This window comes from Pelodiscus sinensis, chromosome 3, assembly GCF_052426305.1.
Source record: "Pelodiscus sinensis isolate ZL-2025 chromosome 3, ASM5242630v1, whole genome shotgun sequence".
Lineage (NCBI taxonomy): Eukaryota > Metazoa > Chordata > Testudines > Trionychidae > Pelodiscus > Pelodiscus sinensis.
This window is the reverse complement of record NC_143054.1, coordinates 85,637,367-85,925,724: the sequence shown is the minus strand read 5'-3', so window position 1 is coordinate 85,925,724 and position 288,358 is coordinate 85,637,367. Positions and strand designations below refer to the sequence as shown.

Below are 288,358 nucleotides of genomic sequence, written 5' to 3'. Positions count from 1 at the left end.
GTGCCAGAGCTTCCCTCCTCTGTGCGGGAGAGGGGAGGAGTCCCAGTGGGAGGTGCACAACGGGGCTTCCTTTCCTGGTGGGAGGGGGGGTTGGCCACAAGGGGGCACATGCATGGGCTTCCCTGCTCCGCGGGAGGAGTCAGGTTTGGAGGAGGCGTGTGACAGGGCTTCCCTCCTCTGGGGGGTGGGGAATCCTGGGAGGAGGCTGGTGCAGGGGACTCTGCCCCCACTGACACCTCGCCCCCAGCCAAATAACCCTGCCCTCACTGGCACCATGTCCCCTGCTGCAGAAACCTGTCCCCACTGGCACCCTGTCCTCTGCCCTCCTGGCACCCTGTTCCCTCTTCCCTGCCCCCAGCCACAGAACCCTGCCCCCACTGGCACCCTGTTCCTTGCCCCAGCACCCACTAGCACCCTTCCCCAGTACCTTGTCCCCTGCTCCCACCAGCACAGTTGGGGCCACATTAGTGAGGCTTGAGGGGATTTTGGGGGAGGTTTTTTTTTTTTGCATCTCACTTATGTGGCCCCAACTGACTTTTCTGTGGGTCAGTGACCCCTGTCTCAAAACAGCTTCCCTGCCTGTCTCATAAATAATGACAATGCAGAAACGTTTTGTGTTTGCAATAGGATTTTATTTAAAAATGAAGCCTGGCCAACAAACCCCCATCTGGGGCTAAGCCCCCATCTGGCCACAGCATGCGGACACTCCTGCACTTCCCCTTCCCCTAGATCCTACATCTGAACCTATCATACACTGGAACCCCCTGCCTGAGCCCCTCACATGCCCCAACCCAAATTCCTGCACCCTCACATCCACAAGCCTATGGCTTGCTTAGTTCCCCAACCCTACATCTGACCCCAACGCTGCCCAGCCTGGAGTCCCCTCCCCGAGCCAGAATCCCCTTCTCCTGCATCCAGATTTCCTCCCAGAGCTTGCACCTCTCACCCCTTCCCACACCCAAATCCCTCATTCCCACCCCAGAGCCCACACATCCTGTCTCAACCCAGTGAGGGTACGGCTAGACTGCAGGGCTACGTCTACACTGGCCCCTTTTCCGGAAGGGGCATGTAAATTTCACGAGTCGTCGTAGGGAAATCCGCGGGGGATTTAAATATCCCCCGCGGCATTTAAATAAAAATGTCCGCCGCTTTTTTCCGGCTTTTAAAAAGCCGGAAAAGAGCATCTAGACTGGCCCCAATCCTCCGGAAAAAGTGCCCTTTTCCAGAGGGTCTTATTCCTACTTTGAAGGGCACTTTTTCCGGAGGATCGGGGCCAGTCTAGACGCTCTTTTCCGGCTTTTTAAAAGCCGGAAAAAAGCGGCGGACATTTTTATTTAAATGCCGCGGGGGATATTTAAATCCCCCGCGGATTTCCCTACGACGACTCGTGAAATTTACATGCCCCTTCCAGAAAAGGGGCCAGTGTAGACGTAGCCCAGGAGTTTTTCTGGATTCCAGAGATAGCCCAGAAAAACTCTTCTGCATCCAGGGTTGCGTTTGTTCTTCTGCTTCTTTTAGTGGAAGAGCAAACATGATCTTTCGGTCACCCCTATATTCCTCTTTCGGTTTTGGAACAAGGGGGCTTCCAAAAGAAGGGTTTTTTCCTGACATTTGGTCCAGTCTAGACAAGCCAAATGTTGGAAAAACCTCTTCCTACAGAAGACTTGGGAAAAAAAGCAGCAGTATAAGGGTTTGGGATAGCAAGTGATGGAGAGGAGGAGAATAGAGAGGGCAGGCTTCAAGGAAGGGGCAGGGCAGTAGATCTTGGCTTGTTCTGTCATTTAAGAAGTGGTTGTGGGTGTAAAAAGGTTGGAGACCACTGCTCTAGAGCCACAGGTTGGCCACCGCTGCCTGCCTCCATTCATCTGAAGAAGTGGGCTGTGCCCACAAAAGCTCATGATACATCTACATATTTTGTTAGTCTTTAAGGTGATGAAGAACTATTCATTGTTTTTGAAATTTGTTCAGTTACAGACTAACATGGCTACCCCTCTAAGACTTCAACGCTGGGGTGTGGGCTGCATGAGTGACCCTCCGTCACCTTAGTGGGCCACAGCAACCTGTGGCTCTCTGGAGTTCCACCTGCATCACTGTGGCCTGCCCCACTCCCCCAAGCACCTCGGCACCAGAGCCCCGCACTTCCCACTCCTCCCCCGCCCTCCCATCACTTTCGAAACAGGCCAGTATGTCAGCTAAAAAGAGGCATTTGCAGCTGTTTCCTTTGCTGCAAATCCTGCTGCTACTAACTAGCTTCTGTTCTAGCACTTCCCTGGCCTCCGGTGTTGGACTTGTGCTCTGAAGCGGTTGACCTGCACGTGAACGAGCATTGGCTATGCTGCTGTTAAACCTGGGCACATGCATGGCAGGGAAATGAATGGTGCATGTACATTTGTTGGGTCATGCTAATTGTGAAACCTCTCTTGACTGAAGGTATTGCTTGAGTCACAGGATTCCAGGAAGGGGTAGCAACATTCCTTCCCCACCCAGTGAAGGGCAGGGCTGCTGTGCCCCTTGGTAGCAAGCAAAAGCTCTCTTGCACAGGGCAATGGATGAGCCATGAGCTAGAATAAGCCCTGGTGCCCTGCCCTGCCCTGCAGTCATGCCGGCAAAATTGGCATTAAATGCATTCCAGTATCTGAGAGGACCGTTTGGGGCAAGGACTCTATTCCAGGGGCAGCTCTGCTTATCTCAGCCCGAGCTGCATGCTCCATGCCTACCAGAGGGACACCAGCTGAGAGAGGGATGCAATTCCTAAGTTGAGCTCTTTCCTCATTCGGGACTTTCGTGTGTGCAATTTCTCCAATGAGTGTCTGGTGTGCTCATGCTGTGAGAGTCTGTGGGAAGCACACGGCCCCATTCTGACAGAATGCTTTACAGGAGCTGGGTGATGTGCCAGACTGATGTGCAAAGCCAGAACCGGATGCATTGAAAGCCAGTCTACTAATCCAGACATTGGCTAGGAAAGGGGGCTAAGCTCCCACCTACACTAATGCTTTGAGGACCCAGGATTGAGGGGCCCCAATGCCTTTGGCTTCTCCTTAACAGACCAGAGGGCAGCACTGCAACGCTGAAGCTGCGTCATGCTATGGGGCTGAGGCTCAATCCTCTGGGACTAACAGACAATTGGTGCCTTACTTAACAAGTAGAGTCATGATAAGCAAGGGTTGGGTGAGGGGGAGTGTGGGAATCTTTCTGCTGAGCCATTATGACCGCATTAGACTAGCCACCCGCTCTGTTCTGCCCAACCTCCTTTACAAGTCCCTTCCTGCAGCTTACCTGTGTTTGCTCAATGCACACTTCACAGGGCTCTTGGTTTCCTTTGGATGGGGTGGGGCTCAGCAAGGTGTGGGGGGGCTAAGTTATTTGCCATCCAATCACAGCTGAGTTGCCGCCCCCAGCTTGTTCATTAGAATGTAAAAGGCTGGATTCTCCTTGGCAAAGGGCTGGAGATAGGCCCCCAGGTTAGGGAAGGAGAGAGAGAGAGAGAGAGAGGGGCAGCAGCTTTTCTAACCTCTCCCATGATGAGTGTAGTAGGAATTGTGGGATTTACAGGCACTGCCAGCCACTAGAGCTCAGGGGAAAGTTATGTGCTGTCTTTTTCGGCCCTCTCCCTTTGCAGGAGCCACCAAAACACCCACCCCCTTACTAGGCTCAGGGCTTCCTGGCAGGGCCCTTAACACAGATGTGTGGTTTTATAGCCTACCCCAGCTCAGTGATCAGAGCTGCAGCTGAGTAGTAGTGACTGAGCAGCATGACAACCTGTAATAAAAAATAAAAGGGGCTGATAAAAACCAAGGAGCCTGGTATTGTCCCATTGCAAGGCACTCCTTCAGGGTCCCCTCACTAAAACATCAGAGGAAAAGACAAACTATTTGAGGAGTTTCTTAAGGTTCTGTCCTGTGACACTAAAAAAAATGTACCAAGTGAAACCAGGCTGTGTGTGGAGGCACGTTTGGGTGCTAGCAGGGAGATAAGTAGGTGCCAAGATGAACTCTACACTCCTACTCAGAGCTGCAGATGGAGGAATCAGCTGGCAGAGGCATGTCCGCAGATTATTATTGCACCAGCCATGTCATCACTTACTTAATAGCCTGACTGACACTATCTCAGTGCCTCGAGTGAGAGTAACTCCGATGACGTAGAGCTACTCACCGGGGTGGGGAATCTCTGGCCCGTGTTCCCTGTAAACTGTGTGCTTAGGCGGCCACCCAGAAGTGATTCAAATGCTGCCTAGCTGACTGGCAGCACACCAAAGCCGGCAGCATGTGTTGCTACTGGACATGCCTCAGTGCACATACAAATTATTCTGCACATGGATGGAAAAAATTAAAGGGGGACTGTTGCCTCTGGCCTGTGGGCCTGACAGAACTCATCAGGGTTAGCCGCTGGCAGGCAGCCATAGCGTTTGTTAACCCAAGTGTCCGCAGGCACCAAGCCCCCGGGCCAGAGGTTCCCTGCCCCTGCCTATGCCAACAGGGCACTCTCCATTGGGCTAGTAAAACCATCTCCGCAAGAGGCTTTTCCACCAACATAGCACTATCCACACTGGTGCTTAGATCAATGTAACTTTGCATCTCAGGAGGTGTGGGGGTGGCTTATTCACCCCTCAAGTAAGGTAAGTGGCAGGGTGTACAAGCCTTTGTTTGCTTGAGCAGTTACAAATCAAACTAATTATGTGTGGGTGGAATATTGGAATCATGCTCATAAGAAGGGGATCCTCATCCCTTACTATTATATAAATCCAGCATGGAGTTTAGTCCTAGATTCTTCCTTCGCTCTCTTCTCTAGCCCCACAGGTTATAGGTCAAAGACTAAATGAGGTATAGTGATAACAGGGCCTTGCTAAAAAAAATTAAGTCACACAGGGAATGTTAGCCACAGCAGCACAACTGTTACTTTTACACATAATCGGGAACACCTATTTCTGGGTGTTTGTCAAATTTCTCCTCCTGCGGGATATGCAACAACAAGGGTGTGAAGCAATGATAAAGCAGAGCTAGACGCCAGACCTGCCGGATATAGTTACAAAGGTTGGTGTCCTTTATTTACACATGTATGTAAACAACAGAAAGTAAACAATACCACCCAATGTGGTGTAGCAAGTAGGTTGCTGCAGTTTTACTTCAGGAACTGAAGTGTTTCACACATTTCACAGAAATTGCACTGACACACACACACACACACACACACACACACACACACACACACTTTAGTTTAGCACCAGCAGAAGGTCATTGCACCATTACAGTCCACAGCACATTAACAGTGAAATAAGCACAGGAAAAATATTAAGAGCTTGTTAGGGACTAGATATGGCATAGTCTCAAATTACTACTACTTTTTCTATCCAAGGAACTTAAAGCACTGTAAAAACAATTAATTTAGCTTCACTAAACCCCTTTGAGACTGGCTAAAATTTCCATTTTGTGGATCGGGAAAGCTAAAGATCCTGAGAAGTTAAGTGATTTTTGCCTTAGGTCTCTCGTCTGTTACCGAAACTCTGATCTACAGGCTGGTTCTCAGCTCTGTGTCTTCTCTAGATTATGCTTCCTCTCAACAAGAGAGAAACTTCCTGCACAACGCAGTGCAGGTATAGCACCCAAACGAGAATCCAGGATGATCTTCCTGGAAACAACCCTCTCCCACCTTTTTAAAAACAAACTTTGCTGATGTGAGTGCCGTCAATTTTAAATGCCAATAGCAAACCATATGCACATTAGATTGTATGGTCTGCAAATACTTCAGACAGAAGGGGTAAAACTCTAAAAGAAAAATAACCCAAGAATTCAAAGTTCAAAACTTATTCTGCTTGTAAACTGTCCTAGTCCACAGACCCTTATTGAAAAGTTACATTCATAGATGTAGATTTTGTAAAGTCCAAAAAAAAATGTTCATGTTCACTACAATAAAAGACACTGCTTGAACCAAGATGGTTTTAAATCTTTTCTACTTGTCTTTAACATGAACAGTAGCATGGAAAGACTCATCTTGCATCTTAATATCAAATTAAATCCTAGCATGTAAAGACTGTTACTGAAAAAAAGTAGCTTAGTTTTGTTTGAGCATCACACTAAATTGATCACCCACAAGTACCGTAGTTTTATTTCTTCCACTCTTCCAAGAATAAAACTGTTGGAAATAAGCATTTCTATAATCATGGAAAAAGAAGTGAACCACCATAGCTATAGGAGAATACAGGTTAAAACTGCTAATACAAAAGATAAAGTTCGTATGAGCATAAAACTTTTTTGTACAGGAGCTTCTCCAACAGCTGTTTTTCCTACCATTTAAATACATAAAACAAAACAGACTAAAGAAAACTCAATTATTTTCTTAAATAGAAACTATGTACAAATTGCACATATAACAAATCAGTGACAGAAAGAGTTTTCACTGATCCTTCTGCTTCTCTTGCTACAGTCAGTGATTAATCAGTGTACTCTGGTCTTCAAGTGTCAGAACACAACAGAACTGAAACATCATGTGCTCAGACTGAGTTTGTCTTCTAGCTGCTGGAGCAGAATCCTTTTAAAGTAGGGCTCTATCAAATTCACGGTCCATTTACAGCCATAAGATTTTAAAAATAAATGTAATAATTTAACTCTGAAATGTCAGTGTTATAGCTGTAAGGTTCCTGACCCAAAAAGGAGCAGGGGTTTATCAGCATGTATGTGTGTGTATGGGCTGGGGAGAGGGGGGTTAGAATTGCTACCCTTACTTCAGCATTGCTGCTGGCATCCACACTGTCTTCAGAACTGTGCAGCAGGAAAGCAGTGGCTGCTGGCTGGGAGCCCAGCTCTGAAGACAGATGGCCCGGTATGTTATTGCCACCCTTACTTCTGCACTGCTGGCTGCAGAGTTTGGCCCTCAGTCTGCAGCCACCATTCTTTGGCTGCCCATTTCTGAAGGCAGCAGTGCAGAAGTAAGGGTGGTATGGTATAATATCACCACTCTTCCCTTCTGCACTGCTGCAGGCAGGGTGCTGCCTTCAGAACAGAGTGTCTGGCCAACAGGCACTGCTCTCTGGCAGCCCATTTCTGAAGGCAGCACAGAAGTAAGAATGACAATACTACAATCCCCTAAGAGAGTCCCGTGACTCCCTTGAAATACCCTTTTGTCAGAACCGCCAACGTGAGAAACGCTGGTCTTCCCCTTGAAATCTGTATTGCATAGGTTAAAACACACACAAAAGAACAGATTTCATGGTATGACATGCATTTTTCATGGCCATGAATTTGGTAGAGCCCTAACTATAATACATTCATTCCAGTAGCTATACAGTAACATTGTTCACTCCAGCAGCAAATATCTCAGCTCAGAAAGTCACAAGAGTGCTGTCATTGCTGTCTGATTTACTGGCTTTAGGCAGTCTCTGGGTGTTGAATAACCCTCATTCACCAGTGAATTAGTTTGTGGTTTCTGATAGTCAGTACTGTAGCCCACTGCGGTCAAAACACCATTAACCTTAGGTTTATCATAGTTTGTTAGACTCTGTGGCGTTTGATAGTTTCCATTCCTGACATGAGTCCTACATGAATTACTGAAACTGGCAGCAGAAAGGGAATGTTTATGAGCTGACGAAATCACAGGTACATTGTAGTCATTCTCTGAGGGAAAAGTGTTGTCTCTTCCTAGATGTCTCTCTATAATAGGGGTGGCATATTCAGGCTCTTGGTTGGTCAACGGCAGTGCATATTCATGATGGTTAGCTCTGTGTGGGCAGTGGTAGTGGTTCTCAATCTCTGAACTATCTTTCTTCTCCTCAGACTCTGTGTCCATTGGCCTGAATGTGGATCCTTTTCTTATCATCATCCCGGTTCCAATCATGAGAGGTTGCTGATAATCTAAAAAGAAGCATTAAAAGCTCAATAAATACAGAGACAGACTACTGGCTTGTTTGAATTGTATCATGTATAAGAGGCAGTTAAAAATGTTAAGTGACCCAGCTGCTGTATCAACAGGAATTCTCATTAGGAACATAAGAAAACTCAGTACCTGCCAAATTCCTTCATTCAGTGAATATATTATCATTTATCAGCAATAGCTACGGTTCTAGAGAAAGCATAAAAGTGCAGTTTCAGCAAGATATGATGCAAGTTCCCTTGCCAGACTAAAGTTGATAGGAATTTTTCACATGTGAGAAGTTCTGAGACACATCAGAGTAGTGGAGATGCCTGAAGGATGGTTAAACTCTTCCCATACTCCCAGTTCCTGCATTACTGATGAGGAATCTTATGCAGGTCAAATAACAAATAGGAGGAGAAAGCTGGATGGGACAAGTACCAAGATGGAAGGCACTAGAGTCAAATGGATCAAATTTAGTGTGTAATCAGCTTGGAGCTAGAAGTGAGAGGGAACAGCAAGGAAGGAAATTATTGGATAGGTCACCTAGATCTGGCAGGATAGGAAGAGGAGGATCAGGATTAGAGATGTTAGATAGCGATTTACTGAATAGTCATGTAAATACACAAATCTTGTTGGTTACATGCCTATTTGATAGTCCCTGGGGGCATGGCTGGCAGCCAGTGCACTTCTGGTTCCACTATCAGGGAAACCCCCACCACTCCGTGCTTCTGCCTCTGATACAGCAGCCCTGTCCATGGGAGTCCAAGCTCCCCATAGACAGAAGCTGTGCCGGCATCCCAGGGAGCAGCCTCTGTCCATGGAAGCCTCCCCTGCTGCTGCCTCTAATAGAGGCAGGAGCACGGGGGTGAGGGGACAGGGGAAGAAGAGGCAGCTCTGCGGAGCTGGTATGTGAGGAGAGCCAGCTTCCCGCATGTACTGGCTCCCGCCTGCCCCACTCACCTGCTGCACCGGTGCCTCTCTATCAGAGGCAGCAGTGATGGGGTGGAGAGGGTAGGGTGCTTTGCTGATCTGGGCTCCCGCTTCCCCCACCCTGCTGTCTCTGATACAGAAGCAGCTTGGGGGGTGGGGGGGAAGGGAAGAGAAGAGAAGTGGGAGAGAAATGCTTGTAGTAGATATGATTAACTGATAAACGTAGGCTTATCGGTTAATCCTCTACTCGACTACATGGTGACATCCCTAATCGAAAGCAGCAAATGACCCACAGAGGAGTCAGAGATAAGATCAAAGGACTGCAGTGTCAACAGGGGTGTTTGCAACTCAAATCCAAGAAAGCCCCACCCAAAGAACTCCTGGGTGAAAATTATTTTTAAGACACTCAAGAAGAAAAAATTGCAACATTTTCACTAGTCAGAAACTCAAGAGACTAAAATGTATCCCTTTTTCTTTGATGAGCTGACCTCCACAGCTTTGTTAAACAGCACCCACAGAGACTGCCAATGTTTTGGTATTGTCCTTGAGGTCAATTCAGTTTTTGTTTTGACTTTACACTTCAATTCAGACATGGGCTGAGTTCAGTCCTCTGTAATCCTGGTAAAATTCTCTGGCACTTCCTGTTGCACATCTCAAAATGAGCTGTAAGCTCTTTGGTCAGAAAACATCTTGTCTTTATCTGTACAGCGCTGAGACCATCGAATTGTTCTTTGAAACCTCTCCCACCATTAGTTCTATGGAACCCCTAACAGGATATGATGGAGTATCCTGATCCATTCCAGGATCTCTTTAGGGACTAGGGAGTGCTAGAGATTTTAACGGTGAATTATAATATTAGGATTTTTAAAAAACATATTTCTAAATTAACTGCCCTCCAGAAACTGGTTGCAGAGCTGCTCTCAGCACACATATCTAACTTTAACTCACTTTTTTCAGCTTTATCATCTGCCTTTAAGGCTAGTATACATAAAATTCCAAGCTTTAAACATTGCCGCTATAAATTACCAGGGTTTAAAAATCCCACAGCTCGAGAGTTTGGAACCATCTATAAAGTAGTTGCCATTAAACAAAAAGTGTGGATCTGTGCAGGGTATCATCTCAAATAACCACAAGGACAAATAATCTTGATTCACCCTGCTCAGAAGACAATTTTAAAAAAAAGTCATCAAAACATTTAGAAAGATCCTGTTACAACAAGCACTAGTCTAGTTTTTAAGATATATCCATGTAAGTGCCAGAGGGAATTCAAGTTAAATCCTGGTCACCATTTATTTTAGTTGGTCTTCACTGCATTTCTCTGATGATGGATATCAAAGGAGAACTGGAATTTTGGGATGCTGGGGACAGCAGATGAGTATGTTGACTGATCCCATACAATGGCTGGGCTCACTAACCTTTCCAGAAAGAGAACACAGGGGCAGGAATCCTATCTGAGATGCAAACAGGGACTGATGGCTGGAATTTGCTTTGTCCAATGAGTTGCAGCCAAGGTAACACAGCACGTTAACACATTGTTGTTTTACTTAACTACTTTCACTGGCCCTGATTTCCAAAGTGCTTCAGGCATTAAGGGAGGTGAACAGAGGTCTCAATATGCTCTCTAGTTGGGCATGCACCCACATCTCCAACCTCTGGGCAAATGGACTCTTCATTTGCATCACTCAACTCTGTTGCAGTAGTAAGACAATAAATACAAACATGACTAAAGAAAAATATAATCCTAATCAGCAAGCACAATCTATTCTAGTCAGGTTTTTGTATTGTGTCTGTCTCGGACAGTCTCACAAGGAGAAAACAAACCTCTCACCACAATGGAGGAAAGTTAAAAAAAGATTTCTTAATTATCCATTTTCCCAGTATATTCCCTCATTTCACTAATTCAATGCACAAGGGTAGGTTGCTCAGTCAGTATTTGCCCACCTCCCCTGTGTTATGTACCACAGTACATAACACAGGGAAGAAGAAAGTGAATGCATCTCAAAGGCTGCAACAGTTACCTGCCATGTCACTTGTGACCAGATCCAGCTTTTGCGGCGTTTCCTTCTCATTATTATAGCTGATGGTAAATTCTGTTGACTGATGTCTGACAAAGGGCTGCTTGATATGTTTCCAACAACCTAGAAGAAATAATGAAAGCAGAATACACTAAGGGCTTATCCACATGAACACTTGGTTCATGGCAAGCTGGGGTATAAATCTACCCTGCACTAGCCTGCTATGCACTAAGCTTCTGTGTAGACCTGCTATTGTGAACTAAGTAGCACAATGAATTACATTGCTTTGAAACAGGAATAAATTAAAGCGCACTAGAGAAATTTTAGTACATGGCAGCAGACCCACGTGTGTAGGTTGCAATAAAACACCTGCAGCTGACTAAGGTTTGGGCCTGGGGTTATAAACTTGCAGTGTCAGGCCCGTATGCAGGAATTTCTCTGGGGTGTGTGCGCTTTTTTGGTAAACATGGACTGCAATTTTTAAAAATATAAACGAATTCAAAATAGTCATGCAATGAGAGTGCGTAAGGAAGGTTAATGAAAAATTTAAGTGGAAACAATGGTAAAATAATTGTGTTAGACTAAAAATGTATACAGTAATAAAGGGGTTATAGCAATTACCTTTTGGGATCTTGCTGTAATATCAGAAATGAAAAATATTCAAAAATATTCCAGCCTTTGTTGTAGTCAAATTACGGCTTGTCATTATTATACGCATAATTAACTATTTTATCTTGGTGCCATTAGTTGCCAATTTCGGATAATATGGCTTGTGTCTCCACGACAGTGTTTAGAGCTAATGATCCCACTCCAGAGCTTCAGTGTGAAAGTTGCATAAGCTCATTACTATTCATTTATTTTGTTTGCAAACAACCAATTGTAAACTACTAACCCACTTCATCTAGTTTCTCCAAATTGGGACCATAATCCGCACTGCCTGACATAGGATACAAGGTACTCTTTGATCTATTTTCTCTTCCTGAATATAGCTCTTTCCTATACTTGTTTCTCGTGAAAGGTAGACCACTTAAAATACAACCCTCGGACTCATGAAAGGAGGTTCATGTGGTGTTTCCAGTGATGTGCGCAAGATGGAAATATACAATTGGCATGTTTGATGTAGACATGTCCACTGGGAAGTGAATTGAGACTACTATCTCATTCCACAAGAGTGCATGACTGAACAACCATCAGATCATAATGACTTTTTGGCCATTTGATCTTGACTCCAGCTTAGGAATTAGACCATGAAACTCCATAGCTCAATGCTGGTTTTATCCCCATCAGTATTTTAAAATGAATATGCTGCAGCATTTCGTAGTGAGAAGAATTCTGAAGGTCATCAAGACATATAAAAATATAAGGGAGAAACTTATAGTTTTCCTCATTAAAATGTCTGCTGCTCTGGTTACAAAGCTATTTTTTAAATCACTTGCTACAGTTAAGTTAGTATTGCTTTTCAAGTGTGAAAAGACTTCTACTAAGTAAGGGTGGGCCCTGGAAAAGTTTGGAGTGTAGCAGAACTTGTTTTCTTTACTGAAATTTGACCGAATTAAAATACACACTTGCATGCCTGGGGTGAAACATATCCAAAACAACTAGAAGAAAATGAAAAACTTGAAGAAAACATTTTGATTCAAATTTTGGAAAAAAAAAACCAAACCACACATATACACCCCTTCAGAGTTCTTAGGTTCAAATCACCTTTTTCTTCCACACCTTCAGGTTTAGGGGCCAAACAGGTTTGGGCAGTGAGGGGGGCTGGGAGCTGGTGTGCAGCTTATCTGGGCTGTGAGGGAAAGGGAGATTGGAGCCAGCGTGCAACTCAGTTGGGCTGGGGAGGGTCTGGGAGCTGGCAGGCAGCTCAACTGGGTCAGCTTGGAGGATCATGGGGGGGGGGAGGGTATTCACACCCTTCACACCCCCCTGCATACAGGCCTGAGTGTAGATGTTCAGCCTCAGGCTGGAGACTTTGCTCTTAGTCCCCCCTCCTCCCCTCACCCCATAAGTATTCTCCTTTGGCACCTGCTGAGAAAGGGGTATTCTGCATTGCTCTGTTTCAAGGTTTCTTTGGAGACAAGTTGAGGGGAAGTGAATTTCTTTTGCTTTCTTCTCTTTCAGATGGACATTTTGCCATCTCATTGTCAGAGGAAGAGTGCGCTCCACTGGAGAGGAACTAAATAGCAGTTGAACTCAGGATTTCCTAGCCTAACTGAAACCTGCCCTCCCCAACCTAGTCACCTAACACAAAAGATGTTACTTCAAAAGGTTTTCTGCAGACATCTTCCAAAAGCAAAATCCCCTCACCAATGTTCTCTTCAGATATGATGAATGAAACACAATTCAATACTGTTGGGCTTTTTTAGGAATTAGGAGCGTCTCCCTCTCCCTCCCTCCCCCCCCCCCGGGAGGTCCACCAGAAGTAGCCTCATTAAAACCTCCTTAGGGAGAGGCTAACCCCTGCGCTGCAGAAGAGGGAAAGGAAAGGCACAGTTTGATGGCGGGTATGTGTTTTTTTTTAGTGGGAATACTGTCAGTTTTGATACAAAGTCTTGCTTTCAATTGATTTTTGCATGTCTGTTGTGGAAGCCACATTGTTTCTTTTCTTTGGCTGCTATTTTCAGGTGGCATCATTTGCTCTAACCCCTTCACAATGCCGTGAATTGAATTGAAAGGGAAGTGATGCAACTGATGCTCACCTGTTTGATCTTTCCCATCAACTCACAGAAAGGAGAGAGCATGAATCTCCACTAACCTGTGTGTTGTGCAGATGAGCCATAAGCATCTCCTTTTGTCCCTCGCCTGAAAGATAGCAATATGTCTGTAAGGTTTTGTTCCTCCCAGCACTTCACCTTCAGGTCTTAGCTTCAGTAGGGAGAACCAGCATGTTTACCATGTGAGGAAAATCATCCCCCTTCATTTTCTTCTGGATAACAGTACTTATTACAGAAGGGGACATGAATGCTGACTCTTGTTATATTTACCCTCCCCCTCAAAACTCGTTTAGCTGGCAAAGGCACAGAAAATAGTGACCTCTTAGCAGTTCATTTGGTTTGTTCATGTCCCTATATTGACAGCTCAGATGTTTTCTTCTTGGTTGTGTTAGGATTGCTAGCCTGACTTTTGGTCAGTTAGAAACCCTACATTTGACACTGCATTCAGAGGCGACACAAGCCCTTTTCATAGGGAAGTCATGTCACAGGAACTGTATCTTCTTCCCCAAATCTTCACCGAGCAGAGTTCAAATTCAGGGAAGTCTAGGGGGAGTTTAAGATAGTGAAATTAACCTTTTCCCAGGCATTTCCACTCATGTGACAGCTGCTTAGCTTTATTTCCCAACACATGTTTTATAAACCCCCTTACATAACACCTCTGAATTTGGCCCACTGAGTCAATGCTGGTCTAATTCACATATCAAGGAACCAGCAGACCCGAATGTAGCAACACCACCAATGAAAGGTGGCAAGATAACAATTAAAATAGGCAGGTTTGAGGCCAATTAACCAATTACTGTGTAACTGAACTAGCATCGGGGGTGTTATTGTACATCACCTCTGTATTTGGCTGCCAGATGTTAGAGTAACACAATGTACCAAACCAAATAAGAGATTCTCATTTTAAAAAGGCTTTCTATCAACAAACAATTTTTAAGTTCCAGCCTATGAGAAAGCACTGGTGTGCTAGTGTTGTCTATGCCACCACAGCTTTTTTAATGTATATGATGAAAAATAAAATCTCTTACTTTCGTATGGCTGCATAGATACAAATCCCAGATAGCAGGAACAGACACAGCCCTACTAGGACTGGGACAACGATAGCTGTAAGTTTTAACCCTGCATGAAAAAAAAAACAAAAACAACAAAAAAAATGTAACCAGGCTAGAGTTTTCCAAAGCTAGATACATTTTGTTTTAGCAGAGTAGCCTGAAAAAAAAAATAGGATAAAAATCTTGACTCAAGAGTGCATGAGAAAGTAAAGGTGCAATATTGCAAGAGGCTGTGGGACAAATTTAGATTTGATGTGAATAGATGCCACCATGTTGATCCCGAAGGAGCTAGACCTATTTTCTCTAGGGCTATGTCTACACTGCACGCGTATTTTGAAATAAGCTATTTCCGAATAGTTATTCCAAAATAGCTTATTTTTGAAATAGCATGTCTACACTGCTGGGAAGCCTCAAAATTAGTCTGAGGTGGGATTCCCTAATGTAGACCTGCTATCTTGATTTAGAGCTCCAGGAGGTATTGGGGAGGAATAACTTAGAATGGCCCTGGTGAGGGGCTATTTCAAAATAGCAGCAGAGGAGCATCTACACAGGCCTTACTTGGAAATAGCTATTTTGGAATAGGCATTATTCCTCATAGAATGAGGTTTACAAACTTTGGAATAAGCCACCCATTATTTTGAAATAATGAAATGGCTGTGTAAACGCTCACATTGTTATCTCAAAATAACAGAGCAGTGTAGACGAACCCTCAGTTTCTGTGTTGTTCCATATCTATATACATTCTTCCAAAAGTAAATTATCTTATTATAGGCTGGGATGGCGGTACCACCTATTAAAGTTGTCAGACACTTCCCATTATGAAGACCCTATTTTCAATTGCTTGTAACTTTGCAAGGGAGAGGACAGAAACAGGATGGAGGAGGAGCCTGGAAGGGGAGACTAGAATTGGCTGAGGAATGGGACAGAGATGAGAAATCTGTGGAAGTATGGATTGGAACTGGGTAAGCAAAGAGCATAGGACTGGGACAAGGAGACAGGGTTGGGGTGGGACAAGGTTGAAGAGGATTCCCAAGTCTCAATCCTCTGCTAGCATGAAATATCTTTGAAACTTGCTGTCGAAGTGCTTGTCTGAGCTCACTGGCATTAGTTACTTCATTAGCATCAGTGGCAGAGACCACTGATGCTAATGAAGTAAAAGTTCCAACCCTCCAGAAGAATCACATGGTATCAACAAAGTGGCGCATGAGAGAATTTGCTTCCCCTCCCTCCCCAAAAAGGCAAACTGAAAAAAAACCCACCTTTGAATTACACTCATGTCTATTTTAAAAGACCATTAAGGTTGCAAAATTAAGCACTCACACATTAGGAAATGCCAGAATTAAGCTTGCTTGTGCAATCTTAATTTGCCTCCCTTATGTGCCTATATTAGTATAGCCTTTTAATTGCACATCCACATATTACTTTTCTCCATAGGGGCCCTACTTCAGTCAACCTTTGGGGTAACGGGAATAGCACTAAAGGTACTTTCTGTTAGAATGCAGCCACATTACCTTTGCTCAATTCTAAGCACCCACCTAGACTTCTATAGAGGAAAGTAAAGTGTACTGCTCTAGTTGGTCTTTTGAGTCACTGACCTACTGTAGGAGTATTTACTTTGGAGAGATACCTCTATCTATACATCAATATTTTTGTACAGCACTAACCTGCCTTTTTGGGGAGTAGGAGTATGCAAGGGGAGAGGAGAGAGAGTTTTTATTTATTTAGAAAAAGAAAATACCTCTAGAAACCCAAGGCTCTTAAGGTCTGTAGTAGGTTATCTTTTGCAAAACTACTATTGTAAGAACAAGTGGGTTTTATTTTACTACATATAATATAGTCAATCCCATGTTTTAAGGCAGTGTAGGTCAAAAGTAAGAGTGACCCTGCAAATCAGAAAGAGTTTATGCCCACTGCACTTCTCTAGGGTATGCAAAAATAAAGACAAACTGAAAATTGTTTTTCAAGTGTTTTTTTCCCTTAATTTTTTTTTAAATTAGATATTCAAGTCTTGTTGACTCAACTTTTCCTCAGATTCTAGGGACTAGAAAACTGGTCAATTTAGGACATCATTGAAAGGAAAGATGTGAAACCTCATTAACTGAAAGAGGAAATTATTTTATTCAGGCTATTTAATAATTTAGGGCTTGTTTTTGTTAACATCTAACATCTGAAACACATCTGGAAGAAAATGTTTTTTGTTTATAAAAAGAACACTGTCCCTTCAAAGGTCCAAGCAAGATGTCAATAGGAGTCCATCAAGGGAGACAAAATAGGGAAAGTGATGCACACTATATCTACGTTTAAAAAAAATTAAGATTTCAAATTTTATTTTTCCTTCGTAAATAAAACAAAGAGGACTCTTTACTCTCTCATTTTCAGAAAAATCTTTGAAGAACATTGATGAGATAGTAACAATTTTATCTGGCAAATTGTAGATGCTGGGTAGAACAGGAAATACACATCAAGACAATGGGACATTTTAGAGAGACTGTACTGATCTAGTGTTACCTAAGCTAGTTTCTTCTGATGGGATGGGTTCTGTGATGGTTCTGTCTTCTTTTTCAACTGCCACACCTGTACTTTGACTTGGTCTTTGCCACACTGAGTGAGTGAATGAGTTGTTAGCTGCAAAAAGGGAAAACAACTGAGTTGTAATGGGCTTTGGACTCCATTGCTTCATTGGGCTCTGGGAAATACAACTTACTTATTTACCTTGCATTATTCGACAACCAATCAGCTCCACCTTAAGTGCTATTCTTTGGTGCCAGCTCTGTGGAATGATCCGCACATATCGGGCCACTATAGGAGGGATAAAATTATTACGTACTACGTCCCCATAATTAGAGTTGCCTTGGAATACCTGCAATTTAAAGCACACAAACTCTTTAATTGCTGTGTTTTCAGAGGGAGTTTGTTAAAAATACAGATCTTAAATTTGTCAACCTAAAACTCATTCAAAAATATCTAAAACTGTGTTATAACTTTAGGATTATTGGAAGTAAATTTTAAAAGAATTTACTTTACAATTTTTGCTAACATTGGCATTTTGCACTTAACTCAGCCTGGACAAAGAAATAAGACTAGTCATTTTCATTTTCTGATCAGCAGCCTGCTCATGCAGGCTTGTTGTGTTTGAATTAGAAATACCCCCTGCATCAAAAGCAAAACTCCATCACCCCCTTTTCATGGAAAGTAAATCATGAAAAAAGTTTTGTAAAACTACTTTTCTTCAATGAACTCTAAATGGATGATGAAAAAGAAGTTATTCACCTTCATACGGATACTACTCAAAAAAATAACTTAAGTGGGTTTTGCCCACGAAAGCTCCTGATACTATAAATATTTTTGTTAGGTCTCTAAAGTGCCACAGGACTGCTCACGGTTTCAAAAAATAATGACTATGTTAACCTATTTGTACTTACAAAATCCATCTGATCAAACAGCCTGCTCTACAAGTAGATTTTTTAATTAGTTTAAATGAAAAGTATATAAATGTGAAGCCTTGGGCTGAATTAATTCTGATTAAGATAACATGTAACAGTTTCTTCTGAGTCACAGAAGTATAGCCAGGCTAGTCTAACTTTAAAAACAATGAGTGGTCCTGTGCTACCTTAAAGACTAACCAAGATATACAGAATCATGAGCTTTCATGAGCAAAAAACCCATTCCATTAGATGAATTGGAGTTTCTTTTGAGGTGGAATTTAAAAACAATCACACCAAGTTTTTTAAATGGACTGATACCTGGTTAAAAAGTCAGGAAACAAAGAGTAGGAATAAATGCTCAGTTTTCAGAATGGAGACCGGTAACTAGTGCTGTCCTCCAAAGGTCCGTACTGGGACCATCCTATTCAACCAATTTATAAATGATCTGGAGAAAAGGGTGAACAGTAAGGTGGCAAAATTTGCAAGTAATAATAAATTGCTCAAGATAGTTAAGACTGAAGCAGACTGCGAAGAACTTCAAAAAGTTCTCATAAAACTAAGTGATTGGGCAACAAAATGGAAAATGAAATTTAATGTTGATAAACAGGGCTCGACGACCACAGTGAAAACCCACTTGCGAGCCTTGCACTGCCAGTGAATGGGGCGGCCGGCTGAAATCTACTCGCCATGGGCAAGTAGATAAGCGGATTTGTCGAGCCCTGTTGATAAATATAAAGTAATGCATATTGGAAAAAAAAATCCCAACTATACAAAATGATGGAGACTAATTTAGCTATAACTACTTAAGCGAGAGATCTTGGGAGTTATTGTGGATAGTTTTCTGAAAACATCCATCCACTCAGCGTGCAGTGGCAGTCAAAAAAGCAAACAATGTTAGGAATCATTAAAAAAGGGATAGAAAATAAGACAGAGAACATCTTGTCGCTTCTATATACAACCATTGTACGCCCACATCTTGAATACTGTGTACAGATGTGGTTGCCTCATTTCAAAAAAGATATATTGGCATTGGAAAAGGTTCAGAAAAGGGCAACAAAAATGATTAGGAGTTTGGAACAGGTCTCACATGAAAAGAGATTAAAAAGAGTGGGATTTTTCGTCTTAGAAAAGAGGAGACTAAGGGGGACAGGGATATGATAGAGGTCTATAAAATCATGACTGGTGTGGAAAAAGTAAATAAGGAAAAGTTATTTACATGTTCCCATAACATTAGAACTAGGGGTCACCAAATGAAATCAATGGGTAACAGGTTTAAAACAAACAAAAGGAAGTTTTTCTTCACACAGTGCATAGTCAACCTGTGGAACTCCTTGCCAGAGGATGCAGAGAAGGCTAGAACTTTAACAGGGTTCAAGAAAGAACTAGATCGATTCATGGAGGGTAGGTCCATCATAGTTATTAACCAGGATGGGTAGGTATGGTGTCCCTAGCCTGTGTTAGAGGCTGGGAATGGGTGACGGGAGAGGGATTGCTTGAAGATTCCGTTCTGTTCACTTCTTCTGGGGTATCTGTGACTGGCCACTGTCGACAGACAGGATAATGGTCTAGATAGACCTTTGGTCTGACCCAGTATGGCCGCTCTTATATTCTTAAAATATTTAATAATTATCGTTGTGGAACGTGCAAACCGGCAAACTTTCAAATATCTAGTTTGCATAGTTCAGGGCCATTACTGTACCTATTTTCCACTGTAGGCAAAAAACTGAGCTTATAGGATATTAAAAATCCTGGGGGGAAAAAAAAACACATCGTGAAACCAATTTTTTTCTCCATATGATTTAAAGTACTGAATACATGGCGGTAACAAGAATCCCCTTTCTCTAGTCAGACTTTCAGGGCCTGTAAGACTCCCTCTGGAGCAAGATTTTGGTTTATAAAATGAGAACTGATGATCTGTTAGGGTCCTGTGCAGCAGCACGGAAAATTCCTACATGATCCATTGAAAGTAACAAAGAATATACTCTGGATCAGGCTCTTGGGATTTGTTTAGAGTAGAATTTCAAAAATGAAATTCAGTGTAGTTATACCAGTGCAACCCTCCACTGTAGGCCTTGTATACATGTTGCATTGCTTTGTGCAAATCCCTACATGGATATTTATTTTAACTTGAGAACATGAATTTTGGTTTAGTTCATACGGATTCCTTTAGCTAACCTAAAAAGTGTCCATACAGTCTTTGTGCGCCTGTTTAAGTTACATTTATGCAGTTGGACAATCTTTGTCAAAGTCAACACACGCTCCTAATCTTTCATGGCAGTGAAAATCTTTCCTTGAGTATCAAATCTTGTGTCACAACTTTCCTTCAACTTCTTTTACCTTTTCTTCATTGCTTATGATTCCTTTGTATGTTCTCCATTTTGAGTTGTTATTTTTATAGTTCATAGTAAATGTCTTTACATAAAAGTTAAACTTCAGTATGGTGGATCCTGCAGTCCTAATCCCTTGCAACAAAAGAAAAAAAAAACAAGTTTTTTTAAAATCCATGTTCACATGCAACTACAAAAAGCAAGTGTGTTAAAAAGGAGGTACAGTTCTATCTGAAATCTATTCATTCATCTCTCAGACTAAGTTTGGAGTTCAAAAAAAGTCAACTGGCTGGAGGAAAAAAAATCAATTTTCATACTGTGAATTTCATGGTGTCTATTGTGGACCCTGATCTTAGAGGATCTATAGTTTTACATTTTGCCCCAAACCGTCTGCTAAACATTCTTGTATACAATAATGGAAGTTACTGAATATGTAACAGTAAGAAGGAGAACCAAAATACATGTAGTTAAAAAAAAAAAAAAAAAGCTTGGCAATAGATTTTAAGAATTAAGGGCTTAGAATGTGCCCTAAGAGAAGATGGGAATTGGCATAATTTAGCATGAATATTATGTGCTTGACCAAGGTTATGAAATGACACACGCTTGACCTAAGATTATAAAATTTAGCCATATGTATCATTTGATAGTTTAGCCGTGCATTGTGTAATACAGATGAACCGCAACTGAACATATGCTCATATCTATAAACTTTTGTGCTTAGTAACCAAAGTAGAAACAATGCATGCTGACACGTTATTTCCAGTTATTAATGTTTACTTAAAATACACTCAAGAGAAAGTTACTCACCTTATGCAGTAACAGGTTCTTTGAAATGTGTGCCCCTCTGGGTACTCCACTTTAGGTGTTCACTGCTACTATAAATCTTGGATTACAAGTGCAGTGCTCCATTGCGTTGCACACATGCAGCCCACGTCTCACGCTGCTTCAGGCAGTTAATTAGCACTGTGTGACCAACCCCCCCCCCCATTTTTTTCTCTTCTGCAGAGCCTTGTGATAATTCCAAAGAACAGAGGAGGAGGGAGGGTAGTGGAGCATTCACAGGGACTCACGTCATGAAAAACCTATATTACTGTATACAAGGGGGTAACTTTCTCTTGAGTGCTCCACTTTAGGGGACTTCCTAGCTAGGGATGTAAAATTTTGATTAATTGGCTAATCGAAGAGTCAATGCAATTTGCAACAACTATTTGATTATTTGATAAGGGCAACTCCCCAGGGCTGTTGCTACACTTTGAAGGCGAAAGCGCTGTGGGGAGCACAGGGACAGTGGGGACTCAAGCAGTCTGGGCTGAGGCTCAGGCTGCAGTCTTACAGATTTCTGTAATGTGGACATTGGTAAGCAACATTATAGAGACTGATAAAGCCCTAGTGGAAGGCACATGAATAGCCATGTTGGGAGTATGCAATCTGAAATGTATTTAAAGAGCCTGTGTGTAAATACGGCGCTCTCTTTGGATCATTCTGTGATTGAGATGAACAGTTTTGGAGACTTATGCAACGCTTTTTTCTACCTATGTAGAAAGCAATTGCCCTTTGTACATCCAGAGTATCTAGTCTGGACTACCGTCTAGCAGTTTAGCATAGAATGTGGGAAGGTAGATAGACTGAGATGAAATGAGGAGATGATCTTGTGCAAAAACTTTGGATGTGGTTTCAAATACACTTTATGTATGGAGGGTTTGCAATGAGAATGCCTAATTCTCCCACCTGAGTGGTAGACATATTCACCATGAGAAATGCTAATTTCATAGAAAGATGCAACAAAGAGCATGTTGCCATGGTTTCTGCTGGAGGGCCAGTGAGGACTCGAAGGACTAGGTTAAGGTCCCAGGGTAGGTTCATGTCAAGGTAGAAATTGCTGAGGCCTCTGAGGAACCTTTTCGTGAGTGGGTGGGTAATGTAGAGAATTCCTCTATTTTGCTGTGAAACACTGTGATAGCAGAGAGACACACTCTTCGTGGGCTCATGGAAAGGCACAACCTTTTGAGTTGCAATAAAGTAGTCCTGTATTAAGGGTAAAGAGGCTGAGATGGCTGAAATTGGTTTTTGTTGAAACCATGCCTTGAATTGTTTTCATTTCTTCATGTAGGTGCTGCAGGCCATTGTTCTGAGACTCGGTAGTAAAACATTTTGTATTTCACTGGAATATTTTATTTCAGGTCCTTTGAGCCAGAAAGTATCCATGCGTTCAGATGGAGTCATTGAGAATCTGGATGAAGAATGCAAGTAGTGGCAAGAGGGGAAATGAGGCAGAAGTGGAAGCATTGATAGTTTGAGAAGATAAGGATACCAACTTTGGCGAGGCAACATGGAGGTTTTTGAAATTACTGTGACGTTATCCTGCCTTATCTTATGGATAACCTGCAATGATAGGAAGTGGAAGGGAAACACAGATAGGAGAAGTGTTCCACTTCAAAAAGAAGGCATTACCCAGATAGAGGCAACCAAGCACCACCCAGAAGCAGAAGTGAGGGTGTTTTGTGTGGTTGTGAATAGATCTATCATTGGAAATCCCCAATGCTTGAAGTTGTTTCAGAGCATGCATGTTGTCAAGTTCTCACTTGCATTAAGCAGGATTTTTTTCCAGGAATACATCTACTATGATGTTTTGGCAACCAAGTAGGTATTATGCTGTAATATGGATATTGTGTCTGATGCACCATTGCCAGAGTCTCATGGTCTCTATGCAAAGGAATGTGATCATATGTCTCCTTATCTGTTTGTCCATGAGGATCTGTATGATCTTGCCTTTGACGATCAGTAAGAAGTGGGAGCAAGTGTTTGTGCATGTCTCTTAGTTCTAGGAGATTTATGTGCAGAAGAATTTCCATTGTAGACCTGCGGCTCTGGATAAAGCACAAGTGTAGATACAATTCCCAACCCAGAAGCGAAACATCTGTTGCCACAGTCATTGTTAGGGGAGTTTGTGCGAAAGTTCCTCCTACATAGATATTATCTGGTGGAATCCAGTAGAGGGGGACTCCTTTTATCTGTTTTGATACCTTGAGATATTTGTTTATACTGTACCTATGCGGGACATAAAACTGAGGAGAGACAGGTTCGAAGGCACTGCACATGGAGTCACGTGTCTGACAGTGTATGTTGTGGAGCCCATGTGGCTTAGTAGTTGTAGACAAGTTCTGGCTTGTGAGCTAATTTGTACTGTGGAAATCAGGTTGGTCAAAGGGAGGAATCGCTGCTGTGGTAGAAAGGCTGATGCATTGAGAGAGTTGAGGGAGGCTACAATGAACTCTATTTGTTGCACAGGTGGCAGTGTGGGCTTCTGGGCATTTATTTGGAAGCCTAACCTCATAAAAGAGCATGAGTGTCTGTTCTGTGGCATCTATCACCGGTTATTGTACTGGTGCTTTGAGCAGGCAATAATCTAGATATGGAATATCATAATACTTTTTCTGCATAAATGTGCAGCCACAACCCAGACCTTCAAAAACCTTGAGGGGCAGTAAATAGACCAAAAAAACCTTGTATAGGTTGGACCTTCCAGGTCTGGCACCCTCGGGACCTAATCAGTCCCAGACAAAGGATTTTACCAGACCAGGGAAGGTCATTTCTGCCCCCGCACCTCCGGCCTGGCCCAACTGCCTGCAGCCCCGTCACCTCTAGGTGCAGTGGGCTCTTGCTGCAGCGCCCAACTCCTACTGCTGTACCGGGCAGCCCTTCTACCTCTGCACACTGGGCTCCTGCTGCCTTACTGGGCAGCCGGCTCTCACTGCCCTGCTGGGAAGCCCCCACTGCCACACTTTGGGCTCCCACTGCCCTGCCAGCCCTCAGGGCTCCCAAGCGCTAGCCCTCCACCAGGACACTCTGGTCCTGAAACGTCCGTGGTCCTTCCAGACCAGAGAGAGTTGCCTGACCAGAGAGTCCCAGTTCAGAGCTTTTCAAACTGTATTGAAAAAAAATCTGGGCCTATTATGAATTGAAGAAACTGCAAGGGATGGATACAAAGAGTGAGAGTAGAGAACCAGTCCCCTTTCTAAACCTGGGGTTATAGTAGCAAGTGTGACCATCCTGAAGTGTTAATTTTTCATGAACTTGTTGAGAAACTAGAGATTGAGAATGGGATTCTGTCCCCCTTTATTTTTTCTGTGACAAAATAATGGAAATAGAAGCCCTTCCCTCTGTAAGAAGTCATCTACCTCTTTTTGCAGTAGATTTTCACGAGAGGGGTCCCTGATGAAGGATGGGGAAGGAGGCGACCTGGGAGAGCTGAGAGGTCTTGGTGATAAGTGGGATGTGCCATCCATAGTGTCCAATACAGCAACTGGGGTGGAGGAGGCATGGATGCCATCCATAAGTAGACTTATTATTGGGATTCTTTGTGTGCCGTATGATGGCCTGTGTGTGGAGGCATGTCCTGCTGTATTGTGGTTGGGAGAAGAATGGTGGGAATAAGGCTTGCCATCATTGACATCATCCTCGTCACTCGAAAGAGGGGGGAGGTGAGTAAGGTGGAGTGGAAGGGTGACTTGGTATTGAGTGAGTCAGAGTAAGGTCAGTGCTGAAAACAGGCGATTAAGGCTTTGAGGGGAGACTGCCAAATTCTTTTGTAGAAAGGACCAACTTGGTATTGACAGCAGCATCTACTCGTACTTGGAAGGCGAGCCTGTCAGAGGTTGCCACAGAGGACTTCTGTTCAGGGGGAATCCTGGCTTCTGGATCAGATGCTAGCCTGAAGGACCTCTCCATTAGGAGCAGCTTTAGCTACAAGAGTCTGGCTTTCCTGATCCTGGCTGTTCGCTTATGGCAGTGAGGACACTTTTGAGTAACATGTGTCTTGCCAGGGCAATCCATAGCCTACAGGTAGGGCAGGGTTTAAATGCCACAGAAACATGCACGCACCTGAGGGGAGAGTTTCACCCTTCCCTGAGGGGAGAACTTGGAGTAACAGTTCAATGAAAACCTGTTCTAGGGTTCAAGTAGGAAATAAACATTAGGATGTTTTAATGAAACGGGGACAAAGAAAAAATAAAGGGGTTGATGATCTGTAATAAAAGCAGAAGTAACTGTGGTATAATATGCTAGCTAAACTCCGGGGTGCTGCGGAATGCTGTGACTTATAGCCAAAGGCAGTAAAAAAGGAACTGAGGGGAGGCTGGTAAATCACCTGAAGTGGCACAAGACAAGGTCTGCCCACGTTCAACCCAACCCGGCACTGCTACCATGAATCTCCAATTACTCGTGCAGGGTTGCACAAACACCTAACATGGAGCTCCCCTGGGGCACTTGAAGGAAAACTTAAAGACTCAGACTTGGGAACCAGCCATGTTATTCAGTTGTTAACTTACCAGTTATTCTCTTTTTCTCTCCCAAGTCTATTTCCAACCACTCCCGGTGGCTGCTGTGGTTGGAAGCCCATGAAAGCCCTTGGGCTTGAAGCCAGGCCTTATCAGGAGACCACTGAACAGTTTCCCCAATTTCACTGGCCTCTTCCCAAGAGGATGATGCTGTAATATGGCTGTTGGGGATGAATCCATCTTCCAGACTCAAGGATTTACTGCAGCCTAAAAGGAATTCCCACACAAAGAGATGGAAGAACCAACTTGCACTTTCTCAGCATATCCCACCACTGCCACCAGCACATAGAATTCTCCTCTCCTTTGCTGTTTCTCCCTCCTGTGCTGCCAACCATTAGACACAGGGTTTGCAGCAGGCAATCCAATATCAGATTACTATGGCCCATCTTCTTCACCCACCCCCAGTCCCTCCCCTCTGAGAATGAATGTGGGACTCCATGCATGTACTAGCACCACAGATGCAGTAGTATCACATCATGCTGGGAAGCTGCTTCTTAATCACATGCATTTTTCTTATTCTTGACTTTTTCCTTTTCTATAATCACAAGCTATAGTTGTAATACAACAGCAGGATGTTACTCTGTCCAAAGCCACACATTGTATGTGGTCTGACATTTTCCAGGTTATTTTAGCAGTTGCAAAGCGGGATTGAATATCTAAAATAAAGTATTTTTCTTACCACTGGAGGTAAACACAAACCGCTTGTCTGAAAGTGAACCACTATAAGAAACAAAGGGGTGGGGAGAGTGACCAAAAACAGTTATTGAACATCTCAGTAGCTGCTCATGCAAACTAGTGCAAGACAAGTATATTACTTTGGGGTAAAGGTAGTCTGATTCTTAGGGTACGTCTAGACTACGTCCCTCTTTCGACAGAGGGATGTAAATTAGGCACTTCGAAATTGCAAATGAAGCCGGGATTTGAATGTCTGCTCTTCATTTGCATAATCGCACCATAGCACTCTTTCGAAAAAGCGCTATTTTGAAAGTAAAACTGCAGTCTAGACACAGTTTTTGAGATTTACAGGATCTTTCAAAAAAGTCTTTCCTTTTCAAAAGAACCGCATCTAGATTGCAGTTTTACTTTCAAAATAGCGCTTTTTCGAAAGAGCTCCATGATGCAATTATGCAAATGAAGCGTGGAAATTCAAATCCCGGCTTCATTTGCAATTTCAAAGTGCCTAATTTACATCCCTGTGTCGAAAGAGGGACGTAGTCTAGACACACCCTTACAATCTCTCAGACCAGATAGTCTTCAACATCTTCCTGTTCATCCACCTCTTGTCAGGGTGACTCCTGTTTTTGTCATGGTCTCAGTGACAAAACTCAGACCTATCCTTTACTGTTTGAGTATATAAAAATTCTTTATAATGACTGATCCCTCCCTCAACTTTGAGAACACATTTCCCCTTCAGCATCTCAACTATACAGATCTATTGCTACTTTGGGGCACTTTTATGTTAACTCAATTTCCCCCAATGGCTCCTTAAAGTCAAAGCAACAGAAAATCCACCAAGGCATCAGAGTGCCAAAATGCCAACTTAGGAATTCTGAATGTAGATGCCATGCACTATTCAAACAATGAGCCCAATTTTCCTCTTACACCCATGTAAACCAAGAGTAAGTGAAGTGAAATCAATGGTGTAAATCCAGTTTAAGTATAAGGGTAATCCGACCAAGTGAGTTAAAAAAAACAACAAAAAAAACTAAGTTTAACTGAATTACACTTTAATCTGGTCTTTAAAATGCAACCAAATGGCATCACAAATGGCTTTAAAAAAAACCTTTCATGTTCTACTAGGCCTAAAAAAAATGATGCTTTAATCTGGTTACAAGATGGTTCTGCTATAATTAAGTCCAAATATTTTAAAATGTGTCTTTTGTCTCTGAAGACCGAGCCAAAATTTGTTGTTCCTGCCCCATTTATTGAATATAGGAAATTAATAAAAAATTAACCCTGCCCCACTTTGCATAACCGTACATAATAGCGGACAACAGTAAAATAGCAAAGATTTTTAATTGACTATAGATTGTGGATGCCCAACAAAATGCACATGAAAGGGGCCTGATCTTCATGAGAGTGGGTGTTTGGACTTTCTGAAAATCTGGTCCCTTGAAGATGTCACCAGTTGATTTCCCCCTTCCCCTCCTCCCCACAAAATCACTAGTTCAGTGGTGCCCAAAACTTCCCCACTGTGCCCAAAGTAATCCAATCTCTACACCTCCCTCCCCACACCCCATTACTGTGTAGCTGACTCAGCAGAGGAGCTTGTGCTGAAGGCAGATCTGGGGGGAGGAGAGGTGAAGTGGGAATGAGGAGGAGCAGAGGCTGAAGGCAGAGCTGGCCTGAGGACAGAGGGAATGAAGGCAGAGTTGGGCTGGGAGTGGAGCAGGAAGAGAGGAACAGGATGGAGCTCCACTTCCTGACCATGCCTTGCTTGCCCCTGAATGTTTTTCTGCACTCGTCTAGCGGGGCACACCCCACAGTTTGAGACTGCACCAGTCCCTTTGGAAAATCTTGGCCCATCTGCTATGCTTTTTTTAAAGTAAGCTCTGCACCTAAAATGACAACAGAACTCCCATCCAAGTTGCTTTTTCACTGTAATGTAGAACAGTGTGGCAGTCCCCTGGGTGCGAGCACCCCCCCCCCCCCCCGAGTCCGGGAGAAGGGCCCTGCAAGCCCAACTGCCAACCGTTTCATTCACCTTACAGTAGTCCGTTCCCGGGCTCCATCCCCTGGTGACCCGAGACCTTCATACTCACTCCCAGGTTTCGCGTTCCTCCTCCTCACCGGGGTGCGGGTGAAGGGGGACCCAGACCCTCCCCTCTCCACCAGGTCCCAGCCCAGGGCTCTAAGTGCAGGGTCGGCACTTCCCTGCACGGCTGATGGGGTGCGTTCCTGAAACGCGTCAGCCCACAGGCGCCACAAGGACCCTGCCCCGGGCTGCTTCCTTCCCCCCACTGGTCCCTGGGTGGTAGCCTCTAGCTCCCCCGTGCCTACCACGGTTCCTGACACTGGTTTCTCAGTCTGTCTTCCAGCACCTCTCCTGGGGCCTTGCTCGCAGGTGGTGTCCCTTGCCCAGGACTCACTGCCCTCCCGCTGCGGACGCCCAGTCGTCCCCCTTCTCTGATGCCGGCAGGCCCTTTTGAAATGGCCCGCCTGCTATGAGGCTAATCGACGGCCCTGCCCACTCCGTGACGCAGGGCCTCCCGCCATCACTTCCGGGTAGCTGCCCACCTCCTCCGCTTAGTCCGGCAGTAAGCCAGGGGCGGGGCTCGCAGCGCTGGCGCTGCCCTGGTGGGGAGAAGGGTCTCCACCGTGCCTCAGCAGCGGTGCCCTGACCCTCGAGCTTGCCATTCCCTGCACGGCTCACCACGCCCCCTTTCCGGCCGGCCAGCGTGTGGGCTGCCGGCGGCCTATCACAAACAGTTTGTCCTCAACTCTAATCTGCAGTGGCCCACAGAATTACATATTTTAAGAACTAAGCTGTAGCAAACTGGGAATAAGACGGGGAAGATGGCCATGTGGGAAGATCAGTCAAAGCAGCAGCAGTCTCGGTTGCTGGAACCCAAGCCTGCTCCCCCACACTGCAGCAGCAGTAGCTACCAACTGTGCCATCTGGCAGGGACTTCGAGGAAAGAGCCAGGTCTGGGGAATTCCAGCACTTGCAAAATTTGTTTAAAATAAAAACAAAACAAAAACCCAGCACTTGCTTTTTCAAAACCTGGGAATTTGGGGGGGAGGGGGAGGGGGAAATTCTGTAAAAACTGAAGACAAAGGGTCTTTACTCATAGGCCAGCTTTAGTGACTAAGTTAAAGCAGATACATTTGCACTGAAATGACAAATTCCTGATAAATCGGAGCCGTGCCCACTACATCTTCATTATACATGTGTCTAGATCTACACACCAGTCACAGAAACTGCAAATCAGATAACAGCATAAAAAATGAAGCCAGAAAGGCCAAGGTCAGGTCTTGGGAACTGGTAAGTGACCAATTTATAAACTTAGCCATTAAATTATAGAACAGACAAATTTATGGGCTCAATGCACACAAGCAGCAGCTTTTGGTTAAGTCACTGAATGAAATACATCTTTAATACGGAAATCCACTGTAATTGAGATTTTTAAAAGCTATAGAAAGTCATTATTTATTTAAAGATGTATTTGAAGCCCAAAAAGTATTATTGTTTAGGTGCCAGTTATTCTTTACAGCACTGACAGTTCTGAGGAATTTGCGGGTTCCGAGAACAGAACAGGTATTCAGTGTTTGAAATAAAAATTATGAAACCCTTTTTTAAAAACTTGAAATGTAATTTGTTTCCCTAATAATTTTGTCCTTTATCTTTCTGATAAGTACTTAGTTCACTCATATTTTGAAATAATTTCATCTTATTTCCCTTTCACCTCCTCATTTTGTTTTATAGGAAGTGACCTCTGGTCAATCCAAGACTGTATATCTTGTTCCCAATGGCAGTAACTGCCACTTACTTAAGAGGTAGGTTCCATACAACATAATGGATAGTTATGAAATAACATGCTTATGAGGGAAGTTTCTTTTAAAATTCAGACTCCAGGCAGTTAGTGGTTGACTTATGCCCCGAAGCACAGGAATTTATATCCCTGATACATTTTAGGTGAAATCCTAATCCTACTTAAGACAATGGGAGTTTTGCCATTAACTTCAATGGACTCCAGATTTCACCCTTGTGAATATTTTTATTGCTGCTTTGGCTGGATGATCATACCATGTCAGGATGGCTTGGGAAAAAGAGGAAGTGGGAAACTATGGGTGGGAAGAAATATTCTACCAAGCATTTACTCAGACTCCTAAAGTGTGCGTGGGACAGAGGTATTTCCTCCCAACAAATAAATATCATATTCTTGATATGTTACATTTAAAAAAATTAATAATCTTCTCAAGTGACATAGATAATTGCTGGAAGTGTTCTCTGCACAGTTAGATATTGTAAGAGGTTTTATTTTTGCTTTGGTGGGAATACATTTATGGGTAGCAGATAAATGATAGCTCTAGTAATCTTAAATGATAGCGCTAGTAATCTTAAACAGTGCTACACAAAACTTGTAAATGTATTTAAGAGTTTTCATTTAACTCCCCCCACTTCTCAGCGCTGTTATTTATTCCTTCAATCACATTATTTTAATATTTGGGTTTTTCCATCGTTGCTTTTTAGCCCATTGACTATTTAAATGTATGGTTCTGTCCGCTGAACACCAAATTTTGTTATTTGTGACAGGTGATTTGTGAAATAAATGGAGAGAGGATGGGGGAGGCACAAACTAAGACATCTAACCATTAATGTACAAAGACCTGAGACACTATATCTCTGTGTCACAAAATTAATGCCATTTTAATTAAAGTATCAGCAAACCAAATGAGATTTTGTATTACATTCATTTCCCACTGTTTAACTCTCAAATGTTGTGTTAAAACATTTAAACACTTCCGATTTTTTTCCCTTCTAAAAGAGAAAGAGCTGTCAGTATCCCATCTGCTCCCTCTCCAATGTGGTGGGTTTATTGTGGCTTCAGGGTTAACTTTCAAATGCAGAATAAGAGACAAAACTACTGGGACACTTACTTCTGTGAAAGGATGCCATTAGCTAGAATTCCTTCATATTGACTTATTCCTTTCTGTTGAATCACATTAATCTGGCCACCCAGCTCATCTGCAATGACACCTGCATGCACGGCGGATTTGCACAATAAGGAGGTCTGGAATGCAGAAACCACAGCTCAAACAAAAGGTTAAGTTTGGCAAGTTACTAATACTTCCATGCTCACTCTACCATTACCTCTCTCTTTCTCATATGAAATCACAGATCTTCAAAATCATAAAAAAAAGGAAAATTTAAGGTGACTATAAAGAAGGAAAGTATAGTCCCCCCTCCCCCAGTTATGTTTACAACACTTTCCAAAAAACAAGTGCTTTTGTCAAAAAAAGATTAACTAGTTTGCTTGCAAGGAAAGAACTCCAGGGTCACAATCTAGCAACCAACCCTCCCACATGGCTCTTCTCAGCAAAAGTAGTTTTTAAAAAGTAATCACTGCTGTTTGTTGGGTAAAATTAATGTAAAACTTCTTCATAGATTCCTATTCTGCTGAAGCCAGACACACCTATTTCTTTGTATAGATTGAAGAATTGAGGCCTGTCTACATTAGGGAAATTTGGCAAAAATTGGCAAAAATTTCCTATTGCCAACAACAGTTCGGTTTCACCATTGTAAGCCACACTAAAAGCTCTACTGTAAAATGGCCATTAGCATTTTAAGGACCATGTCGTCTATGTCTACATTTAGCAGAGAGTTAGATGGCACTATACTTAAAATACCAGTAGCTGGCCTTCACAATGGCTTCCAATGTTGCTATCCCCAGAAAAACTGAGCAACTGTTAGCAGTGATAGGAAAATTCCACAAACTTTCCTTACTGTAGACAAGGCCTAAGGGAGGTCAAGTGATTTGTTTGATTTCATTTCGAATCATCATGTGTGATGAGCAGAACACGCTTTGAGTCAAGTCATATGCAGAATTTTCTTCTTCTTTCAGCCTATTTCTCTGTAATTCTCTAAAATGGTGGGATTGAACAATGAGTGAGCAGTCTGAGGATGTGCATGGGTTTTAAAACTCAACTATTACTTCATCTGTGATGAACTAAAGTGGAACTTTATGTACTGTTCTATGATCCCTTTATATTGGGATAAGCCTAGAGATACCAGAAAGATATCACAGGAATATAGGGATTATATTCTAGAACTGTGGGGTAGCCAGTGATCAGAGTAGGGTGTGGTCCTATTGGATTCTAGGAGGTCTGCGGGTGCTAACCTGCCCACATCTAAAGGACCTCCCTTTAGCCTATGGGAAGGGCCCACAAAGCCCAGAATGCCAAATGATTACTGTGGACAAATTAAGAGAAAACAGGGACAGGTGTGGAGGTCATAGGGTCAAAACGAGGAAGCTGGATGGGGACATCAACCAGAGAACCCTGGACAGCACCCACTGCCCCTCAAAAGTCTTGAGAGAGCCAGCAGACGAGTCTCAGTGGAACTCTGCCCAGATGCGTGAATGGATACCGGAGTGGAAATAGGCCCTACAGTTATAGGTCCTTCCCACAGCCAACCTCTGCTCCTTGGTCTGGTAAACTGCCATCTTGGCTATAGCCAAGGAGGAGGTTGATGAGGAGGTCCTGTGACTTTGTGGGGCCATGGATGGGTGTGCTTAAATTAATAGGTGAGGGGAGAAGTGCAGCCAAAACCTCAACAAGAGGCTCTTGAAGAGCCGGAACTGGGGCTGTAACCTGGTGCACTCAAGATAAACATGTACCAGGGTCTCCCTCATGCCACAGAAGGGGCAAGTGTCAGGAACGGGGTGAACCATGCCAAGTACATGTATGTGATCAGAGCGCCATGGGAGATCTCCAGCTGATGTCCGCAGCAGAACCAAGGTGGTGTAGAGACCAGGGCTCCACACCCTCTATTTGTGGTAAGAGGTCTCACCACTTGGTGTATGAGCAGGATACAAGGGTGGGGAAGTGAAGAGCGTGAAGCACAAGTATGTACAGATGACTTTGGTGCAGTTTGAAAGGGGACCGGCTGCAACGCATACAGCCAGAGTGGATGATGAGGGGAGAGTGGTTGGGAAGGCACGCAGGGCTGGGGGCGATGGAGAGATCAGGCAGCCCAGGGATATGGGGTGGGAGGAATACACCCTCTCGCAGGACCCTGTCAAGATCAACCCGAGCAGTGGGGGGCAAAGCATCTCTCCTGAAGCATGCACCAGAGAGTACACTGGGTGGAGTGCCCCATGCGCTGTGCAAGCATCAGAAGATCCGCCCAGTCTCTTCAGTCATACTCCAGGAGGTCTCTGATCCTGGTGACTTCTGCCAGGACAGAGTAAGGTGTGGTATAAGACAGGCATAATCAAACCACTCAGACCACTTCCTTCTTTAAATGAAAAACTACTACTACAAGGCCTCAAAGGGGTAACCATATTAGTCTGTAACTTTAAAAATAATGAAGAGTCTTGTGGCACCTTAGAGGATAACAAACTGAATAGGTCATGTGCTTCCGTGGGTAAAACCCGCTTCTTCAGATGAGTTGGAGTGGAAATTACAGAATCCAGGGTATAAGTAACAGCACAAGAAGTTACCTGAAGCTAATTAAGTCAGGGTAGATATGTCTCATTCAGAGCATCTGATGTGAAGATGTGAATATCAAAGGCGAGGAAACTGTCTTTGTAGCACGATAACTAGTTAAGATCTTTATTCAAGCCTAAGTTGATAGTGTTGCATTTGTAAGTGTTGAATTTGTAAATGAACTCCCGTTCAGAGGTCTCCCTCTGTAATCAGGAGATAAAATTCTTTTGTAGAAGGATGGTTACTTTTAAACCCATTATTGAATGCCCGGGCAGGTTAAAGTGTTCCCTTACAGGTTTATGTGTGTTACCATTGTGATGTATGATTTGTGTCCTTTTATCCTTTGGTGCAGAGACTGCCGAGTTTGGCCAGTATACATAGCAGAGGGGTACTGCTGATATTTGATGGCATAGATCACATTAGTGGATATACAGGTGAATGAGCCCCTGATGTTGTGGCTTATGTGGTTAGGTCCTGTGATAGTGTTGCTTGTATAGATATGTGGCCAGAGTTGGCAATAGAGTATGTTGCAGAGGTAGGTCCCTGGGTAAATATTAGTGGTGTTGTGTGTGGCTGCTGGTATTTGTTTCAGGTTGGGAGGCTGTTTATAGGCAAGGACTGGCCTGGCTCTTAAGGTCTGAAAGAGTGACAGATCGTTTCTCAGCACAGGTGGTAGCTAGTGATGTGCTGGAGGGGTTTAAAATGGGGACTGTAAGTGATGACCAGTGGTGTTCTGTTATTTTCCTTGTTGGGCCTGTCTTGAAATAGGTTACTTCTGGGTACTTGTCTGGCTCTGTCAATCTGTTTTCTCACTTCCTCGGGTGGGTATAAGTTTTAAGAATGCTTTATAAAGATCTTGTAGGTGTTTGTCTCTGTCTGTAGGATTGGAGCAGATCCAGTTGTATCTTAGGGCTTGGCTGTAGACAATGGAACGTGTGAGGTGTCCTGGATGGAAGCTAGAGGCATGTATAACAGTGGTCAGCAGGTTTCCGGTATAGGGTGGTGTTTATGTGACTATCATTTATTTGTACTGTAGTGTCCAGGAAGATCTCTCATGTGGACTGGTACAGGTTGAGGTTGATAGTGGGGTGGAAATTGTTGAAATCCCTGTGGAATTCAAGGGTCTCCTTCCTATGGATCCAACTGATGATGTCACCAATGTAGCGCAAGTAAAGGAGGCATGCTAGGGAATGGGAATTGAGGAAACATTGTTCCAGGTCAGACAAAAATGTTGGCATCTTGTGGGGGCATCGCAGTGCCACTGACTTAAAGACATCGAAAATAGTTGTGGGTGAGGACAAAGTCACATAGCTCAGCCATCAGGTGTGCCGTAGCATCATCAGTAATAGTGTTCCTGACACATCCAGCTTGACTTAATTAACCTCATTAACACAGGTCCTACAATTGATAGGTAACTTCTTTTGCTGATTCCCCCCCCCCCCCCCCCCACACACTTTGGAGGACAGACTTTAAAAAATGGAAAGATCTATGAGGCGGCATAGCATTGTTCAGGGAGCAACTGAGATCAGGAATTGGGATGCACAGAATTTTCAGGAGAGAATCTGGAGAGTGTAGGAACAGTTTAACTTGTCAGCTAGTACCACTCAAAAGGACAGAGGAGGGAATAAGAACAAATCAACCATGGTAGCTAGAAGTATCTTTTCAGTGTATGGATTTTTGGCTGATATTAAGTTTTTTTGCTCATAAATAGGTGGTTGGCTTTTGTGGTAATATGTTAAGTAATCCCATTTATTGGCACCTTTACTACTAAGAGAGCTAAAAAATGAATGAGTTTTTTGCTTATTGTTCTAAATAACCATGCATATTCTAGGGTTAACAACTCTGTAATATTTAAAAACCAGACAGTCGAGCAGAATTGCCTCTTCCCCCTAAGCCCTGCTCCGACTCTTTCCAAGTCCCTGCCCCCATACTACCTCTCCCCCTCCCCCAGCCACTGCCCCTTGTCTGCTCCTCTTCTTACCTCCCCCTGTCACTTGCTGCTTTTCCCCTCTCCTTCCTCCCCTCTCCCTGGGTCTGTGCATCCCACCTCCTCTGCCTGCAGTAACTGGATTTGGGGTGTCTGATCAGTAGATCTGACCAAACACGGTCAGTCATCTTTTTTACTGGACTTTCTGGTCAAAAAAACCTCAGATACCTGCCAACCCGAGCAATTGCCTTTATATTCCATCTTTCTAAAGCCAGATTTTACCCTTCATACTTACATCTCGGTATCCTTCCACTATATTCCCAGAAATATCACCTGCTATCTCTTTGCAACCAGCAGGACAGTACTTGCTGCAGTAAAAGAACAGAAATGTGTTTAAGACACAGATTGTAATGCTACACACGCGTGCACACACACACACCCACCCACCCTCCAAACCAAGAAATATTTTTAGAAATGTGTTCTAACTGAGCATAAATTAACATGTTTTTAAAAGGCAAATTTGTTCTCAGATTCAAGTTTTAGTTTACTGCATACAGCAGGACCCAAAGAGAAACAAAACAGTCATCATTGAAGTACATTTTCTCCTTCAGTTCTGCTTGTTCTGTAAATATTACTACACAAGGTAACCAATTTTCCAAACAGAATGAGGTAAGAAATTTATGCTCAATATTATTCATGAACACAGTAACACGTGGCTTGTGTTCCAGTGCCATTTCAAAACCTATTGGAAGGATCACTGCCTCGAGAAACAAACCTAGAAACAATTTTAACTGGTTGTCTCAATCTAACATGACGTATGATCCTGGAAGATACTTAATGCCCTCATCCTAATGGTATCAATGGAAGGTCAGGGTTCTCAGCACCTCCGAAGGTCAAGCTCTGTGTTTTTAGTTTACCATGGCACTGCCCTGGTAGGCTACAAACCAAGAGTTTGAGCACCATAGTAGTATCTCCTTATTTGTTTCAGAAAGCAAAGTCTGTTGGGGAGATGACTCTTCGACTACTCACAAGTTAGGTACAAATAAATTACAGCGTTATACTGAAAAAGAATCAGCTTCTCAAAAAAAAAAAAAACACTCCCGTGGTAAGTGCTAGGCTTTTAACCATGTTACAAGAAGCAAATAAGATACTTTATCCAGATACAACAATAAATAGGTCAAACAAGACATAGAAAAACAACTGCAAGGCATAATGCTGCACTCATTTACCTGAAATCGTTCTTCATGTGATGGTTTGCTCTCTCCAAACATGTGATTAGATCTGTTAAAAGTATGATGGCTAGTCATTGCTAACTGAAGCGCATAAACTGTAGAGAAAACTTGGCTAAATGTGAAATTATATTTTAAAAAGTCCCCAGATATTTAAAGTCCTTCAAATTCATGGCTATCCACTTTATATCCGTGGGTACCCACATCCGCAGCTATCCACAGCTCATTTTTGTGGATACAGACATATATATTAATTTTGTATCCACACAGGGCTCTATAGATATTATTTCCATGTTTACATCTCGATAGTTTACATTTTTATTAGCTGAATAAAACAGTTACGATCATGGCTCGACAAACTATGTAATCTACTCGCCATGGCAAGTAGATTACAACCTGGAAGAGCCGGGTTCGAGCGATCTGCACATGCGCAGATAGCTGGACAGCATGGCTGGCAAGCAGGGTTCGCAGAGGCTCGGCAAGCCCTAGTTATGATATCCTCACACATTCCCTTCCCCTCTTATCTGACCGGTGTTCCCTCTAAGCTGCAGGGCAGCAGTTTCACAAATGATTAACCAGCTCCACCCAGCCAGAGGCTCAGGACCACAGAGCTGACTGGACTGGGCTGATTAAATCACCTGTGAAGCTGTGCTGCCTCACAGTTTAGAGGGAACACTGCCCCATACCCCACAAAAAACAGATTTCCTGCTACCATTAAAAGTAAACTGCATAGTAAGACTATCACCGCATCAGGTATTGGCGTTAAATGTTAGTTTTCAACAATCTGATATACTAGCAACATGTGGGAAATATCTGAGCCTTCTTTAAAGGGAATGTGCTCATTTTCTGCTCAATCCTCCAACAGTCTATGTAGGACATCAATAGCTGCTCTGCGTGCATGCATTACTCTGTTCCTTGTGTATGCTGTATTAAAAAAAAAAAAAAAAAAAAAAAAGGCTAAAGTAGATAATTTCCCTGGTAATATTGGGCACCCAGAGACTGGGTTTTATGAATTATTAGCAGCATGTTCATCTATACCCTCTATTTATCTCCAATTCACGAGGATAGTTGCTTTTTGGTTTCTACTATACCTGGATGATCACTACTGGCATAGGATAACAGAAAGCCCCGTCCGGATACATGGGACCCACTCTCAAAGCGAATAGTTGCTTCATTAGTAACCAGGATTATTTCTTTAGGAACAGGCATCATATTGCCACAGTATGGTCCTAAAGGCAGAGGGAAAAAAAATTCAAAAGCTTTTGATGACACAGATAAAATAGGGAGAGACAGTATTGTGACAGCTAAGGAACTTGACAAACTCATCCTTTTGCAATATGATTACACGTGTTTACTGCAGCTATTTCAATGCATTCCTTTGTGGGTCTGACCAATGATGTTACTGTAACAAAATGGCAAGAATCTGATCCTGTAAGTAGTGAAAACACTAGCATTTACATTTCTCATCATTTTAGCTTCAAGTGGCCTTTGAAGTATAATGTTTCTACACAACAGTAGCCCAGTTAGGGAAAGACTGGCATATTTAAAGGCAATCCAAGGCATTTATGCAGAGTCTGCAAGATAACCTATCTAGAAACACACACAACAGACAACTTTAGCTGTGACTGCAACTTAAAAAAAGGATAAGATCACAAAAAGCATGCATGTTCTTGAAAGAAAACATTTAGTAGGCGTAGCATAGTGAAACATGCCAGCACCACTTACAGTTTCATAGTCAGAAACATTTAAATTTTATATCAAGTGCTCAATCTTTTTCTTTCCTATAAACAAGGAAGCCTTGAAGAATTTTTTAAGTAGGCAATTCAAGTTTATTTTACGATCTTTAAATAAGAAAGGTAGTCTTCATGCTCCCATTGAAATAGATAGGAGTTTTATTGCTGCTAGCTACAATATCCCAGGATACCAATCAGAACAGTAGTTCTCTGCAACAGAGGCACCAACCCGGAATTACTGGCAACTATGCTATTTTTGAGAGGAACCTCTTCCTTTCCTATAGAGAAAATCTCTTTTGACTGGGACATTGCTTCCTATTCCTTCCTGCTGAAACCCCATCAGGAAACAACTCAGTTTGGGTATGTCTACACTACCCCCCTAGTTCGAATTAGGGGGGTAATGTATGCATACCGAATTTGCTAATGAAGCCCGGGATTTGAATTTCCCGGGCTTCATTAGCATAAAGCCGGCGCCACCATTTTTAAAAGCCGGCTAGTGCGAACCCTGTGCCGCGCGGCTACACGTGGCACGGACTAGATAGTTCGGATTAGCTTTTCCACGAGGTGTACAGATAGTTCGGATTAGGACTACGGGGTTCGCACTAGCCGGCTTTTAAAAATGGCGGCGCTGGCTTTATGCTAATGAAGCCCGGGAAATTCAAATCCCGGGCTTCATTAGCAAGTTCGGTATGCATACATTACCCCCTTAGTTCGAACTAGGGGGGTAGTGTAGACATACCATTTCTGACTTCCCTTTCACCTCAAATAGCCCCGTAAACTAGGAGATAGTTTATATACCCATTAGTCTTATTGTGTGAAGATAATAGAAATCTCTGGAGAACTCACATCCAGAAAAACCATTTGCCCTATTGATAGTATATACATTGCAGGTTAGCATCTCACTACCTGGGGGAAATTAGGTTCTGTGTGTTCCTACTGAAGCGAGGGATGTTACCTATCAGTTACTGTTCCTCATGAATTCTTATTGGTTAGTCAACTATTCTATAGCTCCCGGGGGCGGGCCCAGAAGCCAGTACACTCTAGCCTTACTCCAGAGGAGCCCTGATACAGAGGCAGCAGCACAGGGTGGCAGGTGGGAGCTGGTCTGTGAGGAGAGCTAGTTTAAAAACCAATTCCCCTCACAGACTGGCAACCTGTCACCCTGTGCTACTACCTCTGGCAAAGAGACAACAGCCCATGTCTGGGTGTATGTGTCTGAGCTCCTGAACTTGGTGTGAGCTGGAACTTATTTTGATTTTAGGGTGCTGTGTAGATGTACCCCACTTGCAGGAAGCCCTACCTGAGGAGAGTGCTCCCCGGATATGGCACCCTGAAACCTCTCCCATGCCTCACACCCCCAAACTCCCTCACTCTTAGCTAACCAGAATTTTTCCCACTTACTGGCACTGCCTGTTCCTCAGCATGCTGGAATAAAAAAAAAAATCTTATTTAAAAGCTCTAATTTTGCAGTAAACTCATGCAAGCAATGCACACAGAAAGCTTCACTGATATAAGAGTCTGCTCACAGAGAACTCATTACAAGAGCACGGCCTTATTCTTAATTCCTTGATGTTTAGTTTGTGTCTCTGCTTTCACCATAGAAAGCAACATTTAAAGCTATGCCTTCAAAAAGAGAATGTGTCTTGTTTCTCTGGTAGGTAGCATGTACATGGCTAAGCTAATATTTAAATGAATGGCAGACAAAAGGTGACCAGCTTTAGTGAAACTGAAGTCAGATTACCTTTTTCATCAGATGATTAATAAATACCTTCATACATAGTCTGAGCCCAAATTATTAGTTGCAAGACCAATACTTAGTTCGGAGGCTTCATCTGGTGATCACTGATTACACTAGAACCTCCATGCTCTGGCTGTCCCTGATCCAGGAACACCTGTGGTCTAGGGTGGCCATTCACCCTCTGTTTTTTGTTACTCTGTCCTCTATTAATATGAAAGAGGATGATCTTATGACCTCTATTTTTCTCTTAAGACCAGAGGTGAAAGTAAGTGGTGTGCCCCGTTGCAGCCAGCAGGCTGGGGTGTTCAGCTGCAGCTACTCCCAGCGGGACCCCCGGGACCCTCTTGCAGGCTGCCTTGCTAAGCAGCAGGCAGATGAAAGGGGCTGGCTGGGGGTGTGCAGGGGAACAGGGCTGTCCCAGCCCCTAAGCCATTCCCCACCCTGTGAGAAGGGTAGTGGGGCTGCAGCTGTGCATACACTGTCTTCCTCTTCCCCTGAGTATCAGAGAGTGAAGCGGAAATGCTCAGCTAATGCCTTCCTCTCTCTCCCAGCCGCCAAGGAGAGGGCAGAGGAGGAAAGCCGCAGGCTGTGTACTTTCCCCTCACTCCCTGAGAGAGTCAGAAGAAGAGGAAGAAGAGCAGCAGCAACTGGATATGTGTGGCTGCAGCCCCCTACCCCACCCCGAAATGGCACCTTTGCCTCTCCCCACACTGACCCCTACACTCCCAGCCCCGACTCCAGAGCCACCGCCCATCCCTGGTCCCCCTCCTATGCACTAAATGCAACTGTCGTCTATTCTTCAGGTACCTTTATGGCTACCCTACGTGGTATGGACCCTGGCAGGGAGAGGAGGAAGTGGCTCTGTGTGCTGCAGGTGTGAGGACGGCAGCACAGCAATATGTTTCTCCTGAGCCTTTTCCCCACTGCTCCCATAGAGTTGTGGGATGTGGGCCAGGTGTGTCTCTGGAAGCAGGGTGCCAGACAAGCACCCGACCCTCATCCCCATCACACCTAGATGGGGTGTGCAGTGCCCTCACTGGCCTGGAGAATTCTTTCATCTGGTTTCACAGGGGATGCTGGATTAAGAGAGATTCAAGTGTATTAGTATATTTGCTGAGCAACGAACCTGAGGTATATACAGTGCTTCTGAATTGCTTTATGTCCCCTACACCTGCACAGTTTACCGGGATTGTAGAGCGCTTCTAGGACCAACTGAGTGGGAGGGACTTGAGGGAAGTGGCATATTCACTATGAAGATAACCAATTTATATTCTGTTTACTATTAGAATGTTGGTCAGCAGTGATTTCAAAAATGATTTATTGACTTCATTAGTGCATGAGAATCAAGAGGCAAAAGGATACAGAGAATAGGATTTATTTTACAAATTCATTAAGCTTCTTTTAATATTCAACTATTGAAAGAGAGAGAGTGTAAATACCTAAGTACAGTGGTTTCATACATAGCTTTATTAAAGCTCAAGACAAGCATTAAGGATAAAGAGCATTAGAATGTCAGTTCTGTAATAGAATTGAAAAGCAGGGGTTAGTAGTTCACCATAACCAATTTTCAAATTGTACATACTTTCCAAGAAAAGGATTATTAAAACCATAATGATCTAGGTTCGTCTATAAAATCTGTGACATGGCACAAATGTAAATATTTATTGTGTTTAGATTTATTTTTTAACTCCTAGAGTCACAGTCAAGGGAAAAACAGAAAAAAAAAATCAATTAGGTAACAAAATCCTCAAACCAACTTATTTGTATAGAACAGTAGTTTCCTTTAGGCTATGGGACATCAATAGTTCAAAAATGAACTTGTGTATTCCCTGCTTTATTACATTACTTCCAAAAAAAGATAGTTATCTCGAGTCTGAATCACAGTTTACGCATATGTATGTCCCTCAAGAGCCACTTTACTACATTTAAAAGGCAGAGCCACAGTGGTCCAGGACCCCGTGCGATGCGGGTCTGCTGAGTGCTAGCTCACTCTGGGTTCTCCCGCTGTGGCTCTGCCTCCTCTGTTCTTCCGCATTGCAGAGACAGTGCTCAGGGGAACTGGCTTTTAAGCCAGCTCCCCCTACCACCGGCTCCTGCTTCACCCTCCCCTTGCTGCTTCTCATATAGAGGCAGCAAGCAGGGGGAAGCAAGTGATTGAGTAGTGACTTGGGGTACGTCTAGACTACATGCCTCTGTCGCCAGAGGCATGTAGATTAGGCTACCAGACATCATAAAATGAAGCAGCGATTTAAATAATCACCGCTTCATTTAAATTTACATGGCTGCCGCGCTGAGCCGACAAACAGCTGATCAGCTGTTTGTCGGCTCAGCGCGGCAGCCATGTAAATTTAAATGAAGTGGCGATTATTTAAATCGCCGCTTCATTTTACTATGTCTGGTAGCCTAATCTACATGCCTCTGGCGTCAGAGGCATGTAGTCTAGACGTACCCTTGATTACCTGATAAGCCTATGTTTATCAGGTAGTTGACTATTCAAGTAGTAGCGTACATCCTTACTGCCAACCATAATGACTCAAAAAACAGCAAAGCAGGGCTCCCAAATTGGCTTTAAAAACCACAAGACTAAAATTTAAAGAAAAACAAAAAATCCTCACACATTACTACATTTTGGGTTAGTTTGATTTGCCCATCTGAGTCTTTAATGCATCAGATGCATTAAGATATGCAAGATGGATAAGCACTAGAATAAGTTTCCTCGAGAGGCTGTGAAATCTCCATCACTGGAGATTTTTAAGAGCGGGTTAGACAGACACCTGTCAGGCTTGGTCTATTGTCCTTGGTCCCGCCATGAGGGCCTGCCATGACTTGATGACATCTTAAGTTTCCTTCCAGTTTTAGCATTCAGTGATATTTTCAAGCTCTCTTCCTAATCATTCAAGCTAGACATGGCCATAATAAACAGAGTAAACTGAAATACTTATATTCACATGACTCCAGGAGCCCAAGCTTTAAGAAAAGCAACAATTATCCTGTGTCTCACAATAAAATGAAGAGTTGGGAACACTGAGTCCCATCATCATGGCTCTGGCAATCAAGAAAAATATCACTAAATTACAAAACCAGTAAGTTCTTTGGGGGCAGCAACTGCCTTTTTGTTATGCATTTGTACATAGACTACCACAATCTAATAAACATTTTCAGTCTCATGATCAGTATATATACAAATGTGGAATATGAACATATCATTCTTCACACTTCGTGAAGACTTTCTATTAAAAAAAAAAAAACCTCACCTATGAAGGGTGATAATTATCTTGATTATTTGTGAGAAAGAACCTAATAGCTCACTTGGTGTTATTGCATTATATGAATTATAGGTCTATCACACATGAATGAAAGGCAATCATCTTCCTTTGCCATCAAGATATCTTGTGAATCTATCCTCCAGAGATTCACACACTTCACTGAGATCAGCACCATGCTAAGATGACCTTCAAAACCAGCAAACATTCTAAGTAAAATGTATCTAATTCTTCCCCTTCTCTCTCCTCCAATGCTTTGCAATCTTTTTTCATTTGCAGACCCTTGAACATTTTTAAATGGAAGTGCAGGCTTCTTTGGAAATCTCAGTCTGCAGGTTCTAAGGTTGAAAACCACTGCTCTATTGCAACCCATCAGTAATTGCCAATGTTGTAGATACGGGTGAGGAAAGGCCTTGTTTTATGTAAAATTTTATCTCGTAATTCAAGAACTTGTATGTAACTTGTCATCTTAGTTGCACATACCTTACACTGAATATAAAAGCAGTGACTTTTGTAAGTTGTCACGCTGACATGAAAGGTCATTTACCTCCTACAAAATGAACAAGAGGAAAGGTTCAATATCAATTATAGTATTGCAAAGTTGATATGGGGGAGGTATACAGTATTCCCAAAGAAGATTCTACACCAAATAAGCAGTTTTAACAGCTCTATTCAGGATACAGAACTAGATATTGTGAGTATCTTTTCAGCTTAATTTGCAGTCCAGTTATTATACCTAAATGAAAGCTAGTCCAGGATGTACCACATCTGCTTTCATGCAAGTTTGGGTACTAAAGTTTATGAATTAGCAAAATCCATAGTTCATTAAAGTTTGTTGCTCCTTCTCTAATATAGTCTTTCCTTTCTAAATCTCCTCCCAAATGCAGGCTCATGTGGGATCCTTCTCTTAGCGTCAGGCTTTCCTTTTAATACAAATTTACCTAGCCTTTGAGAACTACTGCAGCAGTGTCAGTTACAACTGGCACCTTAGCTCTACCTAAAGTTCATAACTGGGGCTAAAGCCGTCAGTGAACATGCTAGTACTTGATATATATTCACTTTGGCCAGGCAGTTTTATAGTATGTACAGAATGGCATTATTACTATGCTTCTTAAAGCAATACAGTTTATGAGACCCCCAATACTTTACACACCTGAAAACAGAAAAATCTAACATGCAGGAAGATTCTCAGATAAGGAATCCAAGTAAACAATTTCCATGCTTTTCCTCTGATCATAATCCATTAAAAACCTCAAAGCCTTTTAACGATTTATAATCTTACTCATTTTTCTTACTTACCATGTAATGCTGAGGAACTGATGATGGTAAGGTAGTTAGATTCACATTTCTGGGATTCAATATCCAAGTCTCCGATTTTTAAAATAAGTCGTTTTCCCTGAGGTACCTGAATTTTCTTTTCACAAACAGTATAGTTGGGGTAAGTCTCAGGATAGTTCTTGGATGCTAGAGTGCCACTGTCTTGATACACCACCATGTGCCCACATCCATCCCCTGGTTAGAGTGGAAGGGATGAGGGAGAAAGGAAGAAACAACAACATGTATATTGTTATCAGGAGTTACCCATCACTTAAAAAAACAACACAAAATAAAAATGCTTATTACTCCTTCTTAGCTTAGTTGTCATTATCTAGGTGAAGTCCATTGTACATTTAAAATGGATGGTGTCACGGCACCTTTCTTTTAAAACAGTAAGTGGGGTGAGGAAAATGTGGTTGCTGTGTCACAAGATTTGTAGAAACTGTTGCGCCAAGTCTGAAGGAATCACACACACATGAATTTACACTAGTTTTCTATTTTATGGCCAAACCCTACTAAGAACGTGAGCACATAATGTAGCATCTGACTACAATGATTTTGACATCAATATTTTTCTCCCACTTACCACACTTCTCTCTCACTCACCACACTTCATGTTTCAGTAAAATACAGTGCACGGTATTGTTGGGGACTGAATGTGAAAGCACAGCATTAAAGCTACCCCAAGAAAAAAGCGTTCCCGCTAATTTTTTCCATTCATGTGCGAAATAATTTTTTTTAAAACATGTACCAAGGCACTACCAGTGGAAACAAACAACTTAGCTGTGAGTGCTCTGCTAATCAGCTGTGTGGCATCAGAATCTCTCCTGAGTGGCTGCAGAAGTCCACAGCTTATTGGGAACACCGCCCATGACTATTATAGTCAAGTTTATTCTCTTCTTTTGACTTATGCAATGCGCACACAGGAACACACATATGTGGGTGATGGAGCAAAGGCACTACAGGATGGTTTTAGAGCCACTGACCAATATGCACCTTCAGTTACATATTAGGTATGACAACTGGAAAGGGCAAATGAAAATGCAAGGCACCACTGTTAGAATGGGCCCAACAGACTGAATATAGAAGAAGTATTAGCTAAAAGAAAGGAAGCACAGGTACAGAAAGGAGACTCAGATTGCTAAGGAAACAATACAAAGTGTAAGAATAGCTGTACCAGTAATTTTAAGTTTATATTTTAAAAAGTCTTAATCATACACATGCCTCGATTTCCTTCTTTACTAAAGTTACTCAGATGCATAAGTGCTTGTAAGGCCACGCCCTCAGATTTTAAGCTCTAAAGGGCACAATGTTTCACTTTGTATCTTGCACAATATTGTGCACATTATTGGTGCTAAAATAATGACTACTACTAGCCATGTTCGCAAAGCAATAATTATTCAGAATGGCTGGGGATTGTCACCACTGTAAGTAACCAGAAGCGTACATTGGGTTTGTACTTTGGTCAAACAGCCATGCCCTTTCGGTTTTAAACTACTAGAGAAAAAACACTTAACACTTGTTTGGGTGAAATGTCAACTAAAAATAAAGCACTGATGAAAAAGTGTGATATATGTTGGCAACAAAAAGGTCACAATGTGCAGAGACAAGCTCCAACCTGTCAAACTTTTACACTATAATGCCATTATTTAATGCATCACAGACACACTTTCCAGAGAAAGCAGCGTTTATTTTCAAGCTTTATGATGCTCTGAAAAATATTAACAGAAAATGAACACAGACACCTACCAAATTCCATTAAAATGTCATTCTAATCCCTACTGTTCACACTCTTGGGGAGGAAAAACCCGCACACACATTAAAACGTCTCTGTGATAGTGGCACTCTCTAGTTTTGATGTTTTAGGCTGTACTGGGCTGTGCCAACCCCACGCTGGGTCTGCACGTGTTAACCAGGTCTATTGGTCAGAGAGCCCACCACTCCCACAGCCCTGCTGGGCATGCTCCAACCGGAGGACCAGTAGAAAGGCCACTGGAGCAGCTCAGTCAGGACTGATCACCACAGAGGAAGGAGCTGCCAGCAGAGCTTGGGAGCAGCAACAGCAAGCCGCCACAGCACTCTGCAGAGGAGGCTAGCCAGTGGAGACCAGCCGGGGAAGCTCCCAATCTGGAGGAAGCGAGTGGGGAACATGCTGACAACTGAACAGAGTTGGAAGTTGCCCAGGGCAGGGAGCTAGATCCCTGAGAGCTCAGAGTGTTGCAGGTGGATTCCCTGCTGAGCTAGTGGTAGGACACGTCCATCACTGATAGGACCCTGCTGCGGGGGGCTGCTATAGACTCGGCTGCTGGGCCCTACTGCCCCGTGGACAGGGGTGGCCACTGACTTCGGGCTGCCAGGCTGGACTCTTGGATGGGAGAAAAGGGGTAGTGCCTGTGGGTACTTGGGACTGTAGCATTCATAGGGTGGAGCACATATTGCAGGGCCTGATAGACTGAACACCCTGTCTCAGAGGAGGCTAGTCATACCCGCCCCATGACAGGCAAATGGTAGTTTATTGAGCAGCTTATTGTCTTTCGTGATACTGCCTAGCAATCCATATGTAATTTTAGGGTGCACCTGTCTGAGTCAGTTTGTTCAAGAATTCCTCCTAAATGGTAATAGCTAGAGCCACCACATTTGGTATTCAGCTTCCTTTCCTGTTTTTTTAAAGCAAGGTCAGGGTCTGTTTGTGTCAAGACAACCAGAAGCTCCGGGAATAGTACAGTTTTCCATAAGATGCAAAGGGAAGGGCTGCTTTTCCAAGGGATGCAATAGGAGAGTAGCCACTGGGGACAGCCGTACCATCAAGGGAGTGGCCAACAAGGCTGAGGCTCTGCCATCTTGCCTGCCAACACACCAGGTAAATGGTCCCCCTAATCTAGACCCTTTCCCCCACTCCCAGCCCTTCACTGCAGTGCTTCGGGGAGGGGAAGAGAACAGGTCCCTGGACCCCAGCCTCCTACAAAACCCACATCCCCAGGGCCCTGCCTTGAAGGACTTGGGTAACACTGGGTTAAGTCTTCTAATAATAGCTATCACTCAGTAGCAACATCTGTCGATAAGCACAGGTGTGTCTATATGCAGACCTTGCACTGTTGTAGAATTCCTTAGTGCAATCAAAATAGCTTTTTTGGAAGAGTAGGTTCACACCGTGCATCATGTATAACTGTCATACTACAATGCTTGTGTCCACACAGCAGCACAATTTTACAGATAAAGGTGCAGTGCACTGTGGGTAGGTATCCCAGTGCCCTCCATTGCAGTTACTACGATATAGTAAAATATTAATTTGAACATTGCTTCTCACACATAGATCCAGTGGCAAAATGAGGGGATTGGTATGCAACTGATCCTCATTATGGTGTATTGCCTTTATTAAACTTGAAATAGTTTGGTGTTAATTAGATATGACCATTTAAATTCACTTCATGTGTGAGTGCAAAAGCTAATCGATTTTAAAGCTATGTATTTCTATACTGGTTGAACCTCTGAAATCCAGGACTCTTTGGTTTGGCAACATTCGTGGTCTGGCAGGATCATGGATATTGCTGGACCAGAGAACCCAGGCCGGCCAAGTTCAGAAGTGCAGCCCCCGGAGGTCGAGGTAGCGGATTGCTACCTGCGAGCTCCGGGGAGAGAAAGCCCCGTTTGTAAGCTGCTCTGGTGCCCCTGGTCTGCTGGAGATCGTCTCCAGCAGACCAGGGGCACCGGGCGGGTTCCCGCGCTTCTGAGGCTTTGCCAGGGCAAAGCCTCAGAAGCGCGGGAACCCGCCGCTGCTGCCGCTTCAGTCCGGGTGCCTGTGGTCTGCTGGGGACGGTCCCTAGCAGACCACAGGCACCGGGACTGAAGCCGCAGCCGCAGCCGCGGGGGGATCCCGCGCCTCTGAGACTTTGCCAGAGCAAAGCCTCAGAGGCGCGGCACCCCGCTGCCGCTGCGGCTCTGCTCCCGGTGTCCCTGGTCTGCTGGGGGCGGGGGGGGGAGGGCGCGGCTAGTGTGCCCCCCCCCCCCCCCAGCAGACCAGGCTTTTGTTTTGGACCCTGGAGCAGAGCAGCTGGGGCGCTGCCGATTGGTCCTGCAGCGCCGCTCTGGGCACTACTGGACCAACCCGGCAGCACCCCAGCTGCTCTGCCCCAGGTCCTGATTCAGCCGCTGCTGGTCAGTTTCAGCAGCGGCTGAATCAGGACGCCTGGGGCAGAGCAGTTGGGGTGCTGCTGGGTTGGTCCAGTAGCACCGAGGAGCGGTGCTACTGGAGCAACCCAGCAGCACCGCCCCAGGCGTCCCCAAGTCAGCCGCTGCTGAAACTGACCAGCGCTGACTACAGGAAGCCCGAGGCAGAGTTGCTCTGCCCCAGGCTTCCTGGAATCAGCGCTGATCAGTTTCAGCAGCAGCTGACTTGGGGAAGCTTGGGGTTCTTAAGTTGAATCTGTATGTAAGTCAGAACTGGCGGTCAGTTTCAGCAGCGGCTGAATCTGGACGCCAGTTCCGACTTACATACAGATTCAACTTAAGAACAAACCTACAGTCCCTATCTTGTACGTAACCCGGGGACTGCCTGTACTGCCAGCCTGAGAGGGCCACCACCACCTCTTTTTTCTAAGCTGAAGACAATGATTGCACTGCCGAGGGAGGGGCAAGTTCCCTCTCCTTCTGGGGAGGAGGGCTCTTTAGGCATTCTGCTGCCCTGCATCAGATTTTGTACCATGCTCTGACTCAGGTGTCATCAGTGGCAGGTATATGCAAATGGAATCACGGATATGGCCCAAATGTTCCACCATGACCACTGAGCAGGCCACTGGCGCTGCTGCCATGACAACCACTGCCACTGTCCCGGCCCCTTATCCTTCCTACCGACCAAGGGTACCACCTCTTTCCCTGAGGAAACTGGTGGTGAGTTTCCCTAGGGTGGGCAGGTCTCAAACCCTCAACCTCATGCACATCATGATTCATGCTTTGAGGAGGACTCCAGCTCTAACTAGCACCACTCCCCTGCCAGAGCCCAAGGTGAGGCTTGTGTCTGCTGACTGACCCCTGTGGAAGACCAGTGGGGAATCAATACCTGTCTGTCAAATGGTAGTAGGGCAATAGAGACTGGGGCCTTGACAGGGAGCCGTCATGGGCTGATGACCAGGAGGTCTGCCAGTACCGAGTGCGCAGAAACCAGTGCCTCAAGCCTCGCAGAAGGACAGTATGGCACTGAGGACATGGGTCTTGTGAAGCGAGACAGAAGTTGTAGGGCTGGAGTCATAGGCCATGGGGATGAGGACATAAGCCTGCACTCTGGAGACTGATGGTGTTCCACTGTCCTTTGGGGTAATCCCTAGGCTGGCCTGCCCTTGCTGCAGTCCTATTAGGTATTTGCTGGGATCACTTTGGGCTTTAGGAGGAGACAGGGAGATCTCCCCCAGCCCTCTTGGGAATCCAAAGTGGATCTCTGGCTGGGCTGGGGATCCGACTGTAGCAGTACCTTCTTGAAGCTCAGGTCTTTTGCCCAAAGTCCCCTTTCCCCTCCTTAGATGGTGCTAGGGAGCATTTTCTTCTGTAGCTTCTGTGGAGCTCAGTGCCAGCTGTGCACCCCACACCAATGCCAAGGTGCTGGGAGTAGAGTCCGAGCAGTAGGGGTCGGACCCTGGATGAAGTGCAGGGTCTGTGAGGAGGGCCCGCGAGCAGAGGTCTCGCTGCTCCTGGGTTTTGAAGCAAAAGTGCTTGCAAATCCTAGGACACTCTCAAACTCTTTTAACAGCTGCTGTGGGGGTCATGAAAAAGGACTGGGCTCTTGCATCAGGAACACCATTTGAAGCCCATGGAATGGGGCATGCCCCACCTTGGGGCAAAGTCCTAGCTGGGACTCTAACTACTAACAAACAATTAACAGTTAATGGCTAACAAATTACAAAGGAATTACAAAGAAGGTAAACAATGGGCTATTCATGCTCTGTCAGTGCAAGACAATCCAGGACAATTTGGTAATAGATATATAACCATGTTAGGCTGGTCTAGCTGAAACAAAAAACAGGACTATGTAGCACTTTAAAGACTAACAAGATGGTTTATTAGGTGATGAGCTTTCGTGGGCCAGACTCATTTCCACAGATCATATTGTGGAAGAAAATTGGCACAACCATATATACCAAAGGATACAATCAAAAAAATGAACACATATGAAAAGGACAATTTCAGAACAGAAGGGGGACGGGGGGAGGGAGGTAAATGTCTGTGAGCTAATGATATTAGAGGTGATAATTGGGGAAGCTATCTTTGTAATGAGTAAGGTAATTAGCGTCCTTGTTAAGACCTAGGTGTAAAGTGTCAAATTAAGCATGAATGACAGTTCAGAGGACTGTCTGAACACACAGATATGATACAAAAAACCAACCCCTCCAAAAACCAAAACAAACAACAAAATCAACTCCAAGCTTCACTGATGTGGCCCCAACTGAGACACCTCCACTCCCCTGGCACTCCAGCCCCATGGAGGGGGTGGGGGGATAGGAAGAAGGGTAGGTAGGACTGAGGTTCAAGGCCTCAGGCTAGATTAACTCTTCTGGGGTTCCAGGGTTAGTAGATTTTGTTGTCCCCTCCTCTCCCAGGCTCTGGGCTGGGGCCAAAAATGAGTGATCCAGTGTGTGCGGCAGAGCTGCCAGTGAGTGAGATAGGGATGGTGCTGGGGTGTTTGGCCGGTACCAGGGGGTCTCCAGGGACGAGGATCTCTCAGGAAGGATCCGCAGGCAGCGCTGGAAGACGCGCATGTGTGGCTCCTTTAAGAAATCCAGCTGCTTTGGATCTTCCACTGCCAACCCCCACACCTCTTGACCCTGCCTCCCTGGTGCATGGGGGAAGGAAGGCAAGACAAGAAAGCACGCACATTGCTGTGGGGAGGGGAGGAGCAGTGCGCACGCACTCTTCCTGAGAAGCCATATCTGGCATGGAGCCATGGGACTTTCTCCCCCTCCCCCACCGCTGCAGGAAGCCAGCTTTGGCTCCTATTTTGTGAGGGGCGGGAGGCTGTAGCACCAGCGCAGTTTCCTTATTGTAAGTGGGAGGGAATAAAGGGAGGCTGGAAATACTGCATCAAGATCGACTGCCAGTGCCTCCGCAATCGACCAATCGATTGCAATCAACCACTGAACTAAAGGGTTGTGCTCCTCTTGACCTGCTGCTCACAAACAGAGAAGTATTGGTAGGGGAAGGAGGAATAGACAGCAACCTGGGCAGCAGTGACCTCGCTGCCAACATGGTGTTGCCAGGAGGGCTTTGGCATCTTTGACCATGGGGCACTGTTCCAGGACCGCTAAGAAGAGATGTGGTCCACCTATCGAGGAAGGGGAAGAGAGTACTTGGATACAGACTGGATAACCTAGTGAAGGTCTTTAAAACTAGGTTTGATGGGGACAGGTGATCAAAGTAGACAGGTAAGTGAAAACCATGGAGACCTGGGAGATGGGTCAGAAATTGGAGGGAGCATGGGCTATAACAGGGATCAAGGGGAGACAAGGCAGAACTGAGGGGGCAAAAATCAAATCAAGTCAGTATCTTAGCTGTCTATATACAAGTGAGGGGATGTAAAATGCCATTTGATTAGTTCACTGGTTAAAGGTTAGTTCAACTGGTAAATTAATTAAATGGGGGCAGGCAGGGCGACCATTCCAGCTCATGATACCTGTGGCTATAAAGTAGATATCCATGGATTTGCAAAGGTCTAGCCATACCCGCCAACAGCTGATAGAGGAGGACACACTGCATTTCTCACAATGTCCTCTGATAATTAAGGATCACAACATCAGACTGGAGTAGGGTTAAATGGGAGCAAGTGTGCACAGCAATGTTCCCTGTAATTTTTTCCATCTATGTGAGAGATACACTTTGTTACGTGCACCAAAACATGTGTGGATGTGCACCACCAATACAAACAATGCTGCTGGCTGCGGGCCCTGTGCTAATCAGCTGGGTGGCATTTAAAACTTTCCTGGCAAGGGGGCTGTAAAAGCACTCGGCTTACAGGGCATACTGCAGCACAGGGCAACATGGGGTCTGGGATGTAGCTGAATGGAGGTATAGGGCCACATTGGAAGAGGGGGTAGATATGCCTGACTGAATGGGAAAGGCTAGGGGGATCACCAGGATCAGTATGGTGAAGGCTCACAATACCTCTCCCCATCCCAAAATCTGTTCCATATTTCTTCCACCCATACCCAACAATCCTCCAAGTTCAATCCCAGGCTCGTTCTCATAACTATCTCCCTCTCCCTCAGCTCCTTCATTACTCCAACTCTCTCAAAAACTTTGCACTGTTTCTGAGGGGGACTAGAAATACATTTCTGTAGTGTAGTTTAAACAAATTAGTGCTCAAAATTTCTGTAATTAATATGCCTAGTAAGGAATCTATTTGTCAAAAATATTTCCTGAATATTTTGCCTGTATTGTAGGACATGCTTGTAGACAGGTATTTTGAAATAAAATGATCAAGATAATTGACATTGATGATACTGCATCATTTTTAATAAAATAATCACAATTTTGAAGTATTGTGCACAGAATTTCCCTCAAGAATAGTACATGCAAAATAAATACATCTATTTCAGCAGCTGCCAGCAGCAGTGCAACTACTGATTAGCACTAGCATATCCTGGGTTCAGGGTCTCCAGCCATGTCAGAGTAGGTTTTCCCTAACAAAGTGATAGTGATAGTGCAACTGTACCATTTCTGAAAAATGACTTTTTTGGTGTCACAAAGGGAAAGGGATGCTCTGAGGTGAGGGATCCAGGATCTAAACTGTTTAAGATTTTAATAGAATGCACCACAACTAAACCTTCTCATTATTTCCTAACAGCCTCATACATATTGAAAAGGAAGGGTAACAATAGAGCTCACTGATTTGCTCACAAGTAGACTCCATTACAGCATCTGGCTCTACAAAGCTGGATTCCTGCTGAGGGTTTTCTACCCAGGGAGTTAGGGTGAGATTACTCTTAAAAAAAAAAAAAAAAAAGCAGCGTTTGGAAGACTCAAAAGGTTGGTGCTGGACCTTTAGCTGTGACAAACTCACCTACCTTCATTGACTTCAATGGACTGCCATTTACACCAAGTGAGGATCTGGCCCAGGGAGTTCAATATGGCTGTGTCTAGACTATATGCCTCTGTCGGCAAAGGCATGTAGATTAGACAGATCAGCAAAGGCAAATGAAGCCGCGATTTAAATGATCACGGCTTCATTTATATTTACATGGCTGCCACGCTGAGCCGACAAACAGCTGATTAGCTGTTTGTCGGCTCGCCGCTAGTCTGGACGTTCCCCCTGTCGACATCAAAGCCCTTTGTCGGCAGCCCCGTTATTCCTTGTGGAATGAGGTTTACCGGGGCTGCCGACAAAGGGCTTTGATGTCGACAGGGGGAACGTCCAGACTAGCGGCGAGCCGACAAACAGCTAATCAGCTGTTTGTCGGCTCAGCGCGGCAGCCATATAAATGTAAATGAAGCCGCGATCATTTAAATCGCGGCTTCATTTACCTTTGCTGAACAAACAAATCTACATGCCTCTGCCGACAGAGGCATGTAGTGTAGACGTCCCTATGTGAAAAAAGTATTTGATTTTGTAATGCATAATCTGCCCAATGTCAAGCAACTTTTAGGAATTCCAGGTTTATAGCCCCCAAAGTAGCATGGCTCCAATCTCTTTCACAACATCTTGTGAAGAACACAGAAGCACAGTTCCATAGCTGATAGGAATTTTTTTAATTCCTAACTAAAAATGAAAAATCAAATAAAGTATATCATCATTTAAGAGCACATCAGGTGAATGATTAATAACCTCTAAATTAATACAACTTCTCAGATCTTCTTTTATGAGGAGAACCCCAGATGCTATGCAACATGCTCAGCTGCTAAAGGGAAAATAAAGTGCTTATAACATATTTTCTTTGAATTGTATCCACACATATTTGGAAACATTTTAACCCACATGCTCCATCAGCTCCTCACAGCAATCACTTAGCTGCCAAAACAAAGAATAGAATAGCAGCTTGGTGGTGGTGGAGAAACAAAGGATCACTGTAGTGTATTGTTTTGTCAGACCAAAGTGTTTACTTACTGACATCAAAGGGAAGAAATAGGAGCAGCAAATCAAACTAGAAGGTACTTTTCCCCTTTACTTTGGCATTATTTACTGTAACCTCCCTCTTGCAGTAGTAAGGAAAAGCGGTAAAATATCCTAAGCTACTTCGCCAGTAGAAGCATATTAAAAACTACCAACTTTTACCACCAGTCTAGCTGAAAGTTTTTCAAACCAGTCTGAAGCTTAATTAAATAGACTCAATGTAGCACAATGACATTCACATTTTAGGTAGCTATTACAGGGTTAGCTTTCTCTTCCATTCTATTCCACAGACAGAGCTCAGTAGGTGTCCCATTTAGAACACCTTCAGATAGCCATATCTGAAGTTATCAAGGTAAACTTGGCCACCACTACCAAGTAACTAAGAAAGACACTGTCTACCACTTAAGCTCCTCATTTAGTAAAAGAAAGAATTGTTTTGTGTTCCCAAAGTTCCCTTAATGCTCTCCACGGATTATTAAAAAATTCTCTCTATACCCATGCACACAAAAATCTCAATTCCTCCATAGTGACCTAAACAATGTTATTTTTGTAGCTTGCCCTGGACATCTGCAGAGCTTCCATCATGCCAAAAATCCCCTCTCCTATTCACAAGCCTAGGGATAGAGGTAAAAACTCCAGAGATAAATCTTTTGTTTATTTAGATTTTTTCTGCTATTAAAACTTAAATGAAAGCAGTAATATTTTAAAGGATTAAACTGTTCCATTTATAGGAAATTACATTTCTCTAAAGAGTGGAGAACAGGGGATTAACTTTATACCTGGTGTTTAACTTATACCTGGATTTGCAGTTTTAAAACCTATGATGATTCACCTTATTTACACTAATTAATTCATATCTGAAGTCCTAACATTATAACCAATGGGATTTTGTACCCATAATAGATTTGGAGGGAAATGACCTGTGTCAAAAACTGTGGACAGCGTCACTTCTAGAACACACATGCTCAAGACATTTCCAGAAATCCCCCTGCTCACTTAGAAAGGGAAAAACACCATGAGTGGCACTTTCTCCTGCTCCCTTACATACGGGATGTTAAATTTAGATTCATCAGCTAATCGAATAGTCAATGCACTTTCTATCAACAATTCAATTAGTCAATAAGGGTGCCTCCACCTTTGGAAAGCGCTGTGGTGAGCATGGGGCTACCAGAGGATTCAAACAGTCCCCTGCAGGCCCCATGCTCCCCGCAGCATTTCAAAGTGGCAGCGCTGCATGGAGCCCAGGGTCCAGCCCCAGGCTCCACACAGCACTGCTGCTTTGAAGCGTCCCCTTCTCTCACCCTGCCCACTTGCTGCTTCTTTCTGATAGAGGCAGCAAGGCGGGAGGGGAGTGACTAGTTGACTAGTGTGTCGTCTATCAGATAAACATTTGCTTATCAGATAGTTGACTAGTCACTCACATCCCTACCTTACACGTGGCAATCGAGATATGAAATAATTCAGATCACAGTAGAAACCATGCTGCCAGGTAAAAGTGGGCCAGCAAAGCCAGGAATGGTGCATGCAGGCAGCTCTTGCCCCTGTGAACCATTCTCCAACAAGTGAGAGTCCTCATCCCAAGCCTCAACATGCTTTAAGGGACAACATATACATGACACTTTGAAAGGCACCTCTAATTTTCCCTGTCCTCCTCTGGGACACCCACATGCCTATGCTCTTCTAAGTCATCATCTAAGACTATGGCATCTTAAAAAAAAAAAAACACATGAAGGGGGGAAAAAAGGTGTGTGGGGGGTTAAAAATCATTGTCTCCAGGACTAAATGTCATAGCCAAATTTATTATTAGAAGGGTGCCACTTTCAATACTGGTAACTGTCCTATACATACTGCAGTATGAGTTTGTGGGTGAGAGTAAGCTTCTCTCGGAGATCAAACGAACTCTTTTTAATCACTACAACAGAAGCAATTTCATTTTATTATGATTTTTTTTCCTGCTGGGAAAGCAGCTTTACAAATACAAAGAACTAGATTACGTTAATTTGTGTGTGTGCACGTGTGTGTTTGGGAAGAGATACAATTGGGTAAGTACTAGCTCCTCATTATGGGAAACTGAAATACCGATTTAAGAGACAATTTTTCAGTGAAGAGAGATGCTGGTCAACACTGTAGGTAAAATTATATAAAACTGAAATGTGTGAACACAAAAGGATGAAGCTCCAGAATACCCTGGACAATCACTGTAGCGGTCTGATTTAAGAGGAGGTCTTATCTGATACTTGAGTAAGGCAATAACCTTTAACAAAAAGGTGAACATGTTCTATTTCAAGTTAGTTGTGACTACAAAAGGAATGTGCTCTCTGTTAATGCAAATTACACACTCCCCTAAGCAATATCCCAAGCCATTCCTCCCCTAAGCAATATCCCAAGCCATTCCTCCCCTAAGCAATATCCCAAGCCATTCTTCACCAACTGACTCAAGATAAAACTAATGGAATCATGACAAGAACAACCACAGTTATTAGCCACCCCAGACATGAATTCCTGTTTTTCCTTTCCCTACATCAGCATATCTTGTAGCGATCGCCCCTTTCGTACTAATTACAGTCAGAAATGCTTCCCTGTATACCGCACTTTAAATGGAAAGCTGAACAATTTAAATGCAAACAGTCAAAGCTGTAAGGCAGGCTCCTAAATTTGAGCATGCAGAAAACCTGGCAACACCCTTACTCAGTTTTTGTACAACAGTAGCTAATGAGTCATCAATTGTTGTGGGATCTTAATATGACATTCAAAATCCCATTATGTTCCTCTGCTACTTAAGGGCATGTCTGGGAGCTATTGGGCATTACACATTTTAATTTAAAAAAAATATGAAGTACAGCATCAGCAACTATTACTTTTACAGCATCCACTTTTACAGCATCCACATTACAGTACTCCATATGAGATATACATTCCTTTCATTTTCTCACTCTTTTCTGCTCCAACGGGAGATACTATAGAGGTGGGCAATAAGTGACCTGTGGGCCAGACACTGTTCGCAAGGGTTAGCTGTAGCGGGCATGCTTTATTTACCGGTGCATCTGCAGGTATGGCTGTTCGCAGCTCCTGATATGGCTGCTCGCAGCTCCCAGTGGCTGCGATTCGTAGTTCCCAGCCAATAGGAGTGGCAGGAAGTGGTGGCCCAGCCTGCTTATTGCTCACCCAAAGATAGTATGAGACATTCAAACCCAAAAGGAATTTGCAAATGCTGTGAAAATGGAAAAAAAAAAAAATAGGATGTTTCATACTATTTCCCTGTGGTATTGCCCCTATGATTTTTTCTTCTTCTGAATTTATTGGTCATAAATGTAACAATGTAACAATATAGTAACTAGAGGTGAGTAAGTAAGAGAGGTCATATAGAAAGGCCTGAACAGGTCGGTCTCTCCTCTTCTTGAATTTTGATTAGGAATGTAATAAAATAACCATTTAATTGGTTAACTGATAAGCCTGGGCTCCTGCCCCTGCTCCCAGGAAGCCAGCTGCCACCCTGGTAGGGGGACGGGGAGCAAAGCAGAGCACAGCCGTGGAGCACGCAGGCAGCGGACAGCCCAGACGCGTCTGGGCTGCCCGCCGCCCGAGTGTTCCGCCGCTTTGCTCCCCGTCCTCCTGGTCTGCAGACCAGGGGGACGGGGAGCAAAGCAGAGCAAAGCCCCGGAGCAGGCGGGCAGCGGTGTGGCCAGACAGACTATAACCCCATATCATCCATCTTATTTGCCTCTCTGAAGCACAGGGCAGAGAAGGAGCAATAATATCAGCATAGTCTATGCTGGCTCATCTGATCCTGAGAAGCTGAAACACAGATATGTGGAGAGAGAGCAGCTAAGTCAATAAGCTGGCCTCGAGGCTGCGGCTGGCACCTATGTTGATTCGAACACACACAGTCCCAGGAAGAGGAATTTCCCACTGAGAAAACAATGTCCAGTACTTCAAAATTTAATCATCTCAAATCTCTCTTACAAGTGTAAATTAAGTTCACAACTCCCTTGTAAGAACTGGTCTCACAGCAGACAGACCAGCATCAATTGGCATTACAGATAAGAAAGAGAAATACGTGACCCCATGATTATAAAAGATGGGCCCAGCACACACTCACTTTGAGTGTCATTCTACCCTCTACCTGCTGGTCGGGTTAGGTGTTTGACCTCCCGAGGTTCTATGGGGACGCCCACCTCGTATTTTCGTCTTTCCTAGGAATTGAGGGACTGGCCCTGGCCTGACATGCTGGAGTCGAGAGGCACAGAAGGGGGTAAAAATGGTACCTGGATGTGGTCCTCTGTCTTAAGTGTACACATAGAAAGAGTAAGCTGTTACTTGGTACCATTATTTCTATTTTTCTATCTTTATCTTCTTTGTAACCATTTTTAAGACCTATATTTTGCTAATAGTTAAGAAATAGAACAATAGCCATTGCAACCATATGATTTATAAGCTTCTTTAATAAACCTGTAACTGTTTAAGCTTTAACCTGCCTCCTTCAGTTGCTGTAACAGAACCAAGCACAATTTAAAAGAACTTCAGCCGGTCATAAAGGGACAGATATAGGGAGAGCTTGGGCGTTTGGATTTGTGTCACACCCAGGTGGCAAAATTCAGTTGGGGCGCTTCTCAGTCTCCCCGAGGCTGCCCGCTGCGAAGGAATTATGAAATTCTAGCAGCTAAAATCTGAAGCGTAATAAGCTCTTCCTATAAACTCGGGGCGTCTGTTGGCCTGCTGGCCACCCTCTGCGATGGGACCCCGGTCCTAGCAGTAAAGACACGGACGTTAAACCTTTTCTCGGAAACATACACACACACACTGCCTTGACCGTCGGCTGACAAGCGGACAGCCCAGACGTGTCTGGGCTGCCCGCTGCCCGCGTGTTCCGCCGCTTTGCTTCCTCTCCCTGGTCTGCTGGAGACCAGGGAGAGGGCCCCGTTCGTAAGTGCGGATCCGACATAAGTCGGATCCGTGTAACTCGGGGACTGCCTGTACACAATTGCAAAAGGGTGTGTAACTGGCTGGGTGTTATTACTGCTAAAAAAAGATTTGGGGATCAGAGGATCACAAATTGAATGAGTCAACAATGGTATGCAGCTGCAAAGAGGGCTAATATTCGGCAGTGTATTTACAGCAGTGTTGTGAGTAAGGGCTAATCTACACTTGGCACTTGTTCCTCTGTAGCATTTCTAAAATAGGACAAGTAGCAATGGGCTGAATTTGCAGCAAAGGAGGAAATTTAGAAAGTTTTCCCCCTTATAGTTTAATCAGATATTAGGAAAATTGGGAACTGGAATGGGCTTTCTAGGGAGGCTGTGGAATCTCCATCATAGGAGGCTTTTGAGAAAAAAGTCTCAAGAGGGGTAGCCATGTTAGTCTGTAACTTAAAAAAACCAAAAAAAACATTTGTTGTTTTTTTGAGAACAAGGTAGACAAACACATGCCAGGGATTGTCCAGGTACTTGATCCTGCCTTAGGACAGAGGAGGCAGTACAAGAGAACCCCTTCTAGTCTTTTAATTTTATGATCCTATGACAACCCAACTTTTGTTTTTGTCTTATTTTAAAGATTCTCAAGCTTGGCGTAGCTTTTTACCAAATCCATTATCTGCAAATCCATTTTCGTTACAGGATATATAAAAGAGATAGCAAGATTTCAAATCATTTATTTTAGCATATTATCAGTTGACAGTATTCAGATTTATTTTAAATTGCCTTGCTGATATAGTACATATACAGTACCAAATTTATTTCTAATAAAATTACCGTTGAGCTTCCCACCAACTGCCAACACAAAGGCCTATTTTAATACCCTATATCTTTAGCTTGAAAAAAGTTATTTGTTCTGAAAATTCCCAGATTTACTGTGAAGACAAAAAGAACACTCCTGCATAGTCTGAAATAAATTAATTTAAAAGGACATTAAGTCACTGACATGAAACTGGCTTGTCTGATGTTTGTTTCGCTAGCTAAGTCTTCTTGAAAAGTTGAGTGCTGGGTTATATTTAAAGAAATTATGCAAAGTTATTTTTGTTGCCCACAAAAACAGTTTGTGGCTCAATCCCGATCCTACTGAAATCAATGGGAATTGTTTTTGTTTGAAGTTTCTGCAAAGTTTTCTGATTTGACAAGATGTGTGTCCTGAATGAGTACTCAATAAGAGCATAGCTACAACAAAGCCTTCGCCTTGAAACTAAGCTTTTACAGGCTCAAGCTAGTGCTCACAACAACTACTCACTCAGATACCTAGAAACGACGATACTGTTTCCTTTACTATCTTTTCACTAGTTTATTACTGATCAAAAGAAATTGCCTGTGTACGGAAGATAAACATGAAGTGTCTTACCCTCCTCCAAATGCACAATATATGAAATAGCATTATTTCATTAAATTATGCATATTACCCTAAAAGCGGCCATCTGTAAAACAAAAGCCCAACTTGACAAACATTACAATTTAAACTGGGTGGGGAAGAAATTAATCTTGCAATTTTAAGTGACAATTACAGGCTCATAGACTTTAAGTTCAGAAGGGACCATCGTGATTATCTAGTCTGACCTCCTGCACATTGCTGGGCACAGACTCTCATCCACCCACTCCTGTAATAGATCCAGAACCTTGGTTGAGTTATTCAAGTCTTCAAATCATGATTTAAAGCAGGTTTGGGGAACCTCAGGATGCAGTCACTGAGGCTCATGGGCCTCCCCCCACCCCCAGCACTGGGGAGCCTGCGCTGGTGCTCCATTGTTCCCTCACCCCGTTGTCTCACCATGGGCTGGAGCACACGAAATCTACTGGGCTGGATTCCCCCCGCCAACGCTTCTGGTGTGTGAGGGGAGTGTCTTTCTTCTTCACAGTCGGGGGTCACATTAGTGAGGGTATGTTTGGGTTTTTTGCTTCTCACCTGTTTGTGGCCCCCCAACTGATTTTTCTGTGGGTCAGCAGCCCTCAACTCAAAAAAGATTCCCCACCCCCAATTTAAAGACTTCAAGTTCCAGAGAATCCACCATATACACAAGTTTAAATCTGCAAGCAACTTATGTCCCATGCTGCAGAGAAAAACAAAAATCCCCCAGGGTCTCTGCCAATCTGACCCAGGGGGAAATTCTTTTCTAACCCCCAAATTGGAGATCAATTAGACCCTTAGCTGATGGGTCTTGCCCCCATGCTGGATACCTGGGAAAGAATTCTCTGTAGTAACTCAGAGCCAGTGCTGTCCCTAGAGGGTTTGCAGGGCCACCCTTCCCTTCACTCCAGGGCCTGCCCTCCCCCTGCTCGATCTCTACCCCACTCCTTCCCCCAAGCCCTACCCCTACCCCACCCCCTCCTACCGCCATTGCACACCTTTCCCCAAGCGATGCAGCCTGGGAGATTACTGGCAGCACAGGTCCCCACACTAACCCAAGTGGCAGGAAATGGAGTGACCCAGCCCCAGCCTGCAGTGCTCTGCTGAGCCCTGTCCCCAGCTGTGTCACTCAGGGGAGTGGAGCAGACGGGGAGCAAAGAAGACTGACCCAGCTGGAAGATGGCAGAACAGAGCAAATTTGGGCTGGGCTGTGGCTCCTCCTGCCACTGGTGAATGCAACGGCAGGCCCAACCTCTGCTGCTAGTGCCAGACCCCCTACTAGTCTCACAGGCTGTTCCGGGCCCCATAGAGCCCCTGAAAGCATGGAGGACTAGGGCAGCCACACCTAACTATCCTATGGACAGGATCTCTCTTCTCAGAGCCCACCTCATCTAGTGTAATCTCCAGTGGCCAGTGATGGTAATTTGCTGAGACCAGTCACAGATCAGCTACATACTGCTGCTGGCACTCTCAGCATTGTCCTCTCCATAGAATTATCAAGCTCAGCCTTGAAGCCAGTTATGTTTTTGTTCCCACTACTTGCCCTGGGAAGCTGCTTCAGAATTTCACTCCTCTGATGGTTAGACACTATCATCTAATTGCAAACCTAAACACGTTGCTGGCCTGTCTGCCAATGTGAACACAACAAATGGATATACTTAGCTTAAGTAACTCCTCTCCCTCCCTGGTATTGATCCTGCTGATGTATTTAGAGAGCGCAATCATATCTCCCCCCAGCCTTTTTTGGTTACGCTAAACAAGCGAAGTTCTTTGAGTCTCTTCTCACAAAGTAGGTTTAACCACTGGTAAACTGGTAAGTGTCACACAGTAAAGACTGATGCTTACTAGTTAACCAATTACATCCCTACATTCTAGTAACCCTTCCCTGCACCTGTTCTAAGGAGGAGTCAAGAGCTAAATCCAAAATTGAGCATAGTCTAAGGGATGAGCAAGTGGCCTGTTAACCCTGCAATCCCAGGACAAAAAGGGGAGTTAGTGTTAGCATAGGTCTACACTTGCCAGTAGATCTGCACTCATGCAATCGATGCAGCAAGTGTCAATTTAGTAAAGACAGGTTGAGTACACAAGTTGATGGGAAAGCACTCTCCCAAGAAGCGTAAGGGATATTGATGGGAGATGCTCTCCACAGTGCAATGTAGGCATTGTGGTAAGTAGATCTAACAACACAGACTTTAATTATATTATTAATGTGATATAACTGAAGTTGCAGGAGCTAGATGTACTTACTTTAATAATATAGAGCATCCCTTAATTTGCTGTGGCATTGTAGATAAAATTAAGGGAAGTCAGGTGAGAAACAGGGTGAGATAAAGGAGGAGGAAGTGGTAGTCAAGGTGGGAAATTACACAGATGTAGGCTATGGGTTCTGGCCGACTGAATGAAGACGGATAGATGGATTTTGGAGCTACTGAACAAGAAGGAATCGCTGAGATTTTTTTTTCAGGCAAACAAACACCAAACCAATTTGCCAGACATTTATCATCCATAGACAGATACAAAAACAAAAACAGCCCAACGGATAAACTCAGCTCTCTCCGCTGCTGGAAAGGAGGACAGAGCCTGGATTAGTGCCAAAGTGTCATTTCTGGATTTTGCTCCTGGATGCTACTGTTTATGTAAGACACTGATTTATAGCTCTCCAACCCTCCTTCTCCTCTTTCTTTACCCAGTGTGGGCCCCACTGTGGTAGATACTGTATGACACAGTCATGATGGTCTCTGCTTCAAGAAAATTTATTCACTTTTGCCCATATATTCTACACAGGCCCATGTCTACACTACAGGGATTACAGCACCAAAGCAGAATACTGTAATGTAGACGCAGCCTTCAATGGTGGAAGATGTTTTTCCATCTCTGTAGGAGCACCACCTCCCCAAGCAACAGTAGCTAGGTCAATGTGAACATTCGTCCACTGGCTAACCTGTATCTAGGTTAGCATAGTTACCGTGCTCAGGGATGTGGATTTTTCACATTCCTGAGGTCCACAGCTATGCCGACCTAAATTTTAAGACGAGGGATGTGAAAAGTTAACAGGTTAACCAGTAAGCATCAGCCCACTGTGGGCTTTTCTTATGGCTTTTTTCCTTATTTCTTCTCCAGTCCCTCCTTTCACAATTAAGGATTTAACTATCTTACCTATTGCCCAGATTTTTATAATGTAGCAATGTATTTGACTCTTCTTCTTTCCTCCATGTATATCTGGACACTTGCCCATTCCTCCCATTACAACTAAAAACAGAAAAGAAGGTAGGAAAGAGGGATGGGGGGGGGGGGGGGGGGGCATTCCAGCCCAGACACTGCAAGCAGGGGAGGCACACTCTAGCCACCTACCCCTCTCCCCTTTTAAAATAAATAAGTTATCTGGTTAAACACTACATTTAAGCAGTTAACTTAAAACAGGATTTTACATCCCTAGGGAGATGAGGCCATGGCTGTTTACAAACTCAGGAAGAAAGCACAACTTCTGAATGTCAGTCTGTGTTGGCCCTTGCATTCCAATGGGAATGTTATATGCAAGATTGAATTATACACGAATAGATGGCCAAAATCCCACAAGTAAGGAGGTAAAGTTCTGATTCCTATTCTTTCCCTTCTCCCTCAGCCTTTTTCAACAGTTAAGGTCCTCCCTTCCCACCCCCTTTTCCTTTTTTAGTTATAACAGGTAGGATTTGGCAAGTGTCCAGATGTGCATGGAGGAAAGAAGGATGGTCAAATTCAATACAGGCAGTCAATCCCCGGGTTACACGGATCCGACTTATGTCGGATCCGCACCTACGAACGGGGCTTTTCTCGCCCTGGAGGACGTGAGCGGCAGGACTGCCCAGACGCACCGTGGTCCCGCCGCCCGCATCCTCCGAGGCGAGAAAAGCTGCTCCGCGTCTCCCTGGTCTGCTGGGGGAGGGGGGACCCAGCAGACCAGGGAGACACGGAGGACCGGGGTGGCGGGACTGAGGCGCGTCTTGGTCCCGCCGCCCGCATCTCCCTGGTCTGCTGGGGGGGGGGGGGGGGCGCAGCTAGTGCGCCCCCCCCAGCAGACCAGGCTTTTCTCGGGATGCCTGTGGTAGAGAGCAGCTGGGGCGCTGCTGGTTGGTCCCCCAGTGCCGCTCTCGGCGCTACTGGACCAACCCGGCAGCACCCCAGCTGCTCTGCCCCAGGTGTCCTGATTCAGCCGCTGCTGGTCAGTTTCAGCAGCGGCTGAATCAGGACGCCTGGGGCAGAGCAGCTGGGGTGCTGCTGGGTTGGTCCAGTAGCGCCGAGGAGCGGCGCTACTGGAACAACCCAGCAGCACCCCAGCTGCTCTGCCCCAGGCGTCCCCAAGTCAGCCGCTGCTGAAACTGACCAGTGGCTGACTACAGGAAGCCCGAGGCAGAGTTGCTCTGCCCCAGGCTTCCTGGAATCAGCCGCTGATCCGTTTCAACAGCAGCTGAATCTGGACGCCAGTTCCGACTTACATACAGATTCAACTTAAGAACAAACCTACAGTCCCTATCTTGTACGTAACCCGGGGACTGCCTGTATTACATTACTAAATCTGGGTAATAGGTAAGACAGTTAAATCCTTAATTGTGAAAGGAGGGATCGGAGAAGAATTAAGGAAAAAGATGGGAAGTTCAGGTTTGCTTCTTCTTGATCATGATTTTAACCTGATGAAAAAGGTCCTGGAAGAGATACCAGAGTTGAAGATGTGAGACTGAAAAGATGGGGAAAGAAGTCCATTTTTGAGTTGACAGCACAAAACAGGCAACCACAATAATGAGATCACTGAGTGACAGAATATATTGTGGAGAAGCTTTTTGTTAAGTCTCTAAATTATTTATTACTCAGAGAGAGTCAGTGCTGTATTGTTTTTAGTGGGGCCAAGCCCAGTTTCGCTTAAAAAGATGTTTTCCTGAATTCAAACCAGTTTTCAAACTACCTCACCTCTTCCACAGTTATTCAATGAATTACAAAGACCCACATTTCAGACTCTCGCTCAGACAGTATGTGCTTCTCCAGCACGTTCCAAACTGAAGAAAGAGTCCTCACTTACTCCCTGCACATGGAGAGCCGGACCCAGATGTTAATGCAAAATTGTTATTGCTAAAATACTGCCTCCCTTGGACTGTGGATGACAACACCACCACCTCTGAAACAGCATTATTTTACAAAAAACTATAAAAAAGTGTTTCCTACACTACACCATAACACATGTATGAGTGTCACAACTGTGGAGTATGCCAAAGGGATGGGATACAGGAGCTCCACGAGGGAAATTATTATATAAATGGAGTTAGACATACTAAAAGAAAATAAAAAAAGATACAACACGTGAGACTTAGAGGCCAGTAGACTGATACAAAAGTTTCTCTTCAAAAGGCTAATGAATGCCTAATGCACATCAGATATACACATTCAGAATAGGTATGTAAAATCTTGTTTAACTGGTTAAACAATTAGAGGAGGGGGGGTGCGGCGGGCTGAAGCACCACCCCTGCCACAGAGGAGCTGCTTCAGCTCATTTGGAGCAGCCCCTGCCTGTGGTGGCCCCCATAGGATTAGAGCAGTTCCCTGCCTGTGGCTTGTGGGGAGCTGTTCCAGCCCACCGCAGTTAACCTTTCACATGTTTTCTGAACCAGGGATAATGAATTTTCTACACATGGTCTTTCTACAAATAGGTTAAAAACAAAAAATTCTTAGCATTACTGTTGAGATGCGAACTGTAACAATGTAAACCAATACACTATATCTTTTTGAGTTTGTAGCTAGACTGAAATAATAGCACTACTTGAGGCATATACTTCCCCTATCTTAATTAGGTGCTATGGCTGCATTTTAATAGTGATAATAAACGCCAATATTATTTCACTGCTACCTGTTAATGAGTTTTCCTTGGATAGATGGATGGTTATTCCTGTCATTGTACTCTCATCCAATGGCAATATAACATTGCAAGTTTTGAATACGAGCACAACTCTTGATAGTACAGGAAATAAGACCGTTGTAATCCTCCAGGGGTACTTGCACAGTCTCTTGGGGGTTCTACAGAACTTGTTGCAGCAACAGTGAAGGCAGTTCTGTTTAATAAACTAATACATAACTGGATCCATCTGTATTCAAAGCAGTAGAAAACTGCACCAAGGTTATCCACATAGAGCATATACATTAATAGCACTGAGACTGTTTTCTTTACAAAAATGGTCACTGCAACAAGTACCTTTACGATATTCCAACCTGCACTTTATAATATATATCCTTTACCATTATGTAAGATAAAAGTCAGGCAAAACAGTTCACCGCTGCCAAATTAACTCTGCATATTACCTACAACTAGTGGTCTCTCTTCCTGTTTATTTAGCTTTGGAATAGGGCTAATTAGCCAAAGATTAACCAGTCATCGGCAGTTACTGTCAGATTGGTTACCACTTTAATCCTGTGGATACTCAGACACACGGATAAACCAGGCCTGGATTAACCAGGTCAAACTATATACAGCCCTGAGACCAGCTAAGAAACCATAATTCATGGTTAGATTGGCGGGGTTAAGTTTCCCAGCTGCCAGAGATAAAGCAAATTGATGGAGTAAGGAGGATCAGACTCCCAGGAGGAAATCCCCTCTCGCAAAATGGCCAAAGGGCAGCATTAGCAACCCAATTTTCACAGCCTTGTTGAGTTCAATGTTGCCTTTTGCTCTGGCAAACCTCTCCTAGGGCCCCACCCACCGGTGAGTGCAGTTTGGGAGTTTTCGCCATTCTTTCACCAAGATGCGTCCTGCTGAGCGGGGCTTACACAGCGCCTGCTGCCTTATAACCTCCCTCCCCCGCCGGGCACACGTGGCTTAGCGAGCCCAGGAGCAAAGGGGACGCCGCTGGGGAAAGGAGAGGGCGCCGAAGAAAAACCTCAGACGACCCCGCTTTCCGCCCCCACAAAGCATCTGGCCACAGCAGTCAGCGTCAGGAACCAAACGCGAGTTCTCCCGGGCCAAGAACCTGAGGCGTGTGTGGCTGGGAGAGCCCTTCCCCCCTGCCCGGCGCGGGGTACCTCAGCCTGTGTGTAGGGCCCTCGGCCAGCCCCCCCGGGGACTCACCCAGCTTCTCCGCCTGCAGCCGCGGCGGGGCGGAGAGTCCCAGCAGCAGCGCCAGGAGCGCGGAACGGGCCCCACTGCCGCCCATGGCTCTGCCTCCGGAGGGGGCGGGCGGGGAGCAACTTGCCCCACTCTCGGCTGCTCCTGCTGCCTGCGACTGCTCTACAGCCGAGAGGTTCCCTCGGAGCCAGCCGGTGTCTGCGTGTGGGGAGGCGGGCTCGCCCGCGTGGCCCCTACCGCTGGGCAAGCGTGGGACTGGGGTGCACCAGGCGGCTGCTCCCTCCCGTCCCGCGTCTCTCCGGGGCGGCCGCAGCGAGTCTGCATCTCCTCCCCTTGCCCAGGAGCTGGGGGTGGGGCAAGGAAACAAGAGGGAGGGAAGCACCGAGGGTCCCATTGGACAGGGCTGTGGGGCGGCCCCGCCTCTCCCGTCTTCCCCCCTCAGAGGTGCAGGCTCTTCCCTCTTTCCGGCGCTGGCACCGGGGTCTAGCCCTGGACCCTGCGCGGGTAGAGACGCTGGTGGCCGCTCGTTGCATCTCACGGCCAAGCTGCACCTTAGTGGCCTCAGAGAGACTCAAGCGCTGCTGGTGCTACAACAGTTGAGCCCGCCCCAGGAGCCGCCCTGGCGGCGTTAGATCCTCGGCGAAGCTAATGGGACCGGGGGGGGGGGGTGTGTGGAAACGAGTGGTCTCAGTGTTGCCCCGGTGAGTAGGACAAAGAGCTGGGGGTTTGGTAGATCCTGGCGCCCTGCAAAGCAGAGTAAAAGTTCGGAACTGTTCCAAGGCGTTACAGGCGATGTGCCTCTTGCTGCCCTTGTTACCCGACATTTCTGCCACCGCAGTACTCAAAGGAGTTGGTTTACAGGAGTTCCTGCAAACTTTTCCTCAATGGGGATCTGCTCTCTGGGTTTCTCTTAGAGTCTGAATCAACCTCAACTCAAAATTCAAATGAAGCCATGTTTCGCCTGGTTCAATGTAGTAGCCATGCAAAAACACTGGAGAGTCATTTCTGGATAGCCAAATCCAAATGCCCAAAACATCCCAAGTCATGCCCTCCCTAACTTATGAGATCAGCTTAACTGTAATATAGGTACAATATGTTATTTCTTATTTGCCTTCTGGTTTTTGTGACTTTATGGCCCATGTGTCACATTTTCAAGCTTTTTTCCACAACTCTGGGAGCTAACATTGAGGCAATTTTGAAAAGAAAGCTGTCCTTGTCACCTCATCACTTGTCTCCTAGAGCTAGAGCTTCAAAATTGCAATAAAAACAGGAGTAGACAAAACAGACTATGTAACTCTTTTTGTGGTGAACAATAATTCCATTTGCTTCGGTGGGATTGATTGTGAGTAGGTGAGGTTTGCATAACATAGTCCTGAGTTAGCCTGGTTTTTGTTTTTTTGTTTTTACTAGAAAACTAGGGTCCTTTGTTTTCCCTTTTTATTTTATTTATTTTTTCTGGGAATTTATCAGTGTTTATTACCACAACAAAAAACAGTGAAAAATCAGTGCTTAATTGTTAATAAATGGGTTTGGGTTTATTTTGGTGTCTGAAAAGACAAAGGGAAAAATGTTCAGTAGATTAATGCTTTGAATTCCATTCATCAATGTGCTTTGCTGCAGGATTAAAAGACAACTCAAAACACAATGGCCCCTTCTGATCTTAAGAAAACAATATGATTGCAATCTCCAAATAAAACTTTTTATTTAAATAAACAGCTTACTGTTTGTAGATTTAGAACTATTAGCCTATAAATATTTGCATCAGTAATTGGGCCATGTCCTTTATCATTATAGACTCAAGTTCATCTTTTTCTCCTTCGTTTTTTTAAAATTTTCAATTACTTTCTTGTATTTTGAACATACTTTGATACAGATTTTCATTTTCTTCTCATTTTAATGTGTCATCTTCAAACCTTTATTTGCTAACAACTTGAAATGTTCACATAGTGAACAGGCTTGCATGTGTGCCAGTTACTTTACCGTGTGTACAGTGCTTTGATAAAGGAAAGGACTAGGGTATAGGATGTGCTTCCCTTTTTGGCTGGAGAAACAGCCACCCCCAGCTCACAGCAATGTAGTATGGCTGAAAAGAAAGGGAAAATGATCAGTCTTTTTCTTCTTACACTGCAGGGGTCTCAGTTGGAGCTGCTTATATAGCCAGGGCCTGAATTTGCTATGTCAAACAGGAACTAAACTCTGCAGCAGGTTCCAGAGAGTCTAGTATGCTTAAGAGGAGTATTTGGAAAATGTTAAATATAGGGGGATTTAGTAATTTAATATGAATAATACAATAATTGGAATAGCTCCTGTGTTGGTTTTATATGCAATGTAATTTACTTTAGCTTGCCTCTGTGTTGTCACTTTTTAATATGCACAGGATGTCATTGTTAGGTTCCAGAGTTTTCTCACTAAACGGAACAGAGCCATCTGTGCCACACATTTTAGGACATCTACAAACTCATGCATGTGTTACTGCAGTGGTTTACATGTGGTTTATATCAGGGGTATGGCATTTTTGGGGGGCTGGGGGCTGCTGACCCACAACAAAATCAGTCGGGGACTGCACACAAGTGAGAAACAAAAAAACCCTCACTGACACAGCCCCCGACTGAGGAAGAGAAAGAAGACCCTCCCCACATTCCCCTTGCACTCCAGAGCCTGGGGAGGCGGGGGGGCAGGCTACCAGATTTTATATACTCCAGCCCCACAGGGACCAGTGGGAGGGCTGGAGCACCAGTGCAGGTTCTCCAATGCTGGGGAGGGGTCAAGCCAGTCTAGACGCACTCAGGGATTTTTTCTGGTGATATGCTACTACGGGTTTAAATCCCCTGAATTTAATCTGTGGCATTTTGATTTCATTAAAGATTCAAGATTTTTTTTCAGATGTGCAAATAGACTTGTCTCCTACTGAATGACTCACCCAGCTCCACCTGTAGCCTATTTTTATTATATACAAGGCCTTCCATTACATATTACAGTTATGTCTAGCAACATAACACTCAGGATTATTTTGGTGGCCCTGATAACAAGTATTAATAATTTTCCAGGTCTTACAATGCAACTCCAAATTATTCAGGCCTGTAAAGTTAATTGCTATTGCCTCAGAATCCTCTACAATTAGAGTCACTTTAGTGGCTGATTTATTGTCACATGATGTACTTAATTAAGAATTACTTATATTAAGTACAAAGTAAAGCCAGCTTCCTATTAATAAAAATGTTGTTCCATTAACATTTGGCTTCAGGACAAAGTCAATTCAAAACATCTCGGCTACATCTACATTGGCAAGATTTTGCACAAATACTTTTAACGCAAGAGTTTTTGCGTTAAAGTATTTGCGCAAGAAAGCATCTACACTGGCATGTGCTTTTGCGCAAGAGATGTGCTTTTGCGCAAAAGCATCCATGCCAGTGTAGACGATCTCTTGCTCAAGAAAGCTCCGATGGCCATTTTAGCCATCGGGCTTTCTTGCGCAAGAAATTCATGTTGCTTGTCTACACTGGCCTCTTGTGCAAGAACAGTTGCGCAAGAGGGCTTATCTCTGACCGGGAGCATCATAGTTCTTGCACAAGAAGCACTGATTTCACACATTAGAACGTCAGTGTTCTTGTGCAAGAACTCCCTACCAGTGTAGACAGGCAGCATGTTTTTGCGCAAAAGCGATTGCTTTTGTGCAAAATCATGCCAATGTAGACACAGCCTTAGGGAAATTCGTTCTTTTGGCAAAGTGATGGCAGAGTATCAGTTTAAGTAGAGGGTAGTGTAATGTTAGACTTTTACATAACATCACTTTCCATGTGAATAGTTATATATGCAGTTGTCCTTTTGACACTCCAAATTGAAAGACCTTCTAAATTTTCATACAGGTGTAAAAAAACTAATTAATCTCTATTATGCCCAGACGTGCTGATCAGTTTTAAAATATATATATGTACTTTGGTGTTCTAATGGAAGTGGGATGGAAGGGAGAAGAAAATAAACAAATCAAAAAGCTAAACTTGTGTCACCACACTGTCAGTTAAACACAGTTCCTTGTGAAAGTGTTTCATTGTCTACCTTTGTTCTTAGAAAGAGAATCCCCTGCTTCATTTACACAATAGGTTTGAATTTCACATTGTTTGGAAGTGTACTAACTTTTCCCTTGCTAACAGGAGAGCTCTTGTTCTTCAGAGGGGTTTGGTGTTTTTTTGTGACTTGGGGGAAATCGTAATGAAGTGGAAAAGACCCCAGTCACAAACAGCAAGTTTAAGAACAAATCTAGCCATTGAAAGGTATGTTAATCCCTTCACTTAACACAAGGGCAGCTTGCAAACTGAGTCTCCTTTTATAATCTGTGGGGCAAATTTTGCCCTCAGTGTATTTTACTAATGACAGTTAGCTTTGCCCTATAAATCTAGGGTTTATAAGGTATAGCTAAGAATGATGGTTTGCTTTCTGTGCATTTTAATACAGCATTGAAACAGGTGTGTGTTGATGGCAGTATTAAAAATTAGAAAACCCCTGTAAAATAGAAACCTTAGTTTAGGCCAGGTATTTCAGAATGGTGAAGTCAATCCTGCTATGTGCAACAGGATGGGCTACAGGGCTACAAGAGGTCTTTTCACATACCCATGATTCTATAAAACTAGAGTCTCTGGAATCAGTAACTGAGGGTATGTCTACACTACAGAGTTAGTTCGAACTAACGGACGTTAGTTTGAACTAACTTTCATAGGCGCTACACTAGCGCTCCGCTAGTTCGAACTAGGAAAACCTCATTTTACGAGGATTAAGCCTAGTTCGAACTAGCTAGTGTGTAGCCCCTTAATTCGAACTAGTGGGAGGCTAGCCCTCCCCAGGTTTCCCTAGTGGCCACTCTGGCCAACACCAGGGAAACTCGTCTGCCCCCCTCCCGGCCCCGGACCCCTTAAAGGGGCATGGTCTGGCTACGGTGCCCGTGCCAGGTGCAAGCCTGCCAGCACCCAGCCAGCAGACCCTGCACCTGGCACGGTTCAAGCCACCCACCCAATGCCCCCCTCTTCCCGGGACCAGGCTGGCATCTCCCGGGACCACAAGAGGCGGGCACCCGCCTGGGCTAGTGCAGACATCGTGGACCTTGTCCACGATCTCCGCACTAGGCACAGGAAAGTGGCCAACTAGGGCAGGAGAGCTGCCAGCCTGGCCACCCAGGAGTAGGTGTGCAAGAGAATCAAGGGGGTCCACTGAGACCCCCGACCCTGAGCCCTGAGCTTACAATGGCCGTCCTGGGTCAGACCAAAGGTCCATCTAGCCCAGTAGCCTGTCTGCCAACAGCGGCCAACCCTAGGGACCCTGGAGGGGATGGACCGAAGACAGTGACCAAGCCATTTGTCTCGTGCCATCCCTCTCCAGCCTTCCACAAACCTTGGGCAGGGACACCACTCCTACCCCCTGGCTAATAGCACTCCATGGACCCAACCTCCATGACTTGATCTCACTTCCCTTTAAACTCTGTTCTAGTTCTAGCCTTCACAGCCTCCTGCAGCAAGGAGTTCCACAGGTTTGTGAAGAACAACTTTCTGTTACTAGTTTGAAGCCTGCTACCCATTCCTTTCCTTTGGTGTCCTCTAGTCCTTCTTTATGGGAACTAATGAAGAACTTTTCTGTATGCACCCTCTCCACCCAACTCCTGCTTTTAGAGACCTCTATTCTGTCCCCCTCCGTCTCCTCTTTTCTAAGCTGAAAAGTCCCAGTCTCTTTAGCCTCTCTTCATATGGGACCTGTTCCCAACCCCTGATCATTTTAGTTGCCCTCCCTTCTCCTAGCCTCTCTCTTCCCCTCTCCCACCTCCTTTTCCCAGTCTCCCCCAGTTTTGTTCAATAAAGACAGATTCCATTTTGGAAGACACGTTATCTTTAATTTGTACACTAAGAAGAGGGGCTAGGGAAGGGTAAGTGGAAGGAGGTGAGGGAGGAATGGGGCACGAGCCCCCGATGGGGAGGACTGGGCTGGCTCTGCGGGCTTCTGGGGGTGGAAGCTCTCCTGCAGCCCCCCAATTGGCCCCTCTCCTCAGATGGCAGCCTGTGGCAAGTGCAGCCGGGCTGATGGCCGAGTGGTGTGATGTGCCCAGTGTGGGTAGTCCGGGCAATCCAAGCCAGGACTGCTTTGCAAGTGGGGCACCCCTGAGAACTGTCTGTCCGGGGTGGGGGTCGGGATCCTTTAAGCACAGCCCTCGGCTAGCCTGAGACAGCATCTCCACGCTCTAAGTCCTCCTCTGATGCCCTGCCGGCACTGCTTCCGGCCATCCTTAAGCCCGGTTCAGGGTCCACTTAATGTGGACATGCTAGTTCGAATTAGCATAACGCTAATTCGAACTAGTTTTTTAGTCTGGATCTGTTAGTTAGAATTAGCTAAGTTCAAATTAACTAATTCGAACTAAGTTAGTTCGAATTAACGTTGTAGTGTAGACATAACCTGAGTGAAGAATATCTGGTTGAAACTGAATCATGGGAAGACTGAGACTGTGCTGGTGAGAGAGTGAAGGTTTTGAAAAACTCTTCCATCTCTTTAACATCACTTTCTATTAAGGTCTACAGACCATTGACAGCTGAGGCCAGAGTGATCCCATGTCCTCAGCACTGCTTTTGGATATATACATAATCATTGATGTGAAAAGCCCCTTTTCCAAAGGTGCTGACAACAAGTCTTGAGTCCCTCTTGCCTGGTTCACACCAGGGATGTGAATGGATAACCAGTTACCCAATAAGCATTACCCATGATGGGGGCTGAGATTCAGCAGTGTCCTGTGGGGCTGGAAGCGGCAGCCGGGGTGAAGGGATGCCAGCTCCCAACCCGTGAACCTCCTCAGCCTGGGGAGCAGGGTTGCGGCAGCCCAGTGTGGGACTGGAAGTAGCAGCAGGCTGGATTGGCCCCCCTGCCCATGTATTTGTAATGTGCAGTGCTCATTATTTTTAATTAGCTTTACCACAACCTTTACCACAACCTTAAAAAGCAGAAAAAGCTTAGAGCTCCATGACAAATGTTGAGACAAATTTTTGACAAAGGGAATCATTTTTCGGGGGGGGGAAAAACACTGGACAAATTTTCCCATTTTTGATCGACTCTGAAAAGCTGCAATTTGTTCAGCACACAGCAGCACTTCTGCATAACACCACACACACACAGCTGAGAACATGTCATCCTAGTGCTCAGGTCAAAATCAGCTTCAGAGATCTAGCTGGGACTGGGTTAATTCAGCTGTATCTGAGGGACCATCTGTTGGCATGTCTTCACTGGGGAGTTATTTCAAAATAACTCTCCTTATTTCAAAATAACAAGGCGAGCATCCATACTACCAACCCTGTTATTTTGAAATAACTCCTTCTTGTGAAGAGGAACAAGCTGATTTTGAAATAGTTATTTCGGGAGTTATTATTCTGAAATAACCTAGTGTAGACATAGCCTTTGAGACTATTCTGAAGATAACCGTATGGATACAAGTCACTATTTTTACCAGACCAATGCATTGTGCCTGTAGTATAGATTTGAATTGGTGCAGCTACATTGATGGCTAAAATCCCCAGTGTAGACACAATCTAAATTGAAAGAGAGTAGGGATTCCAACTATTCCATGTAAATAATTTGTGGCACATGATTAATTCATATGGTAACCAAATCTGGATGTAACTCTTAACTTCAGTATGAGCCATACTGTGGATGGATGTATTCCTTTTATCACTTGAATTACTGTTGCATATCTGGTAATGTCAGTTTTATGACCTAATTATGATTACAAATGTTCATTTGTCACTTCACAGATTCTGCAGATTTTCACAGCTACTTGATAGTTAGCCATGGCTGTCATATTCAGTCCTACTGAGTGCTTGTGCAGATTGTTCCGTTTCTTTGTTTAAAGATGTGCTTTAAGTTTACCTGTAAAACCACATAATTTAAAAATGGATCAGTCTTTTTTGTTTTAACCTCCCCCCCGCCCTGCGCCAACCTTAGTATTATTTTAAAGGTTATCAGTATTCCATGGGTGAAATGCTGGCCCCACTGCAGCCAAGGCAAAATTCTCAATGTTTTCAATGAGGCCAACATTACACATTGTATGCTTTGTGGATTTTTCATATTTAAATTAATATTTTATTTTCAAAATAGAATAAACTACCCACTCCTAGTATGTTTTAAAAAGCACATTATAGCTTTGTGGGTTTAAACAACTAAATTTCTTCTCCCTCCCCCGCCATAATCACAATTTTTATTTATTGCCTTTACAGATGTTTGTTCATGTTTTGTAGGGATATCAAATGGGAATGTAGAAGCTACCCAGTGTGGACACAATTCCACTAAAGTCAATGAGCTTATAGTAGGACTGAATTTGGCCCTTCACTAGTTCCAACTTTCCTCTTGGAATAAAGAAATCTAGCAACTTCTGCCATGAACTCAGTCTGAGATTTTCTGATGGTGAGAAACAGATCCAGAGATGCTCGTTCTATTCTTTCTGTTTGCTCCTTTGGAGGACAAAGTATGGAAATCATGCTCATTAATTTAGGAAGTAGTGTTGAGTGAAACAGTTTTTGTTCAGCTCCTTTTGGCTGCTTTTTAAAATCCACATTCATTATAAGTGTTGCAGAGAGTAAGCCAGTTACGCATGGTGGAATCATGGGTCATAAATCTCTAATAATTATTGCTTGTGTGGAAAAAGCTTGTTGTGCAACTTTTCCATATAGCATAGTGACATTACACCCATGAATTACAAGGTCAAATTCTTGTAATTCATGACTGTCACAGCTGCCAATTACAATTTTAAATATAGTTTAAAGGGTCAGTGTCAATTAGTTTTAGGACAAAAGTTTATTAGATTTTTTTTTTTTTAGAAAAACTTTTTTGTTATTTGAGTAGAACTATCACAAAGATGGCTTTTTAAAAATAATTACAGGAAAAACAAAGATGTGGGGGTAGTATTTAATATTTCCATATTGTCCAGTGATGGCAACCAAAAGAACATTGTCTGTGCCTGAAATAAAAATGAATGAGTCTGTATTCGATTCTTTGTCAAAGGAAAGTGAAATACAGAAAATAAGCAAACAATATGCAAGATAATAAGTCCAAAAAGATTTTAAGCTTTGGATGTCTTAATTTATATAGAATAGTAATAGAGATGTATCCGTGTTAGTCTGGTCTTGCTGAAACAAAAGACAGGACTATGCATCACTTTAAAGACTAATAAACCATCTTGTTAGTCTTTAAAATGCTGCATATTCCTGTCTTTTGTTTATATATATATATATATATATTTGGAAATAAGTTTTATGTTTACAGGGTCCCTTTTGAATCTCTCAGTGAAAACTTCTATCTGCTGCTGGTCTCTGCTTTTCCGTTAATATTTGTATTTGTGTGGGAATGGTGCCAGGCACTGTTGACAGTGGTTCAGCAGATTCCCTCAAGACCTAGTCTAGAATAAGAGTTCAGTGTGATGCTAATTAGCTAAATCTTCCTCTTTGACTTTAATTTAACCAATTTAACATGTGCTAAAGGCAGTATGCCTTGTGTACACTAGACTTTTAAAACATGTTAACTTCTATGTGCTAATACCATGCCTTAAATCCTAATCTAGATTAGGTCATAGGCCCAGTTGCAAGTATCCTAGATGGTGAGTGTGAATGGTCCGGAGCTGTGCGACTTCTACCTGTGACTTTTGCTGTCTCAACAGACCTCCTTCCTGAAGTTAAGGTTGCCAGGTTTTGAACCGGACAGACCAGTATTTAAGCTTTCTGTTTGGGAAACAAATTGAGAAAATATAAATGTCCGGTATTTTCTAAATAAGATGTTATATAGATTGTGATGTAATGTCAAGTGTGTCCGGTATTTTTATTGAAGCCATCTGGCAGCCCTATCTGAAGTCGTCCTAGGGCAGCATTTCTTGAAGTGATCCAGATCCACTCTGAGAAAGCTGCCAATGGGCCATTCTGGTTTGTTGATTTATCGGCGCTGCGGCCATGGAGCCTTGGAGCTCCAGTTTTCTATTTGCAGCCTAAAGGAGCTGCGGGAAGCAGTGGCCTGGGCCATGCTGCTTCCCGTGGCTCCCCTTGGTTGCAAACAGCGAACTGGAGCCAATGGGAGCTGTGAGGCTCCATGGCTGTAGCACTAGTAAATAAACAAATTAGAGTGGCTCATTGGCAGCTTTCTCAGAGAGGATTCATGGACCACTTTGAGAAACACTGGTATAGGGAAATGGGCATCTGGATAGAAGCAGCCCCTAAAAATTATATTTCACTAGCTTCCAACTTTGGCCCTCTTACAGCTCAAGTGCTGATTGCAAAGTTGCAAGTCCTGAGACTTGCCAGGCACTCTGAACTGCCTGGAGTTCCCCAAGTTTCAAATTTCAATGGAAGATGAGAGCACTCTGCCCTTCTCAGAACAACTCTGGCCATGTCTGTGCTATAGCGACACAGCTAGAGTGCTGCAGCTGTGCTACTGTAGTGGAGATGTTTCCTTTGTCGATAGAAGGGATTTTTCTGTTCATGTAGGTAGGTAGCTGCCCCTTTCAAGTGGCTGAGAAAAAATTCTTTTGTTTACATAGTTGCACTAACAGTTAGGATAAGATTGATCTAACTGTGTTGCACAGGTAGAAGTTTTACCCCTAAGCCAGATAAGTTAGATCAATCTAATTTAGATGTAGACCAGGCTGAGTTTCATGGGACTCTTGGCATTGATCTTAAGAGACAAATCTAGACAAAACAATGATAAAAATATGCAATCTTTGTTCATGCTAGAAGTTTTGCTGTTGCTATCACTGGTGGGGCTGCACAGTTGGTGAGTTACAACTTCTGGATTAGTCAGTGTAGTCACAGCTAATGTGACTGTTGCTAATATACCAAGCACAGGGAGCTAGATGATTTTTTTTACCTTCCTCTCAACTAGAAATAAGCCTTTGAGCTAATATGGGAAATCCAACATTGTTGTCTTAATTCCTCCCATTGCAGGAGGTCACTATTCGGGGATCATGTCCCTTAACATACTTTACTGTAGATTTTTAATCTAGTGTTGATGAGTTTTCTTAGGATTTGTCTACACTAGAAAGCTTGGCTATATATCCATTCTGGCAAAATACTCCTAATGGTGACACAGATATGCAAGTGAAACTGAACTTTTTTCTATGTACTGTTGTTTACTCCAACTAGGAAAAGCAACATAAGCTATTTGGGCAGGAGCACAGATTTTCTGGTATAACTTCATCTTTACTGGGGGCTTTTGTCAGTGAAAAATCATACACCATCACCATCATATTGCTGACTGATATATCCGTGCCAGCAAGACCTTCTAAGTATAGATAATTTTAATCTTTTCACATCCTCCTTTATTTCAGCATCATGGTTATTTTCTGTGTTTAGAGCTATGTAGCTGTGTTGATATAATTCAACAGCAAGGCTAAAGCAGAAGAAACTAAAACAACATTGCAAAGATACCGTAGACACAAAATACTGATAACATATGCAGACTGTCTGCTGCCTTTCTTTGAGTATAATGTCTAATTTAAGAAAACTTTAGTGCTTTAGTGAAGTATTTCCACATTTTCTTATGAGTTTTATCTAATTGTTAGTACAATATTTCAATTTAAAATATTTGTATTTTAATGTGAATTTTTATTCTTTGTTTTCATTTTAAATAGTTAAAATTATTCTAATATATATACTTAAAACCTTCATTTTATCTTCATGACTTTTGTATCTGGGGATTTCTTAGTTTTTCAAATAGAAAATGAAAAAATTTTCACTGCAGCATTTCAGTATATTTTCCAGTGCAATATCTCTTTACATCATTAGATGAAATTAAAAATGAAGAGTATTAATTTTCTAAAAACCAGAGTTGTTCTTTTTTTAAAAAAATAGCTGTTTCTCTCTGGTAATGCTATTTATATATTACGTGTATGTATACAAGGATACATATAGGTATAGTACCTTCTGTCCAAAATCTGTGTGTAAAACTAACTTCATCTTTTAAATTTTGCATTCTTATTGAGATTGTAGGTTCTTTCAGGGCAAGGACTGTCTTTTTGTTCTATGTTTGTACATTGCCTATTGTGTGGGAACCTGGTTTATGACTAGTCTCCAAGGTAGTAATACAAATAATAATGAGATCATAATAATAACAATAATAGTAATTAATAATGAGAACAGTTTTCATCTTTCATCTTTTTCAGCCTTTAGCTCCACTCCTGAGGCCTCATCCAAAGTCAAAAAGCCATTGGGAATCTTTTCATTGACTTCAGGAGGCTTTGGATCAGACTCTTAAAGGCCTTAGAGACTCTGCAGGAGTCCCAGCTCCAGCATCTTCTTTGGTTTTTCAGAATCTATAATCTTTGAAGGCCCCCTAAAACTTCTATCTATTTGGAGCACAAGGGATCCTCAAAAGTTGCCAGGAATGGGACTAAGGAGATCCTATAAGACAAGGCAGCCTGTAGAGTTTATAAATTGTGCTGAAATAGATACACTCTTTCTCCTGGCTGCTCTTGTTCTGGAATTAAAATGATCCACAAAACTTGCAGCATTAATAAACCCTGCATAAGTCCCTGCCAGGATTCTATGATGTTTACAAAATCTGTTGGGCACGCTGCAGCGTTATCATGGGCTAATATTAAAACATACTAGGTGATTAATCCACCAAACATTCTACAAATAATCAAAGGCACCAATTCTTATCAATGACAACTGAGCAAACCAAATCTGAGATTTCTAGGCTTCGGCTACGTCTAGACTATAAACTTGTATTGAAAAAAGGTATGTAAATTGTGCTCCACAATTTGCACACCTTTTTCCTATACTTTTGACGGAAGAGGCTTTTCTGAAATTTGTCCCATCTATACTGGGCCAAATTTTGGAAAAACCTCCTCTTTCAGAAGATCCCTTCTTCCTCGTGGAATGAGGAAGGCAGGGCTTCTGAAAGAGCATATCTGCTCTTCCACAAAAAAAAAAAAAAAAAAAAAAAAAAAAAAAATCAGAAGAGCAGATACGTTTCCTGGATGTGGTGGAGTTTTTTGGGGATACCAGAGGTATCCCCAAAAATCTCCATAGTCTTAGACGTACCCTATGTCATTTTTGAGACAAGACATTCTTAAAAAATAAGCAGGGGCTTAGCTAGCAATTCATGACCGGGGTAGGAAGAAGGTGATTTCACAGCTTCCCTACCTGGTGGTTTTGCTGGAGGAGATCAGTTTTCAATTGTGCATGACATCCCATGGAAGTGAACTGATGCATGGACTTTTGCTTCTGAGAGCATAGTATGCTGCCTACAGGCTAAATCCTGCTCTGCATGCAGAACAGCTGTGAGAATAACAATTTATGTGATATTCCAAGTTGGCTGGTACAGGAAAAACTGGAAATTCTGTAAAAAGGCTTCTAGGGCAAGATTTCCATAGGAGATAGGTTTGGATGTTCATCAAAACTGAACATATTAACCCTTTGAAGTTCATTGTCCACTAGTCAAGATACAGTGAGGGTATGTCTAGACTACAGGCTTTTGTCGACAGATACTGTTGACAAAGCTTCTGTCGACAAAGAGCGTCTAGACTACATTCAGTTCTGTCGACAAAGCAAGCTGCTTTGTCGACATGGCAGTGTAGACGCAAAGGACAGTTTAGATGCAATAACGCCTTCTGTCGACAGAACTCTGGTAGGATATCTCCTCGTAAAATGAGGTTTACCAGCGTCGACAAAACTGCTGAGTTCTGTCGATGTTATGTCGACAGAACTCAGCGGTAGCGTAGACGCAGGTTTAGTTTTGTCGACAAAAGTCCACTTTTGTGGACAAAACCCTGTAGTCTAGACATACTCTGAGTTACTGCTCCACTCCCTTTAGGTTTTTCTCCTTCTCTTGGCTTTTATATCTCCTTACATGCTTAATTATTTGTGTGCCTAGATCAATTCTCTATGGCTATGTCTACACTGCTTCTTTCTTGCGCAAAAGCCTATGCAAATGAAGCACAGATTAGCATATTGCAGTGCTTCATTTGCATAATTAATTAGAAGCCATTTTTTCACAAGAAGTTTTTACGCAAAAAGGAGCCATCTACATAGCGCCTTTTTGCACAAAAACCCCCTCTTGCACAAGAGCTGTTCTTCCTCATTTTTTCAGGAGGGGGTCTTTGCACAAAAAGGCGCTGTGTAGCCGGCTCCTCTTTGTGCAAAAACCTCTTGTACAAAAACAGCTCCTAATTAATTATGCAAATGACGCATGCAATAACCCACACTTTATTTGCATAGGATTTGCACAAGAAGGAAGCAGTGTAGACGTAGCCTAAGTGTCCTTTATAGCAACCATCTTCTCCTCCTTCCTCTCTCTCCTTATAGTTTTTGTGTATCCTTCCTGTGCAGTTCTCCTGCGAGACAATTTGTTAAGGCCTTGTACTTGAGCTATTGTCCCACATAGTAACTATGTAAGTTCAAAATCCAGTTTCTTAATAGGAAAGACTGTCTTTCTAGATACATTATAAACATTATATAAATTGACAGACACATAAATAAACAAGTGGTTAAAGAATATTGCAGTAATTTTGCTAACTTCTCCTCTTTATAGAAACATCAAAGCAAAAATAATTAAAAAAAGGTTGGTGAATTGGTAGGATATCTCCCTTAAAAGAAAACCTGCTTTCACTGGTCACAGTTTACCAAACTTTCCTCTGTCTCCAGTGGTATATTGTAGGATACCTGAACAGACAGGTTAATAAGCAATGGATTTTTCAGATTTGAATTTTTCAGTAAATGGGTATTTTCTCTTTTTGTCTTGCTCCTGGTAAGATATAGTTGATGTATTTATGGACCTACATTATCTCTTAACCATTCCTTCAGTTTTGCATTCCAGACTATTCTTTAGTTTTCATACCATTGTTAATCTCCCCAGCCTGAATTTTCCCAGTCTGTACATTGTTGTACATCATTTAATGAGACATTTCTTCAGTCATCATTATTCCAGATCAGTGGAAGCAAATCCCTGTCTCCCAACTGGTTTAGCTAAGTATCTCTCACATATGACTGTCTTTCCAAACTGATCCAGTTTAACAGTCTGTTTTTCTCTTACTGCCTCCCTAATCTGGGGGAATGGATATAAATCTTGAGCCAGATTCGGTGGGGTTTTTTCTCCCTATTTGTGCAAAGTGTTCCTGAACCAGTCAGTTATCATAGCCAAGCAAATCACTGAGAAATAAAAGTATAGAATATTTCACGGCCCCCAGGTTTTGTGTTCAGTTTCTTCACTTAAGAAAGTCACAAGCTAGTGAGAAAGCATTGCTGGAGGGTAAATGTGAATAACCTCTGATATCTAGGAAATAGTGACAAGCTTTCAAGTCCAGTGATTCTTTGCAAGGCTTTACATTTTCAAGGCTATCTGCACAAGAAGAAGGCCTACAAACTTCTCAAAAAATTGGAGAATCTCCTTTTCATTTCTAGCCCCTACAAATTGGGCTGGCTGGGTTGCAACTGTCGGATAGCCCCTCTCCCCCATAAGGCAGGCTCTGAGATTTTGTGCTTGCTTCAAGAAGCTTACAAGCTTAAATCAGAGACAGACAATGCAGTTCAGGCACAATGTTCAAGTTGGCTACGTCTAGACTGGCATGATTTTACAGAAATGCTTTTAACGGAAAAGTTTTCCGTTAAACGCATTTTCAGAACAGAGCGTCTAGATTGGCATGGACACTTTTCTGCAAAAGCACTTTTTGCGGAAAAGCATCCGTGCCAATCTAGACGCGCTTTTCTGCAAAAAAGCCCCGATTGCCATTTTCGCGATTGGGGCTTTTTTGCGGAAAACAAATCTGGGCAGTCTACACTGGCCCTTTTGCACAAAAGTTTTGCGCAAAAGGGCTTTTGCCCGAACAGGAGCAGCATAGTATTTCCGCAGAAACACTGACAATCTTACATGAGATCGTCAGTGCTTTTTCGGAAATTCAAGCGGTCAGTGTAGACAGCTGGCAAGTTTTTCCGGAAAAGCCGCTGATTTTCCAGAAAAACTGGCCAGTCTAGACACAGCCCCCCAGTTTTATAGTGGTATGGATTGTTACCCTCCTCCCTATGTTAAATTAGGATTTGAATGATGTGAGATTGTTTGGCCCCTGAGAAGGGCCAGTGCTCATAAGGGAGGATGGAAGGCCCTGCAGTTAAAGCACTTGATTTGAATATAGTAGATGTGGGTTCTGCTACAGGTTGCACTTCTATAAAGCAGAACTCTCTGGTCTTGCAACATCTGTGATCCGGAATGTTGCAGGATGTTCCAGGATCAGAGAGTCCTGGAGTGCTGTGGGGGGTGGAGGGATGGCAGGGGGACCAGAAATGACCTCCTCTTGTCTGGAAAAATTCCTCAGATGGGACCAGTCAGGTGCTGAGGGCGCCGGACCAAGGAAGTCCAATCTGTAGTGACTCTGCTATGGAGTTCATGCGTGACTCAGGTCAAATCACTTAGGCTGTGTTCCAGCTAGGTATGAACTTAACTTGAAGCATGTGAGAAGTCCCATTGACTTAAGTGATATTATTCATGTGCTTAAAGTTAGGCATATGCTTAAATGCTTTGCTGGATCAGGGCTCAGTCTATCTGTATCTTTAACCCCTCATCTGTGAAACAGGGACAGGGCCATAGAGGTGCTGCGATGATAAATTAAGTGATGTTTATGAGTAAATGCATGAAACAGGTAAAAAATGGAAGTTGTGTGCATGCTGAGAATTTTAATAGATTTTAATAGAACAGGTTGTTCTCAGCCTGTTAAGTATTTGTTGTATCGTGCAAGCAAGATAGTAACAAACTTCAACAGGCCTTTATTTAACAAAGGTGAAACCTCTTTACAAAGCTGCTGCTGCTCCCCTCTGTAGCTCTCACTCAGGCCTGGCCCATCTCCTCCCCCCTCCTTCCTGTTTTCTGTGCTTCCAGATTCCCAACAGCCAATGTTCCCAGTTCTAATAATTAGCAGCATCTAAAACACCACAGTGTGGCTCTTTTGTCATTAATTCTGCCCCCTTTGCATTGCATTATAAAGGTCAAGTTTTATTAATGGACTTCAGTGGGCTTGGGATTCACAGTTCTGGGCTAATAGGTACTCAGATCAAGCAGATCAAAAACCAGATTGCCTGTAGAGAGTATTTCACCTTTTGTGAACTCTAGTCAAGAGACAGTTTCCTCTCTTGAACTCTGGTCTCTAAAACTGTTAATTAATTTCCTATCTGCAGACACTTTTTGGATTTATCATCAAGTGTCCCTGTGCTGAGGTTAATATCATTAGTTGTTTGGCATACATACTATAGCTACATTAGTTCAAACAAAGTATCTACATTTGTTTTCTCTCCAGCCTGCTGATATGTGGTGTGTCACAGTGCCACCTGGTGGAATACAAAATGTAAGGATTTCTCTTTTCAGAAACAAGTTGGCAGTAACAAAGATTATTATTATTATTTTATTTATTTATTATTTGTGTATTATGTCTAGCGAACACAAGCAGGTCCTCTTGTGCAAGGTACTGCACATGGATATGTGTAAGCATACATACACACTGTTTCTTTATTGATATTTGCATAGATATTTACATTTTAAAAGAAACCGTCATATATATGTCACTACACCATGATTTTACGTACAGAGGCTTTATTTCCTCAAATACAATGGGCCAAAAGTTTCCTTGAGTTATATCAGAGATAAAATTTGCTTCATATATACAACTCAGTGTACACGTCATTCTTTTGTGTTTGTATAGCACCTAATACAGGGGTGGGCAATAGTTTTTGAAGGGAGGCCACTTCACAAATTTCAGAAGTGTCCGTGGGCCGACCCAGAAGGGGCAGACCATGTTCTGTAAAAAGACACCAATATGTTTTTTACACAACAAAGTAATTTAATTTTAAATAATTAACTACATACAACATTATCCAAAGATTATCATAGAAGGAAACACTTGTAAAATGTGTATTAATAACACTAACATTTTGAGAACACTTGTAGCATTTGTAATAACAACAACACTAACACTACACTTTTAGTTACATCAGTGGTGGGCAGTATCTGACCCATAGAGCGGACATGGTTCATCAGGGTTAGCCCCGGCAAGCCACCAATGCTTTATTTACATACACCTCCACTGGTACAGCTGCTTCAACCTCCCATTCACCATGGAGCACCATCTCTAGCCAATGGGCACTGCTTGAATTGGGATACCACTTCCTACAGCTCACATGGGCTAGGAATGGTGATCCACAGCCAACAGGTGCTTTAAATGGCCGTATCTGCAGAGGCACAGGTTAATAAGCACTGGCAGAAGCCACATCCGACTTATTGTCCACCGGAATTTAATGCAACTTATGTGCATTACATTTAAGTATAAAAGAAAAAATGCAACTCAGTGTGAAGAAGAAAGTCTATGTTGGGCATTAACAAGGTATGCAAAGTCAGGTGTCATTTCTGTTGTTGCAATGCGGAGCACTGCTGCAAGGTGGTTATCAGTGATAGAATATCTGTTCTTAGATTTATTGAATTTCATCACAGAAAATATCTGCTCACAGATGGTCCGAACAACACAAGCATCTTTTGGGCATGAACCTTGATCTTCGGAAAGCTTTGTTCATTGAGAGTTGCATAAAATTCCAGAAGTGGCGTTGATTAGAATTGCTCTGCAAGCATGGCATAACTCTGCAAGTCAATAAGCTCAATTTGGAGGTCACTTGGAGCATTGTCCACCACATCTGTGAAAGGAGAGGAGAACAAAGCCATGCCCCCCACTTCTAACTTATTGCCTGGCAGCTGCCCAGCAGGCACAAGGCCTCTGAACAGATGCAGTTGAAAGGGCTCACGCCTCCTGGGCAGCTCCCGGCAATGGGCCAGTGGGACTCAGAGCTGTGAGCCCTTTCAATTGCTTCTGTTTAAAAGGCTTACACCTGCTGGGTGTGGCTGTCAGGCAATGCAGCCGCCCAGCAGGTGAGCCCTTTAAATAGAGGCAGCTGAAAAGGCTCACATCTCTGGCTTCCTAACAACTCATTAGAGGCTGAGGGAGCTGCAAGCCCTTTTAAGTACTTTTATTTAAAGGTCTTTCCAGCACCTGGCAGGCAACCCTAGCCACTTGGGGAACACAAGAGTCCTTTAAAGAGAAACAGCTGAAAGGGCTTGCAGCTCCCCATGCCTCTAGCACATTGCCCGAGACGCAGGTTCCCTTTGAGCTGTTTCTGTTTAAAGGTCTCTCCTGTTCCCCTGGGCTCCCCATGGCGCTAGAGCGTTGCCAGACTGAGAGCCCTTTCAGCTGTTTCTATTTAAAGGGCTTGTGCCTCCCCTACAGTTGCTAGACAAGGTGTGGGGAAGACAGGAGCCCTTTAAACAGAAGCAGTTTGAAGGGCTCATGCCCCTCTCCTGTTCCGAGGCAACAAGCTAGGGGGCAGGGCCTGAAAGTGTGTTGCGGGCTGGTTCCAGCCTGCTGAGAGACTTTTGCCCACCCCTGACCTAATATCATAGGGCACAGGACTGAGACCGGGACTCCTAGGTGCCACCACAATACAAATAATTAATAATGTATTAGTATGTAAGAATCACCTCAGATAAGCAAATCTAAATATATTCTGGTCTTATCTTTTTTTATGGACTTAGATGCAACTGGCCACCTGTAGACTATATCCTGAGGGCAGGGGTGTGTATAGAATTTGACTGCTTTTGTACGGGCAGGTTCTGGGCCCCTGCCAAAGCCCCAGAGGAGTTTGTGTTCCCAACGCAGCCCTGGGGCCAGAGGAGTTCTATGTGCTTGCCGATTACTGGCAGGACCCATGACTCTGCTTGCATTGGGCCTCCCCTCACTTTGTCCATGGCCCTGCTTGAGGTACCTCTTGAAAGGTACCTCAGCACTGCGGTATATTGAAAACTATATTAAAACTACAAGATGTACCCGGTGTTGCTTGAGTCCTTAACTCATTTTCGTTTTTTTGAAAGTGAAATGAAAATGTACTTACTACATTTAAATCATTGCTCTGGGGTGGGGTTAGGGTTGAGGGGTTACCCCTGGGACAGAGGACTACCCCAGTCCTCTCTCACTGCAGCAGCTTGGAGCCAGGTGAAAAGCACCTCTCCATGGCTGCTGCAGCTGTAGCAGGAACAGCCATGGAAGGTGTGCATGTCCCTCAGCTGGGGCAGGTCCAAGTTCATCTGCCCCCTGCATTCCTCAGCCAGAGTGAGGAATGCAGCAAACTGTGCACTTTCCCCTTGCTAGCTGACAAAGAGGAACAGCCTGCAATGTTCCCATACAAATGGTGGGGGTGAGTTTTAGGCCCCCTGCCCAGCTGATAGGTGCCTAGGAGGTGGGAGGTTCAGAGCTGGGGCAGTTCCAGAGGGAGGTAGGGGGTGGTGCAGCCAGTCCTTTTCTCCTGCCTGGTGATTCTGTTTCTTTTCTGTGTGGTTTTATGAGAAGCAATCCCATTCCTGGCACAACCAAACCCTTATATTCCTTTAAGTTATGATAAGAGGAAGCTGCATACCAAATTTGCTGGTTCTCACTATTACCATTTAGGAGGAGTTCTTCACAGGCACATGAACAAACAGACACAAACTTTCTCAAATATATACAGGTTGGATCTCTCTTATCTGGCACCCTTAGAACCAGACTGATCCCGGATGAGGAATTTACCAGACAACGGGAGGTCCCCTGACACCAGCCCCTCAGCCTGCTGCCCCTCCCTGCTGCCAGCTCCTTTAGTCAGGCTGGGCTGTCTGCAGGCCAGCCCCAGCTCCAGCTCCGCTGCTAGCTCACCAGGCAGCTACAGCCGCACTGCTGAACAGCATGTTGCCTTGGGTTGCTGCAGCCCCAGTCCCACTTGGAGTGGCACCTGGCCAGCATCCCCTCTCGGGCTGCTGCAGCCACAGTCCTGGCCCTGCTGCCAGGTGGCAGGCAACCCCCATCACACTGCTGCTACCACCACTGCCACACAGGCTGCTGCAGCCCTGCCACCTCCCAGGCTGACATGGCCCGGCCAGGCTTCCCCTCCTGGGCTGCTGTGGTCCCGGCCCTTCTGCTGGGCAGCAGACAATCCTGATTACACTCTGCCTAGGCTGCTGCAGCCCCACTACTAGAAAACTCCTGGGGCTATACTGGGCTCCCAGCTGCTGGCCCTCCTGCCCCAGGGAGCTCTCATCCAGGAACAACTGTGGTCATGCTGGACCACGGATGTTGCCGGACGAGAGAATCCCGGATTTGGGAGATGCAACCTGTAGTAGATTATAAACTATCACTCTAGATGCAAGACAGGGGGCTCTGCAGAGAAGTGTGTGGGATGTGGTCCTACCAGGAGCAGTCAGTCTGCAAAGAGCAGCAAAGAGCTTGGTCAGGGAACTTGCTTTTCTCTAGGAAGCTTTGAGTCTCTCTATTTTGGGGTTTTTGCATATGTGGCTTCTGCAGTCAAACAGTAAAGCAGGGCTGTATTTCAAGCCCCCGGCAGAGTATTTTATACTTTATATCTAACTTCTTGGTGTGTATATGGCAAACGTAACAATCAACAGCTTGACCAATGCTGAGGACTTTGAAGCGGCACGAGAGGATTGCAGAGCTGCTCCAGGGTCAGGCTGGGAGGAGCTGCGGAAGGGAAGGAGTGAGCTGTGTTCCACAAAGGGCTTCACTTGGCACATTCAGATACTTTGTTTCTTTTTAAATTGAATATTTTGGCCCTGATTTTGGTCTGGGCATCACCAGTCTTCTCTGGTGTCGTGGACACAAAGTTACAAATACAATTACACCAATTTAGGTGCTTGACTAACAGATTGTGCTTGATTATTTTCAAATTAATTAATGTCTACACAGATGATATTGCAGGGATAATGAATTGCATATGGAGTTTTATACCCTACAGTTACTGGAGGTCATTTTAGAAAATAGAACTTTCTACATTTTAATGTCTGTTGATCTCCCTTAGAATGTTTTAAAGCAAGCTACTCAGGAAAGGTTTGTGTCTTTGGGCTTGTCCACATATAGGCTTGTGTCAGTTTAATTCAACTGGTTTAGTTAATTCTGGATAAATCCCTGTGTGGCTAAGCCTATATTTATCTGGGTTAAATTAAATATTTCAGTTTAGTTTATATATGTCCTAATATATTTAAGAGAGACCAAAATAAGGCACTTTCTAATGGAAATAAGTGTCCATTCAGCCTTTTGCAACAGTACATAATCACAGCTTAAGTTAAACTGGTGAAACTCGGCGGATAGACAAGCCCTTTGTATGTGTTTGCAAAGTACCTAGCAAAATGTTTGGTGAGGCTTCCTTTTGCTACCAAATATAGATATTTTAAAAACAGTGATAATTACAACATCAATACTTTTAAAATTTAATTGGATCAGTAGACAATCTATTGTCATTACATGCACAACCCAACCAAACTTTTCAACACAGATGAGTTTTGGGTTTATATGTGACATCATGTATCATATTTGGAAACAGTTATTGAAAATAGTCTTAGCTATCATGGTTGTGCTGGCCAGTGTGGATTATTTGTTAAAGATGTTTTAAGTCATTCTTCACAACCCCAGTGAGCACAGCTGTGTTACCTCAAGCCATTTTTAAAAACAGTGCTTAAAAATGGTTTTTCTCATAAGAGAAAATATAAACAGGGCTCCTCTTTCTCTCTCTTATGTTCTTCCGCTTTCATCATAATACATTGATAAGATCACTTCACGTAGTTTTTCTTTTCACTTCAGTGATAAGGAGTCATGCGACCTTTTGGTCGGCACCTTTGTCTGAGTGGTTTAATAAGAAACTATTGAATAGATGTTGCACAATTTCAAGTAATCCAGGAAGCCCCAAAGTCATAGAATGGATGGATTATAAAGAAGGATTTTACTAACATTGAAATGCAGTTTTCTATCTGGCATCTAGAATCCAAGGAATCTGTAAGACTTGAAACAAGAAAAGTAGAAGACTGCCTGAGGAAAAGAAGTAGCTCAAGTTATGAGGAACATTAATTTGTGGAAGCCTAAGCTACTCACTCTTCTTTCTGTTTACTGCCTATGGATTTCTACAGTATATTGTACTTTCTTGATTAACTGTCAGAATTTATGTACAAGTGGCCTGGTAAGTTTTGTAAAAACTATTCTTAACTTTTAGTTATATGATGGTTGTTACCACAGTTAACTATTTCTAATGAAAACTGCTTTTTTTGAAATTGTGTGTAAAGACTTATGTTGACAAAACGGGGGTCTAAAATGATGTTTTAAAAATTGAGTTTGCAGTGGAGAAGGATATTGTACTTATTAAAGGGAAACCCCAGTTAATCATACCCCATTTGAATTTTATTTCTCTTTTGTTACAATGACATCAGATTATTATAACTTGAAAAGACTACAGGAAAAAATAACAGCTACTTATTTTAGTTTTTTTTTTTATTGATTGTCTAATGTACACCTTTTACTGTAAAATTAGCTAGCCGGTAGACCTTCTAAGTGGATGGGTCTTTCGCACAGCAACATGGAAGAATAAAACATTTTAAAAATTGGAAAATGTAATTGTAAACATCACAGCAATTGGCAGGGGACTCTAAAACTTTCAAATTGTTGGTGTCTCTTTAAGTAGGAGAGTGGGTTGTTGTATCTTTAATCTTATGTTTTCATAGTGTTCCTTTGGGTAGTGAAGTGGAATTTATTTGTTTTCCTTCTGTTGATGCATAAAGATGATAAGCCCAGTTGCTTACTGAAAACTGATCAATAATTATGCTTCAAATTTTATTGTTATTTGGCTTGTAGTATGTCAATAGATCTTGTCTAGAAGACCATGTTCTTGTGCTCTGTAGAAGTGACTTTGTGTGTTTTCTGGCTAATTAGCTCTGTCAGTAATACTGAAAAACATACTGATTATGGACATGAAATGTACAAGATGGATGTACCAGGTACACAGTCTTATTAAAATGTCCAATCTTTAAAACCTGTTCCAGATGCATACAAGAACCCTGGAAGCAGTGAAAGGATTACTCATCTTTCTTGCAACAGGCTTAAGATGTAGTAGTATCCCTAACAAGGATTCTTTGATTCATAGGCTACTATTTCTCTGTCTGCCAGGGGGTACTTGATTCCCCACTTCAGGCCCTGCCCACACTCCTTCCATTCCCCCAAACCCTTACCCTGCTTCTTCCCAACCCTGCTCCACCTCCACCCTGTGGATGAGCACAGGGCTGCTAGTGTGCAAGAGGTGCAAGGGGGAGAGGAGGGCAGGAGAGGAGCTTGCGCTGGTCGGTGCTATGCACCCATTAATTTTTCCCTGAGGCTGTCCAGCCCCAGAGCACCCACAGAGTTGGTGCCTATGATTCACTCTTCATAGTAACTTCAAAAGCCAAACATTTGACATCCATATTCAATATGTAACTTTGGGTATGTCTACACTAGCTCGTTAATTCTAGCTAGGTAGGCAAATTAGGCGACCGGAGTTGTAAATGAAGCCCAGGATTTAAATATCCCGGGCTTTATTTGCATGTTACAGTCCGGTCACCATTTTGAAATTTCACTAACCCGAACTCACTGCCGCGTGTCTACACGCGGCAGTGAAACGTTAATTCGAACTAAGTCCTTAGTTTGAATTAACTGTTACTCCTCGTGGAATATTTCAATCCCGGGCTTCATTTGCAACTCTAGTCGCCTCATTTGCCTACCTAGCTCGAATTAATGAGCTACTGTAGACATACCCTTAGAAATATTATGACAGAGACCGAAATGAGAAAAAGCCATCCTCGAAGCAGTTCAAAGCTTCCATTTCCCCTCAGTCCAAAGGTAACCTGTGTGACCACACCTGCTGTGGCACTGATTTGCATCAGGCAGAGGTTCTTAACCATTGCCACACTATATACCTTTTATTCTGCAAATTCTAATGCATGTTCAACTTTTCTTATGAGAGTAGCACCATGCTTAGGGGTCAGCACATGTCATAAGTGTTTGTAAGATCACAGCCCATGACCCCACATTGAGCTACTCAAGGCTGGTTTGAGCCATTCCACAATCAATTACACTTCTAAAAGGTTGCCTGATCTTGTACACTTCCACCAAGGTGCTCTGGGAATAGGAACCATAGATCTGAAGCACTTTTCATACCAGAAGAGAATCAGTTTTCACATGGCCAGATACAGCCATTTCAGGAGGAAGCCAGAGGAAAAGCATTTAATTTAAAGAAACAAAATCTGAAATGTGCACTTTGAAAGTCATACTCTGTTGGACTTGTGCCATTTGTGCCCCAGGTTTGTTTTTTATGCCTTTATTATTGGCTCAGTAAATCTGAATAAATTGGAGAGGGCTCAGAGAAGAACCATAGGAATGATTAAAGGACTGGAAAATGTGCTTTATAGGAGCTCAATCTATGTAGCTTAGCAAAGAGAAGGTTAATCACAGTCTATAAATATCGACACAGGGAATAGGAATTTGATAGTGGAATCCTTAGTTTAGCAGACAACGGTATAGCAAGACCCAGTAGCTAAAAGTTGAAGATAGGCCAATTCAGACTGAAAATAAGGCATAAAAAAGGTTAAAAGTGAAGGTATTTAACGAGAAATAGCTGTGTTAGTCTGATCTTGGTAAAACAAAACAAAAAAACCAGTCATGTAGCACTTTAAAGATTAACAGGATGGTTTATTATGGTCTGCCCCGCCTAATAAACCATCTTGTTAGTCTTTAAAGTGCTACATAACATTTTTTTTTGTATTTAACGAGTGGAACAATTTACAGAATGTCGTGGTAGATCACTAGCAATTTTTCAATGAAGACTGGATGTTCTTTTAAGAACGGTGGAGTAGTTCAAAAGAAATTATTTTGGGGAAGCTCTGTGGCCTACAGGAAGTCACTAGATCATCATCCTATTTCCTTTTGGCCTTAAAATCTATGACTCGGGAGATAAAGGGCCAACTATATCCCCGAGATAACTTAATTGGCTCCATCTGACTCCATCCACTTCCATGTCTTAAGCAAATAAGAAGCACAATTTCCACAATAATTTTAAAAGTTTCATTTGATCCGGAAAAAACCTGAAGTGAAGTGCTGCTTTTTTCCATAGAGAAGTACTGAATATCTAAACTCAAAATATACTTTTTCATTTACAGGAAGGAGAGCTTGGCAATAATGCTTGCAATGTTAGTGACATCAGTGGAGCCGTGAGTAATGGTTTGCATTGTTACTGTTTCCTGCTGTATAGATAACGAGGGTGCAGTGGTCACATTAACTGATTGCCAGTACGGTGGATCATATTAAGACATCATGTAAATGGGTGCAACTCCACTGCTACCAGAGAAGCTACACCTAATTATTGCAGGCCTGAATTTGGCCCGTTTTCTTAAACAGGCATGTAGTTTTGTAAAAAAACAAAAAAAGAGTGAATCTGCCATAATGGGGCACAAGTCTTGATTTAGGCTTTTATTTCAAGTCAGTGTCTAAAAAAAGTTCAGATTGAAGAAATATTTGAGATCATTTGGGTGTGTGTCAGAGTCAGTGCTCCCATGAGTAGGATGGCCATATTTCCTAAAGGTCAAATGGGACAGTCCAGGGCTCATCCAAGCAGCGGGGTTGGTTACAGCCTGGAGCTGAGCTCCCACCCCCCTCAGCTCCATGTCCCATGCTGTCTGGAGCTGGGGCTGACCTCTCCCCGAGTTCCATGCCACCTAGGACTGGGGCTGACCCTCCAGCTTACCCAGCTCCGTGTTGTCAAGGTCTTCGGCTGAGCGCCTGAGCCCTGTGCTGACTATGGCTGGGGCTGACCCACCCAAGCTCTGTGTTGCCCATGGCTGGGATTGGGGATTGAGTGCCCAAAATCAGTGCTTTCTTCCACCCCAGCATTCTTCCATGCCCTGCCACGGGTTGTGCTGACTCTTTCGTCCCATTTGCTCTTGCCAGTTCAGTTCACAAGAGCAAATGGGACAAATAGTCATTTTTATCAAAGAAGTCGGGATGGCTAGGACAGAACTTGAAAAAGGGCACTGTCCCAACCAAAATGGGATGTATGGGCCTCCTATCCCCGAGAGGCACAAAATTGTTACTATTGCACTCTGAGTAGTCCAGTAAATTTAAAATAACACCCATTTTATTTTCTCATACATTTAACAGGGAGCAAACTAAAATTACAGTCTTACAAGTTAGTGTGTTAGCCCTGGAATTATAAATGATTGGGTTTATGCTGGAGATCGCTACAGGTTAACACAAACTTTTGATGGTGTGATTTTTGGAAGAAGCAGCAGCCTTCAGGAGAGGTTCCCTTAGAGAGCCTGGATATCTAACACAATTATCCTGATAGCCAAAGGCCCCTTGAAGGCTCACTCTCACTTATTTGCTAGATACAATCATCAGTGTTATTCACAATCTTTAGTGAAGTACATTCTGTGTGTAACTGGCCTTGGTGTATATATATAAGTAGCTAGACTGTCACAGTGCTTACTGGTCCATGCAGCACTTCCCCCATGCTTGTCTTACGTGTCTTTACTCTGATCAAGAATTGCCAATTATCATGATTTTCTTATGGTTTATCATATTTGGTGATTTTCATAAAGCCCCAGCTCTTGGAGTCAAGTGATTATGAGAGAACGTCAACTTTTTTTTTTTAAAGAAAATTTGTAAACCTCCTGGAAGCAGAGAAAAGACTGAAATGTAATTAACACAATAACAAAACCAGAAGATAAAAATCCAACATGCATTATTATTTTTCATATCTCATGATGATTTTTGGAGGGTCCATTTTTGAATGTTTGGAGCTATTTATTGAAAACGTGCTTGTTCTCTCTACCAGAAAGTCAAGAGTAGATGTAGGAGGACTCCTTGCTCCACCTGGCCAGATCCAAGAAAGATCCTCACAATGGGAGTAAATTAATTAATTTTGCCCTTGCCCTTTCCAGAGCAAGAGAGTAACTGGGGCTCCCATGGCAAAAATTCATTGTTTACTTTGTTTCTGAAGCTTTGTAGCAGGTACCATCTCTCAGAACAGAGTGTAAAACTGTGGTCTAAACCAAAATGATAGAGCTGCACACCAGCCATGACAGTACCCTCAGTCAGGACGTTTCTGTCAAGGACCTGTCTCGAAGTGGCTGTGTGGATCACTCACACAGACATCTATGTTTTGTCATTATATTAATTTTTAGGGGAAACTTTCAGGAGTTTTATCTATATAGACTGCATAACCATAGTGTTAAAGCATCACACAATCTTAAATATATTTATTTTCATGAGGTAGAGAAACGTTGTAACACCATTTTATACAAGGGGGATGGATGCGTAGAAAGGCTGCATGACTTGCCAAAGATTATATCAGAAGTCTGGGGCAGAGCAAGAAATTGAATTTAGGTTTCCCATATTAGCATCCTAACCACTAGACCATCCTTCCTCCTTGTTTGTCTGATTGCCACCCTATCTCTGTCTTTCAGTGTGCACAGGGATGTCAATTTTGGAATACAACAGTGCAAAAAAGTTGCCCATTGCAATGTGTAAGTAGTGTATTAGTCATGGTTTCATTTCCTATGCTTTGCTTTTTACCTGTTAAATTATCCAAAAGTATTATACCAAATCAACCTTTTATAATTAAAAATGTATTAGCCATAATTTGTTTTTCATGAAGTTTATATGTTTTCTTTTGGAATATGTAACATCATATTGTTAATTCAGAAGTTTAATTTACTTGCCTTACCTGTAGCACTGGTTATCAATAACCAAATGGCTTTTATCACTCATTAGTTCAGAAGTCTTTAAAATAAGATTACAATAACCTGGGAATCACAAGTTCTTGGCATGGGAGTACTGTCACAATACAAACCCACGATATGTCTGCCACAATGTGAACACTAACATTCAGTGAAAATTAAACTCCCTTGCTTGGTTTTCAGTATGTCAGAATTGTTCATGTTCAACACTTTTCTGCACCAGACCCCTTTATTCCCCAATCTTTACAATATATGTCATCACCACGTTTCCTGCTGTAACCAGTAGTATCCGGACATGAACCACAAGTTCTGGGACAATTGGCAGGGAAATGTTTGAAGTCACTTTCCCTCTAAGAGGAACTGGGTCCCTTTCTTGAGAAATCTGGAGCTCATTCAGACTTGGCATAATTCAAAAGCTGGCGTTCCAGTTTTGAATGTGGATTTTCTTCATTTATCACTGAAAAGTTTTTTGCCGTGTACTCTGTGCATAAGAAATGTCTGATGAGTTGATACTAGTTTACTTGGAATATCGGGCCACTCAGAATTATATTCCTACTAAGCTTGTCTCTTATGGTTTGCTTCTCTACAGAATCAGACTTACATCAGAGCATGTGAGGTAAGTGAAATGCCAATAAGACCAGATTAAACATTTTGAAATAACTTCAGTTGACCCATCTGATTGAAACACAATTTAGATATCCAGAATTATAAATCCAGGTGACTGATTGTGTTGTGCAAACCCTGAGCATGACATCGCTGTATTCCTGTTAAAAGTATAAGATACACAGTGTATATTGACCTAGAAGTGAAGCTTGAATGTAGATGTCTGGATGAGGTTTGCAGACAGGAGCATAGATTGTCTTTATTTTTAAGCCGGTGAAAGAGAAAGGATGGTCTGATGGCTAAAGATTGGACTGTGGCTAAAGAGAGTTGAGTTCTATTCTTGGCTATGTCACAGAGTGCCTATGTGATTTTTGGGCAATATGTTAATCTCTGTGGGCCTCAGTGTCCCTGCTGTAAAATGGGTTAATAGTTTTCTTTTTGAATGAGGTGTACAGCTAGTTCGGATTAGAAGCCTAATCCGAACTAGCTAGTCCGTGCTGCGTGTAGCCGCGCGGCACGGGGTCCGAACTAGCTGGCATTTAAAAACGGCGCCGGCCGGCTTCATGCAAATGAAGCCCGGGAAATTCAAATCCCGGGCTTCATTTGCAACTGCGGATGACTACATTACCCCCGCTAGTTCGAACTAGCGGGGTAGTGTAGACATACCCTTACAGTGAGACTCAGTTCCTATGCACCAAAGTCACTTTTAAAAGTAGGCTTAGGATTGCCTGCCATGGGGCATTTTTGAAAGTATTATCATTTAGTCTCTGTGCTTCAGTTCAATGGAGCTAGTAAGGCTTTTTTGTCTGTATTCTCTATTTAGATGGTAAGCTCTTTGGGAGTAGGGACTGTTTTTTACTGTGAGTATGTTCAGTGTTGGTTGCATGGGGGCTCTAGGGCTGGTTAAGACCTAGACACAACTTATAACACAGATAATAAAAAAAAGTTAGATGTTAAATGTCTTTTTAAAAAAGCTTCTAATACAGCATATTGGCTAAGAGCAGGAAGCATTGGTGGGAAATATGTGAAGCAAGCATGGATGGGCTCAATGCTTAGGGCTTTTCATCAGTAATAGATTAAACAGGCCATATCCTGCTTCCCTTCCTCGATTATTCTCACATATGTATTTGTCCCCAGAACTGTGGGTTGCAGCAGGCAGGCTATATAGAGAATATAGAGCCTGATCCAATGCCCATTGAAGTTAACGGAAAGACTGCCATTGATGCCAATAGATTTTTGGAATGAGTAACCATGTCAATATTTTAAAAACGAGTGTAACTATTTTCTGTGGTATTCCTGTGTTTGGATGCTTTCAAGAACACATCTCATTGAACCAAAATTAACTGGTGAGCTCTATGTCTTATGCAGAGAGTTTCCTGTAAATTTGGCTGCAGCTGTGCAGAGGAGGCTTATGGTGCTGAAGTACAAGGTAAGCACAGACCTAATGTGGTGCAGTAACCCAAGCAAGGTGTGTTGAATTCATTTCTAGGGATATTGTTTTGCTTTTGTTATCCTTATTTTCTTTGAACATCTCCAGAAACATCTTGTTCCTTTTCTGTTTTCTACACGGCTATTGTAGCTTAAAAGTAGCAATGGCTGCTCTCTCATAAAAAAGTTTTTCTTCCAGGAACTTGAGAATTTTTGGATATAAATGTGGCATTTATGGTAGGATTTTCAAATGCACTCAGGTATGGCCTACTCTGCTTGTGTTGAAGTCAAGGGTGAACTGTGGGAGCAGTTAGGCCAATGCACAATGCATTTGAGTCCCACCCTGAGTGATCTACCTAAGGATGCTGGAATAATGAGCATACTGGGGTGCAGAGAGCCAGTGAACCAAGCTGTAAATCCTATATATGAAGAAAACACTTCATGCCAAGGGATGATCACCCTGAGTTCCAGCACCTGTGGATCTGTCCAGGCCCTCTGACGGGGAAGCGGGAACAAAGGGGGCCGTTGCTCCCAAGCCTGGCATTTCAAAAGGGCCCTTGGTGGCAGCAATGGCAAACTGAGGCCTTTTAATTGCTGTCGGAGCCCCATGTGGTGCACTTTGGGTGGCCCTTTGGGCTGCCTGAGGAGGTGGAGGTGCAGGATGCTTCAGGCAGGATTGGGGAGGGGCGTGTCATGTGTTGTGTGCACCCTTCCTAGAGTGCAGAGCCAGCCAGGCTGTCAGTTCCCCTGGATCTTCCCTATCTGACTGGAAAAAATACAGATTTCCATTCAGAAGAGCTTTATAATAAAAGCTTTGCTGAGCTCCACATTATAACCAAATATATATATCTATATTCCGATCTATATTCCGGTGTTAGTGTGCTGCTCACTGCTTTGAGAACTTGGTCCCTCACATTCCGTTTTTAAAGCAAGCATATGTATACTGATTGTTGATGACCCCAGGGGAAGATGTTTTATCTATTGTTGCACAGCAAACCCATGCTTTGACTGAATGGAAATATATTAAAAGGCAAGACTGAACAGGTACATTATACTTTGGGCCCTATGACTGTCAAAGCTGGTCTCTGACAAGATGTCAGAGAGCAAGTTCCACAACTGATTGTGTTTGTCTGAAATGTTTTGCTGTCCGCTCTATGGAGCGGTAAATTGGAGGAGGGTGATGAGAGGAGGCTATAAGCATGAATGTCCCAGATCAGATCTTACTAGCTATGACAGGACATAAGGAGGTAGCCATATTTACATGGTTCTAATTTACAGTACAATTCTGGCATTCCACAAACGTGTATAGACCGAAACAGCCTTGATTTCACTGAAGGACTAGGGACTTCATTTAAATCAAAGCAAACCAAAAAAATTAAGAAAGCAGATCCAGTTTTCTCACAGATAGTAATTTTATCACAGTTGCAAAATTCCAAATAGAATGGAATCAACATTTTAAGAGGGAGATGTCCTATTCTTTATTCCCTGTCTAGTTTTTATAATTCCTGTTATTTATAAGTTCATTATTTGACAGGTCTTTTAGTCATGATCTTCCATGTGATTATTTAAATATTGGTCCCCAGTTCAGCAAAGCATTAAGCATTTGCTTACCTTGTGTAGTTCAACAGAACACTTCATTAGGACTAGACAACGTGCTTAAAATTAAACACCGGCTTTGCTGCTCTGCTGTATTGGGGATGGATATTTTTAAAGCATGTATTTTAATTTTGAGCACAGGAGTAATGCCACTGAATCACGTATGTGACTGCACATGTGCTTAACAATAAGCACATGCATTTGTGTTTTAATGGAAGGGGTTCTCCTTCAAAGATTTACCCATCACTGAGTGGAGAAGGAAGTGAGGACAGTGAAGAGATGGATAAATCTCCCAAAGCTGACATTTAAGGGATATAGTTTAACATAACAGGCTAGATTCACTGCTAACTTAGATGGGTACATTTCCATTAATTTCATTCTAGCTCCCACTATGAGTTTGGCCCAGTTAATATGACTGTATCAATTATTTTATAACATTATTGTGGTTCTTTCGGTAACTGTTTTCCTGATATGCATGTTTGCCATATTTTTATCGGCTTCACAACTGCTGAATGTGCCAGGTCCCTGGAGCAAGATGCACATTACTTTTACTCAATGTACTAGGTGTGTCACCAACAAAGTGTATTCCAGTGTAACATCCAATCCTTCAGAGAGTGCTGCTGCATTCTCTTGCTGCCTAGAAGCTGCCACAAAATACCACAGTGAGAAGGTTAATCACTTAAACCCTGTTTGTTTTATTGGTTGTCTCCCTTCAGGTTATTTGAACACACCTACAGCACCATTTGCATCTTCCATTGGAAGCCACAATATGACACTAAGATGGAAGTCGGCTAATATCTCTGGCGTGACATACATTATTCAGTGGAAGTACAATCAACTCCCTGGAGACTGGAGGTATACTGAGGTAAGGGAGGACAAAATATTTCCCACTTACTTTTTTTAAAAATTAACCTGTTAATAAAACAATGTATTCTAAGTCACAATCAAATCATGTTTCAATTGAGAAGGTATCCTTCACCCCCTCTTCTCGCCTATTCTGTATTTCATAAAACAGTTGCCACATTTCACATTAGAAGTGGCTGCATTTAAGTGGTGAATGCCATGGGTCTTGTGTACAATATGTTAAGATTGTAAAGCACTTTGAAATTCTTAATGTATTTTAGCTAAGTTGGCAGTGGATTACTGGGAGTGTTTTTCTGTTGGTTTTTGTTCTTGGATTTATTTGGGTAAACGTCTGTTATGTTCAGTTTAAGTATATTTGTTAGGTACCCAGAAGCCTTTGGGTGTGACAAAAAAATAAAATTTACCAATGTTAGTATATTTACTATTTTAGCTTTTATTTCCTTAAAATTATAATGGTGTTTAAAATTATTTTAGACTGGAAATTAAAAGGTTTCTAACAATCAGAGAAGTGAGGTTCTGAAACAGTAGGCATAGTGGGGAGACACAACCTAACTAGTTTTAAAATGAAATTTGATAAATGTAGGAACAGGATTCTATTTTGGATTGCCTGCAATATAAGGACATTTGATCTGATCAAAGAGAACTCTTCCAGTCGTATGTCTTATCTTCCTAATATTGTGTTCCATCCATCCAATATTTGGTAGTGGGTTTTGAAGAAAAGAGTAAAGGAGTAATTGGTACCTAATGCCTGGGGAAACGGAATCACCTAGAACTTGTTCTGCTTTATAAGGGATACTTGTTAGGTCTGTGATATCCTAATATGTACATTTTGTTTTATATAGTCACCTTAGGCTAGACTGAGATCTTATAAAATAACTCCAGATAGATGAACAGTGATAATGATATCTATATGTATTGATCTAGGTAATATCTGAGCATTCGTACACAGTGGGTAACCTTCAACCCTTCACACAGTATGTGTTTCGAGTAGTTTGGATCATCACATCTCAGATACAGCTCTATTCTCTGTCTAGTCCCAGTTACCGGACACATGCATTTGGAGGTAATTTAAACTTTTTGATCACAGCTTCAAGGACAGTGCTAAAAAATGTTGCTTTCTTTTGATGTCTAAAGCCAAAAATTACTTACCATTGACTTTCATATTGACAGCCATACTATTTAGACCAATGGTCAATTAAGCCCAGTATCTTGTCCAAGGCAGCTGACAACCTTGCCAGACCCCTAGGCAAAGTAGGAGGCCCAGCTCTGTGCTCCTGGAAGGGGGGAGCATCATGTGGAAGGGGCTGGGCTGAGGCAGCCAGCCCTCAGGATCATCCAGAGTGTGCCACGTTGCAGTCCCTCTGTTCCCTCTAGGCAGCCCTCAGTGCTACCTGGAGTGTGTCACGAGGGGCTCTGGTAGCAACGTAAAGGGCCCAGGACTCTGGCTACCACCACTGCTGCAGTAGTTGCATCCACGAGGCCCAGGCCCTTTTGAACTGCCAGGCCCCGTGGCAGTTGCCCTGTTTCCCCTCCCACACCACCAATCTTGTTTCTGACAATGGCCCGTGCTAGAAGCTTCAGAGGGATTGAAGAGAACAGGGTAATTTTGAGTAATCCATCGCCTGTCATGTTGACCCCCTGAGGTCTCTTCCAACACTAATCTTCTGTGATTCATCTATCCCAGCCTCTGACCATTGGAGGTTTAGGGAGACCCAGACTATGGGTCTGAGTTCTGATCAACATATCCTTCATGAACTTACCTAAGTCTGTTTTGAACCCAGCTATACCTTTGCCTTTCCCAATATCCCTTGTGGATGAGCTCCACAGGTCGACCATGTATGAAGAAGTACTTTCCTTTTGTTTGTTTTAAACCTGCTGCATATTCATTTCAATAGCAGAAGAAAACAGCAATGGCTGAAGTGAAATGCCTTTTTTTTACTTCAGTTTTTATTCAGAAGGTTAACAGTGATTGGTCTGTTCATCTGTGAACTGGTGTGGGATCTGTAGGATCTGGATTGGATGATCATCTGTGTACATGGTGTAGGATCTAGGCTAAAATAGGGGAAGAACAAGTTACAAAATAGTTACGCAAGTCAAATGTCTTTAAGTCAGCAGGTTCTGACAAAATACATTCTAAAACACTTAAGAAACTGGATGAAGAGATCTGTGAGCCCTTAGCAATTATCTTTGAGTACACGTGGAAAGTGGGAGAGATTCCAGAGACCTGAAAAAGGGCAAATATAATGCCCATCTATAAAAGGGGGAATAAGGACAACCCAAGGATTTATAGACCAGTCTTCTTAACTTGGGTACCCAGAAAGATACTGGATCAAATGAATAATCAAATAGTAAGGGGATAAATAACAGATAACATGGATTTATCAAGAACAAATCATGCCAAACCAACCTTCTTTGACAGGATAACAAGTCTTGTGGATGAGGGTAGAAGCAGTAGATGTGATAAATCTTGATTTTAGTATAACTCTATATACTGTCTCCTTGACCTTTCCATAAGTAAACTTGGAAAATACAACCTACACAAACCTACTATAAGGTGATACAACTGGTTGGAAAACCATGCTCAGAGAATAGTTATCAAGGGTTTGCAGTTGAACTCAAAGTACATATTGGCTGTGTCTACATTGGCACCCCTTTCTGGAAAAGGGATGCTAATGAGACACTTCGGAATTGCAAATGCCGCGGGGGATTTAAATATCCCCCGCGGCATTTGCATGAACATGGCTTCCGCTTTTTTCTGGCTCGGGGTTTTGCTGGAGAAAAGCGCCAGTCTAGACCGGATCTTGTGGAAAATAAACCCTTTTCCGGAAGATCCCTTATTCCTTGAAAGTAGGAATAAGGGATCTTCCGGAAAAGGGTTTATTTTCTGCAAGATACCGTCTAGACTGGCACTTTTCTCCGGCAAAACCCCGAGCCAGAAAAAAGGGGCAGCCATATTCATGCAAATGCCGCGGGGGATATTTAAATCCCCCGCGGCATTTGCAATTCCGAAGTGTCTCATTAGCATCCCCTTTACGGAAAAGGGTGCCAATGTAGACACAGGCATTGAGTGGGATCTTACAGAGATTTGTCCTAGGTCTGGTTCTATTCAATATCTTCATAAATGTTATGGAAAATGGCACAGAGACTAAGAACACTTATAAAGTTTGTGGATGATACCATGCTGGCAGCCTGGATTAGGACAGGATTAGAATTCAAAATCATTTTGAAAAATTAGAGAAATTGCCCAAAATAAATATGATCAAATTCAATAAGAGTAGATGCAAAGTTCTTCACTTAAGAGAGAATAAATAATCAGTTGCATGTATACAAAATGGGAAAAGACTTCCTAGGAAGGAGTACTGCAGAAAAGTGTCTTTTCTGCATCTTTACACCTATATTAATATATATCTTTTGAGACAGGTCAACCAGAACTACATGGAAAATTCAATGTGTGGGAGTGCCATGAATTTATATAGTGGCATTGTAATGTTTTCTGTTTTATTATCTTTCCCTTTCAGATGCATATGCGCATTATAGATTGTAAAACTACAGAGTGCTGGGTTCTATTACTAAAGAATCTAGCTTAATTTGAAAGAACTATGGCCAACTTTTCAGCTGTGATTCCTGCTTAGTCGCCAAATAAAGGCACACGGAACTAATTGTTTCATTAAAATTTCGGGGGCAGATTGGGTTGTTGGGTGCTTAGTTACCTAATATGTATTCACACAGCTTTGTGAGTGAAAATGTTTGATGATTATTTTTGTAGACACAGAACTGATGGCTGGTTTAACACTGCCTGAAACTTTAGCCTTGATTGGCCAAACTTGATGGGCTAATTTGCATTTCTAAAGTTTCTTCAAATAAAAGCGTACTTAACGGAAGCACTAGAATGGAAAAAACAGGATACTCTTACATTTCTTTCAGTCATGGGGCACAGGTGATTCATAATCCATTTGTCTGACTCAAAAGTGTTACTAATCACCTTCTGAATGGATTTCCTTTTCAGAAATTTATTTTCAGGTGTTTACACAGTTTTACATTGACAACAATAGGACTGAAAGAAAAAGAGGAAAAGCTATATGGGCTAAAACCAACTGAAAAATGCAAATCTCCCCACATTTGTAACTTTAATCATGCATACTTACAAATTAATTTTTAAATGAAAGGGCTATGGGCAAAAGAAGGAGAAGATATTTTATGTGTATTTTCTAACCTTTAAAAAGTGCTCTTGATCCATTTGTAGGCCAGTGTAGAAAATCACATGCTGCTAGTGTCTCTCACCATTTTTGCTATGTCATCTCGAGTTTATTTTCCCTTTTATGGTCTGTTAGATATAGATGTTAACAGGTGCCCTTTGGGATTGAATGCATTGTGCATTCAAAACTGTCCTATCTTTTACACACAATTATATTTCCACTTGTTCACATGGTGCGCCTCTGTGGATTTTTTTTACCATTGCAGTGTGAAAGTCATGTGCATTTGTTCTCAAATGTAATTTTTCATCCTATCTCTAGATGACTCTTTTGGGCTTTCATATTGACAGTGAAAGCCTTTTTAACATATCTTCTTGCCATTGTAGAGCTACATAGAGAAAATGCCACATCTCTATTATATCTGAATATTATCATGCACAACCAAACTATATAAAATAAGAAAAACAAATTTGTATGAAATGTATCGCACCCACCACCAAATAAAACCCATGGTGACTTTTAGGTGAAGTTCATAGCATCAGGGCAGGAAGAAACTATCAAGTTTGTAACATTCTTGCTATGGAAAGAAGCAATATTAGTTTAGGCAAATTTCCCAATATTTGCCTGTAATTTGCCTTTAAGAAATCATTTGACGCAATCGTTACTTTTATTAGTTTGTCATAAAACAGAGATAAGAAACGACTTGTATAGAACCAGCTTCAGGGAATGAGCTCTCCTTCTGCTGGTGATGTAGAACCTGCTTCACATTGTTAGGAATATGCTTCTATGTAAAAATAAGATACAGTGAAGGTGCATCTTGTCACATCTAATTGCATGTTAAATCTCATCCTGGGGTAACACTTGAAGCCACCGGAGCTTTAAAGTTCCACGTACTAGCAGAAGTCATCTTCTTAGCATAAGCACAACATGCTTCAGGTGACATTTGACCAGGGTTCATCAGAGAGTTTGGTCTACTGGTTGGATCATTAGCTTCCTGGGCTTGGGCTGGGTAAACAGATATTAATGTTCAATAGGAGAAAGGAGAGAGAGTATTGGTTTTTGGCTTTAGGCTTCAAAGCTTATTGAAATCAATGTGAGTCTTTCCATTCTATTCTCTGGGCTTTGGATAAGGGCAGACCCCTCAGCAACTATATGTATAAGCGTTAGTGTATATCTGAGGCAAAAAAAGAATCTTTGTTCAACTTCCTTTTTGTTGCATTTACTTGTATTGAGTAGGTAGTGAGCCTGTTATGTAAATCATTAAGTTATATTTAAATTAGACATAGATGAACCTCAAAAGATTTACATGTTTTAAGTGACTAAGTTTCTGAAAGTTTAGAAATAATAGTAAGAATTTATTTAGCTTTATATACCACCTCTCATGCTGAAGGAAATGGGTAAATGCATCAGAACAAAAGGCAGCACTATCAAAAATTAGTCTATGGTGTAGGCTACATTCTGGTGGTAGGACAACAACCAAATGGGTGCACAGTTGATTTTACAAATGGAGTAGGATAGAATTTTGGTTCTGGACATGTTCTTACAAAAAGTATCACAGGATCTACAGTAACTAGTCACAGCAGATAGCCCCTAAGTTTTTAAGGTCCCCTCTAAAACACCCACACAGAAAATTATGTGATTCTAATATGTCTGTCTTAGAATAGTGGAAGGATAGGCTGACTTATTGGGACTTCAAGTGATGTGCTGACAAAACAATAAAGGCTCTCACAAAATTATCTTTAGTTTGTGATAAACCTTATGACCCAGGAGTGCATGGTGCTACTAAGAGGAGTGTGGGATTGCGAAACCTAGTCATATGTTTGTCTAGTTAAACAGAGATGGTTTCTCACAGCCATAACCAGGAAAGGAAGGTGATACCACTAGCCAAACAAATCTATACCTGTCTGGAATTTTGCTTTTTGGATGTATTTTATGAACCCAGGGATGAATCATCTCCAGGAGTGAGAATACAATAGAATCCATGAGATCTTAAAAAGGGAAAGCAGCAAGTTCACCTCAATCTTTTAATTTGTTGGCAAGAGTAAAAATAGAAGTTCCTGTAAGTGTTCTCCAGAATATTGCGGTGTGCAGGCATTCCAAACTTGATATTTTTACCATTGGGGCATCTCTATAACTATGTTTCGGTCTTATGTTGTTTCTTGTCTATGGATCATATGACAAATGTGAGATTTATACTCCACTTGTGTAGTGCTTTCCTTGCAATACTTTGTTTTTACTTTGGGACAAAACTAGGAAATACTGAGGTAAGTGTGTGTGTGTGTGTGTGTGTGTGTGTGTGTGTGTGTGTAAAAACTGTATGTACATATGGTGTGTCAAAAGGTTTCAATTTGCTTCTTGTCCCTAAATGAAGTGCTATTGTTTTAATTTTCTTGGGCTAGTTTGGACCTTTTTATGGAAAACCCCACGGGATATATTTAAAGGAAGGAATAAAACTCAGTGAGATATACTTCACTGAGACTTTTCTCTACACTGTCCCTTTGGTGGGAGGGACTTGGGGTGAGCTGTGGATGCAGGGGGCTAAGCACAAATCAGACCTTTGTATTTCAGCATTCCTGGGTATAGGAACCTAGTTCTGTGTGTGGAATCAGAAGCCACCCTGTAGGAATGTAGTTCTTGCCTCCCTTTCCCTTTCTGTAGTTGGTTCACCCAATAAACATCTAGGAATTGTATGTAGGGGTACAGCATGAACAAACTGATACTGAGCAGAGTCTGGGGAAAAATGTCACACAAAATTGGTATTCTCCATCTTCCTTCATGCTACATGGAGGGCAGTGAGGCTGACAGACTTGACGGCCCCCTGGGCAAAGTAGAGAGACCTATGCTCCCAGAGAGGCGGGGCCTTGGGTGGAAGGGGCAGAACTGGTGGCAGCCAGCCCTTGACACCACCAGGAGTGTGCCATGATGGTCCACCCTCTCTCCAGCCAGCCCTGCGAGCCTCCCAGAGCACACCATGCGGTGCGCTGGCAGCAAGTTAAGGGTCCCAGACTCTGGTTGCTGCCGCTCCTGCTGTAGCAGCAATGATGGCAGCCAGAAGAAGCCCTGGGCCCTTTTGTATCACTGGGCCCCAGGGAAACTGCCCCCATTGCCCTCCTCTGCAGGTATGATGGAGGAAATTCTCCATGCCTGAAAATCCAGGATATGATCTTGACTCTAATATTGAACTTCTCAGCAGCATATATAACCCCAGCAAAAATGGACTATTATTATTAACTCATCCCCCACATCTTCTGCCAGCCACCCCCAAAAACAAATCACATCTGAAAAGCCAAATCTATAATGACTGTTTTCTGTCTTTTTGCAGTTCCTCTGACAGCTCCTATCATTAAAGATATTCAAAGTGCGGGCCCTGACACCGTGGAAGTCAGATGGTCTCCACCACTCTTTCCCAGTGGATTGATTGTTGGCTATAATTTACTATTAACCAGTGAAAAGCAGGAACTGCGCACAGCCTCCAGAGGTCATAGTTTCCAGTTCTATTCCACCTTTCCAAACACTACTTACAGGTACCAAAGAAAAGTGATCAGCTGGATAGATTGTGTCATAAAATGGACAGCAGAGTTCCTACAATCCAGAAGCTGTATGTGTATGCTGGGTGGTCTGAGATTGACAGAACAGAGTGCACATTGACATGGCTTTTGCAGAATCAGTTGGCAAAAGTCTCTTCTCAGTTGTGCTGTTTTCAATATTGGAGTATCTCTATTTGAACTGATGGAGTGGTTTTACATTTCCTCATGTATAACTGAAATCAGATTTTAGGCAAAAGCAAATTTGGTGAGGGGAGGACTGACAATCTGATGCAGTTCCAGAATGTAGCATTTTGAATTCAGTAACCTTTATATTTTTCTTCCTGTTGATGCACACTTCTGTTGTGTTCAGAGAATTATAGGGGAGTTCTCTTCTGACTAATTTAGCATTTGTAAATTTCCCTTCCGTTTAAACTCCACATGATCACGCTTTGCTCTCCAAGGTGAATATAGATCTTCCTTTGCAGTGAAACTGAGTTGCCCACGTGAGGGCAGCACATCTGAGGGCAGTGTGTAGCTATGTAATTTACTAGATTGTGTTACCTTATCTTGCAGGCTAGTGACCGCAAATCCTCATTTGATTATATTTTTATTAGAAGTTGTCATTGAATGACTTTATTCATGCAGATTTTTTTCACTGAAAGAGAAACACTGTAAGTGCATGGGACTCTATTGTTCTGGCTGAGAAAGTGTTTTTCTGGGCATTTATAAAGTTCTGAAAAATCTCTCTTTGATTTATTATAGGTTTACCATTGTAGCTGTAAATGAGGTTGGTGATGGGCCACCTGCAGAAGCTAACATTACTACTCCAGAACCTACAGGTACACTATTTCTTATAGTTTCCTGGTAAATGGGAGCTAATTCTGGCTCACATGAATTAAGGGGTATACAGCAGAAGAGAATGACAGACTGGATGCTTTTTGGGGAAGAAACTGTCTTCTACTCTGTGTTTGAACACCACCTATACAATGGAGCTCTTTTCTTGGTTGGGTTCAAGGCACTACTGTAACAAACATAATAACAACAACAACAACCACAGCTTGGTTGTTGAGCACAACAACTCAGTCTGGTACAAGTGACAAAAAGGTGAACAGTATCAAATAAGCATGAATGAGCATTTGACAGAAGATGCTTTCATTTTCTGGAACGTGATATCAGTATCCATGTGCGGGGAACTCATGTTAACCTCAAATAAGAAATTCCTGAATGGTTTCATGGAAAACAACATCAGATCTTAACATTTTCTGTTATTTCTCTTTCTTTGTTCTTTTTTTCATTTATTAATAATACAAATAATAATACATTATGGCCACCTCGCTATCTGAGTCTCGTTAGATATTTTACAAATATTAGTTTATTCCCAGGGAGAAATATGTTCAAATAGAATTACGAATGGGAATAAAAGCAACATTACCAAACTGAAAGAAGCCAAATGCTAGACTCTCAGGAAATTCTCCATAAAGATTACAAGAGTAGCCTTAACTCTGTTCCAGTATCTTCACCCACTTTCTGACTTTTTGGTTGGAGACACTGAAGCTAAACTTTAGTGTTTGCTAAACTTTAGTGTTTGCTAAACTCATTTTTATTGATTGTCAATTGACACAAATTGGCCACCTTACTGGTATATGCTAGATGGGATACTCCATTAACATTTGTTCTAGGGTCAATTGAGCCCTGATCACAAACATGTGTGTCCTGGAATAAGCATTTACAGAGTGTCCAGATTAGGATGTACCAATAGTTTGGTTAATTAGAGCTAAGTGACAGAAAATCTTTAGTGTAAACAAAATCTCACTAGCTGCCACATCAGACTTTAGTTTGCCCATTTGAGTATCTGAAGTCTAAATATGTATGCAATTTGCATTACTTGGGAAATGGGTGATAGGAGAGGGATCACGTGAGAATTGCCTGTTGTGTTCCCTTTCTCTGGGACACCTGGTATTGGTCACTGTCAGCAGACAGGATACTGGGCTAGTTGGACCTTTGGTCTGACCCAGTATGGCCGTTCTTATGTTCTTAGGCTTGAACGGTGGATCCAAGTCATATGTCAAATATAGAATGTTTTTTGTTACATACAGCAAGATCTCTGAGTATTTGAGCCCCATACATTAAAAAGATTCTGTCTGGCCATTGTGTAGGTGTATAAATGTGGGACAGACGTATAGGAGTTTAGCTACCACAAAGACTGTCTTACCCTTCAGGACTGCCGGAGATAATTGTGTTCCCCGGGGATGTTGTAGCTGGTTCCAAATATCAGGAAGTGGGAAAAGAACATTTTTATAGTTCTGATGCTGGTTAAGTAGTTCTTTACCAGCAGAAATCAGACTAAGCCAAAGCCTGATTATATTCAAATCAAAGTTCAAAACACACTACAGGCAGTCCCCGGGTTACGTACAAGATAGGGACTGTAGGTTTGTTCTTAAGTTGAATTTGTATGTAAGTCAGAACTGGTACATATTGTAGGGGAAACTCTAGCCAAATTTCTCCAGAGCTCAGTTTTATTCTCCCACACCTCACTTCCCTCAGTCCTTTATTCTCAAGCTGAGGTGTCTGCTGAGAAAAGCCGCTCCGCATCTCCCTAGTCTGCTGGGTGGGGCGCTAGCTTCGCGTCTCCCTGGTCTGCTGGGGGGAAGCAGCTAGTGCAGGGTTGCCTCACCCCATTTGTAAGTAGGGATCCGATGTAAGTCGGATCCATGTAACCCGGGGACTGCCTGTATTTGATATAGCCCACAGAACTGATACTCTAAAAATCTACAGTATATTCAAGAGAGTTTGTTTGTCTGTCTGTTCAAGAACTCCTCCTAAATGGTAAGAGTTAGAATGACTAAATTTGGTATGCAGCTTCCTCTTATCCTAACTTATAGCAAGGAAAAGGTTTGGTTGTGTGAGGAAAATGGGATGTGACTGGAATGGGATTGCTTCTCATCAAGCCTCACAAAAAAGAGACAGAATCACCAGGTAGGTGAAAGGGACTGGGTGGGGGCACGCCCCCTGTCTGGGACTGCCCCAGCCCTGAGCCTCCCTTTAGCAAGGATGGGAGGGGGCTAAAGCTCCTCACTCCCCAATTTGTACAGGGACATTGCTGTCTGTTTCAATTCGTCAGGGAGTGAAGGGGAAAGTGCACAATTTGCTGCATTCTTCACTCTGGCTGGAGAGCACGGAGCAGCCCCATCTGGGGAACATGCATCCTTCCTCTGTTTGTGTCTCCTGGACCGGCAGCATCCATGTAGAGGCGCTTCTCACCTGACCTTAAGTTGCTGCAGTGAGAGAGGGCTGGGGTAGTCCTCTATCCTGGGGCTTCCCCCTCTCTAATAACTAGGCAATATTCCCTATTTTCCTTATTTCACCCGCTGCTTCAAATCTAGCTGAAGATAAATGTTCCCCAGCAAGAACCTCATTTCCCTTTCTCTCTCTGCTTCTCCTGCCTCACTCTCCAGAGTTTCTAGGTAAAGTGAGCTCATTTGAACATGTGATATATCACATGATATATCACAGATAAAGGTAAAGTTGTATATCTAGTAATAAAGAATATCTAGAAATAAAGAATGTAGATTGTATTTATAAAACAGAGAACTGTACGCTGGCAATCTGCTACTCTGAAAAGGACTTGCGGGTGGTGGCAGATAATCAGTGGAACATAAGCTCCCATTGCATGGTCCAGTCCCCCCTGCTCCAATGACTCTCTTATCCACAGTTAAGAGCTCATATCAAAATATTTATAGCCTATGGCTAGGGATAGTAGTAGAACCCTGTTCAAAGCCCTGTTCCTCCTTGGTCAGAGCAGGGATCTGAACAGAGCTCTTCCACATCCCAGGTAAATCTCTTAACTATTGGGCTAAAAGTTATGAGGTGGGTTCTCCCCCTTCCAGCCATTTTGTGTGAACTCTCCTGAAAGCCCTAAGTCGGTACGTGTGCTCAGGAGTCTTCTGGATTAGGTCTATATGCAATTCACGAAGCCAAACATCTGTGATCCCCTGGTTTGTGAATCACTATATAGCTTAGGTGGGAGGTAAGTATCCAGGCTCCTAGAGGAAGGCAGCAGTGTGGATACTCAGAAGCCAAGAGGTAGGCACCAAGGGAACTTTTTACTGCAAAAATGTAGGTTTCAAGTGAGCGGAAGCACTTATAGCAGTGGTCCCCAACCTTTTTAGGTTGTCGGGCGCCAGGGGGCGTGGCCGTTTGCCCGCCGGGCGCCCGGGGGCGGCCCCCCCTTGCCGTGCGCCCAGGGGCGGGGCCCCCTCCAAGGGCCGCGCGCCCGGGGCTGGCGCACCCCACCCCCGCCGAGTGCTGCGCACCCGGGGCCAGCGCTCCTCCCCCCGCCGAGGGCCACGTGCCCGGGGCCGGCGCTCCCCCCCGCCGCGTGCCGCGTGCCCGGCGCTCCCCCCGCCAAGCGCCCGTGTGCCATGTGCCCGGGATCAGGCCAGCCCCGAGCACCTGGCGGGAGCATTGAAATGCCCCCGCGGGTGCCATGGCACCCACGGGCACCGTGTTGGGGACCACGGACTTATAGGGTTCAGCAGGAGCCTTGTGCATCGCAGTGGCCCCAAGACTGGGGCTTGGGTACCTAAAATGGGAACTTCAGACATCTAATGTCTTTTGTGCATGTACAGCCTATGTCTCTCAGGCATCTTTGGAAATCAGAGAACCCTCAGTGGTTTGCGCTGATGGCTAAAACACTATACAAATTACTGAATTTTTCAAGTTAAAGTGAGTATGTGAACAGACAGAAAACCAAACAATATATCACCACCACATGTACTTCCCCCATTTATTGAAAAGGTTTAGTTTTAGGAAAGCAAGGCAGTCTCTTGTATTGGACAAGCTTCCGTTGGTGGAAGAGACAAGCTATTGAGCTTTTTCAGAATTTTTTCTCAGGTCTGGAAAAGGTGACCAAACTAAATACAAGCTGGAACAGTTTGTTAAGTATAAGGGGTTCACACAAGCTGTATGACACCACTTAAAATGAAGTGGGCAATTAAGGGTTAGCAGGCAATTTCTCCAGAACCAAGGAAAAGCTTTGTGAAGCTCAAAAGCTTGTTCGTTCTACCAACAGACATTGGTCCAATAAGAGATATTACTTTAGGGTGTGTCTAGACTACAGAGTTTTGTCGACAAAAGTGGACTTTTGTCGACAAAACTATACCTGCGTCCACACTACTGCTGAGTTCTGTCGACATAACGTCGACAGAACTCAGCAGTTTTGTCGACGCTGGTAAACCTCATTTTACGAGGCATAACGTCTTCTGTCGACAGAGTTTCTGCCGACAGAAGGTGTTATTGCATGTAAACTGTCCTTTGCGTCTACACTACCATGTCGACAAAGCAGCTTGCTTTGTCGACAGAACTGAATGTAGTGTAGATGCTCTTTGTCGACAGAAGTTTTGTCGACAGTATCTGTCTACAAAACTTCTGTCGACAAAAGCCTGTAGTCTAGACGTACCCTTACTGTCTAGTATCCTTCATAATCTGGGACCCACAGAGCTACAGCAGCACAGCTTTAGTTTTAGCTAGTGATGATAAGCTGTGTAGCAGGAAAGTATATATTTTGCAAAAATTGTCTTACTCTTGGATATCATTACAGCACTTGGGAATTTTGTTTTTGCTGGACCTGGTGGTGAACAGCCTTGTGTCTTGGATATGCATGCAAATGATGGATTGTGGATTGATGAGCTACAAGTTAGGAAGTTTGCCCTCTGATTTCCATTTCTGTTTTCCTGTTTCATTTTAAAATTGTCTTTTTAATTGTCAGTAAAGGAAAAAGTGAAATGGCTCTTTCTAGCCAGAAAGCAATCTCTAAGAAAGAGATCCATGGAGTTTTTCCTGGAAGCCGCACAATGTCTTCCGATCGATGTTATACAACACAATATTACAGGTTTGTTCTCTCTCTTTCTCTCTCTACCATAGGTAATGATACAGCTCCCATTACTGCATTATACAAGTGCCTTCCAGACACGAGTGTGAAATAGGAGGTTTATCTGAGCCAAAGTGCAGAGTTGTCAAAAGAACTTAAAGGTCTTAGGAGTAAATGTCCCCTTTTCCAAAGTCATTTGGGCGCCTAGGAGCTTAAGTTTCATTGAAAGTCCATACTCACTTAAGTTATTTTGAAAATGTTATCGTTGAGAGATTAAGTGGTTGTCCCAAGACCATGCAAGATCTTTGGTGGAACCTTCAGTTGAAGTAAGATCTCTTGAATCCCAATCTCATGCCTTATAACCACAAGACCATCACACCTTCTTGAAACTGCAGACTTCTCTCTCTATCAATTTGAGAGCTATGTGGGTGATATCAAACTTTTCCTGATGTTACCCAGTCCTTTGAAATGATATTAGATACCGGTCATGTGGCACTGAAAGGGTTCAAGGAGCAGCAGGTATCTGTTGAATGAATCTGTGGAAAGGGAAGCAAATGAAATATGGTAGGTGAGATTCAGGGCAATGTGGAGGGAGGATTGGGATGTGTGGCAAGCTTGTTAGAAAGTGGAGGGACTCCATGCAGAAGGAGGAACAAAGAGAGAAAGAGAGATCTCATAGTGGTCAGGTGGAGGGATGGCTCAACAGCTGAAGATGATGTGCCTTTGCAAATGAAATCTCTGGCTTTTGTGATGTTCACTGGGCCATAACCAGAAAGGAAGACAATAGGGAGGACTAGGCTATTAAGAATATTGACATATTGGGCCAGTTTCACTTTTGGTATATTCTGTTTCTGCCCAAAGAATGTTCTTTAGAGGTGTGTGTGGATAGAGCTAGAGAAAAATTGGTGCAACCTCCCTTGAATGCATGAGGGGGCCAGCAACCCCTTCCCCTCAAATGGTTAGGGAAAAGGATGTAGCTAGGATAGCTGGAGAATTGTGCTCAATCAGCCATACACTGCTGAGGCATGCTGAGCTATGTTAACTCTATAAATTAAGCAGGGGTGAAGCAAGCATGGTTTAATACATGTTAGCCTAACTTGCTAGAGCACAGACACATTGTCTGTTTTTGTATGCTCTAATGAGGCTGTGTGTGCGCACAGGTCCTTTATCTGGGAGACACAATACAGGGATCTGGGCATGTGCCCTGTAGTTTGCAGTGCCAATCAGGGCTCCCTTGAATGCTGTACCAAGCAGAAATTGAAGTTACCTCCAGCTACAGTAATCTCTCATCACATGTTGAGGATGCAGACACTGGTAGTTCTTTCCCAGGGGATGAGCCCCTGCCTTGATGCAGAATGAATTGTGCTTCATTGTTTCTCCCAGAACCAGATTGGGTGAAGTGGTGTTGATTGGTCTGTCTACCTATGCATTTAACTTTCTCTCTAATCCGTTTGTTGGTTTTCTGTAGTATCAGTCCTAAGGGCCATTGTGTATAATTGCAGGATTACAGTGAAAGAAATAAATACTAGAAATGGTGGAGAGAAATGTCAACATATTTAGGTCATGTTAGGTTTCAGATAGAGGGCTGCCTACTTCATTCTATGACAATTTTTAAAAAGTAATGAAAAATCAAAAAGTGTTTCTCACGTTAACCTTGTGTGTGTGTTGTCTTGTGTTTCCAGGGATTTCTGTAAACATTTACCAGCAGGTTGTCTATTTCTCAGAGGGAAATTCTATCTGGGTGAAAGGAGCTGCCAGCATGTCTGATGTGTCTGATCTGAAGCTCTTTTATGCTGGCCTGGGGAAAATTACATCCATCTCAGTAGACTGGCTTTATCAGCGGATGTACTTTGTCATAAATGGAAAGGTTGGGCTCTAGAGTTTAATTTCCTTCTTAACAATTATGAACAGCTACTAATGTGTGACCTATCTTATACAGGGCAAAAAGGAATTCCGGGATTATGGTTGGGATGTTTGGTGGACTGTTTACTATGATAATGTTTTTATTTTTAATGTGATTTTTTTTGTCATAGAAATAGAACAAAATAGTCATAGAATCATAGAATACTAGGACTGGAAGGGACCTTGAGAGGTCATCGAGTCCAGTCCCCTGCCCTCATGGCAGGACCAAATACTGTCTAGACCATCTCTGATAGACATTTATCTAACCTACTCTTAAATATCTCCACAGATGGGGATTCCACAACCTCCCTGGGCAATTTATTCCAGTGTTTAACTACCCTGACAGTTAGGAACTTTTTCCTAATGTCCAACCTAAACCTCCCTTGCTGCAGTTTAAGCCCATTGCTTCTTGTTCTATCCTCAGAGGCCAAGATGAACAAGTTTTCTCCCTCCTCCTTGTGACACCCTTTTAGATACCTGAAAACGGCTATCATGTTCCCCCTCAGTCTTTTCTTTTCTAAACTAAACAAACCCAATTCTTTCAGCCTTCCTTCATAGGTCATGTTCTCTAGACCTTTAATCATTCTTGTTGCTCTTCTCTGGACGCTCTCCAATTTCTTCACATCTTTTTTGTAATGCGGTGCCCAGAACTGGATACAATACTCCAACTGAGGCCTAACCAGAGCAGAGTAGAGCGGAAGAATGACTTCTCGTGTCTTGCTCACAACACACCTGTTAATGCATCCCAGAATCATGTTTGCTTTTTTTGCAACAGCATCACACTGCTGACTCATGTTCAGCTTGTGGTCCACTATAACCCTTAGATCCCTTTCTGCCGTACTCCTTCCTAGACAGTCACTTCCCATTCTGTATGTGTGAAACTGATTGTTCCTTCCTAAGTGGAGCACTTTACATTTGTCTTTATTAAACTTCATCCTATTTACCTCAGACCATTTCTCCAATTTGTCCAGATCATTTTGAATTATGTCCCTATCCTCCAGAGCAGTCGCAACCCCTCCCAGCTTGGTATCATCTGCAAACATAATAAGCGTACATTCTATGCCAATATCTAAATTGTTGACGAAGATATTGAACAGAGCCGGTCCCAGAACAGACCCTTGTGGAACCCCACTAGTTATACCTTTCCAGCAGGATTGTGAACCATTAATAACTACTGCCTGAGTACGGTTATCCAGCCAGTTATGCACCCACCTTATAGTAGCCCCATGTAAGTGGTATTTGCCTAGTTTATTGATAAGAATATCATGCAAGACCATATCAGACACCTTACTAAAGTCTAGGTATACCACATCCACCGCTTCTCCGTTATCCACAAGACTCGTTATCCTATCAAAGAAAGCTATCAGATTGGTTTACCATGATTTGTTCTTTACAAATCCATGCTGGCTGTTCCCTATCACCTTGCCACCTTCCAAGTGTTTACAGGTGATTTCCTTAATTACTTGCTCTATTATCTTCCCTGGCACAGAAGTCATATCTGCTTCTACTCCAGTCTGCGGAAGTCTTGGGCTACATTAAAAGTAAACTGATTGCTTAGAATTCCAGCTTCTTAGCTAATTTTTATTCTTGTGAAAGAAAAAGTTATGTCATTTCTGACAGACTCCGCCTGTAGCTCATGCCTTTGGTGGCAAGTCACTTAATCTTTACAACTCAATTCCTCATCTGTACAGTGCTTTCTTACTGTACCTTGCAGGGGTGTTATGAGAATTAGTTAATGATTACTTTGCACTTTGCAAATGATAAGAGATGGCTAAATATTTTCTTGTGATGATGAAGGTGATGCAGGCTCATAGCAGTTTTGTTCAGAGATAGTAAGCTTGTATTTAATTCCTCGCTAGTGAAACTTTAATGATTTTAGTGCTGAGGTCCTTGGTCTGGCTCCTTCGCTCCTCTCATACATATGAGACAAAGGGAGAGAAAGCTGCCCTCGATGGGGGTTTGTTGTGCCAATGCCCAGCCCCTCCACTTAGTGCGTAGGGTGTTTATAGGTCAGGAGGAAATGTTGCCAGAGATATCTGCACTCTGGAAGCCCTAGTTTAAAACAATGGCCGTAGGAGTCCATTGCAGCTGATGTACGGTAGGAAAGTTTGGAGGCCAAACTGGTCCCAATCTGCTTGCAGGACAAGCGCAAAGGTAGTTATAGATCACCTCTCCTCCTCCCATCAGGTCCTGCTCAAAGCATGGCTGGGCCACAAATCTGGCTTTTCATTTTCCTCCAGTTTGAAGACCACTAAGTAAGTGGAGAATGAATGGAAAATTCCTTCATGGTAACACTTAAAGGATGTACCTGGGCTTGGCACACTGAGTGCCCTTCATAATTGAATGACTGAAAACATATAGGTCCTCGGAGTTGCCATAAGTTTTTGCCTGTCTCCCTGATAGGATGCCCAGGTCATGTTCTACTCATCAGTAAAAATCTTACTAATACACAAATGCCTTTCTCTTTATTTTGATTCCCCAGGTATGTGTCTGTAATTTAGAGAACTGCACAGTTGTGGAAGATCTTACTTCTCCTTCTATTACCTCCCCTAAGAAAATTGTAGCTGATCCATATAATGGGTAAGTTTTTTTTCTCCTTTGATCTGTTGGTGTCACATGTTCCGTTGGTCTCTTTGGCAATCGTCTTCACTTAGTTAGCCACCCAAGTACTAACCTCTTGATAAACTGGCCCTCCCCTCAGTTATATGGATGGCCAAGTTTGCTCCCTTGTTATTCTTCAGCACGCTCATTTCTCATCACTTTTGATTTGTTTCAGACAACGTATGAAGTTAAAAAAGACATTGAATTCTTTCATCAACCCAGTTGTTTGAGTTTTAACTGTTTGTGCCTAACAGTGGATGTATTATTTGAATGCTCTTTTCATTATTCTGATCATTATTATTTGTAGAACTAGATTAACCAGGAGCATTACTGGTGGGTTAGGACCCTATTGTGCCAGGCACTGTACAAACACAACAAAAGACAGTGTCTGCCCCCAATGGGTTTATAATCTAAGAATAGGACAAGAGACAACAGATGGCTACTAATGGAAGTTGTGGAAACAAAGAGGCAAGTCTCGATCACAGGGCCGGCCCGAGCCATTTTAGCGCCCCGGTCCCGGGCACGCAGCGTCGCCCCCCGGGTGCACAGCGCATGCGTGGACCGGCCTCGGCCGCTGGTGTGCAGCCCAGGCCCATCCCCGGGGCGCATGGCGCATGCGTTGCCCAGCCCGACCCGGCCACTGCTGCTGGCACGTGCGCTGGGCCGTGCAGGGCCCCGTGGCTATGGGGGGAAGGGCACTGCTGGCCAGCACCGCGGGGCCGGCACTGCGGGAGCCAGGCACGCGGTGCCTGATGGCAGCTATAAGGGACGCCGCACGCCCCTTACAGCTGCCATCTGGTGCCCCCCATTGGTTGGCGCCCCGGGCAGCTGCCCGGCTCACCCACCCCTCAGTCCAGCCCTGTTCGATCAGCATGTCAGGCTCAGCATGTCAGGCTCAGCACACCAGCCATCTAACTTTTGTCAAGTTTTTCCAGGCCAGATCCTTAGCTAGTATAAAATGATGTAGCTTTATTTTATATCAACTGAGAATTGGGACTCCGGTATTTAATTCTCATAGGATACAAGTAAATATGAATGAAAATAATTTCTCTATATATTTTTAGAAGGACAGGTGTGTGTCTGAGCCACTAAAATATCAGTGACTCATCTACACGGTGTTCTGTGGTGTAAGTACTATGGGCTGTTTTATTCTGTTGTTAGGTATGTCTTTTATCTACTGGAGGATGGAATTTATAGGGCATGCCTCCCTGTCTATCCTGGACAGGTCCCTGAAGCTTTGCCAATTGTGAGAATCAGTGCTCTGAAAGACTTTGTGATAAACTCCCAGTCCAAAAGGCTAATTTACTTCAACAAAACTGATCAATCCTTTGTGTCCAGCTTTCTGGATGGTTCTGAATTTAACATACTGCGACCTCAAGTTTCATTTAAAGACATAGAGAGCTTTATTTATGAGAACAAAACATTCATTGTCACGGATGGCAGGGCAGTTTTCCGTGAGGAGCTGTCTCCAGCTGGAATCAAAGCCTTTAATGAATTTATGGTGGATTGTGATTTTACCCATGTCGATTATTTTGGATACAACAATTTGCTTTCTTACGGAGCAGCAACCCAGCCTTATCCTTTGCCAGCTCATCCTCAGCTGGTCACGGTGCTGTTTGGATCAGACCATGCTGTGATCTGCTGGAGACCACCTGAACTTACCATTGGAACCAGTAAGTCCAGCTGCTCCATCCTATTGGTCCAGTCCATGTTCCACTGTACTGAATGGAAAGCGTTTCCTGATCTTTTGTTCCCTCATGCTGGTGTGAATCAGAAATAACTCTACTGAAATTGATGGAGTTACCTCAGTATGAAACAGGAGTGGGAGAAAAACAGGCCCAATAATCCACGATAAAGCTTACAAAATTTTAAGCGAAGATTTCCGGGTAAAATAAGGAATGCACCTTGCCAAATTAATGGAGACTTAGTTGAGTGAGTCAGTATTTCTGTCTAGCAGGGTTTCAAATAGGCTGCACCTTACATCATGGGTTGTGATGATGGCAGTGTTGACTAGCAGTGCTATCACACCTCCACGGACAGTCACGCAATGCCGGTATGGCTGGGGAAGATAGTCATCAGTTCTGCCATTCATGCAAGTGTGTCTGAACTGGCCACTCTGTGTAACCTCCTCCCCCAGGGAGTGAGCCTCAGAGACAATCTCCTACCTCCGGAGTGAGGGCTGCGGGCACCAGGCCAGAAGTACGTCTGGGGCTGTGTGAGCTGTCTGTCTCTCCCAGTTAGGTTGTTCAGAAGGGCAGGCTTGATGGTGTGCTGCCATGGCACAAGGGACTCACGCAGCACTAGTTTAAATATTCACCCCTGCTGATATCACTAGGAAATCTCTACATTTGGATATTGGGAGCTTTGCAATGCGTCTCTAAAACTGCGCTTTCCCTGACTTCTGTTGTAGTAGTTTCTTGTCCAGCAATGTGATTATCTGCACCCTTCAGGTTCTTCTGCCTGGCAGAATTGGACTTACATTGTGAAGGTATCGGACCAGCATCAGGCCCGTGAGGCTCTGGTTGTCTCTAACATCAGTGGCACTAGGTTTACAATGAAAGAGCTGGTCTTCTCCACTGCGTTCGAGGTGTCAGTGAGAGCTGTATCTCCTGCTGGGGAAGGACCATGGACAGAGCCTTTTAGGGGCACCACTTTAAAAGAAGGTAAGACTTATTCTTTCACCAAGCAGTAGGGAGGAACTTGTCCTGTGCATACTCTCCTCCTGTCGAGGCCTAGACCCGAGGAACATCACAGGCTCAATCCTCTACTGTGCCTACTCTCCACATAGTACTTCCTTTGAGTGACATGAGCATCTGGGACCTCATTTAAAGTGCATTGGGACCAGTGCAAAGGGTGGCACGTTGGGACTAGTAGCAGGTGGCTTAGCATGGGTGCAGTTGGAAACAGCTGAGTATCCCTGTCACCATGTAACAAAGGGGAGGGGTGGCTTACTGGGGAAATGCCAAAGGCCCTCAGAAAGCATATGTATGATGGCTGTAACCTGTACACTGTTGAAATATTTATTTAAATGTACTTAGAATAATACATATGGAGAGGGTAGGAGAGGCTTATAGTTAAGGCACTGGAGTGAGACCCAGGAAATATGGAATCAGTTCCTGGCTCCACCAAGTATTTTGGGCTTTGCGTGAGGCACTTAATCTCTCTGTGTCTCCATTGCCTTTCTAAAAATGGGTGGCACATACTTCTTTTTTCACAGCCTGTGTCTCTCTTGCATATTTAGATTTACTGTTCCTAGGGGCAGAGCCTGGTTCTTATTATGTGTTTGTACAGCCCTTAGCACAATGGGTCTCTGATCCTGACTGCTGGCACACCAATAATGCAGTGCTGATTATTTATAGGGTACTGCCTAGTTTCAACTTGTTCATTGTTTGTCAGTTGAAGAAGAACCTTATATCTTGGCTGTGGGAGATGGCGGACTTTGGAAGCAGCCATTGGATAATTTTGGGCCAGGAGTATTCCTCTCTCCTGATATAAGGAATGCCTCAGGTAAATACTGTTCAGGTTGGGTTCCTATAGTAGGCCTGTCCGCACTGATCAGAGTAACCCAAAGTGGATGAAAGGAACCGAAAGATGAGAACATTCATCATATCTTACAAGAGCTGAATGTGCAGTGAAACAGCTTGAGCTGAGCTGAGTCTTGAGACAGATACGCCTTGCATTCCCTGGGCCAAATTTATCCCTGGTGAAATGCTTTTACACTAGGGATGAGTTAAGTTCCCTGGTTCAGTTTCTGCCAATCTCTCTACATCTGTGTAACCTCAGTGTTTCAAAGTAATGCAGTGCTACAAGTTGGACCTTCCTTGTCCGGCACTCTTGAGATATGACTGGTCCCAGATGAGGGATTTGGCCAGACCAGGGAAGGTCTTCCTATCTCCCACTGACATCCCTGCCAGCCCTGGCTTTACTACTGACCGTAGGCTGGCTTCCCCTTTGCTGCCGGCCCCCACTGCTGCATGCTATGCACCCTGCCTCTCAGGACTGCTGGCCACCAGCCCTTCACCTAGACTCTTTCGTCCTGCAACATCTGTATTGGATCATGGAAGTTGTTGGACCAGAGAGTCCTGGGTAGTAGAAGTTCAACCTGCATTGTAATCAATGGGGTTACTCTAATGTGAATGAGGTTGGTGTAATAAGGTAATTGCTCTACGTAAGAGAGATCATGATGACCATCTCGCACTCAGCTGAGTTTTAGAGCTGTATCATCCTTTGCAAATTGTTCCTGCTCTTTTAGCAAATTTGACCTGTTTCAGCCTTAAGGTAGTTACGGGGTTATGTGGAGAATAGCAACTTCATGACATGGAGCATAGATATAAGCAGCAGTGTAGACAGTGGGGTACTGCTTGAGGGAGTAAAGATACAGTTGAGCCCCAGGATATATACCTTACACTGCTCTCTGAATGTCCAAGCAGTGCCTCCCCAGCTACACTGCTACTTTTAGCAGTGTCATGTCCTCCTGTCTTCCCCACTGGCAAAACCTTTCCCTACCACAGAGGCAGGCTGGGGCATCAGACAAAAGCTCTGGTAGCTCTCTCCTGCTACTCTTTGGATGTGGCCAGCCCTCTACTATAGCATATAGCTACATGTATCCTACATGCTGCTGCTAGTGTAGACAAGATCTTCACTGGATATTTTAAATTGTTCTTGAAAAACTGTAGTTTTATTGACGTGATTGAGAAATTGCTGCTTGTATCTTTTCTTGTTTCAGACATAGACTGGTATAATGACACTCTTTACTGGAGCAACTCAACAGGGGAAGTTCATATGTGGTCGCTGAGCAGAACAACAGGTGCCATTGAGATGTCTCATATATCTGACATCAGAAAAGCAAGGATAGTGGCCTTTGATTGGTTGGGCCAGTACTTGTACTGGGCTGGCAAAGCAAATATGGTATGTAAGAGTGTTACACCATGGCTAAAGTAACAAATCACAAAAAAACATTGAATAGTATTTGGAAAGATGTTTAACAACTCTTATCACTTGAGAGCACTGCTGTCGACCCTTTATTTTATAGTAGATAACTTGTAACTTGTAACTAGATAACATTATACCTTTCCTTCCATTGAGATCTTTATTTTTTTCCAGTTATGAAAGGATGAAATGTAATTGAGATGAAATGTAATTATTAATTAAAGCCAGGATACTGAACTGCAGGTTCAAAATATACATATAAATATACATATAAATATAAATAGTTTAGTGTTAGTTAGTGTTCAGCTAAAGATTGCTTAAGTGAATCTCACTTGATGAAGAAATGTACATTTGTATTTTCCTTGGTATTGTACAAAAATTGAGGTGTTTCGTTAAATAAAGGGGTGGTTTTTCAGAAGTCATCTCTGATATACTACTTTGATATTTTGTGCCCAAATAGCTGCAAATGCGCTTTGTGCTCCCAAAATCAGTTGCTTAGCCTTGCAAGTTATATAAAATGTGCCTGCATTAAAAATGCAGTGCTAAGTTATGTGCTATCAAAGTCTATCTCTAATTACATGAGTGCAAAGTTAGAGACTCTTTTGAAAATGAGAACCATGGGTCCAAATGCGCCACTGCCTTGAATCCTAATTTACAGCTGTGCATAGGGAGTGAAGACTGGGTGTGAACTGTGATCAGCTCAGAAGGCTGGTAAAACAAGGAATGGTAAAGAAGGATTAGATGTTTCAGATTTTGCTTTTGTCACTGAATAGCAGAACCTTAATGATAATTTTGCATAATCCTTTATGCAACACTTTAAACACCTAAGCTTGAAATAAAATGCTGTGAAGTAATCACATACATGTATTCATATGGCTGTGGTTTGTGGCTCATAACTAATGTGTGAGGAACTATGCTATTTCTCACCCTTTCCCCCCAGATCTACAGAAAATCACTGCTGGTAGGACACGTAGATGTTGTGGTGCATGCTGCATTCCCGGTGAAGGATCTTGTGGTTGATGCAATCAATGGCTATCTGTACTGGGCCACAACTTGCTCTGTGGAAAGCACCAGACTGAATGGGGAGAACTACCGTATGTTACAAGAGCAGCCCCGGTTTTCTGGTAAACAGGTGACTGATATTTAAAAATAAGTGTTTTAGTGTCTAATTGCACAGCTTACAGTCCGTATTAGTGCCTGGTGTATCAAATATAGCAATACTTCATTTGTAAAAAGAAGAAATCTTTCATTTGTTATTGGGTGTAACTTGGCATTATACCTTGGTAGTTAATTCCTACAATTATTATTTTATTGAGTAATTATCATGGAAGTGTGAATGTGAATAACAATATTTGTGTTAATCAAGTTTTTAATTTCAGTGACTATCATTAAAAAGTGACTCTTTACCTACTGCTATCCTATAGAGTGAGAGCTATTTTTTTGTATTTAAACAGAGTTGTGGTAAGTCAAAATAGACTTGGACAGTAGTAATGGGCAAATATTGACTTTTTAATAATGACCACTGTAGATCTTGAAGTTCATAAGCTGGTGTAAACCACCTTGGCTCAATTGAAATCCTGTCTGGCCCTGAATGTTTAAAATGACATTTAGAGGAAGATATTGTATTGTATGGTTTCCTGCTGGTTATTTTGCCATTTCTACCCACTAAACCGTTTTTTGGGCTGAAAACCACAGTTTGGCTTTGGTGTCACAGCAAGTAACTAGGGGTATGTCTACACTACCCCGCTAGTTTGAACTAGCGGGGGTAATGTAGTCATCCGCAATTGCAAATGAAGCCCGGGATTTGAATTTCCCGGGCTTCATTTGCATGAGGCCGGCCGGTGCCATTTTTAAATGCCGGTTAGTTCGAACCCCGTGCCGCGTGGCTACACGTGGCATGGAGTAGCTAGTTCGGATTAGGCTTCCTAATCTGAACTAGCTGTACTCCTCATTCCACGAGGAGGATAGCTAGTTCGGATGAGAAGCCTAATCTGAACTAGCTACTCCGTGCAGCGTGTAGCCACGCGGCACGGGGTTCGAACTAGCCGGCATTTAAAAATGGCGCCGGCCAGCTTCATGCAAATGAAGCCCAGGAAATTCAAATCCCGGGCTTCATTTGCAATTGCGGATGACTACCTTACTCCCGCTAGTTCGAACTAGTGGGGTAGTGTAGACATACCCTAGGCTATCACTCACATGAATGTTGCCTGTCTGTAAGCAAGAAGATGGACAATGTATTCTCTAAAGTTTCCCTTCTGTTCCCAAAATAGAATTACTGTAGTGATTGGTTTTGACTTTTGCAACCAAATTAGTCTTATCCATATCAAGTTGGAACGTAAAAAGTAGATAAAGATCCCGATTCTCCACTACATCAGGGCAGCTTTGTGCCATTTCCCCAGTTGACGTATTTGACCATGTGAAGGTTCCTTTTGCCTAAAGGGATTGTCTGTTGCTACAGAGCCATAGTAGCTATTTCTGTATCACTTGCTCTCCCAGCACTGAGGTAGCTGGGGGAAAGACATTGCGACCCTGTCTGCAGGAATGGATCCTGGGGAACACTGGCAGTCAGTGCAGCCAGAGGACCATCTGCCCTCATGAACCCCAGGATGAAGGGAATGCAAATCTGGCTCAAAGGTACTTTTCCACTCCCCTTTCCTCAGCTACACCGGGCACTTTTTAGGAGCAGTCCAGGATGTGGGGCAAATCTTTCAATGTTTTTCCCTATAATAAGGGTCTGTGAATGAGCCGTCACATTTAGGTCCGGCCAGGCCCATCAACAGGGGGAGCAAATTGGACAGTTGCCTCAGGGAACGGTGATTCAGAGGGGTCTGGGGCTTCCAGCCTGCACCACTGCTACTGCAGCTGAGACAACGGCAGGAGCCCTAGCCCTTTAAATCACTGTCAAAGCGTCACACTGTGCACAGTGTGAGGTGCTCAAGTTTGAGGGGGAGCAGTGTCATGCTCCAGGTGGTGCGCAGATAGCTGGCTGCACTGGCCTCTCCCCTTGCACCCAATGCCATGCCCCATCTGTATGCAGCAGAGCTGACCGCCTCTGTAGCTTCCCTGCCCCCCATCCCCACCCCGATGCTTTGTCCAGGGGCCTACAAAGGCTGTCGGCTCCATCACCATAAATATTCATCAGCACTTGCCTAATAGCTGCCTTCATTCAGGCCGTGACATGTGCTGAGTCTCCTTCTCAGGAAAAAGAGTCCCCTTCTCAGAGCTTGGAATAGTTGTTGCCAAATTACTGTTGAAGTGCTCAAGAATACCAAAAAGGCAGCCTGCTGCAGCATCCATCTAATGGTTTTCTTTAAAGTGTATCTCTTACTGATACAACTTTTTCTTTAAAGTTATACAAGGTGTGCTCCCATCTTCCACAGATACTGCTCATTATCAAAGATCTTTTTTGAACTCCAGGGCTACGTTTACATTGGCAAGATTTTGTGCAAATACTTTTAACGCAAGAGTTTTTGCGTTAAAATATTTGCGCAAGAGAGCGTCTACACTGGCATGTGCCTTTGCGCAAGAGATGTGCTTTTGCGCAAAAGTATCCATACCAGTGTAGACTCTCTCTTACACAAGAAAGCTCCAATGGCCATTTTAGCCATCGGGCTTTCTTGCACACGAAATTAACGTTGCCTGTCCACACTGGCCTCTTGTGCAAGAACAGTTGCGCAAGAGGGCTTATCCCTGAGCGGGAGCATCATAATTCTTGCACAAGAAGCACTGATTTTCTACATTAGAATGTCAGTGTTCTTGTGCAAGAACTCCCCGCCAGCGTAGACAGGCAGCATGTTTTTGCGCAAAAGCGGCTGCTTTTGTGCAAAATCATGCCAATGTAGACACAGCCTTGCTGTTTCTAACTCCCACTGACTTCTTCTTGCTAGTTTCATCACCCTTCCTGGAATCTTTAAACTTTTCAAAATATTTTTCCTCTCCATAGAGGGTAACTAATAACCATCTGGGTTTTTAGGATGTAAAACTTAATGCTGTTAAAGGTAAAAGGCATTTCAAAAGTCAGTTCATCTTACAGGTCTTTTTTTGTTACATCCACTCTGTATAAGAGGGCTCAGCTAGTACATTTAAAGACAAATTCTAATAGTACAAAGATATTACACTCCTAAATACTGAATATTATATTATAATCCTAAATACTGAAGAATTAAAAAGTGATTGCAACGCAGAATAATATTTCCATGCTGTAACGCAACAGATCAATGGGCCATCCACTTACTTGCCTTATGTCCCACTTTGGATGCTGGCCAATGCATATTTCTTCACTGGAAGTTGTCAAATTCCCATGCCCTGTAATGTGCCTAACAAAATGAGATTTCTCCCTGGTGATCAGCATCTACTCTAACACATATGGATTGATAATTCCTACATTAATCTATGATTCTTAAAGTCATCCTTGCCATGCGTTTTGCCCTTCTCCCTTTCTCTGAATCTTTGCAGTTAGCTCCCCGCATCAGCTTCAAGCTTCTCTTCCTGAATTTCAAAGCTTTTGCCAACTCTGCAGCTGTCTGCTTCATTGCTGTTATCCTGTTGCTCTGGTGGTCATTTTTGTGCCAATGGCTGGGGCTTTTGGGTGTTATGACAAGGCAAATAATGTACCAATTAACAATAATTATTATTGCCCTAGAGCCATTGTAACTGCAGATCGTAAATTTATTTATATGAATAACTAATTCTTTGCTGGAAAAACTTAAAAAGCAATGAATAATCTAGCAGCACTTTAAAGACTAACAAAACATGTAGATGGTATCTTGAGCTTTTGTGGGTGCAACCCACTTCTTCAGAAGAATGGAGCATTAAAAGTCCAGATCCAAGAATAAATAAGGAAAGTAGAAGGGAAGGAAGGGAGAAAAAAAGTGACTTAGAGTGTTCAAGTTTCAAGGAGCTGAAATATGCTAATTCTTTGAAATTTACTAAGCTTATTTTAAAAACAAAATTAATAGAATATTGTAAGATCTTCAGCAATCCAATTATTCACCTGTATGAGCTTTAAACCTGAGTCTTGGAGTAGGTCTCTGACCTTGTACAGCTCCTAAGGAGCTATAGATACCGTTAAAGATATTGCACTGTGCAGAAGTGAGAAGGCTAACTATTATATACAAAAATGTAGCATGAGGGTTGTGCTTTATAAGCTTCATAAACTTTATACCTCTGCTGGTGTATATTGGCATAGCTCTGTTGACTTCAGATTTACACCAGCTGTGGGGATCTGACTCAGTATGTTCAAAGCGCTGTATAAACATTGACCGTTCTTTACAATATACTTGTGAGGTCAGTACATTATAAAGGAGCAGCAAAGCATGCCACTTGCAGTATGTGCCAGAACCCTGTTGAGTACTGCGTCATGAGATATGGCAAGTCAAGGGCTATTTCAAGAAACTAAATTTATGTTGCATCTTATGATATAGGATTACATTGCAGGTTAACAACTATACATCATGTTCAGAGATTAATCTCTGTCACACCATGGGAAAAATCTGTCTATTTTTGTAACACATGAAAGGAGAGGCGTTAAATTACTACATGACCTCTAAATATGAAGAGTACACCTTTTTCTTTGCTTTAATTTAAGTAATAATGGAGGGATATGGACAAACCTGAATTGGTGGAAGAAGCTAGTAGTGATAAAGAAAAGGGGTGGGCAAAAGAGGCTAAAGAATAAAATGGCTAAAGAACATAGATGTGCTATTGGGATGTTGGAGACAAAATTTGATAGAACATGTCACAGGGGGTATGTCTACACTACCCTCCTAGTTCGAACTAGGAGGGTAATGTAGGCATACCGCACTTGCAAATGAAACCCGGGATTTGAATTTCCCGGGCTTCATTTGCATAAGTGGAACGAGGTGTACCGGTAGTTCAGAATAGGAATCCTAGTTCGAACTACCTAGTTCGAGCCCCTGTAGCCGCGCCGCACGGGGTTCGAACCAGCGGGGTTTTAAAAATGGCGGCTCCCCGCTTATGCAAATGAAGCCCGAGAAATTCAAATCCCGGGCTTCATTTGCAAGTGCGGTATGCCTACATTACCCCGCTAGTTCGAACTAGCGGGGTAGTGTAGACATACCCTGAGAGTGGGTAAGAGAGATATAATCGGTAACATAAATAATATATATAAAATCCTACTCTGACTACATACATGCTCATACCAAGATTACTTTTTACAAAGAAAATTTACAAGAGCAATAATTCAGACCTTGATTTTCTGACATGCAATATCAATACAAATATGATGGGAATTGCACTATGGACAACAAAGATCCAGGTTTGTGATATGGCATTTGTTTTTCTCTCTCCTGTCAACATCTTTTGTTTCTGGTGAGTGAAGAATAAAATAATGGATGCTCCATTCACATCTATAATGAAACCTTAATATTAAAAAACAAGAGAGATCTATTCCTTGACCAGAGAGCAGCATATGGGAAATGTCAAGGCAAAATTTCAGTGGTGTCAGCCTTATCTGTAATTTTGCACTTGCACTGCAAAAACTTGCAGGCACAATTAGCTGAGGGTTCATATGATAGAATTCAGCCACCTAATTTGTGGATGTAAATCTTATTTTCACTCACAAAGAAGGTCAGTTGATTCTTACTTTTACCATTTATGCATAGAGTATTGTGCATGCTGTAGACTACAGATGTGAAATTACACAATTTATTTGGAACATCTGGACTAATTTAAAAAAACACCTTATTTTTGTGCAGGTGAGAGTAGAGGTAAGGGCCAACAAGAGTCCTCTACTTTTTCTTCAGATTACTACTAAATAAAAATGATAGCACATTGTTCTAACTGAAATGTGGCTATTTTGAATGTAAACTGAATTAAATGTATTTTAATTAATTGGCATATCATTTTCTATAAATAATGAGATCAGACTCTGTCTAAGAATCCCTTGGTTTGATTGCCCAGAAGTGATAGAGCTTATGTAAAATCAAATTGTAAAAATACAATCAGAAACTGTGAAATATTACTCTAAAGAGTGGCACTGCTTTTCTGATTAGAAACAAACAACTTGTTTTGGACAGAGGACATTAAAATGCCAGAGGTGTTTATGCAATTTTAGGAATAGAAGGCTTCATTAGCTAATTGATATATGGCTACAATAGTATCTGAGGTACTCAGTTACTACAGGGATGAGCAACATAGCAGATGCTTATAAATATAATTAAATACCTGCTGCAAATTAATGTCACACTGCTGAAATCAATAAAGTGATACGGATTTACACCAGTTGCGGATCTAATGATTTGTTTATTGTTATCCTTTTTTTTACATAGATCTGATTTAGGGTGGGAAATCATTGTGACAAAGATTTATAATTTGTATTTTCTAGTAAAGAGCTGTTTACTTTAAGGTGCTGTATAATAATAAACAAGTATGCCACATATCTTTCAGAATTGAAGGGATCTTTTCCATAATGTATTCATTTTGTTCACGTTCCTATTTGGATTTTTCTGTCTTGTAGGTAATTGCTCTAACCTTGGATCTCAGTGATGGCTTCCTCTATTGGCTTGTGCAAGACAGCCTGTGTCTAAATCTGTACAGAGTATCACTTTGTGGAGAGAGGTAACAGTATTTCTAAGTGTACATCTCTCTCTCTCTCTCTCTCTCTCAAATACATTGACCAATGAGAATTTCAGTGCATCCTTTCCTCTGTGTTTCCGCTTTTTAAACTGAAAGGGCTTCAAGGCAGGAACTCTTTTATATTATGTGTATTGTACTAAGCTGAACATGTTGTTAGTCCTAAGTAAATAATGATCACCTGTAGCTTATGGACAACTCTGGGTTGTGTTACCAGGAAGTTATTCATATTTTTCATAATGATAGAAACAGCATGGATATGGACGCTTGGTTCAGTTGAGGTTATACTTGGACTTGTAACATTAGAAATAAGTAGTTCATTTTCCATATTATGTTGAATCTGGATCATTTTGTAAATCTGACATTTCTCAAATATCAAGGGCAGCAACTAATACTCCTTGCCCTTGGGTTAGGACTGGAATTTGCAGCCCTTACCCACATGAGCAATCAGTAGTCACATGGTAGTCTTTTTGACCCCATGAATATGAGATGGATGCCTTATTCACAAATGGAAAAGCCACAAGCGTGTTTCATAGGTCACGTTAGATTAATGTTGATCAGTCCTTTAGCTCACTTTCCCGTGTTTTATGCATGTGCCATATATGAACAGAAAAACTACTTACAAAGGGTTTACAACTTTTTTTTTTAATTTTTCGGTATCCTTTCATATGTAAAGCTTCTTTTAGTTACTGCAAGTCCAACTGTACAGGAATCAGAGTGAACCTCTAAAAATGACTTAAAAGGCATATCTATTTCACATGGAGTCTTCTGCTATATCTAACCTATGAGCTAGGGGTGTGATTCCGCTACTTATCTACACATACTTGGGCTAGCTGTCATTGAGCTAGCACAAGTATAAATAGCAGTGTGGTAGGAGTAGCATTGGTAGTGGCCGCAGAGGCATGGCTGAACCGTGCCCATTACAAACCCACCTGAAACCAGTGGACAAGTGTTTGGCACAGGTCAGCGGCCCCCTACCAGTGCTACTGCTGCCACACTGCTATTTATACTTGCACTAACTCAAGGACAGCTAGCACAAGTATGGGCACATGAGCAGGAGAAACACGCCCCTCGCTTGGACTGAAGACCCAGTCCTGTATGTCATCAACTAAATTTTAAGATTAATCTCAGACTCACTGGTGGCCAGTGTACTATGAACACATAAGTTTGTGTGAGGGGCAATACTTGCAACTCAATTGTGAACCAGCTGCAAGGCATATATCATCTTTGATGGTATTCAGAGCAAAGAGAGTCAGAGTAATCAATCTTAATGGACCAAACAGCATGTAGGAGCCTTTCAGATCTGTATTGGAGAGCATGTGTCAAAGCTGAAAGATATTTCTAAGGTGGTAAAATGATGTCTTGGTAACATATCTAATCTGTTGCCCAGAAGATAAATTGGGATCAAAGAATACTTACAAGATTTGACACAGAAGTGGCATGCTAGATCAAATCACCATTCCTACTGCTGGGGGTAAGGGTTAATAGCTTTTAATAAATAAGGGCATGTTACCCTGAAAACAATCAGTCACATTACTCCTTGGGGTCGAATTCTGTTGCTAATGAAGTTCATCTCCTGCTTTCCAGTGATTTCAGTGGGAGCAGAATTGAGCTCCTAATGTGAGCTGCATGTCAGATATTTCACTGGAGCTGTGATAGGAAGGAGATCAGTTTTCAAAATGTTCAGTTCTGCATGTAGGTTCTAAAATGAGCAAAAGGAGGTATGATTGGGCATCATCTGGGGGAACTGAGCTCCTGATTTAGGCTCCCGAGTTTGGGTACTGGGCATAGAGTTGCATTTCTCATATGGAAATAATGTGACAGTGCACTGGAGATTTGCCAGGCAAATTATTTGTGTGGCTGCTGATTCGCTGGTTGTAGGTTGCCAGTGAGTTATGTATCCATTTTAAGTCTAAGTTAGCTTTATTACTTTAGCAAGAAAATGAAGAAGAAATTAGAGTCTATGCTATAAGGAGCCTTTCAAGAGGGCTGAACCAAGTGGACAAGGAACATTTATACCATGTCTCCAATACCATAGGCCCTTACCCATGCAATAGATATGCAACTCTCTGTGAGACGGAGAGGGTTCGTATGGAGCCACTGTGCCAGTTGCACAGATAGATCTTTGCAGAAATCCGTGGCTCGTTTGTCCTGACTGGATCACTGTATCTTTCGTATTTGTTTTCTTTGTTAGGAGTTAAGGACTGGGTGAGAGGAAGGGTTGGGAAAGTAACCGCTCTGCTATGGCACCAAACGCCAGGCCTTATTCGGCGGCTTCAGTTAAGCTTTCGCTGCTCTTACCCTTGCGATAACATCATCATGCTGGAGTCCTCTTTCAGTTAGCGGAGACATATCCCCTTGGCTGGTTGTTCTGTGTGCTCTGTTGGTGGCAGTTGTACCAAGCGAACTACTGGAAGAACCCCATCAGCCACCCTATAGGAGCTGATCTTATCTAACCTTCTTTAAAGAGGAATTTACTGTCTGTATGTCTCACAAGGCTGCCGGGGAATTCCATTGGAGTGCAGAGGCAGCAGTGGTGCAGGAAATGAAAGGGAGAGAGCAGGATAATAAAGACCACAGTGGCTAATCAAAATGGGAGGATTGTTTTCAGTTATACAAAAAGACAGGGATGTCTTTAATAAAGGATACTATATTGTCTCCTTTTGAACAATTTATCATACTTAGCATAAATGTTTACCTCATTTTAAAGGTGTCATCTTATAAGAACTGAAGAAACAAACTGTTTTGGGGGCTCTAGTCGTGCATCTGATTGAGGGATGTTCAGTGGAGGGGAGGAAGCAGGAACTAAAAGAAAAACTTTTTATTTGTTCTTATTACTTGTCTAAGGGGAAGGAGAACTTGAAGGATAAAGTTTAAGGTATCAAAGTGTGTTACCTAGATCCTTTTCTTCTTACAAAGCAGGTTGTGGCTTAGGAAATACCATATTTATGTTCACAGTTGTGGTGATGCCATAGTCACTGAATTTGCAGGATGGAGTTCTTCAGAAGTATCCTACAGTGCACTGCTGTATTATAGTGGACGGCTGTTCTGGATTAATGGCTATCGGTTCCTTACGATACAAGAAATTAATCAGAGTATTAACATCCCCTTTTCGCAACCAGCAGAATTTGCAACTTTTACCCTAGTTCAGAGGTCACTCAAACCTCTGCCAGGTATTTGATTTTCTGATCTATAGATCTTTAAAATGTATCCCTTGTCAGCTTGTAATTCTTGATTATTAACAGCTGAGTGGGAAAAGATGTGAATACAGCCCTCTTGTTAATACATTTATCAGAATAGAGATAGATAACCTGTGGAAGACAAATCGAATAATATTGACATGGTCTAACCAACTTAAATCATTTTATTAACAATTTATTAATGGAGGTTAATGGAACTTGTGCTCATAAATCACATAGATTTGTAAATTTCACTATTGTTCATAACTCTTTTTTTTTTCTCATTTTCTGGACCACAGGCAACTTTTCCTCCCCACCCAGGGTGATTCCAGAATTAATTCTGGAATCTTCCTTTAGAATCGAAGGGAATTCTTCACATTTTCACATCCTTTGGAATGCTTCCACCCCTGTGGAATGGGGCACTGTCTTCTACTGCGTGGAGTCCAAAGTTCTACAGACCAGGGTATTCATGAGATTCTTTCCCATCATCTAGAAATATTGCTCCTGGACACTGACAGCTTTAAAAATTAGACCGCTTATGCCTTTATGTATTTATTTTATAGATACATGACAGATCTTCATGCTCTTCAAAAGAATGCTTGAATTACTTTGATTTAACAACCAATCAAAATAGACCATAATAGGTCTAGTTATAAACATCACTTGATTTTAGCATATTTGATAAACTCTTGTTACACTCAAATCAAAGTGGCAGATTCTCAGGTGGTGTAAATGGTCATTGCTCTATAGAATTCAGTGGAGCTACGACTGTTCAAAATAAATGTAGTCTCCTCATTTTGGTAGGGGTTGTTTTGTAAAAAGTAAAGACTGGGAATGTTTACCAAGTTTTTCTAAGAGGAGAAAAATGTTTTGTGCTTATTCTAGCTTGTCGACAGTCAACGCTGCCTGCCTCCTCAGAGTCTCACAGTGCCATCCTATAAAGTTGAAGGGCTGGAGCCCTATATACTGTTTGATTTTACAGTGACTCCTTATACCTACTGGGGGGAAGGACCTTCAACATCCATATTCCTTCGAGCCCCTGAAGAAGGTACCAAGCTTTCAAATTTCATTTCTAATCTTTAATGTGTTCATTCAGACCTAGTTTATTTCAGGATGTTGGGGGGGGGGGGGCCTTTCTAAAGAGGCGGAAGCTGCCTCCAGACATTGACGTGAATCCTAGAGAATGCAGATACTTATTCTTGAGTACAGGACTATGTAGCATTTTAAAGACTAACAAGATGGTTTATTAGATGATGAGCTTTCGTGGGCCAGACCCACTTCCTCAGATCAAATAGTGGAAGAAAATAGCCACAACCATATACAGGCAGTCCCCGAGTTACGCGGATCTGACTTACGTCGGATCCGCAGTTACGAACAGGGCCCTCCCTCTCCCTGGTCTCCAGCAGACCAGGGGGACGGGGGCAAAGCGGCGGAACACGCGGGCAGCGGACAGCCCAGACGCGTCTGGGCTGTCCACTGGCCGCGTGCTCCGCTGCTTTGCCCTGCTTTGCTCCCCGTCCCCCTGGTCTACAGTGCTCCGCCGCTTTGCTCTGCTTTGCTCCCCGTTCCCCAGGTCTACAGACCAGGGGGACGGGGAGCAAAGCAGGGCAAAGCGGCGGAGCACGCGGCCAGTGGACAGCCCAGACGCGTCTGGGCTGTCCACTGGCTGCGTGCTCCGCTGCTTTGCCCTGCTTTGCTCCCCGTCCCCCTGGTCTACAGTGCTCCGCCGCTTTGCTCTGCTTTGCTCCCCGTTCCCCAGGTCTACAGACCAGGGGGACGGGGAGCAAAGCAGAGCAAAGCGGCGGAGCACGCGGCCAGTGGACAGCCCAGACGCGTCTGGGCTGTCCGCTGCCCGCGTGTTCCGCCGCTTTGCTCCCCGTCCCCCTGGTCTGCAGACCAGGGGGACGGGGAGCAAAGCAGAGCAAAGCCGTGGAACCCGAGGGCAGCAGGACAGCCACGGCGCGTCTTGGCTGTCCCGCTGCCCCTGTGCTCCGCGGCTTTGCTCCGGACGCCTGTGGTACAGCAGCTGGGGCGCTGCCGGTTGGTCCCGTAGCGCCGCTCTGGGCGCTACGGGACCAACCAGGCAGCACCCCAGCTGCTCTGCCCCAGGCGTCCTGATTCAGCCACTGCTGGTCAGTTTCAGCAGCAGCTGAATCAGGATGCCTGGGGCAGAGCAGATGGGGTGCTGCTGGGTTGGTCCAGTAGTGCCGAGGACCGGCGGCGCTACTGGACCAACCCAGTAGCACCCCAGCTGCTCTGCCCCAGGCGTTCCCAAGTCAGCCGCTGCTGAAACTGACCAGTGGCTGACTACAGGAAGCCCCTGCCCCGGGCTTCCTGGAATCAGCCGCTGGTCAGTTTCAGCAGCAGCTGACTTGGGGATGCCTGGGATTCTTAAGTTGAATCTGTATGTAAGTCAGAACAGGCATCCAGATTCAGCCACTGTTGAAACTGATCAGTTTCAGCAGCAGCTGAATCTGGACGCCAGTTCCGACTTACATACAGATTCAACTTAAGAACAAACCTACAGTCCCTATCTTGTACGTAACCCGGGGACTGCCTGTATACCAAAGGATACAATTAAAAAAAAAAAGTGAACACCTATGAAAAGGACAAATTACATTTCAGAACAGAAGGAGTATGCGGGGGGAAGGAGGAGGAAGGTAAATGTCTGTGAGCTAATGGTATTAGAGGTGATAATTGGGGAAGCTATCTTTGTAATGGGTAAGATAGTTAGTGTCTTTGTTGAGACCGACACGTAGAGTGTCGAATTTTAGCATGAATGACAGTTCAGAGGATTCCCTTTCAAGTGCAGATTTAAAAGGCTTCTGGAGCAGGATGCAGGTAATTAAGTCATTGAGACAGTGTTCTTTCTGGTTGAAATGGCAAGAAACTGTTTTTTCTTTGTGATCCTGTCTAATATCTGTTTTGTGGGCATTGATCCTTTGGCGAAGTGTCTGAGACGTTTGTCCAATGTACAAAGCAGACGGACACTTTCGGCACATGATAGCATAAATTATATTTCTGGATGCGCAGGAATATGTATTCTTGATCTTATAAGTCACTTGGTTAGGCCCAATAATGGTATCAGCAGAGTGAATATGTGGACAAAGCTGGCAACGGGGTTTGTTGCAAGGGAAGGTACCAGGGTTGGTATTAGTGTGATATGTCCTGTAGTTGTTGGTAAGAATCATCTTGAGGTTAGGTGGTTGTCTATAGGAGACTATGGGTCTGTCTCCCAGAGCTTTTTGGAGTTTAGTATCCTGTTCCAGTATAGGCTGTAATTTATTGATAATGTGTTGGACAGGTTTAAGTTGGGGGCTGTAGGTGATGACAAGTGGTGTTCTATTGTTGCTTTTCTTGGGTCTGTCTTGTAGTAGATGGTTTCTAGGTATTCGTCTGGCTCTTTCAATTTGCTTTTTTATTTCTCTGGGTGGGTAGTTGAGGTTTATAAATGCTTGGTAGAGATCCTGAAGTTTCTGGTCTTTGTCAGTGGGATTACAGTAGATGCGGTTGTATCGAAGGGCTTGGCTATAGATGATGGATCGTATGGTGTGTGCTGGATGGGAGCTGGAAGCATGTAGGTAACTGTATGAGTCAGTGGGTTTTCTGTAGAGGGTGGTGTCTAATTTTCCATTGTTGATTTGTACTGTGGTGTCCAGGAAATGGATCTCTCGTGTAGAATGGTCCAGGCTGAGGTTAATGGTGGGGTGTAGGTTGTTGAAATCTCTGTGGAATGTCTCCAGTGTTTCTTGGCCATGCGTCCAGATAAAAAAGATGTCATCGATGTAGCATAAGTAGAGAAGGGGTAAAAGGGGACGGGAGTTGAGGAAACGTTGTTCTAGGTCAGCCATAAAGATATTAGCATACTGTGGGGCCATGCGTGTACCCATGGCTGTGCCGCTGCTCTGGAGGTATAAATTGTTCTCACCCACAATTATTTCCAGTTTGAGAACAAAGTTACATAGGTCTGCTATCACGTTGGCAGTGGTGTCCTCTGGGATAGTGTTTCTAATTGCTTGTAATCCATCTTCATGTGGGATGTTGGTGTATAGTGCTTCTACATCCATGGTGGCAAGGATGGTGTTATTGGGGAGGTTATCGATGTTTTGTAGTTTCCTTAGGAAGTCAGTAGAGTCTCGGAGATAGCAGAGGGTGTTGGTTGCGTAGGGTTTGAGGAGAGAGTCTACATAGCTGGATAGACCAGTAGTGAGCGTGCCAATACCAGAGATGATGGCGCGTCCGGGGTGTCCAGGTTTATGGATCTTGGTAAGCAGATAGAACAATCCTGGTCGGGGGTCAGAAGGTGTTTCTGTGTGGATTTGTTCCCGAGTAGCTGTAGGGAGGCTTTTAAGGAGACAGTGTAGTTTGTTTTGGTATTCCGAGGTGGGATCAGAGGAGAGAGGTTTGTAAAATGTGGTGTTGGAGAGTTGTCTGGTTGCCTCCTGGTTATAGTCGGCCTTATTCATAATGACCACAGCACCCCCTTTGTCAGCTGGTTTGATTATAATGTCCAGGTTCTTTTTGAGACTCTGGATGGCATGGTATTCAGCGTGGCTGAGATTGTGTGTCGCTTGTTGTTGTTTGCAAATAATGTTAGTCTGGGTGTTGTTGCGGATTGTAATTCTGACCGTCAGGGGGAGTCCATATAGAATTATTTTTCCTTTTGTGTTGATAGGGGGGCTCTGGTAGGTAACTACCCACCCGGAGAAGTAAAAAAGCAAATTGAAAGAGCCAGACGAATACCTAGAAACCATCTACTACAAGACAGACCCAAGAAAAGCAACAATAGAACACCACTTGTCATCACCTACAGCCCCCAACTTAAACCTGTCCAACACATTATCAATAAACTACAGCCTATACTGGAACAGGATACTAAACTCCAAGAAGCTCTGGGAGACAGACCCATAGTCTCCTATAGACAACCACCTAACCTCAAGATGATTCTTACCAACAACCACAGGACATACCACACTAATACCAACCCTGGTACCTTCCCTTGCAACAAACCCCGTTGCCAGCTTTGTCCACATATTCACTCTGCTGATACCATTATTGGGCCTAACCAAGTAAGTTATAAGATCAAGAAAACATATTCCTGCGCATCCAGAAATATAATTTATGCTATCATGTGCCGAAAGTGTCCGTCTGCTTTGTACATTGGACAAACGTCTCAGACACTTCGCCAAAGGATCAATGCCCACAAAACAGATATTAGACAGGATCACAAAGAAAAAACAGTTTCTTCAAATTTCAACCAGAAAGGACACTGTCTCAACGACTTAATTACCTGCATCCTGCTCCAGAAGCCTTTTAAATCTGCACTTGAAAGGGAATCCTCTGAACTGTCATTCATGCTAAAATTCGACACTCTACGTGTCGGTCTCAACAAAGACACTAACTATCTTACCCATTACAAAGATAGCTTCCCCAATTATCACCTCTAATACCATTAGCTCGCAGACATTTACCTTCCTCCCCCTTTCCTCCACATCCCCCTTCTGTTCTGAAATGTGATTTGTCCTTTTCATATGTGTTCACTTTTTTTTTTAATTGTATCCTTTGGTATATATGGTTGTGACTATTTTCTTCCACTATTTGATCTGAGAAAGTGGGTCTGGCCCACGAAAGCTCATCATCTAATAAACCATCTTATTAGTCTTTAAAGTGCTGCATAGTCCTGTATTTTGTTTCAGCTACACCAGACTAACACAGCTACATTTCTATCATTATTCTTGAGTGGCTTTGACAATCACAGTTGCACATGCATGAATGCACCACTGTAGTAGTAGATGTTTGAACAGACAATACATGGCAATATCAACACCTCTGCATGGATGCTGGCTCTCCTAGGCCAAAATAGTCTGGTGTGACACTACCTACACTGTGGCCCCAGGCCTCCTCCTGCAGTTCCCACTCTTTGTGGTTAAAGCTGGTGCTGGTGCCATGCTGTGGGGACTCCAAGTGGCTGGTGCTGGGGCCGAGGTTGTGCTGCCTGCCTGGTACTGAGGACAATGGGACTGCACCACTCACCAGGCCGGTGCTCTGGGAGGGTCTGGGGATGCTTGGATAGCCTGGCGCTGGGACACAGGGGGCCAGTGGTAGTGACGTGTATGCTCTGGGTTCCTGCAGAAGAGGGAGAGGCAAAATGGGAAGGGTAAGGGACTAGCCTTCCTCAACAGTTGGTTCATTGGCTGCCCATGCTCCCCTGCCTGTGATATTAAGCAAGATTGATGGACTGAAATGTATTGTAAAATGACCAGTAAAATCCTGCATATAATACTTTAGACAGCTATTTGGGTTTTTAGAAATGGTAATCATTTTTTACTTCCTAGATGTCTTGTTTTATTCAGGTCAGGTCAAAGATGAATCAGTTAAAAGGATACTTGACAATATAATTACTATAGAATTAATGCATCTGGACAAAACATAAGGAAAAACTGATGCAATATGCCACTTTCACAGAGTTTGAAAGATTTAGGGCAAATGTTTTGTGATGTGTAGGTGGTGCAAATGTGGACAGCTCCATTGACATTCACAGAGTTCTGCTGTATATACAGAGTAGTGCCAGTTTTGTGGGTTTGTGTTGCTCAAGCTAAAATGAAATACATGTGACAGTGAAAAGCACATAGCAGTCACAATCATGCGTAGGGAGTTTTGGAAGCAGCTAGTGGAACTATCTTGCCATTCCAACATACACTCGTGCTTTCACATACCTATTTATGTAATGAAATATTTGTGTTTTTCCTCAAAATAAATTTGTTTGGAAGGACAGTTTTAGGCTGAAGTAGGAATTCCACAAATTGCTGTATTCGTCTAAATATATTTTTTCTCTTTTTAGCAGCCTTGGTGCTTTTAATTTGTAGAGTCTAGGCTCAGGAGCTAAAGGCAGGGGTTATCAAACATCCTATTTTAACACAAGTTCTCTGCTATGTTTGTGTTCTCTGCTATGTTTGTATTTTGAAAACAGTTCCTTCAGCACCTGCAAATCCCAGAATCTATGTGTCACATGGTGCATATGAAGGCAAACACAGAGCCTCAGTAGAATTTAGGTGGAATAAACCGAAGACAGAAAATGGAGTATTAACAAAGTTCAGAATTTACTATCAAATATTAAATCAAAGTGGCACAAATGAGACATTTACAGAATGGAATATAAGTGATGTTACACCCTCTTTGATGTCCTTTTCACTCCAAGATGTGCTTCCCAGGCTGACAGTGAGGTTTCAGGTATGGAAAATTAATAAGGTGGTGATCTGGTTTTTTTCCGGTGTTATAACCATGTCACAATGTATTATCTAATAATTTGCACAGGGCTGGGGGCCAGGATTTCTGGTTTCCTTTTGTAGCTTTGTCATTGAGTCACTGTTGGAACTTGGGTTAATTATTTAACCATTCTGTGCTTTGCTGTGCCTGTCAGTGTAATGAGGACAGCAAAACTGTTTTATCTCCCATTACTATTATACAGGTTTGGAGTGGCCTAAAGGAAAGTTTCCTGATTTCCCAAGTCCCTGTTAGTAGCAGTAGGTTAAGTACAAATTCTTCTGACTTGTAGATCTGACTCCTGGGTGGCTCAGAGTCAAAGACCCAACAGAGCTTAGTTCCACAGATCAAGAATGTGGATGGCAGAACAAGGAGCAGTGGTCTCAAATTACAGTGGTCTCAAGTTACAGTTAGGCTGGATGTTAGGAAAAACTATTTCACTAGGAGGGTGGTGAAGCACTGGAATGGGTTAGCTAGGGAGGTGGTTGAATCTCCATCCCTAGAGATTTTTAAATCTCGGCTTGACAAAGCCCTGTCCGGGTTGATTTAGTTGGGATTGGTCCTACTTTGGGCAGGGGGCTGGACTTGATGACCTGCTGAGGTCTCTTTCATCCCTAGGATTCTATGATAAGAACATCCCCTGAAAGCTTTCCCTCCCTTCCCCCACCCTGCCCCGTGAAGAAGAATGAGGATTTACGTGATGTCTGTTACCAGCGGGCCATATTTAAATGTAGTGTGGCACTTTGTTTTTCATTATGAGGTGAGAACAGAGCCACCTCGTAATGCATGGCTTGGTGGTGCATTAAATTCAAAACACAAGGGGCCAGGAGAGCTGTGTCCTTGTCCAAGGATGAAACCGCTGGGCCTGCTGAAGAATTACAACACGGAAGCAGCAAGTGGAAGTGCTTCCAGACCTTTTATCTGAAATGAGAAGAGCCTGTCTCCTTTACATGGGGACCTACTGTAGATGCAGGATGAACTATTATAGCCCAACCATCTTTAGAAGCCCCTCTCCACTCAGGCCTTGATCCACCAAAGCACTTAAATGCACTGAATTTAAACATGTGAGCTGTCAGCGGAACTATTCATGTTCTTATTGTGAAGCAGGTGCTCAAATGATTTCAGTGTATGTTGCTAAGTAATATTTCTCCTGTTCTGTTTGTCTCCAGGTGCAGGCCTTCACATCAGCTGGTCCAGGACCGCTATCTAATATAGTAGAAGCTAACTCATCAGGTACCGATATTACCCCCATCCCTTGCCTTGCAAATGCTAATGCCAGACTCAGTAGTACAGGAGTTTGGTAATGAGCCTTTTACCTTTAGAACCGTGTCTCAAATATAGCTCAAATTTGATTTCTGCATTTAAACACAAATTTATATTCTCTGTATGAAAGCAAATTTCACATACTGAGCCCTAGCCACTTCCCCATTGTAACAAACTATGACAATTATTTCCTTGGGCTGTTGTAAAAAATACATTGCTGCAAACAACGGACACTTTGCCAGTTTAATAGCATGTGTAGTGTGGAGCATTAGAACCCATGACCCAAACCAAAAATCTTATGTGTCTACGCTTTGAGCAAGCAGAAATAATCTATTAGCTGTTGCTAGTATCAAGGCTTACATCCACTTTGTACACACTCCATGTAGTCACAAACAACAAGCAAATGTTATGTTCCATCCAGTAAAAGTCAGTATAAATCACACATCAGCCAGCACACTATACTGAGTAATATAAATGTTTCCTTGAATGGCACCTTTGTAGCTCTTGGCTAAAAGTTCCTGTGTAGATATTGTTATTCATTTAGTTCTAGTTCTCCTTCCAGTTGAAATTATGTAAGCAACAATTGTGTTAATCTCCAGAGTGGTTAGCGCAAGTCTCAGTTTCCTTGGGTACTATGAATTGGGGTGCTTTTCTGAGAACTTTTTTTTTTACTAGTTAAATCACATTTTAGGCTATCTCCCGAAGTCGTCTAGGACATTATTGTAGAACATAGTTCCTAGAGGGAAGGGATGGCCATGATGCAAAACTATCCTAAAAATATGCTTGCATATTTGTGGTAGTGCAATTTCAGACACAGTTTGTATAGAGCCCTTGTTAATTTATTTTTAGAACCTGACTTTATCATAATGAATTAATATTATTGTCAGAGTATTTGGTGTCAGTTGATCTGCATCATTTTCCCCTCCAGATCTTTTTCCAGTTCCAACTCTGATAACTATTTCTGCCAACACGATAGTCATTACTGACATAGACAGAAATCAGACCATCCAGAGCCTTTCAGCAAAAGGAGGTATAAAAGTTGTCTGTTACACTGCTGATGACGAGACAATGTATTATATCCAGGAAGATTCCCTTTTTCTTCTGAACGTACAGAATAATTCCAGGCTTCAGGTATTCCATTGTCTATCTCCTTGTTTGAAAGGAGCATGTAAAATAGGTATATTATTGCTGTTATTAGGGGATAGTGTTGTAATGTATTAGATCACAATTAGAGTATAAAACTGAAAAGAGAAACCTGACATTTTTAATGGGGAAAACGGCATTAGAAACATAGCCTATTCTGCTTTAATTATTGCCAGCATGTATGAGATGCTTAGTGTAAGTTGTATATGACTGGGTTATTTAATTTCTAGTAATATAAAAATCCTCATCCAGTCTGGAAAAAAAAATCAATTTATCTGTAGCTGTTAGAACTGGTTGGCATTTTTTATATGGAAAGTTTTCCTATAAATATATGGTTATATTGAAACTGGAAACTTTTGCTGGAAAATGTCAAAGCTTGTGAAAAACATTAATTTCCCAACAAATGATACCTAGATGATGATTTTCATTTGGTACTGACATATGAAATAAAATGAGTTTCATTTCAGCATAAAATGGTATTTTATTGTATTGATTTAAGAAAACCAAAGTAACTCATGTTGAAATGTTGATTTGAAATTAAAATTTTTGCTTCCGTCAAAAAAGTCAAAATTTCTCATTTCATGATTTTTTGATATTTTGACTTCGTTACAAAATGAAACAGAAACTAATTTCAAACTGTTCACATTTCCCTGAGGATTAAAAATTCTACTACACTGTTTTCTTATTTCCCTTAAGCTTTTCAGACATGGATTTCTCCGAAATGTCACAGCTATTACAATTGACTGGATTGCAAGACACCTCTTTTTTTCCTTGAAAACATCACAGAAAGGAACTCAAATACTACTTATGGATCTTGAACTCAAGGCAAAATCTCTTAAAACTTTGAACGTTCAGTCAAGTAACCAATATTTAACTATATCATCTCTCTCAACATATCCTTTCTTAAGGTGTAGTATGAAATGACTGATAACATGTGTTTTTAATTTAACTGAAATACAGCGATTTAAACAAATTAATAGATTTTTGAAGCCAGAAGGGAACATAGTGATCCTCTAGTCTGACCTCCTGCATTACACAAGCCATGGGATTAGTGGCTGAAATTCTGTCTCCACAACTTCTGGCTGAGCTCAAGTATATATGTTAGAAAAATTTCCATTCTTGATTTAAAGACTTCATGTGATGGTTATACTGACATGAAACTCCGTATATAGTCAAGCAAAATGAAAGTTGGTAGCTAAATTACAATTTCTGCAATGTGCAAATTACAATCCTGATTAAAGTTGACTTCTGTTTAAAGATGTTCTGTCTAAAAGCAATCAAACAAACAAAGTAAAATAAAATAGACAAAACCCGAGAACCACAACAAAAAACTTGACACCACTGTGAGGGAATTCCATTGTGTCTACCCTACAATAACTTTAATGATTCTATGGCTGTATTCAGAGCTGGCCCAAGGATTTTTGGTTTCCTAGGCGAACTATGACTTTGGTGCCCCCATCACATTTAATATAGAGCAAAATGAGAAGTCTAAACTGAAATTTTACCTTTACTTACTTGGTATTCGAAATGAATAATGTACGAATACAAATCTTAATCTTACAAGTACTTGTGATTCTCCTTTTACAATCTTGTTAAAACCCAATTGGTTTTACCAAAGTTTTCAAGTCCAACACTATACAAATTCTTTATGGGCACAGTGTCTTCGGGATCATGGCCTGTAAATGGCAGAATAATTGTTGTAGGTGGCTAACCAGCTTTCAATAAGTGGCGAGCAACACTGACTCAACAGTATGACACCGCAGCTAAGAATGACTGAATGAACTGCTGGGCCCCACCTCTAGGCAGCAAACCCAGGGGGTGCTCTTTTGAAGCTATTCCATGACACATTTTAACTGTACCTATGTAACTGCCATGTGCCACATGTGAAATAAATAATATAACTCAACTTCTGACATGGCAATAGCACACTGTTTTACAAGTACAATATTTGATATTTTTATTTATATGAGATCATATATTAATATATTTTAAATAGATACAAAATTAACATCTGACTAATTTAGTACCCCTTAAAGTCCAGTGCTGTAGGCAACTACCTGCTTCACCTATATGGTTTGGCTGGCCCTCGCTGTATTCAATCTTGAGACTGTATTTAAAGAAGGTTGCCTGTGGCAGGTTTTTCTATTGTAAATGATATATTTTGTCTGTACCTGATAGCCGTCTGTATTGGATGGAAACCTTTGATTCAAGCAGCAGGATATTTTATGATGATATTGTGAATAACACCATGCACCACATTTTGGGACACGAGATAAGAAGAAGCCACTGCAGTTGCAATGTGACCAAAACAGAGCTTGGCAGAGCAATGACTATAGATATGTCTGATTCTAAGAAATCCCAGATTTTCTTTATCAAAGGAAGGGATGAAATCTGGGTCTCAGATATAGATGGATGCCACTGCTGGAAAGTGATCAATGTTCCTAATCTTCAAGGTGAGATCACTCGGATGTGTCTTAAATTCTCAGTCTGTTCCATCAAAGCATTTACTTTTCAGCAAAAACAATGCAATATTCATCAGGGATTTGCTCCACAAGATTAGCCACTTTGAAATGAAGACAGAAGAAAGAAGCCTATGTCTGAGTGTTTAGTTGTGCTTGCCATTGAAACAGAGCAGAGCAAAGAACCATGTGGGATATTTACAGAAACTATTATTTCCTATTAACTCATCCATCAGACAGGCACAGTGTGACATCAACTCCTGATGCTTGTCAGTAGGTGCCTCTGTATTTACTACATTGTCTTAGTACTACTATATTACTTAGAGAGGGTTTAATATTGGAAATATAAATTTGTGTAGCCACTTCCAACAACCAGAGAGTAATACCAGCCTCAGTATCTCCCTTTCCATTATGAAAAGGATGGCTTGAATGTGGTGCAAGTGTTCCACAAACTAAAAGTCTTATAAGATGACTCATACACTGGTAACCCATGTAATGGTAACCCAGACTCCGTTTGCATCTTGGTCCTAGACACTGTAGCCAAACAGTGGTAAAACTGTCCTATTATAAAAGAGTCTTTGGACTCTGTAGTGGCATTCATGCCCAATAACGTGCTCTCCAATTTTGTGTTATATGATCACCAGTGTTTATCACTTCCTGTAATTAATCTTAATTCTAATAATTGGATAAGAAGAGAAAGCATCAAATATACAGATTATTAAACAGGAAAATACTTTACCTCTGAGACATGTCAGAAGTCTTTCTGAAGACTCAGATTAGTGTGCAGCTCATTTTGACTTGCAGTGGGATTGGATATCTAACAGCACTTTTGCCTTCGAAAATCACCCCTTTAATTTTATTTTGAAACCTAACTCTGTAATATTTTTCTACAGACATGACAATTGGCAGTTTGACTGTTGACAGACTGTTTATATACTGGACGGTTGTAGCAAAGGACTATACGGCAATTTATCAAGCAAATAAAGAAAGCAAAATCCTCTTTTTTCAGGAAAGAACACAGGAACAGGTGCAAATCTTAGCATATAGCACAGCCATGCAGCCCTATCCAGGTATCAGGCTTTTAATTTGTCTTTTTAAAATAAATTATTTGGATTGTAAATTATTCTAGAAGTATTGATTTATAATTTACCAGCCGACAGCAGATGGATTTTATAGGAAAATTATTTAGATATATAGGACAGCACAATAGTTTGTAATACAATACCAATTTTAGAAGATAGAATGGAAGCTAAGAACTGGCTGCATGTTACATTGTGTGAGAGTGCCTCATGATATTAGAGGCTGCATGCAATCCAGGAGCATGGGTTGTGATGAGTAATGGACAAAACTTCTTTGGAACCCGCAGGGCGTTCAAAAAGAGGTGATTTACAGTGGAACCATAGGTAAACTGTAAGTGAGGCATCCTGAAGACAGTGTGATGATTCAAAGTAGAATTGCAAGAGCAGGGGTGCTGGAACCATTTTTATAGTGTGTGTGTGTGTGTGTGTGTGTGTGGGTGTGTGTGTGTGTGAGAAGGGGAGGGGCTCAGAGTCACTGAATTAAACTGTAAATCGTCTATATAATGAAAGCCACTTCAAGCCAGAGGGTGCTGCAGCATCGCCTTCACCCCTAGTTGTCCGGCACCTATATGTAGAGTTTAATTAGGGAGTGTGAAGGCAGCTTGTGAGTAGAGGGATGAAAAAAGTATGAGAAAACTTCACAGCAAATTAAAATTAGACTTTGACCTACAGGTCTTCTTCTGCTGTGACAGGCAAATTCAGTCTACTCTGTCTATACAGCACTTGTCACAATAGCAACTTAGGGCCAGATTTTCATAGGTACTTAGGTACTTATTGGAATTATTGTTATTTATGCAGTGTATTGCCACGACACTAATTTAACCATAAACTTCTTTACTAAATCCAAAAGCTACAAATTTGACATGACAACTTTTCTTTCTCAGGATCATTTTCTCTTTGGTCAAATGCTTTGGGTCTGTTGCCCATGCTAATATCCCAACTCAATACCATAGTTCACCCACATCTAATGTAGGTCTGTGTTCCAGTAGCTCTTATCAATGTACCTAAATACTCAAGGGCAGATTTTTAAAGGTAACTTACAAGAAAATAAACAAGTCCTTCACTTTGAAAAATTCTACTTTACTGGCAACGAAAAATGAACCCAAACTATTAAATGTAGACTTTTTTCTTCTCCTGTGTATGAAACCAATGGAAAAAAAGGCATTTGCTAGTTATATAAATTGTTACCAAAAACAGTAGGATCACATCTAAAATCTAGAGTGTCCCTACAGCTATTACACTTCAGAATATTTTCTTTCCCATCTCTTCTAGATAAAGGGTGCCTGACCTTAGCTTCACATGCCGAGAAACCTACTATTCTCAATATTACAAACACCAGTTTTACAGTTTGCTTACCGCCTATCAAAACACAACTTCACTGCACTGGCATAACCCTCCCTACTCCAACATACCTGGTTTACTATGGAAAAGTTACTAATGATCTCAGGAGCTCAGCCCGCTGTATGTCTGGCCTACATTGTACAGTCATGGTAAGACTATTTTGGAACAAAAACTTGCACGGTATCATGTATGAAGAGGTGACTTCATAACACTTCTAAATGTTTGATAATCTGTTCTGAAATTTTCCACCAATGGACATGACTCGGTAATAATTTCCCACTCCATCAAACCATGCCACCTTTTCTATGTGACTCTTTGTGTCATAAATGGTGGCTTCCCTGGCTTACTGTAACATATTTGTACACAAGATAACTCTCTGACATTCTACTTTTGTAACATTTCCTTGCTGAGCTCATTTGAAGGGACACTTCTATTTCTACTGAGCAAAAGCAGGTTGTGGTTGTTAATACTCTATTTAAATAGCCATTGAGACCAGTTTGATCTTTGTGGTAGCTGTCCTTTCCATTGGAAATGAATAGCCTTCTGCTCTTACTTTTTTTTTCGGTTGCTATTTCTAATCCCTCTGACAGTGGCTGAACAATAATTATTATAATTGTAATTGTAATTATTTGCACCTCGCTCATGGGCCTGCTGCAATCATTAAAAAGATTTCCATTTACTTCAGTGGGAGCTGGATAAGACCCCTAGCTCACATATTTATTATACCATGAAAATGACAAAACATTTTCTGGGATGGAAGTTTGTTGTCTGAGCTCAAAATTGACACAGTTTGACGATTCCTTGTTACTTCCCATGAAATGAGTTGCAGGTAGCAGTCTATTTCCTTACAGGCAGGTACCTGTATCACAAAGAACACCATTGCATTTGGCACTATTTAACTGAATTAATGAATTGTTGGCAATCTGAGTAAAGGATTAAAATGGCACAAAACCAGATGTAACCTAGTTCATTCCTAGAAATGACCCACTGAAATCGGGATCTCACCCACCCTGATCTGTCAGAGATGTTAACATTCTAATGTGGGCAATCTGGCATCTTTCATGATCACTAAATTTACTTTTTGTAAAAAGTATGTGATATTTTGACTTTTTTCTGTGTAGTTAAATCCTATGTTCCCATTTCATGGCAGGTGCTTGTTTGGACATATGGTGCTTTATTTTCTACAAGTATTTGTCTGTCATTCTGCCTCTTAATTACAGGAACTTCAGGAAAATACAGCACTTATTGAAGGCCTACAGCCATTTTCAAGTTATGTGATACAAGCTGCTGTAAAAAACTATTATTCAGATTCTTCGGAGCAGCCACCTTTGGGGAAAGAGACCATTGGCAAAACTCTTTATGGAGGTGAGTTTTAGGCTTTACTCTAACTCAGTGGTCCCCAACCTTTAGAGGCTCCCGGGCGCCCGGGAGGTGGGGCCACTCACGCGCCGGGTGCCCGGGAGGTGGGGGCCATTCACGCGCCGGGCACCCGGGGGCGGGGCCGCGTGTCCGGGGGCAGGCCAGGGGACTGGGATGCCCTTGCACCCGGCGCCGGCGTGTGCCCTAGGGCCGGGGCTGGGGCCGCCCGAGCGCCTTGTGCCGTGGGTCCGGGGCCGGCGCTGCCGCCCGAGCCACGCGCCTGGGGCTGCCTGAGCGCCGCGCACCCAGCACCGGTGCGTGTCGCGTGCCTGGGGCCGGTGCCTCCCGTGCGCCAGGGACGGGGCCGGCCCAGGTTGTCGGCGGGCGCACACGAATTCCCCGGTGGGCACCATGGCGCCCACGGGCACCGCGTTAGGGACCACTGCTCTAACTTCTGGGCCTAAATCTAATCTCATTTAGGCAAATGTAACTCTATTGACTTCAGAGGGGTAGCTGTGTTAAAACTCCAAGTGTGTGTCTACACTTTGAAATAAAATTGCATAGCTTCTTTTGAGGTACAGTAAAACTCCATTAGTCTGGCATCCAATGCTCTGGCACTCCTGATGGTCCAGCACCATCAGGAACCCGGAAGTGCTGGGGCAGCCAGACAGGCTTCCCCCATTCAGCCGCTGCTTAAACTGACCAGCAGCTGAATCGGGGAAGCTAGGAGCAGAGCAACTGGGGTGCTGCCAGATTGGTCCCATAAGCGCCTCCCCTCGGCGCTGTGGGACCAGCCCGGCAGCACCCCAGCTGCTCTGCTGCAGGCATCCCCGATTTAGCTCCTGCTGAAACTGACCAGCAGCGGCTGAATCAGGGATGCCTGGGGCAGAGCCAGACTATCGGAACGGGGGGCATCTCCTCCCACCCCACTCCAGACCCCTCTTAGCCCCCCCCTTCCGATAGTCCGGCATATCTGATAATCCGGCACCCCCTGGGTCCTAAAGGTGCCGGATTCTCGAAAGTTTACTGTATTTTCAAAATAGCTTATTTCAAAATTTGGCGCTGTCTACACAGCACCAAATTTCAAAATAAAGTGCTAGTCCTCATGGAACAAGGGGTACAGGGACACCAGAATAGTGCACCTGTTATTTCAAAATTTATTTTGAAATAACAGGCTGGTTTAAAGACATGGAATAGCTATTTCAGGATACTTCTGGTATCCTGAAATAGCTCCACTGTGTAGACGTAGCCCAACTTTAAAAAATATGAGTAGTCCTGTGGCACCTTAGAGACTAACAAAAATGCATATAGTATTATGAGCTTTCGTGGGCAAAACCCACTTCTTCAGATGAGCTACATCAGTTGAATTATATCAATGTGAGCACAAAAATCAGGCCTTTTATCTTTAATTATGTAGTGTCTATTTTAGAGTTTGGAAGTGTCTGCTCAAAATGTAATCTACTCAGACCTGTGCAAAAGCCAGTAGGACTAACAATATAAAGAGAGCTTGTGATTTTCAGTTTTAACCAATTATAAGGGATAAAACACCCTGATATAACAGGAAAAAAAGGAAGGGGGGGCAACTTATTCTTGGAAAACATATAACAGGAAAAAAAGGGGGGCTTATGCAATAGGCAGGGGTCGACAAATAATGTAATCTATTCGCCCGTGGCGAGTAGATTACAACCTGGAAGAGCCAGCGCAGAACGATCTGCGCATGCGCAGAGCGCAGAACAGCACGAAACCGCGCGGCTGGCGAGCGGGGCTGGCTGCCGCTTGGCGAGCCCTGGCAATAGGTACTGGAAGAACATCAAAAATGGTTTCTTGAATGTAAGGGCTTGTCTTTGTAGAGCAGTACAGTGAGCTAGGGGTATGTAATTTCTAAAGTTCACTGGTATGTTGCACATTGCTTGGGCTGGATAGGCTCTGTTGGTAAGCACGAAAGATTCTTTTGAGTGCTTCAACATAGTGCTGCTTGAAACAGTATACTATCTTAAAGTGCATTATGGAACATTTCAAAGAGTGTGTCTAGACTACAGGGTTTTTTCAAAAAAAACATCCCCTGCGTCTAGACTGCCGCCACGTTCTTTCGAAATTAAATTGAAAGAACGCGGGTTTTTTTTGTCCGCGGTAAACCTCATTTTATGAGGAAGAACGCCTTTTTTCGAAAGGTGTTCTTGAATGCAAACAGGGCTTTTTCAGAGGAGAGCATCCAGACTGCTTTCGTGCTCTCTTTCGAAAAAGCGGCTTGCTTTTTCAAAAGAAGTGGTTGCAGTCTAGACGCTCTCTTTCGAAAGAGGCTTGTAGTCTAGATGTAGCCAACGAGATTACTCAGTCTGGTGTATACATTATATACATTACTCATAGTGGTATATACAAAGAGAAAGTCCTGAAAACACTCAGTTTTTGGGAATCCACCTAAAACTAAAAAATTGCTTAAAAAAACCTTGAAAAGATTAAATCAATAAACTCTAAAAAAACTGAAGCCCTAAATATAAAAGATTTGGGTCCATGGGGCATAATCCATATTCCTAATGCTCTGACATGTTGACTTCCTAAGAAGACGGAAAGCATCAGTTAAGCAGGTGCAGTGATTCTTTTTGACTGTGTGTTAACATTTAAAAATAATTTCTTGTGTGTAAAATATCAAGAACCCTCCCACCCCGCCCAGGAATCTAACTCCCACACTGCTGTCAGACTATGTATGTTTCCTGGCTTTTTCACCCTGAGTTTTCTGTGTGCAAGTAACAATTTTATTAAAGCTTGGAATTAAATCAGCTGTGGCCAAAATGTCTTCATGTTCCGAGCTTATTTAACAACACATCAAAATGTTTGTGGATTCTTTCTATCTTCTCTTCCTTTCTATGTCAAAATGAAGGAAGCTTGAATCACTTTTACTTCCCTGCAGATACCTAAGAGGGAGAGAATCAAAGGAAATAGGACTAAGAAAAACAAATGCTTTAGTGTTGCCACAGAGTGTCACTCTTACTCCATATATTGCGTAGCAGAAAATCTGATTTCCTTGTCCATACAAATTTCACTTGAATAATCTATTATCCTGCAGCCAATTGTTAGTGTACCTTAGGGGAAAAAATAACTAAATAAACTAGTATCTCTCTCTCATTCTGATGTGTTTGGGACTCTACCTTGTTAAAAATCTAATACTGACATTTTAGCTGCCTAGGTTTCTGCATATAAAATTATTTTCCTGCAGAACCAGTAGAGACATGCCATATAGCAGTTCAAAGCTTATCCGTAAATCTCAAAAGAGGATTTGGTTTTTGCAAATGGTCATCTAGTAACCAACTGACATGGGTCCATGCCTAGCAAAGCAGTGTGTTTGAAACGGCTCCCCTGAGTGCATTTCCTTAGCAAAGCCACAAATAACAGTAAATAATGCTTTGGCAAATAGAATTTTCTATCAGCTCATTCCATTTTGTTTGTTTGGTGCAAATGGGCATGGTTTTCTCACAATTACCATGAGCAGCAAATAATTTTGAATGAGTTTTGAGGACACAGAAAAATACAGCAAACAAAATAAAATGAAACCCCGCTCAGATACACCCTCTAACAAAATGCACACAGGTATGTGGAATAAGACTTCTTAGTTTCTGGCAGAGTCCACAAAGGATATGCCTACATTTTCAACAGTGATTAGTGAATCTGACTCAGGTCCCCTCAAATTGGGCACCCAAAGTCATGGATACCCAAAATATCTTGTGATTTTGAACATTTAGGTCACTGAAGACAATTAGAAGACAAAGATGCTGTCCAGCTGCCAGGACATGATCATATAGTTATTAGTAAGTCCAAATAAGTTCTGATTAGCAAGTCCAAATATTACAGCCGTATGCCCACAACAAAGGAGAAACCCATAACTTTCTAATCACGGCCTCCCACCCACACGCCTTGTCTTCTCTCTCATGCTCTGTTTTTTATAGACAAGAACCAGAGGAGAAAAGCATGGCTGTGATAAGCTTATTTTAAAATGTTATTGAATAATCACAGAAAAATACTTACAGTGGTCACACAGGTCTAGTTACAAAATGATGTGCATCCTTATTAAAATTAAAACATCCTTATTCTATATTTTGAAATGGCTTAGAATGAATTCCAAAATATGAAGGTACAGCTGGGAGAAATGGAATGAAATCAAAATAAACAATATAGAAAATACAGTATAGAAAACATCCTAACAATTTGACCTATTGGATTATGGAACCATCTCTCAAGAGGATTGGTGAAAACCTCATTGCTTTATAAATGTAAAACTGGGCAGAACAAAGCACTGAAGAATATTTGTAGGAAACAATACTAGATGGGCAGGAATTTGGTTAGCCTGACAGCCTTTTTCATTTCTAAGTGTTACGATTTCATGACTTATGAGTTGATTTTTTATTTGTGTTTCTTTTACAAATGAGCTAATAATATGATGGTTTTCAATACAGAAAATAGTACAGTGCAGTGCATCCACTGGGTTTAAAATCTCTTTCTAGGATAACTCATCTATTATTAAATATTTTTCCATATATTCAGATGGCTGTGCTTCTCCTTGGCAGATCATGAACAGAGTATCATTTTATATGTTCTTAGAATATGTGCCTAAGAGCAGCTCATAATCATAAGAGGCAACACTCTTGTACTGCTAAGAAAAATCTGTAGTGCCAGGCAGCATCTGACTTTTTTTTTTAACAAAAAGAGAGAGTGCAAGAAAAAAGAGCTTTACAGAAACTGTCACTTCCTTGATGTAGATATCCCCTAAAGCCAGGCTACCTACACCTTGCTATCCTTGTGTGAGACTTTGTTCTAACTTTCTAACTTTTTTAGATTCAGCAAAGCAAAATTAAACCAACGTTTGACTCTCTGGATAATACTGTACACTTTATAAAATTAAAACTATTGAACTGTCTTTCTTCATATCTGACTTACTCCTTATATTTCAAGAGGAGCTACAAAACAAGCCAAACTTTCATGTTTTTACCTTCAGACATTTGCAAATAATTTATAATTTCACTATATAGGCATTTTTTTCTAATATGTGCCTAGAATCTATGTGTATCTGAGATCCCAGTTGGGAATCTAGCAGGGACATGAGTCCTATGGCATCACTGCCAGGCTGGTAAAGAAGAACAGCTGAAAGGATACACTGTGGGATAGCCAATGACATATTAAGCACCTCAAAATATTTTTGAGTCAGGGCACAGTTTTTGATACATAAGAATGTGGATTTTGTGTGTATGGTTTGTAGGGGTAGAGTGTAATTATTAAAAATGAATCATATGTTGCATATTTTGTGTATATGTAAAGTTCTCTATACTGATACTTCCTGATTTCTCTGAAAACAACTTTTACCCCTGCCTCCGTCTACAAGATTTTTGTTTTGCTCTTTGTTGCAGTACCAGAGGCAGTTAACATCATTGAGACAGTGGTTCTGTCTGATAACACCATCAAGATATCTTGGAATGAATCTTCACAGCCAAATGGACCCATAGACTCTGTCCGCTATCAAATTGCTATCAACTTTTTACCACCAATTCCTGCAACTCCTTTGAGAAAAAATGAATTTCCAAATGGAACACTTGCTTGGTCTATTAGCAGCCTCCATGGTGGAACATGTAACGTATTCAAGGTATAAGTGACTTTGTATAGTGAAGAAGCCTGAAAATATGATGTAGTTAATAACTAGCAAGGGACCAAACCACTGTTTTGTAAAGTAAGAGCATGCTTGCATTTTGTAAACATGGGTTCAGACCACTGGCAGAGTTGTCTCAGTGGCTTGGCTTTCTGAGGAAGATAAATCAAATTCCATTCATTTCTCCTTGTGAGGGTCTTTCAGATAAGATTTAAAAACCTGAGCTCTGAGGCTTTTCTGTTTTGTTGGGACACTTCAGACCCCAGGTATAAATGTAAGTCACAACTCTGATAGCTATAGCCAGCAGTTCTTTGTGGCACTGTCCTGCGGCATGCTGAGTTGATCAGATGGCTGCCAACCTTCCCTTGCAAGGGAGAGTTTTTCAGTCCTATTGCAGATGCAGCAGTGTGGGTTGCAATGGGATAAATGGAGCTATATAAATGTAAAATAAGCTTCGGGGGGGAAGCTGAGTTAGTCTGTACAGGGTAAACTAGAAAAACAACAGATAGTCTGGTAGCACTTTAAAGTCTAACAAAACATGTGGCATCATGAGCTTTCATGGGCATAGCCCACTTCTTAAATCTGGCTGTACCCATGGAAGCTCATGATACCATCTACATATTTTGTTAGTCCTTAAAGTGCTACCAGACTATCTGTTGTTTTTTAAGTTTAAATGTAAAATGCTATTTGGTGAAATTTCCTCTGCAAAACTTCCATCCTGATCCACTGGTCAAGGGGAAACCTTCCATCAACTTCTCTGGCAGTAGGATCAGGTCTTTGGCCTATTAGTAGGATTGTTTTTATTATTATTTAATGTTATGTAGTGGAAAATGGAAAATTCCTACTTCTCCCTAAAAGCTTTTTGATCCAGATCGACCAAGGTAATTAGACACCTGAACTCCCGGCTTAGTTATGTCTGGCACTTAGGCTCCACTGAGATCCATGAAACTCCCACCTAATTCTGTAAGTGCTCAACTCACTTGGTGCCTACATTTCAAGGTGGTTCTCTTGGTACCTGTGTTCTTGCCCTTGGTGTACACTCTGCTGCCTCACTCTAGGTATCAGAAGCCTATTGCTCACCTACGCCCCATGCTGATCCATGACTAGGAAGATGATTAGAGGAGGGTAAGTGTGTGAGGGGCCTGATTTGTTAGGCATGCTCAGAGGTTGCCTGCAGGATTGGGTCTCTTTCAAAATCTGGCTGGTGGTAGGACTCACCTGGCAGCTTTTAGATCCCTAGACAGAGCACTCATCTGGAAGGCGGGGCACCAGAGTTCAGTTCCCACCACTGCCTGGGGAGGAAAAAGGAATTTGAGCAGGGATATCCTGAGAGAGCACTTCCTCAGGTTCTCCTGTTGAAGCTATTCCATGGTATGTAAGCAAAGTCATTGGAGCTGTGGGACTGGACTCTGCATCTCCCATACTGGTGCCCCAACCACCAGGCTACAAAATCATTCTCTCACTGTCTATGGCCCTGCTACAACATCAACAGAGAGACGGAGAGAGCCCCACATCAGAATATCCCATTGCTCACAGTTTAGAGCACTCTTCTGAGAGGTGTGGGAGACTCCTTTTCCCCCATTAGATAGAGGAATAGATTAAAGCTGAGTTTCTCCAGCCCAGGCAAGTACTCCAATGACTGGGTTAAAAGGCATAAAGAGGTCACTAGACCTCCCCAGACATTTTGTGTGGAGTGGAGCATGTGTCTAACTCATTCTCACAAAAAATGACGTAAGTGCCTACACTGCCTGGAGAAGGTTTTTGGCTGTGGATCACTAAGCAGAGACAGGTGCCTCTCTGCAGGGCGGATTCAGGAGTCTATCTTGGAGAGAATGGCATGGTATTAGGACACACCCCCTCCCGCAGCATCTCCCACAGGCTAACTTAAGCAGCTCCCCACTTAGCATTCTGGCATTTGAGAATCTCACGCTAAGGTGCCTAAGTGCCTAATTCGGGCTTTATGGGCCACAGAGTTGTGGCTGTGATATTCTAGTCACCTAAAAGTTAAGCCCTGGGAAGCTGAGTATCACCAGGCCACAGGCCCTTTGTAGCCTCCAGTTTTTCTGTTTTATCCAGAGAACCCTACTTGATTCTTTCACTGAAAACTGACAGGCACATAAAGTGGATTCCTCCTTTCAGCAGTATACCAAATTAGAAAAAAAATGTGTTTTTCAAATAAACAGCGGGAGAAACAATATACCAATTCTGATATTTCTTTGGTATTAGCAAGAGCAGGTTAGCGGTGGCCTAAAAATGCATGCAGCGTGTGGCTGTTTTGTGGACTTTAGGAGGAAAAACGTCTTCCAAATTAAGATGTGGCCTGAGGAAAGGATTGCAGAGATTGGCCCTTAACATCTTCTTGGTGAAAATACTGCAATTCCTTGAGGTTCTTGAATTCCACTGAAGTGTGATGTTATTCATGACACTGTCCAGGCAGGCTGCAGACAAAGGAAGGAGACATACGTGGAGAGAATGGATGATATTTTAATTGGTGATTATAACCCTGGAGAAAAAGATTCAGTCAGTTTCAAAATATCACCCAAAGGTTTGCGTAAAAGCTAGTGACAGAAGGAAAGCTGAAGTGGGGAGCAATTCTGTGGTTTGGTGGCGTATGTGCTTTCCGTCACAGGCAAGGTAGCTGGCCGTCTCTACAGTTCACAAAATAACTCTGGTCTCCAGGGAACCCCAAGCCCACAAATGACCTTGTCCCCCAGATCACATGACCTAATGGCCCAAGTCAGTAAGGAACCCTCATTTCAGGGCAGCACTGCCCACTGGCCAGAGTTAATACGGAGCCCTCAGTTCAGGGCAGCACAGCCCTCTGGCTAGGGTTAATAGTGTTGGGGCTAACACCCTGGTAGAAGGACCCAGGCCCACCCTGCTCTGCCGGGTCCCAATACAGAGCCTTGCAAACAGCAGCACTGCCTGCCACTCCCTTGGTGGGGAATTCAGCCAAAACACGCCGTGTGTACCTTGGTGGGAGAGGCTGCTTCTGCACCCTTCCTGGGTTACTTCCTACCACTGTGGTCAGATCCACATCCCATGTGGTTGCTGAGTCTTCCACGTCTCTGGCAGAAGCTTCTCTCTGGAACTCCGCAGGGGCTTCATTGAGGCCATCTCATTGCCAAAACTACAGCCACTAAAACCAAACCAAATGCAGTGGCTTTAGACTGTATGTTCCATTGTTTTTCCTTTTAGGTTCTTGCCTTTCACCCCGAGAAGAACTGGTTTTCTGAGAGTGCCCTAGTGTTGGCGGAAACATTTGAGACTCCACCAGTCCCAGTTAATATAACTGCCAGCAACACCAGTTGTGAGTTAGAATGGAGGTCTCCTTTGCAAGGCAACATAACCAGCTTCTGGTTTGAATTGCAGAAGGTAAAAAAAAATACCCTTTTCTTTTCAGGTTAAAGGCCAGATTCTGCCTAGCCTTGTAGATGGTGGGGAGCTAGAGAAGGGTGCAAGGAGCCCATCAGGGAAATTCAGGCACTATAATGTCAGGGTCAGTACTAGTGCTCCAACAAGGGGCAAGGTGCAGGGAGCACTGGCCAGGGACAGGGGAGAACTGCTCCCGAGGTACACGCAGTTCCAAAGGATTTTGGCTGAGTCATCCAGAACCTCTTGGGGAAGGAGCAGTTCCCTTTTGCACACTCCGGTGCATGCTGTGGTTAGAAAGAAACAGGTGGGCTTCCATTTTTAAATGTTGAAATAATTTTTAAAAAAGTGGTCCGTGGATTTAATTTTCATCTCCTACTTGGGTCAGGGCTAGAGAGAAACTGTTAGGGAAACAAATTAGTTCTGCAGCATGCACTGTAAAGTAGATGCTACAGAGGTAGCCGTATACATGGTAATTTCAGGTTTAATCTCTGAACAGCAGAGGTTCATGAATGTCCTAACAGAGTTGATCATAATCACATGGCTTCACTTAGGATCAGCATGGGAAGGAGAGCTCACAGTGAGCCAAAAGTATAGACCAAACACAGGTATGGAAGAGGAAGGCTGCATACGGTCTCTCCTGCATGTGCCACCCACTTTGTTGTCCTGTGTGATTTCCAAGCCTCGTAGATCTCAGAACATCAAATTTCTGGGTGGCCTTGGTCTGTAGGAAGAGGGTTTGAAATTTATGCTCCCTCAGTCTCAATAGCCTCCCAGTACTCATATTTGTATACACACTTCTTTAAGGGCATCATATCAAGGCTACTGAAGTCAACAGAAAGATTGTTGATTGTGATGGGCTATTGACTCAGATATTTTATTTTTCTAGTGGCAAACCAAAAATGACTGGTTTTGTCCTGTGAACATCACCTGTACAACTGGTCCCCTGTACAAGTGTCATCTCATGGGTGTTCGTCCTAACACCAACTACTTTGTGCGAGTAGGAGTCGTTTACATAACTGGAGCAAAAAGCACATCAACTCCAGGAAGCTTTAAAACTAGGGGTAAGCCCTTCCAAATATGTGTTCCTAGATTAACACTATTCTAAGGGTGCAAGTAAATATTTTCTGCATACTTTGCCAGATAGTATCCATCATATAAGAATCACTGATTTCTCTCTAAGTGAACTCTAAAAAAGAAAAGTCACAAAATTAATATTTGCCAAAAATAAAACTGAAGCATTTTTTCAAAGATGAGAGATGGGGAAGAAGAGTGGAATTGAAATACTTGAATGTGATAAGATACTTGTGAATCCAGGCAGAAGTCTGAATGTGTGTGAATGAAACATTTCAGGTTTCCTGCCATGAGTATAAGTCCAAAGAATCCTTTTCATGAGTAGCCTTGTAGATCTGCCACTGCTAGCCTCCAGGTCCTTCACATGCCTGAACATCCAAATGCACATCTGAGTTTTGCTCTGTGTCTTTCTAGCCCCTTGCTCTTGTCACTTTTTTCTCAGAATACGATGTGAGTATTAATATACTGTGTTTTAAGAATTCTACTTTTTTTCACTTTGCAAAATAGCTGGAGTTCCAGGTAAACCGGGAATCCCCAAAATAGCAGAGGAGAATAAAAATTCTATAGAGTGGGGAAAAGCCGAAGACAATGGAAGCTCTCTTACCTACCACATTTTAGAAAGCAGGTAAATTAGTTGGCGCGCACGCTCATGCTAGCAAATGATAGATGACTCATTTATGTATTGTTATCCAGTAGAATGTTTTATAGTAACTAAGTAAGAAATAGGTTCAGATTAAATAAGAATGAGCCTAAGTTTTGGCCCAAATCACAAATTGATCTCAAGCTATTTTAGAAATTTCTAAACATTTGGTGTCTTTTCTTTGAAATTATATTTCTGTGCCCCTGCACATCTTGTCTGTAAACAAGACAGGAAGGCAGATCATCCATATGCTTTGTGACTGAAGAGGAAAATTCTGGCTTTCAGATTATTTCTTCTTTGTGCTTATTAATAAATGAGGTACATTGAAGGGTTGATGAGATTCAGTGAACTCTCCAGCACAATGGCCTAAATTTTCCAAAGTACCTAGAAATGTTAGGTCTTAGAACTGGACCCAGGACTGATCCTTGTAGGATCCACTCGATATGCCCCCTTCCAGTTTGACTATGAACCACTGATAACTACTCTCTGGGAATGATTTTCCAACCAATTATGCACTTCTTTTATAGTAGCTCCATGTAGGTTGTATTTCCGTAGTTTATTTGTGAAAAGGCCATGTAAGACAACGTCAAAAGCCTTACTAAAGTCAAGATATAGCTTATCTACTGCTTCCCTGTCATCCACAAGGCTTGTTCCACTTTGAAAGACAGCTATTTGGTTGTTTTGCCATAATTTGTTCTTGAAACATCCATGCTGACTGTTACTTAACACTTTATCATCTTCTCTTTACAGGTACTGAAGTTAAGATGACTAATCTGTAATTCCCTGGGTTGTCCTTAGTCCCCTTGTTATAGGCAGGCACTAAATTTGTCCTCTTCCAATCCTCTGGAATCTCTCCCATCTTCTATTAGTTTTTTAAGATGATCACTAATGGCTCTGATATCTCCTTAGTCAGCTCCTTGAGGCTTAGGAAAAGTCTTAGGAAACGCTATCCTCTCAGTATTTCTTATAAACTCAGACAAAACCAGAGAGCTCTGGAAATCTCATCAGAAAACTATTTCTAACAAGATTTCCAGGCCATTTCCCAGATACATGGACCTAATTGGATAAACTGATTAATCAGATGAAGTTTTGGATGCTTTTCTAAATCAAACCTCTGAATCAACTAATGCATATTCATCACTAGCTGAAGTTTAGATGCCTCGTTACGTAGATGAACTGAGGGACAATGTTAAATAGTTGTCAGACATGGACATTAAATGTTCCAGGTTATGGGAACTTCTTGAATGAATTCATTTGCAAATGGTTTGCTTTAGTGGACAGGTCTGTACTCACAGGCATCAACACAGCAGTAGCTAAAACTTTAAAAAGTCTTGTTCTGGGATCAGCCTATACAGCCTAGAATATTTTTTAACTAGGATATTGTTTTGTAGGAAGAGTTGTCTTTGGTTCTTCCAATTCCCGAGAAGAAATCTGGAGTGGGATCTTGTCACGGTATTACAGAGTCAATATTGGAATTAAATCTCCCAAACATTAATATATAACAGAGTATCAAAGGAGTTTCTTCTTCTGAGATATTTCTGTGAAATTGTATAGATTGGAGGTTGGGGAAAGGAACCAAAAAATTAAACTCTCTGTGTTCTTTTCGTAAGTTAATTTAGTGCTTAGGGTAGTGAAAGATTGACAGCACTCCTAGAGTTGGCATTCTTCAGCTGCATAAGCTTTCACCCAGACATACTTTCCTGGTGGTGTAAGCTTCTTCCACAGTTCTGCGAATACATGACATCACTGAACTGTGTACAATAACTGATATACCATGACACCTGATAATTGTGGTCTGCTAAAGGCCAGCTTGCACCTGACGCATATGTGGGAGTCCAAAGTGAGAAAAGGCACGAGGACCCTTGTCTCATGGAAGGGTCATGCACAGTCACAGTCCTTGTGTTCTCATGATTCCAAAGTCCATAATCAATCCATATTTCATCTTTGATTTTTCATCAGTTTTGTAAAACCAGGAGAAAGTCAGTGGTTTCAAATGAGATTTGCAATGTCTCCGAAGTTCAGTTCAACCCACTTAGGTAAATGAGAACCCAGCTAATCAATACCAAAGAAAATATTTACATATTCTCCTTGATGATAACCACAGATTTTCAGAGAATGCTGTCAGTAACTTGAATAACCCAACAACATATATATTTACCTTCCACGTCTTTTTTGGGCCTAGAAGTTTTTGTTTTAGTGTGCTGTTTCACAGTGTGGTGTGCGATTTGTTGGCATGCAAACTGTACAATGACAGTACAAGGTCACTTGAAATATAGCTATATCATGTAACATAAAATGATGATTCAGACATGCCTTACACATCAATTGTATGCTCCTTCTTCAGATGGTGTATAATCTGCTCTGAATTTGCAATAAGTGATCCACTCAAAGCCATCTTCAAAAGGAAGCAATATACCTGGCAGCCAGCAGATACAGTGGGAAACTGGCTAGCTAAAGGATTGTGTCTTCCCTGCCAATGACATGCTTTCTATATTAGCTTGTGAAACCTGACACGCAAGGCACACAAGAAAAACTAAACGCCACTAGGCTCGAAAGAACGTAACCCCCTAACAATATAAAGAATATATGAAGAGTTTTGCCTAAAATCTAATAACGTTGTTTTGAGATCCTGGCTAGGGACTGTGTATTTAACCAGCAGGAGCTGAAATGATGCAGTTGTCTTGTATGTCCAAAACAGGTGGTGTTTCATTTTCTATGCCAGACCAAAGAGACGTCATTGCTGGAATGACATGTTAAGATCACTGTGTTTCCATAGCCAAGTCCATGTGAATGGAATGGTCCTGAGAGCAGAGCATGTGCAATAAGAGCGTTTCCATGGAGGCCATGCTGTAGAAATGATGTATGGCACAAGTTGTTAATAACACAAGCTTCCCTTGGTAATAGATCTCTGTTGTTTTGCTATGCGCTTTGTAGGAAGGGGTCCAATAACACAAGCAAAATGAAGCCTTCTTGGAAGGTGGTTTACAATGGCTCTTGCAGCAGTGTGTGCATGTGGAAGGCCAAGAACTTAGAAGGGACTTACCAGTTTCGAGCAGCAGCTGCAAATATGCTGGGACTGGGTGAATACAGTGGCATCAGTGGCGATATAGTGTTGATTAAAGGTATTTGCTGTACTTTTTATTCTGCTAATCAGATTACATTGAAATGCTAGATCACAAACACAAGTCATTTTTGTTTAATGATTTATAAACAGAGACCACTCTCTGTATGCAGATATAGTAGCACATACAAAGTAAAATGTGTAAGTGGCGTTTAATAGTAGTGTTTCTGTGAAAATTTCTAGCTGTCTGGACTAGTGCCAACTTTCTTATCAAAGGAACACTGGGATAGAACTCTGTTAGCATTGGGTTGGATATGGTTTTCTACTATGTCTGGAGATGCTGTGGTATATCTGATTATATAAGAATGTGGTTTAAAGGAGCTCTGCATTTGCTTAATAATGCTCCCATTGACATCCATGGGAGTTTTACCATTGATTTCAGTGGGAATAGATGTTTAGACTCTCACTGAGGCTTTTGAAAACCCCATCCCTAATTCTTCAGCCATTCAACGGCTCTGCATTTTTCTCTACAACTGTGGGACGTTAGAGACTGAGAGAGCTAACAGGTTTGCTTAGCTCAGTGGTGCTCACATGCATTGCATTGCCAGTGAACTATTTTTTAATTTTTTTTAACAGACTCTACATCCGAAGGGGAGGCAACCATCATCATAGCTGCTGTGACTGGAGCGATTGCATTCATCTTAATGGTGACTGCACTGTTTGCTTTTGGTATGTGATTAAAAAGTTTAATACAGCTCGTGGATTTGTCAGATCACAATAAACTGGAACAAAACAGAAATTTAGGGGAAGGACTGGCTGGTATTTGAGAGCTAGATCTTGTGAGGTACCAAGCATTTACCAGAGCATGATTAATGGCCTTTGCCCCTACTGATTCCAACCCTCAGCACAGTACAAACTTGGATCTTTGCTGAGTGGTGCTGTAGAGCCCCAAGCATAAGATCTGGGCCTAGAAAGTATCTTGGAATGCTCATGTTTGGCTCACCGGAGATTACTAGTTATACACAAAAAGTGGCAGGGTACAACCCACTCCTGCTCTCAAGCTTTTCATGGTATTGATGTTGGTTCTCTACAAGGAGAATAGGGATGCTGAGGTTGCCCTTGTGTTCTTGCATTGTGAACTCACAATGGTACGGTTAGTAATGATCATGTCAGATATTTCACTGATGTTCATATGTATAAAGCCAAATGTGGGAGAGGAACTAGAAAAGTGTTCATCATATAAAGGCAAAGCAAATGTAATTATTCAACTTACGTGTGTAAAAGGAAGTTTTCAAAGTGAACTCTCTTATTATGTTGCTTTTCCCTTCCAGGCTGGCACAGAAGATGGAAGCTAAGAAAGTCTGCACAGCATGGGCAGATAGTGCTTGTCAGGGAAGATAAAGAATTAGATCAACTGCGGGGTCTGGCTGATGTGGTAGGATTGTCTAATGCCTGCTACGCTGTAAGGTATTTGTGACGTGTAAAAAGCTACTTCCAAAGCAGAAAAATTAGCTGGCCTCCTTCAGCCTCATTTTTACAGATGCTGAATCTCTAAAACTGTGAGCTAAGTTGGTGGGAACTGCAAGTGATCAGCACTCAGAAAATCTCTGCTGCCCAGAGAAAGTGACTCAGGGCCCACAACTGGGGTCAGATTTTTAAAAGAGTTAAAAAAGCTTCCATCTGGATACCTAAATCAGGGCCAGATTTTCAAAAGTGTGTGACCCAGGTGCTCCCAGTGTGACACAATGGAATATCAGTCCATGTGAACTAAGCAGCCTATGTGCTGTGACCTTTATAAATCTGGCTGCTGGTACACAAGGGGTGTAATTCTTTCCTCTGCGGAGGGTTTGCAAAAATCATGTGCCTCACTTAAGTCTCTTTTAAACTGCAGGTGAGACAAATTGTGCTAGATTTGTTTATGGCAACATTTTGAGAGTGTCCCTCAACCATATATTTATTGAAATGACTATTTAGTTTTAAAGCTACAACAAGCCCTACTGTTTTATAGCACTCTCCCTACTCGGGCTGAGATTGATTCCCTGCCAGCCTTTCCTCGGGACAAACTGAATTTGCATAATCTGCTGGGAAGTGGAGCCTTTGGTGAGGTGTACGAAGGGACTGCAGTAGATATTACAGGAGCTGGAAGTGGGGAGTCCAAAGTGGCTGTGAAGGTAATTTCAGCTGTGTAGCTGTCTAGCAATAGTGCTGTCTAGATGGGTACATGTGGTTTTGTTGGTTAAGCCATAGGAAGGGGAGTCAAGAAACGTGGATTCTATTTTTGTCCCTTCCGCTGGATTCACTCATTGCCATGTGCAAATCACTAAGGACTGAGTTCCCTTCACAAGACTTGTTGATATCAAGCCTTGGGCCTTTCCTTATCTGAGACATTTTAACATAAACTAGATGAATTTTTAAATCCTGGATCGCACTCCACTAGTGACCCAACGAGACCAAATCTGCATTCGCTGCCAAGCCTTTGAATGTGAGACTAGCTCATTCAGTGACTCTTGGCATGTCTACTCTGCAGCTGGGGGGTATGCCTCCCGGCTGGGGTACACAGGCACACTAATGCTGCTCACGCTAGCACGTGAAAAATAGCCATGTGTAAGCTGTGGCACACAGCTCGAGTTCATTGCCTGAGTCCCCTGGATCAGTACTTGGGTGGCTAGCCTGAGCCTCCGTCCATGCTGCAGCATCCATACTGCTGTTTTCAGTGTGCTGGCTCTAGTAGCTAGTGTAAGCCTGTCTAGACAGGCTCAGAGGCATGCTCCAACTATTGTGTAGGTGTACCTCAGTGCCATAGGAATGTGACTTGACATAAGGATCCAATTTCCCTGCTGTTTAACCATCAGTTGAAACAAGAATTGAAGACCAAGGAGATATAACAGTCTGTACGGGAACATTGAATAAGCTTTATCAAGGGCCTGTTGCATAGAGGCAGAAAAGGAAATCTGAAAACAAAGAGGACCAATCTCATATTAATACCAGAGGCAATTCCTTTGGGCCAGAATACAGTTTTCCTAAGTGTGGTTAGCCTCAGATGTTACCTCTCTTCCTCATACTATGCTGGCTATTTACTTACGCTGTATGCTTCTCAGGCCAGGTCTACACTACTGGAGAAAGTTGACCTATGATATGCAACTCCCACTAAGATAATAGCATTGCTGGAGTCAACGTACCAGAGGTCAAATTTCCGCAGCATCCCCACTGTGGGAGGTTGACGGGAGAAACTCTATTGACTTCTTTTACTCCTTGTGATCCGGTGGAGTACCGAGGTCAATGGGGGTGCCATGAGCAGTGGATTAGTGGGTCGTTATTAGACCTGCTAAATCGAACCATGGGAGTTCAATCTCCAGAGTGTTGATCTTGGTCTAAGTGAAGACAAGCCCTCAGAGTAGGAAGAGGGCATGGATGCCTACTTCTGTTTAGAAAGTGTCTATTACCTTGTAGCCACTACAGAAAATATAGGTTAAGAGAAAGCATGTGTGTGTGGGTGTGTTAGAAGAGGCGATCAGCCTATTGACTTTTTTCTTATATAAATGTTACAGAGATTACACTGACCGTGATTGAATTGTGCTAACGACTTGTCTTGTATTGTGTAGACTTTAAAGAAGGGTGCGACAGACTATGAAAAGAGTGAGTTCCTGAAGGAGGCACATTTGATGAGGTAATACTGGATTGTCCACAGCATTCCTTTCAATACTGATGTAAACGAGGGCTCTTTCATCTGAATGGGTTCATGTGTATCTTTTGTGTCTCTTATTTTTGCGGAAGAATTAAAGCATCCCTGAAGAATCCCACCAAAATGAAGCTGCAAAGTTTGTTTGCGGCTCAGATAAAGATTGAAATGTTATTGCACTAATTTCATAGCTTGACTGGACCTTTGGACTGGGATGTCCAGTCTGCTCCTCCTTCTGAACCAATTAACATAACAATAGTAATCGGTAATAATAATAGAGTAGTATTTGACAGTCCCAGTTTTTCACGATAAGAATAGGCCCCACAGTAATTTCTTGTTAAAAGTTGGCTTTAATATGCACATATTCACTAGTAGAGGCTGCCACATATCTCCTTGCCTATTCAGGACACAAATGTCTGTCTGTTTGTTTGTCTGCGAGTCTGTTCAAGAATTCCTAAATGGTAAGAGCTAGGGCCATCAAATTTGGTATGCAGCTTCCTGCTATCTTAAAGTAAGGTCAGGATTTGTGTCAGCACAACTAGAAGCCCTAGGAAAGGGACAGTTTTCCATAACATCAAAGGGAGGGACTGCTTTCAGATGGACGCGATATGAGAGTGACCACTGAGGCAGTCGTACCACCAGCTTGTCCGACAGCATACCAGTGAGTAGCCCCCCCTTGCCCAAGTGCTTCCTGCCCAACCCTTGCCCACAGTGCTCAGGGGCGAGGGGAGGGGAGACTAGGACCCTGACACCTGGTGGTTAACCTGGGGAGAGGGAAGAGAAGAGGCCCCGGTTGTGAGCTGGGGGGTGCCCTGGAGATGTGGGGAAGAGAATAGGCACCGAGCAGGCTTGGGGGTGAGGGGAAAGAGAAAAGACCCCGTGTGAGCTGAGGGGTTACCTGAGGAGAAGGGGGATAGAACAGGTTCTGAGTGGGTTGGGGGGGAGTGCCCTGGGAAGGGGAGAAGAAACTAGGCCCCGGGCAGACTGGAAAAGTGGTCTGGAGCGGGGGGAGGAAGGGAGGGAGAGAACAAGCTCTGGGCCCCCAGCCTCCTGCACCTGCTTCCACATCCCCAAGGCCCTGCCCCCTGCGAAATGCTGGGTAAATCTGCTAGCATGATATATGTATATGCCATCTGAGAATGAATTTTCATAAAGAGGTCAGTGTTCAAGTTGAAAATCCAGGATCTCTGGAATCCCCAGTGAATGTGCCACAATTTGAGATAAAGACTTAAAGGAATAAGAATAAGGCTTAATTTTCAGAGATGCTCTGACTTCAAATTTGGACGCTGACAATGAGAAGCCAATATTGAAAATGTGGACTTGAATTTCTCACACTGAAAATATATTATTGAATTATAGTAGGCAGTTATGTACAGGCAGTCCCCGGATTACATACAAGATAGGGATTGTAGGTTTGTTCTTAAGTTGAATTTGTATGTAAGTTGGAACTGGTACATATTGTACCCCAGGTGTCCCCGATTCAGCCGCTGCTGAAACTGACCAGCGGCTGACTACAGGAAGCCCGGGGCAGAGCTGCTTTGCCCCGGGCTTCCTGGAATCAGCCGCTGATCAGTTTCAGCAGCAGCTGACTCGGGGAGACCTAGGGTAGAGCAGCTGTGGTGCTGCCAGGTTGGTCCCCGCTGCGCTGACCCTTGACGCGGCGGGACCAACCCGGCAGCACCCCAGCCACTCTTGGGGACGCCTGGGACAGAGCAGCTGGGGCGCTATCGGGTAGGTCCCCGCAGCACCGTACCTCGGCGCTGTGGGGACCAACCCAGCAGCACCCCAGCTGCTCTACCCCAGACGTCCCCAAGTCAGCCGCTGCTGAAACTGATCAGCGGCTGATTCCAGGAAGCTGGGGGCAGAGCAGCTCTGCCTCGGGCTTCCTGTAGTCAGCCGCTGGTCAGTTTAGGCAGCAGCTGACTTGGGGACGCCTGGGGCAGAGCAGCTGGGGTGCTGCTGGGTTGGTCCAGTAACGCCGCACTTCGGCGCTGTGGGACCAACCTGGCAGCCCCCCAGCTGTTCTACCCCAGGCATCAGCGAGAAAAGCCTGGTCTGCTGGGGGAGGAGGGGCGCACTAGCTGCGCCCCCCCCCCCCCCAGCAGACCAGGGAGACATGGAGCGGCTTTTCTCGCCGTGGAGGATGCGGGCGGTGGGACTGCAGCGTGTCTCGGCAGTCCCGCCGCCCGCGTCCTCCGTGGCAAGAAAAGCCACTCCGCGTCTCACTGGTCTGCTGGGGGGGGGGGACGCTAGCTCTGCATCTCCCTGGTCTGCTGGGGGGAAGCGCCCCCCGCACCGCCAGAGGCGACGACAGTGGGGGAGGCACCCCGCACTAGCTGCACCTCCCCCTCCCGTTCGTAACTAGGGGTCCGACTTAAGTCGGATTAATGTAACTCAGGGTCTGCCTGTATTGCATGCATACTCCCTCTTTGCTTCTGTCTTCACGTTTTTTAAAATCCCGGTAACTTTTCCTTTGATTATTCTGTACATATTGTCTGCACTGAACATAGAGTGAGTCATGACTAAGGTGAAAATATTTGTGTGTGTTTACGTAATTAAAGACTGTATCAAAATGCAGTTTCATAAAGGGGAAGGCGTTAAGGTTTTATGCTTTATTTCCTCATATTTGAGTGCACTTCCCCCCCTCTTTAAGTGTGGATCCCTCTGATGTATGTGTGCATGCACCTCTTCCATTTGTCTTCTACTGCTTGCCATCTGGGATAGAATCCACCTGTATTCTCTTCTTTCACTTGACTTTTTACCTGTAAATAATTGTAAATAGTTATTTCATTTTTACATGTACATAGTTAATTAGCTTAAATCCAATTTAGTTTAGTTAGTGGAGCTGGGAAGTTAACTTTCCCACCCTGTGTCTCCCCTATGTCTAGAATTGCAAGCTTCAAACATGCCTTGCCTGTCCTTAGATAACCTTCAATGCTAACTTCACCATACAGCCGGTAGTCATACATTCTATCTAAATTAGGGGTATAAAATCTCGTTTAATCAGTTAACCAGTTAAATGTTACATTTGACTGGTTAACTGATTAAGTGGGATTCTGTAGTGTAGTGAGCCTGGCCCGGCTGGGGCAACCTCCCACCTGTGGGGCTGCTGGCTCCTGGGGTTGCCAGCTTCTCGCCCCTGACTTTGCGGGGCTGTTGGCTCTCAGTCCCATGCGGCAACTGGCTCTCGGCCTAGCGGAGCTTCCTCCCTCTGGCCCCACAGGACTGTTGGCTCCCGGCTCCCAGCCCCATGGGGCTGCCAGTTAACTGGTTACCGGTAAATGTCACACCTTACCAGGTGATGCTTATCGACTAACCAGTTGACGGGTTACCCATTCACATCCCTAATCCAAATGTGAGATTTGCTACTTGTCTCGCCTTGTACCAGGAGGGTTCAAGAGTTCCAGGTCTGCCAACCCTTTACAAAACTAACCATGAGACCTATGGCAAATCCAGGGCCATCCTGTTCTCCAGCTTTTCACCTGAGCCTCTCGGCACTGCTCCACTGGCACTGGCAGAACATCCCACCAAGCGGAAAGACCAAGTGGATGCATGACCAGGGGAAGAAGCACTAGAGAGCAGAGAAGTCTGTTCAGAGGTCCTCAAATACAAGAGCAGCGTCACTCTTCCTCCTCAGGTTCCAGTGAGGCTCTGAACCCCACAGCAGGGTTACCTAGAATCTCATAGTGAGATGGGGCAGGCATTGATAGTACCATCAGCTTCTGCTGATCCAAAACCATCCTGTGAATGTGCAAAGGTAGTAAGCAGTGCACGCCCTGTGTGCTGGCAGTCTCATACAGCACGCCTGATCTTGCACCATTGATCCTGAAACCTAAGACTCCAGCCAGTTCTCCTCCAGTTCAACTGATATGCACCCTTTGAGATGTTCTCATAACCTACCCAGATTCAGAGTCCCTGTCCTTCATGGACACTGTAACATCATCAGTTCCTCAAACCCCAGCTCCAACAGACCTATGATATCAGGATACGGTCTGTCTCAATTCCAGCCACACCATCTTCAACCAATGAATCAGAGGGATTCTATTCAGAGAAGGAACAATATTATATACCTATAGACAACATATCTCATGCATCTCTATTGCCCCTACTGCATTATTTCTTACAGATAAATAATTCAAACACGAAATTCCTGGAAATAGAAACTGCTGAAAATTAGAATAATTACATTTACATACACAATAGGATTGGCAAAATGTGTAACATAATTTAGAATTTCATTTTCCCATTAACCTTCACTAAACCAGGAGCTTTTGTGTGTGTTTTGTTTACTATCAAGTTTGCAGGGAAGACACTTACCAAAAGGACAATATTTTTCTTTATCCATAAAAAAGATGTAAACGTGGATGCTTAACATTTATTTGTTAGGTCTCATAATTTATTGAAGTTGAAGACTGACTGGGCAACATAATTGAAGCTGTTTATAAAATCCTGATGTGCTTTTTATCTAAATATAACTTTTCTGTTGCTTGTTTGTCTAAATGAATATTGCAATGCAGACAGTTATGCTATGCATACTGTTGTGTTTTAAGAAAGAGTATGCATTGCTTCTGTTACTATTATTATGCACCAGTGATAAAAATATTTGGGTTAGATTTTGTTTTCAAACAACCATTTGATATTGGATATTGGTAACTGAGTCTCTTGTGTTCAAAAATATATTCCAAAATCTGGGGAGACAAAGAATGACAGGTCTGTGGAGAAACTGTTGGAGACTTGTAAGGGGAGTACCAGGTGCTCTTTCTCTTGTTCTTGAGAGCACTGGATTGTATGTATGATTGAGAGGTATGTGCCAGGAGGGGGAAGAAAACTGTCAACTTAAAAACCACACTTCTCACTGAGAAGTTTTTACCTCCTATTGTTACAAGCAACACCTAAGATTCCTGGAACTGAAAGAGGTTAGAGGAAAAAAGTTTCTGAGGTTTTTTTTGTTTGTTTACATTTGACAGCACTTTGACTAAAGTCAGTTTCACTCTATCCCTTATGTTGTTTCTCAGATGGTTTGTCTGGGAACTCTTACAATGGGGAGAGATAACCATTTTAAGTCTCAAGGAAATGTGATTATAAAAATACAGAAATTGACAGACCCTTGAATTGCTTTTAATTAATTCTTTTGAAATGTTTTAGATTTTAGTGCTTATAATATCCCTATTTGTTTGGACACACAAAAGTTTGTTTATGGGGTTTATGCATACAGATTAGATTGCCATTATTCCTCATGCAGTTTTAGATTTTCTTTGAAATGTACTAGAGGAAGCAGTGCTGCTTAAGCAAGTAGATGGGCTGGATAACCTAATGGGTCTTTTATATCTCTAACTCTGAAGAATCTGTGGTCATTTGCCCCTAAAAACTGTATGATGGCAACCATCTATCTTAAAAAAATGATGGTGTAAATGCCAACGAAGTTGAGTTAGTATGTGTCATGCAGCAGCACCTCAAGTGGCTAAAAAGTCCAATTTTTGAGTGACAGATAACGCAAATGTAAGGTGCATGGGTGAAGGATGGAGCCATCTCATTACTAATGCTCAAGGGCTTGAGCTTTCTTAATCATTCTTCCTCAAAAACCCATCTTCAGCTCCTTGACTCTATGGTAAAGTGTAGCCTGTTGTTAGCTGCATCTGCAATGCAGGCAGACCCTGGTTGTCTGTGGGTGGAATTGAATCTGGAAACCCTGGAACAGTGGTTCCCAAACTTTTCGGCATCACACCCCCTTTTTGATTTTTGAAAAACCCTGACACACACACATACCCCAACAGCAAAACTTGTTGAGCAGAAAAAAAGGAACTGATCGGGGCAGCAAAACTTGATGGGGGGGAGTGGGAGCTGGGTTGCCTCTCACCCCCCCTGGAATTTCTTCATGCCCCCCAGTTTGGGAATCCATGCTCTGGAGCATAGTTCCTGAACCTCTATCACATGAGCTAAAAGCCAGCTGGCTTTCATCTAAGGCTATAGAGCAGACTCATTATTTTCTTTATAAGTGGTCTCAGTGCCAGCAGATGGGACGGTGCAGCACACCCATAAGGTTTGTGAGTTACATATCTTTCCCAGCTTGCTGTGTCACTGTTGAAAGTTTTCAAGTCCCTTTTGCTAACATCCTTGTATCTGACTCTGGGTCAGCCCAGTAGTCACAGGGCATTTGCCACTTCTCCATACAAGAAATCCTTTGGACTATGTCCATGTAACATCTGGTGCAGATGAGCAAGCCAACAGAGACATCTGTGTTCATGAATAGTGATTAGACTTGGCAGTGTTGCAAGTGTCAGGAACTTTGGTTTCCCACTTGATATTTGGGATATGGCAAAGACAGCTGGTGATCCAGGATTTACCACCCAATAGCAATGTGCTCAAAACACATCTGGTAGATGTGTATCTTGGTATTCAGTGTTAGTTTCTTGTTATCCCACATGCCCTTGGTCAGTTGGCTGAATGTGGTAGCTGCTGATGCAAGAATTAAGGTTGTCATCTAGAAGTAAGTTATCCAGTACAGATGATCCTAGATAGCAGAACTTGTACACAACATCTAGCATGGTGTTAGCTAATGAAACCTCTTGTGCGGTCAACAGATTTTGTGCCATAATCAATATCCTCTTTAGACTCCAAATTCATGACAAGCTAGCAAAAAGCTGCAGAAATTCCTTTTCACTAATACAGTGTATTGCCCCCAGAAACCACATGATGGAATGGATTTCTCTGGGTGAGTCATTCCAATCTAATAATAGTGATTGTAAAAGGGCATATTTTTTTCTCTTCTAGTTATATGTTGAAGAAAACACTTTAAATACCATAAATCTTCAGAACATCAGGGGAATTTTGCAGGTTATATTAATTTCAACCAAGAAGAGACAATCACATGGATATTCTCTTTCTACAAATTTCCCTTTTTCTTAGAAACACTGTGATGAGTCTGTGTCTAGCCACCTTTCCCCACAGAATAATATAAAACTGTTTTTTGTGTATATACTTGAATTCTCTTTAAGACTGAGGAGATACAAGACATAGCAAAAGTCAAAATCCTGCTGTTGGAACAGACAGGATTTTAGAGATGAAACAGCATAGTACAGCACCAGTAGCTAGTAAAGTCCATGATTTTTCATGGATTTTTCTTCCAACATATGTTTTCTTTTCTTCAGCAAATTTGATCACCTCCACATCCTGAAATTACTTGGAGTTTGTCTGATGAATGAACCCCAGTACATTATCTTGGAACTGATGGAAGGAGGAGATCTACTCAGCTACTTACGAGGAGCAAGAGGACAAAAGGTAGGCAGAGGACTCCTATATATACATTTTATTTTTAGTTGCTGGTGGCATTCCTGAAGGATTCCACCATTCCCCTCTTCTTCCCTCCGTGGAAGGCCCTATGTCTGCCCAACCCTTTTTTCCATCTGAGGGTCTCTGGGCTGGCTGCATTGTAGCAACCCAGGAACTCAACACTGAGCTCATGACCCACTTCAGAGCTCTTATGTGGCAGTAGATTGAGCTGCTAATAGGCCTACGACTATATTTTCCAAAAGCATTTTTAGACCTAGAAAGCTTATTGCTCAGTGCTTTAAAAAATGTAACCCAAATAGGTATAAGGCTGACAGTATAATATTTCCTCTTTTTATTATTTGCATTGCAGAAACATCAGTCATGGGGCAGGTAGTTCTCAAATATATAGGAAGACTCTGTCCCTGTCCCAAAGAGCTTATATGTTAGGAGGACACCCAACAAATGAAGGGTTGGGGAAGAGGGATACATCTCTTACTCCATACCACTCGTGCTTTTATAGACCTCTATCATATCCCCCCTCAGTCTCCTCTTTTCTAAGCTGAGAAGTCCCAGTCTCTTTAGCCTCTCTTCATATGGGACCTGTTCCAAACCCCTGATCATTTTAGTTGCCCTCCCCTCTCCCACCCTCTCTCTTCCCCTCTCCCACCTCCTTTTCCCAGTCTCCCCGAGTTTTGTTCAATAAAGAGAGTTTCTATTTTTGAACACATGTGTCCTTTATTTTGTACATCAGGAAGGGGGGGCTGGGGGAGGTAAGTGGAAGGAGGTGAGGGAGGAATGGGGTACAAGCTCCAATGGGGAGGACTGGGGTGGCTCTGCGGGCTCCTCAGGGTGGAAGCTCTCCTGAAGCCCCCCGATTGATCCCCCCCCAGATGGCAGCCTGCAGCAAGTGCAGCCGGGCTGATGGCCGAGTGCTGTGATGTGCCGAGTGTGGGCACTCAGGACACTCCAAGCCAGGACTGCTTTGCAAGCAGGGAACCCCTGAGAACTGTCTGTCCGGGGTGGGGGTCGGGTCCCTTTAAGCACAGCCCTCGGCTAGCCTGAGACAGCAGCTCCACGCTCTAAATCCTAATCTGATGCCCTGCCGGCACTGCTTCCGGCCATCCTTAACCTCGGTTCAGGGTCCACTCAATGTGGACATGCTAGTTTTTAGGTCTAGATGCACTAATTCGAATTATCTTAGTTCGAATTAACTAATTCGAATTAAGTTAGTTCGAATTAGTGCTGTAGTGTAGACATACCCTTAGAGATTTTGCACCTCTTTGCTATTTTGTCAGAACAAGACTACCTCTCTTTCTTCTAGTTCCAAGGTTCTTTGCTAAAAGTGGCTGACCTTCTGACTATATGTCTGGATATTTGCAAAGGTTGCGTCTATTTGGAGACAATGCACTTCATTCACAGGTATGGGGTTAATTGCCTTGTAGTTCTTATAGGTTGCTACCTACAGTTGTAGGAGCAAATAACTTTAACTGGCAAAAACTGTTACAATTCCATCACTGTTTATGATTTGTTCATTAGGGACCTGGCAGCTCGTAATTGCCTTGTGTCAGTGAAGGAATATACCAGTCTCTTCCGAATAGTGAAGATTGGGGATTTTGGACTTGCTAGAGATGTCTATAAAAACGATTATTACAGGAAAAGAGGAGAAGGGCTGCTTCCTGTGAGATGGATGGCACCTGAAAGTCTTATTGACGGTGTGTTTACTAACCGATCTGATGTATGGTAAGTTTCTGAGGGTACAAAGCAGTGGGAATAATAATAAATACTAAAGCAGGGAAAAGTCAGTGATAATGGTGTGTCATTATAGTGCTATATCTGGCCATTTACATACTGAGGCAAATAATGTCTGATTAGCTGATGTTTTCCTGAGTCAATAAAAGGCCTTGCCTTGTGGCAAATACCTACAAGTATATATTGCCTTATTCAAAGCCATGGAGTCTCACATCAGTCCAACTAGAAGTAACTAAGGTTACAGGACCAAAACAAATGTATATGGATGGCCACATAGTGTCTAGTACGTTTTAAGGTCAGCGAGCTGACCACTCCCATCATGCTCTTCCCACTCTACTTTCCTTTAGACCAAACAGCGCATCCTTCACACAGGCAAATATTTTTTATTTGGCATCATTTTCTCAATGAACTTAAGTTTTCAATGTACTTCATTAGACAGTCCTCCCATTGTGGATCGTAGCATCAGCACAAGTCAAAATTTTCAACAGTATTTCACTGCAGCCATTTAGTTCTCACTCTTTTTAGTTACATAAGGGAAAGACACAGTAATTCAGTCTAGGACCCATCCTGTAGGGGCTGCCTGCCTTCTGAGTGCCTTCAAGTGTAACTCCCATTGACACCACTAGAGGCTGCTTACATAAATATACAACTAGAAGATTTACCCAGCATTGCTTCAGGGCAGGGGGATGGGAGTCTGGGGGGGGGGGGGAAAGGGGGGAGGAGAGGTGCAGGAGTCAGGAGAGGGAATGGGTGGCTGGTGGCATTGCTCCTGGGGCCAGCCTGCGGGGAGGGTATGAGGGCTGTATTGCCTGGCCAGCAGGTCCCAGGGCAGGCTGTAAGAGGACCCACACTGGCTGGCAAGCAGCTGCTGCTCTGGGCCAGGACAGGGTGGCAGGGGCTGTGCTGACTGGCTGGCAGCTCTCCGTGACTCCCCTGGGCTATCAGTGGCATGCTTGCTTGCTGCTCCCCCTTTGGTCATTCTGGAATGTAACTGTCCATACTGTCACAGCCCTCCCTTTCTGTTTAATAAGAAACAATTGTATTCCATGCATTGTCCTGGCACAACCAACCTTGCTTTATGAGACGAGGAAGTGGCATACCAAATTTGGTGGCTCTAGCTTTTACTGTTTAGGAGGAATAGTCACAGAAGTAGCTGTGTTAGTCTGATCTTGGTAAAACAAAAAAAACAAAACAAAAAAAAAACGGTCATGTAGCACTTTAAAGACTAACAAGATAGTTTATTAGGTGATAAACTTTTGTGAGGCAGATCCACTTCTTCAGATCATATTCTGAAAGCAAACTGGCACGACCATTATATAACAGGGATACAATGAAAAAAGACAGGAGTTCTTGAACAGATAGACTCACAGATGGGCAGACAGACAGATGCACAAACTTTCTTAAATATATAGTTGACTGTATGTTACATGGTATCTGTACAAGTTGAGCGTGGTCCCAATGTGCCTGAAGGATAGGTGGCATAATATGTTAATTCCACTAGTTTTTCTAGCAGCTTTAGAGACTCGCTTTAGAATGTGCAAACTGATTCATATGAAATTAAAACTCCTTAACCCTGATTTTTCTAGTGGAACCTTGTTTGGAAGTTAGAGAAAATTAGGCTAACTGACAGTAGACATAATTATCTATTTTCAGCAGCCATGAATCTTATTAAAATTTTCCCTTTGCCTTCTTCAGGGCTTTTGGAGTCTTGGTTTGGGAAACGTTAACCTTGGGTCATCAGCCGTATCCAGGTTATTCCAACCTTGATGTTTTACATCATGTGCGATCAGGAGGGAGGCTGGAGTTGCCAAAAAATTGTCCTGATGATCTGTAAGTAAACTTTATTTGAATAGATTTATGAACATTAATAAGACACAGAGGGCCACCAATCCACCTTCCCACTACTTTGCACGGCGCCTTTTGCACGCTCAGTAGCTTTCCCCTGCAGAGTTCAGTGTGTTCTCTTTCTTTGTAGATAAAAAAGCTGCATTTACCTTACACACCCCAATAAACAGCATCTTTAGTGCTTCCTCCTTCCCCATGGGGCCCTGTATGTGCCCCACATTCCCCTGTGACCCTGTGAGCCCCCAGCAGCCCAGTGTGGCCTGCTCTGCCCTCTTAACCTGGCTCCAAGAAGGCTGCTGTGACTTTTCATTCGAGGAAAAAAATGCACCTGCCATCTGCCTTTGTGCTGTTGCTGTTACCCACCAGACCAGTCAGTCTCAGCCAGTTCAGGCTGTTTCGGTGCCACAGTGTCCTCTGGTGGGCACAAGGTGGAACTGCAGCATATTTTCTACAGATAAAAAAATCTGCCTCCCTCAGACAAGAATTCCACACATTCTGCAAATGCCACCAAAGGGGTGTGGGCACCACATGAGACAAGCAGCATGTGAGGAGTCTCTACAGGGGGCAGAACAGATCAGGAGTCTCTCTCTCTCAAGAACTTACAAGCAGTGTGGACAGCAAAATGGTGGCAGGAGGGCAGCAAAATAGCCCCAAATACCACAACTCACAACTGCTAAAATCCCCGGCAACTGACAGCTAAAAATAGCCCAGTTTGGCTAGAGAATTGCATACTTAGCAGCCTTAGCCCCAAGGCACATGCCTACTGTGCCTAATTGGAAATCCGGTCCTGTCCATCTGGCTAGCTACTCATCCAATAGCCCCCTTTGGGAGTGTGGAACTTTGGTTGTGGCTGAAACCTCAGCCCTACAATTAAATGGTGAGTATCTGCTGTTGTACATGCTGGAAGCCAGAGGTAACTTGGCCATTCTGCATTGGGATGAATCTTGTAGAAATACTGACAATACGTGAATTCAGTGATGATTTCAGAGAGTTCTTCTGTCCCTTAAATTCAATCATTCGAGTGTAGGGTTTTCTCTATCTATATTCTGTTGTCACTAGCAGAATATATCACATCCACGCACTTACACATATGATGTATGTAATGATAAGGATGGGTAATGGCCTCTGCAGCTGTTCACTTACATAGGCCTCAAGTTTGACTAGAAGCCTGTTCAATAGTTGTTAGAAATCATGATTATTTTAAGAAACTGTTGGTCCGTCTAGTTTCTAGTGTGCAACAATCACATTTGGCAATTTCAGAAAACAAGTCATAGATAGAATATGTATGAAGACTGGGCAACCCCCTCGCCCTAGAAATGCCACCCACAGTGAAAGTTGGGGCAAAGTGGGAAGAGGGCAATTTACTCTTCTGATTGTTCTGTAACTATTGTGTGGGTAAAAACTGCATTTTGTAGGGCTGTCTTAAGCACTAAATTCAAATACAGTTTTTAAACAAGGCTGATGTGCAGAGTAGCGCAGTATGCCTGTCACTTGAGGCAGATGGATCAAATCCATTACACCCTTTAAACTCACTGTGAAGGACTTGTATTCAAAGTTACAATGTCATCTAAGTGTCACAGCAGGGCATTTGGCACTCAGTCCAAAAATGGAAGGAGAGACCAGTCGACATTGAAGATCCCTGCTGGCATAAAAATCCCTCAAACATTTGCTTCTCTGAAGCAGCTTGGGGAGAGTTGGTGAGCCCTCCCTCTATGGCAGGGGTGTTACGGAGTAGCAGAATGAGTTTCATGGACTGTTGCTGGTTAGTATTTAGCAAACACATGGCATGAAATTCATCCGTAGTGGGAAGCTATTTGAAGCTCTATGTTGCCTTGATAAAAATTAAGTAGGCTTTCAAAAGGACCGAGGAAAATTTATTGTAGCGGAAGGAACTCTTCTGAGGCTCCACTCCCGTAAGTACCAATGTGAGGTAGTCCCCTGCAGAGAACCAGATATCTGGGGGCTGCACATGAGGTGATGGGGTTTGTTCATGTGTTGTAACTTGTAGGATCAGGGCCTAACACCAATAAGCTTACATTTTAAAACTAGGAGTCTGAATTAGTCCTTTGAGTCCTCTACCTTCTTTTATCTCATTGGCCAACCACTCAGCACCTGCACGTCGAGTCTGTCAGTAAAGTAAATTGCTTGTTGTTGCTTTGCTCAGTTATTAATGGCATGCCCAGATTCTTGGCATTCCTGCTTTCCTCTGTATGGTTTTGAACCTGCATTGGACACCAGCCATTAATCGTCTCCTCTGCATTTTCAGCTCGCTCACTGTCATTTTACAAAACAAACCGTCATCGATAGGAAGAGGGTTCAAAGGCCAGGCTACTTCAATTAAGAAGTGTTTAGGAATTTGTGGTAGGCTTTCACTGCAGTGGCAAGTAGAACTCACATGAAGCCTTAGGACATAAAAGGCCTTAAAGTGGCGGGAACTCTGTTAGTATTGAAGAGGATATGAATATCTTCCCCCCTCCCCGACCTGTTTTTCAAAACAGGAAGATAATAATCCACTTTCCCTGTAGGAGTAGTGTGGTAACGTCTGGCTGTGAGTTGGAACACAGAATCCTGTGATCTACAAGCACTTACGCTTCAGTAAATATTGACTTTATCTACGCTCTGCGCCCTGATGTAACAGTTGATGATCACCTGTTGGCATAGCTATAGTAGTGTGAATCTCTAAGTGAAGACAAAGGCAAACCAAGGTTTGAACAATTGAACTAAATCAGTGCATACCCCGAAAGGGTCTTGTCTACACACAGGTGTTCTGTACTAGCAAAGCTCCCCTTATAGATGAATTGAACATAAATGAGGCCATAGTTTCCACACCTAACTCCTCACTATTAGGAAAGTCCTGCTGCTGAGTTGGATGAAGAAACATTTTTAACTCTGTGTGTAACTAAGCAGTTGTGCTTGTAACATTGAGCAATACTGGGAATTCCTCCCCATTCAAAAGTTTGATTAAATAAAAACAGACAGAGATATTAACTACCTTGAGTAATTTTTCATCATCTGCAAATTTTGCCACTTCACTGTTTACCCCCTTTTCCAGCTCATTTATTAATATATTGAGCAGCAAAGGTCTCAGTACAGGTCTTTGGGGGAACCCCATTATGTACCTCTCTTCACTGTGAAAACTGGGCAATTATTCTACCCTTTGTTTCCTATCTTTTAACCAGTTACTGATCCATGAAAGAACTTCCTCTCACCCCATGATTCTTTACTTTGCTTATAAACCTTTGGTGAGGGACCTTGTCAAAGTCTTTCTGAAAGTCCCAGGCCACTATATTCACTGGACCTTGTTCACATATTTGTTCACACCATTAGAGAATTGTAACAGATTAGTGAGACATGATTTCCCTTTACAAAAAGCTATGTTAACTCTTCTGTGTGTCCATCAATGAACCTTATGACCTACAGCTAAGGTTGCACGTTAACAGAGTCATTTAAGTCAATGGAGAGAAGCCAGTTTACATCAGCTGAGAACCTGGCCCTCAAAGTTGTTGGTGGTGAGGATTTAATTATAGGCTCGCATATATTCATTATAATGGTGGCAATAATTACATTAGCATGAATTCTTTTACTACGTCTTTTATTTTTTCTAGCTGGGACTTAATGACAAGATGCTGGGCCCAAGAACCTCTCCACAGGCCAACATTCTGTTGTATTCAGGACCAGCTGCAAGAACTGAGTAACTCTCCTATGTTCTTCACTCCCCAGCTTGAGGAGAGCATGTCTAGTGGAGTCCTCAACCAAGCCTTTGAAGGTGAGTTTGAGCCAGTAAATTCAGGCAGAGCCAGTGTTAGGGGCAGGTGAGCTGGGCAGTCCGCCATTTTCAAGGGGCCACCGACAGAGCCCAATGGAAGCTGTTAGGGACACGTGGCAATTAAAGGGGCCGTGACCGCATTTTGGCCTTTTGCTTAAAAAATTTTGCCTAGCGGTCGCCAGGGACTGCCAATTGGTTAGGACCGGCCCTGCCTTCAAGCTCACTTGTTTCCCTTGAGAGCAGAGCACAGGATAATTTAAAACAGGCAGCATAGCAGTTCATCTTATTCTTCTGCTGTACATTCATTATCATGCCTTGGTTCCATATGATTTACAACTTAGCTTTTAGATAGTCACTTATCACTCTCTCTGTGAGTTGCATTCTGTGTAGGACTGAATGAAGCAGAATATGTTAATGCTCAACAAGCTGTAAAACAGCTATGTAGTTACAAAAAAAAGTTCCAGGTGTTTTAGACATGAAAAATATTTTGTTTAAATGGGCCAAAATTGGTACAAATTTGGGGTAATTCCATCAGTGTCAACTCCAGATTTCATCTAGTGTAAATGAGATCAGGTTCTGGCCCAACGACTTTGTCAGCCCTTTGCCAGAAAATGCTATCTCACATGAAACAGATGTCGAAGGTTATGAGCAGTGGGAGATCAGCATGTTCCAATTGTCTGAAAAAAAAATCTGGGATTCAGGAATTCATTGTAATAAAAGCGCAGACAGACCCTGATGCCTTTAGTGACATCTTTAACTCAATTTCCCCAGTATGAACTGGGGACAGTACTACTTATCTCCCTCACAGTGGGCTTATGGACATCAATCAGATGCTATATATAAACTGCAAAGATCACTGAAAGAAAGGGCGGAGTTTACTTATTATTTTGATTGTTACCACAGTCATAATGCACATGCGCAAGGGGGATTAAGGTTTCACAGGCTCTCCCATTGTAGATTAAATTTTCCAAAACAGTTCAATTCAGCCAGAGGCAGACATCCAGCATGGAAAATTTCAGCCCAAACAGTTAAAGTTTGGCAAAATTGCATGTAGCTAAAAACAGGGTCTTATTGAGAGAAATGCTGGGCAATCTTAGGAAGATGGGGTGCCACCAGTCTTGGCTATAGTATATGTTGAAATTAGTGGAAATGACTGCTCAGCATCTTTATAAAAGAGGCCACTAACATTTTCAGTCTGTTTGCATTACCTTTTGGGGGGAAATCTTTCACTGCGGTGCTATCCTCAGTATCTTGATGGATAGCAATGGGAGAAGTACAAGTGTATGCACAGCAGTGGTGGCAGCAAGCAGTTTTACTGGGTGATCTTTACCTATTCTGAGTAAGGTTAGATGCCCTGATGATAAAAATGCCAGTGCCCTGTGTACACACCCTCTCTTGCTACCTGCTGGCCAAGCCACACCTACGTTAGCCTAACTGGTAGAGATCTTAGAAAATCTAGTGTGACTTAGTCAGACCTTCAATAGCATGGAACTTACCTACCTCCCGGGGTGCTGGGAGAATCAGTGAGGTGAGAATTCTAGAGCATTTGGAAGATGTAAACTCCAAGTAAGGCTAAGTATTATTATGATTAGGCCCATCACTTCATTTCCCTCAACTCCTCTTGAGGACAGGGAGCATTTCTTGGCTGGAGATTTGTAACAGGAGTTTCATTGCACAAAAAGGCCAACGATCATGTAACATTTTTGGAAAACATGTTTCAGATAATCCATCATGGAACAGATCTTTGGATTACTTGGTCTGGCCTTGGTTTTACCAGCTCTAACATAAATGTGCTTCATTTAGTCACCGCTATATAGCATGTGTAAATTCAGGGTTATTCTTAATGAAAATCAATTGGATATGTTACAGCATTTCACGTTCATAGGCTGAGACGCTTCCTGCCCAAAACAGTTTACGAGAGAGTAATTAAAGAGTGCTCAGTTTAGCGTGGGATCCCAAATTGAATTGTCACCTCTCACTTAAATCAGCCTCACAGGTGAAGACAATATTTGGGTGAATGCTATTTCAGGGATTTACACTGCAGACGGATAACTTATGTTGGGCACGGAGGTCCACAAAAAATCAGGAGACCTCCATTGCACAGACAGGAGAACTTATCCTTGAAGCTAACTATTTCAAGCAGAGATGATGCCGGGGGGGGAGGGGGCGGGAAGTATTAGCGGTCACATGCCCCCCTAGATTTTAATTGCTGAAGCTGAATGCTCTCGTGCTGCCCCCCTTTCTTGCCTCCTGCCCTGACAGGAATTGGTCACTTCTGAGGGCAGGTGTATTTATACAACCAGGCATTTACAGAGCAACCCTCTGCATTTGCACACACAAGCTAGACTTTTAGTTTTGCTATTCCCAAACTGGTTCATTTGTGGGTGCAAACATGGTGCCTGCAAGTGCAGTTACAGACAGGTTTGCCCGTATCTCAGTCTGCTGGGTTGGATTCTTAGCAAAGCTGAGTGATTTGATCAGCTCCCTGCCTTTTAGACCTGGCAGGGCTCCTTTGTTGTTTATTTGTTTTGGACATTGTAACAAGTTCACAAATCCTTGCCAGAAACAAAACAATCATTACTGGAGTTGGCTTTTGCTTAAAGAGCCATGATACTGGAAAATGTCATCAGATCTATTTAATGTGGTTTTAACATGTTACACACTGAGCATTATTACAAGCTTTAGATCTTGTTGAGGGATTTTATTAAATAGAGTGAAATCTCTGTAGACACATTGAACAGACCAGGCTCATCTACCAAATGCTAATGTTAAAACACATTGGACAAGAGTGCTGGGCTTTTTTTTTTTTGCAAGTGAATGTACTTTGAGTATCGCATAGAAAGTAATCAAATATCCAAGTGCCTGTCCCCTGGACAGTACTACTTTTAATCAGTGCTCTACTCAGTGCCTGCTTCTTGCTCCAAGATGCATCGGGAAATCTCTAGTTGCTTAAAGTGCCAGTTTGAGCTTCTGCTAGTCTGTCACTTTTAGAAATGGCTCCTCCGGTCAGATAAGGCATACGCAGGGGTGAAAGGAACTTACATTTCTTACAGGTACTGTCTTATCACAACCCAGGGTCCCAGCCAACTCTTTAAAGAGCTCCCTGCTGGCTCTTGCTGCAGCTCTGCTAGTTCTTGCTGGAGCTGCATACTCCCTCCCCTTACTTTCACCTCTGGGCATATGGGTGGGGGTATTTGAAGAAGGCTGCAGTGCAACTATCCATGGTATATTATTTTATGGCTAAAGAGAGACTTCTGCCTTTAGAACTGGTAGAACTGATGTCACATTTTAAAAAAAGAAAAACAACACTCTGCAGGTTAGTTTATCTCATGAGTCCCTTCCCACCCACTCCTGAATTCTCATGTTGGTCAGAAGAATGACCTGATCTATTTAAACCTGGATTAGGGAGAGCAATGAGTGGATGACTAATAATTGTTTTCAACTCATGTACCTTGTTAAAACCAATCACACTTACCTGCTATTCTGCACATCTGCCTGCATTTCAGTAAATCGCTTGGACAAGCAGAAGTCTCTCTAAAGCAGGAGTGCTGATAAGCTACCTCACCTAAACTTGTATCTTGCCTTCGGTGCAGGCTTCTGATGTTCTGTTGTTCTCTGTTCCATTTAGTTCAGTTAGGCCAGATCTATACTATAGGGAAGATCGAATCAAGATATACAACTCCAGCTATGTTAATTACGTAACTGGGATCAATGTACCTTGATTTGAGTTTTCCTATCATCCCCACAGTGGGAGGCCAAATGCATCAGTCAGCTTCCCTGACTCCTTGCAGGAGCAGGAGTACTGGCTGCCCTCTGAGTTCACTTTAGTGACTCTTATCTAGACCTCCTAAATCCAACTCCAGAAGATTGATCGCAGCAGCATCAGTCTTCCATGGTGCATAGACATGGCCGTAGTGTCTGACCTAAAGCCAAATAGAGTCAATGATAGCCCATTGATTTCAGCAGGCTTTTATTTCAAGCTTTTCTGCTGTAGAGGTGGCTACAACTCTGCATGCAAAAACAAGGCAGCCACAGAATGGTCATTTCATCTATGTTTCTTTGACAATTACTGTCTCGTTTCAGAGAGAACAAATAATGGCTACTACACATTTGGGAAACAACAATCCCATCTTCCCTTAGGTTTTGGAAAAAAAATACAAGAAGTAATAATTATAACAAGTCATTATAAAGCAAGAGAAGAAATTGTTTTCTGCTTTTCATGTCTATGCAGTACCTAGCATAATGGGGCCTCAATCCTTGCTAGGAGTTCTTAGATGATCATACATTTTAGTCTAACAAACAAGTCTGCATCTATATCGGCTTTGAAGGTGACCTGCATTGTGTTCACTGAGAGTGCGTCTTGCATGCAGAGGTTTCTCTTGATACACCTCTCTTGGAAAAATGTACTTTACCTTTTTAAGTGTTACTTTTATTTTTTTTAAATACGAGCAAAAATGGGTGCTCAGCACAATTGTCCATTGACTAAGCAAAATTCTCACTTTTAGTGTCCTTAGGATGACAGAATAGCAAAGCTCAGTGACTCATCCTAAAAACATGTGAGATGATATGCTTGAGTAGACGGGAGACACAGATACATCTCCACTGATATATAATACACTGTGAAGTATTAGAGCAGATATATTTTAGTTCTGTTAATACTTCTTACTGAAATATAGTACCTGCAGCTCCAGGTAGTCCATTGGTATTAGCATGATCTGTAGGAAGGACTCCCTCATATTATTCTACATGTCTGAGACCAAGAAATCCAGGCTCTTACCCTTAATATTTCTTGAATAAAGACATGTAACAGAATACTTCTCAGGAATACACTCCACTTTCTACTCTCCCAGAAGCATCTCTTACAATGCATGAATAGTTTGGTGTGCATAGTGATGGTGGATGAGGCAAGTTATCTTGAATAATTTATTAAAAGAAAATAAGATAGTAACTTTCAGTTGGGGGAAACGGTGCTGTTCATCATATAAAATCTGTACGACATCAGGCAGACTTGTGTTGCAGCTTTATTACAAATACATTAACATCTAGGGCTAGCTACTTAGCTGGTGTTAATTGATGTAGTTCCACTGACTTTGCCAGAGCGGCACTGTTTTGTACCAGCTCAGCATCTAGCTCTTAAAAATATTGTAAATGAAAAAAGTAACATTTCTAGGCCAGCTTTAAATATGTTCTGTTTGCTCTGTCATCACTAATTGCCTCTTCTACTGATTGATTTTTTTTTATAATTTGTCACCTGCGAAAATAAAGTATATGAAAATTGTCTTTAAATAAAACTATGCTGAAAGTACATTGAAGATATGTGTATACTCTTTCTAACAATTTGCACCTTTCCACACAAGATCGTAGAACATGTATTAACATGAACTAATTGAACACTCCACAAGGTAGTTAGGGACTGTGCCACTCCTGGGGTTGAATGTAGTAGCTATGTAACAGCACTGAACAGCACTACTTATCAATTTAGAACAGAAGGTAACTGAAGAATAGTGCAGAAATTTGGCAATGGAAAGTGCAGGGTGGATAAGGAGAGGTCCAGTGTAATTAATTCAGCTGCAGTCTGACCTCATTGTGTTTAACAACATTTCTCTTGGCAAAAAGTGCTAGAGGAGTAAGCACCCACAGGTGAATCACCCACACCTTTGCATAGAGCATTTAGACATTGCTTGGAGGAATTTGAAGATATCACAAAGCATGATTAATGGCTTTATCTACTCCCGTATAACCTAGCCTGGATACAAGTCAATCGTTTAATGTTAGCAATGTTGAAAGTGACACACAAATCTGATGTGCCCTGGGTATAAACCAGCCCCCACCCAAGTGTTCCTCCTTATGTTCGCCTCAGAACCTAGCCGTTTTCTCTTCCCTCCCAAGGCTTATCCAAACTCAGTCAGCTCAGATGCTGGTCTATGGGTTTTCTGGCCCTTCTTCCTGCTTCAGTTGCTCACAGATTTTTTTTTCTAGATTCCTGAGGCTTTCCCAACCAGCCATAGCTTTTTTGTAGTTGTTCTTATATGTGTCCTCTGCTGGTCTGTGGATGCTATAATGATCCGGGTTAGCTTTTCTTGCCTTACTAAGCTGAGCTATGCAAAAGGTGGCCACTGTAGTAAAAAACTTGACATGTTAGCATATATTTCTTAACTTGTACATTAGTGTACAAGATGCAGAGTTGTCACTGGTCTCTTCATATGGAATGGAATGCCAGCAGAGGCAAATGGAAAGAGTGTACACATTCAGCTTTAGAGGGTAAACATGGCAAAGCATTGGTGACTTTCTAACTGGCTGCTGTCATGTCATAAAGGTAAGGAATACAGTATTGAACAGGGTTGTGTTGTTTCTCTGGCTTTGTACACTATATTGAATGCTTCTGCAAAATCGTCCTTCTTCTTATTTTGCCTTCAAAGCTCAAAGATTAAAAACAGGGCGAAAAGTTAGTTGCAAGATGTCTTTTTCTTTAATGGGAGTTACAGTGGCATGAAAAATAATATTTAGTATTAATGATATTCTGAGATCCTTCAGAGCTGATGGGGAAAGAATTAGTAATGTATCCATATATCTGGTAAAAATATCGCAATGACTTCATGCTCACATTTGTGTAACCATCACCTCATCAGTTCCAGATACTTATACAGGAAACAAATCTGAATGCTCCTTTAGTGTTCTATACTTAGGCTGGTCAGCCGGCATATGTCTGGTCCATAAATACCCGGTTTTACTTGGAAGTCCTTATTTTAATGTTTCCCTCTTAAGAGTGTGCTGAGAATACTCCCTCAGTGTGTGTCCAACGAGCTTATTCAAAGGCAGCTTGCCCCTGACAGTCTCCATTAGATGCTCTATTAAGCACAAAAAAAAAAAAAAAAAAAAATAAGTCTGAACTGACAAAGGAATTATCAAATGATTGTTCTTGGCTGTCGGTCATCATAGGATGGGAACATAGCTTGATCTGTCTCCCAACTTCCCTCTTCCAAATAGGGTTCTTAAATTAAACTTCTTTTTTCCTGATAATCTTTCTGAATTGACTGTATTAATGTGGACCCAATTAACTTCTGAGTTCTTCATTGCACAGAGAAGGAGGGGGAAAATGTGGATGAATCAACATAATAAATTAAATATCATCAGTTAATAGAATAGTTGACTAGCCGCATGAATTCTTAGTGGTTAATTGACTATTCTATAGTCTTCGGGGGCGGGGCCAGCAGCCAGTGCAATCTGGCCCCACTCTTGGGGAGCCCCCTGATACCTCTCACTGCTGTATCAGAGGCAGCAGCGTGGGGTGCCAGGCAAGAGCCAGTTCACTACAGAAGCCAGTTTAAAAGCCAGCTCCTGTCACGGACTGGCTGCCTGCCACCCTGCGCTGTTGACTGTGATACAGAAGCAGCAGCATGGGGTGGCAGCAACCCCTGTCCACGGGGAGGGGTCTGAGCTCCCCACGGACAGAGGCTGCTGTGGGACTATGGGAGGCTGCCATGAAGCAGCCTCTGCCTTCGGTGGGCCCAGGTTTGCCGTGGACAGAGGCTGCTCTGAGGCAATCTCCCCTAACCCCCCTGAGCTGCTGCCTCTGTGGGGCAAGGGCAGGTGGCTCTGCAGAGCTGGTGCTGGTGGGAACCGGCTTTTATGCTGGCTCCTCCCAGCACCGGCTCCTGCTTCCTCCCCTTGATGCCTCTGATATAGAGGCAGCAAGGAGGGGAATGCGAGTAGTCGACTAGATTAACTGATAAGCCAGGTTTGTTCACATCCCTACCTCTGGGTAGAACAGCACAATGCTTGTGGTTCCTAGTGTTGATGAACCTGGATGTCACACACTTCATATTCATGTAGATGACTCTGGGTGTCATATGTTTCATTCTCCAGTCATGAAATAAAAGTAAGTAGGGATCTAATTAAAAAGGTATATGTTACACAGAATACCAACAATAACTCAAGCTTTTTAGTTATTCTGTTATTTTTTGGGTTTTAAAAGATATGTCCATCACCAGTTCTGGGCATATCTGCAAGTATAAGCAATACAAAATTAGAATACTGTAATTTAAAGGAGTCAGAAATGAACAAAACCTGTTAGGTTTTAAGTCTCTGACACTAGAAGCACAGCAGAGAATGCATCAATCTATACTTTACCCAGTCTTTAGCCAGTAGGCAAGAATGTGTTTAGATGGTGGGACAATTTTACAATGGTTAGAAGTTGCTTCCAAAAAGTTACAAACATTCTTGCAATATGCACACAGTCTTTCCTAGCAGGAAAAGCAAATAACTTATTTATAACTGTATTACTGTCCTTTTCGTTATGAGTGGTGATGAATTTTCTGATTCAGGATATAATACAGGCATGCTGGAGTAGAGAATAAATGCAAGCTGTCACGCCTTCTGGGGTTGCTAGATTTCCTTTTTCTACCTGATGCTTGACACTCTTTGTCTTCTAATGTTGCATTTGAATTGGTCGTAAAAAAGCAGCCTTTCTTTCAGATGCAGATGGTGATGCCCCATCTACTGGTTCACAAAGTACTATTTCAGCGACTTTAATGGAATCCAGGAACGTGGAAGGCTTAAATTATTTGGTACTAGCCACAGAAAGCAGCCAAGATCAAGAAAACAGAGATTCAAACGAGCTGAATGAAATCTGATTCCTTCAGTCTGAGGAAAGAAGAGAAGGCACCACGTGCAGATGAAGAAATAAGCAAAGGAAAATATCCTGCACTCTGCCATACTTTCAGCGATCCTGAAGGTGTGAACTATGCCTCTGATCATGACAAATGATCCGATAGGGTTATTTTCAGGTTAAGCACCTAGCAAGCATGTGCCTGATGTCAAAATTAGAGATGTCCTTTGAGGTTTTATTTAAAAAGTGTAACGACTGAAAATACTGGAAAATATTGTGAAGATAGATCAGAATAGTAACCCAAGGACCTAGGAGTTCTTTGAGAATTACTGAATTTTATGACCATGTGGGTATTTCATATGAGCTAGGTTAATTGGACATGTCATCAGATAAGAAGTGATTTTACTGTGGCATTAATTAACTTCAACTCTCAATCTAAAATGTTGCGTTTTTACTAGAAGATGAAGTTTTAGCATATATCCAATCATGCTCAAAAGAGAGCAATGATATGCTCTTACATATAATTCAGGGTGACATACATGTGGCTTGTGTGCCACCGTATTACAGTTCAGGTGTGGCTCTTGCAGTCCCCTCAAGCTCTCCTATTTTCTGCCTACCAGACTGGAGAGGAGGTGAGCTAGAGGCTTCTACCTGGCCGTGGGATGGTGGGGCTATGGAGTTCTCCCCAGCAGGAAGGGGGAAGCCCATTGACTGCATCACTGTGCTCCGGGCTTCAGTCCTGCAGGCGATGCCTTCTGTGGCTTGAAGCTTCAGCAAGAGCAGAGCTGAAGCCCCACCACCATGTCACCCATTGGAAGTCCTGAGCCCTAGCAGGTGTGCCCAGCTCTTCTCAAGTTTATCGTATGCAATTCAGAGGGTCAGTAAGTTTGGCCACCCCGATAGACTTATAAAGCTGGTTCTCACTGGCTTATGTCAACAACGTCACCTGACATTTGGCCCACGTTTAGATTTTTGTAAAAACAAACTTTTGCAAAAGCTTAAGAAAAATGGCAGTGTTTTTATTACTTTAATTTTCTGAAATTCCATTTGAAATAGCTGTAACTGGAAGTCAGCCCACAGATTGTGCCTCATTTATTTTACTTCTTAATTTAATATTTTATTTCTTAATTTAAACCCATTAAGTTGTGCACTAGTTTATCTGTGGATCTGTCTGATCCTATTTTTTATTACTTTTGTCTTCTCTCCTCCTTTTTTTGTCATAATTATTGTCTTGTTTCATTAGGTTGTAACCTTTTCAGGGCAGTGGCTTACAATGTTTTATACTGTGGATAGCACCAATGGGGCTATACAGGGCATGGGATGATTCAGGAGTATGACACATCCAGTTAACAGATCCTGCTGCAAGAACTTAGATTAGCAGACGTCTCTACTTTTGAAATTAAATCAAACTGCTTGACAAGTTTTCCAAATGGAATGTACTGAATAAAAAACATGGATAGTCAGTTGGAACCATGATTATAATTGAATAAGTTACAGTTATTAAATAGCAACTCTTGCATTATTTATCAATTGGTTATTACAATAGACTGTTTTCATGCCAATATATTGTAATAAAGGATGTAGGAAAGAAAGAAATAACATATGGTACGTGGGCAGAGTTGTTTGGAAACAAAAGGCCTGATCCTCAGCTAGCATGTACCTCCAAAAAGTCTGGCTCAGAATGTTTGTTAAATGAGTGGAACAAGGTGATAACATTCTGGCCTTCTAAGAGATTATGACAAAATAAAATCAGAAATGCTATTTTTTAAAGCACCTATCGAAGCCTCTATAAAATGTTGTTAAGAGTCGGTGATTACAGCTAACCTTGAAAGCCTGGCCCAGTGGTGCTGACAAAAAGCTGTAAAACTTGTAGCACTTTCCCCCTCCAGATCACAGTCTCTGGATTAGAAGAGTGTATACATTTGCTTCCTCTTAATATGTCATCCAAAGAGCATTCTATATGCATTGCTACCCTTTGGATAACCCTGCAATAATAAGTAATAGAGTCCTTATATTAGGATTCCAAAGTGAAGACAGTGAGTCCACCACCAGTCCTGCCAATGCATGTGAGTAACTTAATACCCAGGAATAGCCGCCTTTCAGTCAAGAGCATTACTCAAATGCAGCAAGGATCTGCCTGAGCCAAAGGTCATTGAAATTGATGGAAAAGAGCTCCCCTTGACTTTTGCAGGTTTTGTGTCAGGCCCAAAGTTCTTCGCAAATGTGATGTTTGGAAGGCTTAACCCTGCCAGTAAGGCTGGACTGTGCCAGTGGTACCACTGCACAGAGCATAAGCATGGTGTGGTGACCCTGTCACTGAGGATCTGGAGAGCTATGCACACTTGATCACCACACAACATGTTCTGCAGGGGTACGTCTAAACTACATGGCTCCGTCGACGGAGCCATGTAGATTTGTTTGTTCGGCAAAGGGAAATGAAGCCGCGATTTAAATAATCGCAGCTTCATTTAAATTTAAATGGCTGCCCGGCTCTCCTGATCAGCTGTTTGTCAGCAGATTGGGGCAGTCTGGACGCTCCCCTGCCGACATGAAAGCCCTTTATCGACCTCCTCAGTAAACCTCATCCTACGAGGCATAATGGGGAGGTCGATAAAGGGCTTTCAGGTCGGCGCGGGAGTGTCCAGACTAGCGCGCTGAGCCGACCAACAGCTGATTAGCTGTTGGTCGGCTCAGTGCGGCAGCCATTTAAATTTAAATGAAGCCGCGATTATTTAAATCACGGCTTCATTTCCCTTTGCCGATCAGCCTAATCTACATGGCTCCATTAATGGAGCCATGTAGTTTAGACACACTCCAGGAGTGTGCAAGGGCAGAAGGGGTAGAGTTGGGACATGGAACCACAGCCCCTGCAGACTCTGTGATCTAGGAGGGAGCAGCTACTTCTGGAAGACACTCCTCACCCACCATTCAAAATCACATTCCTTTGTGCTTACTGGTTGGCAGTGCAGGGGCCAACCATGCAGGGAACTGCAGGAGACCAGCAGTCACACTACAAATATTATGACCCCAAGCCCAGGCAGCTCTGCAGAAACATGTCTGGAGGTTGGCCACCCCATGACGTGTCTGTCTCGGCCTGATGGAGAGGTAGCTGCGGACACAGCCCTCCTTGCTGCACTGTTTCAAAGCCATATGCACAATGGGGCCTTGTCTGAAGCTGTATGGGTGAATCATTGGCTGTCTTTGGATTGCATGCTGCTCTGTTGGCTCCTTAGCCCACTCCCACAGTGGTCCACTTGTTTGGTGATACCCTAAGACCCATGCAATGACAGCATTAATCCCCTAACAAGCCCAGGATTGCATGTCAAGAAGTTATGAATACTACACCTGGCTCTGCCACAGATTTGCTGTCTTGACTTACGCAAGTCACTTCACTTTTCTTTCCCTCGCTTTCCCCCTTTGTAAAATGAGAATAATAACACTGAGCTATTTCACAGAGATGTTAAGAGGTTTTATTCCTTGATATTTATACAAGGTTGTGAACACGTGAAGTGTGACAGAAATATAAAGTGTTAGGAGTGATATGGGGCACATTTTCAGTAGAGTCAAGCAAACGTTCCGAGAAGAGGTGAAGAAGAATGGCTTTTCTTTGATAGACGTTTGAAAGAAAGCCACCAGTCCATGGCTCTGCATATCCTAGCTGACAAAAATGCCTCCTCAGTGCAGTTTTCACCAACATTATAGTTTACTGCTTCGAGTCTTGCTAATGTCTGTTGGGACTGAAGCCAAGTCTAGCTAATGTCTGTTTACTGCTGTATGGCCAGTCAGTGGCCTAAACAAATTAAATTAGTGATTCAATCCTGTTCTTACAGCATAGCTACCCATGTTACAAAGAAACTATAGATAGATGGCATTGGTGACAATCCTGAAAGGGGCAGAGAGAATAATTTACCTTCTTAGCTTTAGAATCACACTCCTGGCTTGTTATCTGGGTGCCAAGGAAGCTGCTACTGCTTGTGCTGTACTTGTCTCTGAACTGTACCATGTTCAGCTGTGACACAGTAACATAAAAATGTAGCAGAAACCTTGACCCTACATTTCTTGGTGCTTGAGGCTGGGAGTCAAGCCTTCAATGCAAGTTAAAGAGTGCTAATGAGCTTTTAAGCAAATGAAGATATTTGTCAAGGAGGAAAAAAAAGTCCTTTATGGCACAGATGAGATGCTTGTGAGAGAGGAACTAGAATAGCCATTGTGTGCATGCTGTAGAGGTACAAGAAGTTCAGTCTTCAAACACAAATCACTGTTTATCTTGACCTCCTCTGTTTAAGGACTTCAGAGTGCTTGGCATAACAAGTAATAAACATAATGTAGTAGAAATTATATTGTCATTCCCACTTTCTTTGACTTTCCATATATGGACTGTTTTCTATACTAGATGGCTTTATGGACTAAGGACCAGATTCCTAATGGTATGCGGCACCTCATTCCCATTCATTTCCATGAGAGTTACACATTTAAACAGCTTTAAAAATCTGGCCTTAAATACCTGCGTTTTTAAAATCCTAATAAAAAAGGTCTTGAAATGAAAGGATTACAAAAGAGTATCCGTAGCATAGGGCTTGCTGCTGCAAGGTGCTGAGCACTGTGGCCTGATCCAGCAATTAGTAGGAGGCCTTATGGGATGAAGGTTAAGCACAGAACCACAGAAATGAAGGGCTGGAAGGGACCTTGAAAAGTCATCAAGCATCATCCTGGTGTTGTGGTAGGACCAAATAAACAGGGCTCGCCGAATTGCGGCGAGCCTCACTCGCCAGCCACGCTGTCTGGCGATCTGTGCATGTGCAGATCGTTCTGTGCATGTGCAGATTGCCCGAACCTGCCATGAGCGAGTAGATTGTATTATTTGTCGACCCCTGCAAATAAACCTAGACCATCCCTGACAGGTGTTTGTCCAACCTGTTCTTTAAAATCTCCAGGTATATGGCTTCCACAACCCCCTTGGAAGCCTATTCCAGAGTATAACCACTCTTAGGGCATGTCTATACTGGTGTCCACACTACCAAGCTTGTTATTTTGAAATAATAACTCCTGCTTGTGAAGAGGAATAGGCTTATTTCGAAATAGTTATTTTGGGAGTTATTTCAAAATAACCTGGTAGTGTAGTCATAGCCTTAAGAGTTGAAAAGATTTTCCAAATACCTAATATAAATCAGTTCTCCTAAACTTCCATGTCCCTTAGGCTATGTCTACACTAGCAAGATTTGTCAATGAAAATGGTGTCAATGGTTTCTGGATTTTGCACCAAAGCATGGACCCCAACCTTGTGGCCCTTATTGTGAGCACTGTGTAGAGGACATCACGCATTGCAGCATACCAAATTATGGACCAACTTGCAGACGACAACTACTACCACAACTGCTATACTCATCGGATTTGGATTCTGATTCATCAAAGTCCAATTCATCCGATTAATCAGAATCTGATTCAGATTAATCAGAATTAGCTGACAATTAATTGAGATATAATTTTATTATAACAGATCTGATATACTCATTAGATCATAGCTTTTGGGATGATGTTGTTGTCGTCTCAAACACCTGTCACCTACTCCATGTTTCCCTTTGTGATTCCCACAGCAACTGCAGAAGTTGCTTATGGGGAAAAGTAACATTAGAAAAGAATTCCTAGGTATCTTTAATAAGGTATAAAACCATTTTTAAACCATTCTTATGCTGCCTCATTTTGTCCTTCATTTTATCTGCCTGTGTGTTCTGTGCCTACCTCTATGATCCTTTGCACATGATTTGCTTCTGGCTGGTACCCTTTTTCTCCTTTCCTTCTGCTATAAGCTTCTCCACAAATTGGTTTTTCTGCTTCCTGAGATATGCTGTCCCTCTTCTCCCCTGCCTGGTGGTTTCATTCTCTTTTTCCTTGGTTCCCCTGATTTCCTGCTGATGGTAGGTAGCAGCATTTCCACTGGTGAATGTCATATCTGAGCACATCTCCTTCCATTTCCTTCTCTGGAGGCAGCTATGCTGCTGCTTTGTTGTTTCTAGGTGCATTTATAGACATCCGATAACTTTTTCTTTTGTAATGAAGAACCTGGATATCTATGGAAATAAGTCCCCAAAAAGGAGAATGAATTACATTTTTATGGCTTAGGAATCATTGGATGTTCATGTACTCTCACACACACTTGCTTTCATTACCTGCAGCTTCCAGACCAAGGTAGCAGTGCTGGCTAGAAGTCAGTCTTTGAGTTAGGGATCAGGGCCCAGATCCTCTTGAGATATTTAGGCATCTAACTCCCATTGATTTCAAATAAATACCTTTCATCATCTGGGCCTGGTCATTAATACTCTCCATTGCCTCTTTTCTTTACATTTAACAAAACGTGAAGATCAGGAGGTAGTGTTGTCCAGGAAGATTGGGCCCTGGGCTACAAACCTGTTCTAAGACCAACTCTGATAAGGACTCATTCTATGGGATTAGTTAAACTACCTAATCACTCTGCTTCAGTTTAGAAAGTGTAGCCAATCACATTTATGATTACCAACCTTAAAATACCTTGTGGTAATTCACCAATGGCTGTAAATTGGTTTTTAAATGGAAAGTGCATATGTAGATATTATTGCAAAATTATTACACAATAAATATGTAAATGACATTCCTAAATAAGGATACACTAATTTAAATCAGTCCAAAATAATGGATTATCCTGCACCAGCCTCCAACAGAGATCTAACTATATTTTCCTCTACTTCCTGTGGACATTTAGGGGGACAGGTGTAGATGTGTTCTGGAACAGCACTAAGGGTGTGTCTAGACTACATGCCTCCGTTGACGGAGGCATGTAGATTAGATAGATCGGCAGAGGGAAATGAAGCCGCGATTAAAATAATCGCGGCATCATTTAAATTTAAATGGCTGCCCCGCTCTGCCGATCAGCTGTTTGTCGGCAGATCGGGGCAGTCTGGACGCGCTGCGTCGACAAAGAAGCCTTTCTTGATCGGCACAGGTATGCCTCGTGAAACCAGGTTTACCTGTGCCGATCAAGAAAGGCTTCTTTGTCGACGCGGCGCGTCCAGACTGCCCCGATCTGCCGACAAACAGCTGATCGGCAGAGCGGGGCAGCCATTTAAATTTAAATGAAGCCACGATTATTTTAATCGTGGCTTCATTTCCCTCTGCCGATCTATCTAATCTACATGCCTCCGTCGATGGAGGCATGTAGTTTAGACGTACCCTAAGTGACCAGCTAACTCCTAGCAGACTACCAGCCAATGCGCTGTTCACTTCCATTGATTGAAAGACCAATTAGGGAGTCGGTGATTCTTTGGGTTTTCTCATCTGTAATCTCAAATGTCTATAGAACATGAAATAAATACTTTAAATGACCAGAAATTAAAGGATTTTATTGGGTGACAAAGAAGTAAGATCCTACCCTGCAACACATAAAGCTGTGAATAATCCTTGCCATCAGCAATCCCTCTGGATTGCAATAGGTTCAGTCCTATAATTAAGTTTTACTCGTGTGAGTCATAATTGCAGCATGGGGTCCTCAGCAATTTATTAAAGCTAAGGCACGCTAGTCATCACAAACTCTGGAGTGATCTTAAACAGACGTAGAGAAGCTGATCTGCCAGTGGAAATATAGGCTCTTGCCTTTTATTGCTTCTTTACAATCTATAAAGAAGAACTGAAAATATGGGGAGTAGACAAAAGAGTTTTGGTTTATTTTTAGATTAGAAATGTACATCTTGTGTCCTCGGGAAGACTCTATGATGACTGGTAAAATTAGAACAGACAAGAAACAAAGTGAGTAATTGAAAGGGGGAGAGGAATTTCAGCTGAACTGGTTAAAACTGTTTGGTGTTGTGAGAAGTTAACGAACACCAACGACTAGTGACCATTATGGTTAAAGAATGCCACAGCTGTTCTTCCACCTACCTCACATACCTCAGTGATCCTGACAGGAACCAAGGGTGAGAGATTGGAGAGCTGATGCTCCTTGGTGAGCCCTCTTGGCATCCTGATCCCTTAACTAACAAATAAATTTCTTCTGAGGATCACAAGATGCTTCAAAACATAAATGTTAGTTTCTCCTCTTTCTCCTGATTGGGGCAAAGAGGCACAAAGGTTCAGAGACTTACTAAAGGTCACAGGGCAAAGCACCTTAATACCTCAGGGCTGTGTCTAGACTGGCCAGTTTTTCTGGAAAATCAGCCGCTTTTCCGGAAAAACTTGCCAGCTGTCTACACTGGCTGCTTGAATTTCCGCAAAAGCACTGACGATCTCATGTAAGATTGTCAGTGTTTTTGCGGAAATATTGTGCTGCTCCCGTTCGGGCAAAAGTATTTTTCCAAAAAACTTTTGCGCAAAAGGGCCAGTCTAGACAGCTGAGATTTGTTTTCCGCAAAAAAGCCCCGATCGCAAAAATGGCAATCGGGCTTTTTTGCGGAAAACCGCGTCTAGATTGGCCACGGACGCTTTTCCGCAAAAAGTGCTTTTGCAGAAAAACATCCTGCCAATCTAGACACTCTTTTCCGAAAATGCTTTTAACGGAAAACTTTTCCGTTAAAAGCATTTCCGGAAAATCATGCCAGTGTAGATGTAGCCCAGGTGAAATGCTAGACCCATTGTACTCCACAGGACTTTTGCCATTGACTTCAGTGGGAGCAGGATTCCACCCTCTCTGCCATTTCCATTTCAACCATTAGCCACACTGATTGCTCTCTTATATCGCCACATATCCCCAGACAGCATAACTCTACTGAAGTCAATGGCACAATGCCAATTCACACCGGCAGTCTAGCCCATTACTTTTTAACTTACACTATGCAGGACAGGCAACCCATCCCTCTGTTTCACACAGAAGTACTCTCACTTCAGTTCTAGCACATTGCAAAAGATTGTAGTTATATAAGATAACATGTGGCTGTGTTTATAATGGAACCTGTTAGCTGCTGCATCTCACTTTGGCGCGTGTGTGCCTGGAGGATTTTTCAAACTATCACAGTTCTATTTACAATGTCAGCTGGCACGGTTACCTGACATTGTGTTTTAATGCTAATAAATAACCAGAAACCCTGAGCTTCACAGCCAAGAGATGATGTGACAGAACAGTGTCATTATTCCCAGTGACATGACTGATTTCACAGTGAAATATAAGGCATTTTTACAGTGTGTTAGTTATGGCTTCCTATTAAGCTGAGGGTGGGGGAAGGGAAAAAAGGGAAAGCAGATTGGTGACACACTTCTTGTCTTCTCTTGCCCTTCTTACCATCAATTGGTTTGGGCCAAATTTCCAAAACAAGGCAGTACATCTTGGGTTCATACACTTATGCAGCTCCCACTCACATATAAGTCCATGGGAGTTTTGCCATTGGCTGAATGGAAAGACGGTCAAGCCCACAGTGCTTAACTGGCCACCAGCCCCGACAAGTACCTGATTTGTGCATGTGCTCATTGGCTATTTTCATGCCTAGTTTAGGAGCCAACAATCACAAGTGCAGAATGGCATATCCCTAATTCTGTTTAGGCTGTGGGAGCCTAAAACTGTCCAAGGAATTTTTGATCCATGCCTCCAAAGGTATATAGGCACCTAACTTCTAGGTCCCTATCTTTAGGTGTGGGAACTTTGCTTGTATTCCATCAGGTTTAACACTATAGGAGGAGATGAGACAACACTGTATTCTAGCCTGTTCACACCAACATGCTTGGGGGAGGGGGTTAGTTTCAAAAATATAAGAATGAGCTGTTATATAGGTGCTGAGCCTGTATCAGCCTGTGCAGAATTGCCATTTGATGGTCCTTAGGTATGCAAAGATTCCCCTTCTTGCTACATGTCTGCAGGCAACTTCCGGTAATGGACTAAGAAAGCAATATATCTTGTCAAGTTTCTTAGGGGCGCTGCTGTCCCCACGCTTGAGCAGTGCAGAATTAGGTCTATAACTGTGAAAGAGTTGTGGAGGAAAAGGTGCGTTTCAAAATAAATAGTTTTAGATTGTATGTCAAATTCTGCTCTTAGCGATGTGGATTTGAAATGACTTCACAATGTTCAGTTATTTCAGATTTACATAGAAGTCAATGATGGCAGAATTTGGCCCTAAATTATTTAAATGAGTCAATGTCTGTGTATTAACAGTCATCCTATGGTTAAAGAAGGCTTTCCGCTTCCTTTTTTGATTTGCTCCCAACTTTTCAAGTTTTTCCTTTTGGGGCTGAAATGTCTCCTGCTTGCACCAGCCAAGAAGTGAATTTTTGTGTGCATATCTGTGTATTATGCAATTAAAATATATCTGTTTGAGGAACTATGTGAAGATCACTTAAGAGAGGAAACAGCAAAGTGTTTGGGACAGGGATGGTGGTTTTGTTCTGTGTTTGAACTGTTCCTGGCACAGTGCAGCCAGCATCAATGATTAGGTCTTCTAAGCCAATGATAGTCAGACCTCAGTGGTTCAGGAGTCAAATTAGCAATCAGCATTACCCAAAAGAACCCACAACACTGTGATTCATTGTTTCATTTACTAAGGCACTATTCATATTTAAACAGTATGATGGGGAAATATTTAATACGTATGTGTACTATATATATATATATATATAGTATTCTCACAGCAAATAAGTTAATAACTTAGTACAAACTGACAACTTAAGGGTTGCTAATGTAATAAAAGCATTCTAATAGTTTAAAAATTGTGATTGGTCAATACTAAGTAAATGACAGTGTTTTAATATTATGTGCTGCAAGGAGCTGCAGCAAATACATTAAAGAGCCACTTGCAGCTTGCGAGACACAGTCCAAGTATCACTATTCTCGGTGATATGGGAAGACTATATCATATAAAAATAAAAAGTAAAGGGACAGCATAAATACTTTTGGTGACATTATTGAAGAAGGAAGTGTATATGCTGCTGTGTTTCTGATGCACAAGAAACAAAAAAAAATGCAATCAATAAAATGGCTTTGCTAAACTTGGAATTCATTTAATCAGGCTCTAATTAACTGAAGTCAGAAACTGGTGACCCTCATGCTGAGAGCTATGGAAATGTGTGTGTTACAAGTACTTTTATGTATGTTTTAAAAACTTTAAAACTGAAGGTCTGGAAACAGCAACTTCAAAGCAAAATAATGAAGTAAATTAAATTACCTGCCTTTAATAAGGTAATGAATACTGAAGGAAGGCAAAGGAAAGCACACACGCATGCTCCCTGATGTACAGCATGAGCATTTTCTTATCAGAATTAATCTTCAGACACTCTCTGCCTTGACTCTCTGTGCTCTCACTGAAGTGGAGGTCATGGCCAGTGACAACTGGGAGCTGTTCTTGGAGTCTCTCTTGCCTTTTTAGGTTATGAGGGTCTCTGTGTGTTTAGGATAATATGATTGACAGCTCCACGCCGGCCCCAATTAGCACCCTATAATTTATTAGCTTCTGCTTTCAGATTATGCGTTAACTTCACAAATATTTCAACCACGGAAACAGCAGCTATCGAGTGTCTCTTGCCTGATCCAGCTCAGTGGGGCTGCAGTTAAATACAGGGAGAGAGCTGTGCAGGTCTGTCAAGCGAGAATAATCATTTGTGTTACTGTGTGACTGGGATGGGCGCAGCTCTTTAGGGCTTCACTGTTGGAAAAAGGGTGATGTTCCACTGGATTAGGATTCAGCTCATGGAGGGATTTTCTTTTTTTGGGGGGGGGAGGGGAGAAGCTGGTCTGCAGGGGTGGGATTCTGCTGAAGAATGTTTGTGTTTGTCTAATACTCCTCTCTACATATACACCAACGCTCCAGTTACATATGAACAGCAACCATAAAAACAATAATGTCACCACTGCTTTTATTCCTTTGCTCTGATTGCTGACTTGGACAGCAAACATGAAAAATACCACAAAGGAAATAGAGGTAAATGATTCAGAAAACAAGGCCCCGTCATGGGACATGACACAAAGACTCACAAAAGGGCATCTAGCTATCTGTATATTTATCCTACTTGTCTCGCAATAGTATCTTGAACAACTGACAAATTCTAAAAGAATCACCCAGGTTCTCAGTTGCTTAGTATGTCAAGGCTGTTAAATGTGCTAATGCAAAGGAAGGCACAGACACTTCTGAGAGAGTGCAGTGGATCCTGTTCAGCCAGCCCCCTCCTGGATATGGCAGCAGAGGATTGGACAATTAGGCCATTTTGTGCTTTGTGCGCCTACTCAGCTGGGCCAAATGCGTGTCTGTGGTGGACATGCCAATATACCCTTCACTTTCTCCTGCACGGACCTGGTGTGGATGTGATATGGGCAGTGTGCAGGAGAAGGTGGGGATACTCTCAAAGGCATATTAGGCAGGGCTGACGAGAGTCTTTTTTGGGCTGTGTGGGAGCCAGTTCTGGGAAGGAGCAGAGCTTTGGGCAGAAAGAGCAGAGCTAGGAGCTAGCTTCCCCCAGTCAGCCCTTCGGCATCTCCCGGGTTGCAGGGCGCGTACATTTGGTACTCTGATAGAGTTTTAAAGGGCTCAGGTCTCTGGCCATTGCCACAGCTGAAGTAGCAGTGGAGGCGGCTGGGAGCCACGGGCCCTTTTAAATTGCTGGGCCCCAAGGCAGCTGCCCCTTTGCCATGAGTGGGAGGGGGCTCAGTCCTGATACTAGGCCACTGTGGGTTTGCCCTAACCCTTCTAGATTTGTAACTCAGGAGTTGTACGTTTTTTGTGTGTTATTCACAAATAGGCTGTGAGTTACACAAAGAGCAAGATGGTTATGTTTCCAGATAACTGAATTAACACCATCTATAAGGGCTTGCCAAATTTATGGTGGTGAAAAATGTGTATCAGCCCATGAAATCTGGTTTCCCCTAGTGAAATCTTGTCTTTTGTGTACTTTTACCCTATACTCTACATATTTCATGGTGGAGATCAACATTTCCCAAACTGACCCAAAATGGCAAGTTGGTGGAGTTACAAGGTTATCATACAGGGGGACATGATTTACAGTATTGCCACCCTTACTTCGGCACTGAGTTCAGAGCTGGACAGCCAGAGTAGCTGCTGCTAGTTGAGAACCTAGCTCTGAAGGCAACACCACCAGCAGCAGCAGCGCAGAAGTACCGATGTCATGATATGGCATTGCCACCGTACTTCTCTGCGGCTGCCTTCAGAGCTGGGCATTTGGAGAGTGGCATTTGCTGACTGAGGGCCCTGCTCTGCAGGCAACAGCACAGAAGTAAGAGCGGCAACGCCATACTTGCAACCCTTCTTTTGGTGCTGCTGCTGCTGCTGAGTCTGCCTTCAGCACTAAGCTCTTGGTCAGCAGCCACTGTTCGCCTGCCACCCAGCTCTAAAGTTAGCACTGTTGTGAGGCAGAAGCCCAGAAGTAAGGATGGCAATACTATGACCCCGCTACAATAATCTTGAGACCTTCCCCACAACCTGCCTTTGAATCAGGACTTTTACGGTTACACCACCATGTATGTTCAGATCTAAACAGCTGAAATCTTTACATTTACAATTTTTAAAATCCTATGAAATTGACCAAAATGGACCGTGATTTTATTAGGGCCCTATATATAACATTAGAGATGGGCCCAAGCAGTTAAATCAGTGGTGGCCAACCTGTGGCCCCCAGATCTTCTGTCTACCCTCTCCTTTACGTACCTCTCTTACACAGGGGCACTGGAGCCCCACACATCCAACTCCCCTTCCCTTTCAGCACTTTTGGAGCATCACAAATCTATTGACTCCATGTTCCTCCCTCTGCCTTCCCAGAGCTTGAACACTGTGAATCAGCTGTTCGTGCCTGTTCAAGTTCTAGGAGGAAGGGGGAAGAGTAGGGATGGAGTGTGAATCAGCGGATTTGTGGTGCTCTGAACGTACTGAGAGGGGGAGGAACAGGTAAGTGCAGAGCTTCAGTGCCCCAGTGCACAAAAGGGGGGCAGAGAGAAGGTGTGCGGGCCATGTATGTTCCACTGAGATGGAGAGCCACTCATGTGGCTCACTCACTAATCTGGGTTGACCATTGCTGAGCAAAATTATTGTGGCAGGAACCAAGGATAAAACTTGGGTCCTGAGACTCAGTGTGCCAGATGCATGGTCAGTGCTAGGATACATATTTTTGCCCACTCTTCTAGTCCCTTCCACCTTTCCCTGGAAAAACAATCTACTATCTAACTTGAAAAAAGAAAAAGACCCTGTCATAGCCCCTCGTGCTTTATGAAAATTGTCTTATGAATATGAATATACATAACTCAGAGATGCTTTATGCAAAACCAGTCTCGTAACACATCAAGCTTAAAGTTACAATCTGCACAATCTGAATATCCTTTTGTTGTGCATGTATCATTCTTGTTTGTGAAATTAGAAATATGAATTGATCTGGTTGTAATTCTTGAAGTGCTAATAAGGGCCATTACGGATACTTAGGAACTTAATGGCTCAGTACTCAAACCAACAACCTGTGAATGGTTTTGTTTGTCCTGTAAGCCCAAACCATAAAAGGGCCTAGAAAGACATGTGACCATGCCATCCGGTGCTGGAATCCATTTTGAACCTGGTACTTTTCCAGGGGGATGGGAAGACTTAACAAAGGGTTCCTGCCCTGGGGGAAACTCTGTTTAAGGAATGGAAAGAAATCAGGTCTTTGTATTCAGCTGGCCTTTGAAACTGCCTCACCCGCCTTAAGATGATACACATGAAGAAACCTGAAAACAAAGAACTCTGGAAAAAAAAGCCGCTGTAGACCCAAGCCAGAGTAAAGATCAACTCTGACTTGAAGCATTTTACTTGAGATAAAAAGAACTGTTTAGGGTAAGAATTTGCATGTAACGAGTTTCTTAGTATATTATAATGAGCATATTTTGTTTATTTTAACTTAGTAACTTACTTTGGTCTGTTTTCACGTGCAATCACTTAAATCCTACTTTTTATACTTAATAAAAACACTTTTGTTTATTATCAAGCCCAGTGTAAATAATTGTTACCAGGGTAGGGGGCGGGGGAGGAGAGGAAGCAACCACTGTGAATATCTCTCTTTCATTGATAAAGTGGGCGGACCTCCCTATGCACTTTCTCTGTGTAAAACTTTTACATAGGATGAGGAGGATTTATTTGGGGTTTTGATCTCTTTTGGGTTTTACTTTCCTGGGTATTGTTAATGGGCCTTACAGCTGAGCCCTCATGGAGCTGAACTGGTTCAGTGTCAGTGTTGTTCTGCAGGGGAGAGGTAACCCTAACTTTGTGCGTTGGCTGAGCCCAGCAGGCCAGGATGGTGAGAAGCCTTAGAAGGCAGGAAGGCAGGCTCAGTGGCTTGAGCAGCAGACCAGGAGACAACCCCAAGGGGATTTCTGTGATCCAACCTATCACAGACCTTTTCTCCAACCACACCCAGAAATAGCCAATCCCTCACCCTCTTGTACAGTGACTGCACATCTAGGTGACAGGCCACACCCACTAGCCAGGGCACCACCGCCCTCCAAAGGAGCTAGTTTGCTGCCTTGAAGTGCAAAGAAGAGTGTTCATTGGAGAACATGCCCAGAAAGAGATGCACAAGAGCTGGCAGTAAAATGTCTCTGGTATGTCCAAAAACAACTACTGCATTTCCTCCCTTCCAAACAGGGACCGACTTCTAAGTCTTAGAATTTATCATGGATCTAAATAGAACTTCAAAGGGAAAGTGAGTGGGGACAGCAGCTCCTACTGACATAAGATGAAAACGGGACAGATAAGGTCCTCCAGAGACAGGTGAGACATGCTTCATGGGAGGGACAGAGGAATTACTCTGATGCTGGGAAACAAGGATTTGTACACTAAGACAAATTCAATGTTAAGATAAATTCTTTCAAATCTAACTTCAGCAATGTGAATAGCAATTGTCATCTGCTCTGTTTTTTCACATGTATTGAAGATGGCTCCCGGGAGCTGCTTCTAAAACCAAAACCAAAGCAGAGATTGGTGCAATTATCATGTCTTAAATGAAGTTCTCCCCTACTCCGGTTGCTATTAAAGTATCCCTGCTGGAGACTAGTGTTAAGCCTGCAGCGCCTAAAAATATTACCAAAGAACAATGTTTTGTTATTGTGCAAAATGTCCTCAATTTTCATTAGTAAAAAGAAAAGAAAAAATCTTTTGTGAAGATACCCGGAGTATTAACCCTTGAACTGTTAAATGTTATATACATTGAACTGTTTTAGACTCACTCTATACTCACGATAAACTAATTGAAACAAACAGTTTATTAAGTGAAATTTACTTGTGTTTCCTTTTTGGAAATCTCTGTGAAAATGTTCTGATTTTTATTAATTTCTTGGTTATACTTAGTTGGTCTGCTATCAGACAGTGTGAATATCCTATAGGGAGTTCACAATATGATTTATGTGAGTGTTATCGCTTCATGCCACTGCCCTGGACATTATGGGTCTGTTCACTTAAAACTGGGTAGCCTATGATTTATTAAGCAGAAAGCGATAGTGACCACATTTACAGATTATATGCAACCATTCATGCTTTTCCAATGAATCTGCCATGCAAATAATCCCAAAACAGCTAACTCGCCACAAAAATTATTTCTGTAGCACTAAGGGCTCTATTGTGCTAGATACTATAGAAACGTGTCATAAAAACATTTTTTCTTCTCAGTTTTTATACTCTAAGGCTCCAATCTGGCATGTGTTTAAGTTTATGCACAGCAAGTAGTCCCACTGAAGTCAACAAACTACATCCAGGCTGCGTCTAGATTGGCATGATTTTCCGGAAATGCTTTTAACGGAAAAGATTTTCAGAACAGAGCATCTAGTTTGGCACGGACGCTTTTCCGCAAAAGCACTTTTTGTGGAAAAGCGTCCGTGCCAATCTAGACGCGCTTTTCTGCAAAAAAGCCCCGATTGCCATTTTCGCGATCGGGGCTTTTTTGCGGAAAACAAATCTGAGCTGTCTACACTGGCCCTTTTGCGCAAAAGCTTTGTGCAAAAGGGACTTTTGCCTGAACGGGAGAATAATATTTCCGCAAGACTGATTTCTTACAGTAGGAAGCCAGTGCTTTTGCGGAAATTCAAGCCGACAGTGTAGACAGCTGGCAAGTTTTTCCGGAAAAGCGGCTGATTTTCCGGAAAAACTGGCCAGTCTAGACACAGCCCCAGTGTATAAAGTTAAGCATGTCTTTTGCAGGATCGGGGCTTGTATCAATGTAAATGGTAAGAAAATCATTATCGTTGTTTTTTTACTTTATACTAGCCAAGCCCCACCTCACAGCTGTTGTGCAGCAGGCTGACAGGCAGCAGAGACAGGAGGATGCAGCAGTGAGGTGGGGCAGGCAAGCGGGTGGCACTGGGGGTAGGCACAGGGGAGGGCTGGGCACGGGAAGACCTGGGGGCCACTAGCTGAGTGGGGTCGAGGGAGGGGTAGGCAGAGTGCGGTGGACAGGGACCTACCGCCAGTCCCACCACTCACAGCATCTCCCGCTTCTCTTTGTCCATGGGGCCAACGTGCTGCTCAGAGAAGTCATCGTGCTGCAGCAGCAGCTGCTTGATGGACCACAAGGCATTTCTCCCTGCTATGCTGTGCTGTCCTGACCTGCCAGACAGGCTGCCCCCAGGACACAGCGCAGGGCCCTGGCCCACGAGTCGCCCACCCCAGCAGGCACAGGTATGCAGGATATCACCGCCACCGCCAGCTCCCTGACACACCTGCTAGCCACTTGCTGGGGAGCCGCTGAGCCCCGCCCCAAATCCCTGAGGGGAGTGACCCAGGCCTCGCTCATCACTTCTCACTCATTCTGGCATTTTCTAGAAACTTTGCAAGTCTTCTCAAATGTTCTCTGTGAGAGACAGAGACATGACGGACACCTCTCCTTTTATAATAGTTTAGATTAGATTTAGATTTATGCAGCACCTGGTCAATGAGGCCCCAGTTCTGACATGGGGCCATTGGCTGCCACCAGTGTACCAATAATAAATAAGAGTAGGGGCACTTTGAGTACAAACATTCATACTGATATTTACAGATTCTGTATTTGTACAAATCTTATTGCAAATAAACTTGCCAGCCCCTGAATGAATGTTCACAAATCATTGTTGTGAATGCCAGGGTTTTATTTGCAAGAATGTTCACAAATACATTTTGGCTGAATTCAGCCAGCTCTGCTCACTATCATTTTCAGGGAGAAAGGAGAGAGAGGGAACAAGACAGATAATAAGCATACTCAAAGAAGCACATGTAATTCTGGTGTTGGCTGAAGTTTTTTGAATTTTCAAAATGCCAAAACACAGCATTTGTTGACAAAATCCTTCTCCTTGTGCCCCTCAAACTATCACTTTTTGACTAACTCTTACTATGTGTTTTTGCCAAGTGCTACTGCCTCTTTCCTTTGAAGGATCCTGTGACCATTTTGACTTAATGGTAAAATAAATCCCTTAGTCTGTCTTTCTGCAGCCTGTCTGGGTTCTGGTTTACAGCAGACTAACAGGAAAAATTTGGTTAAAATAACCACAATATGCCCCCTCTTTTGCAAAACACTAAGCTCTGGTCTACACTAAGGAGTTATTTTGAAATAATCCCCCTTGTTTTGAAATAAGTGGAGTATCCACACTACCAAGCCCGTTATTTCAAAATAACAGGCTGCTTATTTTGATTGTGTTAGTTCCGGAGTTATTATTTCTATTTTACTTATTTCAAAATAATTTCCTAATGTAGACATGCCCTAAGTGAAGACAGTTCTCAAATAAAGTATTTCTCAAATAAATTTTCTGCTAATGATTTGATTAATTCTCATTACTAAGATTCCCATTTTCCTCTGTAAATCTAGCTCCATTGCAGCCAGTGCTGGAGGGAAATTCAGGAGAAGCAAGATCCATTTCTAAGTATTCGGCTAGAAAGTTTTAGTTGACACTGATGTGAATGTACAAGCATTTTGAATTGACAAATCTAATAGGAATTGCTGAGTTTTACAATCCCCTTCCCCCGCCCCCCAGCTTTTAGAAGTTGGATGCTTTGTTGCAGAATGACACCTTGCTTATTTTGTATTAATTCACCATACAGGGAGACCATAGCATATTGTGGCTAAGCCCTATTGTATCCCTTTTAGCCTATACTTGTTACTCTTTCTTTTAATACTCATGTAAGAAAGTATTTTGCACCAGCAAGATTTGGTTAGCTTTAATACACAGTAACTATAATGGGTTGCTTTGTCCATGTTACAGGTGGTTTTTCCCATTCCACCCTAAAGTTTCCAATTTGTGATATTACCCTTTTTGTTTAGCTTTAAGCCTTCACCAACACATAAAGGGTAAAAGAAAACATCTTTAATAACATTTAACATTTAAAAATGCCCCTTATTCCCACCCTCAAAAATTACTATTAAAGTGACCAAATGACAGCACAACACACACACACACAGAAATATTAGAAGCAATGGAGATCAATTGTCCACAATGTGCTTTTCCTTCTGGTGTGCTCCAGTTGTTCCCCATTAAGGCTGCCAGGCTTTATTTTTTTAAGGGTTTCTTCTTTCATCATAAAACATTCATTGTAAAAAAATTATTTATATATATAATATATCTATATCTCCAATGCAATTGTTGTGCCAAACTCTGAGAAGTGCCACCTTGGTTGTCAAGTTTCTGGAGATTGAACAGTTGTCCCTGGAACAGCTGCATTTCTGTAAGCCCAGGGCAGGTGGCCCAAACTAGCCACTTGCCACTCATAAGCCCAGGCTGAAAGATCTGTCCAGTTTTGTTACCAGTCCAAAAGTGTTCATGAATTAAAATTTCTTTTCCTCCTAGTGTTCTATAAAGTACAAATCCAGTTCAAAAGCACTGAGTATCTTCCCAACCTGCTTTCAAGAAATAATTCTCATTGGCATAAAAAATATTCACACCACCAAAAAAACCAGTTTCCTTCCCCCTCCCTTAAGAAGGTCAGTGATTTCACACCACTGCCCACTTTATTTAATTCTTTTTTAAGGAGTCTGACCACAGTTCTGGGTGTGGAGCTAGTTTAAATAAAAAGTTCTTTGGCTCTCCTCTTTCAACAGAAGGAATTTTATCCTCCACAATATGTTTTAGATATTGTACTTGAAATGCCAAGTAGCGTGATTTCCATTGCCTTTCCCATGTTCTTGTCCTTGAAATGCCTGGAATAGATGCTGAGCCATGGTTGGCTTGTCTGAAGGAAGAGAAGAAGGGGTACTCAGGGGTCTGTGAGTCAGCAGATCAGCTCAGGAGAGATCCACCACAGAAGGAATAACGGCGAGCTGAAAACCAAGATCAGAAGCTGTTACAAACCGACTCGATTTCAGCTCTGAACGTCACCAATTCTACTAGGCAGAGATTTACTGGGGGAGAGCCCCGGGGAAGAAGAGGTGAAGGACAGGTCTAAAACCAGTACAGGTCCTTGCTTTTATCCTGAGGCTGCAAACCTGAGAATTGAGAGAGGGGGGAAAAAGGGGGAAAGAAAAAAAGGTACAAGATGTTTAAGGACAGAGAAAGCCAAACACTACCATTTCCTTGTGAGAGCAAAGAAGGGACTCTAACTGTGGTGGCTACCCAGAATGGAAGGCAGTGGTGAAGCAGAGGAAAAAAAAAACCCACCCAAACTAGCCAGGGAAAGGCGTGGCTCCCTGTTGGATCTAAAGCCCAGCCATGAGAGGGATCATTCATTGTGATCAGCATAATTATGTGCCCAGCCCCAGAGAAGATAAATTCCCTATTTTTGTGTGCTCACCCAGCTAGAAACCAGGCCTATATGTGTCTCACCTTTCCAGAGAAAACATAGCTGCAAAAAGCTTCCCCTAGGCACCTGATCACACATAAAAGACCAGCGGATCAGCTTTCCAGGGGGAGGGGGAGCCGCTGCACTTTCTCCTGAGCAAAGCAGACGTGCTTCCCCCTGCCCCGGGGGAGGCGGTGAAGTCTGGAAAGGGCCCTGCAGGCAGCCCTGGGGCAGGGCGGGCCCTTAGGCAGCAGCCTTCCCGCTAGGCGGGCTCGTTTGGAGGCTGCTCCCAACTCCAGCCTCCCCAGGCCCGGCACGTGTCAGGGGCGGGGGAAGAGGCCGTGCCCCGGCCTTACCTGCGTCCACATTGAGGCCCAGGCCCTGGGCCATGTCTCCCGCCGGGCTGGGGAAAGGCCCCGGCGCCGCCCAGGCCGCGCTGGGGGGCTCGCTCTTGCCCAGCTCGCACGGGGGGCTGCCGGGGGCGGGCGCCGAGGCGGGCGGCAGGCGGTGCGGGCGGACCGAGGCGGCGGGCACCAGCAGCGAGCTGTAGCGGGGGTCGAAGTGGGCGCCGTAGACCTCGTGCATGGCGGCGGGGCGGGGGTAGGCGGAGCCCTGCGCGCCCAGGTAGGGGTGCGGGTGCGGGTGGTGCCAGGGCTCCGGCCCGCCCTGGTGCAGGTGGCCGTGCAGCGCGGCCGGCGAGTAGGGGTCGGCCGCGGCGAAGGGCAGCTCGCTGTGGGCGGCGGCGGCCAGGGGGCTGCCCAGGCTGCTGCTCAGGGAGGCCGGGACCGAGGAGGGCTGGTAGGCGCTGTTCCAGAAGGACGCGGGGAAGCTGCGCTGGCTCATCGGGAAGGAGCCGTCTGGGGAGAGAAGGGGGGAGAGGGGGGCGGGAAGGAAGCAACATGAGCAAAGAGAAACCGCCCCTACTCTGTGCCGCCTGGCACCGCAGTGCATCTCCAGCCTGGCCGCCCCAGCGGAGCCCTCCAGCTAACCCTCCAACAGGCCGCAACACATCAGATCCCCGCCTAGACCCCTGCCAGCTAACTGTCCAACAGCGTGCCCGCCAGCTCACACACCCAATACATTAAGAGCTCACACTCCCCATAGATTAGATCCTCACATCTCCTTCTCCAGCTAACGGTCTACGAGCCACGTGTCAGATCTCTGCTGCCTCGACACATCTAGGCCTTTGTTTACCATCAGTTAAAACAAAGGTGATGTCCAAGTGTGTGGGGGGTTTTGTTTTGCGGGGGGGAGGGGGATGGTGTTGGAAAAAGTCCCAGAACTACGGGATTTCTTTCCCCCAATAGAGGAGACAAGTCATCTCTGTTCAGCATAGAGCAATTTCCAGGGGTGGAAAATAAAAGACCTTGAAGATTTTTAACATTTATAGAATTTGACTCATTTACATCATCTCTCCCCTCCATGCTCTTTAGAGGCAGGCAGGTCTGGAATGAGGAGACATTACTGGTTAGGTCACTTGTTGGCTAAATGACCGCGGGCAATTCCCCGACTTGTAAAGTTGGGCTAAAAAGGCTTGCCTGCCTCACAGGTGACCTGTTAAAATTTGTAATGCATTTTGCACGTCGCTTAGGACTGTAAGATCTTCAGGGATCCTGTATTTTATTCGTCTGTCAAGCAATATGAAGGATGGAATAATATTTACCAATAGTGAGGATAGAAATGTTAAGCGTTATTCACATGGTATGTTGTGCATTCCTAACGCAAATAAAATGTGCATTAACGAAGTGTGAGCCAGAGGGAAGTTATCTCTGAATCCCTGGCAAGGATCCTTCAGCTGTATTCAGAGAGTGGGATGTAGGACATCACAGGCACTTGCAGCATGGAGTATCTTTCTTCTCTGCCAAATTTCAAGTAGTATTTCATTTTTATTAACCACTGACAGAAATAAATGGCGAGATTGGGAAATCTTGAAGAAGAATCTTGGCTAGATTGATAATACTGGGGGCTCGGATCCTGCCCTCCCCACGCAACTCTCCCACTGAAGTGAACAACTCTCTGGCAATTTTACTAGTATACGGTATGGGCCAGGGTGTCGACGATTTTGTAATCACTCTTTTTATAATTCCAGCCTGATTATCTTTTTGGACGCTAAATTGCAGAATACCTGCTCTGAAGTAAAATATATGGTGGTTACGTGAGAAATGGGAATGCATTCCTGGGAAAGGCTATATACTTTTTTCTTCCCGGGGAAGTAAATGGCCGTTTAAGCCTTACATATAAAGTTAGCTATTGGCTTAGTCATGGTCGCCTTCTCTCTCACATGTTGCTGAGTGTGCTGTAGAAGACAGTATCCTTCATAATGTGCTCGATCATGAATATCCTCTAGCTACATGTCAATAGTTCTTGTTCCCTGATAAACCCAAGCACACTATAGTTAACTTCTTCCCACGCTGCACAAATTTGAAAGATTGGAGGGATATCTTGCAGGCTTGCTGCCCTGGATTTAAACAAGGCATTGTTTTTATTTATTTCCTTCAGCCTCTAAAGATACAGCAAGCTATTATATACCTTGAGCTAGGTCTGTACATAATGTATTATCTCTCTGGGGCGCTGGGACTGGAGAAGTGACTTTTTTTTTACATTAAAAAAGGTAATTATCATCAATGCACTAAGCTAAAAATCAAGGGCCAGGTGGTGCTGGTACCCATTCGATACTACGACTTCCGCTTGAAGACTTATGGTAAATGGTAAAAAATAAAATAAGATCAATTCCTTGTGGAGAACTCCCCTCCCCGCTCAGACCTTACAGGTTGAATCACACAATTTCGGGGTCATTGTTTAAATTCTCTACACTAATTTCAGCACTATTTTATATTCAGTGGAATTTCAGTGTCATCGCGAAGAGAGGGAAGTCTGGAGAAGTAGCATACAAGAAATTGTATGTTCTTCGCTATAGACCGCTAATTAGAAGAAGCGTTTCAGAGAAGCCAAAATAACACATTTACGAGTAGGAATTGCTAACCGATAGAAAAAAATATGTCACGACAGAATCTGTAAAACTCCCACGTGTCAGATCAACCTGATTGTATCTGAACAGTCATTTCTCAGTTACAGATAGCTATTTATGGCCAGATTTTCAAAGGTGCTGGCTGAGCACCTGCAACGCTAAAGCACTCCAGTAGAATTTATGGGCTCTGTCCTCTAAAAAATACTTCACCTAAGCATAATTAACCAGCTTCAATTTCCATGCCCGAGCCAACGCTGGGAATAGGCATTTTATAGTTCACATTAAAAATGGCTTGCAAAACAAAACCATGGAGCCCGATCCCATTCCCATTGAGTAGAGGTTATTTAGGTAGGTCTCTACAAGGGAACAGCTTGTCTAACGCCATTTCTTTCCGTTTTATCCCCGACTGTTCAGGGAATTTTTCTTGGCAACTTCCTCGCATTTCGCCAGCCCCCCCTGGCCTCGCTACCCCTCTGTCTGGAACACAGTTCCAACTACAGGAGCAGGAAACTTCCTTTTCGCTGGGCTAGCGTTGGTTGGAGGTTGGATGAGATCTGCTCTAATGGGCCCTTGGAGGGTCGTTTTCCTTTGGCTTTTTTACAGCATCAGTTTGGCGTTAGCCAGGGGGTCCTCTCCGGCGGGGGGAGGGCTACTTTTCAGGAAACCAGAGATCCAAAGGCTGCAGGAAACCCTGCGCCTCTTGCTTTTATTGGCGTCCCTTTTTAGCGAGGCATTACGGGCTCCCCAACAGTCCCGGGTGCTCACCCCTCCAAGAGCCGGTGCTCCTGGGTGTCTTGGCGCTGGCGCTGCTGGGCGAGTAGCTGCTGGGCTGGCTCAGGGCCCGGCTGAAGTGCTCATCTACCACGGAGCTGATGTCGCCCTGGAAGTAGGTGAACAAGACGCACCGGGAGTTGATATACTCGGCCTCGGGGGGGCGCTCCTTCTCGGGGCTGCAGTCTTCCTCCTTGATGCTGGCCGGGGCGTGGCTGGAGAAGGAGCTGCTGCTGGTGCTGGCGCTGCTGGCGCTTTCGGGGGCTTCTTGCATTTTCGAGTAAAAGGCTAGTTTCTGTCAGGAAGGAGGGGAGAAAATCAAGCCAGGCAAGCACAGCGGGGTAGCACGGCTCAGTGCAGTCCGGTCCAGCTGGCGGAGAATCTGTGCCCAGCAGTGAGCCATGCGGCACGGATACAGCGCCAGCCACTACATACCCCCCACCCCAGAGTTCAGAGCCAATCCCCCGGTCGGCCCAAGCATTTCCAGTAGCCATAGGATACCTACAGTTCGCTAGTGCCCCCCATCTCTGGATCGGGCCCACTCATTGCCAATCCCAGCCGACTGTGTGAAGTATCTGACTACGCAAGGTGTAGCTACATGGTACCGAAAGACCTGGCTTGTCTGGAAACCTGCAGAGGGGGAGGAGAGACCGGCGACGCAGGAGTGAAGCCTGCTTTGCAATGTAGACACAAAGTGCTCCAAGAAACGGCCAGGAGAAATTCACACGTGCTGAGAATCCGGGAGTGCCTCTCTTCCAAAGGAAATCACCTTCCCACAAGGCACCACACGGACCGCAGGTAAATCAAACGTGGAGATTTTGATCTTGCGTTGGGAGGCAGAAGAAACCAAGCCCAGGCGGGCACCGTTTCAATAAACATAATTGTGCAGACCCACACCCGCTCGGTTACCCAGAGATAAGCATTGCATGTACACAGGAACCCTTAGAAAGCAAAGGGCCGAAAAGGAGGGACCCTCGGCCAGATCCCTGCCGAAGTCAATGGGCTCGCAGGAGTGTAAAGGGTGAAAACATGGCCCCAAACGAGGTCTTACTAGTTTTAATTGGAGAAAAAGATGGGCAGCTTCAAATACATTTCAGGGGGAAACCGCTGACTTGGCAAGCGGGAGCAGAAAGAAACCCACGGTATTTCCTACAGGCCTGGATTGTTTTCACTGGATTCTTTGAAAAAACTGGAACTCACTCGAAAGTGTGCTGCATGTTTTCCGTTTTTCCCCCTAGCGTGTCTGCAGCTGCTAAGGGCCGTTTCTTAGACATGAATGATTGGATTCGGAGATTGCAGACAGAGGGGCTCTCAGCTGGGACGCGGTACAATGGCGAATCGCTGGAAGAACCAGCCTTGAGGGGAGAAATGAAGGAAGAACACGGGAAGCGTTTTCTCTCTGTTTGCCACCCCCTATGTACCTGGCAGCTCAGGGGCCTGCTTCAGCGGCCTTGGCCAAGACACGCGACACATTAAGAATGGCTTTTCATGGGGGCCGTCCTTCAAGGCAGCCCTTGAGTCTAAAGGGTTACCCTAATATTAATGCTCAGAGAGACAAGGGGGAATCCCAGTTCTCTAGATTCCAGATCTCCTGCAATAAGCTGCAGGTAAATCAGGAAGGCGGATGTAATATTCTTCCCGAACAAAGACGGATCCACTAGCCCATCCCCTGGCCCGGGCAAACAGAGCAGAGTGAAAGCATCGTCCGCGCTAGGGGCCCCATTCTCTCCGCGGGAGAACTACAAGCCCAGCATCCGAGGACTCCGAGCGTCTGTCAGTCAGGGCAGAAAGGAGCGAGCCCTTGTGGATTTGGGCCATTTTTTTTTCGTTTGTGGAGCTTTCCCACTCTGCTTTGCTGGAGGGAGGGAGGAAAGGAAAGAGGGGAGGAGATAAAGAACGAACGAACGAAAGACGCTTGTTGAATAGGTGCAGTCCGCTTGTAAAGAGAGCTCGGAGTCTTGGGTCGCGTTTAGCACAACGACCTCGTCTATGAATCGGAGTGAAAAGTTCTCTCTGCAAGATGGACTTCATTTGAACGAAATCTCTCAGTGCTCGGCATTGAAAGATCGGGCTTCATTGGCACGAAGGATACTCTTGCGCGTGCGGAGGTAGCCAGCAACACTGTATTCCCAAGCGCTACAACGCCCGCGTTTGCGCCTTAAAAGAAACTAACACCGCAATTTCCAGTGTGGACGGAAGGGATTTAATACTGCGCCAAACGCGGAGGCCGGATGGTGTGGAAACGAAAATCGTTTGCTTCCCCCGACACGCTTTTTTTTTTGTGATTTAGCTGAAACAGGAGCAAAGGCGCAGTCTGCAGAACCCGAAATAGTTCAGTGTCACCTACAATCCTTTCGCATCCAACGAACTAAAACCCAAATCTTCCCCACCCCAGGTGTCTTCAGCTTCCTCCATAACCAGCGGAAGGAATCAGGTTAAGAATCAGCATAGCCCTCCCTCCAAATTTCAGGGTGCAAAACGCTCCCGCCAAGCACATCTCAAGCAAACGCCCCAGTAGAAGCGCACCCTGCACGAGGGGAGAATCGAGCTGTCGAAAAGTGACATGTGGCAAAGTCTTTTTCTAATGACAAGAGAGTCCAGAGCGCACCTCCTTCCCCTCCTGCAGTTCCCACTATGTATTTCCATTTCCACCCCGCGCCTCCCCCCCCACGACCAGCGCTGAACAAGAGGGGCGCTGCCAGGGTCTCATTCATTCTTTAGAAGAAGTTTGAGGAGTTAGTCGAGTCTCGTGGTGCATGAGGCCCATGAATCTAACTCACGGCACCGAAGTACATAACTGCCCGCGGAATGGGCTGCGGCTCTGTGTCACAGCCAGCGCTGGCGTGGCTTGGCCACGGGCAGTCATCTCTCGCAGGGCATCCCTCTCTCTCCGGCTCTCCCCGCCCCAGGGGCCCCGCACGTACCTGGTGATAAGGGCTATAGGCTGCGGCGAAGTACGGCTGGGGAGGACCATAGACTTGGTACATAACATCCAGACAGCTCATGGCTAACGACAGCTGCGCACCGGGGCTTTGGATCATCGGCCGGTGTGCGGCAAAGGGGAGCGATGCTTCATGGGTGGCTCCTGGGGGCTAGAGTCGCTGGTCATTGGCGGGGTGAGCGAGGGGACGAGGGGCCCCCTCCCCTCCCAGAGCGCCCGCGCTTGGCCAGTCATAAAACTCCAGCACATGAGCTCGGGGCAAAGAGGCTCCGCGGGCTCCGGCCAGGAGGCATTTAAACCCCACGTCAGGCGAGGGGAGGGGAGCCAGGGACCAATGGGAAGCCGAGCGCCCGCCTGGTGACTGCTGCTCTCTGCCTGGTCCTCTCGGTCTCCCTCTGGTCCTTGCGGGCAGCTGGGCTGCCCCGCACCCTCCCCGCCCTGGGGCTGGGCTTTCCCGGGGCAGCCCTGCCCCTCAGCGCCCAGCCGCCCGAGGAATATGGGGCAGGCGGGCTGGAGTAGCCACGAAGCCAGCAGCAGCGTCCCGCTCGCAGCCAGCGGGGCTGGGACCCGGCTCCCCCAGCCCAGCAGTTCGCAAGCAGCCGGGGCGGGCTGGCGGGAGCGACCCCTGCAGCGCGGGCCGGGCACCTGGAGTCCCGCCGCGCGCAGTGAGCTGCGGAGCTGAGGATGCTGCGAGCCGGCCGGGGCGGGAGGAGGGTTTTTTGGGAGGGGAGATGCACTGCCCGCGCGGCTCCAGAGAGCAGGAGGAGGCAGCCCGGGGGGAGAGAGAGGGCACCTCCCACTCAGGTTCCAGCGCCAGCCGACGGGAAGGGAAGTTGACTTGGAAATCAGTAAAACATTTTAACTGTTTCCTGGAAATTGTGTAATCACCGCATAGCCCAGCTAAGGGGCGAGGAAACACCCTCCCCAACTCCCCGATGGTGGCGCACAACATCCCTGCCCCTCTCGGTGAGGCCACCCCCCTCTTCCCCCATTGTAACGCAGCGCGCCCTCCAAACGCTCCCTCGCTCAAGCACAACACTGCCCCCAATTTGACCCCCCTACTGCTCCTGATTGCAACAGGTGCGTCTTTCTCAACTTGTACCCGATCGCTCACTCCCTCACTCCTCGAGCTATTGCTGCTGGTGACACCCTCTCCACTTCCACCTGCTGCCGAGGAACTGGGAACCCTCTCACTGGAAGAAAGGGCATTTTCTTATTCCTAGCGAGCAGCCCTGATGGCAGCTGTGGGGTAGGCAGGCCTCAGATGTTGTGACCCAGGAGGTGACCAGTGGTAAAAATGTGAAGTCCTGTCTAGACTCTGGCGTGCACTGGTGCCGCTGTATCTGCTGGGAATTATGTTGTTAGCATCAGTAGAGCTATACTTGTGCTACAAGAGATGTTTATTCCCTCTCCCTCAGTAGATATGGCCTAGTTTGATTTGTGGCTTGTATCTTTTTGCCCTAACGTAACTTAAACTAACTAGATCTATGATCCATTACAGTATTCCAGCTTTGCTCAATCCTTCCCTTTCATCTGCATTTCTGATTATTCTTGCTGAGTACGGTGACTGTCCCGCGCAACACTTTTTGTCTGTCTTTCCAAGTATTGGTTTCTTTCAGTTTTCATCTCTCTCTCTCTCTCTTTCTCTTTAATATCCCCGATTGCTCCCCCCTTACTCATATTTTGTTTTGGGAGTACGTTAAGCCATCACGGAATCGTCTACCACATCATTTGTCTTTCTCGTTGGGGGAACTGTGCTTATTGTTGTTTCCTGCTCTTGATCCTTCTAGGTTCAAGCTTGTTTCTAACCCTTCTCTTTTAAAATAATTCGAGACTGACACATTTCATGCCACATGTTTTAACAAAAGAAAAAACCCAACGGAAGGGAGAACGCAATCAGACGCACAGTCTTAGGATACTTTGGAAATTGGATAGGTTCAACCACGAAATCAAACATTTGTTAATTCAAAGATGACTTGAAACAACAATCAAAGGAATTGATAAGCGAAGATGGGAAAGGCTTAATCTTCACACAGAAAGGGTGAAACCTCGTAATAATCATAAGCAATTGCGAATTCCAGATAAGATGACACATTTAATGTCATTTAGAGGGGGGGACGACAAAACAATCATCCAGATCCTCCGCTGATGTAACTAGTGTAGCTCCATTGGCTGGAAGTTGAATACTACATATGTTTGCATTTCATAACTGTTCAACTGAAGAATGAAAGGTAACAACTCTAGGTTACTGCTCACCTAAGGGGAAGATGAATTTGTGACGCAGAGGTGAAAGATACCACGTCTCATTCTCAATGCCCTGAAATATCTAGTCTTCTAGAACAGTTCATATTGTGGTTTGTGGAAAGAGATGAACGTTTTAACAGCGGCGCAAGCCTATGCAATCAAAAAGTAGAATTTCGTATCTGGGAAAAGAAGAAAAATATTATGTAGACCTTACCAAACGTACAACATACAAAACATTTGCAACGTACAAGCATTCACAAAATTATGACAGCTTTGCACACATTAGCTAAAAAATGGAAACGTTGTATTTTAAAAAAGTTTGGCATTTTTAAAGTGAATGTCATCACCGATAGCTGGAAAATGTATATGACAGTTTCAGAACAAACGACTTTATCCAGCTCACAGTGACAGAAACTGTTGTGCCAGCCAATGACCAGCTAAAAATCACATTAAAGTCATTTATACCACCAGTTTGTTGTCTCTGACTCTTTACAGCGCCAGTCAATGACGCCAATTTTACTTCTTCCCGTTGTTCGGTCAAGGACCAATATGTTCTGTACTTGGGAATAAAAACGTACGCCGAAAGGTGTCCGGGCTCAGTGTCCAGAGCACAGGACAGGAAATCAGAAGAGTGGAGAGGATTTATTCCAGGGGAAGTCACTGATTTGTTGGGTCAGAGTGACCTTGGGCAAGTGACTTTTCCTCTCTGCTCCCTCGTTCCCCCACCAGTGAAATAGCTGTGGGTGTGAGTAATAAGTGACCATGGGAGCACGAAAGAAGGACTGATGGCCTGCGATTATTTTTTTAAAAGTACGCAGGTTCCTGCACTCGCTTTATTTTTGGGGGTATGGAAGTGGTTGTAGGGGTTTCACTTCGAGGAGCTTCGCTGTGCTGGAGGGAGGCTATCTTGGTCCCTCTGGGGCTATCCCCAAGGGAAAGCCCCTCTGCTCTCTGCATTAGGATGGTCAAGGAGTCTGGGTATATTCTAAATGCGGCTTGGTTTATTTACATACGTACAACAGGTCTGGAACAGCGATGGATAAGCAGCATGCAAGGCGAGCCTTCCTTTCAGGAATCCCAGCCCAACACAAATACCCATTGCCCAGAGAGCAGCTCTGCCTCCAGGATGGACCGTGGCAAGATAACACATTCTCCTGCTGCCCATACAGCTTCCTCTCCAAGGACCACTGCTTCTACACAGAGCTTACTGACAGCAATGCTAAGTAGTAAGGATGCTCCGCTGAGGATCACTTTGGGAGATCGGTCAGTTAACTAGTTCTTTGTCCATTTCATTTGTGCTTTATTGTAGTGTTAATTTGGTAATTGAGAGAACATATCTTTAGTTTACACTGGGCTTTCTATGTACGCATGGTCTTTGACTTCTAAAGTCCCAATCCACTTAAGCATGTGCTTAATTTGAAAGGGTGAATAGCGCCATTGAAGTTAAACGGAGTAATCCTGTTTAAATTCGCTTTGCTGGATTTTAATCCCTAAAACCCAACCCTGATTACATGTATAAAGATCAATATGACTATCAGTCCACTCTGTCATCTCGAGAAGCTTCACATTCCGCTCTCCTGGCAGCTGTTTCTAGGACTTGTTTGTTAAAGGTTTGGGGAAATGTTACCGTGCTGTTCGCCGGCCCTTTTTCCGATTCGCTCTCTGAATATACAGTATTTGGATTCAGAAAGGATTTAAGTCTCAGGGGCTGTTAGAGTGGCACCATTCCTGATCACTAGATTAATTGAAATTAAAGATAAAACGCAGCGTGGTCAAGTAGAATTCTGAGGAGGGCTCTCATTGGCTCCCTTGTCTCCCCCGTGTTCTGCGGGACTGGATTTGTTTGGGCTTGGTTTGTTTTTAGTTTAGTTTCAGAATCGGTGTATGGTTATTTCGGATCTTTCTGTTTAGTGCACGTGTTCTAGGAACAACGAGTCTAGTCATTAACAGTTAGCTCCATACTAATTACACACCATATTGTTTGGTGCACATGTTTATGTGTGTGACATGTCTACTCTAGTGCTACACTATTAAGCAGCTGGAATGTACGTGTCGAGTTTTACTCAATGATGTATTTAAACGGAGAGATACAGCCTGGAACTAAATTCAGCACCTGGCGCTTGTCAATCACTTTCCTTATCCAATCCTAACAGAGCATGTCGGGTAGTGGGCCGTATGGATCACCTGTCTCTCCTCTACTGATCGTGGCAGATGAAAAAAATCATTCTGCAGCCTTGGAAGAAAACTCTAAGGTTGTCATAAAGGAATATATGTGTGAGAACATACATTGTATGTAGAACTTAAGTCTACACCAAAGAACCTCATAACTTCTTTTCCCCATTGACTTACACAAGAGCAGTTTTAAACCCTTAGCTACTATACATACAGCTGGCATCTCTTTCCAGATATATTAAGCCACATTCAAATCTGATTTAAACTGATGTACATCTGTACTGACTTCAGTGAAATCACAACAGCATGAATTTGGCACTTTATCTCATACACACACAGAGGATTCATCGATTGTCAGATATTTTCATTGTCGCACAGAGGGGACTTTAATAACTATGGCACCTTTACCAGGAACTGCAAAAATATAGTGTTTGCTTTCCTTGTTTATTCCTTTAACACAACAAGTACAACACAAAACTGCAGTGGGCCACATGCAATAACCATGTAATGAATGCACCAGATCCCATGCAGTGCCAGTATCACATACACATACCAGATCCTATTAAGTTAGAGTATAGCAAGCCCATGGAGCTGGGTGAATATTATGAACAAAACATGCACAAGCATTTAATCAAATCAGTTTCATCATGCTCACAACACATATGGAATACTTTGTGAGCAGTCAGATGAGGGGCTTTTTGGGAAGGTGCCTTTATCACTTGGAGAGATGGGGACTGAGTGTTTGCTTGTTAATGGTGTTTGTCTCCCAGCCTCCTATTTACAGTGCTTTCATATATGAGGGAGGTAAGTATGAGAGCATAGGTTCTTAACCCCAGTATGAGAGTCCCTAAACAGTTACCATAGCCTGGCTTCCCCACAAAGGGTATTGAAACCTAGTGAGCTGAGAAGCTGCTAGGGCTGTAGCCAAGGCTGGAGGATTGCTCTGCTGTGACATTAGCCGGGGACAGGGGTAGAGTCTCTGGATTGATGGACAGCTATATTCCCTCAATTCTCCAGCCTGGGGTGCCTTTTACATTGGTTTGCTATGAGACCAGCCTGGTTTGCCCACATACGGCCTCTGGCATGTAAAATCACTCCCAGGTCTACTGTGTGAGTGCTCTAGCTAGTCACTCCTGAATTATATTTCAGAGAGACACCAGCAGATTCTGAGTCCCAGACATATGTGTCTTGGATTGCCCAGTACCCTCTTGGACAATACAGGCTCATAGAAAGCCCGTCATTTTATTAGTAGAAAATTATATGCACAAATCGTGTCATGTCAAATGGAAGCTCCCAAACAATTCATGCCAAACACATTGGCTTAGATAACACAGTTTTTCCACTGACTGACTTCAGTGGGCTTTGGTCTAGGCCTGGAGAGAATGCCACTGGAAAATGATGGATAAACATTTTTACACACTAGTGTGGCAAAATATAGATAGAAATTTCATAAGAAAATAGTGGAGAGGGAGAGGGTGCTGTGGTACAAAGAATCAACGGTTCATCATCTGGGACTGTCACAAATTGAATAGTTTCTGGTCACAGATGTGATTTCAGGGACACGTGTCCTTCTAAATTCCTGCTACCATGGAGTAAGGTTAGGAAAATACCCTGATTTACTGAAATTACACAAAGGTCAACACATTCTTTTTAAAATGTTTGTGCCTTCAGATAGTAAAATCAGTTAGTTGCTACGTTTGGAGAACTTAATGCCTTCTCTGGCAATGGAGTTGATAAAAACAAACAGCAAGAATTAAGAAGAATGGAAGGAGTTCCCACCTACAGATGAAAAGCTGAGCTATTTGAGGAAAGGTGGGCCAGTTAGGACAAAATGATAATGAAAATGTCATGGATATAATTTTTATATTAACACTAGAAGACTTATCCAGGGTTTCCTGGAGTTGGCCTGGGAAGGTGGGGGCAATGATGCCCACATAGTGGCTTTTCCCTGGTGCCAGTCTGAGTGGGGGTTGGGGACCATGCAGGCAGTGTGTGTGTGTGGGCGGGGGTAGGGTTAAGACCTCCCATTGGCTTCTCCCCAGGGCCAGCCTGGGGCGGGAGTGGGGAGGTACAGGCTGTAAAGGCTGCCCACCAGTTTCTCCCTGGAGGCAGCCCGGGAGCGGCCCAGTGGTGGTCCGGGGCAGTGGTCCAGGAACCTGCAGTTGCTCCCACAGGCAGGCTGGGATGGTGGGGGCCGTGCTGTTGGCCAGTGGCTGCTCCCCAGGGCAGAGGCACTTGCTGCCTCCCTGTGGTCATTCATGAGTATAACTGTCCCTGCTGTCTCACCCTCCCACCCATCCCGTTCTGTTTCATGTGAAACAATCACATTCCACATACATCCCATTGTCCTAGCACAACCAAACCCTGAGCTTGTTTTAAGTTATAAGAAGAAGCTGCATACCAAATTTAGCGGTTCTAACGCTTACCATTTAGGAGGAGTTCGTGAACAAATGGACTTACAGATGGATGGATAGTCACACAAGGCACATCTAGACTGCGTTTTTTTTCTAAAAGGAGATATGCAAAGTCGGTGCTAATTTGTATATCTTCTTCCAATTGCATTTTCGAAAGCATGTGTTTCGAAAGTGAAAGTAGTCTGGACACTTTTTTCCAAAAAACCCACGTCCAGACTACTTTCACTTTTGAAAGACCTGCGTTCGAAAATGTGATCGGAAGAAGATATGCAAATTAGCACCGAATTTGTATATCTCCTTTTAAAAAAACCCCATAGTTTAAGAGGTGCCCACAGATACATTTATAGTAGATTTGTACTTTCTGTAGCTCAGCAGTCTCAGGTCTGCTGTACTTATTTTTATATTTGTCACCCTCCTTCAATGCATATGTGTGAAAATAATGTGCACCATCAACTATTGTGATTGTTTTAAATAAAATGTTACAGACACTTAAAGAAAATAAAGCTTAATTTTCTTGTCACTGCTCTGGCCTGTCAGAGTTGCTGCCTCCAGGGTGCCCCCTTGTGGCTCATGGTGGTCCAGCACACAGCCTCTTGTCTCAAATTCCTTCTTCTCCAGGACCAAGTCACTCCATACATGCTTTCTGAATGTAAATAGTCCATTGTGAGGTTTATTACCAAAGTCCCTCAACCAAATTCAGAATTCCTCAGCACAGTCCAAACAATACTTCAAGTCCCAACAGTATCATGCAGCAAGTACAGCTCTAGCATCTCTCAACCCAGTTAGTATCTCTGGTACATCTCTGACATCTCTCCTCATGCCTCATCTCTCAGGTATGGCTCAGTGTCTTTTACCACACCACCTCTCCCCAGCCCTTTAGCTGGGGTGCTTCTCTTTCTGTTACCTTCTCAGGTATGGTTGCAGTTCTCACTCTGTATCATTGGGCTCATTCCTTCATCATTCCCAGTCTTCACCCTTCCCTGCCTCTGGCTTCAGTTCTGTGCTCAGACCCAGCAGGCATCTCCTTTGGTGATCTCAGCCTTAGGCCCTCTGGCCCTAGTTTTCTGGTCTGGGGATGTTTTTAGGTGACTGCCCAACTGACTTCCTATGTTCCACTTTCACGAGCCTGATCTTACTAACTACTCAACTAGGGAACGATCAGAGCTCCTTCCTTTAGTGGCATTCCCCATGGAGCTCTCAGCCCTGCTCCACTCTCCTTTCCTCGATGTACTTAGCCCTTTCCTCTCTCTCTAATAACTCTGGCTCCTGAACTTTCCCATGCCTTGGGGATCCCTCTTGTTTATATCCTCCTTGGGCAGCAGTGCCTTCCTCATTACTGACAATTAGAACAGGAACAGGAGAGCTGGGCCCAATTTCCTTTACAGTGGTGTTACTTCATTGACTTCTGAAGAGTTATTCCTGATTGACAGTGGTGCAAGTAAATAGAGAGTCAGGCCCAGAGCACATCAAACTGATCAGCGTGAGCAGCTGCTGTGTTTCTGTACCTGCAGTTTCAGCATATGCACTTTACGTTCTGTACCTGGTGCTGTTGTGCACCCATGAGAAGCAATAAAGACAGCATTCCTATTCCAAATATAGTCTTCTCCCTTCTGCCGTGGCCATCCATTCAAGGAATGGAATAAATATCATATAAGTTAGATGGCCAACCCTATATTAAGGATGTTATCAGACAGAGACACCAAGTGGGGGGGCAGAGGGAGTACTTCAAATGGCAGCACTGCACAACGCCACTGCCCCGCATGGAGCCAGGTGGTTGTCTAGCTTTGAACACAGTACAGAAGTAAAGGTGGCAATACTGTGAGCCCCCTTACAAAGCCTTGCAATCTCCCTACAAGTACCTTCTGGGTCAGGGTCCCCTGTGTGAGAAACACAGGTCTTTCCCATGAAATCTGTATAGTGTAGGGTAAAAGCACAAAAAAGACCAAATTTTACAGGGAGAGGCCAGATTTCATGGTCTGTGATGTATTTCCCATGCCATGAATTTGTAGGGCCTTACATATGTGCCCTACAAATACTGACCGGTAAAACTTTGTACACTATCATCAGCTGATATATACTTTCAATGATTTGTCAAATAATTGCCAGGAACAAACACATTCGTAAAAGAAAATTGTGATTGATTGCTGAATAATTCACAGAGAAAGGAGTAAATGTCATGGATAAATTGTTCACAATCAATTGTGCCACACATCTTTCAGAATGGAAAGGTAACGTGCACCAAGTCCTGTACAATGGAAATGTAATCTATGTATCAAACTTGCAATAGAGTGTGTCAAATGACATACAGAGACAGTGCAATATATGTGTGAGACCCCTGTACTAGGTCTGATATTGAAGAGAAAAATCCTCTATCCACACGTGCTGCAGGACAAAGTTTTTGAGTTTATCCCTTGGAGGAGGTATGACCCCAAAATGAAGCTTCTGCTAAGCACATACAATTTGTACATCAAGATATTCTAGATTATTTTCTTATAAATAACATAATTCAGGCTTAATTCAAGACAATAAGCCTGTTTAGGACACCATTTTAGGATTTGCTGAAATCCTGTTGAAAAGTCAGGTTAAAGTTAATCACGTACTGAAGTGCTGACCTGTGTAGGGCTGGACTTAAATATGCAATTTATTGAAACAGGGCATTAGGCAGGAAATAAAGACTTTTTCTGTTTTAATTAGCTCCTGTACAATTAAAACAACATTTATAATCAATCTTTTGGCTATCTGGAATGCATCTTTCATTCTGGTATCTAGGTGGAGCCATTTTCTTACTACTAAAGAATAATTATGACAAGTTTTCTGTTTGGGGGAAAATGTAAATTAGAGCTGGGTGATTATTAAAAATGTTTTGCATTTTTTGGGGATATAGTTGGCAAGTGCAGGTCATCAGGGCTCATGAGACTGTATTTGCTGTGAGTAGGACTTCAGGGGAACAGGGAATTTTTGCAACTGTTGACATTTTCACAAATTTTAGCATGAAAGTTAACTCATCTCAAATTTCCTTTCCAGAGGCTTCCTGTGCACCATTCACTTTTTTACCTCTTTTTAAAACCCAGTGGCAGTTATGTAGGAGTGAGTTTACCACTTCTCATTTGTGGAATATAGACTTTACTTTACCAACTCCTTTTTTTTAAACCATATGAAGAGGCAGGCCCCGGTCCCGGTGCAAATCTAACTTGGCTTGGGGAATACATAAGCACTTTAGCCTGGCTCTCCCAGTCTAGGGCCTCTCTACCAGGGGAAATATAGCCTTCTGGCCAAGTCTATATAGTTTAGTGCCCCTTTATTAGGGTAAATACGGCCATCCAGCCTAGTCTACAAAGCCAAGCCTTGCTCACAGTCCTGCAGGCTGGCTTACGGGGGTATTTGGGGAGGTAGGGGAACCCGGGCCCTCCCACTCCACCAGGTCCCAGACCAGGGTCCTATTAGCAACGTCAGTAAACACTGCCTGATTGGCGGGGAAGTCTGCCGGAACACACCGACTGCCTTGAGGTCCTCCCTCCACTACTTCCTACCTCTTTCCCGTCTGTGACGATGTCCTGGGGTCTGTGATTAAGCTTGCGGCTCTTGAGCATCTGTATCAAGAGGCCTTGCTCCAGTGTTGGCGGTGATGGCTGGTCAGGCTCCGGGGACAGCTGTGCCAGCTCGGGATCTCTTCCCTGCCCTCCTGCCCCTTAGCTACCTCCCCTGGTGGTCTGCTTCCCCTGGCTTTTATTCCTGGCCTCACTTTGGTGTAGGCCCAGCAAGGCTGTAGGGGCGGGTTCTGCCTCACTCCTGGGGCCAGGTGAGCCCTTTGAGCTTTAGTGTGGGGCCTGGCTGCCCCGTCACAAACCACTACACCAATGCCTTATCATCCAGGCAGGAAGAGGGGGAAAGAGCTATTTGACATAAATGACCAATTGCATAATACCAATAATGAATATTTAGCACTCATTGTTCATAAGCGCGAATAGGTTGAAAACTATTAATCAAATCCTCTTGCCATGGAGAAGAAACTGGAATTGGTTCATAAACAACTCACTAACCAAAAAAGGAGAAGATATTTTTCAGGAGGAAGAAGAAAGTTTGACAAGAGAGGACCAAATCCAGAGGGGATGGAAGGGGACTCAGAGTTGCCTTTCAGGTCTCCCTCACCTGGAGCTGCTGGGGTTAAAACAGCCTCTAGCTGAATTTAGAGCAATATTAAACTTAAGAATTTATCCATGTTATGCTGGTTGCAGGGGATCATAGAATTAGTTTCACCAGGCACTTTACCCCTGCTCCCTCTTGCCCCTGTGGGCAGGAGGAACAAGTGACTTAGATCCAAGTACATTGGCTTTCCACTATCCAAGGATTCCCCTATATTTGGGCATCCCTGGTTGCCACATTAGAGCAATTTTGTGGCCTCTACAAGGCCGTTGGAACAGTGAAACCAGGAATGGGTAAGAAGTTGGAGACAGGAGCCTGCCATCAACTCCTATTTCAAAAGGAAATCCCTTAGGAATTCCTTTGTGGTTTTGTTTCCCCCTCTCCCACATGCACTGTTATTTCCCAGCCTTCTGTACCCATGAGACACATACATGTCTTTCAGTACATTCATATCCTTTCCTCCATGAGCTTGCCAAGCCATACTTCAGCCTCTCGCCTTCCAATGCCATGCAAACTCCACAGTCCACACATTCCTGCAGTTCAGTACACAGCTCTCAGGCCTCTTTCAGCAAAAAGCACAGATCACTGTTGCACACAGAGGAGACAAGATAGTAGCTACAGCTTAATTAAAGACACCGTGGCCCTGATGGGAATATTTTTTTGTGGGGGAGAAGGGTTTCATTTAGTACACAAACACCACACTATAGTCCAGAACACAGCTTAGTGATTGGCGCTATCACTGTAGAAAACATTGATGTATTTTCATAACGGATTAACATAAGGACATAAGAACGGCCATATGGGGTCAGAACAAAGATCCCTTTAGCCCAGTATCCTGTCTGCTGACAGTGGTCAATACCAGATGCCCCAGAGGGAGGGAACACAACAGGTAATCCTCATAGGATCCCTCTCCTGTCATCCATTTCCAGACAGAAGCTAGGGACACCATTCCTACCCATCCTGGCTAATAGCTGTTGATCGGCTTAACCTCCGTGAATCTGTCTAGCTCTTTTTTGAACCCTGTTAAAGTCCTAATCTGATTTTATAGACCTCTATCATATCCCCTGTTAGTCTCCTCTTTTCTAAGATAAAAAGTCCACATTTTTTAAATCTCTCCCCATAGGGGACCCATTCCAAACCTCTAATCATTTCTGTTCCTCTTTTCTGAACCTTTTCCAATGCCAATATATCTTTTTCGAGATGAGGCGACCACATCCGTATGCAGTATTCAAGATGTGGGTGTACCATGATTTTATGTATTTGGTTTTATTCTCTATCCCTCTTTTAATGATTCCTAACATCCTATTTGCTTTTTTGACTGCTGCTGCACATTGAGTGGATGTTTTCAGAGAACTATCCACAATGACTCTGAGCTCTCTCCCTTGAGTAGCTGTAGCTAAATTAGTCCCCAATAATCTTGAAGCTTCTTGGTGTCTCTCTCCCTCAATCTTGCGTGGCATAGAAATGGGCACAAATGCTTCCTCTGCTTACAGACATGGGTGGTGTGTGTTCTCCTCTCCACTGGAATGACAGTGCTTGGTGACTTGCTCTGCCCTGTGTTATTTTGGCTGTGTGCTCCAAATCTCCCAGTCTCTTTACCTCAGCCTCATACCACATTAGCCCCATCTTTTCCTTTGGCCTGCCCCCCTCATCTGTTTTCCTTTCCATTTAATGGATCCTCTCCTAAGTAAGCCTTGTCCTAAAATGTAGAGCTAACATGATTGTCATCATCACCTTATTTACTCTGCTGGTGTGGTCTACTTCTTCTCCCACCATATCTCTGTCTTGTCTATTTCAACCCTATTATCTCATTGTTTCCTTGTACTCCCTTGTCTGCCTGTTTCCTCTTCTATGTAGATTGTAAGTTCTTTGGATGCAGGGACCATCTATTTGTTTATGGAGCCCCTGTCATAGTGGGGGTCCTGGCCCTGGTCTCGTGCTTCTATGTATTATAGTAATACAAGTAATCACCATTATGAACTTAACACTCAGGTGAGAGCTCATGTTTGGATCCACTTCCGGGTAGCCCAAATAGAGATAACATAAAGGGAGCTGATTTCCAGAAAGTGCGCCAAAAATCAGGCCTCTTGAAGGTGTCTCAAGCTGTAGCATAGCTTATCATCATTTTGCATTTTCTGGTGTAATTAGACTTCTTAACTGAATGCTTCTCCCTCCATGACACAGGGGCAGTAATGTCCCTCTCCCTCTTCTGCCACTGTCAGTCTTTTTTCTTCTTTTTCCTTCTAGTTCTCTTTCGTATACTGAGGGCCTTTTCCTAGCAGGCTTCTTCTCAGCTGCCTGCTCCCTACACCATCTGAAGTGTGCTTCTGATCTTTATGGTTCTATCTACACTTGAGCCATTTTCTAAAAATTCCCTCTCACAGATCTGGTCAACTGCTCTTGTGTTTCTCCTTAATGGCCATGATCAGACTTCTAGCTCCCCAGCTACTATCTCTCTTGGGTAAAGAAGTGTACCCCTCTCCCATCTGGACGGGGTATTCCCAGGCTGCACCGTTCCATGCCTTCACTTTCTATTTCCCAGCATAGTAGATTGCCCAAGGGGGGTTGACAATACTTGTTAGAGCTGTTAATTATTTTATTTTGGAAATTTAATTGAAAACCTCACATTTTGGACACATTTTTGCAACCCCTTCCAGTTTTTGACCAACTATTAGCTGATTGAAATATTCCCAATTCCAACATTTATCTAATTTAGGGAAAAAATAGAAAAATATTTTGGAAAAAAATCACCATTTCCTCTGTTGCCTCCCCACCAGTGTTCCCTCTAAGCTGCCCTGGCAGCACAGCTTCACAGGTGATTAATTAGCCCCACCCAGTCAGAGGCTCAGGGCTCCCTGCACAGAGCTGAATGACTGGGTGGGGCTGATTAATCACCTGTGAAGCTGTGCTGTGCAGCTTAGAGGGAACACGGTTCCCCTCACAGAAAATTGTAATAATCATTTCCAGAAGGCTTTTGCCATAATTTCTCAAGATCAGCACACTGTAAAATACCAGCAAAAATATTTAGAATCAAAGATCTACATGGCACTGCGGAATATGCAGACAGAGATGGGGACACCAGCCAGTGGTTTGTGGCGACAAGGGGGAGTGGTACTCCAAGGGGGCGAATGTAAAGCAAGTGTATATTCTGTGTCCCCAGTTTTGCTTGTCCTGGTCGTTGACTGTGTCATGAAGAAAGTAACCACAAAAGGCAACTGAAGAATTTTATGAATAATTGGATGGCCTTGTTTTTGTGGATATATTGTTCTTATTTCAACACATCACTTACTGCAAGAAAAGACCCAGCTTTTGATATTCATAGCAAAACAAGTTGGTTTGTTTATCAAAAAGGGGAAGATAAAATATATGGCTATCTATGTCCCCAAAGTACACATTAGTGTGGATGAAAAGCACTAAGTGTAGTGTTATTTTTCCTATCTAGGGAGTGAAACTGCAGTGATGACAACATGTTACTAGATGTCAAGTACCTAATATCGAAAACAGCAAATAACTTTGACAAACTTGAAAAGATTTGGAAAAGAAACAAGACTGGCACTGACACAAAAATACGAGTTTTAATATTAGCACCACATCTGTCCCCTATGGAACAGAATCATGGAAATCTACAACAGAAGTTGCTAAGAAGATAAACTCATTCCAAAGGTAATGCCTGTGGAAGATCTTCAGAATCCATTTGAAATAGTTTCTTGTAACATCAGAGATTGTCAGTAGAGCAATCAGATATGGTCAGAAGAACATGGACACATTTTACGGATGCCACCAACATGACTTCCCTGGCATATGAACTCTACTGGGAAAGGGGGCGGGGAATGAGGACAACTTTGAAAAACATAGAGTAAGGAGCCAAATCCATCAATATGACATGCAGTAGTCTGAACAGACCAGTGCAAGACCAGAATAAATGGTAGAAACTGGTGGAGACCGTGTGCATCTGAAGATATATGAGGATAAAGAAGAAACTAATATTTGCCAACATCACAGGGGAGTTGGGAAGCTAAATTTGTTAATGATGAGATCTTTGGATAGAAATACAAGGTGAATCCTGCACCTCAGAAGCTCTACATTTATGGGGATTTTTTTTAGAGAAGAAAATCTTTTTCACTTCCCTTCGAAGTGTCTGAAAAATGTGCATACTGAAACTAGAAAGGATTTATTTAGTATAACTAACGGGGGAGAGTGGAGGATATTGGTAGGAGTAATGAAATTCAGTTAGGGAGGTACAATTTGGAATCAATGCACTGGAAGCTCAGCTCCATGGGTAATAGGCAGAAAAAATGGCTCTAAGCCACCTTTCCCTCTTTACAATCCTGAAGTTGGCTGGAGATCAACTGACTTGTGGTAAAAATTAGAACAGCTGCAGGGTTCTGCTATGCAGTGGAGCTGGATTTGGTGTGATGGGTCAGGACTGTCAGTGACTAGCATGTGAGTTATCAGGCCCAGCGGACCGTAAGTTGATAGAAATCAGAGTGCCGGGTCAGAGCTGGAGTCAGAAGCCTGGTGTCGCAGTGGAAGTCAGACGTTAGGAATCAGAGCTGAGGGTTAGTTACCTGGAGTGAGACAAGTCTGGGACAGGACTGAGAACATGGCAGATGCTAGCACAGCCCTTAGACAAAGGCTGTGAACAGCCACTAAACTGCTACTGTTGCTGCTTGCTGCTGTGTCAGAGCCGGCCTGCTTGACTCTTCCAACCAATAAGGGAGCGTAGCCTCTAAGGCAGCCTACAACAAGCCAGCAGCACTCATCAGACTGTCTCCACCACAGGCCCTGATTCCTGACAACTATTACACATGGCTCTGGAGTGGGCGGATGATGTGGGCCAGAACCAAGCCCTTCATTGTACACTATAAAGAAGAGCACTGTGACATAGGGGTCAGGTTCTTTCCTGGAGCTTCATCAGATCACAATGTAAAAGAACCGTCAGTCGATTTTGTCTAGTTTTGGGTAGCTTCTGGGTGCTGAACACTTCAGAACATCTGTCCTGTCTCTTCTGTCATGTGGGCCATTAGTGTCATTCTGGATTCGTAAACCTGGAGATTCTGAACTCAGTTATACTAGTGCAATTCCCAAATAACTCCACTGAAGGCAATGCGGTTACTCTGGACTTACATTGCTCTAATAGTGGACAATATCTGCTCTATGTGCCAAGAGAACTATTTGAAAAAAAGAGACGCTATAAGCAAAACATAAAAGTAGGAATCACCATAAAATGTTCATTTAAAGATATAAGTTTTTATACATTAGTTTTTAGTATATACCAGCATGTTAGGCATTCTGGACTGCCTTCTGATTGCTGAGCTTTTCCACTCAGTGCAGTATTCAGTCCATAAAATCCTCACATGGAAACAACTCAATGTGTTGCCAAATCTCCATATTAGGACCCCAGAGAGAGGCTTAAAACAAAGTGGGTAAAAAGGAAATATAAGAAACCATACATATGTCTATGCTTTGCAAGAGCAAAATATTCTGGGAGAAAATTTCCTCAAAATAGACAAGTGGGGTGGTAGTGTTGTAGAGGGAGGAAACTAGCGCTGATTTACATAGACAAAGTACTAGCCTCAGCTAAGAATGGCTAAGCAGCCATTACTACCTCATAAAAATGGACATGGCAAATGTGCTACATTTGTTAAAGATTCCATGAAACTCCAGGGAAAATAGAGAGTTCACAGAGTGCTTTCACTGTCAGTAAAAGAGTTTCATGATTATTAGTCATATGCTGAGGATGTCAAGGAATGTTACAGCCATAGTCGCTGCATTTTTAGTGGTTATTAATGAACTAGCATAGCAAGGTGAAATACATTAAAATATTTTTCTAACCATTTCAGAAATCTTGGTCCAACTTGGCATAGGGCTGGTAAGTCATGAACTTTTGACCGAAGCTCAGATTGCTGGGAGACACATCCTCCTTGTTAGTTTCGGGTGACAGTTCACTCTACTAGAGAGATCCACTTGTGCGTAAAGAGGGGTGAGGGAGAGGAAGATTTAGCGCTGCATTTTCACAGGGGCAAGAAATTCCATCCGGCTCAAATGTGTTTTGGCCTGCTGCCCGGCTCCTTGTCAAACACATGACCATCTCTCTGTATCCTATTTCTAGCCTGGATCTGGATCCTGGGGGATAAGCAAACCCTGTTCGTCGTTAAAATTAGGCAGCCAAACTGTGACCACACATGCTCATTTCCAACAAAGGGTAGACATATTAAAAAGCAAAAGGCACTAGATGCACCCAGGTTCAGTGTCAGAGCTGTATGTAATTTATCATTTTAGGCTCCTATGATTCAGAGGTCATATGAGATGCATTAGAACTCAGGGAAATAGACCTAGATGGCCTTCCTATGACTTCTGGTATTACTATAGCTAAAGTTAAGATGATGATACAATTTCCATTGTAGAAATCTCCAGACCCGATTTCCAACTCAGCTATGCTAATTTTAAGCCAGTGTGGCACCCTGTGCAATGAAGTGGAGAGGAGACTCATGACCTTTGTTTTCACGAGTTTGTAACTTGACTGCGAAAGCTTATTCCAGAGTGAAACCTCAGATGGCAGATTAGTTGTTTAGAAATAAACCATTTGTCCTTGATTACCAATCATGAGGTTCAATTTTTAAAAATTAATCACTGAGATTTGAATCTCTGAGATGCTTTTTCTGTGACCTGTGAAACTAAAATGTGGCTTCGCCAGAAGAATTAGTCTAACAGTTATTTTGCTCATCTCCCATCACCAGACTTGCCTCTCATCCCGTAACTCCAGCCATCCCTGCCTGTCAGTGACAGTGCTTTTGTCACTCCGCCCCTCATGCCTGAGCCCTGAGGCTGCTCCCCTCTCCTTCTTCAAATCCTTCCTTAATACCCACTTGGGAGGCTGCTAAAGAATGATGACTTGGGTGAGGTGCCAGAGGGGGAAGGCTGACAATATGTTTATTTGTAATACTAATAGCTAAAAAATGAATGTCTGTTTCTTTATAACCATTGTATTTCACCACCACCTCTCCACCACCATGACTTCTCCTTTTTTAGATTTTCTTCATATGTGCGTGGACATCACCTCATTAGAGCCTGTTAGGTCTCTTACTTTTCCCAGGAATATCCTAATTTCAGGTGTCCTCTCACTGGTCCCTGATCATGTGCCCGAATCTTTTGGAAAAATCTGGGGGGCCGGACAGAAAGTGACAGTGAAATGCTCTACTCACAGCAATTTCCAGTATTTATAATGGCAGCTAGTTTACTCTAATCTATGGCCAATACAAGCAACCTGTTTAAGACCCAGGACGAGGAATGTGTGTATGCAATGTCTCCCCTGTGCTCCCTGTCAAATGAGCTCAGAAAAGTGTAATGGGGTAGAGCACCTAACATTCCTTTTGTGTAGCAGGGGGAGCCAAGGCTGTGGGGAGAATGGCAGCAGCACAAGGGCACAGCTGGTAGTAATAGCAGAAGAAGCTAGAGATGGTCTGCCTAGGGGAGCTTGGGCCAATCAGCATGGTTTATTTAGCCTTGCCATGAATACCTGTCTCGCATGTGGGAGGTTAAAAGGAGAAAAGGTCAGCAGATGAGTGCTGACATTGCAAGGAGGAGTCATCAACCTGATCTTTATTTAAGCAATCTGTATATTATAGAAATGTGTGTCTGTCTGTGAGTCTGTTTGTTCCAAGACTACTCCTAAATGGTAAGAGCTAGGGCCACCACATTTGGTATGCAGCTTCCTCTTACCCTAGCTTAAACCTAGGTGTGACCGGATGTACCAACCCCACACTGGGCCTGCAGGGGTTCACCAGGCCTGCCGGGCTGAGAGAGCCTCTTCCCCACAGCCCTGCTGAGCGTGCGCCAACTGGAGGACCAGTATAAAGGCCAGTGGAGCAGCTCAGTCAGGGCTGACTACTTCAGGGAAAGGAGTTGCTGCCTCCAGAGAAGGAGCAGTTGTTGGAGGCCAGCCAGTGGAGACGGTCTGGGAAAGCACATTGCCTGGAGAATGCAGGTGGGGAAGATGCTGATGGTCTGGAACAGGGTAGGAGGTAGCCCAGGGTGCGGAGCTGGAGCACCCTGTGAGCTCAGCATGTTTTGGGTGGATTCCCTGCTGAGCCAATGGTGGGACCTGGGCTGGGACCCAGTGGCGAGGGAGGGCCTGGGTCCCACTACCCCAACTAATTAACTCTCAAAGGAGGGGGGCGGGTGCTATATCTGGACTACTGATTCTGGCCAGATAGCCTTACTGATTCTGTTCTGCAATAGGGAGTATTTATTACTGATTTAGCTGCTGGGCCCTATTGCCCCACTTAAAGGTAAAAAGGAGAGAATGCATATAAAAGTGAATTATACCAGTGTATAGCTGAGAAGTGGAGTTGTTTTTGCATATAGCGGCAGATGGGTCAAAAGGAAAAACACAGGAAGGGAATAAATAGCGTACTTATACCAAAATTAGGAACTAGTATGTCTAAAAATACCTGATTTTATAAATGTAAATACAGCTAAATTAGTAGCAATAATGCTATTGTAAAACTAGATCTTGGATGTACAGACAGTAGCAGGGGTCACTTTTTTTGGATTCAGTATCAGAACTTATGGCAATACAACAGGGTGTTTCCTTGCGTGGAAGAGATTTAATCAATGACCTATTTTCAATAACAGATTTAGTGCAGATGATGGGGATACATGTAGCAGTCACCTAGGTCCCAGAGCATATAGGAATAACAGGGAAGGAAATGGTAGACAAAGCAACTAAAAGTGCTGTAAGAAATGAAAAGACTGACCTAAAAACGCCATTGAGTAAATAGATATTTAAAAGCCAAATACAGAAAAAATAAGAGGAATGGCAAAAAATTTGGATTAGTGAAAAAAGAGGAAGGTTTTTTAAAATTATGCCCGAAAGCTGAGCTTAACAATGTACTTCAAAGCCCAGATAGGACAAATCAAGTGTTTTAAGTTAGGATGAAAAGAAGCTGTATGCCAAATTTCGTGGTCCTGGCTCTTGCCGTTTAGGAAGAGTTTTTGATCAAACGGACTCAGGGATGGATGAACAGAGACAGACAGACTCTCAAACTCAAATATCTAGTAAATGGGGAAAGTACCCAGACCCTCACCACCGCTGCTTCAACCAGAGAGCATGGCTGGGGGTAACCCCACCATTGTCCACTCACCCAGTGTTGGGGCTCACCCAAGTGGACCCTTCTGGCTGTGCCACTGTCCAGAAATAGTTAAACTCAGGGCTAAGAATATTAAATCATCTATGAACACAATGAGCAGAATTCCAGGACAATAATTAGGCAAATGAGAAGGATCACAGAGATAAGGGTTGTAGAACTCTCAGGGAATATATGGAATTAATTGGGAGTCCAATATCTAAGGCAATGAAGGCAATATTCTAGCACCAGAGGCCACAGCACAGTTTCTCACATAGAACATGACCTATGAAGCCAGGCTTCATGAACTGGGCTTGTTTAGTTTGGAAAAAAGAAGATTAAGGGGGGACACGATAGCAGTTTTCAAATATCTAAATGGGTGTCACAAGGAGGAAGGAGAAAATTTGTTCCTCTTGGTTTCTGAGGACAGGACAAGGAGTAATGGGCTTAAAGTGCAGCAGGGGAGGTTTAGATTGGGCATTAGGAAAAAATTCCTAACTGTCAGGGTGGTCAAATATTGGAATAAATTGCCAAGGGAGGTGGTGGAATCTCCCTCTCTGGAGATATTTAAGAACAGGTTAGATAGACATCTGTCAGGGATGGTGTAGACGGAGCTTGGTCCTGCCTTGAGGGCGGGGGGCTGGACTCGATGACCTCTCGAGGTCCCTTCCAGTCCTATGATTCTATGATTCTATGTAATACCACACCACATGACATCAGTAGCATGTATTGGACTGCACCAGCTTCCCTTACTCTTCTTGGTCTTGCTTTCTGCCCCTGACTGAAGTCAGCACAGGGAGATTACCCTCATGACAGCATTTGCATGACAGCATTTGCAGTCTTTGGACTTCACCATGGACTTGTGACTAGTTGTTATATTTTTAATGTGTTTTGGTAGCTATATGAGTTTGCAGTGTTATTGTAGCTGTTTTAGTTTCAGGATATAAGACAGACAAAGTGGATGAAGTAATATCTTTTATTGGACCAACTTCAGTTGGCGGGAGGGACAAGCTTTTGAGCTTCACAGATCTCTTCCTTAGATTTTGAGATGGTAACCAGAGTGTCCGAGATAAACACGTGGTGGGACAGTTTGCTAAGCATACATTCACACATGGTATAGGACACCACTTAAAATGAAGTGGGCACTTGTCAATTCCGCAGTAACAGGGGAAAAGAGGGCTAGTAGACAGTGTGTATTAAAAATTGTTTAATAGGTTATAATCCCAGTTCCTTGACATGGAAATATGTCAATTTACACTTGCTAAACATATGGTCCTGTGTATTTAAAATAATGTGTGGAATTGTCACGGTATTTCAATTTCCACCTCCATCTAGCTTTGTGCCTCTAAGTCAGAATCCATCCCCATTCTGAGCATGTGTAGCTAAAGTAGTATATGTCAGGGTTGGTGTAATGAGGGGATGGCTTCCTAACTCAAAGGACAAGAAGCAGGGTAGGCTTAGAGATTCCCCAGTGTAGGTTGTAAGGTTGCAACACTGTAGCATTCTGTACACACCTGAAAAATTCAGATTTTGAAAAATCCTGGCATCTAAGTTCATATGTCCAGAAACTAGCCATAGTTTGTATCCTCACAGCATGGTATTCTTGTTTCCATGTTACTTGGATTGATAGCATAGACTAGGGTGCCATTGATGACATCAGTACAACATAGAAAGCCCAAATGTTTAAAGTCCACAGTGATGCCAGCCCATTTTCCACTCTAATGACATGCCTCTGCAGTACTTTCTGTACGTCCAGGCACTCAAAACACCTTCTGGACTTGCCCATCGCAAAGTGGTGTCCCATTGACTGGTGAACATCTGGTGTAGCCAGCTTCCACAGGGTAACTAGTAGCATGTTTTGCTCAAGTTATGGTCTTATCCTGGCAGTCCCATGCTGCAATTCTGGGGTAAGAACTGCTCAAAGTGGGACTGAACTAATCAGTGACTGTGGTCCTGGTGTAAAAGTGAATCTCATCCTGGTAGAAGTCTGTATCAAACAGGGTCCAGAACTGGCTAGAGGGGAGTCTGTCTTCAGGCCTGGCAGTTTTCACTCTCTCTAGTGGCTTTCATACTTCACTGGAAAATCATTTACCTTGATCTTTGTCTCTTTCCAGATTTTCAACTCTAGTTTTCAGGACAAATGAAGCTTTCAGTACAAATAAACTGTTCTGATCTTCCTTTCTTTCCTCCTGTGTGCCCTCCATAGTGGGATACGTAGCAGGAATGGCATCAATTCCCAATGAGTTATGGTGTATTAACTCCCATCTCCCAGAATTCCTTTGAGTGTCCAAAGAATTTGCAGGATCTCCCATAATTCCTCAGAATGAGGGACTTCACTGGGAATACTGTGCTTGGGAAGTACTGAATTCAACAAGAAGAACACTCTGCATGGATCCAACTTGCATTAGCTTCTCACCCACTCCACTTGCAAGAGTATAATTCTTTAGTTACATAACTTCATCCAGGCCTGGAAATGTGTTCCTTATGCCTCAAAAATCATGTAGAAATGACAATCTTCTATGGATCAAATAAGCAAAATATCACCAAAGTACTGGGTTTTGCACATGTGTAGTCATGAGGCAAATTGTTTCTAACCTTACTTATGTGGGCTGGAGTCACAGACAATGTAGAACTTTTACTATAATGACAGGTAATGTGGCCTATGACGACATAACAAAGGGACTTGGCTTTAGCTCCGCTGCTCCGGAGCACTAGCTGTCTCCCTGTAAACCAGTGACCACATGATCAGATGTCTCATCCTGATTTACTTTTAGGCTTCATCGGCATCTTAAAGATATAGAGCTTAACTACCTTTCCATTGATTATGAGGATAAAACAAACGTGTATCATTTGCCAAGGCTCATAAATGAGAAAATAAACTGCCTCTTAAATACTCCTGTCCTACACCCAGTATGTAACACCAGGTATTTCCCTGTGAAAGTGAAACCAGAGGTAATGCTACTTAAAGAATAAAGTGAGATGACATCCTTCCACACTAGCCTCCTTAATTAGAACTGTAGATATTGCCCTTCAGCTTCCAGCTGACTAGATCTGGCTGGTGACCAGCAAGTAAACAAGACTCAGAACAACATTATTCAGCACCAGCTCCCTCTAGCAGAATAACAATGTGTTTGTAATTAATTAAACAACATTTCAGGCCATCAGCACCTAGCTGCTAACTCAAACATTGACCGCTTTACTGTGGTGAGTGTGTTTAAGCAGAAGAACAAGGAAAAATATGTAAAAAAAATAAGCAAGACAGCTGCTGAAAGAGCAATTGGATCAATGTGTGTGGAACAGAGTGGCATTTACCCAGACACTGAACTTCTTTCATAGTATCAGGCTGCTGGTGGTGACAGAGCCATCTGTCCTGTCTTTTTTGCCCTTCCCTGTCTGCCATTAATTTTCCACAAAGACTCCAAGCGACAGCTCTCTCATAGTGACCATACTTGGAAACAAGGTGTATGACAGGCAGGAGGAGAATGACAGTCATCTGTAAGGGCTCCAGTGTTTACAACGTGGGAAAAAATAGACAAGAGTTCATAAACTAGCAAAGAAGAAATGAAAATGAAAGGATCAGCTGACAGTAGGATACCAGTCACAGGCTCCAGGGTTACATTTTCTTGTGCATTTTGGTGGACACTCAGAAGCATGCTCTCACCACCCATATGGTGTGGACAGTAAACAAGTGAGTATTTCTGGAGCAGCTGCCTGTGTAAAAGGAGAGGTGCCTGCTGCTGCCCTGCAAAATTGCAGCTTTATGAAGGCGCATTTATTATGTTTCCTAAGTTCTCCATCTCTTGCATTAATAACATCAGCTGACAAACCCCTCAATTCATCAAGCTCTTCCTGTTTGACACAGCATATAAGTGGGTGCTTAAATTAATACATACTTAATAGTTTGCTGGTGTTGGGGCCATAAGGAATACCATCACAGACCTTTAGTGCAGTTGCTTTACCTTTATAAAACAATATCAAACAAAAAGTAACCAAAAAGAAATTATTAGGGTTTATTTTTGTTCGGTATGACTCTATTCTTGGCTTTGTGCAGGTCAGGCCTTGTTTTACAGCCTTTGATTTACTCAGATATTATTCTGAAATTCTATTTTGTATAGGTTCATCCACCTGGCTCATCACTGACGTAGCAGAGTGTCAGCCAATAGTGCACTGAGCAATGTGACTAATAAATGTCACATGTTTTGTTCTCTCAGTTTCTCTGCAAGAGGAGAAATGTGTGGAAGCAGACTGCTTTGTTTCCCAATTTTTTTTTAATGTGTGTGATGCTGCCTGTTTATGTAGGAGAAGGCAAGGTGTGACAGGGTGAACACGTTCCCTCTCACGGGCTGTAGCACACCCGAGGCTCCAGGCCCGGGAATAGACCGGAGTGCCCCCCCCTCCGGTGGTGCTGCACATGTGCCCTGATCTGCGCACCACATTCAAAAGCGGCGCTGGCCCAGCTGGCAGGAGAGAGAGCGGCGCCGGCTCAGCTGACCGGGGTGGAAGTGGCGGGAGATGCCAGGGCCGGGGTGGAAGCGGCAGGAGATGCCAGGGCTGGGGCGGAAGCAGCCGGGGATGCCAGGGCCAGAAGAGGAGTGGACGGAGATGCTGGGAGGGGAGCAGAAGCCGCCAGAGATACCGGGGCCAGCGGGGAACAAGCCAGGGAGGCGGGAGCCAGGACCAAAGCAGCCAGGAGCATGGGGGCCGACACCAAGGCAGACAGAAACGCCGAGGGAGGGACTTAGCAGCCAGCGCAGCTGAGCCTGGGACCCAAGCCCCAGGGTGGGAACAGCACCCACGGACGCCGGAACAGACTCTCTCAACCGACGAGGGGCGCACCCAGCGGAGGAGCATTTGAAAGCCGTAGGAAGCAGTCCCAGGATAGGGGCACTGACACGGACAGTAAATAAAGACCCCCCGAGAGGAGTGGAGACTGATCCACGTATAACTCACCATTCGAGTGAGGTCAGTGTGGCCTCACCTTAGGGTCCTGGGGCCAGAGCTCGGGAGCGGGGGAGGGCCCGAGTTCCCCTACTCCACCTGAACCAAATACTGTAAAGATGGTGAAGGCCATCCTTTGGGAGGGATTTTCTTCCTATGGAACTCTTGTGAGTGACAGGGAGAGGGAAAAGACACCCCAAAACAGGCATGGACTATACCCCGCCCCCTTGGCTGCCATGAGGGGACGGTCGGCTTGCGGGGGAAGTAGGCTACACTACTTCGGGCCTGCCCCTTTTATATGGGCACGCCTATCCCCCAGGACTTACAAGCCCAGATTAAACCAGGGATCGGGGCCTCAGTGCCATTAACATGGGTGCCCCGATCCCATATACCCTGGGGGTGGAGGTGGGCGTGTGACACAAGGTCATTCAAATGTGCCTTGTAGTTGGACCGTAAGGTGGTGAAGATTGTGATAGTCTTTAGTTCCCGTGGCTGTTCATTCCATGATTCCAGACCAGTCCTTGAGAACGTTCTATCTCTTGCACGGGTGAACTGTTCCCTTATTGTGGAGAATTGCATTGTTCCAGAGGACCAAATGAATTAACTTCCCTCTTCAAGGTAAAGTATTCATAGAATCATAGAATCATAGGACTGGAAGGGACCTCGAGAGGTCATCGAGTCCAGCTCCCCGCCCTCAAGGCAGGACCAAGCTCCATCTACACCTTCCCTGACAGATGTCTATCTAACCTGTTCTTAAATATCTCCAGAGAGGGAGATTCCACCACCTCCCTTGGCAATTTATTCCAATATTTGACCACCCTGACAGTTAGGAATTTTTTCCTAATGTCCAATCTAAACCTCCCCTGCTGCACTTTAAGCCCATTACTCCTTGTCCTGTCCTCAGAAACCAAGAGGAACAAATTTTCTCCTTCCTCCTTGTGACACCCTTTTAGATATTTGAAAACCGCTATCATGTCCCCCCTTAATCTTCTTTTTTCCAAACTAAACAAGCCCAGTTCATGAAGCCTGGCTTCATAGGTCATGTTCTCTAGACCTTTAATCATTCTTGTCGCTCTTCTCTGTACCCTTTCCAATTTCTCCACATCTTTCTTGAAATGTGGCACCCAGAACTGGACACAGTACTCCAGCTGAGGCCTAACTAGTGCAGAGTAGAGCGGCAGAATGACTTCACGAGTTTTGCTTACAACACACCTGTTGATACAACCTAGAATCATATTTGCTTTTTTTGCAACAGCATCACACTGTTGACTCATATTCAACTTGTGGTCCACTATGACCCCTAGATCCCTTTCCGCCATGCTCCTTCCTAGACAGTCACTTCCCATCTTGTATGTATGGAACTGATTGTTCCTTCCTAAGTGGAGCACTTTGCATTTCTCTTTATTAAACTTCATCCTGTTTACCTCTGACCATTTCTCTAACTTGCTAAGGTCATTTTGAATTATGTCCCTATCCTCCAAAGAAGTTGCAATCCCACCCAGTTTGGTATCATCTGAAAACTTAATAAGCGTACTCTCTATCCCAATATCTACATCATTGATGAAGATATTGAACAATACGGGTCCCAAAACAGACCCTTGCGGAACTCCACTTGTTATCCCTTTCCAGCAGGATTTAGCACCGTTAACAACAACTCTCTGACGACGGTTATCCAGCCAATTATGCACCCACCTTATTGTGGCCCTATCTAAGTTATATTTGCCTAGTTTATCAATAAGAATATCATGCGAGACCGTATCAAATACCTTACTAAAGTCTAGGTATATGACATCCACCGCTTCTCCCTTATCCACAAGGCTCGTTATCCTATCTAAGAAAGCTATCAGATTAGTTTGGCATGACTTGTTCTTCACAAACCCATGCTAGCTATTCCCTATCACTTTATTACCTTCCAAGTGTTTGCATATGATTTCCTTAATTACCTGCTCCATTATCTTCCCTGGGACAGACGTTAAACTGACCGGTCTGTAGTTTCCTGGGTTGTTCTTATTCCCCTTTTTATAGATGGGCACAATATTTGCCCTTTTCCAGTCTTCTGGTATCTCCCCTGTCTTCCATGATTTTTCAAAGATCATAGCTAAAGGCTCAGATACCTCCTCTGTCAGCTCCTTGAATATCCTGGGATGCATTTCATCAGGACCTGGTGACTTGCTGACATCTAACTTTCCTAAGTGATTTCTAACTTGTTCTTTGTGTATCGTATCTTCTAAACTTACCCTCTCTCTGCTTGTATTCACTACGTTAGGCACACCTCCAGACTTCTTGGTGAAGACCGAAACAAAGAAGTCATTGAGCATCTCCGCCATTTCCAAGTTTCCTGTTACTGCTTCTCCTGCCTCACTGAGCAGTGGGCCTACCCTGTCCTTGGTCTTCCTCTTGCTTTTAATGTATTTACAAAATACAATTTAATGTACTTATAAAATTATCCAATGAACTTCTTCCAAAACCATGACTCATTTTATTTTTAAAGTGATAGAGGGAGAAGGCTTATTATGAAAGAAGGAAGTATCCTATTGGCTGATAAAGGTTTGGACTTTATGGATAGCATACCAGCTTATTGCACTGCAATTATCTCTTCATCTAGATTAAAGGCTGGCCCCAGATAGGATGCTACTTAATGAGTACTAACAGAATTATTTGTTTTGCTCAAATGACAAAGGTTGCAGCTTTGATTTTTTTGTTTTTTAGACTTGCTTGAGCATCTACAATTTCTACTAAAGTCAATGGGTGCTAAGCAGCTCTCGGAGTCAAGATGCTAGTATAGGAGCTTAAGGTCACAGGTTTGATTGCTGTTGTTGACCATGGGATGAGGATGTTGAGGCGCTGGTTCAGTGTATGGGAATCCAATAGAGCCACCTGGGCTGAGATTCAGGCAATTGCCACCAAAATGTAACAATCCATTTTCTCAAAGCAACTGTGCCCCTCACCAGTCATAAGGGAAACAAATACTTTTTGAGTACTTGATTCCACATTATCTTTGGCCTCCTTTAAAAAGAACCGGAAGTATGCATGTACCTATAGTAAAGATGACAGGGACTAGTCGACTATCCAATAAGCAAATTCTTATTGGATAGTTGACAGGATAGTCAACTAGTCGCTCTCCCCTCCCCCCACTTGCTGCCTCTATCAGATAAAGGCAACAAGGAGGAGAATAGGGGGGCACTTCAAGTAGCAGCATTGCATGGAGCCCAGGGTCAGCTGGGGAGTTCGCAGCTGATCACAGGTTCTGTGCGGCGCTGCCTCTTTGAAACGCTGCAATGGCATTTCAAAGGGGCAGCTTTGCCCTATCGAGTAGTCAACGCAAAAATGCATCAACTATTTGATTAGTCAATTACACAATACTTATCCTTAATCTCTAGTACAACCTTGTTGTGCTGGTTTCCTAAACAGCACTGGAACAAAGAGCAGCAAGGGAACATTTCCTGGAACCTTGATGTCCAAGTGGCCACCACATGGCACACAAACCAGGTTTTCATTGCTAATGGAGAATGAGGCAACTAAAAAGGTAGCAGTGCAATAAAAGGGTTTGGTCAGAACTAGTATTTATCTAAGTCTTATGAAAAGGACATTTTTTACTTATCCCAAAGATTGCTATATACTGTTGTGTTAGCATAAAAAAGTCATGTTAAAGGAGGTCAGTTCACTAAAAGGTGCCCAAGGAGAGGGACATTTCATGAGCATTTAAAAAAACTACATAGAAAGCACATTGGTAGCTCTAGTCAGTTATGCAGTATCAGCAACTCCTGGTTTTCAAAAATCCAGTGACAGACTGTTAAAATCATGAGTCTATCTTAAAAACTGTTATTTTAAATACGTGTTGGGTTCTCCCCCCTCCCCGTTTTGTTTCAAGTGTATTTTTCTTGCTGTAGAGTAATACATAAGTTTGGGTGCTGTTTTCAATTTCCCCCCACAACCATGAGAGCTAGAAACTTACTTAAAAATTAAAAAGCTGAAATCTCACAATCCCAGGTGTCCAGAAGCAAGGGCTTAAAGAAATACACAACATAACACTTGGGTTAAAATCACAAGCATTGGCAAAATTACCTCATCAATAAAATCTTCCATAGAACTGTGAGCCTCAGGCTTTTAGAGTGACATAGAATTCTACCTCTGTTGGCTGCCCCTCTTGCAGCACAGAAGTTAGTTGACTTCTAGAGCCAGGATCTATCCCTGAAGTACAGTGGCCTGTGAAGTTCATACATTTCTACTCTTGTGATTTTTAAACTTGTGTTTTTTTCCCATTGTCTTGCATGTATCCAGAGTCCACTTGCAATTCACAAGAACCAAAATAATGAAGGAATTAGTGAAGTCATAAATGTCAAGTGCAGGAGGAGTGGGATATAGCAGCTTTTGGACTTGTCTAACTTACAGTCTGCTTCCAAGAGCCTCCGTAAGCCACAGGAAGCAGAGAATTGTCACAGTCAAGCTCTAGTCAAGGCTTCTCCCTGAACATAGCCTACCTTCTATTAGTCATCTTCCTGTCCTGGGGGCTGGGATCAGGACCCACATAGACCCTTAATATAGGCTCTGGACTGGTCTAGGGACCATTTTTGCAGGGTACATACTAAGGGAGCTGTTTTTGCCCTTTCAAAGGGCCTTTTACAGCACCAGAATAGCTCTGAGAGGCATTTAGCTGTTGGTGTAATTGAGAATCAAGTCCTCACAGTATACACATGCTATCTATTAGACTTTATCTCAAGCTACGCTAAGCTCCAGTTTCTGCTCTGGAATATATCCACGTGTGGCTCTGCATGCATATGTTTGGGAATAAGATGTAACCTTCAGTGAGGATTTCAGGACTATCTAGCACATCATCTTCTATTTCCCCCGCTCCCCCCATTCCTTTCACAATTCCTTTCCCTTTATGCTCCTTGGGCCTGGAGCCCGGTACACAAACATAACCTTTTTTACTGTGCAGTAATACCAGAGATGTGCTAAAAGTTTGGCAGAAATGTATGGACAGCCACACGTGGGCTGCATCAGATTCAAATTCTCTGTCAGGCACATTGAGGGGGTTACCCAAAACAGGGGAAGATGCACAACACACACTCACCTACAAACACTAACCTTAATTCCAGCTTTAGACACTTTGAAATACTCTTCAATTTGCAGGACAAAGCTAGCCTTAATCTTGCATCAAACCATAGTAACAATTATGTAGTGAGCTATAAATAATCAGTCTCTTTTAGACCTTCTTTATATGCTGCCTGTTTCTTTACAACACCTCATAGTCACTCATGCTGACCTGCTCCAGCAGAGGTAAAAGTATTAGTGCACAGAGGGCTGCAAGATACATTTAGCATTTTGTGTGCCATGTCACATAGGCCTGGTTTGAGATGGCTTAACCATGCTTAAAATACCAGCTGCTATCTAGAGCCCTGGGTGCACTAGATTGCTCATCAGTGGTTGGAACTGTGGAAAGATTTGGCACCAAGAAAGAGAGAACCCATAAACAAAAAACCCAAATCAACTCCCCAAACAAATAAACACCATAGGCACACTGCTAGTGCATCATCTCAGAAAAGCATACAGAGATCTCAATGTGTAACTGTGCTGGTCGATGGTCCACTGATGGCCCTGTATCTGAGCAACAGCCTGCGTACACCATGTTGGTGTAGGATGGAAGATTTTGAATCTAAGGGTGCATCTGCACTGCAGGGCTTAACTCTAAATAACCTACACAAATAGAGCTGCGTCCATTGCGTAGCTTATTTCAAAATAGGGAGCATCTATACAGCACATTTTGAAATAGAGCACTCTTCCTCTGACTTCCCTTATTCCTCGTACAATGAGGGTTACAGGAGTCAGAGTAAGAAGTCCTCCAGCTTGATAGTATTTTGACACTATTGCGAAATAAATGCCTTCTGTGTAGACACAGACTAAGTTATTTTGAAATAGTGTTGCAGTGTAGACATACCCTATGACAGTTGAGGACATCAACCAAGAAATAGGAGCAGCTTTATAAGATCAAGGCAGAAAACATTGAAGTGGTTTGGCCTTACTTTGGATAGAAGAGTCATGAATGTGGCTTGTTCAAGTGGCATGCTAGGAAGCGTAAACAAATTGTTCCTTATATTCTACACCACATCAGCCTTAACTTGGAGCTTGTCATTCTAGATCTCTAAAGTGGTGAGCCTTATTTTAAAGAATCTGAATTTGTTCTGAAAGACTTTTGTGAGAGATTGTAAATGATCTGTGAAAGCAAAACTGTTATCTTGTGTGAGGGCTGGTCCTTGGATTATTTCTGCACTCAAAGCTCCCACTGAAGTAAAAATCATGCAGCATTCAGCCCCCCCTGGGGCTTTTTCTTGTGCTGCAGTCCTTACTAAGGAAAAATTGCTACTTACTTTGTCTGGAGTCTTTACTAAAGAATTGAGGGGTTGATTGTGCCTCACAGACCCACAGAAAAGGCGGTCTTGGTCTCATCACTAGTTCTGTCCTCCCTTAGACCTAGTCTTTCTGGCATCCTGTTGAGAGCAGTCCACAGAGCTGGGGTCTACAAGAGGAGAAGGCAGGCACATATTCAGTGGGGCAGCTTGGGGGTGGAGCTGAAGAAGATGCTCATCACTGTTGCACTGCTCCTGTGGAGATTTCCAGTGCCTAGTGATTTAGCCTGGAGCACAGCTCTGAAGGAGCTGCACTACTTGGGGCTAGAGGGAAGGCATTAAGGTCCCAGAGCCAATTGGAGACATGAAGCGCCTCGATATATGGCCCTGGCCTCATGTACAAGTCCGATTCCTGCCTATGGAACAGTTTGAAGCATGCCTCTGAGAGGGACTCTTCCTCTGAGAGTTCACCTGGACTTTTCATCCTGAGGTTATGGGACCATTTAGCCCTGAGTAAGGTCTTTAGGATTTGGCCCTTAAGCAGTTAAAACAGACCACTTTAACTTCCAGTCCCACAACCAGAGCCACATGGATGGACCCTACTGCCAGGACAGAACCCTATTTATTTCAACTGACTTCCATGCGAATGTGAGGGTCTGCCTGTAGGCTCAGAAACCAGGAGAGCAGAGTTCATTTCATAATGCAAATTTCATAGTTAAGCAGTGAGAACCCCACACAAGGAGAGAGAGTTCAGGTTGTACTCTCTGGTCTGGCAACATTTGGCAGGACCACAGGTGTTCCTGGACCACAGAGTCGAGGTATAGGGAGGTCTGGTCATGGGGCAGGAATGTGACTGGGCGGAGAGCAGCTACTCAGCTGGGAGCTCCGTGTCGGGGAATAGGGGACAGCAGAGAGCCACAGTGGGGAGATCTGGCCCCAGCAGCTGGGCAGTAGCTGGGGGTCAGCAGCAGCTGTGGAGCTCCAACCCCGGTGACATCCAGGAAACTCTGGCCCCGGATGTGGAGCTCTGGCCCCAGCGGCAACCAAGGAGCTCCAGCCCTGGCCACACAGCTCTGGCCCTGGCAGCAGCTGGACCAGTGGGAGCTGGAGAGCTCCATCCCAGGCAGCAATGGCTGGCCAGGCAGAAGTGGGATGGGCTGGAGCCCTGGGGGGAAGGGGGACAGTGATTTAGCATGGGGCAGGAGGGGAGGGACCTCCCCTGGTCTAACAGATCCCCCTCATTTGGGACCAGTTAGGGCCCGAGGATTATGGACAAGGGAGGTCCAACCTATAGTACTTGACAAGCAGACTGAAAAGCAGTTTAGAGGTCTTGGACAGATAGAGGGATGCACAAATAGAAGTTCTTGTGGACATTGCTTCATGGTTATGTAATGGAATCTGTAGCTGTCTATAATTGTCTAACTCAACTGCTTAAGTCAACCAAATACCTAATTGAACCCGTCTTGTAAACTTTTTTTAATCTGGGCTTTTTTATGTGATTGCTGCAATGCAGTCATGGCTAATTTTAGCTGCAATTTTCCTCTTAAAAATATTTACTAACACTTACCCCAGTATAGGAATACATTCCAAGTCGGTATAGTGATTGGAAGCTGGTACTGGAGAATACTTTCCAAACTGAACGCACTTGTGTCCAATGAGATCAAATTATAGGCAGCTCCACTAATAGCCCGAGAAAAATGCACAAATGTAAACATAAAAGAGATCCCTCATAATTTGCATACTTGTCATATTTCACCATAATTTATCTTAAATGCCTGTGGGTCACTTTAATTTTTACCAGCATTTTTACTAACAAGATATTGTATTTCAGTAACATAATTGATTAATCATTGTAATTACTCTGGTGTAAACTAATAATTCCATCCATTTCTACCTCGCCTTCTGTTTACAGTTTGTGCCAAGCATTCAGACTCAATGCAAATATACCCTCCAGTAATCACGCATGGCATCTTTCATAACAAGCTGCAGAAACTCTCGAAAGCATTGCTGCTATGTTGTGGGGAATCTTGAGAATCTTAAGCTTAACTCGCCATGCCTTGAAGCTTCAGCAGGACTGGCAAATTTAAAGGCTGGGAGGGCGGTGGGATTCATCTGTGCAGATTATTATTCTAACTCTAGCATCTGTCACTTTTAGGGAAAAGGAGAGGGCCTGCAAGTAACAAATTAGTGGTGGCTGGGAATTTGTACGAGACAATTTGGTAACATGAGTTTCAACAGGATCAAAGGAGTTGAAGCATTCCTCAGTGGATGCTGTTTTCTATCTTTTGACAAGCTCTATGTGATCAGTGAAAAATATTTTATTCCTATGTTTGTTTGTTCTTTATTGGGAAGAGACAATTGCTGCCTCTTCATATTTCCTTGACCATTAGTTAAGGGAGAAAAGGCTGAGATAACATTGCTTGAGTTTCACTTGTATGTGTGGTTCAGTGATCATAGAAAGAGGATGAGAGTCACTATGCCTTCATTTTATTTCCAGCTGTGCCACAAACTTGTTGGATCACCCTTGGGCAAGTCCCATAATGTCACTGTGCATCACTTTACTTATGTGTATGTAATAGAAAAAAGGAGCCAGATTTTCCACTGTTGGTATCTCTGATCCAATTAACTATCTGCTGAGTGTAAATCACCTGTGCAATTACTCAGCCTTGTGCTTTAGTCTGTCTTTTTCCTTTAAGCTTAGTGTTATTTCATGCCTGCACAAAGTGGTCCTAAAGTCCTAAGGTGAAATTCTGCTCCTCCTGGAGTCAAGAGGAATTTTGCCATTTAATTTAATAGGTTGAGGTTTTCACCCCTGGAGTGTAAAGTCCTTTGTTCATGGAACATGTCTTGTATAGACCCCACCAGTTGAGTTGAGTGATTTTTTTTCTTTTTTATACAAGATTTTTTTTTCTGTGGAAAAATAACTATTTGATAACACAAACTTTAAAAATGTGCTAATTTCCTCAAATTGTTTTAGTATATAGAAACTTAAAATATTCTGAAAAAAACCTAAAACATTGTTTCAATAGTTTCAAAATGTAGCATTTTGGGAGGAGGGTGGGTTGGCATAATGACTTTTATTTCAAAATTGTCGTTATGTAAAAAAAAAAAATGTTTCAAAATCAAACCAAAACATTTCATTGTGGCTCAAATTTTGTTTCACCTAAAATTAACTTTTGAATTTGTTTTCAGTTTGACTTGGAACCAACTGTCCCTTGATTTTTTTTTTCAGAATTGCCAACAAACTGAACAAAATCATCATCCAGCCCTAATTTTCTACATGTTAAACTACATCTATGTTAGCTACAGAAGAGCCCTCCTGAGAGGCAAGAATAGTGAGATTCTTCTTAATGTTATTTCTATGCTCATTCAGTCCTGGGTCTTTCCACTAAGATTGCCATTAAGGGTGCCAACTGGTGACAGGGACTTTTGTTATGTGAACACCTGGATTGAGACCACCAACTCATTTCACATATTAGGGAACAACCTTCTGTGGCAGTAGCTTTTTGATGACTACTGAATGGGCTTCCTTCTAATCCCTGGCTTATAGGTGAAAGGTTTTGCATCTAATTACAGGTACCAATACCCTGAACTGTTCATTCCCAGACAAACCCTGTAAACCTGACACTGTTACCCTAATCAAATCTGTTTTAGTTACTATGTTGCGACTGCTTCTTGTGATCCATTAATTGCCTCTGCATAAAATAGGCTTTAAAGTATCTGCAGAGTAGCTTCTGTGATGACTACAGGCTTAAATCCCACTGGAATCAACAGGATTTAAACAAGTGTTGTCCTGAATAGGGAATGACTTAAGAACCTGCTTAAGTGTGTCCCTGAATTAGGATCTTAGTCAACAGATATTCAGACCCATTAGTCATAAGTGTTGTGACCTAAACCTACAAGTTCCGAATGGTTCTAATATGCAAAAGAAAAGGGATTAAATGTAAAGCCATTACAACTACTCTTTGATTTGCAAAAATCAGTGAAATTCTGAACACTGAGATTAGAGGGTTCATTCTGATTAATTATAGTTCACCAATATTTAATGATATGTTTCCTCTTTCATTAATCTTCTAAGCCAACTTGACAAATCATATTTGTCTGTATAATTCACTCACCATTTTGATTATCTTAAGTTCATGGTTTTCTTTCTTTTTTAACTTTTGACTCTCATTACAGCAAGTCACACATCTATTTGTTGCCAAATCAAAGAATAATCAGGGTCTCTTGCATGCAGTTATATTTGTGTCAGATCAAATTGTCTTCCCAGGAATCTACAACCTTGAGTTAGCCCTTCTGTAAATGAAAGATACAGTGCATCTTTAAACTAAGAAATTTGAAAAGTGTTGCATTCAAGTGAAAACTGCATTCAAGAGGTGGGGGAATGGGTCAAGTATAATATTTTAATGGGCAGTACAGTCAAACCCGCTAGCAACTGGAACTAATGGGGACAGACAGGGTTGTGAAACATGAGCCCACAAGGTCTCCACTGAGAGCTATCTATTCCACTTAGTCCTCCCAAGCTCCACTTCAGAGAGACCTCAAGTTTTCTTGTTTCTTTTTAAAGTAAAAAAGGTTATTAACATATTTACAAGTAATTACAGCACTATGGTGTTACCTTTGTTAAGGGCTGATCTTGAGAGCCACGGATTTTACATATTCCAAACCGTGTGTGTGTGTGTGTGTATGTGGGTGTGTGGGATTTCATAGATAGTAAACTCTGTCTCATTCTGTATTTGTTCAGCATTAAACACAATGGCACTTAGTACCTTAAGGCCATAGTCAGGTTCGATCCTAATGAAAGCAAATATAAAAAATTAGTAAAATTTGTTAAACTATGGTTTAACAGCAGAGCTCAGTGGCATTTGCCTTAGCAAGGCTTTACAGGGAGGAACAAGTATGTCAGTTTTCTTGGAGAAAGCTTTCTGCATATTTTTGTTGAGAATGATTATGACCCTTCCACACATTGATATAGCTGTTTTCAAAATTCTAATTTGGGTAGGGAACATTGCGGTGTCTGTCGCAATCTCCAGCATTTAGTACTTTTAAATGTTTTATTTACAAGATTCTGGTTGGCTACATCTAGACTGGCACGATTTTCTGGAAATGCTTTTAACGGAAAAGTTTTCCGTTAAAAGCATTTTTGGAAAAGCGCGTCTAGATTGGCAGGATGCTTTTCCGCAAAAGCACTTTTTGCGGAAAAGCGTCCACAGCCAATCTAGACGCGCTTTTCCGCAAAAAAGCCCCGATCGCCATTTTCACGATCGGGGCTTTTTTGTGGAAAACAAATCTCTGCTGTCTACACTGGCCCTTTTGCGCAAAAGTTTTTTGGAAAGACTTTTGCCAGAACGGGAGCAGCATAGTATTTCCATAAAAACACTGACAATCTTACATGAGATCGTCAGTGCTTTTGCGGAAATTCAAGCGGACAGTGTAGACAGCTGGCAAGTGGCCAGTCTAGACACAGCTGTTCTGCGTAACTTCAAATCAAGCCAGGTAGAAATGCCCATTGCTAAAGTGCCAATCTAAGTCAGGCTACTCAGAGATCTTGCTGTTCGAGGCTCAGCCCAGTTAAGGGAAAGACTCCTAAAAGAGAAGTCCCCTGCAAGTGCTCTAAAAAAAGGATTTCCTCAACTGATGAGAAGAAAATCTTTTAAAACTCCTGATGAGGTGAAAGGAAAAAGAATAGGAAAGTGTTTGGTGCATTAATGTAACCATCAAGAAGTGCAAATGTTGCTGAGCAAAATTTAAGGAAAACTGCTGTCTTATGGAATTCCAATAGGATTTAGTCAATTTGATTCTGTGTTTGACTCCCAGTAATGAGACATTCCAAACCAACTGCTCTGCAGGGATCAAATTTATTATTTTCTTGGCCACCCAGCTGGGTGGAAAGGAGCTAACCTGAGAGTGAGAAACAGCCACCAAAAGAAAAGTTTGTGTTTATGTATTCTGACTTTCTACCCAACACCTTAGATATTCTTGTATATTCTCCTGCTAAAACTTGATCTATAAACACATTTGACAGCAGGGTTATGGAAGAATAAAGAGATCTGCTTTATTTGTTCAGCACAGTTTGTACAGTTTCCAGTACTATACCACAGAATTGGGTCTTTAATAATTAAAAGCACCTCCTCCATACTGAAACAGCTCCAGTACAATGAATCAATGGCTGTAAAAGTAAACGCTGTACTTCTGTTAGTGCAAATTCTAAAGAATGTGGTGAGGGTGTGACTTAAAGCAGTTTGGAAATAATGTTTGGGAATGGAGACTTTATGGTCACGCTTTCACAAGAAGCTTTTGTAACATGAGTTTAGATGGAAAACAGCAATACCTTTTCATTCACTAAATGTTAGCAAGCTAAAAATATTTAAGAACCAGGAGGGAAATATTACATTATAACGGTTAGAAACAATACCACATCCATTCCTCCACTGACGTGTTAAGCTATTTAGAAATGAAGCACAAGCATATCAAATCCCCTTTCTAAACCTTGCTTTTTTCCACACATATTTTAATCTGCCTCTTATGTACAGATGTTATACATAATGTTTAACAAAGAGTGCCTGAAATAAATCAGCCATTTTCTAGCTGAAATTACTACTATTGTCAGTCATTTTTGTATTTTTGTGAGCACTTTCATTTTAAAATTCATGTTCTACACAAAGAGTAAGGCTATGTCTACACTGCAGGCTTCTTGTACTCTCATGTGCTAGAAACCCCTGTTGCCCATCCACACTAGCCTTTTTGCGCAAGAGCCCTTGCGCAAAAAGGCTTTTTCCTCGTGGGGAGAGGAGTAACTCTTGTGCAAAAAGCCCTCTCTGCTGATGCTTTACTGTACTTTTTCTTGTGCAAGAATGGGCTTGCAGTGTGGATGCTTCGCAAGTGTAGACGTAGCCTAAGTGTTATAATGTTGGGGAGGGTGTACTATATTCTTCATGGGATGCAAATACATATACATTGAATCCCTGCTGGAAGTGCAAACTCAATGCAGCCCTAAGTATGGTGCCATGACTGGCACCCGTATAATGGATGCTTTTGTGTGATTGGAATAATGCATACGCTGCATGAAACTATATATAAAAAAGCCAAACGTGGGGATGATATCCTAGAAATATCTAATTGGTTTGTTGGAAAGTATCCTGTAAACATCTAGCCTATTTAACTTGTAATAGGGTGAGTATCTAAAGAGCTATAAGGAGGGTCCACCTCCTTTGTCACTAGGAGATCTTAATTTTAGTGAAAGCTTGGCTCAATTTCTGGACCCAAAGCCATGCAAATCTCATCTCCCTCAGCATTTGATTACAAACTCAAGACTCCGACCAGGTTTATTGAAAGGGTTACTTAGATCATGATCTTTGAGTGACACTGACTCTAATTTTTCAGCAAACCTAAACTTATTTATGAGCGCTGATCAAAAAACAGGTTAAACATTCCTATTCCAACTGCGTTTCTCTTTTGAGGTTGTGAATTGATGAGAAACTGCATAGGTCAGAGAGAAAGAAAAGGTTAATGCACAGTGCTGAGAACTGAAACAGCAAAGCTCAGCCCAGCTGTACTTTTAATGAATGAGTGAGCAGGTTACCATACCTAGTGGAACTGAACTGCTATGCTTAATGTACCATATTCACGATGTGGGCTGGTTTAGATGGCTGTGGACCAGCATTACAGGGAACAGATTAAATGACTCCTTTGTAATTTTTAACTGACTTCTTGGTGACAAACTTTCTTCACTTCTCTTCTGAGCTACCCAATTTCCTCCAAGCTGCAGACTTCTGATCAGTTAGGTTTGGATTTTCAAAGACACCTAAGTGATTTAAGAGCACAAGTCTCATCAGGAGCCCATGAGATTTCTGCTTCTAAGTTACTTGGTATGACAGAGCATTTGCCCGGCAGTGGCCCTTCAAGGGGTTAAAATCCAGCCCAGGAGAGGGCTGGAACAGTGGAGCTGTGGGGTCAGCAGCTGTGGCTGGTATGAGCCAATTAGAGCCCAGCTGAAAGCAGTAGAAATAAATGTTCCTGGAGAGGTAGAGACAGACTCACTCTTGCTCTAGGTGTGGAGCAGGAAGTACTTGGACCAGGGAAGTCAGAGGCTTCTTGACTTAGAGTAGGGCTGGGGAAAGGCAGGCAGAGCTGGGGAAGACAAGCTCCCAGGCTGGCAAGGCCTGAGGCTACTAAAGGACAGTCAGGATAGGCAAAGGCAGCAGGTCCACACCCACATGCCAAAGATGAGTGGTCATTTCAGACTGCAGTTTGCCCCTGTAGCAGGGGCTGGATAAAGACTGGCAGTGAGGCAAGATGGACATAGGGGTTGGGGATTCCCAGAGGGGAAAGACACCCCTCCCCGATATGGGTCCTAACACAGAGGTGGAGGAAGACTAGGTAACAACAGGTGGGATACCAGCCACAAGGGGGTGCTCCAGCACCAAAGAGCTAATTCCCTGAGTGACCGGCAGGAGGCACCTCTGGTGGTGAGTTCTGCTCTGTTACACATAGGCACTTTTGAAAACCTTGCTTGTCTTCTCAGCTCCCCAAAAGTTCTACACAGCCATGTGGCTTGCAGAGGGGTGCCTTCTCTAATACTTCAGAGACTCTGTTAAAATCATTCATGTGAGCAAATAATCTGCATACGGGTAGTTCCCAATGTTACATCTCAACAGCCCAGATTAAATTAATTGTTCAATTTCCTCCTGCCTGAGACTTTGCTTGGGTAATGCTAGAACAGCATTGAATAAAAATGATACCCCTTATGACTTTATTCTGGGATGGCATTTTGCTCTGGTACATATAATTTGAGAACAGGATGAAGCACTACAATAAAGCCTTGTACACTCAGGTGGTTTGTACCTACTCGGTTATCATCAAGGCCTTATGTGGCACAGATCTGGAGAAAGTGCTACAGTCTCCTCTGTACTCTTGATCAGTACATAGGTTGCCATGTTTAAGTGCTCTCTGATCCTTTTGTTGGGTCAAAGCCACCACCCGGTCATTTTCTCACACAAGTAATGGCAACTCAGTACAAAAGTAAGCCAGATATAGAACAGGGAGAGAACAGAATGGAAAAAGATAATTGGATAATACATATCGGGGACCGATATTGTGGAAAGAGCCTTCACAAGGTTGGGAGTTCTGCTCCTTTTGCCAATGGGAAGGGCAGCGGGGAGGTTAGGGGGAATTGCCCCTACTTCACTCCCCAGGCCTGTTCTCCTGAGGGGGCTGCTACAGCACAGATGGAGCTGGGGGAGAGGGAGAGCAGCAAAGGGACAGGGGGCAGTATGGTGTCTTTCTGATATACTGTATGTACTGGCTATAAATAACCAGTATGGTGCACTGGACCTTGCCAGCCACTTTCTTGCTGCTACGGCATACAGGGCTGTACCAGCTTACGTTCACCTCTGGTACTTGCAGAAGCTGCTTTGATGGGAATTTTTCATCCTTAATTGGCCTGTCATTCACAATTAGAAATGTTACTTAGGGCATGAAATGCTGCAAATTGTTCACAGATGTTTGGCTTGTCTTGGCCTGTCTTACAAAATGGCTACCAAGAGCAAGAGAGAGATGCTTTCTTTTACTGAGACTGTTAAAGCCGTTGTGGGTCTTAAGACTCCTGCTGTGATATCATCTGTTATTATGCAGTTTAATATCTTCAGACCCAAGCTAGCCTGATTGAGCAGAACAGAGAAGAGGTTTAGGAGTGGTGAATGTCAGCTGGAAAGCAAAAAATGAGGGGAAGCACAGCACTTCCAAGAAGGGCAAGGTTATCTGGCCCAAAGCTAGAATCAAAACCACAAGAAATGGTGCCTAAATTGCACAAGAAAGATTTGACCTCATTAATGGTTAGCTACTCTCTTGGAATTTGGAATTTGTGATCTAACGTTTTTTTAAAAAAGCGACAAGGAGTCCTGTAGCACCTTATAGACTAACAGATGTTTTGGCGCTTTTGTGGGCAAAGACCCACTTTGTCAAATGTTTTTTAAGATGTAGCATGGAGCTGAGAATGTTGGTCACATATAAGAAGACTTATTGAAAATCAACATTAATGGTCTAGTGAGTTCTTTGGTACGCTCTTTCACAATTCTTGGATTCCAGTTTTCTGGACTTGCTGATTTTAAAAAAGTCTAATTGCTTCTATTTAACCTCCTCCAGAGATTCCAGTAGAATGGAAAATCTGTTCTCAGCAACAGATGATGAGTCTGTCATTCCCCCTTCCCAATGTTTAGTGAACACGTCTATTCTTTCTGCATTATTATTGATGATTCTACCACTTCCATCATGGATCAATACCATTGTCCAGATTCTTTTTGTTCCTAATATATTTTAAAAACTTCATATTGGTCTTAACTAAGCTGGCCATCATTTTCTCCTTGTGTCCCTTGGCTTCCCTTATCAATTTTCTATAATTCCTAACTTCTGGCTTAAATGCATTACTGTTAACTTCCCCTTAGTCCATTTGTCACACTTACAACAGACACACATACACACGCATGCCTGCCTTGACTTACCCGCTACACTAGATTGGTTTTTTTTAACCATCACAGCTGTCTGTCTTGTGCCTTTTTGGGCATCTGTAAGAGATTCTTAAACAATTTCCAACCATCATTTACATTTTTCTGGTTAAATTCTGCTTTCCAGTTCTGGTTCATAATTGTTTTCAACAATTAACTGACCCTACTGAATCACCAAGAGTATACATTACTGGCCTGAACTTTATTTTGCTTGCACATTATAAATGTGATCACTTGCTTCTTGGATCATGTGGTGATTACCTGATCTGCTCATTCCCTCTGAGGCACCTGACATTGGCCACTGTTGGAAAACAGAATAGTGGGCTAGCTGGACTTTTGGTCTGAACCGATATGGCTGCTCTTACGTTAAATCTCAAATAGGGATCATCTGTCTACTTTGGACAGTTGTAGGTAAACTTCTTTTATTTAGCAGGTTGCACTGAGCTGCCCGCCCCATGTGTCCAATATATCTCTTCATTCTCTTGGACCTGCTGGATTTTCAGGGGTATCTTCTAGTTTCCATGCTGAGGAAGCTTTATTCATCTGCTGGATATGGATGTCAAGAAACTAAGAATCCTGCTGGTCCACTCACTGCAAGTGAAACATCCTCCTGATGGCTCTGAGGATTAACTCTGGCCAGACATTGCACCTTCCCCGGATGGTCTCTTCTGTCACCCTCTCACCCTGCAGCTCCTTCTTGCTTCAAGAACTGCAGCTTCTTATTTGTGATTTGGCCCTCTGGCCAGGTCACTGCATAGTTCCCATTTCTGGGGAAAAAGGGTAACAAAAACAAACTTTTTCTCAGAAGAAATTGTCCTAGGCAGCCCACTGTCCTCTTCTTGGTATGTGCCACATCCCCAGTGGCTAGTAAGGCAACCCAGGCCTGCCCTCTACCCTGGGTTCCACTCAGGAGCCTTCTAATCAGCAGCTAAGGCCTACAATCCTATTCCTTGCTGCTCTTTCCTCAAGCTTTCTCTTATCTTTCCAGCTTCCACCCTTTTCAGATTGGTCAGCCTCCCAACACTGTTCTACCAGGGAGTAACTATAGACTGTCCTATATAGTCCTATCACACCTCACTTCTCCAAGGGAGAAACAACAACCCACTTCATAGCAGCTTGTGTCTCTTGGCAGCTTTCTGACTTATATAGGACCCTCTAGCTGCTGTATTAATTCCCTGCTCCCTGGCTGCTCCTCCAGGTGCAGCCTATGGAGTTGGCCTGCCTGGCCATCTTAACCCCTTTCAGTCGTCTGTGGAGTGGATACACCATCATATCTCCTTGATTAGTAAATCTGTGTTTAAAAGACATGGAGGTTACATAGAGACAGGGCCCAAACAAAAACCATGGCTCTTAACACTAGCCTAGGAGCTATGCAATTGCTGAAGATAGTGCTCAGTGTGTGTGTGGGGGGGGAGAGAGATTTCAACATACACAAGAGAGGAATGGGACTAAATGACAGGTCGTTTTCATTTTAGCACTTGGGTATTAGCCACTCAAAAGCACCTAAAGCAAGGGTGGGGAACCTTTTTTGGGTTGGGGTCATTGACCCACAGAAAAATAAGTTGGGGGGCTGCACACAAGTGAGAAACAAAACTCCCTGCCCCTCACCAGTGTGGGCTCCCCAGTGCTGGGGGCAGCCCCGAACCTCCAGGGCTAGATCCAGGCAAGCCGGGGGCTGCATCGGGCCCCCAAGCCTTAGGTTCCCCACCCCTGATCTAGAGGATAAAATTCTGCACACACTTGGAGTAGTGCAGCCCCATGAAATCAAGGAGGTGAATAGAGCCTAGATAAAATCAGATCCTATGTCTATTGTGACTAATAGCAGATTCTCTAGACTTAGATTTTGCACTCCTTATCTAGTATCAAATTCTGCATGGATTTCCCCACTGACTGAAACTACATGACTTCACTAAATTGTGGTGGTGTAACCTCTGGTTATAGAGAATCTGCTTTGTGAAATAAAATGTCACTGTATCTGGCCTGCACTGGACAGTATGGACTAACTCTAGAAATTTGAAAAAAGGAACCACAGGATTTGGGTGTCCTGTTCTCCTAGGACCCTCTGGGGAAAAAAAAAAAAACCTGGACTACATCCTAAAGCCTGTACTCAGGCCTAACTCTCACTGAACCAAATTACATGTACAGGCAGTCCCCGGGTTACGTACAAGATAGGGACTGTAGGTTTGTTCTTAAGTTGAATCTGTATGTAAGTCGGAACTGGTGTCCAGATTCAGCCGCTGCTGAAACTGACCAGCGGCTGACTACAGGAAGCCCGAGGCAGAGTTGTTCTGCCCCCAGCTTCCTGGAATCAGCCTCTGATCAGTTTCAACAGGCTGAATCTGGACGCCAGTTCCGACTTACATACAGATTCAACTTAAGAACTCCAGGCATCCCCAAGTCAGCTGCTGCTGAAACTGATCAGCGGCTGATTCCAGGAAGCCCGGGGCAGAGCGGCGCTGCGGGACCAACTGGCAGCACCCCAGCTGCTCTACCACAGGCGTCCGGAGAAAAGCCTGGTCTGCTGGGGGGGGACGGGGACGTACTAGCTGCGTCCCCCCCCAGCAGACCAGGGAGACGCAGGCGGTGGACCGAGACGCACCGCGCTCCCACCGCCCGGGTCCTCCGCGGCTTTGCTCCCTGTCTCCCTGGTCTGCTGGACACCAGCAGACCAGGGAGACGGGGAGCAAAGCCTCTGAGGATGCCGGCAGCGGGACAGCCGCGGCGCGTCTGGGCTGTCCGCTGACCGCCTGCTCCCCGGCTTTGCTCCCCATCTCCCTGGTCTGCTGGTCTCCTCAGAGGCTTTGCTCCCCGTTTCCCTGGTCTGCTGGAGATGGCGCTACTGGAGCAACCCAGCAGCACCCCAGCTGCTCTGCCCCAGGCGTCCCCAAGTCCAGCAGACCAGGGAGACGGGGAGCAAAGCCGGGGAGCTCGCGGGCAGCGGACAGCCCAGATGCGCCGTGCCTGTCCCGCTGCCGGCGTCCTCAGAGGCTTTGCTCCCCGTCTCAGCAGACTAGGGAGACGGGCAGCAAACCCTGTTCGTAGGATCTGACATAAGTCGGATCCACGTAACTCGGGGACTGCCTGTAGTTAATTCAGTCACTCAGAACTGTGTTTTGCCTCCATTACGACAGCAGGCTGTGGTCCTTATATTGCAAACCTCTTGTACTTTAGATTTCTCTTTAATATAGTAAAACAAATCTTTAAGGGTTTGTGCTTTCTGAATCCAAATCCATTGCATCCTACCCATCCACAAAATAGCCTGGTCCCATGAGGTACTGAATTCCTCCTGTAAGATACTGTGACTCCTGGTCTGTGGGAGCACAGGATTTCAGTCCCTTCTCACATTTGGATAAATTGAAGAACAAGGCTGGCTTAGGTCACAGGGATGGTTACTGCCTTCTGCAGTTACTTCCTTTGAAGTGGTGATAGACTCCTATCTGCAACTTTCCTATGAATTGAAATTCTTGTGCATACAAGAAATTGAAATTCTTGTGCAGCTGACAAAGTGGGTCTTTGCCCGTGAAAGCTTATGCTCCAATAAATCTGTTCGTCTATAAGATGCCACAGGACTCCTTGTCACTTTTGCAGATTCAGACTAACACGGCTACCCCTCTGATACTTGTGTATATTGCGTCTGCTGCAGGTTGTGCATGCAGATCGAAAAGCAGTCTGTTTTATTATATTAGACTTATGTATATGTGGGGCAATCTACAATTCTGGCAGTGGTGCATAATGGAAATACTTATGTAAAGGCTACAAAATTATTAATCACCGTACTGCCCTTTTATAAATCCAGTGAATATCCATTCACACTCTCGCTTTTACTACAAATTGGTACCTCAGGGCTTCTTGCTGTAAGACAGTGACACAGTCTAGCAGGATGACCTATTTATTTTTAAAGTCTGCTTATGTCAATGCTTTTTGTCCTGTGACCATGTTAGCTACCATTATTTCAGGGTGAGGTCAGTCTTTTTCTCTGCTCAGGCTGCTTGCCAGCTTCACAACACCTGCCTTGAAAGTGACAGCTCTATGGGTGTCCTCATAAATTACAAATCATGTGCCTCTGTCCTGATGCCTTGGGACAGGCACAAAGTTAGAAACTGTCCTGTAACTCTAGAACTGTGGCTGCTGGATGGGACAGCTGAGAAGAAAACAGAGACACATCAGCAGGGGGCCAGCTAAAGCTTAGCCATGCTGCAAACGCAGGGGCAGGGAACTTGTGATACTGGAAAGGGAAATTAAGTGTCTGTGTGTACACACACGTACATATGTTTGGAGGGTATGGAGTTCATCTCAGTTTAAAGATTTCTCTTAAGTTCATGCAACAGTATGATCTTTACGACTGGAAGAATGTGGAGAAAACAAGCTGCCAATAAAGTTTCTTGTTTTTCCTTTAAAATCTCTTGCTGGGTGCCCCATAAGAACTTAACTTGCATTACTTTAAGCATCTCAAAAAAGGGGAGCGGGGTTGTGGAAAGTGAATGATGAGTAATACATTGTTATCAGACTCTCCTGCCACTTCTCAGCTTTTGATCTCTTTATTTACGGTGTTCACCAGCACCAAGTCTCCCAGGGATGGACATTCTCTCTGTGTAGATGTAGCCTGAAAAATACCATCAGTGAGATTCAGACCAGCATCCATGTGGTTCCTAAGCAGTGGCTCCAATAAGACCCTCATTCAGCAATGCACTTATGTATGTGCTTACCTGCTCTGCAAGGCCTAGCTGAGTTGAATAAACCCGCCTCTGGGCCCCCACATTCCATCTCAGCTGAAAGTTACTTTTATTTATTACTTTGTCATTTTTAATTTCTTGCAATACTGTGGTATTTTTGTGGTTATTCAGTTTATTTTTTACCACCACCCACTTCATATTACTCTCCAAGCTGGCCACCTCTTTGCTTTGGAGTTGCCATTTCTACTTGCAGTGAAACAATGCTCTGTTTTTATATTAGTACCTATTACATGACACTTGGAAAAATGGATCATTATTATCCACAACATATAGTTGGAGAAATGGAGGAATAGAGAGGTTGGTTCACTTGCCCAAGGCCATGAAGTGAGTCAACAGAATTAGGAGTAGAACCCAGGCCTTCTAATACCCAGTACATTGATTAACTTACTAGAAATGCTGTCTCTCAAGGTATCAACCACCAGTCACCTATTTTGACTGGACAGCATTATATTGGAAGCGTTGGGCATATTTTTAAAATTTCACTGTAGATTGACTTCTAGCCTCCTTTGCTTTTGTCGCACTTCTAATCTTGCTTGGGCACTTGAGGAGGATGAGCAGTTTACAGGCAGTCCCCGGGTTACGTACAAGATAAGGACTGTAGGTTTGTTCTTAAATTCAATCTGTATGTAAGTCGGAACTGGCATCCAGATTCAGCAGCTGCTGAAACTGATCAGTTTCAACAGCGGCTGAATCTGGACACCAGTTCTGACTTACATACAGATTCAACTTAAGAACCCCAGGCGTCCCCAAGTCAGCTGCTGCTGAAACTGATCAGCAGCTGATTCCAGGAAGCCTGGGGCAGAGCAACTCTGCCTCGGGCTTCCTGTAGTCAGCCGCTGGTCAGTTTCAGCAGCGTGTGACTTGGTGACGCCTGGTGCAGAGCAGCTCCGGTGCTGCTGGGTTGGTCCAGTAGCGTGGCTGCTCCTTGGCGCTACTGGACCAACCCAGCAGCACCCCAGCTGCTCTGCCCCAGGCATCCTGATTCAGCCTCTGCTGAAACTGATCCAGTAGCACCAAGGAGCGGGACCAACCGGCGCTGCGGGACCAACCGGCAGCGCCCCACCTGCTCTACCACAGGCCCCGGGCGTTGCTCCATGTCTCCTTGGTCTGCTGGGGGAGGGCACTAGCTGCGTCCCCCCCGAGCAGACCAGGGAGACACAGAGCAAAGCGGCGGAGGACCCGGGGCCGGACCCGCGGCGCTTCCAGATCAGCTGGAAGCACCGCGGGTCCAGTCCTGGGTCCTCCGCGGCTTTGTTCAGTGTCTTCCTGGTCTGCAGACCAGGGAGATGCTGAGCAAAGCCACGGAGGACCCGGGGCCGGACCCGCGGTGCTTCCAGATCAGCACCGCGGGTCCGGCCCGGGTCCTCCGCTGCTTTGTTCCCCATCTCCCTGGTCTGCTGGCTCCCCCAGCAGACCAGGGAGACGGGGAGCAGCTTTTCTTGCCCCGGAGGAGGTGGGCGGCGGGACCAGGCGTCCCGCCGCTCCAGTCCTCCGGGGCGAGAAAATCCCCGTTTGTAACTGCGGATCCGACATAAGTCGGATCCGCGTAACTCGGGGACTGCCTGTACTTTGCAGCAACTAAAGTCTCTCTTGAGCCAGGTCATACCCAGATGCTTCCAAACCTTTAACTCATCTTATGACTGGAGTGATAGCAACAGCTCAGGTACCACAAAGCTGGCTGCCATTCTCTGCTTGTAACTTTCCCATCTAGCTAGAGTTGGAAGAGTGTCCACTACGTCATTCACAACACACACTCTACTAAAGAAAGGGAATAAAACAAAGGTGAAAAATGTTCTAATGGAACAAGTAGGAAGTGTTTGTGCAATTGCTCCAGCCTGGGGTGGTCCACGGGCCAGGTGTTTGAGACCCATGGTCTAGAGAATGGACTAGCACCATAGCAGGTCTGTGAAATGGTGGCTCTGCAAGACTACTTAAACAATTGAAGTGCTATGAAGATGGGAAAGGCTGTACAAGTGTTGCATATAGATTAATACTATTAAAAAGAAAAGGCGCAAATGCTTCCTATTTGTTCCATTAGGACACATTTTTCACCTTTGTTTTCTTCCATTCTTTAGTAGATCGATGCCTTCTACTAAAACACATCTTCATATTTGCCAAGTCCTCTTGCAGTGAAAAGAATTTATTTTAATAATACAGCTGCGAGTGTTTAAAAAGGCTTAGTAAAAAATACATCCTCATTTTCCAAACTTGCTGATAGCTAATGCTGTAGTAGTCTATTTTTTTTAAACAATACATGAGAAGAGGAGACACCCAGAGATACAGGTTTTTAAATCAAAGCAATAGATGCCCAACAGCAAAGTCAACTAAGCAAGGATTACTGCTGGCCCACAGTGGACTAAAGTGATTTGCACTTCAGTTAAAGGTCAGTTTGAGATTGCCTCAGGGCAAATGAAATGTTAGTTTTCACAGTGCCCTAATGGCACCTACAGGTATGTAATTCAGATCAGTATAATGTGAAAATAAAAGGGCTTGGCTGATTGGAATAGCTTGTTCAGAGAGGTTTATGCCAGGTGTGTAAAATTCAGAAATGATTGTAGTTACACAGTAATAATAATGGAACTTAGCTCTTACGTGACCATACATTTCATATGAAATAAAAAATATTGCAATAAAACATTTACACTAAAAAAATCATTTGCTCACAAGCAGACGCTAGCTTTCACACGCTAAGGTCCTGATCCAAAATGCACTGAAGTTAATAGAAGAAACATTTTAATCTGTAAATACAATTGCTATAGCATTACTCTGGGAGGCTGATAGCCTGTGTCTCAGAGAGTTAGTGGTGTTAAGTGGGTGAAACACTGGAATCTAGTGCCTAAGTCTGATTTCTGGTTGTTGCTGACCTGCTCTATGACCTTGGACAAGTTATTTCACCTCTCTGGGCCTCAGTTTCCTTTCCCACCATTTTTTGTCATGTCTATTTAGATTGCAGTTTCTCTGAGATGCCTAGCACAATGGGCTCTGATCTCAGTTGTGGTCGATAGACATTTATGTAACAAAGTAAGTGAAATAAATGCTGTATGAAAAATACAGGACAAAGCTTATGTTTAAGAGCATGCTGATCAATGGTTTACTCAAGGTACAATAAGCACCCATTATCAGAATATGACCCTTATGATGATTATTGTATACAAATGCATTTTATCTAATGAAATATTTGTGGCTTTTTCTTGGACACATGGTATAGGACATTTATTCTGATTGTCATCAAAACAACCACAACAATAGACTTAGTGCTGTGCAAGACAGAAAACAAAGATTCTCTGCTCGGAAGCATTTACAGTCGAAGCACCTGATCCCAAAAACACTTATGTTTAACTTCATGCATGCAAATAGAAGGCCTGCTTGCATATTAGTATTATAGAAAATCCTTTTCAAATATCACAAGCATACAAAAAACTAGTCCTTTTCTTGCCTACTCCCTTTCCAGGGTCAGTTTACTCTAGACTTCCCCAAATCGGATTTACCTGTTTTGACTTCTTTGAGACTAACTGCATGGGTAAAGTTGCTTGTGCACTCAAGTGTCTGCAGGCTCAGGATCTTGGAAAGACTTCTCCATATGCTGAACATCAAGTGTGAGAGCAATCCTATCCCTACTCTGTAGTCACTTAAGCCCATGCCTAGGTTCCATTATCTTAAATTCTTCTGCACTCTTCAGAATTGGGGTCTAAAAGTTATCTTGGCTATTAATGTCCAGCAAGATTGGCAAACTTAACAAACGATGCTCCAAAGGCATTGTAGGGAGGCAGAATGGCCTCACTCTGGTACAGTGGGGGTTAACTCACTCTATTGGAGGCATCTACCCCTGCCATAACCCTTCACAGGAAGTGCCAGGGTGGGACAGGAAGTATAAAAGCTGAGCCCTGCAACTCAGTTGAAGTAGGAAGAAGGCAGACATCTCTCCCAGGGAGGTGGGCCAGCAGCAGAGCCCATAACCAGCAGCCAGGAGAAAAGGCAAGCCACAGCCCTAGGAGGCTAGAGGGAATGGAAGAAGTTTTGTCCCCTGTGTCTAGACTACATGCTTCTGTCGGCAGAGGTATGTAGATTAGACAGATCAGCAAAGGCAAATGAAGCCGCGATTTAAATGATCGCGGCTTCATTTACATTTACATGGCTGCCGTGCTGAGCAGACAAACAGCTGATCAGCTGTTTGTCGGCTCAGCGCGGCAGCCATGTAAATGTAAATGAAGCCGCGATCATTTAAATCGCGGCTTCATTTACCTTTGCTGAACAAACAAATCTACATGCCTCTGCCGACAGAGGCATGTAGTGTAGACGTACCCCAACAGTGACAGTGTGAGCCAGACAGCAATGGAATAGCGCCACTAAGAATCTATAGGAAATGGCCCAGGAAATGAGACTTTGCTGCTATATTCCTACCAGGGAGTGAGATAGTGACTCACTTTTCCCCTCTGACCCCTGGACAGACCACCCATAGCTGCTAGGACTCTGGGCTGAAACCTGGGGGAGCAGGGTGGGCCTGGGTCTCCCTAGCTCCACACACAGGGCTGGATGTGCACTAACTCTTAGGTCGGAAGGACAGAGACCATGACTCTTATTGGCTCCATCCTCAACCAAGCGGCCTGCTCCTTTATCCTAGAAGGCCTGAGCCGTTGCAGTGGTGGTGGTGTTAGCTTCAGCCAGGAAGTCAAACTGTTTCAGTCCGCAGCCCATCCAGAAGGCGTGAGCCCCAGACAGCGTTACTTAATCTGCCATTCCCTAGGAAGTCTGAGCAACTTCCTACCCAGAGGCCAGATCGCTAGACTATAGTTGTTTACTCCAGCTTGAGAGAGACTGTTTAATTGCTCAGCCTATACTTAGAAGACCAGAGCCATAAACAGCTTGACTGCACAGTCCTTGGGTAGGAGGCTGCAGCTATAGAGTCCTTGTTTATTTGTTGAATCCTCACCCAGGAAGTTTGAACTGTCAGTTGTGTATCTGCCAGCCAAGCCACCAGACAGGGGGCATCCTGGTCCTGTGCTACAAAAAGCTAGTCACCCACAACTTTGTTAGGGCACAGGCTTCCTGTGGGAGAAGGATTGGAGAGTGGGAGATAAATTGCAACACAAGATATTTTTCTTCCTTAAAAGTTCCTACTCCAATGTGGCTGCTGTTGATTTGCTCTTTTATACCTTGTAAGAGGAGAAGAACTAGCTTTACATGTTAAGAGACTGGGCTCATGATGTAAGAGTGGGAGTCACTACTGGGGAGGTACAGGTGGGAACTGGTGAAAGGAAGTGAGGATGTTTGTAGCTGTGAAAGAGTGATGTGTTGACAGGTGTCAGTTCTGTCTCATGATGGGGACTGATGAATGTGCACACATTGCAAAGAGGATAAAATGTTGTGTTGTGCAAAGGAGAAATCCTGTAACTTGAGCTCTGTACTCCTGCTTGTGGGTGGTTTTTATTCTTACAAGTTTGTGTAATGTAATCCAAAAGCTTTATTATTCTGGTTTGTAAGGTATGCTGTGTAGTGCATATATCTTGTTTTATGGGGCAGGAGTTTGAGTGACAATGAGGGACATGACTGACAATGTAAATGTGTAGATGAGAGCTCTACAAACAAGAGACCAAATCCTAATTTCATTATTCAAGCAAAACACATCAAATTCATTCATGAGTGTAGCAACATTCATTCCTGAAGCTAAATTACTCTGATATTGAAGCATACTGCTGAGGTATACCCATCAAGTATATTTTAATTTACAGTATTCCTTTGCAGGTGATGTTCTCTGTTATTTCCTCACATTGACTTCTAGCTGCTGCTCTTCAACAGATGCCCCATACCAAAGTGCCTTTTTTCTTAGTGAGACTGGTTGGGGATGGCTCACTCTGGAGCCTGTCAATTCTGCTCCGTCATTTGATTGATAGTTATTAGGAAGTAATGCGAGGTACTTTTTTAATCCCCAAGGACTCAATGCAAGATCATTGGGTTGCCCAAATAAAAATATTTATAAGGTAGGCATACTGATCTTTTATACAGTTTGAACAGATGAATAGACATCACCAACTATAGCAAGAGATTTTTTTGGTTAGATGCTGTGAAATTATTTCTGTTCACTAAACAGAAATAATTAATGAAAGTAATCCACAGTATGTTTAAAAATATTGTTGCCTATTGAATGACTGCAAATCCTGTGTGTTTGCCTTTCAATATGAAGCCACCAGGGTCTAATACATATTGCCTGGAGCTAGTGATAAAAACACCTTTCATCCCTTGAAAAGCTGAGGAGCTGGCTTAAATATATTGAACACACTTTGGTTATACTCAGTCCTTTATGTGGACAGTTCTGTTTACAATGACTTATTTAGTACATTCCAAGGCCAAGAGAACTCAAATGCAACACATGCAGACAAACCCTTCTTTTAGCTTATGCATCTGCCTTCTACCTCTTAACATTATTGATCCCTTTTCTCTAGCATACATGCAGGTTTTTCCTTAAGGAAGTAAATAGTAAGGACTTAATCCTGTGAAACGTTAAGGGTCCTTTGAAATGCACAAAATATCCCCAATTCCTACAGATTGTTACAGGACAAAGTCAACTTCCACGTACATGTACTCCCTCCCCCCCAAGAATATTAAAACAAAGGAGAGATTAAACTGTTACTACACACTTTCCAATTACAAGTTTTCTAGAGGTGCCAAAATATTGAAGACTTTGTATCGAATGACTGTAGGCAGATGCTTGGATGTGCCCATCACAATGAAAAATTGTATAGAATAAAAACTAAACATTTTGTGAATCTTATCTTATACACACGAGTGCAAATCCAGAGTAATTCCAATGAAATCAATACATGTACAATGGAATAAGTGATATCAGTGTCTATTCCTATATATCATTATTGGCTTGTCAAAAAAGTACTTATACTTTTGTATCCATGTGTGCTTTCACTGTCTCTATTGTATATTGATAAAAGCAGACATCTGTAAAGAACTGAGTCATTATTTAACTTTCATTAGTTTCTTAGTTGAATGGAAGGGTGAAGAATGTTGTTTTCTAATATATTTCTTTATTTTTGGTGAAAAATCTTCAGAATTAAAACAGCTCTTCATATACTTTCTTTTAAGTTTTGTCCAAGTGTAGACAAAACCTTTATTACAGAAGCTTTTCACACATAGTCTAGAGGTCTCAACTAGAACTGAAAAAAGTGAGGAAAAAGGTTTCTAAGCCTAGCCATTGACACCCAAAGCATATTTTGATTTGACTGAAACAAAATACAGGACTATGTAGCACTTTAAAGACTAACAAGATGGTTTATTAGGTGATGAGCTTTCGTGGGCCAGAACCACTTCCTCAGATCAAATAGTGGAAGAAAATTGTCACAACCATATATACCAAAGGATACAATTTAAAAAATGAACACATATGAAAAGGACAAATTGACTGTGTGTGTAACCCTTTCATGTTCATTTTAATCTAATCTTATAAAACACATTATAATTTATCATTATTAAATGTAACAAATAATGCACAAGCATTTCTCATTTGCCCTGTATTACATGTAATTTAAAAGAATGAATAGATTATTTAGAACACAGAATAATTCTGAATTATTGGACAAATACCATGTAACCATATCTAATAAATCTATGATATCTGTGTAACTACAATACACTCATATCTAAAGGTATAGAAAAATTGCATATTATACATCAGAGAGCATAATTGTGTGACCATGTGCACTTTCCCATATGCAGAATTGTATCCATTACTACAAGGTGTTATAAAATGTGCATTTTACTGCTTTATTTAAAAAAATATTGTATTTTTTAGGACAGTGTTTTATCATATGTTCACATACTACATCATAATAGATATGTGCAAGGGGGAAGAGTTAAGTTTGCACATGTAACTGTTACTTACCTATTTCCTGTCTTTAGATCATTTCACTTTACCACCGTAATATTGCTTAGTTGTAGTTTTTATGTGCTGAACAACAGCTATAAAAGGAATGAAACACACACATTTGGTATTAAAGTTGTTCAAACTTGGAAGGCATTCACATCACCGTTTAGACGACAAATAAAAACAAGGACATATCTCGATGTTGTGTCAAGTGCTAGTTTTAGCTTTGCTCAAGCAAGTCCATGGACTTCAGCAGAGAGATACAGGTGTAGAGGAGGACAAAAATTGACCCATTTCAGTTAAGGAAAGAAACAAAAAGCTTTTGTCTGTGTTTCCTGATTGTAATCACTTGATCAGAAAGATCTGGGGGGAGGAACAAGCTGAAGTGTTCATTGGAAAGAAAGGATGCGCACAAGGCTTTTAAGGTGCCACCTGCCCAGGAAATGTCAGTTCTGGATGCATCAGGAAACATTGATGTGGCTCCTCTTTTCCTTTTTGGTTCATATTTGATGAGTGTTGTTTAATGTCAGTGAAGTTCTCTGGGTGATGACCAAGCAGTCTTCACCCACCCTGTGTAGCCTGTTAGCGTGAGGGCACTATTATTCACCTACTCAATTAACTGCTAAGGAGACAGGGAACTATGTGCCCAGAGGAGAAAATGAAGCCATCTGTATTTGCTGGCTAATCAAAATCCAATAGCTTTTGAAAACAGCTTGAAATGATCATTAATTAGGAGGGATATCTAAATTGGAGTTCAAAGAACTTTGTACAAGCAAATAGAAGCGCAGAGTATACAGGCTGATTCACAAGGCTGTTCACTGACTTAGTGTGCTTTCCAACTTCCATTTAGCTCAGAGAAGGCAGACTTTATATCTGAATTGGATTCTCTCTGAACTGTGGCTCTGTAACCACAGGTGCACAGAAGTCCGTGACTGTTGTTTCCAAATACATGGGCTGATTTTAAATATTATCCTTCTCACATTTTTTTTCTGTCAAATGTTGCTGAGCTGGAAAGTACATCCTCATCAGTAAGGCAGGTGCAAGTAGGTACCCCAGTGGTATAATTAGGGGAAGCTCTGAGGTGGGTCCAAATAGTCTTATCCAGATAAGGGGAAAAGTGTGGATCATAAAGTGTTGATCTGAGGAAGTGGGCTCGCCCACGAAAGCTCATCACCTAATAAACCATCTTGTTAGTCTTTAAAGTGCTACATAGTCCTGTTTTTTGTTTGATCATAAATCAGAAATTCAGTGTGTTTAGAGCAGTGTTTCTTAAACTGTGGTCCAGGGAACACCGGTGTGGCATGGAGAACAACAGAGTTCAAAATGGCCGCCTTTTTTTTATTGTTGTTGCTCAATTACTTTCCCCTGACTTTTCTTTTTTTTTTTTTTTTTTTTGGCTCAACAAAAAATCCTTGGTGTTCTTCGGTCTTAAAAAGTTTGAGAAACACTGGTTTAGAGAGACCAAAGCCCTCAACTCATTCAGTACCGATCTAAGTGGAAAGCAAGAGGAGGGTTCATAAACAATCAAGTACAGAAGGACAGCCCCCCCATATTCTCTGACATCACAGCAGCCATCTACAATCACATGGGCCACACCGAGCCAGCAGTGAGTGCAAGTACAGTCCAAGTACCGTCCAAATGACTTCCTCCTCAGTCCTGGCACAAAGCATCCAAGGCCATACTTATGGATGGCTGCTGCAAGTGCACTAACTACTGCAACTAGGGGATAGTGAGGGCACCGAGCAACAATACCAGTAGCTTGTGTGAGAACAGGCTAAACCACCTGAGCCTGTTATACAAAAGTCATCCGGCTGTACAAACCAAACTCTGCATGCAACAGCTCCTGCCACTGCAGAGCTAGAACTTGCTTTACACAGAAACTGGGGTCTGGTGGAAAAGAAGCTGAGAGAGGGTCTCGCAGCTCAGCATGAGCCTAAAAGGGCAGAAATATGGTGACAGGGCAAGAAATGAAAGGAAGCTCAGAGCTACTGAGCCGCATGGCGAAAGAACTGTCCAGCAGCTGACAGTAAACATGCCAGACCTCAAAGTCAAGGACATGCACCTGAACAGAAGTCTGCCATTCTGCTGAGCATAACTTTTCTTATTTTGGGGAACCTAAAATTTTAAATAAATGGCTTTAACTGGCTTCTAGATGACTTCCCTTGAGAGCAGGCTTTTAAAGTAATCCTGGAAAACAGCTGAAATTCTATTCCTATCTGGAAAGATTATGCCAATTTAGGTGCAGCGAGCTATTTTTCCCACTTCCATTCCTTTTACTCCTCTATGTATTCCCACCTACCTTCTCCCATGTCATCCCTAGGGGATCTCATATTTCTGTTCATGAGCTAGAAATACACTGGGTCTGATGCATCTCAGGTCACAAAATGAGGTGCAAACTATATCTTGTTGCACCAGATTAGCCTACTACATTGTGGGAAGTATTTAGGGAAATTGCCCTTGAAGGAGAGCAATCTATTTTTTGGGGGGGGGGGGAATGGAAGCCATGGTACACAAGTCATATGGGAGAGCCTTTGGTGTCTGCTTTTGGGCCCACAACTGGAGAGCAATTTGTGGATTCCTTGCACTACAGCAATTTCTCCTTTGCAAGGTTGAGTTGCCAGAAATGAATTCCTTCTACTTGGAAACTTTCAGGCCAAATCCAAAAATGCTGCTACATGTTCCATGCTTAGGGAGGAGGTTGAGGTATTATTTTTGGAGACAGTCCATAATGAAAACTGGAAAGTAATAATCTATAAGTTTAGCATTCGATATTACCATAACATAGTGTGTGTGTGCGGGTCCTGTCACGGGAGGTCTCTCTGACAAGGTCTGACTCAGATGCCCAAAACAATCTGATCTAATATATTTAAGAAGCCATTTAAAATTAATATATAGGCTGCAAAATTTAAACCAAGTGTTTTCCCTATTTTATACATACATGTACAAAACATTGTGCAAATCAATGGTACTGTTCAGTGGATTTTTGTTTTGTTTTCATTAAAACTGTGATCAATAGCTTCTCTATAGGTGTATTTTAGACCTGGCCAACAGCAACACTCCCAGTGACACAAATAGGAGTAGCTCCTGTGTCTGTACATTTCTCCATAAGTGGACAAATACTAAAATAGCATTTGCACATCGTGAATCTCTGCAGATTTTTTGAAAAATAGAAAAAGAATGAGGTTCCACTGCTGAGCTATGTCAACATAGCAGCGTTATTTCAGAATAACTGCCATTATTCCAAAATAACAAAGAGCATGTCTACACTGCAAACTGTTATTTCAAAATAATGGCGAGCTGGAGGACTTCTTACTCTGACTCCTCTAACCCTCATTTTATGAGGAATAAGGGAAGTCAAAGGAAGAGTGCTGTGTAAACAGTGCCAAAACCAGAATTAAGCTATTCTGACTTAAGCTACGCAATTGACATAGCTCAAGTGGCATTGCTTAATTCGACTTTTGCCCAGCTGTGTAGTCATGCCCCTGGTGTTTTCAGGATAATTTCAGTTCAATTTGTATATCAATAACAGAAAAGCTCTTTTTCTAGCAGAACGCAAGTCATGGTTGGTTTTGATCCTAAATGATTTGTCTTGGCAAGTGAGCTGGTGAAATTTTTCAACAAAATACAACTTTGTTTAGGCTCATAAAAGCTAAGTAGGATTGTGAGAAATTCTAGATAGAGTTAAGCAAGCTGAGTGATTGAGCAGCATGATGGAAGATGAAAAGAACAAAAATAGTCATCCTAAAAATAAAATAAAATAGCTAGTCAGAAGAGTTGGAGCATTCCTCACCCAGAAATAGTTTCTGTAACACTGATAGGTCTAACCTTGACTTGTATCTTGAGGATAAGTCAAAGGAATAGTGCTATGTAAAGATATGTAAAGAACTCCATGTAGTTACTTTGCAGAACTCCTCATCGGAGACAGACTGGAAACTGATCATAGATGATGACATCTTTGGGTTTGAATGTATCTTAATACTGACCTTCAGGTTTCAAGCCTATCAGACAGTGACAATGAGAAATGTAGTCAGAAACATTTTGTAATGGTGCTTTCAAACACTAGAGAATCAGTTTTGTTAGCATCAGAAGCAGCAAAAATGGGTGTTCACTGTAAGGGCTTTAGGTCAAGCATGTTGATCGCTGCTGATCTGAAGAAAAGTAGATGATATGTGGAAGGAGAACCGGCTGGTCACATGGTACTGATTCCTCCCTGTTTCCATTTACTAAGTCATATTGAAAAACAAATGTAGTAAATGTTTTACTTTCTGTGTAGGTAGTGCTTTTTTTTGTGATGGTACTGCCTGGTATGCAGTACCGGCACCTCCAGTCAGAGCTCAACACCTTTTCCCCTGGAGTACCAGCACTATTTGTTGTTAAAAAAAAAAAGCATTGTGTGTAGGCAATGGCTGTAGTTGCAACAGGTATGAAAGTGTGAGCATGGATTAAAAGTTAGCTTTTTTCCTGCTGAAATCCCATGATTTACACCAATCCTTGCCTTGCAAATGATTTGATCAGTAGTGTGAGGGCAGAAATCAGGAAATATTGATAGGACAAGTAAAAACTTCAAGCATTATGGTTTTGAAAGGAGAATATTGAAAGAACTGAGAGTCATGGTTATAATGTTTCTGTTATGCCCTGAGCAGTATGGGGGAAGATATGAAAAATTCAGACTCTCGAGGGGTAAATGTCTTTTGAAATACAACATAGTTTCAAGCAGCCATGCTTCTCATTCGTGGACTGTATTTACAAATTCATTAGATTGAGTAGATGGGGAAAGGGAACCTATTTTATATGAACATGGTGAAATCCTGACCCACTGAAGCCATTGACTTCAATGGGACCAAGATTTCATGTTGAGTTGCCAGAAATTAAGTCCTTCTACTTGGAAACTTTTAGGCCAAATTAAAAAATGCTGCTACATGTTCCATGCTTAGGGAGGAGGTTGAGGCATCATTTTTGGAGACAGTCTACAATGAAAACTGGAAAACAATAATCTGTGAATTTAGCATTTGATATTATCATAACACATTGTGTGTGTCTATATGTATCTATTTGACTTTTATAGTGTGATGGTGCCTAAAGCCTACATCCTAGTAGTGCCTTTAGGTGCTAAGCAAAAAGGGATTTCATTCCTTAAAAAAATCAGGGGATGGAAAGAAGTCTACACAGAGAATGTTCTATACACTGAGGATAAAAGTTATCGGGTATGTATAGGAAATAGAGGTGAAATATAAGTATGTACTAATGTTGTAACACAGATCCCCAGGGTATATGCCTGTAAAATACTTAGCATAGCCAGATTAGGGTTTAGGAGCTCGGATCAATTTGCATAAGTAAGTTAATCATAAGCCTACTGAGCCTGTACTTGTTTATGATATGCTGATGTTTAAAAAGTAACTGCTAAGTTTGGATAAAAATTTCTACACCTAGAAGATATCACAAGATAATCATCAGTAGCCAACATGAAATCTTAGAGACTGGTAATTGCCTGTAACTATGGAGATAAGATTATGTAAATATTAATTACTAGAAGACTTCTGGCATTGCTTGGGTCCTTCAGGGCATGGGGCTTGTGGTGTGGGGGGTGCAGGAATCAATGCAGGGCCTTGGAATGTGGGAGGGGATAGGGCAGGAGGCTGAGGGCATGTGGGGGGTGCAAGAGTGAGGGTTAGGAGGGGCTCAGGGAAAGGGGGTCCCATTTGGCAGGGCTTTCTCTCCTCCTCCCATCACCGGCCAGCAGGACCTTTTCTCCCCTCCTCCCAGCCCCTCTGGCCAGCATGTGCCCTCCCTGCCTCATGCTGCAGCCAAGGATTGGGGAAGCAAAGGGTTAGGGGCGGGGCAGGGCAGGACGGTGGAGCTAAAGACCTGCTGGCCACTTTGGTGGGGGTGTGGCTTCTCCCAGTGGCCACTTTGCATATAGCTCTCCCTGTGCTCACTGCCCCCAAGTAGCACTCTCAGTAATGTGTCCCTCCTCTCTGTGTCCCTCCTTTTTGCATCCTTCCTCTCTCTGCCCCTCCCTTTCCATGTTATGGAAAACAGTATCATTCCTGGAACTTCCCATTTTCTTGGCACAACCAAACCCTGACTTTGCTTTACGTTAGAATAAGAAAAAACTGCATACCAAATTTAGTGGTCCTAGCTCTTACTGTTTAGAAGGTGTTCTTGAACAAATAGATTCAAAGATGGACAGACAGACAGACAGATGCACACTTTTAAAATATATAAATCAACTATAAGGGGAACTAATACCATGCTATGATAAACAGGACACCCCAAAAGTAGTGAGGTGTGGAAGCTCAAATAAGGAAAATGAGTTAAAATTAATGAATGTGTGAATCCCAGTGGGCATCTGTCTAACCCATTATAAAAGCTTTTATCCCGGCCTGCTTGCTCTGGTGGGGATGCCAATATGATGAGCATTGGTGATTTTGGTGATGGTCAGGCATGGTATGAGCTATGCAAATATTTATTTTGTACTGGTCTCTCTCTGCTTTACAAGCTTGTTTGGTTAGTTAATAAAAGTAATTATAGAAGAAGCACTATGTAATCTCCGTTATGCACTGCAAGGTCCCCTTCCATTTATAACCTCTCTTCTGTAGTTGATCAACAGGGCTGAACTCTCACAGATTAAGGTGTAAATCCTCACCCTGAAGAGGGTTTTTGGTAAAAGTAGATGCATCCCAAATAGCATTGCAAATGAGGAAAATCTGGGCAATTATTGCTTTCCTAATGACTAAGTCTGAAGTCAGAGTGTAGAAGCAGGGTATTAGAGGACAAGGAAGACATAATGAAGCATATAGACTTACAAAAAGTCTGGGAAGGGGGCATCTGCCCTCCTTGCCCCATAGGAAATGATGGCCCTGTACAAACATAGAATAAACGGAAAAACTTAAACAACAAATAGTCTAGCAGCACCTTAAAGACTAATAAAACATGTAGATAGTATCATGAGCTTTCATGGGTATCATGAGCTAAGTTGGCTACCCCTCTGAAGATATAGAATAAGTGATAATCGCTGCCCCCAAAGAGTTTATAGCCTGTAATACATGGATGTGACAAACACACAGGCCAGGCTGGGATGAAGTTGACAAATAATTTATAATAGGAAGTGCTCAGTTCACATGACAGCTTAATTGAAGGTGCTATCATGTCTATTGCTGCACATTTAGCTGCTGATTCTAGACTCACTGAGGTCTTGTGGGAGGTTTGGCATTTAATTCAGTTGGAGATAGGACGTGCCCTGACTAAGTATTTTGATGGCTTAGTATTTGAAAGAAAATAATGTAATAGGCAGTGCTCCTGCTTCTCTTACTGCCTTCCTTTTTTTAAAAAAAAAACAGTAATGGTAGTTTGGGCAATTAGAGAAGACACACATAATAGATAGATGGGGTCTTATCCTGGGCATGTTTACTCAATTCCCATTAACTTAAATGAGAGCAGAGGACATTCAGCACAATACACACACCCTTTCTGGGGGCACTTAGCATCTCTCAGGATAATTTACATGGTGTGCCTGCTTGTAATAATACTTTACACAATGCAGAGTATGAGTGAGTAGGTTATGTTAGACTTGATAATTTAGTATTTTACACTATAGTAGAGATAATATAATACTTAAATTACAGGATTTTCCTAATATAGTCTCAGAGGACTTGGTTAGGAACACTTAAGTTAAGTGTTGACAGTTTAAAAGACAAGTCAAACTGCATTTGTGACTTACACTGTGACAGACAGAAGACATACTGTGGAAGTGGTAAAGAAAAATTTAATACTTAAAGCACATATGTGTGAAAAAGGCCTTATATTTTAAGCCCTTCTACAGAGCAGCATTTTTGTTAGCCAAAGGAACAAACAGAGCTCCTAAGCATTGCCCAGTTTAGGGTTACTTTGGCAACTTGAGAGGAACCCAAGGGATGTCTCTAATTTGTCATAGATTCCACTTCACCAGCACTTTTCAATCGCAGTTAGGGTATGTCTACACTGCGAGACTAAAGCTGAAATAAGCTAAGCAACTTGAGCTATGTCAATTGAATAGCATACATCGAAATAGCTTATTTTGGCTTTTAGCACTGTCTACACTATAGGAAGTCCAAGTTAGAGTTCCTCCGACTTCTCTTGCTCCTCATAAAATGATGGGTACAGGAGCCAGAGTAAGAAGTCCTCCCACTCAATGTCAGTTATTCTGAAATAACGTTGCTGTATAGACACAGACTAACAGTGGCATTGCTCATTAAGATTACAAGCCACAGCAATTCTCCACCTTGAGCCAAGACAGACAGCCTGGGAGAATAAAGGCACGCAGAACTGGGCCTTATATATTTGTATAGGGACATCATATGAGCACTTTGTGCTGGGGTGTTATTAATTCCCAAGTGGGAACAGCATTCGGCTTTTGCTTTTGCTTTTTGCCCAACAGCCTCAACAAGCCAAACTGAGATCTCATAATTCACTACAATGGTCTCTTGAAATCACAACACTGGTATGAGAAAACTTCACAGTTGCTGACTTTTCTTTTTGCTGGTGGATGTTCCTCTCCATCCTCTCTTTCCCAGGCAAGCAGCAAGTAGGGCATCAGGGGGAGAAGGCTAAGTGAGGATGGGCCTCCGGGTAGAGTGTGGCACTGTGGGGAATAAAAACATGATCTAGGCGTTGGGGCCCACAAAAGATTAATCCAGGCCTGCTGGTGCTTGAGCACTCCTATTTTGGGGGTGTTTGTGCCCTGGAGCACTCATAGAATTTATGCCTATGCTTGACTTTCCGGGTATATGCCTTAACATCTTCCTTTCCAGTGTCTGCCTTTAAAAAGCCATTATCGGCTATTTCAGGTGTCACGATTATTTCATATACAAAGTATACACATTATTGTCCTATTTCTAATCCTGTGAATCCTCTGGAATATATTTCTATTAGCAAAACATGTAAACTGGCTTTATAATGCTTATCTGATAAAATGGATACTATACAGCTGTTCATTGTCTGCCACTTTGGTACAGGAGTGATTGGAAGGTAGATTTAGGGGAAAATATCTTTCTTTATAGCTCCAGTTTTTAATTACCAGGGTGCTGAGTAGAATGTGTAAAGCACTTGATGAAAACATATGAGGAAAAGACCTGCTGGAACCTTTATTGGGAGTGAATTTCTTTCTTCCTGTAATGCGTCAGTGTGTATATAGGGGAGGGTGTTTTTTTCATTCCTTTTAATGCAAAAAAAAAAAAAAAAAAGGCTTTGGTTCTTAGGCTTCTTTTCATCTTCTTTTAGCTTAAAGCTTCTAGAAAGGAATAAAAAAGACAGAATAGCAAAGAAACACAAAAGGAAGATATCAATAAGCACCACTGATTGTTCTCTAAGCAGTTTCCAAGCAACTTTTAATGGAAGGTCAGACACAAGCAAGATAAAGGGAGGAGAAAACAGGACATTATTTCATACAATAAAGTGATTGTGAATGCTGCCAGTTACAGGGGAAATAGATTGGCCAGCCCGAGCACTTATTTACGTTTTTCTATGAATACAAATAAAAACCCTGAATAAAGGGCACTATCAAATTTGAGCGATAATGTTGTGTTAATTCCAGCAATAAGTCTGCATCACTACTCAAAGCTTTTGCTAAATTCGAGATGATGACTTAGTAGTGGTCCTATGACACTTTTCCAGTGCCCTCCGTTACAAGATCTCAAAGCACTTTCCAACGTTAATGAATCAATCCTCACTACTACACATGGACTAGGAATATGTTATTTTTCCTATTGAGTAAATGGAGTAATTGTTGCAGAGAGATGAAGTGACTTCCCAAGATGGTGGGTCTCAAAGCCACACATCACAATCTCTTCATTTACTCTCCATATTCTCTGTTTTAACCACAGTGTGACATATGTCCATGAATGTGAAAGATGAAGAAAGTAATTCTGTGCTGAATTGTCCAAAGCAGAGCACCTGAAAGGTGAGGTACTCCAAATAATTAGTCACTTTTGAAAACCTTGGCCTATAGATTTATTGACAGCAATCACAAAGCAATCAGGAGAAGAGGGAGAATCTTTCCTCTATTTTCAGTTTCAAATCGAAAATGGTAAAAGTAACAGGGAGTAAGATACTGTTCAGCATGAGTAGGAGTGGTACACTTCATACCTGCTATTAAAAGCACAGCATGAGCTATGTCTGGCTATGTCTAGACTACAAAGATAAATGGGAAAAAGAAATGCAATTTGAGTACCTTTTTCCCATTTACTTCTGAAAGAGGCTTTTCCATAATTTAGCCCATCTACGTGGGACAAATTTTGGAAAAAACCCTCTTTTGGAACATCCCTTTTTCCTCCTAAGATGAGGTTTACAGGGATGCCAACAAAACGCATCCACGTTTCCAACATTTTTTTTGGAAAAGCGGACGCGTTCCTTGGATGAGGTAGAGCTTTTCCAGGATACCTCTGGTAAAAACATTTCAGGGAAGTAGGTGATTTTTAAACAATATTGTCTGCCGCTTTGGTACAGGTAAAAAATATTTCAGAGAAGTAGGTGACTTTTAAACAATATCATTACACCAGTAAACTCTTTAGAGGAAATGCAGCTATCCAAATATACTAACAATAGCTAGGTCTTATAGAGCGCCTTTGATCAGTAGACCTCTAAACACTTGACAAAGAAAGTGCGTATCATCTCCATTTTACATGCAGGGAAACTAAGGCAGAGTGGTGATGTGCCTTGCCTAACATAGGTGCCTTATATCAGTATCCTTATTCCCCTCATTGTCTGGCAATAGTTATACCTGTATAGAACACCTTTATATCAATGTGACTGTATCCATGCAGAAAGACTGCAGCACGTGTAGACATAACAATGTTAGTTTTGATCTAGCTAACTTGCCAAAAATAGCAGGGAAGTCAGGTCAGGATTCACTAGCTACCAAATACAAGCTTGGAATCCTGCAAATGCACTTTAGTGGCTAGCTGGTACTGTCATGGTTTCACTGCTATTTTTAAGTGATCTAGCTAATCAAAGCTAGTTTGAGTACACCTATATGGGCTTCAGTGCAGAAATACCCTTAGAGGGATCAGGGAACTTAATTCCATGTCCATCCAATTCTTAGCCTATGTCCTAACATGGCTGCCAGTTGTGATAGGTCCCAATTCTGTCATGATTACTCTGGCCTTACTCTGAATAATATTGGCAGGATTTTGCATCTAGAAGAACTGACTTAGTTCAATTTGAAGGCAATGCAAATTTCACCATTGATGTAATGGAGACAGGATCAGAAGCATAAAGAATAAACCATATTTGCTGGTAAACTTCTGGATTATTAGTGTAACCTACCGTATGGGCATTAACAATTTGCACCAGGTTCTTGAAAAGGAGAGGTTGGAACAACAGAAGATGCCTACTTTTGATTGTTGATTAATATTTTAACTGGAATGCTGGATTTGTTGCTGCCTAGAGAAGGCTGATCTCCAACTCTGAGGGTATGTGTACACTGCAAAATTAATTCAAAATTAACAGCTGTTATTTCAAATTAACTTTAATTGTGTCTATACATGCAAACCACTATTTCAAAATTAATTCGAAATAGCAGAGTGCTTAATTCGAATTTGGTAAACCTCATTCTACAAGGAGTAACGCCAAATTCGAAATAGCTATTTTGAATTAAGTGCTGTGTAGACACTTAATTCGAAATAGGGAATTAAGTCCTTCCTAGGGAGCCCTGGTGGCTACTCTGGGCACAACCAGGAAAAATTACTCTCCTCTGCCCCAGCCCCAGAGCCATTAAAGGGGTAGACCCTGGCCACAGTGCCTGGACCCTGACCCAGTGGCCCCTGACACCGTGGCCCCTGACCCAGTGGCCTCAAAACATGAGCCAGCAAGCCACTGGCAGCCAGCCCTCCACCACTACCCAAGAGCAGTCTGCCAGCTCCCAGGAGCCTGACAGGGGCTGGAGAAGGCAGGTGCCTTCCTGGTCCAGGGTGGAGATCATGGACCTTATTCAGGTTTGCAGGGATGCCCCCAACATCCATGATTTCTGCACTAGACTGAGGAATGCGGCCGTCTATGGCAGGATAGCTGCCACCCTGGCCACCAAAGGCCACATGCGAACCCGGGAGCAGGTTTGCATGACAATTAAATTGGTCCAGCGAGACCCCCAACCCTGCGCCCTGAGCTTCCCTTCCCCCTTCTTCCCCTCGCTTCCCCCTTCCAGCTCCCTCCTTCCAGGTTTCCCCCTTCCCTTTCCACACCCTCTCTTTTCTCCTCTCCCACCTCCTTTTCCCAGTCTCCCCAGAGGTTCATCACCCCCCCCAGTTTTGTTCAATAAACCCAGTTTCTGTTTTTGAACATAGGTGTCTTTTATTTGACATCAGGAAGAGGGGCTGGAGAGGGGTAAGTGGAAGGATGTGAGGGAGGAAGGAGGTATGAGCCCCGGTGGGGAGGACCAGGGTGGCTCTGACTGCTCCTCGGGGTGGACACTCTCCCGCAGGGCCTCCCGGGTCCTGATAGCCCCCCGATAGACCCCCCAGATGGCAACTTCCAGCAAGTGCAGCGGGGCTGATGGCAACGACCCCACGAGATGCACCGGCGTGCCCAGGGGCAGCTCTGGCTCCATGTGGCCGAGTGCTGTGGTGTCCCGAGTGTGGGCACTCAGGGCACTCCAAGACAGACTGCTTTGCTGTCCCTCTTTGAGGTAGACAAGCAAGCATGGAACCCTGAGAACTGTCTGTCTGGGGTGGGGTTAGGGTCCCTTTAGGCATGGAGCTCAGTTAGCCTCAGGCAGCAGCCCCACACACTAAGTCCTAATCTGATGCCCTGCTGGCACTGGTTCTGGCCAGCCTTAACTTTGGTTCAGGGTCCACTCAATGTGGACGCGCTATTTTGAAATAGCAAAATGCTATTTTGAAATAGGTTTTGTGTGTAGATGCGTTAATTCGAATTAGCTTAATTCGAATTAACTATTTCGAATTAAGTTAACTTGAATTAACGCTGTAGTGTGTAAATGTACCCAGAGACTACAAAGTATATTGTGAAAAATTGGTTGTGAAAAGCTGGGTTGGCAGAGCTGTCCCCAGTCTTGTCACTTGTTTCAAGTGGGTTCCTTTTCTGGAAGAAACAGAACAAAAATCCAAACAGTAATTGACTTCCATAATTTTGTTTTATTTGCTCTGTTTTGCTGTAGAAGGAACAGTTTTGAAAATCCTTTCATATTCATAATCTGAAAATCCCAGTCCTTAGGCAATTAACTTTATGCTACAATTACTATAAATGGAAGATGTTTTGGTATAAATAATTACTTGGGTAAAATAGGCTAATAATTACTAGTGGGCTGTGCTCCGTGCTCGCTATGCTCGTCACTCCCCATCTCTCTGGTTGCTTTTGCAGCCAGAGAGCATGAGAGTGTATGATGATGTCATTCTGTTGCCCATCAAGAAAAACTATGTTTTAACATCCCTCTCTCTATATAAACACGTCGGTATAATAGTAGGTGACTGGAATAAATCAATCTCCTTTACAAAATTTTGTCAGGAATAATTATCTCTGCAACTAAGAAATTCTTTCCTTTTTCATTGTATGACTGAGCTAATATTTCTTAATTCTCTTACATCTAGAATTTTTTTACATCATGTTACCATCCATCACAGCTATTTTGTCATCTTGATGGAACATCCTTAACATTCTAAATCTGACATTTTAGGAACACAGCACACTAGTGCCAGTTTACTTCTGGTGCCAATTCAAGATTCTTGTATCATTCCCTCAGAACCGCAGTAGGTTGGGATTGGTTAGACCAGAGACTAAGTACATAAAAATGGCCACCCTAGAACAGACCATTGGACCATCTAGTATGGTGATCTGTGCCAGATACTTCAAAGGGAATGAACAGAACAGGGCAATTTACTGAGTGATCCATTTGCTTTTGTACAGTCCAAGCTTCCAGCAGTTGGAGGTGTAGAGACACCCATGCCATGGGGTTGTGTCCCTGACCATCTTGGTTAATAGTCCTGGATAGACCTATCCCCTTGCTTAATTTGTGGTCAGATGAGTGAGATACATGTCTCTAAGACAACGTCCATTGAAACTTTCAATAGCTTGAGAAGAAGTGTTGCTGGATCAGGTATCTGCCTGTTGAGTGAACTATTAAAGGAAATGAGTCTAGCCATTTTCAGAGCCCAGTGCAAAACTTACTTTTTTGCAGAAGTCTTCCCACACTAACTTCCCACTCTTGTAAGCAAGAAATTACAGTTAGAATAAACAAGAAAGGTTGGACTTTAAAAAAATCCTTCACAAGAGGTTACTAAGAAAAGCATGTATCGATGGGATGAGAGGTAAAACAACGTCATGGGTTAGAACATGTCCAAGAGACAGGGGACAAAAAGGTAGAATAACGTTCAATTTTCAATCTAACAAGAGGCTGAGAATGAGCAGCACCCCAAGGTTCCCCTCTAGAATGAGTGTTGGTTAAGGTGCTGAACATTGAGATAGCAACATTTGCAGACAACACAAAATTATTTAAAAGAAATGACTGTGAAGAATGTCAGAGGCACTAGACAAAATTAGATGAATAAGCAGCACGATGGCAGGTAAAAGT

At 43.3% G+C, this 288,358-nt stretch overlaps 3 protein-coding genes across 7 annotated transcripts; 1 reads left to right on the top strand and 2 right to left on the bottom strand.

Annotated features, from left to right (window-relative positions):
- Window positions 1-5,017: 5,017 nt before the first annotated feature.
- Window positions 5,018-69,724, bottom strand: DCBLD1 (discoidin, CUB and LCCL domain containing 1). Of its 3 annotated transcripts, XM_089777221.1 has the most exons (16): window positions 68,504-69,712; window positions 44,985-45,197; window positions 44,169-44,235; window positions 38,043-38,180; window positions 36,952-37,003; window positions 36,018-36,090; window positions 31,246-31,379; window positions 26,324-26,364; window positions 25,636-25,851; window positions 20,319-20,443; window positions 17,269-17,416; window positions 17,065-17,181; window positions 14,533-14,623; window positions 13,546-13,592; window positions 10,794-10,913; window positions 5,018-7,844 (listed from the first exon to the last, which is right to left on the bottom strand). In XM_089777221.1, exons 4-16 carry the CDS (start codon window positions 38,161-38,163, stop codon window positions 7,324-7,326), a joined length of 1,806 nt encoding a protein of 601 aa, XP_089633347.1. In that variant the 5' UTR covers window positions 38,164-38,180; window positions 44,169-44,235; window positions 44,985-45,197; window positions 68,504-69,712; the 3' UTR covers window positions 5,018-7,323. The 3 variants fall into 3 exon arrangements, 2 of the variants coding, with proteins under 2 accessions (XP_089633347.1, XP_006123146.4); XM_006123084.5 differs by lacking the exon at window positions 44,169-44,235 and having other exon boundaries at window positions 68,504-69,713; XR_012902648.2 differs by lacking the exons at window positions 13,546-13,592; window positions 44,169-44,235 and having other exon boundaries at window positions 7,707-7,844; window positions 68,504-69,724.
- Window positions 69,725-91,184: 21,460 nt separating this feature from the next.
- On the top strand, window positions 91,185-194,428 carry ROS1 (ROS proto-oncogene 1, receptor tyrosine kinase). 2 transcript variants are annotated; one of them, XM_075924044.2, is made up of 44 exons: window positions 91,188-91,521; window positions 94,523-94,573; window positions 96,827-96,886; window positions 97,689-97,715; window positions 99,071-99,131; window positions 101,443-101,591; window positions 102,515-102,653; window positions 109,106-109,307; window positions 110,073-110,149; window positions 115,078-115,200; window positions 116,862-117,046; window positions 119,564-119,661; window positions 120,844-121,355; window positions 122,133-122,345; window positions 123,079-123,189; window positions 124,409-124,590; window positions 125,552-125,743; window positions 132,089-132,189; window positions 135,163-135,377; window positions 135,683-135,846; window positions 136,269-136,431; window positions 142,354-142,613; window positions 143,816-143,879; window positions 144,838-145,040; window positions 145,749-145,960; window positions 147,231-147,505; window positions 148,405-148,581; window positions 149,863-150,080; window positions 151,152-151,296; window positions 156,687-156,919; window positions 160,121-160,297; window positions 161,184-161,358; window positions 161,876-161,993; window positions 164,943-165,130; window positions 165,706-165,798; window positions 166,401-166,536; window positions 167,078-167,240; window positions 168,672-168,736; window positions 175,897-176,026; window positions 177,339-177,436; window positions 177,554-177,757; window positions 179,462-179,596; window positions 183,217-183,377; window positions 191,853-194,428. In XM_075924044.2, the coding sequence occupies exons 1-44, from the start codon at window positions 91,399-91,401 to the stop codon at window positions 192,008-192,010; spliced, it is 6,936 nt and encodes a 2,311-aa protein (XP_075780159.2). In that variant the 5' UTR covers window positions 91,188-91,398; the 3' UTR covers window positions 192,011-194,428. The 2 variants fall into 2 exon arrangements, with proteins under 2 accessions (XP_075780160.2, XP_075780159.2); XM_075924045.2 differs by lacking the exons at window positions 177,339-177,436; window positions 179,462-179,596; window positions 183,217-183,377; window positions 191,853-194,428 and having other exon boundaries at window positions 91,185-91,521; window positions 177,554-177,717.
- A 14,787-nt stretch (window positions 194,429-209,215) lies between these two features.
- Window positions 209,216-219,602, bottom strand: VGLL2 (vestigial like family member 2). Of its 2 annotated transcripts, none has more exons than XM_075924042.2 (4): window positions 219,294-219,602; window positions 216,364-216,664; window positions 212,987-213,487; window positions 209,216-212,337 (listed from the first exon to the last, which is right to left on the bottom strand). In XM_075924042.2, the coding sequence occupies exons 1-4, from the start codon at window positions 219,408-219,410 to the stop codon at window positions 212,294-212,296; spliced, it is 963 nt and encodes a 320-aa protein (XP_075780157.2). In that variant the 5' UTR covers window positions 219,411-219,602; the 3' UTR covers window positions 209,216-212,293. The 2 variants fall into 2 exon arrangements, with proteins under 2 accessions (XP_075780157.2, XP_075780158.2); XM_075924043.2 differs by having other exon boundaries at window positions 209,235-212,172; window positions 219,294-219,600.
- Window positions 219,603-288,358: the final 68,756 nt, after the last annotated feature.

Excerpts from the sequence above, each read along its gene's own strand:
- VGLL2 (XM_075924042.2), bottom strand. The coding sequence starts at position 219,410 with ATGATCCAAAGCCCCGGTGCGCAGCTGTCGTTAGCCATGAGCTGTCTG. Across the intron at positions 216,665-219,293 it reads CCTATAGCCCTTATCACCAG|AAACTAGCCTTTTACTCGAA; the intron begins GTACGTGCGGGG and ends CCTTCCTGACAG. Across the intron at positions 212,338-212,986 it reads GGGCCTCAATGTGGACGCAG|GTTTGCAGCCTCAGGATAAA; the intron begins GTAAGGCCGGGG and ends CTCAATTCTCAG.
- DCBLD1 (XM_006123084.5), bottom strand. The coding sequence starts at position 68,894 with ATGGGACCCTCGGTGCTTCCCTCCCTCTTGTTTCCTTGCCCCACCCCC. Across the intron at positions 36,091-36,951 it reads CACATGAAGAACGATTTCAG|CAAGTACTGTCCTGCTGGTT; the intron begins GTAAATGAGTGC and ends CTTTTACTGCAG. Across the intron at positions 13,593-14,532 it reads ATCTATGCAGCCATACGAAA|GCGAGGGACAAAAGGAGATG; the intron begins GTAAGAGATTTT and ends GCTATCTTTCAG.
- ROS1 (XM_075924044.2), top strand. The coding sequence starts at position 91,399 with ATGAGGAACATTAATTTGTGGAAGCCTAAGCTACTCACTCTTCTTTCT. Across the intron at positions 91,522-94,522 it reads ATTTATGTACAAGTGGCCTG|GAAGGAGAGCTTGGCAATAA; the intron begins GTAAGTTTTGTA and ends TTTCATTTACAG. Across the intron at positions 115,201-116,861 it reads TATACAACACAATATTACAG|GGATTTCTGTAAACATTTAC; the intron begins GTTTGTTCTCTC and ends TTGTGTTTCCAG.